Source organism: Thunnus thynnus, chromosome 9 (genome assembly GCF_963924715.1).
Source record: "Thunnus thynnus chromosome 9, fThuThy2.1, whole genome shotgun sequence".
NCBI lineage: Eukaryota > Metazoa > Chordata > Actinopteri > Scombriformes > Scombridae > Thunnus > Thunnus thynnus.
Genome location: NC_089525.1, coordinates 17,847,801 through 18,132,411, shown reverse-complemented (window position 1 = coordinate 18,132,411; position 284,611 = coordinate 17,847,801). Strand labels below are relative to the sequence as shown.

The 284,611-nt window shown below is 39.8% G+C and overlaps 21 protein-coding genes across 37 annotated transcripts in view; 7 read left to right on the top strand and 14 right to left on the bottom strand.

The window, feature by feature from the left end:
• LOC137189498 (neuronal acetylcholine receptor subunit alpha-7-like) overlaps positions 1-22,068 on the bottom strand; it is a 38,599-nt gene extending 16,531 nt beyond the window's left edge. The window contains exons 1-4 of the mRNA XM_067599400.1: positions 21,798-22,068; positions 5,478-5,617; positions 1,886-1,930; positions 669-778 (exon numbers count right to left, since the gene is read on the bottom strand). Coding sequence (XP_067455501.1) covers positions 669-778; positions 1,886-1,930; positions 5,478-5,617; positions 21,798-21,867 — 365 coding nt within the window. The 5' untranslated portion in view covers positions 21,868-22,068. The remainder of the gene's footprint in view (positions 1-668; positions 779-1,885; positions 1,931-5,477; positions 5,618-21,797) is intronic.
• Positions 22,069-27,895: 5,827 nt separating this feature from the next.
• Positions 27,896-29,844, top strand: LOC137189497 (uncharacterized protein C3orf85-like). Its single transcript, XM_067599399.1, has 5 exons — positions 27,896-27,999; positions 28,247-28,282; positions 28,729-28,853; positions 28,985-29,070; positions 29,445-29,844. The coding sequence occupies exons 2-5, from the start codon at positions 28,249-28,251 to the stop codon at positions 29,521-29,523; spliced, it is 324 nt and encodes a 107-aa protein (XP_067455500.1). The 5' UTR covers positions 27,896-27,999; positions 28,247-28,248; the 3' UTR covers positions 29,524-29,844.
• Positions 29,845-30,484: 640 nt separating this feature from the next.
• LOC137189499 (neuronal acetylcholine receptor subunit non-alpha-2-like) lies at positions 30,485-37,215 on the bottom strand. Its single transcript, XM_067599402.1, has 5 exons — positions 37,069-37,215; positions 34,508-34,552; positions 33,763-33,872; positions 32,575-33,490; positions 30,485-31,825 (listed from the first exon to the last, which is right to left on the bottom strand). Exons 1-5 carry the CDS (start codon positions 37,189-37,191, stop codon positions 31,661-31,663), a joined length of 1,359 nt encoding a protein of 452 aa, XP_067455503.1. The 5' UTR covers positions 37,192-37,215; the 3' UTR covers positions 30,485-31,660.
• A 13,974-nt stretch (positions 37,216-51,189) lies between these two features.
• LOC137189496 (neuronal acetylcholine receptor subunit alpha-3-like) lies at positions 51,190-66,902 on the bottom strand. The gene is made up of 7 exons (XM_067599398.1): positions 66,646-66,902; positions 56,072-56,211; positions 55,886-55,930; positions 55,681-55,790; positions 54,885-55,092; positions 53,607-54,617; positions 51,190-52,310 (listed from the first exon to the last, which is right to left on the bottom strand). Exons 1-7 carry the CDS (start codon positions 66,701-66,703, stop codon positions 52,185-52,187), a joined length of 1,698 nt encoding a protein of 565 aa, XP_067455499.1. The 5' UTR covers positions 66,704-66,902; the 3' UTR covers positions 51,190-52,184.
• A 10,290-nt stretch (positions 66,903-77,192) lies between these two features.
• LOC137189494 (neuronal acetylcholine receptor subunit beta-2-like) lies at positions 77,193-98,354 on the bottom strand. The gene is made up of 6 exons (XM_067599397.1): positions 97,793-98,354; positions 86,290-86,435; positions 86,040-86,084; positions 85,560-85,669; positions 80,400-81,390; positions 77,193-79,326 (listed from the first exon to the last, which is right to left on the bottom strand). Exons 1-6 carry the CDS (start codon positions 97,842-97,844, stop codon positions 79,171-79,173), a joined length of 1,500 nt encoding a protein of 499 aa, XP_067455498.1. The 5' UTR covers positions 97,845-98,354; the 3' UTR covers positions 77,193-79,170.
• Positions 98,355-115,639: 17,285 nt separating this feature from the next.
• Positions 115,640-129,777, bottom strand: LOC137189492 (E3 ubiquitin-protein ligase RNF38-like). Its single transcript, XM_067599394.1, has 12 exons — positions 128,292-129,777; positions 124,737-124,789; positions 124,371-124,552; positions 123,154-123,580; positions 121,764-121,904; positions 121,384-121,572; positions 120,058-120,219; positions 119,796-119,899; positions 118,556-118,637; positions 118,341-118,462; positions 117,481-117,580; positions 115,640-116,750 (listed from the first exon to the last, which is right to left on the bottom strand). The coding sequence occupies exons 1-12, from the start codon at positions 128,578-128,580 to the stop codon at positions 116,688-116,690; spliced, it is 1,914 nt and encodes a 637-aa protein (XP_067455495.1). The 5' UTR covers positions 128,581-129,777; the 3' UTR covers positions 115,640-116,687.
• A 785-nt stretch (positions 129,778-130,562) lies between these two features.
• Positions 130,563-137,289, bottom strand: LOC137189493 (zinc finger CCHC domain-containing protein 7-like). Of its 2 annotated transcripts, XM_067599396.1 has the most exons (9): positions 137,107-137,289; positions 136,389-136,784; positions 134,903-134,955; positions 134,617-134,727; positions 133,501-133,671; positions 133,217-133,252; positions 132,858-132,962; positions 132,322-132,439; positions 130,563-131,099 (listed from the first exon to the last, which is right to left on the bottom strand). In XM_067599396.1, the coding sequence occupies exons 2-9, from the start codon at positions 136,768-136,770 to the stop codon at positions 130,600-130,602; spliced, it is 1,476 nt and encodes a 491-aa protein (XP_067455497.1). In that variant the 5' UTR covers positions 136,771-136,784; positions 137,107-137,289; the 3' UTR covers positions 130,563-130,599. The 2 variants fall into 2 exon arrangements, with proteins under 2 accessions (XP_067455497.1, XP_067455496.1); XM_067599395.1 differs by having other exon boundaries at positions 136,389-137,288.
• Positions 137,290-138,082: 793 nt separating this feature from the next.
• Positions 138,083-143,708, top strand: LOC137189491 (paired box protein Pax-5-like). Its single transcript, XM_067599393.1, has 7 exons — positions 138,083-140,407; positions 140,527-140,692; positions 141,106-141,303; positions 141,379-141,419; positions 141,496-141,600; positions 143,302-143,445; positions 143,542-143,708. Exons 1-7 carry the CDS (start codon positions 140,365-140,367, stop codon positions 143,562-143,564), a joined length of 720 nt encoding a protein of 239 aa, XP_067455494.1. The 5' UTR covers positions 138,083-140,364; the 3' UTR covers positions 143,565-143,708.
• A 2,512-nt stretch (positions 143,709-146,220) lies between these two features.
• On the top strand, positions 146,221-149,349 carry LOC137188775 (uncharacterized). Of its 2 annotated transcripts, none has more exons than XR_010929513.1 (5): positions 146,221-146,498; positions 147,460-147,517; positions 148,373-148,445; positions 148,558-148,598; positions 148,723-149,349. XR_010929513.1 is itself a non-coding variant. In XM_067598376.1 (5 exons), the coding sequence occupies exons 2-5, from the start codon at positions 147,305-147,307 to the stop codon at positions 149,017-149,019; spliced, it is 624 nt and encodes a 207-aa protein (XP_067454477.1). In that variant the 5' UTR covers positions 146,221-146,498; positions 147,297-147,304; the 3' UTR covers positions 149,020-149,349. The 2 variants fall into 2 exon arrangements, 1 of the variants encoding a protein (XP_067454477.1); XM_067598376.1 differs by having other exon boundaries at positions 147,297-147,517.
• Positions 149,350-149,940: 591 nt separating this feature from the next.
• Positions 149,941-155,937, top strand: LOC137189488 (signal-transducing adaptor protein 1-like). 2 transcript variants are annotated; one of them, XM_067599385.1, is made up of 12 exons: positions 149,945-150,305; positions 150,479-150,550; positions 150,881-150,997; positions 151,232-151,288; positions 151,862-152,079; positions 152,349-152,480; positions 153,269-153,338; positions 153,944-154,046; positions 154,132-154,320; positions 154,525-154,632; positions 154,835-154,942; positions 155,177-155,937. In XM_067599385.1, exons 1-12 carry the CDS (start codon positions 150,204-150,206, stop codon positions 155,311-155,313), a joined length of 1,413 nt encoding a protein of 470 aa, XP_067455486.1. In that variant the 5' UTR covers positions 149,945-150,203; the 3' UTR covers positions 155,314-155,937. The 2 variants fall into 2 exon arrangements, with proteins under 2 accessions (XP_067455487.1, XP_067455486.1); XM_067599386.1 differs by lacking the exon at positions 154,835-154,942 and having other exon boundaries at positions 149,941-150,305.
• Positions 155,938-156,078: 141 nt separating this feature from the next.
• ankrd13d (ankyrin repeat domain 13 family, member D) lies at positions 156,079-168,289 on the bottom strand. The gene is made up of 16 exons (XM_067599384.1): positions 167,391-168,289; positions 167,162-167,297; positions 166,406-166,530; positions 166,208-166,253; positions 164,350-164,493; positions 163,964-164,153; positions 163,534-163,600; positions 162,535-162,616; positions 161,246-161,307; positions 161,016-161,146; positions 160,071-160,228; positions 159,578-159,691; positions 159,170-159,345; positions 158,833-158,912; positions 157,910-158,143; positions 156,079-156,623 (listed from the first exon to the last, which is right to left on the bottom strand). The coding sequence occupies exons 1-16, from the start codon at positions 167,472-167,474 to the stop codon at positions 156,560-156,562; spliced, it is 1,893 nt and encodes a 630-aa protein (XP_067455485.1). The 5' UTR covers positions 167,475-168,289; the 3' UTR covers positions 156,079-156,559.
• Positions 168,290-168,723: 434 nt separating this feature from the next.
• kdm2ab (lysine (K)-specific demethylase 2Ab) lies at positions 168,724-182,508 on the bottom strand. Of its 3 annotated transcripts, none has more exons than XM_067599382.1 (23): positions 182,188-182,508; positions 181,830-181,867; positions 179,879-180,017; positions 179,568-179,646; positions 178,743-178,789; positions 178,327-178,505; positions 177,948-178,054; positions 177,685-177,778; positions 177,282-177,435; positions 177,078-177,193; positions 176,380-176,506; positions 175,991-176,268; positions 175,741-175,818; positions 174,971-175,225; positions 174,370-174,498; positions 174,165-174,251; positions 173,765-173,989; positions 173,050-173,079; positions 171,717-172,750; positions 171,352-171,515; positions 170,880-171,026; positions 170,496-170,711; positions 168,724-170,404 (listed from the first exon to the last, which is right to left on the bottom strand). In XM_067599382.1, exons 2-23 carry the CDS (start codon positions 181,860-181,862, stop codon positions 170,223-170,225), a joined length of 3,900 nt encoding a protein of 1,299 aa, XP_067455483.1. In that variant the 5' UTR covers positions 181,863-181,867; positions 182,188-182,508; the 3' UTR covers positions 168,724-170,222. The 3 variants fall into 3 exon arrangements, with proteins under 3 accessions (XP_067455483.1, XP_067455482.1, XP_067455484.1); XM_067599381.1 differs by having other exon boundaries at positions 182,306-182,508; XM_067599383.1 differs by lacking the exon at positions 182,188-182,508 and adding an exon at positions 181,982-182,122.
• A 2,070-nt stretch (positions 182,509-184,578) lies between these two features.
• Positions 184,579-200,677, bottom strand: stx3b (syntaxin 3b). Of its 7 annotated transcripts, none has more exons than XM_067599392.1 (11): positions 200,266-200,677; positions 193,583-193,657; positions 193,383-193,482; positions 192,900-192,974; positions 192,677-192,747; positions 192,441-192,549; positions 192,263-192,336; positions 190,844-190,978; positions 189,940-190,050; positions 189,551-189,661; positions 184,579-184,931 (listed from the first exon to the last, which is right to left on the bottom strand). In XM_067599392.1, exons 1-11 carry the CDS (start codon positions 200,293-200,295, stop codon positions 184,854-184,856), a joined length of 969 nt encoding a protein of 322 aa, XP_067455493.1. In that variant the 5' UTR covers positions 200,296-200,677; the 3' UTR covers positions 184,579-184,853. The 7 variants fall into 7 exon arrangements, 6 of the variants coding, with proteins under 6 accessions (XP_067455493.1, XP_067455491.1, XP_067455490.1 ...); XM_067599390.1 differs by lacking the exon at positions 189,940-190,050 and having other exon boundaries at positions 184,579-184,738; positions 184,839-184,931; XM_067599387.1 differs by lacking the exons at positions 184,579-184,931; positions 189,551-189,661 and adding exons at positions 185,352-187,603; positions 188,040-188,159 and having other exon boundaries at positions 200,266-200,672.
• Positions 200,678-203,981: 3,304 nt separating this feature from the next.
• ran (RAN, member RAS oncogene family) lies at positions 203,982-207,922 on the bottom strand. The gene is made up of 7 exons (XM_067599380.1): positions 207,807-207,922; positions 206,800-206,857; positions 206,570-206,654; positions 205,198-205,323; positions 204,801-204,988; positions 204,533-204,703; positions 203,982-204,366 (listed from the first exon to the last, which is right to left on the bottom strand). The coding sequence occupies exons 2-7, from the start codon at positions 206,830-206,832 to the stop codon at positions 204,322-204,324; spliced, it is 648 nt and encodes a 215-aa protein (XP_067455481.1). The 5' UTR covers positions 206,833-206,857; positions 207,807-207,922; the 3' UTR covers positions 203,982-204,321.
• A 901-nt stretch (positions 207,923-208,823) lies between these two features.
• Positions 208,824-213,192, bottom strand: ndufs8b (NADH:ubiquinone oxidoreductase core subunit S8b). Its single transcript, XM_067599379.1, has 7 exons — positions 213,059-213,192; positions 212,106-212,154; positions 211,949-212,014; positions 211,746-211,835; positions 210,610-210,782; positions 209,510-209,638; positions 208,824-209,356 (listed from the first exon to the last, which is right to left on the bottom strand). Exons 2-7 carry the CDS (start codon positions 212,152-212,154, stop codon positions 209,225-209,227), a joined length of 639 nt encoding a protein of 212 aa, XP_067455480.1. The 5' UTR covers positions 213,059-213,192; the 3' UTR covers positions 208,824-209,224.
• A 106-nt stretch (positions 213,193-213,298) lies between these two features.
• On the top strand, positions 213,299-223,091 carry tbc1d10c (TBC1 domain family, member 10C). The gene is made up of 10 exons (XM_067599372.1): positions 213,299-213,651; positions 214,055-214,189; positions 216,124-216,223; positions 216,586-216,693; positions 217,281-217,387; positions 217,632-217,746; positions 217,950-218,015; positions 218,566-218,755; positions 219,248-219,405; positions 220,130-223,091. Exons 2-10 carry the CDS (start codon positions 214,059-214,061, stop codon positions 222,797-222,799), a joined length of 3,645 nt encoding a protein of 1,214 aa, XP_067455473.1. The 5' UTR covers positions 213,299-213,651; positions 214,055-214,058; the 3' UTR covers positions 222,800-223,091.
• rad9a (RAD9 checkpoint clamp component A) lies at positions 223,082-228,727 on the bottom strand. Its single transcript, XM_067599378.1, has 12 exons — positions 228,464-228,727; positions 228,265-228,335; positions 228,054-228,127; positions 227,909-227,957; positions 226,720-226,834; positions 226,464-226,563; positions 226,052-226,158; positions 225,447-225,553; positions 225,207-225,271; positions 225,023-225,121; positions 224,008-224,248; positions 223,082-223,605 (listed from the first exon to the last, which is right to left on the bottom strand). Exons 1-12 carry the CDS (start codon positions 228,495-228,497, stop codon positions 223,489-223,491), a joined length of 1,179 nt encoding a protein of 392 aa, XP_067455479.1. The 5' UTR covers positions 228,498-228,727; the 3' UTR covers positions 223,082-223,488.
• On the top strand, positions 228,210-237,211 carry zgc:113229 (uncharacterized protein LOC550612 homolog). Of its 3 annotated transcripts, XR_010929645.1 has the most exons (8): positions 228,210-228,342; positions 230,494-231,891; positions 231,993-232,132; positions 233,633-234,029; positions 234,202-234,286; positions 234,409-234,605; positions 235,363-236,344; positions 236,542-237,211. XR_010929645.1 is itself a non-coding variant. In XM_067599373.1 (7 exons), exons 2-7 carry the CDS (start codon positions 231,043-231,045, stop codon positions 235,609-235,611), a joined length of 1,917 nt encoding a protein of 638 aa, XP_067455474.1. In that variant the 5' UTR covers positions 228,210-228,342; positions 230,494-231,042; the 3' UTR covers positions 235,612-237,211. The 3 variants fall into 3 exon arrangements, 2 of the variants coding, with proteins under 2 accessions (XP_067455474.1, XP_067455476.1); XM_067599373.1 differs by having other exon boundaries at positions 235,363-237,211; XM_067599375.1 differs by lacking the exon at positions 228,210-228,342 and adding an exon at positions 228,842-228,928 and having other exon boundaries at positions 235,363-237,211.
• Positions 237,212-237,730: 519 nt separating this feature from the next.
• On the bottom strand, positions 237,731-246,029 carry p2rx3a (purinergic receptor P2X, ligand-gated ion channel, 3a). 2 transcript variants are annotated; one of them, XM_067599377.1, is made up of 13 exons: positions 245,243-246,029; positions 244,920-245,148; positions 243,189-243,324; positions 242,738-242,809; positions 241,986-242,055; positions 240,807-240,900; positions 240,615-240,692; positions 240,354-240,492; positions 239,919-240,055; positions 239,730-239,823; positions 238,685-238,750; positions 238,519-238,596; positions 237,731-238,407 (listed from the first exon to the last, which is right to left on the bottom strand). In XM_067599377.1, exons 2-13 carry the CDS (start codon positions 245,042-245,044, stop codon positions 238,279-238,281), a joined length of 1,218 nt encoding a protein of 405 aa, XP_067455478.1. In that variant the 5' UTR covers positions 245,045-245,148; positions 245,243-246,029; the 3' UTR covers positions 237,731-238,278. The 2 variants fall into 2 exon arrangements, with proteins under 2 accessions (XP_067455478.1, XP_067455477.1); XM_067599376.1 differs by having other exon boundaries at positions 244,920-246,029.
• A 6,124-nt stretch (positions 246,030-252,153) lies between these two features.
• ssrp1a (structure specific recognition protein 1a) lies at positions 252,154-265,955 on the bottom strand. Of its 3 annotated transcripts, none has more exons than XM_067599368.1 (18): positions 265,850-265,955; positions 264,952-265,031; positions 263,705-263,890; positions 260,742-260,847; positions 260,207-260,400; positions 259,996-260,096; positions 259,583-259,712; positions 259,338-259,441; positions 258,985-259,113; positions 258,673-258,894; positions 257,200-257,272; positions 255,320-255,452; positions 255,177-255,222; positions 254,936-255,068; positions 254,608-254,778; positions 254,253-254,350; positions 253,968-254,142; positions 252,154-252,702 (listed from the first exon to the last, which is right to left on the bottom strand). In XM_067599368.1, exons 2-18 carry the CDS (start codon positions 265,003-265,005, stop codon positions 252,640-252,642), a joined length of 2,118 nt encoding a protein of 705 aa, XP_067455469.1. In that variant the 5' UTR covers positions 265,006-265,031; positions 265,850-265,955; the 3' UTR covers positions 252,154-252,639. The 3 variants fall into 3 exon arrangements, with proteins under 3 accessions (XP_067455469.1, XP_067455471.1, XP_067455472.1); XM_067599370.1 differs by having other exon boundaries at positions 254,608-254,775; XM_067599371.1 differs by lacking the exon at positions 252,154-252,702 and adding an exon at positions 253,510-253,596.
• A 1,668-nt stretch (positions 265,956-267,623) lies between these two features.
• clcf1 (cardiotrophin-like cytokine factor 1) lies at positions 267,624-283,822 on the top strand. Its single transcript, XM_067599367.1, has 3 exons — positions 267,624-268,331; positions 277,763-277,917; positions 279,263-283,822. Exons 1-3 carry the CDS (start codon positions 268,313-268,315, stop codon positions 280,646-280,648), a joined length of 1,560 nt encoding a protein of 519 aa, XP_067455468.1. The 5' UTR covers positions 267,624-268,312; the 3' UTR covers positions 280,649-283,822.
• Positions 283,823-284,611: the final 789 nt, after the last annotated feature.

Sequence of the window (284,611 nt, the reverse complement as noted above, 5' to 3'; positions counted from 1 at the left end):
TTTGTTTTAATATGAAGAAAAATTACCTGCTTTTATTTATGACATTAGTATCTTTACTGATAACAGGCGAGGCTATTCCCAAAGAGACTGACAGACTTTATCAGCTACTACATTACATCAACAGGTTGAGCTGAGACAGCTGAGATTTAGTCACTGACAGAAAGAGTGCATGAAGTATTTATCATGGCAATTTTCTATCAGTGGGCAAATCCATCAGCTGCATAAATGCAGGGAAATCTCTGTTTAAGTTATTAAAATGCAGCCTCTCCTCCTGCTGCCTGTGTCACTGGCTTTTGTGTTTGGGTGTGATTATTTATCAGTCTGGTTTATAGTAACCCTGACACTGCTACGGTTTGTAGAGATTAAAGACAGAATTTAATAAAATAGTGGCTTGTAAGAAGGATTAGAATGATATTTCACTCCCCCGATACACTTCTTCAAAAATAAAAACAGTAAGAAAACACTCCGTCTCTGACAGGTGTGTTTATCTGCTATAGAGGAGTGACAGTGTCAGATTACACCTATTTTATTACACTTGATTACCCAAAAAAGAAAAAAACAAAACAAAAACAAAACATATATAGAACAATATTTAAAAAGGAAGGAAAAAAGTCACCACTTTTCCAACTTAAGTAAAGTGGTGATGAGTAGCAGCAGGCAGCTCTGACCTGTTGTAAAGGAGGATGTCAGGGGTCCAGATCTGGTCTGAAGGGAATCGGAGGTTCTGGACGCCGGGGTATTTTTCTGGATTCCAGCTCAGGTAGATGTCTGTCCAATACTGAGACAGAGAGAAATTTTCATAAGAGACTTTCAGATGATGTTCCTTTTTTTTTTATTTATTCATTTTTTTTTTTTTTACATGTATGCAATAACTCTTAAACTCTTCAACTCTGAAAAATCCCTTAATTTCTAACGGCTACTTGAACTAATCTAATTAAATTTTACAAGGAAAAGGCAGATGAAATGAGAAGGGTCATATCTTGGAAATGAAAATAGAGTAAGTGATCAAGGAAAGAAAGAAAAGTGAATTCTTCGAAAACATGTTTCTAACCATGACAGGTATACTACAAGGCTTAAAACGTAGCAGCCTCTGACCAGCTTTCTGCAGTTATAAAACAGCTACATTCAATGTGAAACAGCTACTGTGGATCTCATGCACACATACTCTACTTTCAGATCTGCTTTGACTAACAGATCCTCATGTATAGCTTTCTGTTGAACTCTGGATAGCAGCACTGTATATAACCAATAACCACCAGTACAACTAGCTAGAGATGGTTCTTCTCTCTGCTTCTTGTAATCTACTTGTTCAAGCTACCACGACTTCTCAGCATCAAGTTGAGATTTCAGTTGCACTTAACAGTAAGCACTGCGCAAATTGTGTCCTATTTGAAAAACCTATAACTGATGCACAGATTATTTTGGCTCGAGGCTATGAATCTATCTGTAGAAGTTTTGGCCCGTTGGCATTAACAATCAAGTTGACTTCCACTTAAATATGCTGCTTAAATATGCTGCACTGTTCCTCCCTCCCTCTTCATTATTCTCCTCCTCTCCTTCTGCTTGACAGTCTGCCTAAAGTGAAGCTTTCTTGAGTATGCTGATGCCAGCGTTGAACATGCTCACACAAATGCATTCTCTCTCTATTTCTCTCACACACATATGCACATGGATGGATGGATGGACGGATATTGCTTTTAGACTGTGAGCAAGTACAAATAATTAATCCAGGAAATAAACAGTGTCTCTGGATGTGTTTTGTTAAAATTGTATCTAATGTAGTTGTACTAGTAATGAGAGACACACTCACAGAAGATAATTGGATAATAAAATCAATGAATATAATTTAAAAACATTAAATTGGTGATAATGAGCTGCCACTCACCAGCTGCAGCCAGGCGTTGGTCATGAGCACTTGGTTCTTCTCATCCTGAGGACAGAAAAAGATGAGAAAGAGAGGAGGAAAAAAGAGAATAAGTTTTTCTTTTATAGAAGAGAGGACAACCAGGCCAATCCATATTTAATATAGTTTAATATAGTGGAAAGGGCTTTGTCATCAGCAAGTCAGTGCAGTTGTTTTGCATATCCAAAAAAGAACAAACCAGGCTATTTAAAACTGTGTAAAAACTGGTTTTATGTAACCAAATGTAGCTCTGTTGAACAGTTTCACAGTGGAGCCATCTTACAAATTACAGCCCTTTTAAGGCAACTTAAAATACAAAAGTCCTAGTGGGTTTACACTGTGGTAATGAACTTTAAAATGTCATGGTGTCTCTACCAAAAAAACATCAGATGAATAAAATAATATTCACAGACAAAAATACAATTACAAAAGTAACGCTCTGACTTTTTCTTTTCTAAACTCACAGATTAAGTTTTCATTAAGGTGTACGTTATCATTTAAACACAGTCTGGAAATTTTAGTGAATGTTGTCATCACTGTATCAATTTAGGAGCACTACTGCAAACAGCCTACTGATCATATACAGACCTTAATTATCCATAAATGAGGAGTAATCCAGAGCATTAAAAATATCAAAAGCAATCAAATTTCATATAAACAACATATAAACATAAACATGTTTTCAACATGTTTTTCAAAATGGACTCAAAGCTACTTTATATAAGATTTGGGAAATTACAGTATGTTGCTCATTTTCTTAAAGCTTAAAGCTTAAAGAAATTAGCATTTTTGCAAGCATCAGAATTTTATCTCTCAGTTCAGAATAAAAAAAGTGTGAAGATGAATACCTACATGGATTCTTAAGAGAAACAGAAAGGCTGCATGAGATCAAAAAGGTTTCCTATTTCAAAGCATTGGATCGGTTTATCCGCTGTACATCCATCTTTTGTTCCTCCTCTATAAGTCCTTTTTTCTGAGTTTGGAGTTGGAAATGTGACACATATGGAAACCACTTTAATAATGTCTTTTCTGAAAGCAGATGACCCAGATGATGGTGCAAAAGTCACAGCTGAAGGTAATGATTGGAATGCGTGTCTCCTCAAGGATTTCAAATCCCCCAGTGGTTTGCGTGTGTGTGTGTGTGTTTGCAATTTTTTGAAATGACAAAAATAGTACTGTGGGTCGTGTAAAATTTATTACTTGAAAATATTAACTTTACCTCACTATTCAAGGTCAGAATACTAGAACGCCTGAAGCATTCTGCTGATGGTGAACATACACACAATATACACACTGACACAGACTTCACTTTCTTTAATCCACTTGAAGTAAAATATTTATTGTCCATCACTCTACTATCAAAAGGCCAAGCTTGTAACTCTTATACAGGCAGGAGTGTTCATCCACATTTCCAGGAACACTTATTTGACAGTATACATGGGCAATGAAAAGCCTATCAATGCAGAAAAACTGATCCTGGGTGGATTCCACCCATAAAAAAGGAAACTAAAACCTTGTGTTCTCTACAATCACAGTGAACCATCTGCAAACACTTCTTTACTTTTATATTTCTGTTAGATAAATGTGTGCATGTGTGCTTCTTTTCTTTTCTATGTGTCTCTGTATGAAGGATTTTACCTATACTGACCTAAAAACATGTGAACACCAGCCAGTCAACACTGTTTTCTTTAAAGCTGATGAATAAATAAGATGAACGAACCATCGGTGCTCCCATGACATCTGTACATTAAAAGTCCAGCGTACATGTTAATTTTGAGCAGATGGGATGAAAGATGTTTCAAGTGAATTGAAAGGTGTGATTTTTACCTTGTCATGTTACAGAAACAGTTCATATAAACTATTATAAACATCTGAATGGCTGGTTTGACTGCAGCTGAAGTATCTCACTCAAAGCGTCCGTGAAAGTAAAAAACATATTTTACCAACCAGTTGAAGGATTTGCTGGCCTCTGACCTGAATTGATTTCTAGGTCATGGGTTGAAGGACAGAGGAAGGGATGGTAATTTTCATAAACTGGGAATGTGTCAAGGTGTCAAACTCAGGTAGACACATGCACTGTCAGGACAGTGAGGAGCAGAGGTTGACATCTCTGATCTACAGTTTAAACAACATGTGAAAATGTGGATGGGAAAAGTAAATAATCAGTGCTAAGTGAAAGAAGACTTGGAATCGCTGCAGAAAAGCAACCATTCTCAGCCAGATTTCCCTGGATTAATATAGATTTAAAAGTGTTAATAGAGAAATCAGACATACAAGATTTCAGTTTAGTTATGATTTTAGTCTGCAAGAGAGCATTAAAGAGATAAAGTTAAACAGTGTATGAAGATCTCAAAGTCCCCAGTGTGCTTGTGTGTGTGGCAAAAATTATCATGTGTCCCAGTCCAGAGGGTCTTTATGTAATAGAAGTCAGACAGCAGAAGTGCATTATTTCCACCAAAATGTTACTGTTTCATAAGCACAGACTGTCCACTGAATGTGTCACGTATTCCATGAATGCTCACAGCTTCAAACATACACTCATCCGAATAAAACACATTCACAGAAACTATTTGTTATATTAGTTTGTCACCTAACAAAACATACTGTATATCCAACCTTTTTACATATCACAATGTAATTTGATTTAAAAACATTTAAATATTTTTTTTAGTTTTTCATTTTCAAACATTTCAATCTCTTTTTCTGGGACTTCTTTACTAAAGAGTTGTCCGCCATACATCATCATTCAGTGACAATGGAATGTTTTTTCATCGATCCAATGCATTACTGTGATGCTGACCCTTACTTGCGATGATTGTGTTTATGGCTTTTTTCCTGTTGCCATCATATAGAGTCCATCAGCTAAATAACTAAAATGTAAATTATGCAATAGTCGGAAGCACACTTGAGGTTTCCATTAAACAACACATGCCCACCATAACACAAACCACATAACCTGCCACCTATGTACACTTTCCACCGCCCAATACTCTGTCACACACACACAAGTTGTCCTAGGTCACTTATGGAGACATTACATAGACTTACATTCATTTCCTGGAGATTTACCCTAACCATAACCACTGACCCAAACATAAGTATTTTAACAACTTGGGACACGGCTTTTGTTGTTTTGTTGTTCCAGTTGGACAGGCCGTCCCCAATCAACTGGTCTTTAGTCAGAAATCTGTCCCCAAAAGTAGCCTATGACAGACCTACACACACACACACACACACACACACACACACACACACACACACACACACACACACAGGTTTACTTAAGTCACTTTTGGGTTATTTACATAGACTTACATTCATTTCCTGGAGACTTACCCTTACCCTAACCACAACTACGACTTGCCTAGACCTAACTCTAACCCTAACCTTAACCATTTACCCAAAAATCAGCATTTTACCAGTTGGGGACACAGCTTTTGCCTCAATTGCACAACCTGTCCCCAATCAACTGCTCTTATGTCTGGTGTATGTCCCTGAAAGTCATACACAGATGCACACACACACACACACACACACACACGTTATTAATACCAACAAATACTGTTGTCCTCACCACATCTATGATCTGCAGCAGTGTGAGGCCTAGCTCCACCAGGATGGCGGCTGAGTCATTGACGACAGGTCTCTCCAGTCGGTTGTAATTAGCCAGAAGCTCTTTGTACAGCCTCCTCTGGTGTTCACCCTGCAGGGACCCTGGGAGAACAAAAGAAACAAGAGGAAAAGTGGTTTGTGTGGTGATTATTTGGAATAAAAAGCACCATATTCACTAAAAAATGTTCAAAAAAACCTCTGTGGAAGTGTGGATCTTTAGCAACATGATAACAAGTAGTTGTAAACTTGTCTCTGGATTGTTTTTGGCATCCCTGTAAATGTCTTCTTTGAACTTTCTCCAGTTAACCACTGACTGCTGGTTGATTTTGGTCAGTGGGAAGCCAGAGAGCTTTGGTGTGGAATTTATGACATATGATAACACCTAAGCCAGCTCCATTTGATGACGAATACTGTGTGAAGAGGTTGAATGCAAAGATAAAGCTAGTTAGTGGATCTTTGACTTCAGATTATTTTGTCACAGATAAGCACCAGCAGTTACCACATATTTCAGAGTTGAAAGGCCAGCCCTCCAGTCACTACAGTCAGTCTGGGAAGGTCACTTCTTGATTTACAGACACAATGTGCGTAGTCTTTCTCTTTCCATTTTTAAACAATAAATCTAGTGTTGAAATAATTATGTTCAGGAGCAGATTTTTTTTTAAATGCTATCAGTGTTTTGGCTTAGGCTATCTTTTTTTTGCAAACTGTACCTTGGCACATATTCTTGTGGACTGAGGCTGAAATCTAATCCAGAAAGTAGCTTTAATAGTCTACTTAACCTTGTAACCTTGCTTTGCTTGCACCAGCCTGCGGCCAGATTATAATTTGCCTAGTGGTCTTTCAAATATATATTGCACCTATTTGCTCTAATGGTCCCTGATTCATACAGTAAATTCTTTAAACTGACCTTTGGTGTGAACAATGCAAAAGAGGGAAGTCAGTTGCAGAGCTGACGATTTTGACACATGTGCTGAAATCTGCATACATCCATAGACTGAAGCATGCACACACACACACACACACAAACGCAGAGTGGCAGAAGTAAGCTTGTGTGGTCTATGGTGCAGGGTGATTAGGATGATGTGTTTGTTGGCCTGACTCTCATCACCATTATTGATCCTCTCCACCTCACCTTCCACAGACATCAAGTACTTTCCATTTGTCCCAAAATAAAGACACACACACACACACACACACACACACACACACACACATACAAACACAAACAAACACAAAAGACATTTTATTGACATTTAGAAATAAAATAAACACAGTGCACTAAAGAAAAGTTTCTCTCTTACAAGTTATTTAGTCTCATATTCAGCCTTAAAGACACTTTTTGGGGGGGCGGGGACACTGAGACCCAAGTGCATTATTTCTGGTGTAGTTTCCTTTTCCCCTTTTTCAACTTTTCCAAAAATATTCAAGAAAATGGTGTCAGTGTCTTCAAATAAGACTGCACCACAAACAACAGCAATTAAAGAAAAATATGTCCCAGGATTTTGTTTTCCAGCACTAATGACAAAGACCTTATTTATTTCTGAGAAGCAAAAGAGAGCATATTCTTTAAAAGCATAAATTCATGACATGATCTTGGGTTCATTGGAACTAAGATGGGAATCTGCAACATTCACATATTAGTTAGCTCAATAGTTTGTACTCGTAATATGGACAATGTTCACACTGCAGGCAGAGGCCCAAATCTAAATTTTCCCTTCATATGTGACACATTTGTTTCTTTATGAGCAGATCAAATTACACATGAATCTGTCTCATGATATCCAGCTTTGACTTCCTGGATCCATGTGATGACAAAAAAAAAAAACATAATACACACACACTCTCATAAAAAGCATATAGATTCGGAAGAGCATTCACATAACATTTTCCATGTACACAGATATATGATAAACAGACACAAAGAAATGTAGCTGATAACAGGCACACATAAAAAACATGATACAATAATACACTCTCTAACATATTGAATGAGCACAACCTGTCATTGATATGCAGACACAGTGCTCAGCAGGTCACCCCATGACCAGACAGTATAATCACTCCTCATACAGTACAAGTACACTTGGACACGGTGTGAGAAAGCGAAGGGCAAAAGTGAAATATGAAAACAGACAGAGAGAAAAATAAGATGCAGTGTGGGTGAGAAATAAGGAGAGAGGATTAAAGAGAAGTAGGGAAAGAGCTCTACAGCCCTGTAAAGCTGTGAAGGGGAGTGGAGTGTGCCTTTGGCCCAGCATGGTGCTGATTGGCCCATTAAGGCTGTAATGAGGAGAGTTATGGCAGGACTGAGCCTGAGGTCAGAGAGAGAGGAGCTACGAGAAGCTGCCCAGCGCAGCAGAATCCCTTTCACTGCTCCTAAGGAGTCACCCCAATCTTGATTAATACATGATCAGACTTTATTCATTCCTTTCCGTGCAGCCATCTATCCAGGTCCCACTTCCTCATGTGGAAGTTTGACTATGTTATGTCTATAAACATATTTGAATTGACACCCAGGCAAGTGATCTAATAGCTGTTTTGCTCATGGGCTCTGCACAGACAAAAACACAATCTCAATAAATCAATACACAGCACAGAAAAGTCATAAATCTGTGCATCTATGCACAACAAATATAGCATACACATGTGCATGCACACACACAAATTTGAATACAGCCTCAACTACAGCTGCTTTACCATGTATTCCATCCTATGTGTTTGTGATTTATCACTGTGATGTGTGAACTGAGGTCCAAAGAAACATAACTAAACTAATAAAGTCAGTGACGAAGAACTGAATTCTCTGTTGAAGCTTGTCTCATAAAATCATGTTCGGAAGGAATTAAATAATCAAATAAAATAAGCCACTGTGCCAACTTTAATTCACAAACAGTGTGCAGCGTACACCAGGGATGAAGGGATAGATCCATGCCTTTCTTTTTTTAATCATCTCACTAATGAAGCTGATATGAGAAGCTGGCAAGAAGACATCATTTTCCAAACGCAGCGAGAAGCCTCATCAAACAAACTCCAGCAGAGGGAGGGAATGAGAGCGGGGGAGTGGGACAATTTGTCGCTAGTTCAGCACCCTCTCTGTTTATCTCCCTGTTCTCCACCTTTGTCCTTTTGTTTAAAGAGCATGACAGAAAACCCTCTGGAGAAGTGTTCCTCAATGGGGAGGAAAGAAAGTCAATTGTAAAGAAAACTTTTAACAGCCTTATGTTAATCAAATATATCTTTTGATTTAGATGGATTTAGGCCAATAACAAACTATAGCACAGTGCTGTAATTCTTTTCAAGCTGTCTTGTTTAAGTACCTAAACATATGTGACACAAAACATTGATGAGAAGTTAAACAACTGTTATGGAGCAAATGCAACTAATGTAAGCACTATTACTAATTATTTCTTAATAATCTTCTTTATTACCCTCTTCCACCCTTTACTGGTACCACCTATGTGTTTATGTACATTAAGCAAATTGACTGGATAGAAATGTAGGATTGTGGTCCATCTTGCGCCTTTATCTTGTCCCACAGTTATTACTAAACCTAAAGCCATTTCATGACAGCTTTGCCTGTCAAACACAAGCAAAATAAATACCATGGCTTAACAGAAGATGAACAGAAGATGAAGAAAAATATACAATATGTATCATATTAAAAAGTACTTTTGAGAGTTATGTTTAAAAAAGCAATTTGTTTTTGCATTTGTCCTCTGACCCAGTTGCCTTTTTGACACTAAACTAAATCACTGTTTCTTTCGTCATTAGATGTCACTTTATTATAGCTGCACTGACCTTTAATGTCTTTTATACACACACACAAACACACATAACCTGCACTATTAACCTTACTTCCCTGCTAAAGAGAAGAAAGATGAGTGTCATCATTAGTATATCTGTGTTTAGAAGTGTGTGTGTGTGTGTGTGTTAAACTCAGACATGCTAACAATAAGCAACTAAAGCTGATCAATACTCCTTCACCATGTGGGTCATTACAGGAAATGTCAGGGGTCACCAGTGTGCCCTGTTCAGGTCTATGAGAAGGTCATTCATTAGTGGAATTATCTACATGATCAATTATCAGTAAAACATACAACAGAGAATATGTCCATTATTTATAAATATCTCAATATGTAAAGGTCAAACATTTTATATGTATTGTCATTGGAGGAAGAGGAAACATTCATCTTAGTTCAGGGCAGCAAACTCAGACGTCTAGCCTGGTGATGTCATCTGAGAATAAATTCCTGCCCCCTTTAATGAGGTCACAAATGTGCCCTTTGAACACAACCCATAGTCCAATCCTAAACAGCAGATAAGTGTAACTTATTTTTGTTACTGTGGATTATGAAGTTGCTACAAAAAATCAGAGTGCTTAGTCGTTCTGTCCCGGTTAACAGCTAACTGTACTTGTCAGTACAGTATGAGTGAAAGACACCTTTGAAAGAAATGGTCAGGATTTGTAGAAGCCTGTCTTACTTCAATCAGAGACAGTAACGTCAAGGAATTGATTATTTATAGCAAATGGCTACACAGTTACAGTTGTGTGTGTGTGTGTGTGTGTTCAAAGCCTGTGTAGACTGATGTGTGTATGTTATCCAGCACACTGAGGTTGCCCCTGAGCTCCAGCGTGTCTGCGTATAGAATTAGTTCAAGTTTAATAAGCAGAACCAAACTGCTTCTGGGCACCTCAAGACCCCAAGGGTATCAGCGCCCAGGGGGAGCTTTTATTTCAGCTCGGCAGCACCCCGCAAAATATTAATGCATTTCACATATTCACAAGGTCTCCTCTGAGACCAAGCCAATTTTCTTTGTGCATGCGTTTCCTCGACATCTATATTTATTAGAAGAATATTGGACATGAGAGCTTTCTAGGAGATTATTGAAGGTGAATCAAGAGGAAATGAAAATGTGAGACATGTAGAGATGTAAATTTGGTCTGTATATCTTTATGCACTATGCTTTATGCCCTGTGGTTGTGTGATAATCTGTCCAAGAATGTGTCACTTTGCCTTTCAATCAGTCTGAGAGCCGTTCCAGCCCCTAATGTTAAATTTTAAAGATGTTCAAACACTAAAATAACACCCACAACATAAATTATGTTGCAAAGTGGAAGGAGATATATCAGGCGCCCTTGGTTTCATTTTCCCCATAGAAAATTTTATGTGACTCACAGTTGGAGCACTTGGATTGGCATTAAAACTGAATTTAATCATCAGTGCAATAAAGGAACAGCCAGTTCTGGTTCTTAATGTCTAATGTAAATACCTGTGTGCATAAAAACTCCCATGGTACAATTCAGGAAAAAACATCCAATCACTGAGCTTGAAATTTGTGACAGGCACTGCTAATGGTGGACAGAAACTAAAGGTTATGCTATTGAGAAAACAGGCACTACAGTTTGCAGCTTAAATCAATTTACTTGTGGATTCTAGGTCAATTTTCGGTTAATTCAGCAACTTTGTCCTCAAATGTTCTGCTCAGCATGCTTTGTTCTCAAATCATTCTATGACAAAGCGTTTAATTCGCTAATGCTCTGATTCACATCTCTGACTGGCTTCTTCTTCATAGCAGCGGCAGCACAAGCTCATGTGTATTGTAGTATTTTGACCCGACTGCCATGCTGAAATGACATAATAACATGATTTCCCAGAAATTAAGATGAAATAATTAGTTCTGGTGGTCATGACGTAAAGCTATATGATCATTACATTATCTGGAAGACTATCATATTTCTTTGTTAAGCAAAAATGAGGAAAACTATTTAAAACGGGAAAAGGAGGAAGGACATTTCCAGACCAAGCAGCCTCTCCCACTTTGCTACCCTGAGTCAGGATGGGACTGTTGTAGCCATGAATCTACAAATAAAGCATAATTTGTTTTATTTATACTTGTTCATACTTCTTTATTTTTTAGTCTTAAACTCATGCTTGTAAACTTAGTTTGGAATTTTTTAACTCAGCCTGCTAGTATAATTTTCAAGTTTCTACATTTACTTTGTAACTTGAAACTTCCATTTTGCCATGATAGACATGAAGGTCTTTCAAACTTAACTTTGCAGAGTTTGCAAGTTTGTACATTTAGTTCTGTGTTTGCATGTTTAACTTTACATGCTCTGAGGCAACTATTTCAACTCAACCCAATGTGTATCCCCAACACATTTGATAGCTTAAGTATCCTTAACTTTCTGTTTGCTGCAGGCGAGAGTGAACCCGAAGAGACAGAGAGGCCTTGATGTATAAACTCGCAAAACAGAATTTACAAGCACTGACCCAAATGTTAATGCTTGTAAACATAAGGGCTTTTTTACATTTAATATTTGATACCGGACTTACAATTATGTATAATTCAATGCTTATAACATTTTGTAATTCTGTTAGAGTTTCTTATAGAGTTGAGGCTCTAATAAGTAAAGATAGAAGATCAGTGCTGGGAAGTTCAAGTGTTTGAGTTGTCTCAGTACACTCCAGTACAGACGTCTAAATGTACCAAGTATTTAGCGTACTGTCAAGTTTTCTAGTATTGGGTGTTGCTCAACTCTCGGACCACTATAATGCAGGACACTCTAACCAGAGGTGTATCAAGTGGTAGCAAATACATTTATGCTTCATTGTCCTCCCATAATATTAGGCTGCATGCTAAATACAGCTGATAATTTTTTTTTACATCAGTTCTTTTTTTACTTAACTTACAGTGATAATTGTGGTGATGCTACATGTGTATGATTCTTACAGTAAATAAAGAAAAATACAGACTTGTATTTGTACCATGACAAAATAAGAAATTATATGGAGAAAATAAAGACATTTCAATCAAAATGCAAAACAATTATTAACAGCCACTAAAGTAGTCTAACTATTTGATTGATTTGATAATAAATCATTGGGACAGTGTGCAGTTTTAAACATTAAAGCATCGGAGCCCCCCACAATCAAAACATACAACAGCACAACAACAAACAATACAAAGCAAAAAAAACAACAACAAAAACACACGGAACACACCATACAAAATACAAAGTTACACACAACAGCACATCACATACACCCACAATGTCAATTGGAAATTAATAATGTAAACTAGACTCTGTATCAACTAAACTGCAGCAGAGAGTATCTCAAAAAGTCTGCAAGCAGTGAAGTATCCACAGGTTAATAAGCACTGTGGCCCTGTTCACACCTGGCATTAAATGCATCTTAGGTGATCCAATCACAAGTGGACAGCTCTAAGTACAGGTGTGAATGCACCCAAGACACATTGAGGACGCACTGAGATCTGATCGCTCAGACCAAATTTGGAGGTGGTCTGGGCCACATATGGCCACATCCTATTAGCAGTGTATATGCAAATGTGTCCTGGGCCACACCGCCTACTCAACTGATGTCCTATGCATGAGAAGTTTTAAAAGAAGAAGAAGTATTAAAGTATAAAAGAAGAAGAAGAAGTCTCAACAACAGACAAAATGGATTCTCGTGGATGGAGTACACACAAAACATGCTGTCTGATTTCCATTTGGGCCAAAGAGTTTTGATTCTTCCTGCACGCAAAAGTCTTTAAAAACTTCCTCTTTTTTTAATTTCTGGCAGACTAGGCACAGGAGGTGCCAGTTAAAAACAACAACACATTTGGTCTTTGCAAACAGAAATGGGAAATGATGTAGGCGTTTATTTCCATATAGGATGGGGAAGTGAGATCCAATCACAAATGGTCACTGAAGACGCATGTGGAGACGCATGTTAGAGCCAGGTGTGAACAGGGCCTGAGTCATCTCTCTCCAGGCTAACAGGCTAACAAACTGTCTGACAAATTAACAAACAAATATAGAATCTGGCGAGCCTCGGGTGGTGTTCGGTATTCTTCAGTATACGGGCAGTAGATTAGCTACAGGATGTGTCGAGGGCAGCAAGTCTGTATGAGAGCTGGTATCAGTATCAGCAGCCGAGTTGAGTCTGGTACACAGGTTTTAAGTATTGAACTGTCTCAGCACAGCAGTCAACTTGAGTTGAGTTGAGTTTGCGGGTTTTCAGTACTGAGCGGTCTCAGCACAGCAGCAAGGCGAACGCATTCAGCTACAGCAATACTCGAGGGACAAAACGTGTCAGTCAGTTACCACTTGCACTGCTTAAAGCATGCTAAATGTTGTCACACAGTACTCAAGTAAGTTTTTAACACAATTTAAGGTTGTAATGCTTTCATTTTTATCGCTGGCACCTAGGCTGGTGACATATAAAGCAGTATATACAGAAAGTATTCAGGAGAAAGCGAGGGCTCTTGTATATGAGTATATGGCTACGTCCCAGAGGCAATACATACCAGTACAGACCCAATACATATTGAACCCACAAATGAGTCATCACTTTGAGTTTGTTCGTTCATTTTATACCAGCACTAATCTCAATTCCTCACACCGTCTGTATAAAAGCTCCAATTTTTGCAAACTCCCCATTCTGCTGCACCTTTTCTGTTCCTCTCTATTCTGTATGTGCCTCTCTTCCTCTATGAATGCTTTATCCCTTTACAAGCCTTTCCAAATCTTGTGATATCCCCTCTTTTGATCTCCCTCTATATATATACCTATCTCTTGTTACCTCTAGTCCTCCCTTTCAGTCTTTTAGTCTACCTCGAATTTGCTTGTTTTTTTCTTCTGTCGACATTTTTATTTTTATTTGTAATGAATGAGTGAATTCTAGAGTGGATTAGAATGCGTTCTAGATTAGTTTGTGAGGAAATAAACAAAAAGCCAGAAAAACATGATCAGTACGGTCTCCAATTGGTTGGGGTCATCTACAAATGAATGGAGGGAATTTAGTAAAATGTCACTTTGGGTAGAGGGCAGTTGTGGCCAAATATAGCAGTAGAAGGTGAATTATGTGCCACATTGTGATCTGTAAAGTCAAAAATATAGGTCTTTGTTTGGGGTTGCATCTGAAAGTAGAAGAACTGTGCACACAGGCACTTTATTATTCTCTCTCTCTCTATCTCTCTCTCTCTTTCTCTGTCACACACTCTCACAAACACATTAACATATACTGAGAAAGACAGCTAGGTGAATCTGTCCCATCTGAATATTTTTTACTGGGTCAATGTGTTCAGATGAGGCCTCCAAACACACTCATCAGACACAGGCTATCCAAACACAGACGGCCTGAGGGACCCATTCTCCCTCTCTCTTTCTCTCACACACACCATCTCATAAACACACACCCAAACACAGAAACAAACAGGAATGCTATTTTAGGCAGAGTACTAAATGACCACCTCTTACATCAGGGTGTTTTAGTGCCCCTGATGAGACTAAATCCATCCAGACTGAGCCGCTGTCCAACACACATGCAGACACATATGATGCAGAGGAATGATCATGGTTTTGTTTCTCAGTCTCTTTCTGCCAAGGTAAATTAAGTACGATGATTTGAGGAAATAATGTCAACAAATCTCTGAAATAACTGATTGAATAATCCTCTCAAATTCAACCAAAGCTAATATGAGGCTTCAGCAGTCTAAGTTAGACAAATCAAGTGCATATTTTCTTATCTTTTATTATGAGATTCCATCTTTGTGTTACTATCCCTCCATTGCACCTTAGAAAAGAAACATAATTATTGTTTAATGAAGAAGATGGCACTGACTGGATCTTTTTCTTGTTTTAACAACATATAGAATTTTATTACCAGCTCATGTTGAAAAACCCAAGTTTTTTTTTAATGAGATACTTTCATTTTGTAAAACAAAAAGATAGTTTTATGACAAGATAAAGTGATGTTGTTATTACATGAATAATTTCTTGTAAAAACAGAATCATCTGGTATCTACTACTAATAATATAATATAATAATAATAGAATAATATTTACATAACACAAAAAGTATCTTGTTATAACATGCAAAGTGTCATTAAAATGAGAAACTGAGCAAATAGTTTTTGTCATGGTGGCAGCAATGAACTGCTGTAGTTGGGGCTAAAAATGTTTGGTTGATTGACAGGTGTCTCATCCTATTACTATTATTTGGTGGCTCCTTACTCCAACTTTCTAAACATACCTTCAGAAATCTAAGGGCCGCATCAAAGATGCTACGTCCATGTTTTGGTACAACTGAATTGTCTTTGTCACTTGGTAGATAGACCCTGTAGACAGGTTTAACATGGGGCCTCTAGCTTGGGCCTCTGAGGTTCACATTAATGTAACATGAATCCTGATGAATGTGGTGAGAAAAAAAGATTAGCAAGGTTAGTGGCTTGAAGAAAAGACACACCATTTAATTAATTTAATTTCAGTTTGGCATGACATTAATTTACATGCTGACAGCAAGTTACTATTGAGACAAATCCACTCCTCAATTAGTGGTAGTGTATCTTATTTCATATGATAAACATGCCTGCTAAACCTCAAAAACTGGTGCCATACTTGTGAAAAGCCAAATCTATTATTTGGTCTGGAACATAAAAGGGCTCTGATCCCAGAATGCTCTGGGACAGTGGAACCAGTTATGAATCTGGACGGATAAGAGCGTTGCACAAAGAAACTGCTGACAGCCTGCCACTCCCTGAGGCCCCAAAGATTTGACACCATGACAAATGCTACACATCTACAGCCATTCTGATGCAAATATTGTGTGTTAGTTTACGTGCTAGTGTGTGGAGAAACAGAAATAAGTAGTACTACACATACACCATCTAATGGTGACATTGAAAGACTGATATGACTGAGGCCAAGCTCCTACAAGTACATTTTTGTACTAATAAACATGCTGGAATAGTTAAGGGAGTTATGCAGTTCATTTGCAAATACCCATGATACACTTTTGTTTCAAAAACAGTTAGAAAAAAAGCAAGACATCATGCATGAGACAGAGAGAGAGAGAGAAACAGAGTGGGTGCATGAGAAAACAATACTAACCTGAAACTGAAAGCTATGACTATCATTTAATTGGTCTTTCTGACTAAATTAGAAATATCAACAGAAACACTCAGGTACATCACATACTAAAGACAGACACTGCTGAAGTTTGCAATGAGTCTTACAAATATCAAGCATGCAGCACAAATTGGACTTCCACGGTAGCAGTGTGGACGACCTCACATGAATGTATGAAACCATCTAACCTGACGCACCAGATGGTTTGTTACACAGAACCATATGAGAAGTCGTCCTTGTTAACTTTTTGGAAAGGGCAGGCACTTTCAAAAAATACTTGGCAGGTGAATGGATGAACCATCTGTCTATCACCGTCTATAGAGACAGAGTGCAACTTGTCATGCTCTGGAAACCACACCCACCGGAGGGGAAAACAACTGGCGCAGTAATATGCAACGAAGGGCCGAAACGCTAATAAAATGCCTGTAGCTAATTAAAAACATTAGATTTCAGCATGTCAAAGGATTATTTTAACACCATATGTCTACCAGAGAGGAAAAGATAGTTAATAGCATAAGCTGAAACCTGTCACATTGTATATGCTAAGATGTAATACATGAATGCCACTTTTGAATGACACTTTTCACAGCTGATATGGTGAGTACCGTTTGTAAACATAGGCGGAGAAATTACACACATAGACATGCAATGATTTCCAATTCAGGCTCCTTTTATAGGTAGCATTTTAGCTGAATACGGGTTAGCTACTAGTGATTTAAATGTCTATTACAAAGACTGCACATCTTTCAATGAAACAACTGTTCTATTTTTACATTTACACTTTTGTCTTCTTCAGTTTTTTGGTTCAGAAGCTTATAAAAACTCTCTCTTTAGCCTGTTGGTAGTGCATCCCACCACATAGCAGCTTTCAGACATTTTTCTGTTGTTTGCTTGCAGACAGAAATGACAAGGAGGCACCTTCACTCAATACAAAGTCAGTGGAGAGTAATGAATTGTTTTCCCCTCCGGGGTGGGTGGAACATAACTGCACTCTGTCTCTATCACAGTCTTACCTTGCGAGGCAGCTGGATTCATGACGCTGATTGGTCTGAACAACCAGTGGTTGAGACACAAGAGCATAACTTGAAGCCTGACAAGATGGATTCTCACGTGATGTTGTGATCTTGAGAGTCCAGCTGCCTTGCAAGGTAATGTGCCATCAAGACCCTGCCAAATGTGTACTCTGACAATTTCACTTCTCAAACCTGTAAATGGATGCCAGCCATAACAGAGGCCATCTATCTCTCCTTTAGATTATGACCAGGACCTTGACAACTGTCATTTAACTGTCTGTAAGGAAAGCCCCCAAGGTGAAGAAATAATGAGACCCTGACACTATAATGTCTGGTGCGCTGCAACAAAGTGTGTGTCTATGTCTGTGTGCATTGTCTTGTATTCATGCTTGTGAGGAACACAGGTCCTTCAACAGACAGGAGACTAAAGAGGATCCTTGTTTTGGCTCCTCTGTTGTTGTGTTTGGATTTGTACTGTATTCATGTGTGTTAAACCCACACACTGTTCTGCCTCTAAAACTCACCAAGTGTGCATTGATCTACTTTGGCAATGGTGTAGCACCTCATTATTTCACTATCAATCATTTGGTAGGAGAATAAGTGAGTCAGGGGAGGTCAGCAGTGAAGCATCCCAGCTGTTCAGCAGCTTTAAACCTATACCCAGGTGGCTAGCCTATTACCTAACCTGTTTAAAAACAAAGACAGAGATACAGGTTGATAACAGGAGGCACAAAACAAAGGAGACAGAAGAAAAGTAAAAAGAAGACAGAAAGGAAAAGAAAGAGAATTTGAGTCAGATGAAGATGACAATGGAGGGCAGCTATGTGAGAACATCCAGAGAATCCAAGGGTCCTTAAAAATCTTGAATAATTCTATAAAAAATACATATACTATCTTTTATCATGTTACACAGGTTTGTAATTGCGCTTACTTTTGATGCAACAAAGTTTTACATCTTGTGAGATTTCCTTGAAGAAGGGTTGTGAAGGCAAAACAAGTGCTGTGACCTATTGTATGTTCATTAAATGATGAAAATGAGACTAGCTGTAGTGTCCGTTTTTTGTTGTTGTTTTTTTTTTCAGGATTAAGGACAGGATTCATATATCAGATACACTGTGCACTGTGTCTTTAAATATTTAATTATTCTGGAGCCTTTAATTATTTATTTATTTATTTTTCATTTGCTATGTTAATGCTGTGTTGCTATATCTTCCATCCAATTTCACTTGACAAGACAAAAGTTGTAAGGATTCAAATTAGGGCATCCTAAACCTGCAGAAACTAAAATAGACAAAAAGACAAGAGAAGGGCAGCATGTCAATTGCAAAGCAGTAATGTATAAAATCCATAATGATGAGGGTAACAGGGGGTGTCAAGGAGACAGGAGGGAGAGTGAAACAGAGACAGATGAGAGACAAGAAAGAAGACCACAGGGATGAATTAACACTGAAAAAGATCAATTTTACATGAGGGACTTCAAAAGCAACGCTACCCTTTACACTTCCTATACCTTACTAGAGATGTTCATCATTTCTTTGTGCAAGTCTGAGTCTCTGTGTATGGGTTTCCATGTGGATGTACATGTGCTCATTACCATTTCGTGTGTGTGTGTGTGTGTGTGTGTGTGTGTGTGTGAACACTGATGCTTAAAGCGACTGACGAGCCATTGCCTCAACCATTAACACATCATCTCCAGCAACATGTGACGGGCTACAGTGGCAAGCAGGGATCAGAGCGTATGGTGTTGTGTGTTAATGGAGTTTTGGACGGATGGATTCATATAGGAGAGATTTATAATCTATGGTCGACGGCTCAAAGCAAGCCCTAAAACCACTGGATGTTTAATCCTAATCCAGGGGCTAAGACCTCTGCAACACTGAGTGCGTAGCTACATCCATACTTCTCCACCATGTTGAAGACAACCTCCTGCAAAATTCTGTATATATTTCTACAACTAAAACTGCTCAAAGAAAGCTCCTATATGTTTGAAATGATGTTATTACATCTGGTAGACTCTGTTATGAAAAGAGGAACATTTTTAAAGAGTCTGCACGAAAAAAATAACAAAGGTTTCAAAACTTTTATATGTTAGTTTACGGCAACTATATAGTTCCATTGTTTTTTACTTTCGAGGTTACATGAAGGCAGCACAAACTTCATTTTAGTGTTGTCAGTGAATGAACAGCAGCACTTAAACCACCTTAACACATGATTGAAATTCTGAACGAGGCATAAAAAGTCTAATTTACATGAACTCCATGATTAAAGAGCATGGAGTCCACGAACGTGTTAAGTCTTGCTGACCATGGAAAAAATAAGAGACAGACGGCCTGAGAAAGAGTCTGCAAGAGATGAAGACATAGAGTGAAAGAGATAGTGGAAGACACGAGGGGAGAGATGAGGCACTGAATTGAAATGAAGCAGATGTTAGTACAGCATCTGCGCTAGGCAACTTCACTCGTACCAGTGTCTGATCCTGAGTGAGCGTCAGGGGGAAAAGAAATCATGTGAGGGGTATCATATTGTATTTTTGGTGGGTATGCCTGAACAAGAGGCTGTTCAAATCTACAATTGCAGATGTTAAGGATTTAGTAGTCTATCTCTCTCAATCATCTGTCTACACATTATGTCTTGCTGTGTGGAGCACAACTTGTCACAAAATCATGTTTCCATTTCAAGGAAGCTAAATTGTCCTGTCTCTCCTCGTTGGGCTTTTGTCTTGTGTTTCCCCTTAAGCTGCTTATCAATAGCAGAATGAATATTCACATAGGACTACAAGCGGCTAGCTGGTTCTTTAATCCCCATGCCCCAATCCTCATGAGCATGCCTACTCTCCTTCAAACAGTCAAACGTGACACAACATGACACTGAATAATGAGGAGATCCATAAACATTCATCTATTCTTCCACGTGTAGAAAAAACAAACTGTAGGGGGTACCTATCTATCTATCTATCTATCTATTTATCTATCTATCTATCTATTTATATATCTATTTATTGCTATTGTTTCATTTGTTGTCATTTTCACATATGTATCTATAAATTTCAGCCTCAAGATTAGAAAAATTGCAGCAAATTCTTTTAAATGGTTAATTTCCAAATACCAACACATTCTCACCTTGCTGGCAGATTTTTATCAGTTCTTTGGGGAAAAAAAATACATTTTTGTCAGTTTTCTCAGTGCTAACTCACATGGTTTGTTGAGATTTATATACAGTACTGTGTGTCTTTTGCAGTGGCCTCACAACTTTGACAGTAGACAAGACAGCAATGTTGTCCCACCATGTGACTGCACTGTCCATGAAAGACATAAGAGGCCTCCTGTCATGGTTTAGCATGTAATCCATCCTCTTTATCTCTCCCTTCAGTCTTTGTTTCAGTCATTAAAGCCATTTCTCCTCCCCCCTCTGTCCCCACAAGAGGACAAATGACTGGATCAGTATGGAGAGGTGAGGAAAGTGGAAGGTGGACGGTTTGCCTTCAGTGGACATACTTACATACTGTAGGCACACACACACACACAAACACACAGAATTTACACATATCTTAAGCAAAGCCGCTGTGTCATAAACTGTTAAGTAAACAACGCAGATGTTACAGATGATGATGCTGATGATGCTGATGATGATGATGATGGGATGGGGCTTAGGAGAGAATTAGAGTTATGCATGCACATCTCATTGCACACGAATGAGCAAACATTAAAGTGCACACTCTTATCATACACTCACACACACATAAATACACGCACACCTGCAGCGTTTAAAAATACCTCCTGAGAAATTCTCAAATGATAAAAAAGTGTTGTTGACCAAACTGTTGGAAAGTGCAGAAAACATTCAGGGTGCAGAGAGAAGCGGGAAAAACTAATTCACAGTGTCAGTTATTATTCAATAGAGTATTTGGGACAACTTAAAATGATTCAGACCTTAGGCTGTTATTATGTGGGCTTCATTCTCACAATTAAATATTAAAATGTGAGCATCCCACCGTGAAAACCATGAAAGTCTATTTTGTTAATTATGATATGAGAAAAACAAAGCTGCATGAATTTGCCACCAAAACAATTTAGGTTTAAATCTTTAAAATTAAATCCTTTCATTTGTAATAGTTTTTAATCCTAGAGAAATGCTTTCTAAAAACCACATCATGGGTTATTAGTGCGAATTAGTACGAATATGAATGTTACCACACAACAGATGAAGGCCAGTTCACTCCTGAATATCCAAATTACATCTAAACCCGTACGCGGACATTAGTTATCTTCCATTAAGAAAGTGCCTAAAAACAAAACAAAGGAGAAAACTTAAGTATACGCGGACCTCCAGAGCGACTTTGTCCAAAACATACCTCTGAAAAGGATGGCTGTCCACATGTAAAATCCAAACGAACATGGTCCCCAAAACTTGTGGCACCGCATCCTGGCACCGCTCAGACTCCGCCGGCGCCACCGGCAGCGGGCTCTCAGTGTCGACTAGACCGGGGTTCTGCTCCGGCTTGGCGGTGGTATGAACATGAGGCTGGAAGGAGACAGAGTGTGTGAGATACTAAAAAAGACTGACAGACCTGAATGAGTGTGGAGTTCAGATCGGCGCGTTCACGCTGCTTCAGAATCACATTCCCACACACACACACAAACAGACAGCGCTGCACGGGAGCGCGCGTCCGAGCTGGAGTTGGCCAGAACAAGATGAATATTTCACAGTTCATCCCCAAGCCATCATAATGACGACAATAAAGTTTATGTAGGCTAATATTCTATGGTCGATGTTGTCGATGTTTTCACGGTGTTTATGTTTAGTTCACTATGGTTCACTAAAATTTATAGATAGGTTACATAGGCTATTTAAACGTGTAACAACTTACTTTAGTGTCTAATTGAGCTCGACTCACTTCAAACTTCAGTTGTTTTGACTCTCCTGTTCTCACCTGTGTCCTCGCGATGTTCACCTGTATTTAAGTTGGGGGCACGCAGCAGGGCTACCGTGTGACGTAAACAGAGAGGGTGTGTCGTAATGCTGCGCCATCTGTCTGGAGCCAAACTGACTTTGTTTAGCTGTTGACAAAGTACATTTAACCTTTTACTGGCAATGAATTTATCATTGAAAATAAAGGTTTATTATTAGTATTATACAAATATTTTGGCATGTAGGTCTTGTGCCCCAGTCAATTATGTCACAACAAGGGTTAAGTCTTTAAAGTCCTCCTCCACTCAAAATTTTGTTGTTTGTTTTGTTGCTACACTTTGGTATTTGACCTCCTTTCTAGGTAAACTTTTGAAATGAACAACATTCGCATAGAATCTGGATTTTTAACAGTGTAGTTTAACTTTTCTTCTGGAAAAAAACAGACACAAATTATTAGTCAAAGCAGAGTAGATTTATGTGTCTTAAACATGTCTGGAGGATGATCCATGGAAAACAGCATGTTACAAAACTTACAAAACAGCTTGTAAGTTTCATGCCAAACAGAGCAGTGCAGCAGTTTTCTACCTTATGTGACTTGTTGTTGACTTACCTCTTAACAATACCTTGAGCATTTTAAAATCACTGTAAGCTTATTTCTTAAGGCTGCTCTAATCAATATTTTTTAAAACAACAAAGTTAGAGACTAGCTAGTGAACAAAATGGATCATCATGTGGAGAAAGAGACGACTCCAAATGCATGCTAATGTTTTTTTGTGTCTGCTGAAAGTGTAAATAATCAACTGCTGGCCAACACCTTTGCCATATCAACTTTATGAATTGATAATATGTCAATGTTGTGTTTACAACTTGTTGTAACTTAACCCTAACACATGTAAACACATTTCCTCAAGTGACCAAAAATCAATGAATATTGAATATTGAATCATTTGTTTGTCTCAGTGCTGAACAGGACTAGGCCTGAAACACAGACTCATACAGTTGGCACAGATCACCACACAACCCTCCTTCTCCCACAGCTGTAGACTATCTTTTATGGATGTGATGTGTGTCACACTGCAATTTCCCACTTCCCGGTGATACAAAGAGGTTCATCAACTGCATTTTTGTCATATTTGTCTCCTTTTTGTGCCAGACTGGCTCATAATCAAATGACCTATTTATCCCAGTCCATAAATAATTTCAGTCGGAAATGGGATCCGACAGGCGATGAGGGGGAACACTGCACATTTCTCCAAATGTTCTCACTGCATGGCTCCCTTTCTCTCTCTCTCTCCTCCTCTCAATGGAACAGGGGCGTATCATCTAAGAAGCAGTCTTGTGCCAGTAGTATTAGACCATTCCTGCTATTTTTCATACCCCACATGTCTCCGTCTCGTGGAGACCCATCAGAGGAAATTCATGCTGTTAGATGTGATTTTGTACAGAATCCAATATCTGTCTGTACTGTAGGTGGGCCAACAGCCACAGTGGGCACAGCAAAACCTCTGATCACCACCTTCATCCTTGTACTTGCTCTCACAGGGCAGACCTTCAGTCAGAGAAAAGGCAGTGGCATAAAACCAATCCTCATTTAGAGACCTCATTCTGGTTACTATATTGAGCAAACTGTGAACTAAAAGCTGAAAGTTTTGTGACGGTAATATCTACAAATCACTACTGAGCTGTCCGTTGTGCTGAAAGCAGCATTGATACAAGGATGTCAACAGGTATGAAAGAAATTATACTAGGAAGATGACAAACGTAATTTATTTTGTCCAACTTGACAAATTCACATGACATACCCAACACATGATATGCAAAAGTTTTAAACTGATGTGGAAATCAAACATCTGTACAAGGCAATCGTCTTCTAACTGTTGTCAGACTGGCATCAGACTTATAAACTTTGACCCATCTGATTTAGGAGCTTGTAGTTAGAAGTGTCAGATTTGTTTTGGCATGAAACAAAATGACATGTCTAATAAGAATACAGAGAAGACAAAAAATTTCAATCAATTTCAAAACTGACGAAAAGGCTTTGAACTACAAAAGCAACAAGTATTTGTCTGACAGCATGAAATATAAAGAGCTGCTGTCATTGAAGATGGGTCTCATTTGTAGGCACATAGTATCGCATTAGAGAGAATGACTTGAAACTTCTCTATCAATATTAATATTTTTGGTATGCATTCACAAACACATTTTGAGTGAGTATTTATGTAGTGAGTCTATAAATCTGGTGCATGGTAAATATATTTTTTCTCCCTATGTGTTACCTCCTCCTACATTCTCTACATTATTTTGCCCCTTGGGGGAAGTGGTTGCAAACACTAACACGCTAGAGAAAAAGTGCACAAACACACACTGTATACACACACACAACAAAGCCCCATCCCTTTCCTCATCCCTCCTCCTTCAATATCTCTGCTGAGATACTGAAATGAATCTAATTAACTTAAATCTAAGCCCTTCATTCTTTTTGAAACAAATGACAATTATCAGGTAAAATAACAGAGCAAGAAGATGTCTCAGCAGTAGCATAGATGCTTGGCACCCACAGGACCTGTGCAGGTGCCAGCCAAACTGTGTTGTCTAAATATCAAAAATCAGTGAAAGAATATGATAAGTCCTCCTGTCCTTGTGAATCTGAACACACTGAGCTGTTGAGATTTGCTGATTTTGAACCTCTCAATATTGAGGTGGAGCCTGTATCTCTCCAACTTTCTCTGATTAAGGACAGTGATGGAATCTGCATCATGGTTTGGCATTTTTAAACGCACTGATCCACTTACTGTACTTGAGGTGAACAATAGCAGAGAGGCAAGACTAATCGCAGAGAATGGTGCAAAGACCAGAGGGGGCTGTTACAGTAATTCTCTATCTTTTATAAATGAGGACTGTTCTGCTAATGGACTTAAATGTTGTGGAGTTATCATTCCATCCTTTCGTCCTCTTTCTCTCTGTGTGTCTCCTTGTCTATCTCGCCCCTTTTGTCCTCTTCTACTTAAATCAAAATGGCCACATTCCTCTTATGTTAATCAACGCTTTTAAAATGACAAAAGCGTGAATGATTTTTTTTAGTATACGTTGTTAAACATCCATCTCACGTTCCTTCCAAGTTTCTAAATTAAATATGTGAAATATTCGCCAGTCCCAGCAGGGTGCATATGTGAGCATATGTGTGTGTGTGTGTGTGATAGAATGGGGTCAGATGAGTTTTAGTTTTTGTCTGAGTCGCTACCTTTGATGTGTGGAAGACGCAAAGCTTTTGCTGTGGCAGAGAGCACACAGGTCCCAGAGCTACCCAAGGTGTGTGTGTGTGTGTGTGTGTTTACATGCGTGCATATGTGTGTGTATGTGTGTGTGTTTTTAATCTTGATGTGCATTTGTGTGTATGTGTGTAAGTGTGCATATTACGTGTCTGTGTCTGCAGTTGTGCATACATTTCCTTATTTGTGCACATGTCACACGATTGGGGAAAATGATTGAATGAGCAACAAGGAACTCAATAAGGAAGTTTGAATAAATATACAGTGGTTGATGATTAGTAAAATAAGATTAGCAACAATGAATATGAGACTTTTCTCATACTCTGTGCAATTCATAATCTTATGTGTGTGTGTGAATATCTGCCCACATGATGAAGTGCATCTTGGTCCTCCTAAAACAACTCCTCCTCTGTTGCCCTGCCACCAGCCAGCAATTTGTCTCTGTTACACTGTGCAGGTGGCTACTCAGTTTATTATTGGGATGTCAAAGAAAGGTCAGACCTCTCACACACACTTAGGAGTTCACTTTAGAAAAGGTCAGCGGTGCACACAATGGTGAGGGAGAGTCACAAAGTCTGAAAAACACCAACAAAACACAATAAAAAGAGATATAGAGTGCATTGTGTGGGTGTGCAAAAAACAAAGAGAACTTTACGTCTTCTACAAAGGCCTCACACAATGCATGCAAAAAAAAGATGGTCACACACCACACATATGTTATATACACATACTTAGAGATGCGTAGGTTCATAAATAGAAGTAGTTTGAATTATTAATGTAGTTTTGTTCTGTTGGACTTTAAGTCGTTGTCTCGGTGAATTACTGCAACTCTTATTTTCATTTCAGCTTTTAGGTGGTCATTTGTGTATAAGTGGGTGCGACGCGTCACTGTTCGAGCAAGAGTGTAAATATTACATCACACAAAGAAATTCACAGGAACACTCCTGCACATATATTAAAGGATGAGAGATTTCATGCAGCACCTTAAAGAGAGGAGACCCAAATTAATACCTGAGGGAACTGCTTTGAAATTTTGAAGGTCTTAGCGAGCCTTTCTTCACTCGAAAAACAGGCTTTGAATTCCCCTCCATTAGGTACTGTGTCGCTTCAGTGTGCCTGTTTAGTCAAGTTGGACATGTTACACAATTTAAATAATTTCTTTAATTGTTTTTTTGTTAAGTTTTTCATGAATTTCTGTCCACAATTTTCTGCACTGCACTTTGCTTACATATTGTTTTGTAAAGGTCTACATTTGAACAACTGTTTTTTAAATTCATCATCTGATATTTTAAATCCATCAACACATAAAAAATCTATCGTTTTCCATTTATTTTACATATACATATATCGTACACATTGCTTAAATGCCTGGTGCTCAAACAGTGAAGTGTCTACCAGCCATGAATGTGGTAAGCACTCCACCCAGTGGAGGAAATGTTGATGTACACAAAACTATATTACTGTAACGGCACACATTATACTTCCATGACCATAAAATCATGTCGGTCTTAATTATGTTTATTCAAATGCCACATATTTCTGTCTTAACGGTAAAATCTGAGTAAGTCAAGAATACAGTTTCAAAGTCAAAGTATAAAGTGGAAACTATAGAACTGAACAATTTAAATATATAATGTGAGAAAAGTTTCACAACATATAACAATATCTTTACATTTGGAATGATTTTCTGAAAATAAGCTGATATAATATTTTTTAAATGTAAAATATATATTTGTTTGCATATTTTGTGCACTAAACCTTATTTATTTCAGATAGTTCTTATTGAAATATTTTTTTTTTTTATTGAAAAACCATATTGCTCCCATAGACGTCAACAAAAATGTCAACTGGGAAAAAAAACAGAAAATTGCGTTTGCTAAAATCAAGAGTTTTGCAATGAATTTGTTTACAGACAGACTGGTAGTCTATACAGAGTCTTCTTTATGTTGAATCTCAGAGCCTGACTTGTTCCTGCGGGGGAAGCACCAGTATGTGAGTGTGTGTGTATGTGTGTGTGTGTGTGTGTGTGTGTTTGTGTGTGTGTGTGTGTGTGTGTGTGTGTGTGTGTGTGTGTGTGTGTGTTTGTGTGTGTGTGTGTGTGTGTGTGTGTGTGTGTGTGTGTGTGTGTGTGTGTGTGTGTGTTTGTGTGTGTGTGTGTGTGTGTGTGTGTGTGTGTCGTGTTGTTTTGGATGGTCAGTTAGAGCTCTGGCACCCATATAAGTGGTTACCTTGACAGGCTGCCTGATGCTTGACTTCATTCATTCCTCTGGTTGCTGGTAAAGCCTGTGAAAGAAACTCTTGTTCACTTTTACATTCATCTGTGAGATTCTGAACTCTGGAGAGACTTGCACATTGAGCTCACTGGTCACTCTGCAGGTAAATCTTATCTTTTTTCCTTAATATTTTTTCCCTTATTATTCAAATTACTTTCTTCCTTTGATTTATTTGTACATCTGAGTTTTACATCACAGAAGGAATGAAGGAACAAGAGATAGAATGAAGCAGTTGTTAATTTTAATCAAAATAACTGCATGAATATATTGTGTGTGTGTTTCTGTGTTTTATTATTTATGACTTTTTTATGAGTACTTTGACTTTATAACATTTGTTTTGCATTTTACAGACATGAAGTTTGTGATTCTGTTTGCTCTTCTGAGCGGTAAGTCAGACAATTTCATGAATTATATGTTTTAGTCTGTGTGTAGATTTAGGTCCATGATAATATTATGCTTTAAGCAGCAGTGTAAGTCACTTCAGTACTCAGACTGAGCAATGCGTTATGATTACCCCAAAAAATTTGCATTAATGCTGCCTTTACATTGTCTATTAACATTCAGCCATTTAAGATGTCCAAACATTTTCTAAAAACACATTTTCTTCTGTGAAAATGTGGCGTTTCTTTCTTAATTTCTTTAAGTGTGATTCTGTAACATGATTTCTACGTACATTTTAAATGATACATTGTTATTTTAAATGTCAAAGAATTACTTGATGTTTTTTTTAATCAAACCTTCATTACAAGGATAATTCATTAGTCTTCGACCGTGAAAATGCCCTTGTGTTCAGGGTATTTTGTTCCTTACCTGCTTTTAATATTGTGTTCAGGGGTTTTTGCCGCCCCATTCATGAAGGAAGAGCAGGCAAAGCGATTTATCAGGCTGAAGAGACAGTCAGGATATTGGGATCCAAACCACTCTCAGAACCAATGGGGTTACACCATTCAAGAACAGGTGACAGACACAGCACTGTGGTGTGAATTATGGTCAAGCACCAGTCTGAACATAATTCATAGCCAGTAAATGCAAAATCCAAGTCTTTGAATGAAAGAGGCTTTATATGACAGAGTGTCTTTCTTCCTCAGGCTAACGAGTACTGGACAGCAATTCGAACAGATGCCCAGTACTACATGGACATGGGTCACCTGATGTTTGACCGCTCTGTCGCTGAGTGAGTGAGATAATCAGAAGCACAGCATGTGCCACTTTTTATCTAATTGTCCTTACAGTATAGTTTTGTAGTGTAGTTTTGTTTTGTATGGGTAAACACAGTTTAAGTGCCATATTCTGCCTATTTTACCACATGTCCATCCTCTGAAGTTCATTATTGAATAGCTCTGGTTTTCATTTTGTCCTCCAAGGACTAAACAGTCACTTCTATTGCCATTTGGAGTTGCTAATGTGCCCAAATCACCCTGTGCTTTAAATGGTGTGTGTGAATGAGTGCTAAAACTCCCTATTAACATGCTATTCCAGTGACATCTTTAATCACATTTAGTTGATGTATATGTTCTTTTTTTTTTTTTGGTTCTGTCTATGTTGCAGTGAAAACAACAGGATGTACATGGAGATGCTGCGCAACGCTCGAGCTCACCTGGACAGCCACACGGGGCAACGCAAATAGAAAACAAGAAGAGGAAAACTGAGGAGATGAGACATCACACTGCAGACAAAAATAATGTAGTGTAGACGTGCTTATACTAATTTGACTTACAGAGTCAACAGGAAATACATTTCAATGTATTCTGAGCTTCAACCACATGCTTTTATAATGGAATGTATATGTTTTGTCATTAAATACAATATGTAGCAGTTTTAAGTACAAATGAGAGATGAAAATAATCAAACAAACAAGAATTCTCATATTAAGGCTCCGCTTCCATTGTTCATTTTATTCTATAACAACTCATAATATCAGTGAAAATGAATAAAAGTCATAAAAGTTTTTGAATTGTTTTTTGCTAGTTGGATGTTGCTTTTTATGAAAGTATGGATTCTTTTAGAACAATGATGCCTGCAATCAAATATTATCTTCAATGAAATGTGATAGATAAAATTAAACTGTGCTTTTTAAACAGGTAATTGCAAAGTTAAGTTCTTAACAGATCTTTCATGTGGTGCTTTTGGTAGTTCAAGCCTCGGCTTTGTTTTGACAGGAGAAAAGAGAGAAACTGTTCTGTTCTGTTCTGAGATGAGAAAAATTGAATAGAAATAGAAAAATAGAAACTGTGTTTGCTTTACAGACATCAGAATATTTCCTTTCAGAAAATTCTTTAGGGAGAAAACATCCTGTTTGTGTTTTGTATTGTGTGTTGTTTGTATGCGTGACCACTGGGTGGTGCTCTCAACTGCAGATATCCCCTTACTTCACCCATTTCACCCATCATTTACTACTTTCCTTTTTTGATAAATCTTATTTATATGTAGCTCAGTTTCTCCTGACGTGTGCATAGTTTGCTGATAAACTGTCCCTGACTTGTTTGTGAAGTGTTGCAATTTTCCAACTGAACATTTGCTGATATTATAAACATGGAATTTTCATATAAACAGACATAAACATGGCGTTAGTTATGAGAAATAAGGCATTGTGTATTCAAAACAACTTTATTAGTGTGATAAAGAACATCTAAACAGTACAAATGCAGTACATTTGAGAGTTGTGTAATTTAAAGAATAATTGTCTTAATTTATTCATCACACTTCATGTTACGTTGAGAGAATTGAACAGAAAATAGTACAGTTGAAGTTGTTGATTGACACAAAATTAATCAGCAATTATATCTTAAAGTTTTGGACAAAAAATCTGAAGATGTCACCTTACCCTTTTGGAAATCATGATGGCCATTTTTCATTTTTTCTGGAAGTTTATAGACCTAATGTGTTTGATAATTCTAGACACTCATCAATGGATTAATCAATAATGAAAATAATTGCTAGCTGCAGCCTTAATGCTAGATTCTTCAAAACATTTGCATATAAAAGTTGCATCTCCAGTGAAGGTAGTTAAATGTTGTTTGTACTTTGCAATATTAAATAATCTATTTTTCTTAAAATATATACATTATTACAAAGTACAGAAGTTACCATAAGCGGTATGTTGTGCTTCAGGTATGTGATAACTCGAGCGATCCTCTAAGTGCCAGAATAGTTATTTATGAAGAATCTGATGAATCTATGACATGAAGAAATTGTTGAATACCTCAAAATTTGTGACAGACATTAATGAAGAAGTCAGTGATCAAGTCAATAGTAGAACCTGTAGTGCAGTTTAGCAGTTTTATTTAATTTTGGTTGAAGCTGGTGTTTTTACTACACGTTTTTAAATGTTCATTTAATTTAATCTTAAATCCTTTACTAGCACTGTCGGCATGTGTAATCTAAACCAAGGTGTCTTATGGCTGAAGCTATGTGTAAAATTTGAGAATGAATGGGCTAAATGAATCAACATTGTTTAGCACCAATCTTCACCGGGATTGTCTTATTTTTCTACAGCAACACATTATGCATCATAATAATTTAAAATATGGTAAAATATCCATAAATATTCTACACATAGTGTCTCTAACTGAAACGTAATGACATACAGCACATTTTACACAGTGGATTTGGGAACGAAACCTAACCAACAGAAAATCTAACAGTCAAAGTTCTTCAATAAGCACCTGTGGTTGCTTTCTCTTGCTTCAGTCTTTCAAATGATTTTAAAGACTCATCTTGAAAGTGGATCATCAGTAGCCTGCAAATGAGATGTGTTATAGCTGTTAGTTTGAAGGTGGATCCTCACTTGCAGTTGGAGGTGGGATTTTGAGGAACTTCTGCAGAGCAGGAGTAAAGATGAGGATGGTGCCCAGTACTGCGACAGTAAGGAAAGCCCACAGGAAGATCCTGTCTAACACCTGGGCCACAAACTTCCAGTCTTGTACCACCTTGGAAAAAGAAAAAAAATGGAGAGATATGACAGCAATATTTAAATTGCAATCTGCAGACAGTTGCAGTTGTTGCTCAAGTCTTCACTAAGACTAAGAAAGTGGATCATATCACCCCAGTTCTCAGATCTTTACACTGGCTTCCTGTCTGTCAAAGAATTGATTTTAAAATACTGCTGTTGGTTTATAAAGCACTGAATGGTTTAGGGCAAAAATACATTTCTGCTCTGCTGCTACATCATGAACCATCCAGACCTCTCAGGTCATCTGGGACAGGTCTGCTTCCAGTCCCGAGTCAAAACTAAACATGGAAAAGGAGTGTTCAGTTTTTATGCTCCACATATCTGGAACAAAATCCCAGAAAACTGCAGGTCTGCTGCAACTCTCAGTTCTTTTAAATCAAGGCTGAAGACTTTTCTGTTTGCTGCTGCCTTTGATTAAATCAAATTTGAGACTTCTGATTAATATCTTATACTGCACTGTAACTTTTATTCTCCTGTTTCATCTGCCTTATTCTATTTTAGCTTTTTAATTGTATTTAAATGTCTTATTATATTGCCTTGTGTTGCTTCAATATTCTGTCTTGATGCCTTTTATCTTTTATGTAAAGCCCTTTGAATTGCCTTGTTGTTGAAATGTGCTATACAAATAAACTTGCCTTGCCTTGCCTTGCCTAAATTATATATTCCTTTATATTTCTGGTTTGATCATACATACACTTTATTTTAATACAATGCAGCTAAACACACCTCTCGAATGAAGTGCTCCTTGCGGATGTGTCTGCTGATGTAGCGCACTGAATAGATGGCCTTCTCCAACATGGTCGCCCAGGCCTCTTCCTCTTTCCCCTCAGGAGTCGTCTGTCCATGGGCTCCGCTGTTCGCTCTCTGGCCTCCTTTCCGACCTCCAGATCGCGCCTTCAACTCAGGACTTTCAGGAGCCAGTTCTGGGTAGTGGTAGCGGTCGGTATGACCTCGCATGCACAGCAACCGAGGAAGTTTCTGAAGGAAGAGGTTACGAACCCACGGTGACATGGGGTGGTAGGTGGCTGAGGAGCGGTGGTGCACGTTGATGACAAAGACAGTGACGATGATTGAGAGAGTGACAAATATCATGATGAACAGCAGATACTCTCCAATAAGCGGAATCACTTTTGAGGAGGAGGGGATGATCTCTTCTATGACCAAGAGGAACACAGTGAGTGACACTAAGACGGAGGTAGAGAGTGACAGCTTCTCCCCTTCATCTGAGGGAAGGTAAAACACCAGGACAGTCAGAAAGGACAAACCCAAACAAGGGATAATGAGGAAGAGTGTGTAGAACAAAGGCAACCTCTTCAGGATGAAGGAATACGTGATGAAGGGGTAAGAATACAAGCCATCCTTCCTGTTCCCTCTTGCACCAGTGGCACTGAGGATCTCCCATTCCCCATTATCGAAGAAGTCCTTCCGATCTACCTGGTTGTCCATCAGAACCAAGTCCACCATGTTGCCATCGTACGTCCAAGAGCCAAACTTCATGGAGCAGTTCTGGCGGTCAAAGGGGAAGAAGGTGACGTCCATAGTGCAAGCGGACTTATAACTGGCAGGTGGCGTCCAGGTGATGGCACCGTTGAACTTGACAATAGCTTTGGTCATCAGGGAGCCTTCAAATCGCCCATCCGCACTGACAAAATGAAACAAAAGTCAGTAAAAATTCTGTTTTTTTCTTTAGAATCATATTCACAGAATCTCTGCCTCTGTGTTCGGGGAGAGTGATATTGGTTATGTTAATTTATCCTTTGTAATTTTATTTTATTTTATTGTGATATATACATTTATTTTTCTTATATTGTTATATAGAATAACTCACAATCAACTGTTATATTAATGGACTGAATGAGTATGGCACTTTTGATCAAAGCTCAGTATCACATGACCCTGTTTAGTGTGTCTTACTTCTCGTAGAGGACAATGTCTGGGAGCCAGATATTTTCAGAAGGAACTCTGATGGAAGTGATTCCTCCATACTTGTCTGGATTCCATCGCAGCTTGTAATCAATCCACTCCTGCTCAGCATAAACAAAGGACACAAGGTGCTATATTATTAAGCCTATACACAACACTAAACAATACCAATGTTATTTTTAATGCATAAGCATCAACACTTGGATCACATCCACCAGAGATTCATGCGTCTCCCCAATCTGTCACCTGTATATAGGCTGTATACATTATTACATTGATTGTTTGATTTTTTTTTCTATAAAGAAAATTACTTTAGTCAGAGTATGCTGTGAAAAGTGGGTCAAAATTTGCTATACAAACAATAGTTTTTAAATTTATCAGATGATACAATAGGTGCTCTCAAAATGTAGTGCTGAATTTAGTATTTAGATTTTCTGTATTTTTGTAAAGAACACCAGTCAGTTCCCCTGTTCAACAGACTATTGCTGTATGTGTCTGTATCAGCCATTGAGCTGCAATAAAATTTTGAATTGCAAAATTCTTTTATATCGGCACATTGTTATTCTCTTTATATTGGCCAAGACCTGATGTTATCTAGTTTGATAATAATAATGAAACTAGATCATAAAAGCAAAAATTACCTTTTCTTGCTCTGTTAAACAAATATTAGCATGTGTCATCTTATTGATTTGCTGTTCAACCATGTAGACTCAGTTTATTTTTGTCTCTTGCTTACCTGACACAGCCAAACATTAGTTGTCATTAGCTGGTTCTTCTCATCCTAAAAATGGACAAAGACAACAGACAAAAGAAGGATATTTGAAAAGTAGAAAATGTCAGTGGCACATTTCATGATCAAAAAGGATTGAAATTGATTGAAACCTGCTGTCACTCTCAAATTCTCCAAACAAGTCTTTAAATACAAGACAAACACTAAATCTGAGTAATATTTGTAAATGTCAAAGTAAAAGTGAGAAAGACTGCTAATGTCAGCCGTCAAATTCGACAAGTTTGGTTTTTAAGGCTCTGATATCTCCCACTTCGGCTAAAAAAATCAGATATCAACATAGATGGCAACCACACATATATTAGTAGTACTAAACTGTATATCAGTGATGCTCAGATGAATTATATGTATGTTATATTATATGTATGATTGGATTATATGTATGTAACTTATTTACAGCACTAAGCATGGGTGATCTGAGTGTTCCATCATGACATTAGATTAGATTAGTGGACTAGATCAGAAGCTTGGTCGAAAATAAATAAATCATATTTTTTCATTTCCATGAAATCAGCCGGAATTTAATTTACCTGTCTATGCCACTTCCTTAGCAAACAAGAAAAAGGAAATATAACACCAGAGGTGGGTGCAGTGGACCAAGCTGAGAAAATATAGGTACAGTGAAAGGTAAATAGAGAGAGACAGAGAAAGAGAGTAGCGAACATGGGCTTGCTTCCACATCACTGGAGACAAGTTTAAGACGTTGGGGAGAGACTTAGAGAAAAATAAATCTTGCAAAGGTGATACAAAGATATACAAAGACATAGGTGAACAGAGAGACAGGGAGTGGTTTAGCTGCTCAGTGTATCCGGACCAGGCCTCAGCTGTCAGACTGAGTTGGATGTTTTGGTGATCACATAGAGCAGAGGTGAACCATAATCTAATACAGAGCCATGCAGCAGCCCAGGAACACTGGGGACAATGCAGTACAAAGTGTACCCTACTGTAGCTGTTAGCAGTTAGCTCTCTGTCCCTCTCTTTTTACTAAAATCCAGCAAATCATCAATCTAAACCTTTTTTGCCATGAAGGACTTTTGTTTAATTCATCATTGGTTGTCTTTGCCCGGCATATGTGTTAGTTGGATGGATGAAGAGTTCAATCTAAACTGGTTGAGATGAATATTTCAAGCCGAGAAGCGTGGCTCCTCCATTAGCATCTTCCATTTTCTCCTCTTGAACACCTAAACCATCTCAACCTATCAGAGCCAGCCTTTGAAATATTAAAGGAACACTCCAGAGAGAGACTGTGTGGTTGTAGATGTGAAGAGAGTGTTCCAGATCTATTTCAGGACCACGGAAAGCTCCACATAGTGACGCGGCCAGTGGTCTGTTTGGTTTCAGCACCATGGACAGTAACACTGCTCATACATTAGAATCAAATGGGAACCTACCACACCTAACCTTTGTTCTCAATTATAAAGAGAAACTGTTCATTTTTTTTTTTTACCATTTTATTGATGCATTTGAGTGGTTTTCCTTTTATCTTCTTTTGTGTATTTTTTTCAGTCCTCATCTCTTTTGTTATTGTCAACAAATCCCATGAAAAGACCAAAATCAACAATGCGTTAGTCCACCTCTCAGTACTTCATCACCCAGTCTGCGACTCTCAGCCCCAAGCCTGTTTTTTCTTACTGAAGATTTAAATATTTAAAAACATGTTACAAGTACATATTGTAATTTTTTTAAAGGCTAAGTGATTTCCAAAAGCAGCTGGGCACTTTAGCGAACTTAAGCCAAACAGAAGTAAATGGTGCATTTAATGGGGACTATTTTCAGCCACAGATTTGGTGAGATAGCAGTAATTACAGCAGCAGTGTATGTGGGAGTGACTCAGAATAAACTATGCAATATGTGATTTAATAGTTTGAAGGTCTGTGGGACAGAGGAATAAGCTATAATTAAGCTAAAATAATAATTAATTGTTGGTTTTGGTATTTTTGTGTGATTTGCAGACAACACATAAAATATAGAGTATCACCAGACTTACCATTTAACATCCGAGCCATGATTAGGTTTGTTGGGGTTAGAAGTTGGGTTTAACCCTTTAATCTCCAACTATATTTCCCCTTAGGTAGCTTCAAAATTAGAAAAATCATAACTTTCCATGGTGTATGTCATGTTCTACATCTGGTCACTGATGATATAAAATGCTTACATTCAACAAAATATTCAAACCACAATGACATTAAGTACTTAAATAAACATTTTTATGTGATTGGCCTCATTAATAAGTCTAGAAGTCTACCTTACCTACCTCTATCTCAATTTGTGAAGGTTTGTGAGGGTTTGGTGGAAGATTCAGCTGTGCAACATATATTTGTAGTGATGCATCCACTGGTGGGGCCATTAGTTTAAGACATTGTTAGGATTTGGTTTAGCTAAAGGTAAGGATTGAGTCTCAGTTGTGTATGTGCTATTAGAGTAAGGGGTTGGGAATGCATGAAGACACTAAATATCCTCACAGAAGAGTGTGGGTATGTTATTGTATGTAGATGTGCATTCATCCTCACCACATCAACCAGCTGGGAGATCTTGAGTCCGAAGCGTACTTTAACAGTGTCATTGGCGCGTTGAATTGGCCTGACCCAGCGCTGGTAGCCTTGGAAAAGGTTCTTCAGCAGGGCATCCTCCATCTCCGCCAAGGATACAAACTCACTTGGAGCTTCAACGAAGAGGAGTGAGGTGGATTAACAACTGCTCATTATTACATTGCTGTTATTACTGTCCTCCACCATCACTACCCTGCTTCTGCCATTTCAGTGACAGGGGTGAAAACAAACAATTACAGTGAATTAAATGCTTGCTGGTACTTGCTGTATTTGAGTACCTGCTCTAATTTTCTAGAAACATCATAAAATCAGTAACACTACTGCCAGTTGAGAAGCTCTGTATCAACTACCTTAGAAGAATTTTTTAGACGAAACAATTGATTGAAAATAATAAACAGATTATTCAGTAATGAAAACAATCATTAGTTTCATTCCTAGTTGGCAGAAGCATCATTTAGACATTCAAAGTAAGTTCACCTTGAACATCTCCCTCATTCGGTGACCTTTCAAAGTGCTGATGATGGTTACAACTTTGGACAACACCAGTTAACTGGATAGGTATTGATTGATAGTGCTTATTGGCCTTTACATATGCTAATTCTGTGTAGTAAAAACTGTGTAGTTTAGTGTAGTCTTGAGAGTTGTTTTTTTTTATTGGTATTTGTTCTTCAGTAATGTTCTTGTTGATCTTGTGATACTCTTGAGTCAAGTCAACAAACAGCACTTCTATTAGTATTCTTTTCACCCATGTCTGTGGCTGTGCTCATTAACTTCTGTTTGATGTTAAATGACGTGTTTGGCTGCTAATTAAAAGTTTAGCCCAACAGCACAAGCGCATTTGTAATTGGTTTAAACATTTACAGTCCTCTCACTGAGCACAAGTCTTGTTGGAAATGTATTAACTGGAAATAGGAAAGACAGCTGAGGAAAATGAATTTGCAGTTTTACAAAAGAAATTCATCTAATGGATTTATTGTCATACTTGTAGACAGTGTTATGCTGGGTGTAAATGAACAAATTGAGCAAATTAATCTCATTTGTAAATACTTATTCGTGTATAATTATGTCACTCAACAGAAGAAAAAGTATAAAACCAGTCATTTCATTCCAAATCCAGGTAATCTTCATCCCTAAATAGACATAAAGTATGACCTCTCCCCCGTCAAATCACAGCAGTCAGAACTTCAGTCCTCAAGCCGCGTATACAGGAAGGTATTGTGGATATATCAGACCACAAAAGAGGATGAAGAGTGAATGATACAGCTCTGTATAGAGTTACAAACGGAGGGGGAGGAGACAGAGATAGAATAACTGCGTCCAGAAGCTGGGCAGTCAGCACATCAGTCAGCCTCAGGCAATATGATGTCTCCGGGGGGACAAAGACAGTAACATTCACAAGCGACAGTTATAATGTCAGACACAGGGGACGTCAAGTGCATGTGTGTGGTGAGGGTGAGGGAGGAAGAGTGGTGGTAGAAGAGAGATGCTGGTTTCACCTCTGTCTGGCTGACATCATCTGGCTGGATTCATGGGTGAATAAATGTAAAGTATACACCATATGAAGATAAAACCAACGACTGTAGGAGTTTTCACCCCCATTGGATCACCTCTGTGTCTGGCTTCAAGGACTCAGTGAGGGCTGCTGAGTGCTGGACACTGATATCTGACACCTGTTTCCGTTTGTCTGATGACAGATCAAAGGACAGAGACAAAGCTGGGCCCTAACACATTATTGTGGAGCTGATATACTGCTTAAAAGCTCATAGGATTGATGCAGAAGTGCAGTGGGGCGTGGGGTGATAACTCTTGCTCAGTACTAGTAATCAGAGTAACAAAACAAATCCAGTATTGCCACGTCCTACAACTAAACATCCAGAAACAGTATGACTTTGTCAGCACTCCCTCTATCTGTCAGACAAAAGTTGAGGGGCATACTGAACAATTTCAATTTCTGTCCTTATATTGTGTGTAAAGGAAAGAGAAATGTTCTCTCCAAGTACAAACAGCCCACTCTCTTTGATTTTAAGGAGCAAAATGAAGAATAATAACATAAAAAGGACATATGGTGAAAGTAACAAAGTAAGAAAATGCTGCAAAGTAGCAATAACCTGCTCTAAGTATTGAGCGAGAGTAGGTTATGGGTGATAAGGTCATCAAAGGTTATGCGGAGTTGATTTAAATCTTTATAAGACTTTAAAAAAACGTTGCACCACATGCTTTGTCGATTATGATCTTGTCGCCTAAAAATACTCAATAACGTGTATTTTTGTCAAAGTTTGCTTACCGGCGATGTTGGCGAGGGACAGCGGGCAGGACACCGACAGGAGAGGAGGAGGAGAGAGGAAAAAAGGAGGAGGACCGCCAACTTCATGATGATGTCCTGGTCCGACTGAGCTCAGCTGGTGCAGCCTCCCGTTACTGACGGCTGTTCTGCTGGAGAGAACTACACACACACCGAGATGGAAAAGACATCGAGGTTTCCCATCAGTAGCAGGTACTCGAAACCATGCGGAAAAGAAGACCTCTGCCGTCGTTTTACAGAGGGCAGGGACCCGGTGTGAAGGCGCATGTGGCCGGTGTCCGTATGTTGTGACTCCGGTCGGGGCGTCAAGGGGGGCGGCGGTCAGCGGGACGGGGGGCGGCTCTCTGGAAGAGGAGGAGGAGGAGGAGGAGAGGAGGAGCACGGGTGGAGTTTAAAAGCCGCTCTAAACCATAAAACATCTTTTTATCTTTATCTCCGTAGTGCTGCTGTCCAGCATATAAACTGTTTTTTTTTTTTACAACATAAAGTGTATAAAAATACTGTTATCATTTCTGGACTTGGAAGGAAACGTAACCTCATTGTGATCTTGTGCTTTAAATTTCATACGCGTGTCTTACAATAGTCCTGTATCATCCTGCGAAAAATGCGAAAAAAGACTTTTGTAATGTTTCCTTTTAGAAATGTTGAATATTAGTGGGGTGGAGTTGTAATTGTTGTGGCGTGTGGCTTAAGACTCGAGGATCATGCGACATATAAAGTACTTAATTCCCCGTAGACGGTATTGCCCCCAGCAATAGAGTAATAGGACATAGTCTAATTGGCAGATGTTGTGACATCAAAATCAGTGATGGATGTTCATGTCACTGGCGTCGCGTGTCCACTGGAGAGCGCTAATAGGAGCAAACCAGGTCATCACATCAGTGAGCACTCAGAGGTGATATCATATGAGACCCTTTTTCTGGAAAGTCAACAGGAAACGAATAGCCAAATAGATAATGGTCTAAAGCTGCGATTTTATTCATGGTCACAGGTTTAGAGAAGAGGAAAGTAGTGAAAAACCTCTGTAAAATTCCCATCAGAGCATGTTTGTGCTCAAGTGTCATCATGTTTGTGGTGACATTATCACGATTTGTGTGTTTTAATTTCAATATTATAGACTTCGTACTACAGTGGGATTTAGTTTTGAATTCCTGAAACTGATTTTATTCATCTGCTGTTACTGATACTCACAGGTAGGTGATGTTCTCTACCTATTACATACAACAATAAAACCAGGAATGAAAGTTTATTTTCTATGCACATATTACTTACACATGAAATTATCCATTCTTTTCAGTTTTACAGTGTCAAAATGCTGCTGATGTAAATAAGAGAAAAGTCAGAATATTTAATTAAAGTGGTTTAATGGATATGAAATTCTGGAACAAAACATATGAAGCCACCTGCTTCAGTATAAAAAAAAATGACATTCAAAACCTCACATCAATCAAAGCATAAATACTGCCACCCCTTTCAAAGCTTGTACACACACAGATGGGGAAGGTGGAGGCTGGATCACAACTACAGAATTCAAACACTTAAATATAAAAAAGCATTCACCTTGCACATGCCCTCACAAGGATGAAACACTCACACATGCAGACACACACATACAAACAATCTGTGTAGATGTTTTCCATGTTGTGAAGTCTGTTGTGTCGTATCAGTGAATCAGTTGCTATGAGAGACAGTTTCTGATTCTGAACGGACTCCTGGAGACTCAGCCAGCACACACACTATCTTGTGTCACAGATGTTTCAAGTGTCAGCCAGAAATATATTGTCTCTCAAGGATACGTTTCTGTGTGTGATCATCTACAATAACGCACCTATAGACAGAACAAGTGTGAAAGTACTCACACTCAGACTCATGGGAACATCACCAGAGACCAGTGTGTGCGTGCGTGTGTGAGGTATTGGATTCAATGCAGCAGATTGAATGACCAAATGTTGTGTCACTGGTGCTGACAGAGAGAAGGAGGAAAGATTAATTATGATATTAGCTTACATAATTAATCAATTATGTAATGTTTTGATCACATTGTGAATTTTAGGAGGACACAAACAAACAGATGTTTATGAGTGACACTGCAGTTAGCCACCTGTGTAAAGGACAAATAAAGAGAGAGAGAATTTTAAAAAGAATGAGAGCAAGAAAAAGACATAGATTGTGGCGAGGACAAAATCATTAGAGGGAAACATAAACTCATTAACATCCCCCCACACAAACAAACACTGATAGCGATGGTAGGGGTGGTTTTTATAAATAACAGCTGAGAATAGCAACACATTTGATAAAGACGTGTGCTGAGAAATCTGTACTGTGCAACCAACTCACTTCCAGGAGAGTGTGGAAAATGTTAAGTTGAGGTGAGAAACACGCTGTTGATGAGTTTTATAAGTTAGTTGAGTATCTACAAGCTTGACTACTTCTTTACTATAATAAAACAAATATTAAAAGCATTGTTTTGCACAATTAAAGCGAACACAAACCCTCACACACAAGTAACAAATTCAAATCAAATATAAGACGTGTATAATATAAGATGTTGTCTTTGGTTGGAATGCAAACCCACCCTCTTTGAGCTGCACAGCACATGATCTATAAAATAATAACCCAAGGTTTGGTTAGGATTTGACTAGTAATGTATTTGCACTATATGCCATAAAAGTATCTGGACACAAACGTGTCAGAAAATGGAAAACGCATGGACACGTACGTCCATGTGTGCCACCACCCCAGTAAAATTGATGCAAAAAGTAAATTTGTTTGTTAGACTGAAAGCAGTGAATAAATAAATTAAAAAAACATAAGCATGTCTTTCACAATGAGACAATGTATGACTTACTCTAGAGGTCCACACAACCACCAGTTTGTTTCTGGAAAGTGGACACATTGGTGTCATCAGGGTCATTGGGTCATCAGAAATCTCAAAGACCAATATCTCAAAACTTCTGCAAGTACTAAATTCTGGCTAAATACAGCAAAAAAAAAAAATGTGATTTCAGTGAACTAGCCCTCTTAAAGAGACAGAATGAGGAATATGGGAATGAATGTAAGTGCCCTATGACAACCATGCAACATACAAATATAGAAGAACGCAGACTCCAACACACACTCACACGTATATATTCTGTAGTTAACCAGGCATGAAGCAAACATTTTCTCTTTTGTATTTTTATTCCTTCTCTCTCTCTCTCTCTCTCTCTCTCTCTCCTTTTCTCTCTTTCTCTGTCATACACTCCCTCTCCCCTATGCTCTTCCTCTTCTCTCGTCCATGGGTTGAAGTGACGGGGATAACGGGAGGCTGATTATCACAATGAAATTATCCTGATTTTCTGCTCCACTTGGAGCCGTGGGGCGGGCAGCTGCTGCCTCCGAGATCGTCCCGTCCGCCTCGCCTCTAATCATTTGGAAACATAAATTCTCGCGGGCTGGAAACCTGCCGGTCCCTTCCCAGACGACTGTGGGCAGCTGCACAGTGTGTGTGCATTTGTCTGTGTTAGTTAATGTGTGACTGAGAGAGAGAAGACTGAAAGTGAGAGAATACATTTTCTGAATCTCTGTGTGTTTACCAAAATGTTAGAGCTTGTTTGTGTGTATGAGTGTGCGCTGTGGTGTTGCTGTTGTTTTTGTTTCCTCTGCTGGCTGTTGTTGAGCTCATAATTAAAGTCTACATAATTGGACTTGGTGCAGATATATTGAATAAATAAGAGGAACAGCCCTGTCTCCTAAGGCCCACAGGTTTAATCTTAATCTGTTTGTTGTTTTAAGGATTTTAAATAACTGGTGATAAAAGCAGGATGGGGATACAGCAAAGGAAGTCAAATCTCACAAAAGCTTCAAAGGAAAACACAAAGTCTTTGGTCTCACACATGCTAATACTATTAGCCCTCTAATGCTACCACCAGCACTTTAAATGATAACCTGATAAACTTGAAAGCTTTTTTTATCAGTGGAACTCAAAGTAGCTTATAGAGGATGCATTTCTTTCAAAATCAGTCGAACTTTAAAGTGATCTGATGCAAAAAATCTCCACTCATCAATAATATGCGAGCTATTTGATATTTCAATCATCTAAAGTGCCAAAAAAAATCTGTGGCAAAAGTTTGATGGAAAGATTCTGACCAGATCTAAGAGGAAAAAAGTCGCTGGAAATTTTGTCAAAAGTTACAGCAGAGACAAGAAAGAAGAGGGAAAGTACTGGATGGAGGAATTTCAGGGTCCAATGTCAATTATAACAACATCAGTCACCATTGAGGGGAGAGAAAGTTAGTCACAGAATAAGCTTATTCACTCAGCAGACACACACACACAAAATATTTATCAACCACTAACATGATACTTCAATCTAGATGGCTCACAGTGATTTTCCTTTTGTTTTCATCTGACTGACGAGATGAGAAGAAAAGGCCTCTGATGGTTTGAAACTCAAGCCTGGCAGGCAGTATTACAATACTGTCTCCTTCGGATAACGTAGGAATGGCTGAAGAGCAACAATCATGTGCAACAACAAGGTAAAATAATATTGCAATGTCTGTGTCTGGGTCTAACTCATGTTGTGTGGATATAAATCTTTTCACACAATCACATTGTGAGGACTCACATTCCTTTTGGCAACAAAAGACATGAACTTTTAGGTTAAAGTCATGGGTAAGGGTTGGGATCAGGTATTCAGTAGATATGGTTTAAATTAGGGTCTCCAGGTGGTTAACGTAAGCCAGTGACCTACTAAGTCCTAAGTGATGGCAGCAGTTATTTATTAGACATAAAATGTGCAAATATGATGTATTCAAATTTAACAGTTTCTTAATTTTTGTATTGCATTTCTAAGATTTCAGTACAAAACACAGATTACATAATCTTTTAAATGATAAAATATATCTTTTTATTATGCAAGTGAAGCCTGCTCGGATGCTTGGATGAGAATTTAAAGTACAGTAAGATTATTACAGTAAGATACAAAGCACATCTCTGTACTTTGTTGGTATGACAATGTCCACACACTTTTAAACTAAACAGTATTTCAGGGAGCAATCAAAACCACTGACAGGTCACAGTGTTGATGTATGTAATTTAAATGAGCCCTCTGGCATTTATTGTATGTATGAACTGTGGACCCTTTGGGAGGCATAATCGATAAGATTTATATACCATCCATTTTTCCACAACTATACTCATATTTTTGTATTTCAACACATCTTGAAATATTGTATTGTGCACCCCCATTGTGTGTGTATGTCTGCGTGTGCATGTGTGTGGATATGTGTGTGTCTGTCAGAACACTTCAGTCCCGAGCCAGTTGGCAGAGATTGAATAAACTCTGGCACACCAAAGATGCTGTCAGATGTGACATCAGATGTGAGTCAGCTGTGCTTTGTGTGTCTCATCTGTATTTGTGCATATATGCATGAGTGTCTCTATGTACTGCATGTGTATGTATTTGTGCATGTGTGATGTGCACATATGCATAATTGTGTGTGTGCACGCATGTGTGTGTGTGTGTGTGTCCACCTGTGTGGTGTGCCAATATGTATGTATGTAAATCTGCATTTGCATAATTTTGTGTGTGTTTCTTATGCCTGTGCATGCTGTGTATTTGTGTGTCTGTCTGTGTGCAGCTATACAACTGTATGTATATGTGTATGTACAATATGTGTGTTCTTGTGCTGTGGTTGCTCCTCAGGGCTTTTCACCCTGGGATGTCAGCAGTGAGGAATGGGCTGGGTGTGTGTTTCTTTTCTCTTTGTCTGTCTGTGTGTCAGTGCCCATGAGGAGTTCATAGTGCTTGCTGTCCCGGGAGAAATTAGTCTCCATTTCTCATCTAGAGTCACAGAAATGTTGTGTAACCTTCATCTGCCTCTGGACAAGACAGACAGATAATGAGGCACCTTCTGTCATGCACCCACATATGCAATGTGTCACATTCACATGAAGCTGTAGCGATGGCATCAGAAAATTCTTGACTTGTTGGAGCTCTTGGCAAAAGACTTCACATTGTATTTACATCCTCATCCTGATTCCTAACATACAAATGGAAAGTTGAATGTGTAAACTGCTGACCACATTAGCAGATAATGTAACAAGAACAATTGTTGTGGCCCCCAAAAATCAGTCTAACTGCTGTTTATTGTAGGCAGGACAATAACATCTCCACCCATTTGTACCAAGTTTATACTCCTAATCCAAAAATGTTGGATTTAGAAATGTACAATAGCTTTTTCCTCCAACGGATCCTGTAAAGATTTGTTATCCCTCTGTTAAATTATGATGCACTATACACTTAATAATAATCATCAATAAAATCATATATCACCCTGTGCTAAATCTAAAAGGAAATATTGTAGATTTGGTACATGTGTTAACTCTAACAACTATGGAAGCTCTTCCAGTTCAGGCCTTGTTCTTCTCAAAGCCACTAGAAGTAGCATATATAGCTACATTTGTACAAAACTGAGTGTTTGCAACATACTGAGGGCATGAATTGGAAGACGAGAAGTAGATTATGTAACATGACAGATTTGAGAAGTTTCTTTGGACCTATTGCTGACGTTTTTTGCCAACTGTAACACATTTGGGATTCCTTTTAACTGACATGACTTCAGCAGACCCACAGTCAATTTCTCCATGAAGACGGAACCTACAAACCTTTTACAACCACCTTTCAAGTTTTTGATGTATTTTCGATGGAGCATCACCCAAAATTTCAGCTATTTTGGGTACAGCATGACATATCAGCCTACACAAACTGTGTTTTGAAACTCTGAGAGTTTGCCAAAGCATTTTTTATAGCTCTGTGAAAATAGAGTATCATTTCAGGAAGCCTGTTTGAGCAGATGTGAGAGACCGTAATAATATAAAGATATTATTTTATTGTCAGAGGGACAACATTCACTCACACACACAAAGAAGGACTCCAAAAACACTCAGGGTTGTTGTATTAATATAAGTCTCTCTGGTGATACAGGAAAAGGGTGTGAATTGGAGACTTTTTGACTGCCTCACTGCTTCCTTCATAATCCAAATAATGGATTATAAAGTTGATTGACTGAAGTTATGTCACGGTGCTCTCAGGTGATGTGGGATTTCAGGGTTTTGCTCTGTTCTGTGTTCCAGTTGCTGTCCAAGGTGCTGAAATGGCATCTGCAGGGCTGATCACTGCTGTTGCTGTCCAGGGTGCTGATCCTCTGCCTATAGAGCACCACATGGATCATATGTCCTAGGGGTTTGGGTAGTTTTCAATGCTGTCACACACAAAAAATAACAAAGTACTTAAACAATGAAGGGTTCTTTCTTCATTCCTCATTCTATTTTTCTGTCTTTGTGTCAAATGTTTTGGCCCACAGGTGTGTGTATATTTGTTTATTTATCGTTAATTGCCTCAGTACTCAGCAGGTAGTCTCTGTACTTACAAACATGAGGGCCCCACCTCTGCATGAATTAGCATGCTCTTTTGACAATGCAACAGTAGCCTAAAATGGTAAGTTAGTGTGGGTTGCATTTCTTCATACTGTTTTTTTTTTTAATTTATGTTGTCATAACCTCATATGTATTTTTTTTTAAAACAGCGCTGAATAAATACATTAGCAACACAAACAGAATAAATTCGTTATCTGAGGGTGATAATGAGCAGCAATGCATCCAGTATCATCATTTTAGGGAAGATTTAAGGGAAAAAATAATATGCCCTACCACCTTTCTTGTTCAGCACAGTTCAAGGCAAAAAATGGTTTCTCTAATGTGAAAAAGAAAATAACATGCTGCACAGACATGCAGACTTCCCCCTTAATCAAAGTACAGTATGCATTTCTCTCGATGATAACTTTAAATTTCTGTGATGTTTGCTCTCAAATCCAACACGGTGCCAGAAGCATTTTCTCTTGTTCCACCAAAATGCTCTTTTAAATTCTAAGACAATGTTTCTTCATCCATCTATAAATATTCATCAGAGAGTAAAATTAGAAGCCTGCTCTTTCTGAGCATGTGTGAGTGTGTGTTCGGTGAGTGTGCGCGCGCAATATTCTACTTCAAGAAGCAACTATTTATGTGTGGGAGAGGACCCTGTATATGTGTGTGTGTGTGTGTGTTCAGAAGGCTCCCATTGGAATGAATTATTTAGAAGAGAGTCTCCTTTACTTATCCATGGTCGACTGGCCACAGGCACATACCCTTCTGCTCATGATGACACAAGAGACTACCCTAATTCACCATCTACCCTTCTGCAGTATGCCCCCATCTCACCCTCCAACCCCACCCCAACTTTTCCCAGCATGCTCTAGTTCACTGCAGATGTCTCCACAACACATCCTCAATCCCCCAAACTACTGTAGGAAGACTGAAAGGGAAATACAGAGGAAGAGACACAGAAGGGGCAAAAAAAAACGCCATTTGATTTCACACACAAGGTGTTTTTAGAAAGTGCATGAAAGATGTAAAACAAGTGAAGTATGTAACACAATTATACATTTTTTTCCCAAAAGCTTAATCATAAGAAGCAAACTTGAAAAACGTGAAATTAAATCCTAAACACACACACACTCTCTGTGACAAGTCCATCATCTTGGAGTCCTGCTATCCAGGAGCTCGATGCTAACAGTCGGCGTCAACAGCGAAGAATCGTGTAAAATATTCATCCATGTGGCTGGCTTAATAATGTATTATCCCTCAGTTTAGCACCCAGAGCTTTGCTGTGCTCTGCTTTGCTCAAACTGCCACCAAATACTTGAAGTCCAATCATTCAAGAAAGATGCGCAGCGCTCAAATATGAAACTTACACCATTACAAATTCGGATGTAGCTTTCAAAAGCAACTCCCAGCCCATCCTGTGTGTCTTTCTGAAAATATTATGACAGCCAAAAATATCAGGACCTTTGTTTAGGAGGGACAGGTGGTGTGTTAAGTGTTAAGAATAACATTGTCAGACTATTTAATTCCTTGTTAAAATTTTGAAGAGAATCTCAGAAAGTTGGGCGAGAGCCAGTTAGGAAAATTGCATGCATCATACAAATACTGTCCAGACATAGCTGGAATAGCTGGTTCTCTGGTTGATCTCTTCATTCTGTGGCAGCCAGGCGCTAATGTGACCCTGTCAGCCAGTAGACTGAGACTGATGGGATACTATGTACATCTGTAGTACAGCTGCTGCTACTTCTGCTGCTGCTGCATCTCCATATTTATAACTAGATTCAATCCACTCCATAATCTGCAAGTAGGAAGATCCAAGCTGCACATATGGACTCACATAAACACACACTGAGACTGTCTTAGACTCTCGCTCTCACTTCCCCAGGTGACATGTGTAATCTTCCCCTCTTCCCCACACACATGAAACGTGCACACGCTCATTCAGTGCACGCAAGCGGGGATTAAGTGTGAGTGGTTGAGTTGCAGAGAGCCACAGGGTAGGCCAATTCAAAGACGGAGTCAGACTCCAATCTGACTTCAGGGGGGAAAGAGTTGCATGATGTGCCTACATCACCCTGAAATTTCAGTGTGTGTGTGTGTGTGTTTGTGTGTGTGTGTGTGTGTGTGTGTGTGTGTGTGTGTGTGTGTGTGTGTGTGTCTGTGTGTGTGTGTGTGTATGTCAGTGCTGACAGGCACATTCAGACTCACCCGTGACCTTTGATAGAGGAAAGGCAAGAGAGGGATAAGTCAGAAAAAGAGAGAAGCTTCAAAGAAAAATGCTTTGCTGTGCTTTTTGCTTTGGAGATGGGTTTGGGCCGCTTCACCCAATGTGCATCAATACGTGTGTCTGTGTGTCTTCACATTGACACTGTCCTGAATTGACACTGTCCACTAAAATAACAGTTGTTGAACAAATTGTAGTTTTGGATATTGTAACTGCATTTAACTATATGCAGTTACAATGTCCAAAACTACAATTGATAAAATAAACCATTAAATAAATCAAAAATAAGCCATAGCCATGAACCAAATGATGAGTAGAATAAGTAAATTGATCATTTTACTAATGTTAAATAGAATAAAAATAACCTGAACTTGACGCAAACACATGGGTACTTGTAAGTTCTGTTCACTACATGCTAGTTTGAAAGTACCTGCACTTGGAGTTTTTATATGATGATAGAAATTAGGACCCCTGCAGAGTCAGCAAGGACCTTTGGAGTTTCTCGCCAGCTTCACCCCTTCCTCTTATCACTCCTCCCTCTTGGTGTTTTCTGCCTCATTTGTCAAATCCTCCAAATCTGTGCCCTCCTCTCAATATGCACCTTTTTGGTCTCACTGTCCTGTTATTATGAAACCCAGCTGCAGAAGTTGATGCTCAAAGATGCATTATATGTGAATGACTGAGCAATATCCATTCACTTTCTCACACATATTTCTCAGGGGATTTTCCAGTCACAAGTTTATCACTGTTAGTTCCACTGGTTTCTTCATTAAATGGACATACATACTAATAATACAGGCTATGCTACAGGTCTTTGGGAAATTTTGACAAAATTTAAAAACACAAACATCAGAATCACCCATGTATCACTGACAGATCATTGGCTCTAGTGCAGCTTGATAAAAGTGAAAGACTTGTGCAATAGTGCAATACAAATCTGTAACTATGCAAAATTATATTCTACTTTTGCAATATTTGCAAATAGCTGCAGTAAAAGCTAAATAAATGGCCAATGATTTAATCAAAAATCCATTTGGAAATGTTTTCAAGGATCTCAAAACACACACACTGATTATGGCATATTCAGCCATTGACTCAAGAATGATGCATTGAACCAAACCCAGTCAGAGCTGCCAAACAACAGGAAAAATTAAATTCAAGTTACTGCATTTGCATTGCCCATCTTATTGCTTGTGTGTTGTGGTGCTGAACAGAAAGGTCCTGTGAAGTCTTCTTTTAATCAGCTGCAATACTCTTCACAGTTGCTTTCATTGTCATCTATTACTGAAATATTAAAAGGACCACAGTTGTTTCATCTCTCTCTTGTAATAAATATGGAAATGCTAATGCAATCTGACACTTGAGAGTTTAAAAAAGCGACACATATCCTCGGTATGTCAACCCTTAAGACTCGGTTGCTAAAACGTCAGTGCTCTTATTTAGTTATTGCAAGTTGCTGTCACTCAACATAGTAAATGCAAACGAAAAAAAGGAGCACTGCAGCAAGTGATCTACTGGAAACTGGATAATTATTATGTTTATATGTTCACAGCAGTTAATGATGTTGACCAACATGCCAATTATCCAAATCCTGTGTTGGACATTTTTTGCCTCAAAAGGAAAATAACAGTTTCATTTCGCCTATAAGCTACCAGCGATCCTTTCCAGTGACCTATTCTGGTAACTGTAACTACACTATGGTTTCATATATTTTCTCTCCATTTTCCCTCTCTCATTCCTTTCTTCCTTCTGCATCATCTCTCCCTCTCCTTATACCCTTTGCCATTATCTGTACATACACACTTTAATGCAATTACACATGAGGTCAGAGGGCCTTCGTTCTCAAGCAGGACTACAACATGTAGACAGGCAGACATTAACATACATGCAATCTTGTTTTAATAAGTATTTAATGTGAAACTGATCTGTCATACTTGATTCTGGCCTTTTTGATATGGCGTTTTTCTTTTTTTTCAACATCCATTCATTCATCCATCTCCTTTCTACATCTTATGCTGATAAGGTTCATGGGGGCAATCCCAGCATGCAGTCTCCATTTCACTTAACCTGCATGTTTTAGGACTGCTTGAGGGAAACAGAGCACTGGAGAAAACCCAAACAAACGCAGGGAGAACACGCAAACTCCACACAGTTTGAGTCTGAGACCTTCTTTATTATTAGAAATGACTTGAGACAGTTTGGCCATTTTAAGTCTTTTTACAGATTTAATCTACATTGTGCAATACAAAGAGTCTCTATACCTTGTACATTTGCACTGTTGTGAATTCATGCGCGATGCATACTTATACTTATTGTGACCACATGTGGAAAACACAGTACCATGTGTGTACAGAAATAGCCAGTGTCCTTCTCAGAGGCCATGCATTACTCACTTGTATTTTACAGAGATTTGTACAAAGACACAAGAAAGGTGATTGCAGGTATTGAAAAAAAAAAGTACTGTACCACATTTCTCCAAAGCGTATTGTCTTTATTGCACTGACTTACAATGACAAAGTGCTACTGTAAAACTCTCAATGTCTATATTCAGATTTTTCTTTCTTGTTGTTTTTTCATTCTGAGAGGGCCTTCTATAGTAATTACAATAAAAAAAATGTACAGACTGTACAATAACAACGACTTAGTTGACATTTTCAGTAAAGCACATAGAGTGAGAGTAGAATGGACACAGTGGGTGAGATGAAGATAAGAGTGATGGAGAGAAATAAGCTATAGGCAGTGGGAGGTCATAGCATGGCACAGGAGAGGAGAAAAACAAAGAAAGGAAAGGTGATGTCTGATGAGATGTCTGAAAAAATAGTGACGTAGAGGAGGAAAGTGGATAACAGCCTTGCATGTGCATTGATGGGGTAAGGCAAAGGATAATTGGGGTAATCTGGGTAGGTCATGTGAGGAAACAGACAGCTGAGGGCTAAGAAGTGATGGCTGACGATAAGAGTCCCGCAGAAGAACAAGATAGTGAAAGACGAGGGACAAAAAAGATAGAAAAGGAGAAATAAAGAGAGTCCAGTGTTTGATGTGAGAGAGCTGCAGGAAGGATAATTCCCACAGTAATTCAAGTGGGTTACAGAGACAGGATGAGATAGACAAAAAGAGAAAGAGAAAGAAGACAAAGACCAAAGTGTCTCATTTTAAGAAGCTGATGAGTGGCTGAAGGAAGAGTCCCAGAGTTCCCAGCACACAGACTGTCACAAAAACCCAAAGGAAGATCCTATCTATGACCATGGCGACGTACTTCCAGTCATCTTCCACCTAAGGAGAGGAAAGTAGATGGTTTAGAACTTTCTCTGAAATGTGTGTGAGAGAGAGAGAAAATACAAAATATCCAAGGCACACAAATTCATATGCAATAGCACTTTTCTCTCTCTCCTCCCTAAAAGATTCCAAGTGACCTTTCCTTAATGGTAATTGTGAAATTTTGAGCAATTACACAAATGCTCACATTCACTGTCACTGTGTCAACACCAGAGCTTTATGGCTATGAGGTGTGTTTCTGTGTAAAACAGGCAGAGAGAACCACCAATGTTTACTACCATGTTTCTATGTGGTTATTGGGTTCATTTGTACGGACAGTGTGTGTGTTTGGTATACTGTTTATAAGTATTCCATGATCAGTCAGCTGTGTACAAATGGATCATGGCTGCAGTGGCCATAATGCCATTGTGTGCCTATCGAAGAGGCAGTATGGCTATTCTGCATGCATCAAAGAAAGAGCAGCGCTTTGCTAAGAAGAGATGGAGATGAAGCAACAAACATATCAGGACCATCCAGAGTGTGAGGAAGGCGTACACAAAGCCTTCCATCTGCAACAAACAAGCAGCTTTACACTCCCTTTATAGCTCCGTGTAAATGGTTTCAGCACCATTTACCAAGCTAGGTATAAACTAGCAGAGATAACACACTGTGTGTGTGCGTGTGTGTGTGTGTGTGTGTGTGTGTGTGTGTGTGTGTGTGTGTGTGTGTGTGTGTGTGTGTGTGCGTGTGTGTGTGTGCACCTATGTGTGTCTTGTGAGTGCTGTGTACATAGTGGGGACACTATGTTCGTATCATCAAATATGGGGACTCACCTTCAATCTGGGGATAAAAATCTGGTCTCCACAAGGCTAACTATTTATGTTTGTTTACTTCTTTAAGTCCTGGTAGGCAGAATATGTTTTAGTAGCTTTGGCAAATTAGAAATTTCCAACCTAGATAATTAGAAAATTCCAACCTAAAATAGAAAACAATACCTTATACATATTCAAAATACAACATTCACAAAACACACTACTGTCACTTTGTGAAGTTGATTCACATGTTCTTAGTATGAAATGAAAATATGAACATAAATATTATTATTATTAGTGAAGTAATGAAGTTAGAGGGCAATAGCACCATCAACTGACAGGATAGAGAGCCAGACAGATAAATATAATTATATCAATTATTATTATTGATTAAGAAACATACAGGTTTTGGCTTTAACAAACCAATCAATCTCATATTCAGGATTAAATGTTATTTTTCTTAAAAAATAATCCTGCGTTTCTGGAAATATTATTATGATACCTCTTTGGCTTTGTTGCGAGTCCTCATGTTTTCGGCAATGTACTTCACGCTCTCGATGGCCTGCTTGATCTCTGGTGACACCACGGAGAAGGCAACCACAGCATTCACGGGCGATGGGGCACTCAATGGCCTCGGTACTTTGGGCAGCTCCGACTCCTGGGGCCCCTGGGTCTGGTGTGCCTGAGGAGGAGGGGGCACCATTGGGGGAGGGACAGGAGTCGGTACCTCCTTGCCTCTGTAGGGGCACCTTCTGTTCATATCCCGGTTCATGTCACGGTTCATTTCACCATACTCCACACAGTTCATGGAGCCGCCAGCTGAGGAGGCCCCTCCTCCACCTGCACCACCATCCAGCGGTGGACACGCTACACCCCCAGTGATACCTCCAACGCTTACGCTTCCCGTGCCACTTCCTCCTCCCAGGCTGTTCTTTCTCTTCTTGTTCCCTCCGCTGCTTCCTCCTCCTGCTCCTCCCGTGCCTCCTGTGATACTGGCAGAAGAGGAGCAGCCTTGGTCGATAGGCCGCCTCATCAGCATCACCCTGGGCAGCACCCCAAGGAACACCGCCCTCACCCACTCTGGCATTGTGTGAGTCATGGGGGTGCGGTAGTGGACATTCAGCACAAAGACAGTGATGACAATACTGAGCGTGACAAAAATCATGGTGAAGAGGAGGTACTCGCCGATCAGAGGGATGACGAGTGACGTTGAAGGGATGGTCTCGGTGATGACCAGCAGGAACACAGTGAGGGAGAGGAGCACAGAGATACACAGGGTGACCTTCTCCCCACAGTCAGACGGGAGGTAGAAGACCAGCACTGTGAGGAAGGAGATGAGGAGGCAGGGGATGATGAGGTTGATGGTGTAGAAGAGTGGCAGCCGGCGGATGTAGAAGGAGTAGGTGATGTCCGGGTAGATCTCCTCACAGCAGTTGTACTTGATGTCGTGCTTGTAACCCGGTGCATCAATGATCTCCCACTCTCCACTTTCCCAGAAGTCTTTAAGGTTCACCTGGTGAAATGTAAATATGAAGTGAATAGAAGTTATTTGTAGGAAAATTGTTTTCTTACCTACAGTTTCTGTGTATTAAAATTTAAAATCAAGTCAGTTTAAAGTGAATTGCCACTTTAGAGGACGTGATCACATGAAAAGGTATTTGTGGCTCAGTATTGAAATGTTCCTGCTAATATTTCTATGATTGCAAAGTTATTACAAAAGGAATATTGTGTTGCAAATGTGTCATGTAGAATAAAATTGCCGTCTGACTTTTCCTCTGACCTTTGAGCCAATGAGCACCAGGTCAATCTTGGCCTTGTCGTAGGTCCAGGAGCCAAATTTCATGGAGCAGTTCTGGTAGTCAAAGGGGAAGTAGGTGATGTCCATCGGGCAGGAGGATTTGAAAATAGCTGGAGGAACCCAGGTGATGGTGCCATCAAACTTCAGCAGAGCCTTGGTCTTGTCTTCCACTAAGAAATCACCTACAGCACTATGAGAGAGCATTTTCAAGGGGATGTAAATGCCATTTCACTTAAAGGCCATTACAACATTTAACTGTAAAGGTCAGAAGATGGTGAGCATAAATAACTGAAATACCATTAGCATTTCAGAAGAAGTATAAAGAAATGTGGACTGAGAAAAAAAGTTATTAAAGTTTCTACTGCCCAGCTATTTATCAGAACCAACTGATGGCTACAACAACCAAGTGGGTGCCAAGTGGGTGCCTAATGATGGGTGATGTCTATTTAAATTCAGCTGCGACAGCCTCAATGCCAAAAAATGGAACAGAAGTGACACACATGGCACACATCATCTAGCTTTTCACAGAAAAGTGACACACTGGGTGAACACATGACATAGTTGATTTCAGTGACAGCAGTTTGCACACATTTCTTTGTAAAGATTAGGTGTGTTATTTGACAACATTTTTCTGCTTTCAAAAGCTCAGCTAATTGGTGGAGTGGCATTATTTTCATGTCCTGTAATCCATGTAATCCATTAACACATAGGTTGGACTGAACTACATGATAAATTGTCAGAGCTTTTCACCTCTTAACATTTGTGTACTCAGACTTACTTGTTGTACAAAACAATGTCTGGCCTCCAAATCTTATTGGATGGAACTCGTATGAACTCAATGCCGTCGTACTCAACAGGGATCCATCTCAGTTTGTAGTCATTCCAGACCTGATAAACAGATGGAAACAATGAAGTCTTTACATAATTCACTGAAACATAATTTGAAGCCAACCCATGAAGGATGAGACATGAACATTACTTACATGTCTGAGCCACAGATTGGTTTCCATAATTTGATTCACCTCATCCTGTGACGACAGACAAGGCAAATTAGACGGCAAGAGATGAGGAACTTGAGGATGAATTACATGCCTCTAAAAATATAATAATACACATGATTTCTTCATTTAGAGAGAATGAGTTGTTGTATTCATTCTCTAAACCCTTACCACTTTGACTAGTTGAGATATGGACACCTCGAACTCCACTGTGACTGGATCAGATACATTCTCCACTGGTCGGATGAACTGGTTGTACCTGCGGAACAACCTCCGAAATAATCTGTCCTCTGCCTTAGATGAAAAACAGCCTAATGAAAGACAAGAGACAAAGAAATGGGAAGAGAATAAGAACAAAGCAAAGTCCCAATTTCGCTCTACAAAGTCAGTGCTTTTTTAACACTAGTGCTATTCCTGTGATAATAGAGTTGAATTAAACCTGCAGTGCAGAACTTTTACATAATGAACATCCGTTACATTCAAGCCCTTGCCAAACAAGTTCACACAATGCTGATTAAGCCTATCACCGCCAGATAAATCTCTCTGTATTTCACAGTACAGCTACAGAGATTTTATCTGGTGTCCGGTTTAACATTCCCACGCTGGCCAGATGAATGCATACTGCACATGCTCTATCGGCAGGGCATGCGCACTAGAGATTTCCGCTGGTATAGCCAGCTAACTTCTGGTTAGCCCTCTGCTAACTTGAATGGGGATAAAATAATATAATTATGCAGCTCTTCTAGACTTTCCAAATGTAATCAGAGCAAATGGATCAAATTCTGATTTAAATTTATCCACTGTTTTACAGCCGCAGCAGTAGCAACTGAGTAGGCTACGGCGGAGTCTATGACGTGCCGACAGTGTTTTTGTAATTATTCTCACTGCCAGAGGGGGAGACAAATGTCCAGCACTTCAGCTTTAAATTCTGTTTATGGTGTTTCCTGTAAAGCATTTAAAAAATACATTGGAAAATTTCACACACAACACCATCCTTTACTTTGAACACCACAAACTCAATTCCTTTCACTTCCATTGAGAGATGGTTTATATCCTAGGCACATAACGCCAAATCTATCTGCATCTCTAGATGCTACTAAGGGTAAGAGGTAAAATGGAAAATCTGTTTCAGTTTGACTTAGGTGAAATTACCCTTTTACTGTTTAATCAATGTCTCTTTGCTCTGGGTGGAGTGAGGGTTGTGACAGACTGAATTGAGTGATAAAAGGCATTGCACTTGCATGTTTACACAGTGAAGGCAAAGCTTTTAAGAAATCTGTAAACACAAGATGCTTTGACAAAAAAAGAATGCTACGCCTTTGGCCTCAGTGTGTCTGCAGAAGTGTGTGTGTGTTTGTGTGTGTTTGTGTGTGTGTATGTGCAGTGTATCTGTACTTTGTACGGCTGCTCTGAAGGTCATATTGTGGAAAGCTGCCACTAGTAACACTGGTGCCTCGGATGGCACATAGACCCACGCCACGCCTGTCCAAGCAGAAAATGTTGCCTCACTTGGGACAGTACACACTCAAACCACCAGCACAACCTCAGAAATGCTGGTGGCTTCAAGAAACTGCAAATCCTCTCTACTATTTATACACCTCTAAAAAACATAAAAACACACATAATCTCTCTTTATCTGCCTCCTTCAGTATCTTCATCACAGTTTCTTCATCCCATATTTCCTTCATTGTGTTCCTCTTTTTTCTCTTTTCCTTTCATCATATAAAGTGCCTCCATTTCCTGTCACCTCTGTCATCTGCTAACTAAACACAATGGACACAAAGTTTGGTCCAGTCCATGTCAAGCCTGGAAACATTCATAGTCAGCTCCTCTGTTTTGAATACGGACTGCTCAGTTTCGCTACAGCACAAATATGGAGGACAAAAAGCAATAATTAAAACACATTTTTTAAAAATTAGACATCAACCACTCCCATCATAGCTTTTGAGTTGAGAAAGGATGCATACAGCATTCAGCACTAGTCCCAAACCATAAAACTTGCACTTACCAAGCTGCATGAACCATTAGATGGATGGAAAAGAATGTGCTTCACCAAAAGGGCAAATGGGGCGCAACCCATATATACACAAATAGCTACGCTTGCTTTCGCTAAAAAGGTTTGTTTCCTTGACAACAACTAAATAAAACATGGTCCTTTAATGGGACACTTTCTATCAGGGCAAGTCAGTTAACTCTCTACAAACCAGTAGCATTTGCAACTGATTAACAACCTTACACTGACATTTTTTTCCCCCCTGTCAATTTATTCGTCATCTTCATTATCATATCTCAAAAATGTGTATGTCATGTCTTAATACTGAAACTTGTACAAGGAGGAATAATAACTGCAGTACTGTGCAGGTTATATTCATATTTTTGTACCCAAAATGTGTCTTGGAGAGAATATTTTCACAGTAACAGTTGAAAAACTGATGAAATATAATTAGAAATATAAACTGCAATGGTTGATGATTGATGGCAAGCTACTGAACTAGTTGAACTATGCTAGCATGGATGGAGTGTAGGCTCAGTTAATTAGGAGGTGGTTGTTGTTTTTGTGGACTCAAAAATGAGAAGAGACCAGAAGCAGGATTAACTATAATGAATTTATTTGCCCACAGGACCTTCTCCATTACCCAAGAGTGTTAACTGTATTTTTATTTCTGATATGTTCTCTACTTTCATATTAGTAATGTGCATGTTCTCCACTGCCATAAGACACTACAACAAACACATTCACATTGAAAGTGAACTTGAAATAGGGATGTTACTTTCATAAAACATCTTTTTTTAAGAATCTATATGCTGGAACAAATATTTCATATGCACCGTCCATAAAGTCATAAAGCAGTTCTTCCATTTATTGCCACTGGGAGTACACTTATATTGATGTCATGCCGACCTCCCAGATTACAGTCTGTCTGGTTTCTTATTTCCTGAGACCTGTTCATTTGCTCATGTTCAGGGAAAAGGCCAGGGAAATAACAAGGTAAGTGAAACTCATCCCTCATTAGTTCATTTGAAGGGGTATCTGACTGACCGAGGGCAACGTGAATCTGAAGCATGTAAAGGTTAGAGTCTAAAAATGATAAACACAATTAAAACACTTCTTCGGCCTTTTAGAGATTTTAACAACTGTTTTGATTTAACATTACAGGGGACTAACACAGCTCAGGGGTGGTAACCTCACCTTACTGAGCTAAAAAAAAAAATCCCTCACAACACTTACATAATCACAACATCTGCTGCACATAAAACAACGACCAAACACACTCACATATGTGACCCCAGACAATATTAACACCATAAAAATGAACAGAATGATGCAATGACTTAATTCATCCATATCTATTAAAACACATACATCTGAGTTCAAATCACTCTCTCCACTAAATTTTAACTTTCAAACACCTCACATGCACCTCATGCACGTATAAAATTCAAACTCAGATGGAGCACACACAATGAAAATCAGGTCACACAGCTTTTTCACTGTTATCTTTGTTCCTCAAAACATTTTTCAGCTGTATTGCCGTCACCAGACTCACTGCACTGATCAGGATCACCACCCAGATGAAGGCAATGTGGCCATAACATTTGGAGTAGTGGATATATGGGAGAAGGTTCAGGCAAGCTTATATCTCAGTGAAGTTCTTTGCTTAATTTTAACAAGTATTGTAAGAAGATGATTAACTCAAAAAAAGATTAAAACATCAGCTCTGGTTTTAATGCTACATGAGTAAGAAGTTGCATTATAGAGCAACTCCAAAACTCTCAAGAAGTTTTCTGAGGTCACTGGCAGAGGCGAGCTGAGTCTTAAAGCGTAATGAAAAGGCCTCTCTCCCGAGACACTTGTGTAATTTCAGCTCTTGGTACCTGCTTTAAAAACTGCCCGCTGCATTCCCACAACCTTCTTTAAGCCTCTAATTGGGTGAGGGGGAACCAGGGCAATTATAATCAGTCAATTAATTGGACCTTTTGTTCACTGTGACAAAAAAAATTAAGCCAATATTTTTCTCTCTCTCACTCTGTCAGCATAGCCACTCTCTTAATTCCCTTCCTTTATTCTGCCACTGGAGATCTTAAGTAGCCTTCACTTAAAGGAAGTTATTTGTAACCTTTGCCCTTTCATCTCAGTTGATACTTTTACTGCTCGCCACACTCCCTGGTATTTAACGAAGGGTTTTAGATGTAGGAATTTAATTTGTGTGGTACAAGAGTGTATTTATGAGTGTGCATGTGAGAGGAACAAGCAGTGAGTGATAAAACATTCATGGTTTAGGATGTTTTATGAAGAAGATATGCATTCTTTATAGCAACTGTATGACATAGTAACATGCTGTAGTGAATGTATACTACGTAATATGTGAAGTATAGACAGGTCATTCAAATAATGTTTTCCATATAGGGCTTAAAGGTCTAGCAAGTGCACATATAAAAAATGGGCAAAGTTGCTCCTGAAACCACAAACGACATCTAAAAATAACTGTGTGTATATGTAACAAACTCACTTGTCTAAAGCTTTAACACAAAGTTGTTAATCACTGTAGACAAGACCGCATTTGTGTCTGATGATGAACAATGAAATCAGCATGACAGGCGTGTTTCATTTTAACAGACGTGGACTCTTTCCATCCCCAGTTTTTGTGATGTGGCAACAAAGTGACAAGTCTTTGTTCTGACACGGATGAAGCCAAGTCAAGCAGTCACGCATTTCACCCTTAAAAAGCTACATTGATTTAGAATTAGCGAGCTAAACAGTGAGTCCATTCCCATCTCTCATGACTACAGGAGCCTAAAGCTGAGCAGAAAGACTTGTGGCTTGCGGGAAGCTCTTTGATCAGGCATGTGCTTAAAAGGATGAGCCCGAGAGCGAGTGGTGGACACTCTGAAGGAACTAATTACCCTCCAATAATATGCTGCTGGCAGTATGTGTGAGAGGAGAGATAGAGGGGAGAAAGTGACAGCAAGAACAAGCAGAGAAAAACTAGATAGCGTGTCTCTGCTCTCCAGGGTTTTTGATGGCCTGACTGTGACATGGTGAATGACGCACTAGAGGATCCACAGTGATTACTGCCTGTGCTGTGGCCATCCCATTATGCATATGCTGCATGTTTTAACCTATGTGTGTCTTCATGTATGAGGGATTGCCTATACGAAGACCATACATGTAACTGTGTGTGTGTGTGTGTGTGTGTGTGTGTGTGTGCCTGCATATGCATATGTTCCTATTTATGTCCAGTATGTCCTTTCACCTTTGATTTGACTCACTCTGAACAGCATATGAATTTTTTCACTGACGCATGAAATTCAGTAGCTTCTTGCGTCCCTGCTTTGCACTTGTGTATGCGTTTTGAGGTCAGAATAAGATATTATATGTGAATAAACATATTTATAAAGAGAAACATTTCTCTATATTTAAAGGTGATCTAATGGCGAAACGGCTCATGTAAGTAGCCCAAAATATATATATATAACCCCTATAATATGTTTATTTTCAAAATTCAGAACAAAACTTAATCAGTCAGAAATTTTTAACTTGACTGATATCAACCAGATAATGGCTGATAGACATGAGGGATTACGAAAATGATCTTCGAGTTTGTTTTATCTGTCATGGTGGAAGACTGGTCGCAGCATTCGGGACGCCTCACAACACCCCGACAAAAAGAGCAGCATGTCAGAATTTTTGTGCCTTCTCTTGCTTTGTGTGACAACTTCTACTACATGTTCTGTGATGTTAACCAACAGGAGCTCAAAACATTTTTCCTTTGCACATCTGTACACATGAAAGGAACATGCGAAGAAGGAATCATGTTACTGTTGCTGCAAGATGTAAGTCTGTCCCTTGCACCTCTTCCCTGATCATCTATAAGCTATGAATTATCTTGAATATATCTCTTGGACATGTCACAGTATTCATGACCCTATGACAAAAATAATGTGTAGTCTGATTCCAGCATGTCACCCCTCACATTCACGCTTATGTTGTTGCATGTATCATGTAACAGACAACATGGTGATAGTCTTCTGTAACTCAACATCAAAAGAAGTGAACATGTAAATGGCATTGAGAAAGAGTGAACTCAGACGTCAACATAACTTCCAATGAAGTTTCCCTAGAAAAGCACAGAGATAGAATAAGGACAACAGAACGATAGACACTCTTTATGACATTTGAATTCCAGTGAACATTCATAGCTGTGATAAATGAGATGATCAGATAGACAGCCAATCGCAATCTACCAGGCAACCTGGTGATGCCATGTTCAGGTTATATCAGAGTTATCATAATTACAAGCTTCCAACTTGTAAGAAGTCAACATCCAAGTCGTAATTATGACGTGGCATTTAGTAATATGGAAGTGCTTGAAAACCAAATAAATGTGGATTCTGCACATTAGCCAAAGACCAACATTCAGTGTAATGGATATGGTGTTATTTTGTCAATGCACAGTATTTGAATCTCCACACGACTGATTCTGTAATCATTCAACACTCTTGATGACGTGAATGCCAGCAAGTAGTAAACATGAGAATCTTTCCCATCTCCATCATCTGTCCCATATGATGTGAACGCGGCATGAGAACACTCCAGCTGAGTGCCTCTGAAGGAGGAGGTGTACCAAATGGGAGGAGTACTTGGAGCAGAACCAGGGCATGTTGAAGAGATTTTCTCTGGATCCATCAAAAGGAAGGAAACAGCTGTGCTGTTATTCCATGACTCAGACATGGATAAGTAATGGAAAATGTAATAGTAGAGGGCTTACTTAGGTAGAACTACACTGTTGGACCAGTATACTATATAAGCTATGGCATATTTTGAAGGATTTATTAATAAAATAGACGATTAATGTCACAGCACACCAGGCTGCAACCTGTAATAGCCTGCATTGTGTGTTATGGACTTGACAGAGTAGAACACAACAAAGCAATAGAGGATCAGAGGCAAAAGAAAATGGACAGGGGTCAGAAGGAGAAGTGGAGGAAAAAAGTAGGGGATGAAATGCTTGAATGTCCTTCTCTGCACCTGAAGCCTATGTTGTCTTGCTCAACCCACATCTCACACTCTCTCCCTTCATACTTAAGCGTGACTCAGTTCATTGCCAGCACTGAAGACCAAGATGTCCCAGAGGAATCCGGGAGCAGGGCTGTCTGGAAGAGGATGTCTGTGTGTATGTGAAAAGAGATAGAAAGTGTGTGTGTGGTGGTGTCGGGGGGAAGTATGATGGTTTAAGCCAATCCATAGGGGGTGGAATAAGGCCTCTGCCTGTGGTGGTTACACAGTATGTGTGCGAGAGAAGGGGAGGGGGGGGTTTGGTTGCAATAATCACACGACAATCGTGTTAAGAGGATCCTCAAGCCACCACACAGTCCTTAAGCCACACAAACAGTAACACACATACACACTGATTGCCTGTCAAGACTTTAATGCAACTATATTGCTTCTGGGAGGGAAATCAGAGAGCTGCTCTGTAGTTCCAAGCTCAGAAGAGCATTTAAGTTGGGCAGAGCAGCAAATATTCTTGATGATGCTGTGATGCAAGCAGACAACTGCATACAAGCAGACTTAGATAAAAGCAACAGAGGCTTAATATAAACCATTTCAAATACTGCTGAAAGAAAAGACACACACACCGCAACCTCCACTGATTTAAGACAATCAGTTGTGGTGACTTTTTCCTTCCTTTGAGTATTTTGTTTTTATCGTTGGCAGCCTGCATTCATTGCTGCAGAACTTATCGGAAAAGGCAGATCCTCTTTACGCTGTCAACACGCAGCTGCAGCCTATTAAAATGCACAGCAAAGTGAGATAAAGGGTCAGGCCTGAAACATAATGCGGCTCAGATCAGTATAATGCCAGCATGGCTGGACATTTCTGTTAGCTGTTTCTGCTAAAGATAATGCAGGAAAAAAAGCATTGTGCAGTTTCACTGATTTTAATAGCTAAATCCCAAACCTCAAGAAACCAGTCTAGTCCTGAAATATGCTGATGTCCACCACAATTTATCCCAAAGGCTGTGACTGTGTGGCTGTGTCATAACTCCAAATAACAACCCTACATGCTGTACAAACCTGTACTTCGTACCTCCAAGCTACTCAAACCAGATTCTATTTTGGACTAAAAGACCCCAATCCCATGGACTGCAGGATCAGCATTTCCTCTGTATGGGGACAAATCATCCAATTCTGGATGGCAGGAGACAATACCTTCTGTAGCTCACTAATCAGACCCCCACTGGGAGCATGTGTGTGTCGATGTGTGTTTTTCAGACACTTATCTGCATACACAGCCCTGTTTAGAATCATACAGCCAATAAGGGATTGAGGGAAGGAGGGAGAAGAGGTGGAGGACAGAATGGGGGTAAAGAGGAAGACGAGGGCAGAATCTTTTCATTTATCTGGGTTTTATCCCAAATAGCAGAGTGAATTGCCTCTGACTAGTATTGACACAGAGTGGATTTCCTTTCACATAAGTAAAATCTGTTCTTCTGCTAGAGTATTGACATTGTCACATTGACATTGTCTTGTTCCTTTTGAAATTCGCCCAATTCAAGGGCAAAGCAACAAAGCAGTCAGCTGTGGCAAATCTCTCCAGTAGAGAAAGAGACAAGCGAGGGTGTCCATCCCACGTGTCACACGGAGACACATCCCTTCCACTTGGCTCTGAGTCTGCGTCAGGTTACAGCATGTGTGAAGCCAGCGTCTTTTTCATGACGACTGGAGCGTGACGATACGAAAGCACTTAGTGCTGCTCCCAAGGGAGGGACTCTGGGTACCACATCCGGGACAAACTCACTGCTGCACTCTGGGCTTTAAAGTAAAAAATCACAACATTCTCATATAAGACAGCAGTGATCCAACCTATATCCGGATTAATTAAAAGCTCTTACATTCTCTGCTCAAAGCACGCAGCGGTAGGTTCTTTACCAGGAAAAGTTTCTCATCAATTTGGGAGCAAGCTAAAAAAGACACAAGTATTTAGTATGAGCAGCATTACCCACCAATCCTGAACAGACCGAGAAAAGAGGGGCACCTATAGAAACTCAAACATCAACAACAGAAAAACACGCTTCAGTACATCCCACACTGTTTGACTGACAGCCTAGGAAAGTGCAGAAGCAACAGCTAGAACTTAGAACAAAAGTGCTGCCAAAGACATATTACCACTTTAAAGAGTTATTTTATCCTCCACGTGGATTCCCATTACACTTGGTGCTCCCAATGGTACAGACAATCTCCCAAGGAACCTTCGTACTCTTTGCGGATGTGAATGAAATGAAATTCCAGATTAAATTAACCATTCAGTTACATGTGAACGCAGCTCAAAAGTTTAGTTTTAAAGCATTAAACTATTATTTGTTCTGCTTGAGCTCCCATGGGACATACTCAAGGACCTCACTTCAAAACTAGCTGTTTTAAAGCTTATAGGAGACTGGCAGCCTTACATGAACAAAAGAGGTTAGAAACTAGAAAATATGCATGGAGGTGATTTTTTGGAAGAGGAAGAGGAAAGAAAGAAAAGGATCACACACAGAGAGAAAAACAAAAAGACAACTTGCCAAGCTGCGATTTAGCTGATATTAAATTAAACCACCAAGGAAATCATACAGTTTTACTTATACTTTGGACTTAAAATTTGATGTGGCATCAGGATGAGTTTACATGCTAACTACTACTGGCAAGCATCTGCCCTGCTGAAGTGCTTATGAACACGACACAAATCCCAGCAGCTCCAGGTTCTTCCTTCCTGCACCTAACAATGACCTCTGACCTCTGTGTGTGAAGGGGACATCCCCTGCACATCTGGGAGATACGGGGATGAAATCAGCATTGACACTCATTGGGCTGCAGCTGGAGAGACATATAGTATGTCATGCATGTGTTAGCTCGTTTTGTGCATGGATGGGTGCTTCACAGTCGCTCCAGGGCCTGAGGTATCGGCTATAATGTGACTTGTCACGATCGCAGATCATCATCTCCAGAGAAAACTGATACCAGGGTGCATGTGAGAATATATTGTTTAAATGATTCCGCGCGTCCTGTAAGTGGACTCTCTGCTATATGACAGTGACTCTACAAGTTTTGAGAGCATTTAGGATATAATATTTTGCTGGAACGAGTGACTTTTCTCAGATAAGAACAAATACTCATGATGGAGAAGACAAAGTTGTCTCCGTCCGTCTGAAATAAATAGGAAAGGTTGTCGATGGAACAGCAGCACGCACAAGGACGCGCACACTATCCTTAATGACAATGTGGGAGGAGACTTTTCTCACTTTCAGCATCAGCTCCTGTTTTTCTGGGAGTTGTGCGCGCTTGAACTCTCGATGACAGAATATTCAAGAAGCAGCAAACGTCGAATAATTGCACAAACTGATATGTCACCTGCAGCTATTAAACGTGCTTGCATTTGTCACCATCACGTTCCGTTCAAGTTTCGTTTATAACCATGTCATCCAGCTTGGTTAATAAACTGAAGTGAAGTTTAGCCTGTTTTCTGCAGATTAAATCATCCGCACAGTTTTTACCAAGCTTTTCATTCTCTGGGTTGGGAATACACACGGATTATTTTCCCTGATTTTAGGAGGTAACACGACTAAAGATAACTTAAAACATATGTAACGAACAAACCGTTCACTTGACCTATAAATTCAAAGTGATGTCACACCTATAGTAACGAGTATAATGCCACTTTTTTGCTTTGTGAGTCCAGCACCGATCCACGGCGCGCTGTGTCTTACCTTGCGCTGCCAGGAGCACCAGCAGGAGGACGTTTGTTAGTTTCCCGGGGAAAATCATCGATGCATCGGCGCTTGGCGATGCTTTCTGTGGATAAAAGAGGATGACAATGAATGAGATCTTGTCGATAACCTACTAAAGACGTCTGTGGAGCCTCAAGAATAGATTAGTGCAACATTTTCCTTTGCGCTCCCGAGCGTGGAGAGGTTGGACTCGCGGTGCGCTCTCCCGACATGGATAACTTCAGCACGTCCCGCCTTCCCCCTCCCTCCCTTCGTCCCTGCGTTACACTCACCCACCCACTCACCCACGGGCCAAACCTCGCGACCTGACTCACCACTGTGATTCAGAGGTGATAAGTTTGGAATAGTGAAATGGTTTACAAATATGGCTCCAGGGTTTTGCAAAAATGTGCATCCATTTTCATATTCAATCCTGCAAGCTGCTTATTTCCTAAAATAATTGGGTCGATTGCAGGTTTTCAATGTTTTTAATTGTTTAAGAGAGTTATTAATATTCTAATCTATCTATCTATCTATCTATTTATCTATCTATCTTTAAAAAGAAATTTAAATCGATATAAAGTTATAGTTAAATATCTCTAATCCAATCACCACATTTAATATAGGCTACTGTAGCTCCAGAGGAAGATGCTAGTACACACACCTACACACACACACACACACACACACACACACACACACACACACACACACACACACACACACAAACAATAAGATCACATATTTTCACTGCTGAGTTGTAAATGACCTATTTAGTCACTTAATTGATTTTGTACGCATAACAATGTTCAGGCAGCTTAAAGCATTAGCTGCTGTAATCTGAGTCTTGAAGGCTGCAGAGTCTGCCCAATTCAAATAATGGGAAGTTATTAATGTATAGATCTATTGCATGGAATTGGAACTGAAATTATTCTCCACAAGCAAGTCCAGACTGAACTATATATCCTCTATAAAGGAAAAAAATGCAATTATAGTGGGTTTTAAATTCCTGATACTGAAGTAAACGTCAGAATTAATTTAATCTGACTGAAAGGTCTGTAATCTGTATTTTTGCTCTGAGTTTGTGGAGTGAAATACATCCTAAAAACCTTCAAAACATAGGACGTTTATCCTATTGTTGAAAACAACTAACATCTGAAGTTTCTTCTGTTTGTTTGTCCAAATTCCTTAACCTCATCTTTTGTAAAACTTAGTCACATGTGCACAGTAGTGATATTTTATAAGCCAACAAATAACTAGATGAACAAATAGCTTTTAGTTGATTTGTCCCTTAATATTTCATGAAACTGTGTGTGTGTGTGGAACATATGAACGTGGGGGAGTGTACAGTATGTGCATGTGTACTATATGTTTTAGTATCCAGCAGCAAAAGATGTATTTATATGTACTCTGACATGTATTCACTCCTCTTAACCCACTTACCTTGCACAGATCTGCTAGAAGAGGTCATATATGCACATGTACACACACACTCACACAAACACACATATCTGTGTGGACATGCATTGATGTACATGGAAAACAGTCCATTAGATTGTCTAGATCCCCACATGTCCTGCCATTTTATAAATATTCACATAAAGTCAACATTATATAGATTGTTTATTATGCTTGACAGAGTTTATTGTACGTTCTCCTGCCACATCAAACAAAAAATCTGTTTAACAGCAGTGTAATGGACCAGTGGGTCTGAGTGCGCTGCAACAGTGCTGCTTCTTGAAACAGTACAAAGTCCCATGCATGTTTGCAGCTGGCAGGTCAGAAGCCAAGAGGCTGAAGACAAGTGGAACTGCTCAGTCCTCAATTTTAAGCTCAATTAGTTTTGTCGTTGGGGAGTGAAGTCAACCAAGGTTGTTGAGGCTTGGAGGGTGGAAGTTGCAGTGGTTACAATGACTCACATTGGCCAGTAGGAGCCCTGAAAAGAATAAAAGACTGAGAAAAGAAGGAAGACAGCAAAATACAGAGTATATAAAGAAAGGTTTGATGGGAGAGAGAGGTGCAGGGAGGGCGTGAGAGAGAGATATACTCCGATCAGCTGACCATGAAATGTTAAAAAGCTCCAGAATAGACGTCAACCAGAAACGTATGAGAGAAAAGAGAAGAGAAGAGAAGAGAAGAGAAGAGAAGAGAAGAGAAGAGAAGAGAAGAGAAGAGAAGGGAAACTAGGACCAGTTTTTGCTGCTTGATGTGCCTCAGCGTGACAGAGCCAGTGAATCTATTTGCAGAATATTATTTTTTGATTCAGCAAGATGCAGAGAAAAGCTGAGAAAGAGTCTCCACCCACTGGCCCAGACTGGAGAGAAACAGGACATCCTCTTTCACTCTGTTATTTTTTTCTCCCTTTCTCTGATTTTTTGCCACCAATTTTACATTTTTTTTTCTTTCTTAAGTTGTTTGTGTCTCCTTTCACTTTGTTACTGCCACCTTAATAACAATATTTCCATTCCCAGTGACACAGGGAGAGATATACTGCACTCTAGATAGTGATGGACATTTAAAGAGGCATACTTGACATTTAAAAAACAAACATTTGGAGGTCTTTCCCATGGCATTAAACTTTAAAGCTAAAAGATCAATATGTGACTTTTTCCATTTATTGAATATTTTTGCTAGTAATTACTTGACCTTATATGTTTTAAGAGATGGAGTGACCGAGGTGTATATTTGCCTGAATTGATTTTAAAGCCAAAAAATTGGTTTTTTGGATATTATACAAAGGGAAATGTAAATGTTTGACTTTCTGACATCATGTCCAGAAGGAGATGTTGTGCACAAAATGTACAAAATTGTTTTCACCTCTTATTTCTTGTTGAATTTCGGACCCTTTTTACTCAATCCACATCTCAACTGTCTCAATCTCAATTTAAAGCATTTCGTATTTGCCTCTTATCTCTGTTTCTTTGTTGGTGATTTATTTCAATCTAATTAGTGAAGTAAGAAGGGATAATAGCTTTACCTGGATCAACAGTCCTTATCAGTGTTTATAATGGAGAGTGTAAACTGATATAGTGTATTGTGTAACATGATATAATGTGCCATTACACACAATGACTTTCATGTGTGATTTAGAAAACAACAATGACATCACTGGATAAAAATTTAACATGACCCCTCAAGTGTCTTTTGTTTGTAAGAATGAATATAATCTTTATTTATGTGTTTCTCCTCTGTATTTAAACCAAAGTGTATTAAATCAGACAACATACTTATATAAAAAATAAAACCGTAATTTAAACAGTAGTATAAGATACTCAAATATACTCATAATTCCTCATAAGATTGCAAGTTGTGTAGACTATACAGTATGTAAACACACTCAGAGAAAGAAGAAGAGAAAAGGGGCAGAGCCGCTTCAGCGATGCAGGAATTAGTCAGGTTCACAGGAGGAGACTATTGCCCCACAGCATCATAGTTCAACCGACTGGTGTTTCAGGACAGTCTCCAGCCAAGATGACGTCCCAAAACTGCTCCAATAGAGCACACAAAAAGTACAAAACAATGAGTTGTCCTTTTTATCACTTTGTTTCTTCTTCTCTTCCTTTGTCCTGTCTCTGCCTCTGTGCAATCACACAGCTGGACGCACTGTTAAATAACAGCAGGCATCTGGTTAGACAGCTCAGACAAAGCAGAAGGACCTCGAGGGCCTAACAGAGACAAAGGAGGAAAAGGAAAAGGGCAAGTGTAGTTACAACAGTGTGTGTCAGACAAGACTGTCCTGGCTCATCCGCGTCAACCTTGCACACTTTTTCTTCTCTCCTTAACTGAGTCTATTTGGGTTTTATCTCTTGCCATCCTCCTCTACATCTCTTATTTCATACATCATATTATCCTCTCATTTTTACTTCTTTCCCCTGACTAAAGGTTTGGGGACATCCCACTTCTGTTGAAATAAGTAAAGTTTTCATGTTTGACTTTCTATAATAGACCTTTTTTTACAGCAGGAAACATGACTTGTGAAACACAGCTGTAACTAATAACATCACTAATTGCTGCATTGCAGATCATTAATGTTATTAGTTCCATTTGTGCTTTTCCTGCATTCTTAGTTATTTTATTCTTCCTCTCAGCTGCTCACTGTCTTACTTAATTACTTATCACTCACACGGATGAGATATCTGCCTTTAAACAACCTGCAATCTGAAGTTGCAACAGTCTGATCTGTAACCTGTATTATTGGAGAGGTCAAATGTGGCCTCAGCTTCAATCTTTAAAGTGACATAACATGCTTTTTTTGTGATTTTCTGTCATTTATACCCTGTTATTATGTCAGATGTCTATGTTAAACATAATCAGTTCCAAAACATGAGGTATGTAAAAATGCTGCCTGATAGTCAAAAGCCCAGGATTCAGCCTGCTCTAAACGCTCTGTTTGCAAAGTTACCTCTACTTCCCCATTAAATTGACATCAGATTGTTTGCACATGGCTACAAATGGTTGTCCGCTGGTAGCCTTGGTGGTTGGTAAGGTTGTTCCACGGGTTGTTTGCATTGTTCACTCGCATATTTCAGATTTCGTTTCGAACATGTGTGGCTGTATTTGAAAACGAAAGAACATAAAGACTGAGAAAAATAAGTGACATCCTTCTGCTATTGTTTGTTTACGTACAGGTGGAAGAGTGTCAGCTTCAAGAAGCTGACCAATCAGAACAGAATAGGCTCATCAGGAGGGCAGCCTTAAAGAGACAGGAGCTAAAACAGCCTATTTCAGACAGAGGCTAAACTGAGGGGCTGCATAAAGGGCCAGTATAAGATAAATTGGTAATATTTTGAGCTGTAAATCATGCAAAGATATACCAGTATAGCCCCAGAATAAAAATATAGTCTGAAAACATACACGACGTCATACATACATACGTCCCCTTTAACATTCAAATTGTCCACTTTTTTACCCTTACAGTAGGTAGCTTAAAGAAATTATTTTATTCTATGCTGTTTGACTGTAATATGTTTTGAAACGGCTTGTCCCAGCTCTTCATTAAAGCTAGTAAAATATGCATACACAAGATTGCATGTTTGGACTGTGCTATTAAATGAAAATATTGTAGATTGTTGTGTATAGTTTTATATATATTTCTGCAAAATTCAGCCTGACCTATTTAGAAACCTTGGAAACATTGAGATCTCCGCTAAACTTCGAATAAAATTCTGTGGGTTTGAACGATGTTTGACTGCAGAGCATGAGTTTGTAATAACTGACTTACCAGCGATCAGTGAGGTTTAAGGGTTAATGCTGTCCACCATTCTTCTTGCTATTATTTTTCATATAAAAAGATATCCCCACCAAAACATTTCAAACATTATAGGAAATCCAGTTGCAGCTAAACAAATATTGAACATTTGACAGGCATTTTATTTTTTCTCATAGAGATGACTAAAATTTAATCTCAAAGTTCATAACTGACCTCTCACCATCTTTCTTTCTTTGCATCTGACCAACTTACCCTTTAACCCCATCTAAACAGTTTACCCTTCTTCCCATGATCCCCTTCTTCCTTCTGCGCTTTCTAATCCTACTACTCCATGGTCACCACCCGTTTTAAAGGCCCTCAGCGTCTCCCTTTCTCCCACAGCTTGTCCTGTTCTGCCAGTCACGCTACACTCTGTGACCCCACTCAACCCTCCAGCACTCCCATCCTCAATCCCTCCCTCCCCAACCCTTCCAGGCCTGCGCTCATTGCTCCATCTTCTCTCTCTCAGACCCATTAACACCACTTCCTACTTTCCATTCATCCAGTTCTCACTATATGCTGTCTGCTTGGTCATGTTTTGGCCTGTTGCAGCCACCAGCAACTAATTAAAGTCCCTTCACTGCTCGAATCACAGTTATCTGATTAAAGCCCTTTGCTGTTAATTAAACTGCCATCTCTCTGCACCATGTTTCTCTTTTTTTCCCCATAAACCCCTCCCCTCCTCCCTCTCTTGTTCTTTCACATACGCTCACAGTCAACACACATACAATACATCTTGACAATTTGTTTACAATCAAGCTTACAACTCCATTCTGTTTCCTGTTTTTGCCCTCGCTGTCCGTCTTGCTCTCTGGATGACCAGTGGTGTCATTTTCGATTAAATGGCTGCAGCCTAAGGGGTCAAACACAGGCACGCAAAGCTTACTCATTATCTGGTCCACTCACGTTTGTCCTAAGATGAAATCTGAACAATTGTCTGAGCCTCCTTTTGCCATCAAAGCAGATGTGCTCATCATGGCTCCAAGTGATTTTTAATCAGTTTGAAATGTGTTAGGAACATTTCATTAATAGTCTTGGCAATCCTAGTTGGTGGCCTCAGGGGCAAGTGTCAAACTGGAGTATTTAATCCCTTTCTTATAATATTGCAAAATATGGTAACATTTATGTCACAAACTGTTATACAAATAAGATGAATATGTGTTTATGTGACCTTTGTGTTCAACAAAGTTCTCCTCTGGCATTGAAATTTAAATCTGATTCATTTTAGAAAATAATGATTGAACATGTGGCTATGGGCACATTCACCAAGATGATATGACATTGTGCCAAAAACAATCTAAATGAGGATCTAGACCAGTGGTTTCCAATCTTTTTGACTTGTGACCTTTAAAATCAAAGCAATGTATTGGTGTGACCCCTTGTCACCAGATGCATAGATCTACCAGTTATGACCAGCTCAACTAAAGAGTATTTTTTTCCTTGTGTTATTTGAATGATTGTCCTGAAAGTGATCAAGTAAAAGAAAAGATTAAAGAAAAGATTAACACAACTTTGTGTAGCAGGAGAATAAAAGGTTTTTTTCTGTTAATAATCTCACATCCCCTCAGATGTATGTTGTGACCTTTGTGGGGGTCCCAACACCTAGGTTGGGAACCACTGATCTAGACTCTGACCTAGTCATACATATGTGATGTGTTGTTACTTAAACACACACAACAACTGATTATTACCAGGATATACTTGAAATGTGTGCATTTACTGCAGTGCCATACCAAATAAATTATAAATAAGGACCCATGCTTATTTTATATGGTAAGATGTAGTAGTAAAGTAATGACAGGACTGTTTTTCTTACTAGTACAGACTCTAAGCATAACATTGAGCTCTGCAGTGTCTCATACGACCACTAGTGAGCAGCAGCAGGCACCCTGAGCTGTCAGCAGGTAACAGACTTGAGGAGAAATATATTGCTCCAGCAGGGACATATCAGAGCAACCCCTGAGCCCAGTTTAAAACCCTGTAAAGCGTTTGGACCAGGTCTCTGCGTCTGTCCCCCTCAGCTCAGTGCTCACCAGCTCAGAGGGGAGGATCGATGGCCCCCTGACTCAACTGCACAGCAGCTACGCATTCTGTAATGCAGTAATGTAGTTCATAAATATCGATCACAGAGTTAAAATGGCAGGTATAAATCCTAAAGGAATGTCCTGTGGAGGATAATGGGGCATTGAGGGCAACAGCCGACTACAGGAAACACATCAAACTGCTGACACCCACCATGCTGCATGTGAGGTACAAGGGTCTGATTACAGCAGGTTGAGGAACAGAAGAGAATAGAAATGTTTCAGTGTAGGCAGAGTTGTAGTTTGTGTGTGTTTGTGCATATCTGAATGCCTGAAAACCTTCTGCTCTCTACAGTACTGCTTAACTTCTACACCTCTCTCCAAATAGCCAGTGTACTGCATGCATGTAATACAACTTTTCAAACATTTCTTACATTAATTATCTTCCAAAGTTTCTCATTCTGGTATCCAAGATCAAAAAACAAAACAAAACAAAAAATGCATGTAATCCTGAAAAAGTGTTATTCAAAAACCTTCATGTTCAGCACGCCTTGCTGTTTGCCTATATGCATGCATTTATGCATATTGAATGTCTGTATGTACTGTATGTGGGGTTGTTCTGCTGAGAAGAATAAATGCTTATTGATCTTTCAGTACAGCGTGAAGAGGTCTTTAATGTGGGCTCCTCTGTCAGGCCAGCAGACTGCAGAAGTCTTGTGTCTCTTGTTTATGACCGACCTTTAGTATCTCTGTCTCCCTCTATCATACCTCTCTTTCTCTTCCTTTCCCACCCAGCTTGTGACCCTCCCTCCCTCTCTTTCCATCCATCCAGTTTTATCCCTTCTTTCATGCCCCATGATCAGACCTGCTTGGAGACCATAACACCAACTCTGCCTGCATAGACCTAGTGGTGCAGCCATCTTCACTGATTAAAGGATGTCACACACACATACACGCCTTGATTGTATTTAAATGGCATCTGGGTTGGTCGCTGACTCTACAGTATGACATCAGAGAGACAGGTAGGCAATTTTAGTGCTGCTGAAATCCATCTTTCTTACACCTCAACAAAGTTGTTGTCTAAGAGAAGCTGGCAACAGCTGAGCAATTGTAAAAACCAAATCAATCAGATTTCTTTTTCTGCCAATAAAATTCAGTTTCACTCCTACTCTATACTTCTCTGAAACAACCTTTAAAAAGTTGGCCCCCTGGTTGGGTAATATCTCTTAGTTTTCACTATGTTTGCCAGCAGTGATGTCAGCTACCTTCTAAAATGTAACATTAAATGAACCAATATGCTGAAGGGGAAAAGGATGGAGTGTCTTTGTGTCTTTGTGTTTGCATTCCTTGAGGATGTAGATATTGGCCTCAATTTGAAGCCCTCACATTGATAAGCAATAGGCAAAGTGTGTGAACCGAAGCTTCTTGCTGGCTGCACCTGATGACTTCATGGGTGTTGGGAAAGATGCATGGGAGTCTACACCCTCTTAGTTGGAAGCATTAAAAGCAACATTAAACATTTGGAAGAATAAGGAAAAATACAAAAAAAGTATCATTTTGAAAGGAATAAAGGATAAATGTCCATTAATGCAAAAGATAAGTCTGAAAAATAACCCAACAGAGAACAATACAAATAAAAGTTGTGTGATGTTTAGAAAACAGAAAAATGTGGTTCACTCTGCCACCCTCCACACTACCAAAACACAAGCTATCTAACCCTCCAAACCCTCATGTGGTCATTCTCCTAATGGAAATTGATACAGATTTCAAGAATCTAATTTATGAGTCATACGAACATGTACAGAGGAGGACAGGGGTACAAATATGAGTAATAATTGCCAAACCCAACTCCAATTCAATGGCTGTCACTACATCTGTAGGATTATGTCACATTTTGACTCTTGAGTGTGTGCGTGTGTGTGACTGACATGATGTTGTGTTTGCTAGAAAATTAAGATGCAGTAGTATTGTTTCTGGAAGTATCAGCCATTACTGGAAAACAGCAGCTCATGTTCTTGTTGGTTCTGGAAAAACAAATCATCAGGGATCTTGTACCATCCATGCAGACGCCAACAGAAACTGAAATTACATCTAATTTGGAAATTTTCCATTTTAAAATCTTAGCTAATGCTGCTGATAATCCAATTATGAATAATACTAATACTGCTACAATAAATATGCCGCAAACTTTAACTTAAAAGAAGTTAGAGTGAGTGAAATTTGATCAGCAATGGCATGTGACCAACAAATAGCCAGCTTTATGTGATGCTTCTGGCTCCTTTTTAGGCCCATGTCACATTTTAGGAAGCAGCTGCCAACTGATAAAGAGTGAGGAAGCATCATAACACATACGATTTTCCAGATTTATGATCATGTGCATGTGTGTGTTCACATGCTGTGTCCCTTTAGCAGTCATACCGCCTCACTGCCGTCTTAAACTAACAGAAGGCGAAGTTACAAACCCCGGGGATACAAGACTATCTAATGAAGCCTAAGTCAGCTGACTAACATTTATCCCTGGCCCCGGATAGTTCTCACACATATAGAGAGAGTGCATACACATGCACTCCAGAAACTTCTGTCCAAAATGCCAAATGCCCGCAGACTATGCTTAGTTTTGAATCATCTCAACGTGGCTGAAAAATGTGTGAGGTGCGAGAAATGAGCCTGGAGGATGTTTGAGCTTTTACTTTGTCAGCTCCTGAACAGGGTGTTTGTCAAATCACCTCAAACACACATCAAATAAGAGAGGCAGAGGAGACAACGAAATGCCTCAAAGGGGGCTTAATACAGAAAATGTTTATAATGTTGAATGAAAGATTGCAGCATAAAATGACCAATTAATGTGCATGTGATTCATCAGATCTGCTTGTTGGGGCAGCTGTGGCTCAGAGGTAGTGCAGGTCATCCACTAATTGGAAGATCAGCGGATTGATCGCCAGTTCCCCCAGTCCGCATGTCGAGGTGTCCTTGGGCAAGATAGTGAACCCCAAATTGCTCTTGAAGGCTGTGCCATCAGTGTGTGAGTATATGTGTGTGTGTAAATGAGTATTAGAACTCCTGATGAGCAGGTTGGCACCTTGCATGGCAGCCTCTGCCATCAGTGTATGAATGTGTGTGTGTATGAATGGGTGAATGTTGGCATGTAGTGTTAAGTGCTTTGAATGGGCGGAAGACTCAAAAGGCGCTATATAAATGCAGCCCATTTACCATTTACCATGTTGCATTCATTTCCCTTTATTGATCCAGTTACAAAGGTCAGGTCCCATCACAGTCCCTTCCTGTAATTCGCAGCGTTTATTGTCTAGACAGACAAAACTCAACAAGTCACGCAACATGACTGGCCAGTGGGAAGAACAAAAAAGCATGTTTCATCCCATCCACCAAGAAAACAAAGTATTTGAGATGAAAGAAATCAATACAGCTGGATTAGTACAGTACACTTTTTCCTTGGCTAACATTGGTAGCGGTGACGGATGAGTGTGTTATGACAGTGAAAGGTTATAATTCCTCTTAGAAATAATTGCTGGACACAGATTAAAGTAATGTCTCTGAGAGTAGACTGCAGTAATCAAGCATACAATATGATGGAAGATAAAGCAAGTGAAGAGCCAGACTGTTCCTCCAGGTCAGTGCGTATAAAATACTGTACAATATTATTGCTGCTGGTTTCCTTGGTGATGGATGCTGATGAGCACTGCTTTGATGAAACCAGCGTACTGTACCTTTTTAAAAGAAGCACGGTGAGCAACAACAGCCATATGGTCATTGGTTTTAAGTTTTGTATTTTTTAAGCACTATATTGCTGCGTCCTTCCCTCATTCAAAACACAGCTGTATAATAACATCACAACAGCAGCTTGTCGTAGATTTGATCAGTCAATCCAGTCAGGCCAGAGTGTGTGAGGGTAAAAACAGGCTGGGTACCTTCCGCACCCCTCATCCATCGTTTGTACAATACAACAATTAGAACACAAGCTGTTTTGTGTCCCCTCTCGCTCTCATGTTCAAGGCAAATATTAGAATTGTACAGTATGTGTGAGGACACAGGGAGGTGATCATCTTCTATGTCTCTACACAGAAGGGAATCATCTTTTCATCAGGGGTGTGCTGTTAGTGTGAGGCCCTTATCTGCAGAATGTGCTTGTCTGCTTATGTGTGGTTTTGTTCATCTTTGGGCTATTTCTCTCTTTGAGGTAAAGAGCCTTGTTTTATGCATGCTAGCCTCCATAATGTCTTATCGGGGCCATCAAGATGCGATTATGACAGAGAGATATGGGAGTATTGTAGAAAAGCGTGAAATTGAGTCTTGCCTAAACAGAAAGAAAAAATCATGTCCTGAGTTGCTGATAGTTGGGTAAACCTTTTGTGAACAGTGACAAGGAGACAATACAATTTCAATTCAACCATTTCAGGTAAAGAAATCTCTTTAAAAATTGCTACATTTCTATTCTTGGTGAACTGCAGGGCTATATTGATAACCAAGACAGAGCATGATTACTAAATGGTGCTTTTCACTTCACGTTTTGAATTAAAATAAAATTCTGGTTTATTACAAATTGGGACTTGCTCTATTATTGTATTTTTGGCCATATATTTGCTAAGTTCTAGAGACTCATTAGCACTGCTACAACAACATCCAACCAGCCAACAGTACAACTAGATTATGTATTTAAACTAGATTATCTATTTAAACTAGATTATCTATTTATCTCTGAATAAAGTGAATGTTGGAAAACTATGGTAAGAACCTAGGTCAAAGTAATACTGTAGGAACAGCACCTTAACTGTGATGGATGTTTACAACAGATAGTTTGGCAATAATCTTATACAATATGTTTGGCTAACCTGAAGGTTTAGAGACAGCAAGGTTGCCACACTCCCAGATCTCTTGGTGAATACAGTGTTACAACTGACCAGAATCATGGCCAAAATTACAAAAATTAGACTAAATTTGAAATACACCAGAATTATCCTATAAGTTCACCAAAAGCGAATGGATCCTGGTTCTTCTGTGGGCGACAGATGAGCAGAGGATGGCAGGTTAAGTGGAGGATGAAAAGGGCAGGTAATGGAAGTAAGGAGGGGAGCAGGTATTGGAAGAGGGCTAAAGTGCATTATTATCATTTCCCAGTGAGAGTGCAGTGCGAGGCGGACGTGTGAGTTCATGTGTTAAAATGTTATCAGAGCTCTGTTTCTGGGGGGACTCAAAGTTGATTTCTGGGTCATGTTGAGATCAAAGTTCAGGAATCGGGTTTCAGTTATGGTCCATGTCATCAATAATGGGGGTGTTGTAACTCTGGAACAGAGGCTGCATGAAGAGACCGACTGTCCCGACCACACATACACACACAAAGATCCACAGGAAGAGACGGTCGATCACCATGGCTACGTACTTCCAGTCTTCAATGATCTGCAGGGAGAAAGAGAGAGAAGTTTGATGTTAAATATTACCATTGTTGTGTTTACCTTCCTGAACTAAAGTGAACTGAATTCAATTCAATCTGGTTTCAAAGTTGTTTTTTATATGAATTCTCATCTTTGGTACTTTTTATTTAGTGGCTGAAACAGCAGTGACATAATACTAAGGAGTATGAATTCAAGAAATTCAAGTCACTGAATTAAAGGTTTTGCTCTGAGGGCAGGCACAATGTATCAGAGCTGGGTTTGTTTTTTCCTCATGCTGTGACAAATTTTGCATCTAATCAAATGCAGAAATCAAAGTTAATTTGAGAACTTAGTACAAATGACAATCTTGTGTAATATTTAAAAATATGCATAAAGACAAAGTGACTGAATGTGATACAGACAAGAATGCTCTCACTCCAAAAACAATTTCATAATTCACCAAACACATATGATATAATTACATAATGAAACCCATCACATAACATAGGTGGCTAGAAAACAAACATTTGAAATACAAATAATTAACAATATGTACACAATCAGATATGCACAGATTCCACTGTGACAGTCTACTGAGATGCTAGCAGCTCTGTGAGGCTGTTCTTAGGCACAACAGTTCTTTGAGTTAAATGTAAAGTTAGCATGTTAACATGCTTGCAATGACCATGCTAACATTCTGACATTTAGAGGGTATACAGTTTATCAAGTTCAGTATCTTTGTTTAGCATGTTAGCATGCTTTGTACCAAATTTTAAGGCTATCCATCCAATATTTGTTGAGACATTTCACTCTGAACCATAAATTTGAACCTTTTGGTGGCGCTAAAGGAGAAATCCGTGGTTTAGGATACATTGTCTGGAGCCATGAATGTGTGAATTTATGCCAATCCATCAAGTAAATGTATAATTTTACATAATTGTGGTACGAGATGGGAATTCAAGGGATAGACAAAGTCATGAGAATTCTTCCTCTGGGAACCATGGACAACAGCAGCAAATTTCATGGCAATCAGTATGTTATGTTTTGACTCATACACACTTCAGTGCACACATTCAGTCACTTTTGTCAAACACCTACCCCTTCATCATCATCCTCAGTCTTCATCTTCTCAGCAATGTAGCGCACGCCATCCACTGCATCCTCCACATCAATGTTGCACTTGAGCGTCATCCTCTTCCTGAACTCTGTGTTCTCTGACATGTCGCTGATCTTCCAGCCATAGCGTTTGGCCGACTCCTCATTGACAAAGAAGGATGAGGAGGAATCAGCCATTCCTGCAGAACCTCCAGTCCCCCCATCCGCTCCACGCAGCTTCTGGTCAGAGTACGATCGCTGCTGGTGTTTTTTTCGAAATTTCTCACGGATGTTGGAGCTACCAGGTCTCCGCATGAAGAGGTAGGAAGGGAGTCGGTACAAGAAGATGCGCTTAACCCAAGGAGGCATGGTGTGTGTACTGGGGGACCGATGGTGCACATTAAGGACACAAACGCTGGTGACGATGGAGAAGGTGACCAGCACCATCGTAAACATCAGGTACTTCCCAATCAGAGGCACTGCTAAAGACGTAGGTGGCACAATCTTTGAGATAAGGAGTAAAAACACAGTAAGGGCCAGGAGGACAGAGATGCAGAGGGTCATCTTCTCGCCACAGTCTGACGGGAGGTAGAACACCAGAATAGCCAGAGAGGTGATCAGGATGCAAGGGATGATCAGGTTGATGGTGTAGAACAGAGGTTTTCTCTTGATAATAAAGTCATAGGTGATATCCAGGTATCTGATGTCGTCAGGGTCTTCATTCTTGCGTCCAGGCAGTGAAACAATATCCCACTCACCGCTGGGTTTGAAGTCATCACGACTGGCAAAATCACTGAGGAGGATGAGATCAATTTCAGTGTGGTCGTAGGTCCAGGAGCGGAACTTGAGGGTGCAGTTCTGCTGGTCAAAGGGAAAGTCACGGACTTCGATTTTGCAGGCTGACTTATAGATAGCTGGTGGAAGCCAGGCCACCTCACCATTGTTGGAGACCACAGCATTGGAGTAGAAGGAGACTTCATAGGTCCCATCAGCACTAAGAGCAGGGAAAGGTGGGAGAAAAGCAAAAGAAAGAAGAAAGATAAATGATAACTGTAAAGATTTTGACAAATCTTATTCAAAGATCTCTCACTCATTGAAATACACATCATTATCATCTTCCACATAATATTTACAAATGCAGTAACTCTACAGGGACTGGGTGAGGAGCTCAAACATCTGGAAGTCAAGTCAAGCCAGTTTTATTTATATGGCGCCAAATCACAACATAAGTTATTTCGGGGCACTTTTCACAGAGAGCAGGTCTAGACCGTACTCTTTCATTTACAGAGACCCAACAGGAGCTCTGACTAGAACTACCGCTCCTTTGCATTGAAAGAAGGTAGTTCAAGTTGTTTGGGCATCAGATTAGGATGACTCCTGAATCCTTCCCTGTGGAGGAACAGTATTACAGGCACATCCAACTGAGAAGAGACCCTGGGGCAGGCCCAGAACACACTGGAGGGATTATATATCCCATCTGGCCTGGGAACACCTCAGGGTTCTTTCAGGAGTAGCTGATGGACATGACTGGGAAGAAGAGTGTCTGACCTACTTTATTTAGCCTGCTACCATGGATGGAAGTTTTTTTGGTTGTTTTTTTTTAAAGAAAAAAAAAACATTGTTAAAACAAAAATATTTATAGTTCAGTCAAAGGAACTGTTGAGGAATATTGAGGAATTGACCATTTATAGTAAATGGTTATACAGTTAGATTTGGTGTAAAAGGCTCTTCTCTTTGAGGGAGCTCTCAGATAATCTAAGCAGTGATGAGGATTCTCCTGAGAGAATAAACATACATAAAAACTTCAACAAATTAACGATACAAAGTGGCTGGGGTGGCAGAGGGTGCTGCAGTAGCAAACAGCATTGGCACATGCGTATTAGCAGGGTAATACACTTGCTGTACACTTACATGAATATGATTGGGCATCACTTGTCAGCTGGTAGCCAAGCAGCTGGAGAATGAACCAGCGATCGTGAAGCATGAATGAAGCAGCTGTCGCCAATCAGCCAATGCAAGCACGATTTCAGTGTTCTGCTTGAACTATGAAACCATTACACTGCTCACTAAGGGCATTTCTAAAACTATACTTCGTTCTGGTTCGAATCAGTGGATGAGTTGGAAAATTTGGCACGTTTTCTCTGTGGTTCACTTTCTTCTCACACAAATCCAAGCAAATCAAAATGCATCACTACAAACCATATGAGAATGATCAATCCTCTCATAGGTCAGATCTGCCTGGGGCAGGAGAAAGAACATAATTAGCTCTAGTCCAGGTTGGACCCAATCGGACCGTCATTCACTCTCTGGTTTGCTGCTAGCAACTGATGATTTCAATTATCCAGTGCACTCTGCTATGGGAGCCATTTAGCTCAACCTTCACAGTATGCCTGGTACACCTTGACCAAGACTACATCCACAAAGGGTCTCGGTACAATTGTTTTGGTCCACATTCATCCAATTCAACTGAACTAACCAGTGCAGGTCTGAAAACGCCCCAACAGGCTCTGTACTGTATGTCACTTCTTAAAATATATGTAATAATTTGTCAAATCCATTACAATCTTGAGCTAGTTCATCATCTTAGTGCAACTGAGCATGGATTGAATCTGTTTTGCAGCACTGTCATCAAAAGAAAACATTTATTTGAGTCTAACTGATGGCATGTTGAGAATTTGCTTTCATGATATGTGTGTCTTCAGAGGTGACACATGCAACAGTTATATGTATTGAAAGTTACAGGATGTGTTTATCATCCCTAGGGAAAAGCTCTGTATTGTACTCCTAGCAACATGGCAACAACTGTCCACCCCCCCAAAATGCTGCTGAGACTGACTTTTTTTCTTTATCTCACGAAGGCTGCAGGTGATGCATTATACATAAGTGGCCTATCAATTATAAAGTAGGTCAGGAATCCAGCCATCACACTCAGTCTCTAATGCTTTGGGGCTGGCGTGAATATGCAGACTAATTAAAAATGCAGAGGCCCCACCTGCTTCTGACTGTGCCAGAGACCTTGACATGAAGTCATAAAGTAATGCTGATCATCTCGTATCAATTTGCTTTTTAAGCCAGTAAGGTCTTTAAGCGGTCTTTAGCTGACCAGCAATCTGTGTTCGTAAAAGTTTAATGCCTACAAACCCTGTATAAACGGTGGGATAACACTGCTGACCAAAACAAAAATGTTGCATGTCTGCACATCTGTGGCTGTTAAACCATCTCAGTCAGGTTTAAAGTTCATTCCTGACCATGGAAATAACAATCACACCACCAGTTTAATTTAGTGGCTGTTCTGCAGCTTTTGATCATATCACTTCGTCTTCATCAGCAGATGGAGTTTGATAAGTTACCTTGGAATTGTAGATCTTTCCCTTTTCTGGGCACTTTAAGGACTTCTCAGCCTTCCCAGATAATAGGGTCAAATTTGGACCCTGGATCTGATTGAAAATTGACCTCTGGTTGTCAGATGTTTGGGAAGATGAAGATTAGATGTTTGTCTGATTGTATCATATATATAAAAGTACATTTGGAAAATGTTAATACCATAAATTCTGAGAAGTTGAGTTTCTTGAAATATATTAGCCATTGGGGATTATTTGAGTGTTTTTGTAGACTGCTGATGAAGATCATGTGATATGATTGAACAAAAGCTACTATATGGATCTTGCTTTAATTTGTACCAGTTAATAGTCCAGCTGCTACAGGCTTTTTTAGGCTTTTTCCTTGCTTGCACAGAACTGTGATATCTCTAATCTTTACATTTTGAAAGTGGCTGTTCATATTAATTAGAGTAATTGATGGCTAACTTTCCCTCATTATAAACTGACAAATCAAAGCACCATGTATACAAATTTTGCATAATCACAGCTTAAAATTGTCTCAGTATTCTAGCGCTGATTTTTTTCTAAATGTCATGTTTTTGCATTAGATCTTGCGTTGTGTCTTTGCTTTGTTTACTGAGGGGTAAATAAAATAGCAACAGTTAACAACTATGACACAAGGTGATATACTCATTAGTCCCATGGAACCAAATTGCCTCCAGTTATTGTATACAATTCACCTTAAAGAAACTAGCAGATGGAAAGGAGACCCAGGTGTTGACCTATATGGGCGACAGATGAGGTGAGGCCCAAAAGCCTTCATGTCTGTCAGCTAACACTTCAGTGGCAGCAGGGCTAATTTCCCCTTGAATGAACGTATTACAGCATTGGGATTCTCATGTATTGATTTTCACTGGCAGGCATTTTATACAGCTGCAAGATGATTTTTGATGTTCACACAAAGTGAAGGTCTTCTCAGATCAGTGATTTAAGCACTTGTGCTCAATATGCAAAAACACACAATAATGTGCAGGGACGTTGTCCTGTTGTCCAATGTAACAGTGCTTTTAAGATTGAGCGTGCAGTTGGGGTATTATAGTGCATTGGCTTCTATTAAAAAAGATCAATAGTTAAGGCTGTAATGTGACTGTATTGTTTTAATGTACATATCCAGCTCTATAGTGTGAAATGCAGCTGAACTGTGTCAGAAACTGAAACATTTTTACTGTCTATGTAGCTTGTATGTGCTCAAATGTTCAAATGTAAGGTGTGAAGAGGAAGAAAACCCAACAGATATGGAAGAAATCTAATCACAGCTGCATAATAAATGTTCACTGGTAGCCTCATTTTGGTCAGATTTATTATAAACTGAAATGGAAAGCTAAAGATTATAGAGTTTCTGTGAATAAGTATTTTCAGTCCTAAAAGGTGACCAAATAAGAAGTCATTCAAAAAAAAGTCAAATCCTTCATAATGGATCTACAATCACCCTGTTTCTTTTGCCTTACCTGCAGACTTCATCATTAATTCAGTCTCTCCCCATCTCTTTTTCTCTGTAATCTCTCATCCCTTAAAAGACCACTCATCATCATGAGACTATCTGCAGACACCTCTAACAGTGTTAACATTGTTTTTTTATTGTATTCAATTTTCTAAAAAAGGTGACAAGTGGGATAAAAAGGAGAGATAAGAGGATAGGAAGCGTAAGAGGATATGAAAAACATTTTAGAAAAATGGGCTTTTGTAACTATTTGAATAAGTTGCTCTTTGTTGTCTGATCCTCTTTTAATCACTTAGTTTTACAGCTATACATGCACACACACACTCACATAAGCAGCCTTACTTGTTGTAGAGGACAATGTCTGGCAGCCAGATGTGTTGTGACGGGAGGCGGATTTTCTTGATTCCCTCGTACTCATCAGGGTCCCACATTAATCTGTAGTCATTCCATACCTGATGAGGATAAATGAAAATACAATACATGCATCAAAAATCACCAAAGCTGATATGAAGAATACACACAAAATTGCACGCACAGATACGAACCAGCTGTTCGCTGACATATTTGTTCTACATGCCATGAGCTGAACGCATCAGCGAACCAGCAACATTTTCACCAAAACCTCTGCATATTCAACCTGTCCCTCAAAAAGACGCAGATACATGATGGTGTATCTTTATATATTTTTGTGTGTGTGCACTAATGATTAATACGAGTCAGACACTTATTGAGCCACTAAGAGGTCGTGTTTTGACATGGCCTGACCTCACAAACATAAACACACATCGAAAGAAGAACAAAAGGTCAAGCAGGGACACAAACCTGAGTGAGCCAACAGTTGGTGGTCATGATCTGCTCCCTCTCATTCTGAAACACACACAGACAGAAGGTTTATACATACAGGATGTGGATGGCTAAAAAATGGCTCCAGTATTTAGGCAGCGGCTGAACTCACTCCTGTCAGTAGAAATAATCTCCACCATCTGTGTTCTTGAATTATCTTAAATTAGTAGAATATGCCTCTATGAGTCTGAACGTGGATTTGGATTTGTGTGTGTATGCGTTTCCTCACCACGTTGATCAGCTGGGCGAGGGACACCTGGATGTAAATGGTGACCTGCTGGCTGTTGTTGACAGCTGGTCTGATCAGCTTGTTGTAGCGCTCTGATGACAATAGGTGACTCACCAGCCGCTCCTCCACCTCTGCACACAAGGCAGCTGCACACATACAGAACAATACAGAGTAAGAAACCAGCTACGCACAATGGACCAGGACCAGTAACATGTACTTTATGTCCTTGGTGTGGTCAAGTGAGATAATGCAGACAAGATGAAATATGGTTCTTGCAAAAGCTTGAGACAGATTTCAGTTTTACACTCTTTTTTTTTGTAACCACACCAACAATGTACATTGGGCCAACACGTGACGGGGGTGGGGAGGGGGGAGATGTACCATGGAGAGCCTGCCTGTTGGAATGAAAACCTGTTGTTTCTCCGTGGCAAATGTTTGGCTAGCCTATGTCCAACACTTCTGTCCAATGAGATTCACGTTATTGACATTGTTATTGCATATCGACAGACAGTAATTAGGAGCTTGTTAATGAAGCACCAAAAATATGTAACACCTTAAAATAACTAATTTAGGCTTAATTTTGATTTAAGGATAGCAATGGGGGAAACAATCTTAGAATGCAATAACAAAAGCATTACTCAGTCATCCTAAATGCTGACACCACATGAATGCAGCATTTATCTTGACGTGACCATGGATGGATGTTTGAAACTTGAGGATGGGCCAAATTTTTCACTCGTCCATCACATTTCATGATATAGTACATCTAAAAGGAAATTAGCATCCTAACATAATAATGTTACATTATATTATGTTCCACTAACAGTAACACGCTAAATATATTATCTTGCTAACCTGAGGCATATTAAAGTACTAAACACTTAATCTTAAACATTAGCATTTCACAATTAACATGTTAACATACTATCATTAGCATATTAAATGTTCCCTTGTTTTTTCCCCTTCCTGAAGTGCTTCCTAAAGCAATAAATGTGTCCAATTCACACAATGTGACATTGCACAGGTGAGATGCTGTGTGTGCTATAAAAAGCCAATCTCCTACTCCCGTCTGTTCTATTAGCACATCACCTTAAGGCCTTAAAACTGGAAAATGTTTGTGAGACTGTGTGTCCATATTTTAAGCTAAATGAGCATCTACTGCTTCATTTTAAAATCTGAAAACAACAAAAAACCACTACTTTGTTAGCATCAAACAGCAACATATCCCACATCTCTCCCATCTCCACTGTCAAAGCCTCATGGAGATCTCATACAGTAAATCCAACTTATTCTATTTCATAAGGCCAAAATATCCTCTGGCTGTTATGTAATCTCATTCTGTTGGACGCCATACCAAAAATGTCAAACCACAGCCTGTAAAAAAATATTCCAGCTCTCTGATTTTGACTTCCTTAATTTCATCATCTCAGTGGAGTGAGTGTTGAGACGATGCACTCGTATCAGACTAACATGGGGTGTTGAGGGTACCTCACATTGCATAATGTGTGTGTCTCAAATGATTAGATATGGTGACTAAACACCTGGGGCCACATGAAAAGGGAGGTCTCCCACTGACTCAATTTGATCGTACAGATGTGCGTAGGTAGAAGTCCATGTCAGAGCAGCTGTTTATAAATCAGTTGTGACCTTGTGTTCAACTTTCCAGCTTTACAGTCTGATGGGATGGATCATATCTGAAGGAGATATCACAATTTTACAATTTTAGACACCGTACTGTATGTTTGAGTGCAGTTGAAAAAGTTAACATGTCAAAAATGTCAAAAATAATTGCACAATTAAATAGTGAACACCTTAAGGCTTGACAAGGACTAGAGAACCATTGGAAGGTTTGTGCAGCGCCAAAAGATGCATGTTGGCATTTAATCTGCACTTGCAAACAGAAGTTAAAGTTTGGTGTAGCTAGAGAATCTTATTAACTTCATTAACCTTATTTTGAGCATTACGTCGTACTTTGTTGCCTAGGCATGTGCACAGATAGACCTCAAAGGGGGCTCGAGCGCCTGCCCGTTTGGCCCCTAGAGAGAAAGTGCCCTTTTTCTGGGGTTTCTGGGGTATTTTTAATAAATCAATAAATAAATTCCTTTTACATCCAGCGTGACACAACAATATATTCAGTACCTCATCTTGTTTCTGAGTGTAACTGACAGAGAATTTATATAAGTATATGTTAGTATAGTTTACCACAAGGTAAAATGACTGTAGTTGACAGAACTCAGTAGCGTGGAACTAATGTTCAGGGGGTATTATACTATTAGTATATACTATATACTGCATACTCTTATATTATGTACTATATACTATTATTGTCATTGCACATCTGATGCAAAGCGGGTATGGATCCTGTCATGCAACACATTTCTCCAAGTTGTTTAAGTTAGGTATAAAGTTGTGAAAAATGTATGCATCTTTATCCACCACGAGCTACAAGATATCAACGATATGATACACATAAGAAATATGACGAAATTAAGGATGTTTCCCTCCTTCTGCAACAAGCAGCCAATGAGGTGCATTCAGTGTCAATCTGAGTTTTTAGTGTCAAATTGATCTGCATTAACTATAGTCAGCAGTGATGTTGTCATTGTGTTTGTGTTGCTAATGTCAGACATTAAAGTAACGTCTAATATATGATTATATGTACAGTAAGCATACATTTTCCTTTCTTTGTATTTTATGTCTTTATGTTTGCTCAACAGGTGAATATTTGTACAAGGACAGTACATGAATGTTGAATGTTAACTGTGCACTAAATGTCATTATATATTTAAGCAAATAGTTAAGCACTTTTTTTTAGTATTTTTTCAGTATTTTTGGAGGGAGAGACAGAAAGGATGAAAGAATGTTAACTGTTAAAATCTTTTATAAACCAGTTTCTAATACACCTCATCTAAAGCTTATGTGTTGCTTTTTAGAACTGTGGCTTAAGTGCATGATGTCTTCCAAGCCTCAGTATTATGATATGTTATGTGAAACATATTAAACAAATTTGTTGGCACATAGAAATAGTATCTTAGCCATACAATATCAGCATCCTCTTATTGTCTGTTATTAATGAAGTAGTTACGCCTTCTGTGGAGAGGTAGTAAGAGGCGAGAGAGGCAGCCATGCAGCCAGAGGAAGTGCATCTTCGTCAGCAGTAGAGCTTCTGCAAGTGAGGATGTCAGTCAGAGGGCTACAGTAGGTAAGAGTTGGGCTGGTTAACATGTGAGGAGAATTTACTGAAAATACACTTAATTTCTTTGAATGTATCATTAATTAACTGTCATGTAGCAGTGTTTGAACCAATCTCAGTCCTGGGTTTGTTTTAAATACATACATTTTAATATCTCTTTAACAGTGTTGCAAAAGTAGTCATTCCAGGCATATACATATGTAATTATTTGCAAAAAATCGCCTTTTAAGAATTTGGGCACCTGCCCCTCTAACATCCTCTTCATGTCCTTGTTGTGGCCTGTATGGTAATTCAGAGCTCTTGCAGAAATCAATAGAGGAAATGAAACAAAAACAGACTCAACCGGCTACTTTGCCAGCTTCCTGATCACTGCAGACCTACTCTGGATTATCAGTATAGTTGAATGAGATCATAATGGGAAAACAAACACATTAACAGAGGCAAACACACATGCCCAGAGCAGCAGTAAGTTGGTGAAGCGATGTTTAAATCTCGTGCTATAAGGTCTCACCAAATTGGTACTGCAATGTAGCATGCTGCACATGCTCAGATGTAATGAGTGTGTAATGAGAGTAATGAGAGTATGCGTGTGTGTGTGTATGCATGCTCACAAACAGATCAGATGTAATTGTGTACTTAGCAACAGTCCAACACATAAATACATACACAAATACGGTATACCTACCTACTTCAAAGCCAGGCTCACTAGTAGACACACACACTGTTTGTTCCTATACAATGAATATATTACATGTTGACAATGCACGCAATATCCAGTTCATATGACGATAATGAGTCACATTTGAGCAGACACACACATACACACACACACACACACAAAGAGTCACCGCAGGGCTGATTTCACTAATCAACACAGAACAATGTCTGACTGGGTCACAGAGCTTCAGTGATAGTGGGTTTAAAACACTCTGCTAGCCTTTCATACATTTTAAACTTGTGAAAAAAAAGTCCTTTCTTTTGGCCAATTAAAACTTTCATTTAAAACAGTCGGCAGGACAACTGACACTAAACATCAAAGGCTCTTCACAGCCATGTTTGCTCTCTATAGAGGGAGGGTTCTTAAGGATGACTGAATATTTGCTGTCTCTCTGAGAGGGTGAACATTCGGTAAATGGAAAAGCCTTTTGTTCCGTTCTATTCTGTTTTTGTAATGTTTTGTTTTATTTGTTTTTATGTCCCTGGGTTTCTGGAAGGCATTTTGTGACAGCCTTTTTTGTAATAAATAAACCTTTCTTGGCATGACTGTTGGCTGTGGCTTTCCAGCATGCAGGACAGTATGAACCGGAGGATGATGATAACAGTAAGGAAAAGACAGATAAGAGGTCAACACTGTGTATATCTCGACCAAAAGCACTAAGCCTCCATCTTCAAAAAGTATGTTATTTAAGTTATCTTACTGAACTTTAGTAATATAACTTAAGTTCTGCTTTTATCTTTAACACTGTGGCTCAAGAGGTAGAGCAGGTCCTCCAGTCCGCATGTCGAAGTGTCCTTGGGCCAGATACTGAACCCCAAATTGCTCCTGAAGGCTGTGCTATCGGTGTGTGAGTGTGCATGTGTATGTACATTAGAACTCTTGATGAGCAGGTTGGCACTTCGCATGGCAGCCTCTGCTATCAGTGTATGTGTGTGTGAATGGGTGAATGTTAGCATGTAGTGTAAAGCACTTTAAGTGGTCGGAAGACTAGAAAGGAGCTACATAAATGCAGCTCATTTACTTTACATCTGTCATGGCAGCAGCCAATTAATATTTTTTTCTTTTTTTTCCCTGTGTTGTCAGTCTTATAGTCATTAACATTTCCTGTCATTTCATACCCTCCAGTGTATTCCTGTCAGTTTTTATCACCTGAGCTCCACATCCCCTCTGCTCCCACATCTGCTCCCATCTTCAGCATTTGATCAATCCTATACACACACACTAGTAGCAGTGGGCAGCCGCAGTGCAGTGCCCGTGGACCAACTCCCTGGTCAGGGGCACTGACAAGAGTATTAACCCTTACATACATGTCTTTGATGATGGGAGGAAACCAGAGCACCCTGCGGAAACCCACACAAACATGGGAAGAACATGCAAAATCCACACAGAAAGGACCTGGGACAGCCAGGGTTCGAACCCGGGACCTTCTTGCTGTGAAGCAACAGTGTTAACCATGTTGCCCAATTAGTCATCAGCTCCGCAATGTACAGTGTGCATACCTGCCATTTTGGACCAGTACGCTCTCCTGTTATCTGCTCTGTGGCTGCCTTGTTTTCTTTTTTTTTTACACTTGCCCTTTTACCCTTTTGGACCTTTGCTTGCCTGTTTATGCCTCTTTGGACATGTTTGCCTGTTCTGACTGCCTGTCTGATACCAAATTTGACTTAAATCAAAGAGCCAGTTAACTTTGCTTTGAGTCTGCACCCTGCTTACCTGAGTTGTTCCAAATATCAGTAACAAACACCAAAATACACCATCATCACTCAGGGATTAGAGCCATAATTTTAAATGATGTTTCGCAATGTTTTGCTGTTCATCCAAAAGGCTCCTTCAGTTAAGAACTAAAATTTTAGTTTTAGCTTTCTCCATACATCCAACCACCTGAATGATTGAGAAGAATCTTCACAGATGATTCACTAGATATTCATCCACTCACCAAAGAGATCAGGATTGACCTTGATGTTTTGTCTAAACATCTGTCAGGAACATACTGTATCTTCAAAATGTTTTCATGAAGTTTTGTGTACAGTTTAAGCCTCAAACTGACAGACTTCATCTTGCAAGCTTGCTTTTAGCGATGAGATTTACAGCTGGAGACAAACATTCGTGATTCTGAAGTGAAGTGACGACTCAGCGAATGGAGCGTTCATCCAGTGTGGTGTAGGAAGAGTTCATGCTGACCTCTCAGTGATGGAGAAAACTGTTATTCATCAACTGTGCAGCCGGTGATGTCTGCTTCTAGTTATTTGTTTTGAACCGGCAAAAACCTAATTAGATTTTGGAGGTGCTCTGGTTCTGAGAAATCTGCCCATAGACAGTTCATCTTTAGTGAAAGGAAAGATGTTGCTGGTTGATATGTTTGGATGTAATAGTCTGCATCCTCGAACTGCCTTCAGGTCTTTAAGCTGGAGAGTTTGACACTGTCCAAACCCAGAATTTTGTGCAAAGTCAAACATACTCATACAGCTCTGCCAACACTTTTGATCTGACATCAGCAATGTACATGTGTCCTGACATCTGAAAACTGTGCAGTTAGCAGCTTTGGACAACTGTGAATATTGTCTCAGTATTTATTCTGGCACTTTATTTACACTGTTTTGTAGCAGCGATGCCATCTGTGGTATCAATATATACTCGTGATAAAAATGTTTTCTGATATATGTCAGGATCAACCTGAAAAGAAGAGGCACTGTACTTTCAAGAGGTATGTGCTACACTTGGTCACTCTGCATTAACCTCCAGCAGGCCTCCATCTGAGGAAGAGACGGGAGAAGTGTCCAACATCTGAGCAACCATGACATGACACTAAACCCTGAGGGTAAATGTCCTGAGAGACACAGAGCTCTGTCTGTCAGGATTAGACCAAGAGGAGAGACAGAGACACATGAGAGGTGAAGAGGACAATAGAGCGCACACGCACATCACAAAAACAAACAACAGCAACATCAAGGAGTGTGAGACAGAACAATTCCCAGATTACTATAATCATCTGATAAAATGAAGGCGGATCATGCCGTATTACGGTAGTGATTGGGAAGCCACAGTGATTCATGGGATCACAGCCTGGCAATAATAAGTCGTTTATATGCAATAAGGGTGCAAATTGCTGCATAATGGCATGCATTATTCTTCTACTAATTAAAAGCAACTGGTGTGGTTTTGAGATTTTGGCTTCCTGGGAGTTGAGACCACACTTTCTATAAATCCTGTTGGGTTTCCTCTTTGTGTTCCTTTCAGCTTTTTATTTGTCATTGTGCTTTGGTTAATTGGATTAAGGCTTTGTTAAAAAGCAAGAGCTGTTACACCAAGGAGCAGAGTCATAAACAGATGAGGGGCCATAACACGTAGAGGATTCTGAGGAACCTGTTGAAGAAGTTATTGAACTATAATCATTATCTGTGCTGCTAAAATGAAACAAAAGGAATCAGTGGGAAAATTTACTCTCATTACACTATAATTAAGGGAGCAATACACTGATTTCTCATATAAAGGTCAGTTTACTTGTCATGAGGAGCACTGCTCAGCCTGTGAAAACAGTTGTCTGATGTCTTCTGAGAAAATAATCTTGATGATGTTGTCATGGCTTCAATTGTTTGGTTTTTATTAAGAAAAACTAAATCACATCCAGTATAGCATTTCAAATTATAACATATCAAAAACACCTTCAACCCAAGATCTCAGCATGATAATGTTCCTCAGAAAAACACATTCTGCTACTAAACTGGCCACTGCTTAATTTTGGCTAACTTCACAAACAGTGATATTTTTATTATAATTGTTCTCAAATCATACTGAGCTGGACTGAAATGTTTGTTTCTCTAACCCCTGAGCAGTTTTAACACTCCTTTTGTTATTAAACATTTAATTACATTCAGAACATTCTTGAACTATAGAACAATTAGTGGCAATTAGCTGAAAGAGTAAAACTGAAGATGTCATTAGCTGTAGACAAAGATTCAACATGCACATATGTACTGTACACATGCACAGAAAGAAGAGTTTTGCGCAAAATCTATGAAATGAAATGATTGCTGTTTGGTGGCTGAATAAATCAAGTTAACATTTGAAACACACATTTTTAAAAGTTGCTGCTGACGCAGCTTCAGCCTTTGCTTTTCTCTGTTTGCTCTACAAGAAATAAGAGACGTCATATTGCCTTATAAATGTACAGGGGGAAGCATAAAAATAAAACCAGCACAAAAAAAAGACTGTGAAAGACAAATGACTTCATGTGACTAGTGGAGAGGCCCGAGGATGATGAAGAAGCACAGTATGGACTGTATAAAGTGATGTGAGGTACTGGGTTTGAGAGAAAACGCTAAAACAGTAGATGAGGCTAAAATGAGATGTGTATGAGGTTGATGTAAGTAGAGACGGAGCATTAGGGAGTCTACCAGCAGGTCTCATCACACATGTATGCACACACACACACATACACACTCGTGTCCGCCTCACTGCACTCTCCACACCTCAATAATTCATCGCCGCTAAAATAAAAATGCCATCATCTCACAAGCACAGAGACTCAAACACAATCGAAGATTATTCTCCTAGTCTTTCTCGGCCAGTTGAAATCAACACATAGTCTCCATCACAACATACAGAATGTGTAAAACAACAACAAAAAAAAAAACTCTCATTGTTTGGGTGATGCGGATGAATGGACAGGCTGTGCCATCAGTGCAGAGTACGGAGAGAAAATGCACCCAAAATCTGCATCCTGTAGGTTGTTTTTTAGGGTAGTGAGGTTCACAAAGTAAATTATTCAGTGTCTTACCATCTGGGGTGTCCTTTCTGAGGCCAAAACAATTTAGGCTTCAGCTGTCTTTGACTTTGCTCAGTATACTGCCCAAGTCAGTCATGTTTTAAAGACACCCACATGCCATTCATATACATTCACAGCCACATGGTCAAGCTCCGTCTAAATATTTGGCATTGTTCACAAAAACTTTCAGGCAGTAGATATGCATCTGAGAGTTTTTGTGCTGTTTGGTGTCTCACGGGGTTTGTGTTGGTTGTTTGGCTCTAACTTTTTATCTTCACAGATAATCCTTATGTCTGTTAGGATAAAATCAACCATTCTTTTATCTGTCACAACCCCTCCCTCGTGTCTTTCTGTCCCGCTTTGCTCCTTTCTTCTCACTAGTGACAGGAACATGTGCAGGATGAGAACAGAAGAAAAACAATGGCAAATGGCTTCCCTCTGTGCCACTCTTATGTTTAACCACTTAGAGTGCACCAGTTTCCTCTAAGTAAATGTACACCTGATGCATCCCACTCTTGCATTCTTCTCTTCATCTGCGTCTGTCTGTCTCTCACTCGAAGAGCAGCAACATCCAATCAAGTGCGCCAGCCCAGTGAATAATAGTTTACTATGATGGGCTGACTCACTGATGACATGCTTTCTTGACTGAACACACATGTGCAGTTCTGAGAAAGCTGGTTTTAAAATTGTGAGACCAAACAGCAGTAGCCTGAGAATAACACCAGGCTAACACTTAGAGCCGCAGATTTCCGCCCACCCACACAGAAAGTTTCACCCAGGGGCAACAGAGTCGCAGAGTCAGGGCTGTGTGAGGGTTTCGTGCAACATGCTAAATGCAGATAGCATGTGACACCCCCTCACCCCCACCCACCCCCCTCTTGCACTCCTAGGCATTGTGTAAGTGTTTAATGAGCAAAACATCTAATCTGGGATAGCTGTAGTACACATTAACGCATTTATACGGCATGCAGCTGATACTGAAAGAATACATGCAAGCAAAGTGGCTGCCTGGATTTTTACTGTAGCAGCCAGGGTGACGTTTGATAGGAGTGACAGAACTACAGTCATGCAATGCCTCTATTCTGGATCTGTTAGGCAAAAAGTGGCATAAAGGGGTCAAGGAAAGGGGTAGCAAGGAAGGAAGGAGGTAGTGGGGACAATAGGAAGAAGACTCACACTGGAGTACTTGATGTTGAAAGCAAATGTGCTCAAAGTTGCTCATAAAGTGTTTGTTTTGGGTTTTATTAATAAAAGTCTCTGGGAGTATACTGCATTGCACTGCAGGCAAACAAGTACAAGTAAAAACTGACCTTCATCTGCATAACACCACCTCTCACTCCCAATGTTTATGCCTGCTCTATTATAATAAAACATGTTTAATTAATAATTACCCGCTTTGTTTTATAGTTACAGATAAATTACTTTTTTTCTCTTTTTGAAAGCAACAAAGCTGCATAAAATACTCCAAAAATGAGGCTGACTTTCTTTTGAACTGACTGGGTCATTTTATCCTGGAAGTTTTTACTAGAACCATATTTCTATTATCTGCACACAACATGTCTTTATTTCTAATGGAAACATGTCCAGGTTAGGCTGCTGGGGATACAAGTATCAGTGCTTTGATCTATACTGAACTAGATGAAATTGTGTTCAATTGTAGTGTTAAATAGAGTTTGTTTTGAACTGACGGCCTGTAGGGCAATTTTGCAAAGGTTTTTGTTTTCCTCATACTGTAATCTTTTTAATTGTCTACTGGCTAATTGGAACAACCTGAGTTCATTAAACCTAAATAGGACTAATGATCACGTTTCCGTTGTATGTCCAGATTTGCTATGGCAGAGAAAAACTTTCTAAAATCTATTTATTTTCACTGAAGGAAGCAGTGACATTGGGTCCTGGGTTTGCCCTGTTGAGTGCCACAGCAGATCATGCACTGACACAGTGAGATCCCATTACAGCACCATGGACAGCTCCTGAGTGGGATGCCCCTCCAGTGCCTGATTCTGAGCCTGGTTCAGGACCACGGACAGCTCCTCATATATTAAACTGCTTCATTTAATGGAAACAAAAGAGAAAAAGGCTCCCACATCTTCTGATAGAAGTTATGGTTTTCTGAAAGGATTCAGTCCATTTAGCTCCGACTGTAATTAACATCAGAGGGCCTTGGCACATCCTGCAGGTCATTAGGCACGATGTGGGCCACAGAATACCATTATGAGATTTCATCAAGTAGATTTAAACGCCCATGTGTGTCCGCATTTAGAGCTCGGTGAGTCATGAGAAGACCACAGTCCTAAATGGTTTAAAATTATATAGTTAATGAATTTGTTGTTTAAATGACAGGCAAACTTCTCAAATCTCACACTCGTGTGCATTTAAACCAATGTCATTATGACTTCGTGGGTTTGTTGTGCAAAGACAGGCAAGTTAGTAATTGAGGCGTGCTGAAAAATCACGTGCCAAAGCAATCTGACGCACGGAAACGCCACTACTTTTCCCCACTGGCCTGTTTTCCGGTATCCCGTGTTAAGCTAAAACATTTCCCAAAATTCAATTAAAGATATTGACAGATGAGATTAAGCTTCTGCCTAAAGGAGTGGCACTGAGTTGCAAATGTCACATGTCATATTAAATTAGATTTCTGATATTTCATTTCAAGATAGACTCCACTGTACTATTAATTGGCATGGGTAGCCCATTTAGGTAGTGCTATTTCACAACAGACGCCTCAAAACAATGTGATCCTATCTTTGGCTGAAGCTCCATACGCAAAGTACAAGCCCCACTGTCCCGTCCCGTTCCGGGAGGATTTGAAAGGATTACTCACTTGCCACGGTGAGAACCAGAAGAGCCAACGCTGCTTTCACCGGGGCTGCCATCGCTTCCTCCCCTCCAGTGCGACAAACACACGAAAACTTGCAGATGAAGAGTCTTTCTTGCTTGCGTTTCTTTCTTTTCTGCTTTGTGTGTGAAGTAAGTAAGTAAAGAGTGAAATAAAAAGAAAAAAAGAGGTTGGTTATAGCGGTTTCATTGCAAGGGATTCCTCAGATAACGACCGGTAGCTGCGGCTTGGAGGCATGGAGAGGAGCTCTGACTGCTGTCTGAGCCGAGAGAGATGAGGAGGAAGGATGCTTTCTGCCAGAGCGCACCGACTCCACCGCTGGTCCTGGAGCTGTGATTGTGCGCAGCGGAAACCGGCTGCAGAGAACACAGTCGCCCTTACTTCTTCTTCTTCCTCTTCTTCTTGAGCGATGCAAACGACGTTTTCTTCGGGAATACGAGGTCAGGAGCTAGTGAGGATACGCCAGTCCTGTTATCGCCGAAGCGGCCATTCTTCAGATAAAAGATTTAAGCGCCCCGGTCCTCACACTGCCCTGCCCGCACAGTGCGCTCCCCAGTCGGGCGTCAGTTTCATTCTCTGCCGTCTTGATCGACAGAGTTTGACATCTGTGACAACAAACAGGATGCGATAACAGTTAGAAATCCCCCTCAGGGAAGGCACTTAATACCCATCAGCCACTGAAACCGACTTTATCTTCTCCAATCAAACGAATGCCTTCATTGAAAATGCACTTTAAGTTAATTAAAACACACTTTAAAGGCGCTCAGAAGGGAGCAGCTACAGGAAATTGAAGTTTTGTTTAAGCTGTGGCTAAAACTACAAACAAGAAAACTTTCTCTTTAGGTTCTGTAATCTGTTAAATTATGAGAAAATAAATGAAAAGACTGAAGCTGTGTGGAAGCAGGTCTTCAGTAAAGGCCTTATTTGCATTAAGCACATTGTGGTTGCAGTTGTGGCAAGGAGTCCTTCCCTCACAGAGGCTGGTCAGGGTGTGGGAGCGGTGAGGGGGTCATGACGTGTGAAAACCTTTAGGTCTTGGCAGCCATTTGAAATAAAAAGAATGCAGCAAATGTGATATTTTATTGATCGCTGTGGGGCAATTGTCCTCCTCTCCACAGGGAGGTCAGAGGTCAGGGTCAGCTACAGGACAACATAGACAGAGACACTGAGAAGTAAAGACAGTCTTGTAATCATCATGAGGTAGGAAAGCTGATGGCTGAAATCATTATCAGTTCATCTAAACAATTGTTTAAATTCATCACAAACACAAAGACAGCACTGCAAGAACAAACCCAAATTATTGTTCGTCAAATTTGCCTTTCCCAGTCAAAATAGATTCAGCCTCTTCTCTCACATGAGCTTCATGTCAGGTTACAGAGAGTCAAAGTGTGTAGAAACCACATGCTGAAGCCTTTGTTGTATAACACTAGATCAACAAGGGTGACCATGATGGGCAATACTTTTTCTTGCACACTGATGTGGTGAGGCAGCCACAGCTGGTGGGTCATGGGTCTGTCTGTGTGTGTGTGTGTGTGTGTGTGTTGGTGTGTGTGTGTGTGTAAAGGCTGCAGGCTCCCTTAGTCTGCACACTTCAGTGCGGTATAACTGCCCCAGAGGTCCCTTCAGTGATGTGAGGAGAGGAAAGGGCAAGAGGAAGACGTGGCCTTAAATGTGCTTCACAAAAGGATTTCCGGCTACTTATTTCGCAGAGTGGACAGAGGCGAGAAGAGGAGGAGGAAGCAAATGGGGGGGGGAGTATAAAGAGTCAAAAAAAATAGGTTGTCTATTACAGATTGTGAAGAAGAGAAGGGGGAGGTTGTTTTTCGAATATATTCATTGTGGAGAAAAAGGTGCGGAGACTGTTACAGGAGTAGGAACAGGAAACAGCTAGCCTGACTCTGTCTAAAGGTCTCTGCCCACTGGCACCTCTAAAGCTCACAGTTGGTTTCATCAGTCAGCAGTGACTTTCTGTAACCTTGTTGTCTCCACGAGGTTGTTGAGACTCCACAAAGTTACTGCTCCCAACCAAGAAATAGTCCAGCACATAATGTACTGTAAAACAACGGTGTGATGTGTTAATTCATGAGCAGTAGAGGTGCTGGTAGGGGGATTTTGTTACCTTAATTGGGACAATAACAGGTTTGCTGTTTCCCTGTTGCTTCATACGGTAAATATGAAGCTCTCCTCTGCTGGCAGCTGGGAGCTTCATATTTACCGTACAGACATGAATCTCATCCAACTAACTCTTGCCAAGAAAGCAAATAAGCGTATTTCCCAAAATGTCAACCATTTCCTTTAAGCATCAGTCATGGCTATAAATCCTAAGTAAGACAGTGTTCATCAAAATATTAGCTGCTCTATACTGCTGGAGCTTTTGGAGACGTACAGTTTTCCTGAGTTGGATCAATGAGCAAAACTTCTGCCAAACTGCTTCATAATATGTGACTCCTTTAACATGTGCAGCCAAGAGAAACTACGGCAAACCAGGTCTCACACTCACCTGAACTTTGGCTTTACTCAATCTCAAAACAACCGAGGCACTTTACGTTTCATACATTAATGCACACACTCTATAAAATTAACCCCTAGTCACAACTCCAAATGAATCCAAATTGTATTACACTCCCATTTCTCCCCATTACAGCCACAATTTAGCAACATGCGAGCATCTCGAATCCCAAAGTCCCCGCCTGTCTCTCTTAATGAACATTATCTCTGCATTCTAAAAGCCGTGTAGAGGAGCAGAGGGAGGCCAAATTTAATCTGAGCTACTTAGAGCTCGCTGTGGGGTCGGCCGGGGCTCTGAAGAGCCAGGCCGAAAAACACACATGCTCACACACACACACACACACATACACACATTAAGGATAAAATCTATGAAGATTTTGTTCCCCTGTTCTGTACATAACATAACTGATAACTGGAAGATTAACATTATCTCATGCATGCACTCACACAAATTAACCGACACACACTTGCACATATACTGTACATATTGTTTCATTATAGCATTTATAACATCTCAACATCTTTAACATTTATCCAAAAGTAAACCTTCCTATAATTCTATTAAAAAAAACTATACTGGTGGTTTTGGATGTTTTAACTCATTAAGTACAAATTGTGGCAATTTTACACCAGTGCTGACCATTTTGCAAAGCACAAAAAAGAGTTTAGACTGATTATCCGCTATTGTTTTCTATTCATTTGTGGTACTGGAAACACCTGCTGAGACTTAAAAGTTGTTTGGAATAAGTAATCTATTAAAGTGAAAATGTATTTTGCTTATCAAAGTCACACAATTGCAAGCAAAGATATTTTTCTTCCTGGTTCGCACTTTTAGAACTTGTGAGAAGGTTTTGAGAGTTAGCTTCCATATAACATTTCATTCATTGGTTATGTTGTTGAAAAAACAAACCCATAAGACGAACGAGAATAAATCATGTGGGAGCCATCATGAAAAACAAAAGGATGTGGATTATCTTGCTTTTTGCATTAAGCAACAATGCTGGTGACAAAATGTTTATTTTTTTAAACACCTTGCACATCTGCGATACACCCACACAGGTGTTTTCACTTACCTTGCCTGATTAGACCTCCACTCAGGACTGCGTAGGCATGTGCAGACTCAGCTTGTTTGGAATCTTTTGTGTGTGTGTGTGTGTGTGTGTGTGTGTGTGTGTGTGTGTGTGTGTGTGTGTGTGTGTGTGTGGCATTTTTGCTTTCATTGGACAGTCGATAGTGAAGTGGCAGACAGGAAACAAGGGAGAGAGGTGGCATGCAACAAAGGTCCCTGGCTGAATCAGAGACAGTGACATGCGCAGCTACCAAGGCGCTCCTTGTCAGTTTTGTTGCACCAATTAGGGCAGGACAACTTTAAAATATATCATTCCTATTAAGCCATGTGATATTATGCCTCTGTCATGTGGCAATTATTGTACTTCTTGCAAACTTGTAGATAGAATTTCCTGAAAGCTGTGATATATCCAACTTTATGCCCACGAATACAAAACATCCTGAAAAGGCAAACAAATACAGACACCTCAGGTTAGCCAACATTTGATTTTCAAGATAATTAAACCCAAATTTAATAGATGTAGTTCTACATGGTCAATACATGTAGTACATGACCAATTCAAATCATCAAATCATACAAACATTTTGAGTTGTCTGAGGATGTGAATGCTCACAAGTCATAAACATGGGAATCTCTCCCATCTCTGCCATACCTCCAATACAACATGAAGGCAACATCAGCACATACGGTAGCATTCGGAGATCTCTCTCATCCTGTGCTAATGAAAACACCTTAGTGGGTATGCAGCAAATAGTAGCTTCCTGGAGGGTGAAATATTCACATAAAAAGTTGTGAAACATTGGCAAAACAACACCTTTAACCTTTAATTGAAACTTTAAAAAATGAATCATAAAACGACAAAAATCCTCATTTTGGAGGATTTATCTCATTTTACAGAGGTAAAAAAACTCATACCTTTGGTTCAGTCTGGTTGTCAAAGTGCTGAAGTGTTTCACATTTACATCTCTCTTCCTACAGTAATGATAATCTGATATCTACTGGAGCCAAACCACTCAGTCATCATAATCCAATTAACCATAGGTATTGCACACACTGTGCGTGTGTGTGTGTGTGTGTGTGTGTAGTGTATCCTCCCTGTACCCACACACAAAAAACACATTCTACACCTTGTGTCTCCTCCTCCACACACTCCTTGGAGTGACAGCAAACTCACAACATCTGCATCTGTTTTCCAACAGCTGCATCATCATATTGTATATCATTCAAGTGGATTAAGTTTGTTTAGTTTACTCCTCTCCAAAGACCCTCCTCACCAGCTTCTTCTTCTCATCTAACAGTGTGTTTGTTTGCCTCCAGGCAGCATAGTCGGAAACAGTGTGCCCCGGTGTAGTGGCCGATTCCTCCACTGCATTAATGTTATCATAAATTCATGTCACTAGGGGGCATTTGTGTCTTGGACTGACAGTATGAGATGGGGCTCTGTAAATTCCAGGCTGGTAGGCTGTCACAGCTGGTCATTGTCCTGCTCCGGTGGGGCAGAATCAGTATGATGGGACCTCCCGGATGTGTAGTGATAAGTGCATCTCATCATCTATCTTTATCTGTTTCTCATCTTCCTATTGCTGGTATGTCTTCTTGCCATTGTCGCTCGCCCTCGGTCTCTATTTGTCTCCTTTATTTGCAGTCTTGGTGCGCTTCTAGTCCTTTTGTTCCGTTCATGTGCCTGCTCCCTTTTTCACCTCCTTCTTATCTCCACATCTGCCTCTCAGTGCTCCTCTGCTTACTTATTTCTTCTTGAGTCCTCTGCATACCCTGTCATTCTCCTCTTATCTGTCTTAAACTAAATAGGCATAGAAACCCCTGCTGAGCTCCCAGTGGGTGGGGGAAAAATGTTGGAAAATTTGTAAGAATCTTATCATGGCTGAACTCAATTAAATGTTCTGACGGAGCCCGCAGCCTTTTAGAGCATAGAGTCTCCAAACTGCTTGTGAGTGTCCCTGCTGCTCTGCCACATCCTGGCTCATTTGGTCTTCTGTAATGTTAAAAAAGGAAGGTGGATGTCCAAAACTTTGGAAAGTCTAGGAAGTGAGAAAATCCAATGTACAGTATACGCACAGTCCTTCCTACATGTACATACTACTAAGTGTTAGTACTGAAAAGCATTAGAAGCTGTGCAACCTTTGGTGATGTGAACAATTCCCATCAGAGCAAATATTTTCAACCACACAACTGCAAGTATGTAGGTCGATCAAATTTTAAAACGGTCTTATAGGGCTGAGGGTGTGAAGGGTGGTGTGTACATGCATGGCTGTGCTGTCTCTGTGGCAGCCCTCCTCCACATAAAGCCTCTCATGTCATCTTTACTGCAGGCCAAGAAGATTCAGCACTGCACATAATCCAGAGGCACCAACAATCTGACAGGCTTGGACCCCGCGCACATGTACTATAGAGGAAATATGACAGTGTTACACAATCCAGCATGTTCCTATGACAGAGACATGCTCCACTCTCAGAGATGAGCGAGGGGGGATGAAGAAGAGACTAAAGAGAAACCAGATAATGGAGGTTGAAAAAAAAAGCTGGTGTTCTATCATATATATGAACATCTTTGGGTTGTTTATTGATTTTAGGAAACATCTATGATTGGACAATGAACTGACGGTGAGCAAGCCGTACGCACTCTGCATTGGGTTTTCTTCAACTGTAAAAATGTTTTGGTCGGACAACTACGACCTGCAAGGGGAGGATCACGTGACCAATGGAGACAGTTTAAGGTGTGAGTAGGCTAGTTTTTGATAGCCTTGCTAGCTTGCCTAACATGAGGTAAGCAGCGAAGAAGAACAAAACACAACTGTCACTGGAAAACTTGTTAATCAACCAACCTTATTTCTTTTTTCTCTCGTCTGTTTAGTTTCAACCAATTGCAATCGGAACAACACTAAAAACATTTGCAAATGTTACAAACGGTAAAACGAAAAGAAAACAAACTAGACAGTTGTAGAAGCCAGCCTTCCTCCAAAATATGACATACTCATTATGAATATTTATGCAAACAAAACGTCAAATTTATGAGATTTTGAAAACCACATTCAAGGATCCTTAAGTTACTTTCCATTAGTTCTACAAACAGAATTTTCCCTCAAATTCCCTCAAAGATTTCGTCCAACTCTGATCAGAAAAACACAACAAATGTCATTTTTAATAGTACCCAGCCTGCATTTCAAAGTATATTCACGGATGAATCAACGTCGTAGATCAACGTTGAATCACTACTGAATTTTGTTTCTTCGATTTTGAAAACCGAATCTACGTTGATATTGAATCGTTTCAGCATCTTGCTTTTCAACGTTGAATAAACTACAGATTGTGTTTCCTTTTCATTCTACTGTACAAAATTGTGCATTCAATTATATTATAACCTAGTTGGCAATTGGATCAACACATGACAATACTGACTGAATCAGTGATTTACATATTCCATGTTTTCAACCCATTGTTCAAGTTTTGATTACATGTGTGCAACTGGCTGTGCATAACTTGCAATACCACTATACCAATACCTTATACACAAAAAATAAACACCTCTAAATAACTCAGTAATAAAGCTTGAATAGGTTCAAATGAAACTGCCTGGACAAAGAGATTATGGCACCTTCCTGAATCAATATGAGGGAAAGCAGCTGTTACAATTTATCTTCTATAGATGGAAAGACATTCTTTCACTGACATACTCAGATTTCTAAACTGTTCTACACACCAAAAAATGCCGGGTTCAATATAACCCAACTTGGGTTGTTTCTGCAACCCAATACTGCATCAAATATTGACTAACCCAGCACTAAAGTCCTACTAAAATCTGTCTGCTTTACATTTTGAATTAAAAAACCCTAGTTAGTGTGTCTATAAGATGTATCAGCTTGCAAAGTGTTCAGTCAGTAGTTAATCTAGATTAGCTCACTAGCAGAAGGGCTAGCTTGGCTACCCGCTTCAGTTACATGAATTGTCCTTGCCCTTGCTTGGTAAATGCTAGACTGGATGGGCTGGAGGGACAAACTCTTGCAAATGCGGTTAGGGTCAGGGTCAAGGTTAAGGTTAGAGTCAGGGTCAAGGTTAAGGTTAGGATTAGCATACAAATCTTGTGAGAGTTTCGCAAATCGTCCCTCTGGCCCATCCAATCTAGCAGCAACCCTTGCAAGTGGTAGTTGCCCGTCGAGAGCATTTTCCTGTCATTATGAGATATTCAGCCAACTGACCAACATTACCATCCATAGAACTACACCTCTAGAATGAAAACACACAATACAGGCTGAAAAATTTACTTAAAAAAATCTACCATCGCTGATTCAAGAGCCACAAAACAAGATGAAGGGAGTATAAGTATGAGTATAAGTAACATTTCTTATTTAAATTTAAAAACCTATTTCTGACAGTAATTAAGGGCTTTTTTTAAGGGATCTGTTTTCGTTTTACCACTTTTTCACACAAACAAACAACTATTAATGTCTTTAACTGATGACTGTAATTATGTAATTCTCCTAAGTCATCCAGTAGGTCAGTGCCCAATGTTTAATGTTCAGTCATCATCATCATCATCCAAAAATGATAACACAAAATAATAAATTGGAATGTTAGCGCATAGAGTCATGGTTGAACGGGAAGTTTGTGTTTCATTAAATCCATACAGCTCTCACTTAGCATGAAATTTGAATATCTAAACTCTGCTTGCACGTTGGTCTCATAGGTTGAGATGCAGGTGTTGCTTTAAATTCCATATATCCAGGTGCACTTATATGAACATGAACACTCATGAATAATAAAGTGCTCCATACTGTCGCTCTCCCCCTTCTTCTCCTCTCAACACTAGATTTATGGGTGGATCTGTTTATTACATGACTGGTTACTCACTCATGGCTAATTGAATTAAATAGAAGGTGAGTGGATTCAAATGGCTCAAAGCAGCATCTTCACCTTCTATTTGCAATGCTTGGATTGTAAAACAGAAACAGCTGGTCATCACTAGAGATGCCTCAGGTAAGGAAGAGATCCTCAGATGAGTCGAAAACATTGTTGATGGTAATGGCCTCCGATGCAAAAGAATGCAAACTGGATAAACAGTTAAATAGCACTTATGTGCAGAATTAATTGCTGGTATAAAATCTTTTGACCTTTTTTAATGTTCAAAATGTAGTTTCTGATATTTGCTTTTGCAGAGAAAAGTCACTCAAATGGTTGCAAATTAATCACCCTCAACAGTTTGAATTTGGTTTGAAACTGCACATTTTTTCATTCTTCAGTCTTTCCAAATTGATGGGGCAGAAGGTGAATGAAGCACAAGTCTAGAAGCACAGAAGTGGCCTAGTTAAAACCTCAGACCTCCTGTTCTCCATGCCATATGTAAACAGATCAGCAGAGATCCCATAGGTTGAACCTAGCTTGCACTACAGCGTAAAAAACAAGATGTGAAGTAATTATCTGGGGCAGAACATACACTGTGCCGTGGAACACATGAGCCCCATGGAATAGGTCAGAGTTGGAGCATGAAAAGGTTGCTGCCGCAGTCCAAGTCACTGCCGAAAAACAGCCTGGCAGACCTCTGGTGCTTCGCTTTGGGGTTTTTTTATGAGGAATGTTGATGATTTAGATCACATTTATACAATATCAGCTGGCTATTCTCTCCATTGTACTGTCATGGCAGTAGATGAAATACTGACAACATGATGTAACAACAGTATTTGGGGTCAGATACATTTGAGTTTTTACATGCATAGTAGAATATAGTTAATATACAATAATAAATTACTAAATGTGAATGCAGATTAACTACTTTCTCTATATTTAAATTACCAGTTTAATTACACAGAGTGAAAAGGCTGACAAACTTCGTGCTATTTAGACGATTAAAAAAGCCGAGATGGGGCTCTAATCCTCGAAGGAAACACCAGGTGACAGCAAATTAGTTTTCCATTTGCCAACAAATCAAACACAGGTCAGCGAACAGACAACAAGGAGACAACATACTCCTGAAAAAAGTCTTCATACACACACACCAATGCTTTGCAGGGGAAGAGAACTAGAAAATACAAAACTCTGTGCGTGTGTATTCCATTAAAGTTCTGACTGAGATGTTTACACCCTGTGCAGTGTAATGTCAGCGTGACTCAGTCCGTGTCTGACCTCCACACACCTGACTCAGGCTGCTACGTGGCCTGTAGCCTCGTCCTGAAATGACGTGTCTACAAACACACACAAACAGATGCACCGCTTACATGCATAGGTGAGGGCGCATTCATAAACAGACACGCAAAAGGAGACACAGAAAGCAAATGTACTGATGTACGTATTCAACGGTGATGTGAACGAACTATATAGTCAGTGACTCTCTGAATTGAACTGAACAAAACAACTCAAATCTGGAACGTGATTCATGATTTCCACCTTTATCCAAGAGTTAGATGAGAAGATCAATACCTCTCTCTCCAGAAAGCACCCAGCGAAGAAAATAGTCCAGCTCATTACTGCCTGTAAACCCAACAACATGTCATTTTACATATAGTTTTTTTCTACAGATTAAACAAACAAGATACAAAGTGTTAATCAGTGAGCTTATAGGCTGATTTTGTTACCTTTGAAAGACGCAGCCTAGATGTTTCCTCTATTCTATTATTCTATTCTTTTAAGCAAAGACACATTTTTCTGTCTCTTAACATGCATCATGATAACCGTGTTTCTCTTTATGTTTATATTTTTCATATCTTTTATTTCTCATCCACCCACTGCGTATGGGTATGGATATACATATAGTAAATAATATATTCTCTACTTTTGGTCTGTATGTGAGTTGTAGAGAGAGACAGCAGCTGATCCTCTGGGTGAAATGAGTGTGTTTATTTACATTTGAGATATATTCCACTCATGTTGCACATAGACACGCACTTTATACTGAGCACTGATCTGTTTAGAACCTATATGACATATTTATGTATTATCTTGAGTATTATTATAATCATTTACTGTTAGGCGTCCTGCTAGCCTAGGGGGGGGGAAACGCGTGGACGTAACTGTAGTGTCCCTGTTTTGAATGCGGCCAGAGACCTTTGTTACATGTCATTCCCTTTCACCCCCGTCTTCTGTAATTCTCTACTAGCTACTATCAATAAAGAAAAACATGCCCCGAACAATAATAATAATCTACTGTCATATTAATGCAGATATGATTATTTGAGCCTCCTAAGAACTTACTGAGCTCTTGTTGAAGATATAATAAGTTAGTGAAGTTATAATATATAGTACAAAGCCATGAGAGGCAGCAGGCTGACATTCTGCAAAGCTTTTACATAAGATAAAAAAGGATTGAATGTAAAATTTGAGTGACTACTTGAGCATTAGAAAATAGCAGTTTAATGAGGTTAACTGTGACAAGGATGCAGCGTGGGCTTCTACATTATTTATTCAATTATTTAAGACCATAAGTGCCACATAGCACATGTTCTTTTTGTCTTCAAATAATAACTGGAGCCATATATTAAGGGGGAAGGTCAAGATTATATTTGTTACATCTATGAATGAAAACAGAGTTGAAATGAATATTAGACTTACGTTCATCAGGTGGACAGAAACACAGCTCTAAATAAATAATAATGTTGATCTGTGTCTCCTTGATATGTAAATATAGGCAACTGATTGCTTTGTTCACTTTTATAAGGTAACAATATGTCATTGTTGTCTGTACAGCTTGTTGTGCCTGTTGTGGATATTTCTGAGCGATGGTCAACAGTTCAGTGGAGAGAAGCACACACAAGCCTTTGATGTCTTATTGCTGAGAATATTTATTGAAGTTGCTTGATCAAGGAGAACTGTAAACAGCAAACATCCAAGTTGGTGTAACTCGGATACTGTCTCTTCCCGTTCTGCCCTCTGACAGTCTGAGTGTTAGTATTTAACCCAAGCAGATTGGCCTACGATATGAAAAATCTGTCTAATCGCTTCACTAGTTTCTATTTGGCTACACATACCACCTATCTTTGTTGTCTAGAAGGGTCCTCTCTGGCCTTGGCCTACCATGGCAGTGCTGATATACTCTTTATCAGAGGTTTCTGCTTTCACCAAAACATCACAGACAACTAAGTGTTGTCTTGAGGAGAGATTAAGAATTACAGCGAACCAAAAAATCTATTATTGTAAGTTTAAGTTAGTTATAGAATTTGATGGTTAATTTCAGAAATTAGTTTTGAAAATTTCAGAAATTAGTTGGTGAAATTTGCCTTTCTCTTTTATCCAATTGATTTTTAAATTCTGTGAACATAAAGTGTGTGTAGATGTTTGTCGGAGGTTTCCATCAAAACAACCAGAACCTCACAGCTCTGTTCAATTCATGGATAGATGGTGTCATATGCTGTAAAGCTCCTAGAGGCAAATTTGTGATTTGTGATATTGGGCTGTATAAATAGAATTGATTTGACTCAATTTCATGGCACAAATTGTAGCCATCATCGCTTTCAGGAGGTAACATATGTGGCTAATATTTTCTCAGTGCAACTTTGACCTGTCTACCAAACCTCCTTGAGACAGAGCGTAATACTTTTCCATTTTCAGTGTCTCAAAACGTTGCCTTGGAGCCATCACTTACACAGTGCTATAAATTTTGTTTCTATGGCCTGATTTGCTATACTGGCATGAGGTGACATAAACCCCTGGACAAAAAATTACCCCCAGACAAATTATCAAGCCAGCTGGCATCAGATGTACTTTTCAGCCTCTTAAATAATATCAAATCACTGGAGAAAACTGATGTAACACCACATGATAAATAAAATGATAACCAAAGGGACAGATATATATATATATAGGCTATATATATAGCAAGAGAGAGAGAGACAGAGAGAGAGAGAGAGACAGAGAGAGAGAGAGAAAGTGAAAATATGGCTGATGTCACTCACATTAAAGATGATTTTGTATTAGAACATCAGTCACATTTATTGCATATTTTATTTGTCTGTGTTTGTTGATTTATGTGTTATGTGTGTGTGTGTGTGTATTCATAGATTCATAGAGGCATGAATGTGTGTGTTCTAATACTTCCATCAATGTGAGAATGAAGTTAATTTGATTTAGACTTTCTGAGTCATTTTTGCAGGTTTTCATAAGATGAAAGTTCATTGTCAGGGCTGAGGTTTGTTTTGAGGCTAGAATAAAGATAAGGTTTGGACCTGAGTTAGGATTTGGATTAAAAAACATGAAGGTGCAATTTTGTTAAAACCTTTTGAAGAAAAGTAAACTGGGATATGAGTCTGCAAGAATTAATGAAGCCTTTAGAAGAATAGTGTGAATGCATTTTCAAACATTAAAGAGTCCAAAAATGAATAAAGCCATTTTAAATAATTTTCATAATCAGATTTTAAGTTCATGTCATGTTCATTAACTTCATGTCTACAATCAACTTGTACTGTATAGTACTGGAGGAATTTTAGATATCTTTCAGGGTTTTGTCGAGCCATTTGATGGAAAATTGACACTTTTAAATCATCATAGTATGTACATTACTATTTAATAATCAGAAATATACGTATGACAAGATGGCAACATAACAACAATTGTCTTTCATAATCTTCATTATCTGTCTTCAGAACAAAATGTATCTCAGATTTCCCAGTTCAATACTTGATGAGTACATAAATACAGTCTTAAAATAATCTACATTGTAATTGTTTCATACTGTGAGTTTTACATTAATTTCAAATGATTATCATGTAATATGCTAGATTTTATTTCTGTGTAAGGGGAATGATTTGATAGTTTTTCTGTTTTGGACTGAAACTCTTTTTAAACTGAAAAAAGCTAACTGACAATGATGGCTTCATGAACTTTGCTCCTCTCTACATGGCTCATACCAGCTCCCTGGAGAGGGAATTATCCAGTAGACTGGGAAGAAGACCGGAGGGTCCTGCTGTCCGTGTACAGTGCATACAGTATATCACACAGTGTGTATATATCACAAACACGTGGGGTGCACTCTGCCTCCAAGCTCGCCTCTCCTCACCGACTAAATGTGTCAAATGGAAAGCCTTTGCCTGACGCTGCCACTCCCACTGAGCCCTCAATACTGCACTGTTTCCACTCCACCTATCCACACACACACACACTCTCACATACACATAAACACATCCTAGTTCCGTCTGTCTCTCTGTTTCCATCTTGTCTCTCCCTCACTCTGTCTCTCTCTCTCACACACACACCTCATGTCCCACAAGTGACAGTGATGTCCTTTGACAGCTCAGAACATGATGACATGGCCAGCAGCCACCCAGCATGCAGAGGGGGAAATCCCTATGAAATAAATATTACACACACACACCCACGCACACTTCACTCTGGGAGATAGGCAGGAAACAACCTGCCTTGCTGACGTTACCACATTTAACCCTCACACTGCTGAGTGCGTTCATGTGTAGAGAGTGAAAGAAAGAAGATACAGTGCGTGCAAGCGTGCACATGCGTGCGTGAGCATGTGTGTACCGTATATGAGTGTGAGTAGAAGTGAAGCGGGAAGAGCTTGATGCCCTCACTTTCTTTTTATATACAAGCAGGATGGAGAATCCATGTAGCCTGTCAGCTTGAGACAGTCTGCACAACACAGAAACACACACACTTAAACACACAGTCTTGCATTTAGACATTAAAAGTGTGGGCTGTCTGGAGGAGAGGAGCAGAGACAGCTGAGGTGTAAAAGCTTCTCCTCTGTTGGTTCAGAGGGAGGAGAGAATGAAGGAAGACAAAAATATGAGAAATTAAGTACTTTTTTCTTGTAGAAAAAATGATGTAGGTCCTAATCATTGCAGTATTAGTATATAATTTTGTACGACCATCACATAATTATTTATGGAGTTTTTTTCCCTGTTGAAGCAACTTGTTTTTGTCCCAAAGACTTATACATTCGATAGAGACACAGCACAGTTAAATATGGGCCTCAATACTTTCATCCAATAGGTGTTTGCTGCTTCTGCTGCTGGTGAGGTTTGATTTGTGACTGTATGCACACAGAGGAAATAGAGACACTGTACTGACATTAATTTATCCTGACCCTTGGCCTAACTGTAATCCTTTATCTGTCCTTTTTCTACCTCCTTGCAGTCTTGACAACTAACAATTCATTGTGAGAACAGACCAAAATTACTTCACAAATCATAATGTTCTTCTAAGACTGTCACAATTCAGTTCTCACAAGCATAGAGAGACTAAAGCAGAAATAAAAAGCCAAATAGAAGCAGTGCCTGAGGTTTGCCCTGAGTAGTCGTCAGCAATGACGTCATTGCTCTTATTTTCACATTGTAACTAGTCCAGAGCAGCAGCTCCTTCACTTTAAACTGTTAAAATGCTTTAAAAAGTCAGAGCCTTCAACACATGCAACCACACATTCTGTAAAAATACACAAAAACAGCCATATATCAGCAGAGCAGGGCTCTACATTTAGTAAGGTGACTCAAGGAAGTCATAATAGAATACAGAGGCAGTTTAGGCAACGTCCCAAATAGTCTCCTGAAAGTTTATATATAGAAACAACAAGCTGCATGTGCAAAAATACAGAAATTCAAGTGGGTCTTCTTGTTTTTCTTGCTCTTGTTCTTCTGCTGCTTCTTCCCCTCTGTTTGACCTGCAACTGACAGACTTGAAGAAAGTTCCTCTTCTTCACAGTCCAGGCGCAGCCTGAGGACAGACAGACACGAGTGATTGGAGTGCAGCTACACATTTAAAGCAGAATTTTTACCCGTGGGACCCCTCTTGGCAGCTACAGTGTTATACTGTAAGAAGAAAGTTATTTTGGTAAGTTTATGCAGATTTTACACTGCAGTCAGGGTGTAAATGTGAATATGATGCTGTTAAGATGTATAACTATACACAACCAAACTAATACCTGGTCATTGCTGCATTTTGAAGTATTGAGTGTGGGATCATCTGCCATCAAAGTTTAGGCGAATGATGGCCTCATAAAACCCCGGTCAGAAAATTAGAGATGGGCGAGTGAGAAAGAGAGAGCAAGACAAGACAAATATTGTTTGCTCCCTGAGGTGGGTAACGGGGCAGACAGTTTTAGGCAGAAATCCCCCATCGCTTCTACTTCACTGCGCTGCAGCGCAGCTGCAGTTAAAGGAGTGGGTGGTGATCACAGCAGAGGCAAGAAGAGAGGATGCATAAGTAAAAAGACAGCAGAGGAGAAGGAACAGAGTGGTGAGAAAGTAGAAAACAGAGTGGAAGGGGGAAAGTGCAGGAGGAAGACAGGAGAAAGAAGAAGATCAAAGTCATTGGAGGAAAGGATAGAAGTGGTAGAGGAAAGATAAACAAAATCAGAAAAGGGAGGTGATAGAAGGATGAGAAGTAAAACCAACTAAAAGGAAGAGAAGCAGAGAAATGGCAGATTAGAGGCGATAAGGAAGAATTGAAAGATAGAAGGAGACAGGAGGCAAACAGTTGCACAGATTGAAGCACAAGGAAGGGAAGACAGTGAGTCATTAGGCCAGGAGGCTTCTCATTTAATTAAACATGAACTTGAAAAATATACACTCTTCTCTCTCTGAAACTTTCTGACTTTTGCAAGTTTTAGATGGCATAAACCTGCATCACCCTATTCTGTATGTTTTGACTACTGTTGTGCAGTTTACATCCAAGGCTGGACTCCAAATAAGAAAACTGGCTACTAGACCGTGTATTTAAAAAAATCATAGTTATATCTACACTTTGATTGAATGCATATCTGACACAAAATCTTACTGGTGACAGCACAAAACCAGTATCTTCAGCCTTAGGTCACCATAAGTTCTTCCACAAGTTGAAAGACAGCAAAAACTGCACCAAAAACAGGGTGTGTTTATATCTATCAGGATGAATGGCACTATGAATAATAAAATTGTCCTTAACTTCTGTCGTATTCTTTGTAAATGTGCTCTATAAATTGTCTCCAGTTGAAAAACAGTGACATTTGTGTTCTCTGTGCCTCAAGCAAGTTACTTTCAAAACTGCAGCCATTTCTGCCGTAGAGCCTAGAGGTGACATCTGCCTTTTAGAATTCATCTGCAGATTTCCTGTTAAATATACTGTATTCATACGTACAATAACACGACTCCTGTAACTGTTCATCAACAGAAGGCACAAGACAACAGGTGTGTGCTGCTAGGGGAACAGCTGTGTGCGGTCAGGGAAACAAACAGTGACGGTGGAGAAACAGGCGCAAGCTGTGAGTGCCTGTGCGTAAACCAACTGTATGTTGACATTTATATATTAATATTGTTTTAATATTTAATGTTGATATTTAATATTGTTATCGAAGATAAAGGAGCAATTCACTGATAATGCACTCAGTTCATTAAGTTGTTTACAGTGGTCTTTAATTGATTGATTGGTTGCTCCAACTCCTTTGTTTGTTGTTCCGTTTGTTCTTAAACTTCCAGATTCATACACAATCATAATCTTACTGTACTTGTTGATTTATTTTAACTTATCTAGTTTACCTTAATCATTCATGTTGTGGGTTTGAGCTGTATAACGCACTGTAGTACATTATACATTTTTGAATGATTCAACTGTTGGACTGTTTCATATTTTAGGTCTAATATATTCTTATTATTTGTCACTTACAGAGCTGTAACTGTTATTATTGTTTGTGTGAAGCCTTTAAGTTGCTCGTTCATGCCCCCTTGATTCAGGCTGATTTATTTCCTACCTGTGGTTGTTTTATGGATATGTACAGGTGTAACTGCAGCGTTGAGTCTGGTGTGAACCTCAGAGACTGATGTTGGGAAAGCTTAATACCTACAGCCAAGAGTGATCGGAAAATGAAGAACTCCAGGTTAAACAATCTGTGTGTCCCTGTGGAAGACGGTTACTATTTAGAGTCACCACTGTCTCACTTCATCCAAGGTCAACAAGCCAGCTCAAAATGTATTTTTATGTATAAAGGCTGTAATGTGCACTTTCTGTTTAACAAATCCTATATAAATAATGTTAAATACATACTGTTTACCTGTAAAACAAAATATATATATCAGGAGAAATAAAACACTAGGACCACAATTTGGGCAGATGTGGAATGATGGTAAAGAGGAAGAGCAGTGACACCACCTAGTGGCTGCTTGAAGCCATCGCAACACCAGACCAAAATCTGAAAAAAAATCAAACCATCTGAATGAAGCACCAGTCTTCAGTCGACCACCAATACAAATCTAACACAGAAATCCGGCACTAGCTCTTTATCTGCTGCTAAGAAAAAGCAAAAAATATATATACAAAATGCAAAGTTTAAAAAGTTCATATCAAGCCTTTTATTTGGTATACAGATATTCATAGATTTATACAGTATATATAGATATATATATAGATATATATATATATATATATCTCACATGTGCCACTGCAAAGTCACAGACAAACTTATTTTTGCTAAGAAAAGAAAGGAAAAGAAAATATATATAATGTGCTTAATTTCAAAGTAGTGCTGTGAAGCGCTTGTAATGAATGATGACCAAAACCGGAATGATGAGGTAACTGCCAGGCAGGAAAACAATCACTTAAAATGGTCGAGTAATAATAATAATAATAATAATAATAATAATAATAATAATAATAATAATAATAATAATAATCTACTGAAACAAGCGGATCAAATAGGCAACCGAGAAGTATAGTGGCAGCATGGACCCTTAGTGTCAAACTAGAGAAAAGGCTTAAAGTCTATAACATACATACACACATAGTATGCATACAGACAGACAGTGCATAAACGTACAAACAGGAAGTAAAGTCAGTCACTCATGAGAGCAAAAAGTCTCAGATGTCATTACTCTTGTCTGATACACAACAGACACTCAGGCATGCTCCAGGACGTCTAAAAATCTCTCACTCACACTCTCACTCTCACACACACACACACACACTCACTCACACACATACTGAAAACACACACTATCATGTAAGGGCTGTTGTTGTTTGGTCAGCCCAATTTAGGGCTGACTAAACAACATTTGCACAGTTGTGGTGCATGCACGTGTAGACACACACACAGACACACAGAATTCAAAATGGTGGGTCAGGCAGGTCATTCACTGAAAGAGGTGAGAGCCTGCATGCATGTGAGAAAGGGAGGGAAAACGACTCAAGAAGCAAAAAGGAGAGAGGATAGACACAACTTAAAAACAGGAAGGATGAAGGAGCAGAAAGTGTTACACAAAAAGGTAAGGAAACAGTGTGTGAATGTGTGTGTGTGTACAAACACGTGCATGTGTATGTTTAGATCAGGAGCAGGCAGTGCTGAACGTGTTCGACAGACAATCGGGAGTGTCTGGCTCTGTCATGTGATCACTCTGAGTCTCTCTGGACCTCGGAGGCGTCGGCCCGACAAATGGGACACGTCCTGTTGGCCTGTGGACAGAGAGAGGAAACAAAAAGTTAGTCTAGAGGCAGTTCATATCGTTCAAACAGGTTGTGAATCACAAAGTGGACATTTGAACATTAACTAAACTCAATACTAGGTTCCCTTGTAAAAAAAAAAAAAAAAAAAAAAAAAAAAAAAAAAAAAAAGGTTTTGGCTACAGATTTTAAATTAGTGATTTGTAATCCTTATAACCCAATTCAGACTGAGGCTTTGGCCAACTCATGCTTGTAAATCACAAGACTGTGTTCTGATTAAGGAAAGAACTTGGATGTTCAAGTGTGTCTTTTTTAGCATTTTCAGAGGGAAATCACATGTCGAGGTATGTGTGCAGCTTTTTTAGATATTCCTGTCCTGGGTTTAGTGTGGTTTACACATTTTACTGACGTTTGTGTAGTCAGACATAAGTCTGATTCTCACAACATTTCTATAATTAAAAAGGTGCCTGTGTCACTCAGTTAATGCATACTTAGAGAGTGTTTGCAATGTTAACCAAAAGTTTTCTCTCTTTTAGAGACAATAAACAAGTTACTGATGAGTCCCCAGATGAAGCAAAACAGTTTGCAAGAAGTCATCAATGGGTTATTATGTGATACTTCTGTTTTGAGACACACATTCAATTCCCAACAATGTGTAATAAGCCTCAAATTAAGTCATGGGTTGCATATCTGTGTTACGAGCTCAGTGTGAGTCAGCGGGGTCTATGGGAGGGGTACTTACCCTCAGCCACTTGTCGACACACTTCCCGTGGAACTCATGGCTGCAGGGCAAAACTCGCAGCAGTTGGCGGGATTCAAAATCACTCATACACACCACACACCTGCAACACAACAGGTATTAGCATGTCAAGTATGGAAACACAAGAAACCTCTTGTTTAACACACTTTCCAGATGACACACAGGGCATTAAGGCAGATTTAGGTTGAACTGTTACTGATTAGACTACAGAATTCAGGAGAGATTATTTCAAAAAGACCATGTCTGTTTATTGAATGATATTTAGATGATCAAATAAACATTTAATCATAGAAGCCTTCACTATTAACAGTGTTTCCCCTAGGTGGACTGCTTTGGGGGTGGGGCAGTGTACTGAGCAAAACTTGGGAGAGACTCAGCAGCCACACATTTCTCTGTTCTCTGTTTCTCTGTTTAGTGTTGTCAGGTTAGGCTGACCCATTGGTGCAAACTTTGGAGATAACCCCCTTCACTTTTCCAGCAGTTGGGGAAACAACAGATGAGACTTTTCTTCATCTTGAGAAGCTGCCAGATTGACAATTTACTGCTAACCTTTTCCTCTGCTCCGCTCACATTCACGTTACTTTTCTGCTGCTTGCACTCGCTCAACCACTCACTCGCTACGCACACACATCACACACTTCTCTATTCCTTAAAAAGGAGCAACACTACTAAGAGTTTCCCGGGCAACGACACAGAGGTTGATTCACACAAATGATTTCCAAATGAATGGGGTATTTGGTGTTATTTTTGGCATTTAAAAAAAGACTTTTTTTGGCCTGGCAGGGGTTCTTGTTGGTACAATTATTGGGGAAACACTGCTATTAACATGTGATGGCACTTACAGTGTTTGTTCAGACTGATGGTTATTAGGATTGAACCGATAGGAGGGAAGCTGTTCAATGTCTCCCTTGGTCAGTCCTCGGAGTTTGGCCTCTCCCAGACGCTCAGCGAGGTTCAGGAGGGCCTGTTCATCAAAACATTAGCAACACCACAAAAATCAGAGTCTGCATCTAGCAAACATATAGACAAAAGAATAAAAACATTTAAAAGGACAAACCTCATAATTTTCCACTTCTCCATCATCAACATCCAGCTCTAGACTGATCGCAGGACCTGTGGGCTGGACTGGCAGCATTGAGCTACAGAGGGAGAGATTTAACACAGAACTTCTGATGCTTAGTGTCTCAGAAAAGCAAATTAAGCAACTAAGCTGTGTAGTTCTTAACTTTCTCTTAAAACTTTACAAATAGAAGCTCTGATAACATTCATGTTCATGTTCTATAGGTGATGATCAGGGCGGCACAATTAACCGAAATTTTATTGAAATCGCAATATGGCCTACTGCAAGTTTCAAATCGCAGGAGGGACAATATTTGTTAAAGGCGAAATGTGTGTCAAATGTGTGTCATGCTGCAGAGATGTCCCGGCCTACACACCATATTCTACACACTTAGAAAGCATCTTTGTTTGGTACAGTTTCCCACAAAAATCACACCATAATCATTTGAATATGTTATTCAATGAAAATGAGAATTATAATGTAAAAATTATCATTCCCTCTAATATCACAAATCATATTATAATTGCAATTAGATATTGTTTCAAAATCGTTCAGCTCGAGTGATGACTCAAAATGTTTTTCCCCCATCCGATTTAAAATATTTAAATCTTGCTTAAAAATATTTTTTGAATGATTTCTATGTTTAAGACTCAGGAAATGTTTCACCTTTTCCCTTTATCCAATGATTCTGCCTTTTTATAGTCCAAAAAGCAACAATGCAACAAATCCTTTGTTGAATCATTTAATTCTCTCTGTTTTCCAGATGTAATTAACGTCTAAATTAGTAAGACCTCTAAAAAGTTCCTTATCCTGCAGACAAGTTCCAACATGCTTGTCTCTGTAAAACTTTCATTATTGAAAGTTTGAACAAAATAAAATGACATGACTTTATCTTCAGTTTAAAAATGAAATAAAAGATGATAAGAAAAAATAATCCGCTCTGACGGCCTTCTTTTACCTAATAACTAATCAAATGAGTTCTCTGAAAATACCAGATATCAACCAGGTCAAATTTATCCTTAAGATTACTCATTCTCATAAGGACGACAGCTGGGGGATTTCCTTGTCTGTTCGATCTTAAGTAATATTAGTCACGCAACATAATCATCAACATCATGCAACTGGTTGCAAATTTCAAAAATAAATATCAGGTCAACCACCACCTTTACAAATTAAAAATACAACTTTTTCTTCTTAACTGTCTTCTCTTTGTATGTTAGTTTACTGATCTACTTACAGGAAGTAAGGCAGGAGGCTAGGGTGGTAAGGCGAAGGTGGCAGTGGCTGTTGCGAGCGGTACCGTCGCCCCGGGAGACGTCGAGGAATGAAGTTTGGATAAGACTAAAGACACACAACACATACATGTCAAATCATTCATGTGGACTTTTATTTTCGCCAACAGTTAAATGATTAAAAAAAAAAAACCTGAGTGCATCAATAAAAACTTCTGCAAAGGAAGGAATGAATAATTCATTCATTAATTTATTCTTATTGCTCACCACTCCGAAGAACTCCTGCGGCAGGGGATCATGGGAGAGGAAGTGAAGCTGTGTGGAGTGTGGGGTGAGGGCCGGGTGGGTGGCAGGGGGATAGTGGAGCCCCGCACCCAAAGACAGGTGCTCTCCGAGCAGCTCCACGTCATTCTCTATCCTCTGTAACGGCTGGAGGAGATGAGTGGAAAAGCAAAGGTTGATGGAGGAGACAAGTAACCATCCGTTACGTTACCATCCGAGTTGGTTTCATGTGATCACAGCAAAAGGAGGAATTGAAACACTAGAAAACAGACACATTTTTATGAGGAATACATGTGTGAGATGGAGTCCTGTCAAAAATGTGCTTTTTCACTTGGAGGTTTGAGCTTCACTTGACACTAGAAAACTGTTTTCACATTCACCTGCTGAAGAAAGAGTTTAAGGTGTTTACATGCACATGATTCGTGACATCACAACTAGTTTGGAGCCAATTGTGGTCCAGTATACAACTTACAATTGTGATGCGAAATCTTGAAACCTCCAGTGCACAAACACTGAGAATGGACTTTTCAGTGAAGTAGGAGAAATCTTGAGTCCAGTAGTTAAAGATCCCCTCCAGACATGTTTTAAGATGTATATAGAATATTCGTCTTTGAATAATAACTGTGTCTGATATGGCTTTACCACAAAAAAAAAAGTTCAATTATCTTGTAAAAGTCCTTAAAATTGCATCTCCTCCTTCTACCTCATTAAAAATTCCAGAATCTATAAATATGTAAATATATTTAATTTCTGTTGGACACAAGATGTCTCCTACTTCACTGTAAAGTCCATTCTCAGTGTTTGTGCACTGGAGGCTTCCAGTTTCCACATCACACTTGTTGAATATTAGACCTGAATTGGCTTCCAAACCATTTGTGATGTCACAAATCATGTAATCAGTAGGCCCCTTAATTTTAAAAATTAGCTCAGAGAAACTTTCCTCCTTCAGTACATGAATGTGAAAACAAACTCTGCACAGACGTCATTCTGCAAAGTGAAGCTCAAACATTCAACTGTAGGAACAAGAAGAAAAACATATTTTTGAGTGGAGAGGGACTTTAAACTTTTAAAACAAAATAAATTTGCATATTTGTAGATTCTGGATTTTTCAATGAGGGAGAAGGAAGAGATGACATTTAACATTTTAACATACATTTGACATTCAGTAGTTATTATTCATATAATAAATAACATTATACTGTAATTTAGGAGACTCAAACAATTGTGTGGTTTGATCATTATCTTAATGTATCACTAAAAAGATATGTCTTTAAGTATATATATTTTTTATTCATGTGCTTTCCTACTCACTGATCGGGCCTGCTGTGTCGGGTAGGGTCCAAACTGTCCAGCCTGGGGCAGGTGAGGTGGATGGTGGGAAAGGTGTGTGGGAGGATGGGGGAGGTGAGGAGGGGGAAGCAGGAAGGCCGGGTCACTGGACAGCAGAGATGGGAATGGGTAGGGCATGGGTAAGTGCTGCACAGAGCAAGTCTGAAGGACCTAATAGAGACCAGGAAGAGAGAGAGGAGAGTTCAGTATATGTTGCAAACAGTATTTAAGAACTGCATCAATACACAGAAATAACAAATATATGATGCTGACTGATAAAATGAAAATAAAGACCCTCAAAAAAATGTGCAATTGACTACTATCTGGAAAAATTACTTTTCCTTTCTTATACAAACACTTACAGGAGGAGGTACGCTGCAGACGGGATAGTGTTGTCCGCTGAAGACCACCGAGCATGCTGGGATCTGTTGCGGTGCAGAGCGAGGCGGCAGGCCGGGTGGAGCTCCAGGAGGAGACACAGGATACGATACTGGAGCTGAACCCTAAATATGGAAAGCAAAGGTCCTCAGCTTTATTCAGTTGGACTGTGATTTAAAACTGGAGTTATGACACAGAGGACCTATGAACATCCTCTAGGTAGCAAATAAAGCATAAACCTTGTCTATCAGCGATGACACAACAGATGTGTCTTTGGTGTTAACCACCTATTCAGATTTTTATTATACCTGACAGACCTCTTTCTATTTGTAATTTAATGATGCTTATGAGAGGACGTAGCCTGGTTCCAGACAACTGAATCTCTGGCCACAGCTCCGATTTCTCCAGCAATTCAAATAGTAAATGAATTCAAATGAAACTGATTGAGGTCAAACATCTAAACTCACTTATTCATCCGCAAACAGCCTCCAGATGACGATTACACCCGTAGCAATTCTGACCAACATGAGTTTATCTATTCATGTGAACCGCTCCTATCAAATCAAATTAGTGCCATAATGTGTTTCACTATTTCTAGAGTCAACTTAAATGTACGTATTACCACCAGAATTAGTGATAGCCAGAAACAATTTGTTAAATAATGAATATGAAGCTTTAAAATTAAATTTAAGTCCTGCTTGTATCTGACTTTATGAATTGATTGATGATACCAGCCAAAATTTCTCCAGGGGTGAAGTTTCCATTTTGCCAATAAACTCCACCACCCTGGCCTATTAGAAAACTTATTTTAACTGAATCATCCTCCACTGGAAAAAAACAACAAAAAAAACAGACAAGTCAGACATGCCCACATTAGTTAACTGAATCTTTCATCTACACAGTGATGAGTTTACCTTGATAAATTATAGGAAATGTAGCTGCTGATAAAACTGCTTCAAGATCAAAACAGATCTCAGTGAAACATTGAAAAAAAACACATTAGTCATACTCTCTGTAGTCGACATCTTCAACTGCAAACAAGTTAATATTCCCATGAGTAGCTGAGCTCACATTTTAAATTGCATTGCTTTTTTTTTTTTTTTTTATATATGTCCTATAAGTACATCCAACTGGTTCGATGGTCATATCCACACATATGAGCTGCACAGGAAGATGACTTTTCATCTTCACACTGTTTTCTAAGCACACAACAACAATTTTATATATATATATATATATATATATATATATATATATATATATATATATATATATATATATATATTCACCAAAACCTATCTCAAGTGTAAAACTGCTTGTGTAAGTCAGTGGTAAAACTTTTTTTTCACATAAACCATCATCTTTTATACTTACCTGCTCATGGAGGTCCAGCACCACATTGCTCTGCTGCTGGGATGGGTGGGGGTGGGGGTGAGGGTGCTGTGGATGTGCCGCAGGATGCAGCAGCCTAGGAGACAGGTTTGGTGACTGATGAAGGGGCCTTGGAGAGGGGTTTGGGGGATGGTAACCCGGGCGCTCTTCAGGCCCGGGCCCTGGCCCTCTGGGAGGCTGCTGGCTGTAGGGTGGGTAGCCCTGAGGAGGAGCCAGGTGACGATAGTTCTCATCCTGGTGGCCTGGCGACGGGCCGTGATGGGAGTGCAGGTGGTGGTGGTGGTGATGGTGGGCGTTTGGGTGGTGATGGTGGTTGTTGTTGCCGTTGTAATGGTGGTGGTTGTTGTGTGCGTGGTGGTGGTGGCGGGTCAGACGGTCTCTCCGGCCACGCTGGCGTCTCATTGGAGGGCTGAGGTGGAAGAAAGAGGGGAACAATAAAGAAGAGGCAAAACGAGCTATTTGATCATTTGCATCATCATAAATACTAGAGCTGTCACCTATTGCAAAAAGTTAGGTCTGACTATGAACACATTTAGATTTTTGACATTCAGAAATCTAAATTTCATTCAAAGAGCCCTAAAGAATAGAACAGGTTAATCAGTGGCATCACTAGACATTACTGTGTAAACACCACTATTTCACTGCAATATATTTAAGCAGTTTGTTTCTGTGTGAGCTCATCTGATTTAAAACCTTGAATCAAAATCTAAATGTATTCAATGTAGGGCTGCCACTAATAGTTATTTCCATTATCAATCTCAATTCAATTATTTTCTCCATTCACTGATTAAATAATTAAATCAATCTTCATTTCAAATGTCTTTTTTCCATTTTTTTGTCCAAAAATGATCAATTTACAATTATATAACCAGAGAAAAGCAGCAAATCTTCAAATTTGAGAGTCTGGAACCAGAGAATGTTTGGCATCTTTACTTGAAAAGCGATAAATACGTTATCAAAATAGTAGATACATTTTCTAATCTGCAACTATTTGTCAGTTAAATTTTCTGTTAATATAAAATACATTAATAAGATAATTGTAAATTAAATAATTTCACTAGTACCTATTTAGCACTTTGAGGTGACACAAATTATAATAAAAATTCAGATAGATAGAATATTTTTGACATTTTATAGGCTGAACAATTACCAGATTAATAATGAAGACAATGTGTTTTTTGTCACATACACACACTCACCTGCGACGGTTGCGAACAGGCGTGTGGCATCTCTCTGGCATGTAATGGGGGTGTGGTCTGCGACTGGGAGGGAGCTCCCAGGGGCGAATGGGAGAGGAAGGGGTAGAAGGAGGGGCGGAGTTTAGATCCAACATGGACTGCTGGGAAAGACGCTGCCTTTTCGGGCTTGGGCTGTCTTCCATCTGCACACAGAGGTGAAAGAGGAGGGATGGAAGCAGGAGGACGGTGGGTCAGGAAAAAACAAAGGAGGACAGACACAAAAAAAAAAAAAAAGAATGAATAAAAGAGAGAAAACAATGACACACAAATCCTATTCAAACCAGGAGCAAATCAAGGCAACAGGCCGGGGTCATGTTTCATACTTACTTTGTCCCGATCCTCGCTGCACACGTTATCTGGATGAAAATGTAGCACTCCTCCTGCAGGCCAGAGAGGAAAAAAAAAACATAATCAGATAAGATAGAGCTGAGAAAAACATCAACATCACAAGACACATGGCCATACGCTTGCTAAGCCAACAGAAATACAACAACACACAGGCAGCTGGGTGCCTTTGATTTTGTTTTCCATTCTACGAACACAGCAGATGCCAAAAAAAGTGATTATTGTGATGCAGCGCAGCTTTGGCTGATCTGCTTTAACAGTTCTACCACCTTAACGGCACTAAATCCAACAGTGATGATAAAAATGCACATCTGACATCTCGCTAACCAAACAGTACTACACCCCCCCTGTCTTCAGCTAGGGTGTCTTCCAAACAGGCTTTTCAAATCCCTGCTTTAAAAAAAAAAAAGAAAGAAAGAAAGAAAAAAGCAGCACAAGAAAGGAAGCCATCTTCATAGAAGTCACAATGGACTCATCTTCTCTGGCTCTCACAGACAAATCATTCCCTCTGATCTACCAAGAAAAGCATTCTGCTCTCAGCTTTCCAAAGTTAACACATTAGATTGTTTGAATCCAGTCAATAACTCTTCATCAGCACTAGAGAGTAGTGACGATTGGACCTAACCATTAACAGAAGGCCTGGGTTCGAGTCCCTGTGTTGAGAAGTGCCCCTGAGCAAAACAGTGAACCATTATCAGCTCTTTAGCAACTGCTCAGTAGCGTGTCTCACCCTATTCGTTGATCTCCATGTGATAAAAATCTCTCTCCAAAGACCAAATGACATCACAAGAAAGAGATCTGCATAACAGCTGGATTTCTTTCCTTACTTACATGATTGAGATTGGCATGTCCAAAAAAAAAAAAATGTTTAATGCTAAAAAAAAAAAGAGAGAAATCACATCTCTGAATAAAGCAGTAATGTCATAAACATAATCTCAGAAAACCACAATGCACTCCCAGCTGTTTATCTGACAGTCCACATGTGCAATCTGGATGCAGCATGTGCACACAGACATTTCTGCAGCTTAAGAAGGATGTCCTTGAACTCAGCTGACAAGAGTTTCCTCTAAGCAGGGCCCCAAAAACCTTTAATCACCAAAAAGATGGGAAAAAAAAAACTCTCCTCCCCTCATCTTTCTGTTTCTCCCTTTATGCCTCCCTCATCCAAACAGCCTCTTCTGCCTCCTCAGAAACAACAGATCTGAGAGCAACCCCCCCACCCCTTTTTTCGTCTTTGCGACGCCTCTCCAGAGCCATGTGAAGTCTGCCGATAGTGACAGCTCAAAGACGCCCTGCTAGTGGCTGTGGAGAACAGAGGGACAGGCGGTTGACTGACTAGCCGACAGTAGGGGCAACACGCTGGCTTGCATCTTTATTCATCTACCGTCTCTTTTCTTTAGACCTCATGGGGTCCTGGGTCTTAGCCGCCTATGTGTTTTGTGGAGAACTAGGTCTGTTAATGCTGATTCACCCCAGGGGCCATAGGAGAGGGGATGGTGAGGCGGACTGGACGGGTTCTGTTGGCGAGAAGACACGACCTTGTTTCCTCCGAGCATGGCTGCTGGGGAAGACTGACACCATTTTTTTTTTTTTCCTACAACTGACAATTGAGTCAAGCAGGGTAGTAAACTTTGAGTATCAGCTGTCACCTAGTAGCAATTTCTTCCTGGTCTTTCACTGAAATACAAAGACTTGAACTATTATTTAGGAGTAACATGCCAAAAATAGTGAAACAATCTATTTTATTTCACATAACAGTATTAAAGAAAATCTGGGGGAAAAAATGGTTGCTATGCCAGGAGGTTGTGGGTTGAAACAATCACTATTAAAGCTATACTGGGTGATAACGTGGTTGAAAGTGGAGGAGTGAAAGAGAAGGAAGAGAAAGAGGATAAAAAATTTAAAAAAAACAGGGGTAAAACAGAGGAACACAACTCCCCCAAACCCAATCCTGACACATTCTTTGTGATGCCAAAAGGCGTAATACAAAATAAGCAAGTGCAGACAAATACTCTCACACACAGCACATGTTACACACACACATAAAAAACACACATACAGAGCAGAGACCCCAGCCATCGAGGAAGAGGCAATATGCAGCTGCTGAGAGGAGATCACACAGCTGGGAGATACACTGTTTAAGTCATTCACACAAACCCCTCTGTTGTCTCTCAATTTGGGAAACATGTGTTTGTGTGTGTGTGTGTGTGTGCGTGTGTGTGTGTGCGCCCCCCCTCTGTGTGGGTTATTTTGGGTGTTTGGCAACAGTGTTGCTATTAAAACAGGGGCCCATTAACAGCCTGCTTTCATTCATTCACTGCACTTTTTTTGCCTTTGAGGCAATCCAATCTGGTATTACAGAAGGTTCCTCTAGTCACTTTCCATTGGTCAGCAATAGGAAGCTGCTGAACATTACACAGACTGGTGTCAATGTTTAAAGCACTGAAAAACTGCTTTTTAAAAAAAAGGAGGCTGAGATGCAGTCTCTCCAGAGGTTTCATACGTTTTTCCCCACATATTCCCTGAGGGTTTTTAGGGTTTTGGGGGGTTGGGGTGAGTTTGGGTTGGGTTGGGTCAGGAACCAATGCTATTGTGAACTTAACGAAGTCCAACAGCACGTCAACACAGGTCAATTGTTCATTTGTCTTGGTTCGTTTGTATTTGGATAATGTTTTAAAACTACCACACCTTACTTAACACCTTATCTAACACTACTCCACAATAAACCACTAGATGAGAGATCTGTTTTTTGTTTTTTTTAGGATGGTGGAGGCAGTACACAGCTTTGCAAAGGCTAAAGGGTAACTTTAAAAACTTGAATAGCATTAATGCTTAAATATAATAGGGCTGATGGTGAAATTAGATGGAAAACTGTGCTATTGTTGTAAAAAAGATAAAATTGTTATAATGGAAGAACTTAGCTTTCACAGCATCTACAAACATGTTCAGTGCTCTTTTCAAAGATAAAAATTGCTCTTTTAATCAGTTTACAAAATTTCCATTGACCAACCAGCAGACATATTTATTTCCTTTTCATTCTATGTATGTCTACATATTGCTGGGTATAATCATCTCAAACTTTAACTCTAATTTAAATACCTACAGGATTGCTTCCTTACTTTAGCATGAGCAGCATAATATGATCTGCGGGCCTTCAGCACCACATTTTCTGGACAATCCAAAAGAAAATCCTGCAGTGCTAAACTCCCACTGAGGGCCAGGATAATTTGCAAGGTGCATTGTGATACAAGTATAAAGCCAAGCAATGATATACAAATCCCAGTTGCCCTTATTTACCTGAGTAAATGCTATCCAAACCTCTAAAACAGAGCCTCCTCTACAACACCTGACATAGCACACAGCTGGCTGTTCAAGCAACAGCTGGCAGTGGAAGCACCAAGCCTTTTAGTTAAATATCTCAAAGCCTGCTAGTGGTCTTCCTCCCTCCCTCAGGGGGTGTATCTTGTGTGAGTGAGTGTGTGTGTGTAATGATGCATCTAGCTGGGCTGCAGGCCCTGTTTGCTGAAGCCTGCTTACCGGCCCCGGGGTGTCTGTGAGCTCCGTGCGAAGAGTGGCGCTGCGCCCCTGCGGACAGGTAGCTCCCCTGGGTGTGCTGCTGCTGCTGGCTCTCCGGGTAGCTGCGGCCACCGTGGTGCGGCGCCCAGCCGGCGTTGCTCTGCTGCGTGTAGTTCACCCCTCCTCCGCTGGCGTTCATCATGCTCCCGTTACCGACTGCGTTACCACTGCTGTTGCCTCCAACGCTGCTGTTCATGCCGAAATGATAGAAGCCAGACCGAGACCGCGACCGAGTCCTCGGGGGGTCCATGGCTGGAGAGGAGGAGGGCGGTGCTGGATGGACGTGATGAAGGCAGGCTGGAGAGATGGACGCTCAGAAACGGGCAGGAACCTCCCTTTTCAGTCCGCGTCTCTCTACCCAGCTAGTTACCTTTGATGACGGCCGGATGAGTGTTTTCTAATGCATCTAAAGCTGGTGTTTTAAAATGAGATGAGATACCTGGAAGCAGCTCAGGGAAGCTTATGTCGCACAAGCACCATCCACTCTTCGTCTCCCCCTTAATTATTTCACCACTTTTCAACGCCCACAAGTAAATCAAAAATATTCTACTTATATAAGCATGTAGTATAACAAAACTGTGATGAAATACTATTTTTTCTAAGCTCGTTATCTCTGGTTAACGTCGTTACCACAACAACAGTCTCCGGCTCTCTTTTGTCTTTTCACAGCGGAGCTCTGACTGGCTTTGACACAGTGAAATAAAGTATTTTTATAAGCATTAATATTAAGCAATTAGGTCCCAAACAAGTGAGCTCATTACCGACGAATATATTAATAGGAAATTGCAACTAACTGAGGTGAATATCGGCACCAGAGAGCTGGCCAAGTTAAATACTTAAATCCCTCAACACAAGCAAGATGGCTAGCTACCGAGCGTTAGCAAACTAAAAGAAACCAGCTGCCCTGATAGCTGGCTGTGAAACAAAGTTATTAGCATAAGTTCGTGAAAAAAATACAAATAAACTGCAACAGGTAGCCCACTCTACGTAGTTAAGTTACACCCCTTTGCGTTGGCTAACTATACCTGCTCGTTCATTAGCATAATTTCTGATTTTTCCAGCTAGCCCAAGGCTAACAGGAAGCAGGATCTGGCAGGGAAAACAAGTCCAACAGTGCCGACATTACCAGCTAGCAAACGTCGCTTTGTATCGATGTTAGACTACTAGTTAACTAGTGCTACTAGCGGATTAGCTCATACCGCATGAGCGAAAACGATAGCTACCTTATGCGTCAAGTAAGCTGGACAATATTTGTCCAATTTAAATCCCCTCTCGTATTCGCTGTCGAGTGTTTTCTCCGGTCAGCGGGGAGTGTAGTGGAGATCAATCAATGGGAGTTTCACATCTCTGCCGAGTCACTCCCAATCGATCACAGAGAAACATGTAGCTCGTAACAGGCGAGATCCGCTTTGTATTTGCGAGCAAATCACACAAACTTAAAAGCCAATTAACGCTAAAATCCGTACAACACACCGCAAAACAAGATTCCTTTGATCTGCGGCTGTCAAAGTCGATTTTTAAGTAGCAGCTTGTTATCAGGTTTGACTACTTCTGCCTGGCAATCCGCGGGCAACTGCTCAGCTCATTAATAATTCAGCAGCTTCATACCAGAAATACTATAAGCTTTGAAAGAGATCAGCTTCATACAGCTTTTCTACACACGCTTAAGCTGGAAGACTAAATGAACCTTTACCCCATATGTTTTATTACTACCCTTATATGTTTTAACGTATCAAGCATCACACAATAATCCTCTATCGTTAAGCACAAACGCTACATGATGTTATTTGTAAATTCATGTTTATTGTCGTTGTCTTTACAATATAAATATTAACCTTTACACTTGCCAATTAAAGGTGTGTGACCTGGTTTCAAGTATTTTAATGACAGAAAAGGCTACAGCACCGTAAAAATATCTTTATATTTAGGAAGATAACAAACCAGCCCCAAAACACACGATACATATGAGTCAAATAAAACAGGCACAGTGTGTAAAAACATATTCCAAAATATGCTGAAAACTGTACATGCTTAAAATTTGGCCCCGCCAGTTTCATAGTAGTAGATGCACACACAAACCAAGGTTAAAGTACTAAAATACATTCATACAGTTACACTAAAAATTAGCATCCTTCAACTGTATATCCTCCTATTCTACAGGTCTTTGTATTGACATTAAATAAATGAATTACTCAAAAGAAAACAAAACACAAAATCTTTTTTGTTTTTTAGTTTTTGTTATTAGTTACAACAAAAGAAAAAAATTACTTTATCTTCTTCGGTGGCGTACCCTCTGCTTTGGGGAAAGAAGGTTTTTACTACCGCTGTCGAGGTCAACATAGGGATATAAATCCCCACGTTTCATCCCTCCTCTCTTCTTCCACCTCTCTGCCTCTCTGCTCTTCCTGCTCCTTCTGCCACCTGCCTCATCCTTCCTCTTCTTCTTCTGTGGAGGGGGTGTGGACTGTCCATGACCGTGGAGGGGGGACCTTAGGGGATCTGCAGTGCAGGCTTCATCATCAGAGTGACCCCGGGACCTCACCAGTAGTCCTCCTTCACGTCTGGCCTGAGCCTCCCTCCTCAGCCTCTTCACCTCCTGTCTCTCTCTGCGCCTTTCAGGCCAAGTCTTTCTCCTGCCGCCATGGCTCCGTGCCTCCTGGTTCCTTTTGCTCCTCCCCTGTACCGGCTGATTCTCCTCGCCGCTCTCCCCTGTTGGTTCGGACAAATGCTGCTGCTCTGAGAGCAACAGGGATCCAGCACTCACAAGCTCTGAAAATAACATTGACAACAGGATTTGTTGTTATATTAAAAGGGAAACTCTTTAAAATGATGGGTGCTGGAGAATATTACTGCATGTGAAAAAAGATGTATAAAGCCTGAATGTGGTTCTAGAGGGAGCTGCGCAAAGTCTGATAAATTGTCTCAAGGGATATCTCTTGATCTCACTTGAGTCAGCATGAGTTGCAGCTAAAGACTACAAGTCTGCAAATGAAAACGATCTAGGCTGTGGAGTTAGAAAGATCAAGTGAGGTTACCAGACCTCGGTAGCCCACTCCTAATCTCTGCTTAAAAGCTAACGGCTCAGAGCTACATTAGCTTCTACTAGCATAACACACCAGAATCTCTGACCAAACTGTTGGTGGTTGAATTGCATTGAATTTTTTACATCCTCACACAGGCAGAAAAATGAAAGTCACATGTAGTCTACCTATTGAAATGTCTTTGTGAGTTTTGTTATGTGGGCAAGACAGAAAGGGGAATTGAGAATTAGGATCTCTGAGCATAAGAGTAGCATCAAAAATATGGATGAGAGGTCTCCTGTAGCCAGACACTTTAATTCTGCTGGCTATGGAGTTTGTAGGCTACTGTTCACGGGTATTAAGGCTGTTAGGCGACTGATGAGGGGAGAAGATGAAGAGAGGAAACTTCTCCAAAGAGAGGCCTAATGGATCCACTACTTACAGACTAGGTATCCTGGCAGCTTAAATGATTAATTGTTTTTGTCTTGTTTTTTTATGAATACAGATGGGTATTATATATGCATTTGTATTTTCTATGGAGGTTCTAGACATGATGAGTTTACATATGTATATACATGCATTTTCTTATTCTTAGTGTGTAAATTATTTGGTCACTTATCTGGTTGTTGCAATAACAGAATGAGATATTTCTTCTTATGACTTAATTTTTCTTACTACTATTTTTCTTTCTAGTATTTGCCTTTTGAAGATGTTTTTTGATGATTCGTATCAGCTGGTTGTTAATGACCAGCAGTTCCCTGGCTGCTGTTTAATAGGGGTCACACCCACATATGTCTCCGAAACGCTGAGGAAAGCCTAGGGCTGGAACACGTCCGTTTCCTTCTGCTGCTGTGCATTATTAAAAGTGTTACATACTTATTTGCAAGTGCTGACGACTTAATTTGCTATTTGTGTGTGTGTGTGTGTGTGTGTGTGTGTGTGTGTGTGTGCACGTGTTTGTGCAGTATTACCTTTAGCTCTCCTCAGCATCCTGGTGCGACGTTGGAGGATGTCTTCCATGGTGTCGTAGTGGCAAACATAAGGCAGGGAGGGAGACGAACCACTGACCATCCTCCTTTTAGTGCACTCCTGATACCGACACAGGCACAGAAGAACGGAGACGACCAAACAAAGAGAGGTAAGTGAGGGATGGATGCACGATATTAGAGAACGGTGCTGTTGCAGAGAAATAATCAGAGATAAAGTGATGGGGGAGAGAAGAGAGAATACTGTAGATGTATTGAAAAAGTGAGGGAGCAAGATTATCAAAGCGGGGCAGGTACAGAGAAGTCTGACCCAAAAGGAGATGCAGAGAGAGAGAGGGGGAGAGCATGTTGGACAGAGGTATATAGAGGAGTAAGACAGTGTTACAGAAAAAAGAAAGAGACACAGAAGAACTATTAAGTCTTAGAAAGTGAGTGTAGGCAGATGAAGATCAGTCAAGTGGAAAAAGAGAGATGGTAAAAGTAAGACTGACAGTAAAGGATTCCTTTCATTGGCCACTTACATAGCCATAATGTCCCCTCCTAGAGCAGTTGTAACAATGAACAGGGCGTTTCTTATGTTTGAGGGAGTGGACTTTCCATGGCCCGGGGGGAATCTCTAACCGGATCTGGAAACAAAGTCAAACAAGGGAACATTTTTAAATGTGGAAAAAGTTGATTTCTTGGAGGTTTTATCAATACACGCCCATGTTTTCAGGATCACAGTTTCACCAAGTTAATAAAAAACACCTGATTAACACCTGTTTGGATGATTTTAATTCCTTGATCCAGAGCAAAATCATTAAAAAACAAAATCAGTGACATTTTGCTTATTAAAGACAGCGAGATGAGAAAGTGTACTAAACTAAAAGCTTCAACTCACTGTCATGTGATACTGTCTCCATATATCAGGGCAGGCCTGCGGAAAACAGAGGAGAAAATTAGTCTTCTGAGCAAGAATACGGGGAAAAAAAAGCATTGTGTAACTGCACTGAAGATGAGGAACTGTTTGCCAAGTTCAAACAACACTTCATACATGCGGCCCACACACGCCTGAGGCTAAAGAATCTGTCAACACACAACTGACAACTGCTTCAACGTGACGACACACACTCCAACACAAACACTCACAGGGGCCAGGCCTAGGGGGCTAACGGACAAACTCACATCAGAGAGGTGTCCTGTCACCCCACAGCGCTGGCAGTGTTGGTTCCATGTTGGGGGATTTTCACAGGGCCTGAGGCCATGTGAGGGCAGTCCACAGCTGGGGCAGGGGCGGCACGGACAGTCCCTCTGGATGTGGCCCTGGATCCCACAAAGGATACAGGTGGGACATTTCTGCAGACACAGAGACGAAAAATTGATTTTCTTACAAGGGTGTTAAGATGGATGTTATTATCTTTTCATTAACAAAAAAAAAAATCTACAGGTGGCCTTAAGATTACAACAACACTGATATCTCTAGTGCAGCTTATGGCAGCCTGTAAAAGACAGAAACATTGTGTCTAATTATGTTTTTTCCACAAAATAAAGTTCAATTATCTTGTTAAAATTCTTAAAATTACATCTTCTCTTTCTCCCTCATTAAAAATTCCAGAATTTATGAATACGCAAATATTTTTCTTTTTGAAGGTTTAACTATTGGACACAAGATGTCTCTTAATTGTCTGAAAACGTCCACTCTCAGTGTTTGTACACTGTAGGTTTCAAGTTTCCACATCAAACAATTGAATTCCAACAATTTGTGATGTCACAAACCATGCTCATAGGGACACACCTTAAACTCAGATTTAACATGAGCACAGAGAAACTTTCCCCCTTCAGTAGATAATTGTGAAAAAAGCCTTCTAGTGTCAAACTCTGCACATGCATCATTCTGCACAGTGAAGCTCAAACATCCAACTAAAGGAACAAGAATCAAAACAGTGGAGAGGGACTTTTAAAGACTGAATAAGCTAGTAAATTAGAGCAGCGATCAATCAAACAGAAACATGTAGTGACATGTATTTCACAGCAATATCCTCAATATTTCAATCAACATAAAAGATAGTTTTAACATTTTGCCATAACTGGATAGTTTAAAGTTTAGAGTAGCTTGAAACATTGGGGGGGGGGGGGGGGGGTGTGATGTCAGTTGAACTCACACCAGGGTTGTCACATTTACACCGTGAGCATTTTAGACCATTGGGACACCAGGAAGTGGAATTAGTTTTTCCTACAAGACCATGAAATCTGGATCTGTAAGTATGTCAAGTTTATGTATGTGTGTGTGTGTTACTTTACCTTGTGGATGTAGCAGCTTTTGGCCTGGTGTCCCGTCCTGTTGCAGATGTGACACATCAGGGAACGGCCGCGCACGAAGTAGCGGCTGAGCAGAGACTGATCAGCAAAACACTAGATAATATAAGTGGATAAAGACATGAAAGGCAATATTTGAAATTCCACACTGCAATATTAGACTGCAGGAAAATGAAATTACAGGATGAAAAAAAGACAAAGAACACACATATTTTATAATAAATTTGCTTCCCTTTTGTATTCCTGAACATTGGTTGATATTAAAAGTTACCTTGTCTTTCTCCGATACAGCCCAGGTATCTTCAACTGATTTTTTATTCTGATCTATGATGGAGAGAATGACCAAAAAAAAGTTATGAAGTCATAAATTTGTTCCACCATGACAAATCTAACTGTATGGCTCTCAGGCAGAGATATTTCTTGAACCCTTACAAAAACAGGAGTTTTCACAAGCCTAATAAACGAAGTCTTTCTCAGGTATTCTGTCTTGTAAAAATCTGTAGCTCTCGGGGCTTTAAAAATTGATGAAACACACTTGACCTTCCTATAAAAACTATCACTGAGATGTAAGGAAATACTTCAACTCCCTCCGCTCCAGTGGAGTTGTTGGCTGGCAAGACAAGATGAAGTGGTTGTGTAGGGCAGCTTCTTGGTGTGAATGCGAGTATCTTCATTAATGTGAAGGTGAAACCCAGAGTACATGCTCAGCAAACCTTCCCTATATATTTAAAAATAAACTGCAACTCCACAGATTTACAGAAATCTCTCTGTACTGTTTTTGCATGAATGTATCCACAGAAATGATCTTCTATCAGGATCTATCTTTTTTTTGTCTATATCTCCTGACTAGAGTAACTCTGAGCTGAAAAGTCCACAGTCTATAAAGTATCACTATTCATGGAGTTATTTATGTCGTATAGGACCAATTTTTCAGGAGAGAACAAAAAATAGTTGTACAGAGTTTTCAATAAAAACTTTTTTCCAGCTCAGAGTCCCTTAATAGCAACAGTTTTGTCTTGTATCACCTTGAATCTTTAAGTGAAAATATACATGTAGATACTAATGATAATAGGACAGAAAACTAAGGGACAACTGAGAAGTGTTTTCACACAATTTCAGCTAAAATCACAATATATTGCACGAGATTCGAACAAAACTGTTGTAAATAAAAGTGCAGGCATTTCTGAGGCCTTTTCATTTAACAAATATTTTTTTCTTACTAGTTTTACCCTTTGTATTGCTCCATGCCACTGGCTATCAGCTGTAAACTGTAGCCATTCACTTTCTCATGGATGTTATGTGAACAATCGATGATTGACCAAATGTGTGTTTTAGAGAAATTAAAAAGAAAATAAGGAAATGACTTTGCAGAGTGGCAAGAGCACCTTGTTTGATCACATTTCTATTTAAGACCCCCTCCAGACGTGTTATGTTCACAGGGCTCAAAATTAGCACCAGCCACCAGTCAAGTGCTGGTAAAATATGCAAGTGGTTGGTAGATGCTGTAGCCTGTATACTGTAACACTAGTATACAGTGGCTGAGCCCAAACACGTTACTTTGGGACTAAATGGTTTCCTATTTGATTCTTGTTTTGTTATTTTTCTTACTACCTTACGTGGCAAATTGAGATGCTGCTTGTACTTCAGTGAGATACTTTTGGATCCCACAACATAGACCTCTATCAATACTATTTTCTTGCACTAGCAGAGAGACTTTTGAGTTAGTAGGACAGATTGAGGCACCCAAAAGCTCTCACCTTCATCTCCAGAGTCATCGCCAGAGATGCTGCTCCAGTAGCTCAGATTGAGCTGGATGCTTGAGTCTCCCTCCTGCTCTCCTCCTCCCAGGATCATCCAGTCCTCGATGTGCTGGTCACTGTCCTCCTCTTCCTGTAAGTCGGAGCTGGGGCTGCTGTCCTGCAGCAGCCGTCCAGTTGTGACGGAGAAGGCCAGGAGGAGCGGGGGAGAGCTTCCCCTGCTCCGCTCAGTGGCTTGTTTACAGCTGCTGTGCTGCTTCTGGTGACTAAACTTGATCTTTTCTTCACTTTCTGAACAGCTGGAGCCCTCAATAAAGAAGCGCTCATCCTCGCCACCGGCTTCTTCACCATCATCATCTTCGTTTTCTTTCGTGAAGTCCATAATACAACCTTTACCTGGCAAAAACTGCAGCTGAACAGCGCCACCCAACGAGCACTCACGGCACTGCTAGCAAACAGCGGCGGCTAATGTTGCTCATTTACCACAAGTTTTTTCTTAATAATTAGCATTGTGGCCGATTTAAAAGTGTCTGGCTGGATGCAGGATTTCTTTCGTACATATAATGCATGAGGTGGTTGGGAAACGTCTTCATATCTCGACACGTGGGTTAACATTAGGCTAACCGGTGCTATGCTAATGCTAACTAGCTCCGTAGTAGCCTTGTCAAATTAGCAAACACAACTAAGATAAAGTCTGTGGACATTTTCTGTTGCTTACCGTTTTAGCCCAGTATATCTCGGCTGTAATTTCACACAATACACCATATAAAATATTCCCTCCAGGGCTGTTATTTACTTCCACGCGTGTTTACATGTTTGAATAAAATGTTGGACAACCAAAACTGAACCACGACGCTCAAGTCAACTTCCGATTCGGGTTAAAGAGAAAGTTACAGGAAAACATAAATAATGATATTTAGCGGCTGTTTCTTTGTTTTTGCACCACTTACACTAATGAAAGAGTGTTAGACATCGTAGCAAAAGCCTTAACGCTGTTTAAATCCTATATTATACTTACTTAAATCTTAAGTAAATTAACAAGGAGAAAGAAAATGTTTAAAAGTCTAATATAGTGGTTTTTGATCTGGATCGGGATGGAGAAATATCATTGAAATCGCCCCTTTTTCAGTTTTCACGAATAGAATAAAAGTTTCACAAATCTGAAACTATGTTTTTAATGAGTCTTTGGAGTCTCCTTGTTAATCTAGTCCAGATTTGACAAGTCTAAGTATTGTGGTTTTTGATCTGGACATGGTCTGATGAGGTCTGGATGGAGGGGAAAGCAGTGAAATCGCCCTTTTTTCAGTTTTCACAAATAGAACAAAGGTTTCACAAATCTGAAACTATGTATTAATGAGTCTCTGGAGTCTCCTTGTTGATCTATTCCAGATTTGTTTTTTTATCTGGACCTGGTCTGATGTAGGACTGAACAATTAATCGAAATTTTATCAAAATCGCAATATGTCCTACTGCAATTTTCAAATCGCAGGAGGTTTGTTAAAGGAGAAATGTGTGTCAAAATACTTTTTCAAATTAAATACTGTGGTGCTGCAGAGACATCCTGCCCTACACATGATATTATACAGACTTTATTTGGTACAGATCACCACAAAAATCACATCATTTTTATGTTTTTCAATGAAAATGACAATAATGAAAATGTAAAAAAATATCATTCACTCTAATATCGCAAATCATATTGCGATTGCAATATCAGTCAAAATAATCACAATTAGATATTTTTTCAATTTTGTTTTCAACATTGTTTTTTCAGAACCGTTCAGCCCTAGTCTGATGTGGTCTGGATGGAGAGCAGTGAAATCACCCTTTTTTTCTGTTTTCATAAGGAAAATAAAGATTTCACAAATCTGAAAGGAGGTTTAAACAGCATTAAGGCTTTTGCTATGATGTCAAACACTTTTTCATAAGTGTAAGTGGTGGAAAAAACAGAGAATCAGACGCTGAATATCAGTATTTATGTTTATCTTAACTTTTCCCTTAAACAGAGTTTGCCTGCTAGTTCCATCCCCAAAAGCCCTTAAATTGAAAGTGGCCCGGTCATTTGGTCAATTATCAAAATAGTTGCAGATTAATTTCCTGATCATTAGTCAATTGGCAGAAGATTAATTGATTAATCGACTAAGCATTGCAGCTCTAAATGTCATAATTAAAAGGATTTCTTTGGCCATTTCAGGGCTTCCACTCATACAAACCAGTTTGTTTTAATCAGTTGTCATTTTAATAATGCTTGTCTACTTATTTCAAAATACTGACATTACTATCTATAAAATCTGAAACTGCACTTTGTGGGAACAACTGGAATTATATCTCACACTCCTTGTTTTAGAAAGTCTTGAATTTTGAATCTGACAGTATGAAGATTCATGAAGTGATTTTTTAAGTTTAAAAAATCACTGGATCAAGTCATGTCCTCTGTATTTGTTCTGGGAATTGTGGGTTAAGCAACATTAGAGGAGTTTACTTTCTACAATTAAATATGTAGATACAGTGGTGGAAAGTAACTAAGTACATTTATTCAAGTACTGTTCTTAAGTACAGTTTTGAGGTACTTGTACTTTACTTGAATATTTCTATTCAATGCTACTTTATACTTCCACTCCACTACATTTCAGAGGTTAATATTGTACTTACTACTCCACTACATTGATTTAACAGCTTTAGTTACTTTTCAGATGAAGATTTGACACAATGGATAATATAACAAGCTTTTAAAATACAACACATTGTTGAAGATTAAACCAGTAGTTTCCAACCTTTTTGGCTCGTGGCGTCTTACAAAAAGCAGTGTGTAGTTGGGGTCACATTTCAGATGTCTATGAGTTGTTAACAGCTCCACCAGATATTGATTTTTCCCTCTAAACTTCTCTCATGGTTTCATTTCAGTAAATGTTCAAATGATCCAATATTTCACGAAAAATTAAAGTTTATAGAAAAAGTCTAAAAACTGAAAACAGATTTGTGTATCAGAACTTTGTTTTTTCTTCTTTCTTCTCCCATTAATCATCTCATGACCCCTCAGATTTATCTGGTGACCCTTTGGAGGGGCCTGACCCCTAGGTTGGGAACCACTGGACTGAACTAGCTAACTGTATATAAAATAGTTCAAACTAGCTCCACCTACAGCAGCTACAACAGTAACATGCTGCTTACACACTGATGCTTCAGTATTAATAATCTAATGATGTCATATATAATAACATATCACTCAGCGGGACCAAACCACTACTTTTACTGCAATATTTTCACTTACTGTCTTTTTTGCTGCTAATACTTTTGTACTTAAACTTAGGAAGTATTTTTCATACAGGACTTTTACTTGTAATGGAGTATTTTCACATTGCTGTATTGGTACTTTTAGTTAAGTAAATGATCTGAATACTTCTTCCACCACTGCGTATACATGGTGGGTAAATTATATGAGTTGCTATTCCAGCATTTCTATTTCGACTTGACAGACTTTTTTGGCAAACACAAAATTAAACGATTCAGTAGCTTATTTCTCCACCAGAATGTTATTCCTGATAGTGGGGAGAAGACATTGAAACAATATTTAGACCTTCATGTTGGGAAAACTATAACCTAATTAAAAAATTAATTATGAATCCAAATAATGTATCATTTTAGAGACTTGTGGGTGGTCAGGGGGACTTTGACTCATGACTTCTGTATTTCTAAAATACTGGCTTCTTTACCACTAAAAGCAAGAAGGTAACTCAGCGCGTGTGTGCACAGTGCGCGTGCGTCCAATCAAAGGCTCCTGTCGCTGTCCGGCGCTCAGGTGCTGAAAGCAGCAGAGAGACAGCGCGTCCTGACACTCCTCACCAAAACAACAGCAGAGGCTCTTCACGGTGCTCTCATAAAACTTTTTGTTTTACTTTTCTGTTTGAATGCGTAAGAAATGTTGCGTCTTCGTACCAAACTAGACTGTAAGTAGCCTGAAAGACTTTTTTTTAACATGGAAATACACTTTGGACAGGTGCCGCTCACCGTTACGCACAGTAAGTAACAGTGATGTATCTCAGGTGTCACCGCCGTACGCGTAGTGGCGCTTATTAACTGTTAATTGGCTTGAAAGTTTGTGTGTAGTGATGTTTCTTTGATCCGCTCCGGTGCTCAGGGCACGGCGGGGTGAACCAGCTCGGCGGAGTCTTCATTAACGGGCGTCCGTTACCGCACGCGGTGAGACAGCGCATCGTGGAACTCGCGCAACGGGGCGTGCGTCCCTGTGAGATCTCTCGCCGCCTGCGCGTCAGTCACGGCTGTGTCAGCAAAATACTTGCCAGGTAAAGAGACTTCAGTCATTTAAATACTTTAATTCATATTGAAAGTGATGGAATTAGCCTATTTGTAATTAAGAAGATAATGTATAGGTTTGATGTTACTACACATTCAAACAACAAAAGCCTGTTGTAGCCTGCATATGTACACAAAAGAAAACCAGACTCACACATAGACCTATATACTGTGGAAATGTAGAGTATATGAATATAAAAAAATATCCACTTTCATGTCAAATATGGACAGAAAGTCTTTTCGGTTGAGAATATTTAGATTTATCTGATCACAGGAAATATGATGTGTTGCTCTTTGTTTTGTTTTTTTTTTACCATGAGCATCAGCATCCATATTCATCAAACCCCCTTCTCGCAGGTAAAACATCAACATCTCCTGATAGATATTAACATTGTTTACTCAGGTACAATGAGACGGGGAGCATCACACCTGGGGCAATTGGAGGCTCTAAGCCTAAAGTGGCTACACCCAGGGTGGTGCAAATGATACTGCACCTGAAGCACACAAACCCCACCATGTTCGCCTGGGAGATACGGGACAGACTCCTGCTGGAGCGAGTGTGTGGCGACAACAGCGTGCCCAGCATCAGCTCTATCAACAGGTAACATGTGTCATTATGTTGTGTGAGTGTGTTTTAACTTAAAAAGAAAGTTTAGTGACTCGTCTGTTTTCGCAGGATCATTAGAAGCAACGTCCGGTCAGAGTCTTGTGAAATTGGTAAGTCTTTCTCTCTGTTGATCTCTCAGTGTCTCACTCTCCAGTGTTTCATGACACCGCCTTCTGATCTTTGCAGTGTCATCGGCATCATCTGTTGCCATGGGAACAGCCTGTTCTTCTGAGTCCACCTATTCCATCAGTGGAATCCTGGGAATCAGAAAATGCTGCAAACATAAGGAAGGTAAAATAGTTTCAAAGCGTGCATGTGTGTGAGTGTGTGTGAGCCTATGAAAGAATCACTACATACAGCTTTCCATCTCAACAACAGACTGTAGAAAATACATGAATGTAGGATCAGTAATATCACCCATAGGTTTCTGAAGCCCAAAGTAAGTAGTGAGAAGACATTTTGGCACAGAGGTGTGGAGTCTGAGCAAGCAACATCCACCACGGTGGACTGTGACACCTGACATTCACACTGACATCCAAAATCATCTATATCTTCTTACAGTGCAAGATACAGTACAGATGTAAAATTAATAATCTGACCTCAACCTTTTGTGGATTTTGAGGTTTGGATGAAGCTGAATGATGATCAATTTAGTGTGTTATCTTGCGTTTAGTGGGTTTTATATATAGATTTCTTGTCTCTTCTTCTGTATAAAGTGTCTTTCAGTACCTTCAAAAGCACTCTAGAACCTAAATAAAATATATTAGTAGTAGTAGTGGCAGTAGTAGTTGTAGTATAAATAACAGTCCCAACAACAGTATACTGTTATACAGGAATCAAGAAATTGTTGTAGTAATATAAAAAGATGCAGACAAATACTGGCAGATGTCACTCACACTGCTATTACCAGTATTCAATGTGGAAACTTAACCAAGAAAAATCAGAATGTTTTTTATTTATTCATTTATTTATTTTTCAAGCTGTCTCTACATCATCCACAATTTGGTTTAATTGTTTCCTGTATAATGAAACAATTATGTCTTTCAATATCCCAATCAAAAAACACATTTGGTCTGCATACTGACCACTTTGAGTATTCACTTGTTCTGTGTGGGTGCATCAAATCAGTGAATTGAATTTGTAATGTTGTATCAAACTGGGACACAAGGTTCTTGGAACAAGCATCTAATGACTAATGGAAATGTACTTAAAGACACTTCACAGATTAGTTGTGCTGTTTGTTCCTTGATTTCAAAAAGTAATTCAGTTTCACACTCGGTTATAAAATCTTCCAATTTCTTGTTTTCTTTACTTCAGACAATCTAAGGGTGATGTCACTGATCCTCATGTTTTTCTGTGTCCTTGCTTTTTGCAGTTTTCTCGGAATTAATATCCGAAAGTAAAGCAGAAGACAAATCGCCCCACTTATATCAAGAAAATGATATTCATATTTAAAAAAAGTTGTTTTTCATTGCAACAAGAGAAATTGACACCTTCTATTCCTGTGTTTCAAAAACAAAATGTAAGATTCCACAGGTAAAACATTGTTTTGAAGATGGATGTTTTGCAGAGCAGACACAAAGATTACACTGGATCCTCTGTGGTACAGCAGACTGATGTGTAGAGCTGCTGGCTCTGTGTTAGTATTAGTCTGACCGAAACAGCCTCCACAGCAGGAAATCCACCTCACAGCCCCAGGCTTCTGTCCTCTCAGTCAGCAGGTTGTCTCCTCCTCCCTTCCTCCCCTTCACCTCGGCCTCTCATTACAGGCCTGCTTTCACCTCCAATCCTCAATCACTGAAACCATTAGAATAGGAGATCACAGAGATAAATACACACAGTTACACCTGGGACACGTGTGTGCACATGTATGTATTTTGTCATTCTACTAATTAGAACAAGTGAATATAGCAGTGGGAGGATAGAGGTAGAAAGGGGCACTTTATATCTGAAATAAAAGCAAACTTGTACAGAAGATGTTTTGTTTTCCAGACGGGGACGTCTCCTGCAACGTCTACCACCAGCAGCCATGTTCCTGTAATGACGCCTGGGGGCGGTCTGACCCCTGTCTGACTTCTATCTCCAGCCTGACCTTTTACCCCGGCCTGCCAGCTAATCAAAATCCAGACCTGTTAGGTCAGTCTGCATCAAAATATGATCACTTATCTCTAATAAGAGTTCAGCTTTGATGTGTTTCTCAAAGGGTTTTCTCTCATCTGTGCTCTTGTTTAGGGTCTTCATGTCATTACAGCTGAACGAGGCTGCAAAAGACCTCAGCTGGAAAAAATATCATCTTCTTGGTGCCAAAAAACGGATTGACTGAAATTACATTTATTACAACACAACTGACATCAAGATAGAAACCTACAATATATCACAATTACAAGAATGTTCAAATAAAATGGAAATTACATGTCACTTGTTTTTCATGTTTTATTTACATAAATTGATGTCAAAGAATATACACATGCTGTTGTCTCAGAGGCTTAATAGAGCTTCATCAGTCCGCCATATTATCCTCTGTCCCTGTCACCCCTGTGGCCATTTTCTCCTCAGTCAGTGGTTGAAGAGAAGCATCATTAGGGGCCCTGTGATGGAGAACAGTGACTGTTTTTCTCTCCTTAGTGTGCATCTCCCTGGCCTCCCCTCCAGGATGAGGGATTAAAGGAGAGGATGGGAGCTGCCAGAGGGACCAGCAGGGTCAAAGAACACCGCTGAGAAGGAAAATCTGTGGCCAGCAGTGGGCATCAGTCTACAGTTTGCATGTAGAGAACAGACACATGGTGGCAAATGTTTTTAAAGTTTACCTACAGGCATATGCACACGCCAACATGTATAAGCACACATGTTGTATTTCTAAAACGGGTTGGGAATATTGTGTCATAGAAATTGGACACTTTGCCAAAAGCTGACATCCGAGTGCAAACTATAGAAGAAGGTCAAGTCGATTTTATTTATAGAGCACCAAATCACAACAGAAGTTATCTCAGGGCACTTTTCACATAGAGCAGGTCTAGACCGTACTCTTTATGTTACAGAGACCCAACATTCCCCTATGAGCAAGCAGTTGTTGACAGTGGCAAGGAAAAACTCCCCTTTAAGCAGGAAGTAACCTCAAGCAGAACCGGGCTCTAGGTGGGCGGCCATCTGCTTTGACCGGTTGGGTTGAGAGAGAAAGAGGGAGGGAGGGGGAGAGGGGGCAGAGATAGAGAAGCACAACAACAACAATAATAACAATAACAACTATAATAATAATAGAAATATGACTACGACCACGGCAGCACAGTGTCCCCGCGACCACAACCCACGGAAGCTCTCAGTCCATAACCAGGTGGTCCACGATCATGATCCATAGGAACCTGTGAGATGAGAAAGCACAAAGACCAGCCAGATTTTTGCGTACAGATGTGAAAGGGGAGGAGGAGAGAGGAGCTCAGTGCATCATGGGAAGTCCCCCTGGCAGTCAAGGCCTTCATAGCTTAACTAGGGGCTGGTCCAAAGCAAGCCTGGGCCGGCCCTAACTATAAGCTTTATCAAAAAGGAAAGTTTTAAGCCTACTCTTAAACATATAGAGGGTGTCTGCCCCCCAGACCTAAACTGGAAGATGGTTCCACAGGAGAGGAGCCTGATAACTGAAGGCTCTGTCTCCCATTTCACTTTTGGAGACTGTAAGAACCACAAGTAAACCTGCACACTGGGAGTACAGTGTTCTAGTGGGGTAAAAGGGTACTATGAGCTCTTTAAGATATGATGGTGTCTGACCATTAAGAGCTTTGTAGGTGAGGAGAAGGACTTTAAATTGTATTCTGGATTTTACAGGAAGGCAGTGCGGAGAAGCTAAAATGGGAGAAATATGATCTCTTTTTCTAGTTTTTGTCAGAACACGTGCAGCTGCATTCTGGACCAGCTGGAGAGTCTTTAGAGACTTGTTAGGGCAGCTTGATAATAATGAACTGCAATAATCCAGCCTAGAGGTAACAAATGCATGGACTAGTTTTTCTGCATCTTTTTGAGACAGGATGTGACAGGAAGAAGGTGTGTGTTTATTTAACATGTGTACATATCTGTACACACACACACATTCAATATTGACTCAGTATAGAATCATGAATGAAAACAAGTCATGCAGACCAGGTTGGGACATTTACTTCAAATTCAAAAGTTACAAGCAAAGCGTGCTTCAAACAACTTTTTGCATAATGAGCCTTCACGCTGGATGCAACTATTTTGACATCTCACAAAAGTCAGATCAGTTTTACTTATAAAGTCCTAAATCACAAATTTTCTTCACAAATACATCTCTTTCTTTACAATCTGTATATTATAAAACACCTTCCATACTTTAAAAACATTCTGAGGAAGAGCAATAGAGAATAGATCCTTTTTCCAGGACGGATGAGCGGTGTTTTACATACAGAGTAGATAGAAGAAGCAGGAGTAGAATTACAGCATGGAGAAACAGAATCTCTATTAAATGGAATAAAAAAAAATATATATATCATTATTGGTGAATTATTGATTAAATAAAGTACAAAGATGATATTAAGCATCTGTTTCAAGTTTCTTCAGAAAATGGTTCTCATTGACACCTAATTGGAAGGAGTCATCATTCATATAATTAGCTGCACCTGTGCTTTTCATACTGTGAGAAGTAAAAATGTCTCCTGTGATTAAGGTCTTTAAATTCCCAGTTGTAACATGGTTGCAGGGTTCTTTTACTATAAATTGAGAATTGTACTATGTGAACACCACCATATCTAGTAGAAGTTTGCATCAGTAATACAAAGAAAGTTCTTTGCTTTGTAAACTTGTTCGGTAGCCATAAAGTTTGTTCAGAACTGTCACTTTCAAGATGCAACTCGTTAAGACATCTCGTTAAAACAAGCCAGATACACTTGTACAAACAACAGGGGTGTGCTCTGCCTACAGGCAAACCTTTGTTTTTAGGTGTTCATTTCGTACAGCCAATTCTTCAGTGCACTTACATTGTGAGACAAGCTGCGGTTGCTTGGAGAATAGTGACACGCAAGTGCACAGCCAGACAATCAGAGGGGAGCTCTTATTTTAGGTCTAGACAACAAAACCTGCCAGGACCTGACCATAAACCTCAGGCTGTGTTCTGTGAGCCGGGACGGGAGCCAGGCCTGTCAGTGTGTAAAAACTGATTAAACCAACTCTGAAACTAAAATGTAAACATGAAACAAATCACTGAGATGTGTTAGTCAACCTTTAATTATCATTCACTCTCACCTGCTCCCTCAGCAGAGCCTCCCTCACTTAAATTACTTATATTACTCGTGTGTGTGTGTGTATGTGTCTATGCATAGACAACCAAAATCATTTCCAGATTTTTTTAAAAATAAGCCTGTGCATTTCTTTTTTAAATGTGTTGTTAGTGAGATGTTTGTCCTAGAGGATGATAATGTGAAAGGCAGCAATGCACCCAGTGTGATATGCAGACAGACCAGTTCCACCCACTGAGTCATTCCTCCAAACAGGTGCCTTTTACAGAACAATGAAACAGAAATAGGACACATAGAAGTTTGTTTTTTGCTCACAACATTGAAAAAAAAACATCCTAAAACTGTTTTCATTGGGAATTGGCAGGTTGATATGTTGTAACATGCCTACTCATTGTTTTACCTGCATAAAGATATAATTTACTGGATATTTTTTAAAATACATTATGAGAAACATTACAAAAGAAAGAAGACATAAGTACAATGTTTACTTTATTGCACATGATAATGTTTAATACTTGTTCTGTGTTTCATTCCTGTCTGAAGTTGAAAATATAATGTGGCTTCAAAAGAAAAAAAAAAAAATTTTAACAGTGACATAGTGAATGCAGCACTGTTAAGTATTTTACATAAAAGCACCACATCAGAGGCACTGATCCGCTCTTCTAGCCTCCTGTTAGTTTCATTTTCCCGTTCCTGTTGGCCCAGAGAGGATAAACCTGCTCTGTCACCTCTCGACCGTCACAGTAGTAACAATGTGCAGCCGCTGCCCAGACTGCTGTCTTAACAACCTGAGGGACACTGGTGGTGGTGATGATGATGAGGATGATGATGATCTTTGCCCACTGTGTCAATCATCCAGCAGCTGTGATGACTTTAAACACCACCGCTGTCTGTTTCACATCATTAGCATCTGCAGGAAATATGAGCACACAGCAGAGGGCGTTTTCTGTCCAGGTGTTTCACAGGTAAGAGGAAGTAAAAAGCTTTATGCTGCTTCTGTTGTTATTACTGCCAGCAGTGACTTATGCAACTCTTTATAGACCAAATATAGTTTTATAGGAGTGGAGTTGAAACATGTACATGTACGTACAACAGGTAGGTTGTTTCTATTGATACTAATAACACCACCAGTATCTACTACCAATATCAGTTAAATGTAAACTACTCCAGCTTCTGAAACTTAAGTTATTTAAACTTACTTAAAATTAGGCTATAAATAAATCCATGGAAAGCTCATTTCAAGTTTTTAAGTGACTTTTTAAAAGTCTCAATGCATCATAAAATCAGATTTTGTCCATGTTTTGATTTAGTTTGATTTAAATTTCAATTGTAGCCTACTTTCCTTTTTCAAGACCAGACTTAAGTCAAACAACTTAAACTTAAAAAAACACTTCAAAGCAGTTGAACAGTAGGCTATTTTAGTTTTTTTTTGTTTGTTTGTTTGTTTGTTTGTTTTTTAAAAGAAACAGAATGGTTTTGATTCATTTTAATGAAAAAACTTAGATTTTTAGTTTTAGACTTAAGTATTTTGACTTAAGTCTGCTCTAGAAACTAAAAAACTTTTAAAAATAACACATCAGAGCAAGTGGACAGTTTTTTTAAAAGTGATCTCTAAATGGTTTTGATGAAGTTGAATAATTTTAATGAACCCAGACTTTTCATATCAATGTTGGCTTCCCAACCACAAATCAATAAATGGTGATGGATATATGTATTGATAAACTCATTATAGATTAGTAGGAATTATGTTTACAAAATGTCTGTACAATAAAAAAAAAATACATATCATTCAGATTTGTTCTGGTATAAAAACATTTCAGGTTCAACCACCAAGACAAAAATGGCTGCTGATGATCTGTGGACTACTCTTCCTCTTGCTCTTCACTTTCCTCAGTAAGTGCCAGAGTTGGCGTGTTGATAAAAAAAAATAAGTTCACAGCTGAATTTCCTTAATATGCACAAATGTATATGATTTATGATTGTTTTTGTCTTTTTCTTGCTAAAGTGGCAGCTGTTAGCAGGGAAGAACATGATGCTCAAGACTATGTAAGCACACAAAAACCCAAACACTCTGTCAACACATTCACAGCTTCCTAATAAACAAAAACAGAGTAATTCTCTCTCTCTCTCTCTCTCTCTCTCTCTCTCTCTCTCTCTCTCTCTCTCTCAGGATGCAGATGTTGTTCTTCCATCCAAAGCCTTGTGGTTGTTGGGCTCTCTGCTGTTCTGGACCATTTGGTTGCTCCTGCACCTCCTCCAGATGTTCCTCCGGTTGATCAAAGTTCTGCTGTGGTTCATCAACATCTTTGCGTCCCCGCTGTGTCACTGTTTGTCATTCATTCTGTCCTGTGTGCTGCTGCTTCTACATTACACGTGTGATGCTGTGTTTTTTGCAACCACCAGCCCCGTGTACATATATGGCATGCTTCTCAGTGTTGGCTTTTCACTGCTCATTTTCACCAGGTGAAAGCTGTAAATAAAATATTTATTTTATAGAGACAAATCATGTTATATAGAGATTAAATAGATCATTTCACATCAATCAATGGGCTCTAAAATGGAAACTGGAAAAAATAAAAACAAGTGAACTAATCAGGTGTTTAAAATACAGCATTTTCTGTACATACATACTGTTTCTCTAAATGTTTAAAGTGTTAAAATAATCATAATCACATGCAAATTGATTTTTTTTATGGCATGACATCACATCTGATGTATTACAGAAATGTATGCATTGAGTAATGTATAGATTTATTGTATAATTTATGATCAAATCAATAAATGATACATGCAGGAGTTTATTAGAAAAGTTTTCAATACAGCTGCAATAAGCATCTTACTCTACAGTACCAGTCAAAAGTTTGGACCTTCCCATTCACTTCAATGAGAAAGTGTATCCAAACTTTTGACTGGTTGACTGGTTTGACTGGTACTGTATGTAAAGGTTGTTGTTGAATACTTCACTTGTATATCTATTAATAAAAACAAATTACTACATTTATTTGATATTTTAACTAATTGAATATACATTTCTCCGACAACTGAACTCACAGCCATCAGCTGCACCAATGAGTGTCCAGTCTATGAACTGGGTGTGTATAAGGCTGTAAAATGAAACATAAAAAAACAACAACAACAAAACACTCGTGTGAGTGTTGCCTTTAAAACGTGAGCTGTTTTAGTGCATGTAGGTGATATTGTGCCCTTGTGTGTGTGTGTGTGTGCGCACGTGGACACATGCCTGCATGCTTCCTTGCCTCTTCTTGTATGTTGTAAAACTGTCCTCCTTGAGTTATACACAGGTTCAAAGTACAAGAGATCTACTAATTTATACTAACTACTTCCTTTTTTGTAAATCATTGCCGCATTTCCTCATTGTCAGTAACAGCACAGAGACTGAAGGGAAAGGGGGAGAGAAGCTTATCAGTGCAGGTTTATAGACCAATAATCATCTCAGGTATACTGAAGATGCAGCTTTAATCCATCATTGCTTTGAGAGCCCCACGAGAGAACAACAAGGAACAAAACTCTCAGGATCCAATTGCACTGAACTGTTTATTAATGACAACACTGCTGGGCTGAACAGACGTGAACTGAGGCATATCAAAACCTGGTCAGAAGACGTACACAGATCTGACTGAGCTCTGGAGGATGTCTGTGCACCCCAGAGTTGTCCACAAGAGGAGAGCCACCATCACGGCTCTGCCTCTCTACTTCTCTGGACCCCTGTTGAAGAAAAATAACAAAGAGAAGGTGAGAACAAGGATGGAAAAGTTCCAGACTGTAAAAGCTAGAAAAGAAAAAGTAACATCTCTAAATATGTGAAGAATAAAATAAAAAAAAATGTTTATGTAAATTCTTTTTAATTAATTGATGTGAATTTTGTGTTAAAAGCAGAAATTCAAAATGACATTTATGATTTTCAGGATTTCAAGAACTACTATGGAGAGATCCGCGGATCCACACTGTTTCTGTACAAAGATGACACACAAGATACAGTAAGCAAACACTCTTAACTTTACAAGTAATTACAAACATTAGAAATATTAAAATGTAAGTATGATTAATTAAACAGTGAAGGCAGCATGTGTTTCTCGATAAATCAACATACAATGCTGACAGTCTAATGAACCTGGGGAAATAGGAGTATAAGGAAGTAGGTATAAAAGATGCAGAGGGTGCAGTGAAGACCAAAAACATACATCAGTTTTACATATAATGAAATTACAATTAACCATTAACCTTACTTCAGATGAATCAATGCATATTATAGCAATCAAGCATGTACCAAGTGTTAATTTGCATATCTGTCTGTTTTACTTTGTCAGTACACAGAGAAACTGGACCTGGAGCAGCTGAAGTCCATGACGTTAGATTCTCCGTATCGGAAAAAGACGGCGACCATCTTCACCCTCAAGCTGCACACAGAGAAGGTGCAGCTGAAGGTGTGTAGTAGTGAAATCTGACACTTCTTTGCTCATTGAAACAAACATAAAAAGATGCATATCCAAAGTAATTATCAGTGTTACCTGAGCTCCAGTTTCAAGGATTTGATTAAGAGGAGAGCGCTATACATGGTGTATATAGAGAATATCATTTTTCTGCCTTTCTTTTTCACATTTCATTGTCATTCTTTGCAGCACGTAACCAAAATGTCTGTTGTTTGTGTTACTGTGCAGATGGACAACCCTGACACAGGAGAGGTGTGGAGGGGTTACATCCTGACCGTTGCCAAAGTAAGCAAACACACTTACAGACACAGTGATACTAACAGACCTACAGTACAGTCGCTGGTGCTAATAGTTGAGAATATTACAGAATTCCCATGAACAACAACAACAAACGCTTTTAATGTCTGAGACCTCTCAAACCTGCTCCAAGGACAGATGTTCAACTCACTGGTGTTGTGTTGTGACACACCTTGTAGTTTCAAAATTCTTTAGAAAATAATCATTTTCTGTATGCAATACTTCACCTACTTGACACACAAAGTCAAGCATAACTAACAACAGGAAACAAGTACTTCCTGGTTAACAATAAGCCGGTAATTATTCTCATGATGCTTCTAGGAACAAACTCTCATTGAGACTAACTGAAAATAAGACTACAAATAATTTAATTACAGTATGTATCAGATTATTTCGTGTTTATTTTCAGTGTTTGTGTGTGTAATTTCTTATATTATCATTTCAGGGATTATTATAAATTTTACAAGACTATACCACGATGTGTCTTGTTATAATCTGTGTAAAATGTTATTGGTAATAATAATGAGTAAACCGGTGTTGACGAGCTCCGTTTCCCTGTAGAAAGAGATTCCCAGTAAGCTGCAGCTGCTGCCTGGCCAGATGTTGCTGCTTGAGGATGTCCTGGCCGAGGAGAAGAAGAGAAATCCCCCAACACGTCCAGCCCTCCCACCCCGTCCATCTTTCCTTCGCCCAGCCTCCTCCCCCTCCTCCCCCTCCTCCCGCGCCCCCCCTCCTCCGCCCAAAGACAATCCTGACCACAGCGGCTCTGAGATGCCTCCGTAAGTCAGTTTACAGAAATGTTTCTTTTCAGATCCGTCCTCTTCATTAATGCTCTTTCTCACAGACTGCAAGTCATTCTTCCTCTTCCTGCAATTTCTATCTTTCTGACAACAAATACGGTAAAAACAGCAAAACAAAACATGACAAACACAAATAAGAAAGGCTTTGTGTGCGTGTTTTGCCCTTTGCCCTCTAAAAGAACATACCTGTCCTTTTATTGGCGCCACTGCCAATAAGGAAGTCTTCGCATTTTATCTGATTCCTGTAGGTGTTTCTTCAATGTGACTCGGAGGGAGGCGGAAGAGATGTTGGAGGCGAACCCAGAGTATGGAAGCATCATCCTCCGCCCATCCACCATGGTCAACAACTACGCCCTGACCCTCAGACACCTCACACCCAGGTCTGATGCTCCGGCTCAAAGTCTGAACTGTATCACTGACTAAAAAATAATACAGAAGTTTATAGTCGTATTTCGATTCTCACAAGACTAAGTGGCAGAGCGTTTTTAAAAGAACTAAAACAATTAAAAGGTAAAAGATATATAAAAGACACATAAAAGATAGTATACCATCCTAGTCCAAGATAAAGTAAAGAACAACAAATAGAACAAAGTGAGAGTAGTAAATATCAGGTTTTCTTTCCTCGCCTCAGCTTTTGCTACTGTTCATTCATCACATAAATATGGATATTTGGTTTTATAGTTTTTCTTTTAGATCAGAGCTGTGTTATGTTATGCCATCTGACACACATGACACATTGGAAATAATTCCTAATCAATCAAAATATTTTGCCCAACAAACCGAAGCCACATCCGGGTCTTTTTATTTGAATCACCTGATTAATCGGAGCTGGAATTCATTTCAGTTTTGCACAGGAGTTAATTTGAAGTTTGTTTTGTAAAATCTGATTGTAAAAGGGTGATAAGCCTAAATAAAAATGTAACAAGTGTTACTGTAGACTTATTAGTTTCTTATTGACAGTCCCTCATTGGCATTATCATTGTAACTTCCTGATAAAAAGTAATCATGACTACATTTGATAAAGGGCTGAATGATTTGACAACTATTTATTATTTTGCTTATTCTAGTTGTTAAAATGTCTTATGAAAATACAAAAAAAAATCAACATGTTGTTGCTTAAGCCCCTGTCAGCTGTAAGCAAATAATCCTCCTCTTCCTTGTGTTTCAGTGGTCCTGTCATGAAGAACTTCAGGTTGACGTCCACAAACACAGGCTTTGTCATTGGACTGGAAACAGCAGTATGTCCCACAGCTCTCACCTCCCCACAACTGTTAACTAATCAGAATTACACTCAACTACTTTTAAATTCAATGACATTCAATGAAGGAACATCTTAATTTCCCGTAACATATGTTCCATGTTGGCTACTAAAAATATACTTTGTTTGAAAATTAAAACTGGAAGGCAAACAATTCATGTCCTGCAAAGAAAAGCATGGATCAGGCTCCATTTTGCTTTCATAAACACATTAACTTCAACTCTGCATGGTAATAAAGGTGCATGTGTATCAGTTTAAACAATAAGTTAAAACTGAATGGCTTAACAATTCACCCATGCTGTATAAAAGTGTAACTGTGAAACTGTGGGGTAAATCTTCAAACAGTCCAGTCTATGTTTCCAGTAGCATTAGTGCCTCAAGATGGAAAAGTAAATAATTTTTCAGTGGATTATGACTTGTAGTTACAAAATAGGATTATACAGATTTCATTGACTTTACTTAGGGGGAATACAAGGACAATATTCAATGGCCACAGTAAAGGAAACTGCAATCAAATATAAATTTTCATACATGTAAAACCTATTCTTCCTCTTTGCTTTTCTTCATGTGTCTGTTTCTCTGTAGGTGACAGTCACCTCCTTGAATGATGTACTTCAATACTTCCTTGAGAAGACAGAATACCGTCTCCAACCTTACGCGGTGTCTGACATCTACGACATTCACATTGGTGAGAAAAGCATTGCTGTTAAAAACAGTCTCGGCTTTACTGACACCTACAGGTGCACAACTCCTAACATGTGTTTGTTCAACAGGGGCGTCACCTGCTCCAAAGCCTGTCAGCGTCAACTCACCGTCGGCCAAAACTCTACCCAAGGCACAAGTAGCACCCATGATGCGTGCGCAGACCAAAGAGGAGCTTCTGCCCCCTCCAACCACGCCAGAGGAGGGTGAATACGTGGTTCCTGAGGACCAAAGTCCGGATTACAAAAACCTGAAGCAAGGTATGAATGAGTTGGAGTATATGGATATTGCATGTCAGTGTTGTTACATGAGAAAATATTTTAACATTAGTACTTATGTGCTATTTGAGATTTGTTTGAGTGCCATACAAATAGAATTATTATTATTATTTATATCGAGGTGTATGTATGAGTGAGTAAAGTCAGTCTAAATCAGTGACATTCGTGTGTTTTTGTCTAAACCAGTTGAGTTGGCAAGTGAAGAGGAGCTTCTGCCCCCTCCAACCACGCCAGAGGAGGGTGAATATGCGGTTCCTGATGACAAAAGCCCGAATTACAACAACCTAAAGCAAGGTATGAATGAGTTGGAGTATATGGATATTGCATGTTAGTGTTGTTACATGAGGAAAATATTTTAACATTAGTACTTATGTGCTATTTGAGATTTGTTTGAGTGCCATACAAATAGAATTATTATTATTTATATCGAGGTGTATGTATGAGTGAGTAAAGTCAGTCTAAATCAGTGACATTTGTGTGTTTTTGTCTAAACCAGTTGAGTTGGCAAATGAAGAGGAGCTTCTGCCCCCTCCAACCACGCCAGAGGAGGGTGAATATGCAGTTCCTGATGACCAAAGCCCGAATTACAACAACCTAAAGCAAGGTATGAATGAGTTGGAGTATACGGAAGTACATTAGTGTCAAAAATCACACGCGCACATGATTGCATGTCAGTGTTGTTACATGAGAAAATATTTTAACATTAGTACTTATGTACTATTTGAGATTTGTTTGAGTGCCATACAAATAGAATTATTATTATTTATATCGAAGCGTATGTATGAGTGAGTTGAGTCAGTCTAAATCAGTGACATTTGTATGTTTTTGTCTAAACCAGTTACGTTGGAAAGTGAGCTTCGGGAAGTTTTACAAATACGGCGGGCAAGCCTCTATGCTATGTCCAGCAAGGACAAAAGCAACATGAACAAGAATGAAACCACTGGAATATCCCACTGTGCTGTGCGGTCAAATTAAAATGAAAGCAATTATTTTTTATTTTTTGAAACAGGGGTCTCAAACCTTAATTACCTGGAGTTACTGGTCAGGTTGCTAAATGAACAGCTAGCTAAATGCTATAAATGTGATCTAAAATTATAAAATATATTGTAAATACATTATTATTATTATTATCATATATTAATTATATGATTATAAAAATATTAAATAGTTTTATGTTCATATTTTGCATCCTTCCCAGAAACTTTAGTGATTAATCTAAAAAAAAAAATCTAAGTGGGCAAAAAAAACATTTACAGATTTAACGATGAATTTTAAACATGTGGGGGCATAAATCCATTATATCCGACCTCCAAGCTGTTAGTTTGACATCCCTGCTTTAGAGGTTTGGACATTTTGGACACATGAGATTATATCATTATTGTTGATGGTGAAGGCTGGTTTACATACCACTATACTAAACTGTAAGTCAGAGTTTAATCATGTGATAAGGCAGATAGCTGTAGATAAGACCTCTTTGTACTTTATGTCCCAGATTAGATTACAATATGGTTTCAACTACACAATTCATACTTTTTGTGTCTCAAAGCTTTAAAAGCTTATGAAGCTTTCTGTTTTTATTCATAATGGAACATTAGACCAACATTGAATGAGCAAAATGTTGTACAGATCACAATTATTGTCCATTTTTGATATGAAAGAATGATCAAACTGTAAAAATAAAAAAATTCTGACGCATTTGAATCTTTTGTTCATAAGCATTAAAGGAAAAACATACTGTAATCCAGGATTATCATTATTCTTTATTTTTCACACATAAGAGTAAGTCAACATAAATGTTTCAAATGTTATAATCATATTTCTGTAAGATATTCCATTAAGATTGTATTTTTTTTAATTTTTCATCAGTATCATATTATAGGTTTAAAGTTTAAGGATCATTCATCACTCAATAAAGACAGCAAGACTGTGAAAAATATTCAATAAAAAAAGAAAAACAAAGACTCTCCCTTTTGTCTCCTTCACTGTAGTGTTTTTCAGAGTACCTGTTTCCCCCTTTTCTTACCCCTCCCACCTGTTTCACTCACACTCACATTGCTTTTTCTGGTCCTTTATACTCTCTTTTAGCAGCCTTCATGTGAGAAAAAGATAAATAAAACATTTGTAATAACTTAACATCTCTGGATTTAAAAAATAAAAACAGAATAATTTAAGAGGATTTGTTGCCCATTGAAAACCCGCCTCCGTCGCTGTTGACGTGACATTACTTCTCAGTGAGTGACAGCTGCAGGATCCTCTCCAGCTCCTCCTCTTCCTCTTTCTGCTTCCTGTGACAACAGAAAGAGATACAGTTCATCAGAGGAGCAATGACGGTGATTTACCATTTTTTATTGTTTTCATCCACATACAGTTTGTTTTTAGCTGCAGAAAACACAGCAAAGAAGAAGAAACAGAAATTGTATACAGAATCATTTGATCCTCTGTTTTTTTTTAGCGTTTCCTCTTATCAGTTTAAATTTGAGTGGTTATACTGGAGCGTCTCAACATCTTTATAGTGCTGAGTGACCTGATGTTATTACTGGGTGCAGAGGCAGGGAAGGATAATCTGTTGCATCTGTTCGGCATGTTGTTTTGCTATGATGGCAGCGGATTGAAGCACGGCAGCACTGATCCTGGATGCCTCGCTGTAACGTGGGCTATCTTATGTAATCATTGCTCCAGTTATTGCAAACCTTGTGTTGAACCACCTTTACTGTTGGTGTTTACAGATTTTCCTTCATAATCATTCATTCACACAGCTGTCATTTTAGCTTGACAATTGATTGAAAGAAACTGCTACAGCTGAAAGCAGTTATATTACTGTATTAACGGCATTTCAAGGTCACAGTTTAGTGTTTTTTTAGTGCTACAGTAGCAGGGTAGTAGCATCAATATGATCTGGAGAAGGTAAAGGGGAATATATGTTAAGGAGAATTCCCTGTAAACACTTGAATCTTAATTCCTGGTATTCGACTCTAGTCACAGATTAAAGAAGCCTGGGGAAAAACTGTCCAAAACTGAAATTGTAAGCCGCAGAGACGGGGGAAACTTTAACCGCAAAATTAACTACCTTGTTTGAAAAAATTAACAAAGGTATAAATGTCAAGTTTAAGTGAATCTGACTACTTTATCCAAGCAGCCAATGAGCAGTCATCTTAGGGTGCCCACTACATGGCTGTTGCAAATTACAATATATAACGTTCTTGTGCCGTCTCTGTATTAATGCACGCAATTAACAACATGGAACAGACGAGGAGCTCCCTGGGTGAGACTCTGACATCCTGCTATTACAAAAAACAAACCCTACTGAGCCAGAGTGGAGTGAAATGCGAGAGCACACTGCGGCACTAACTGTGTGCTCACTTACTTGTAGTGAAAAAGAAAAAAAGAAGAGGACTAGATGACAAATTTGGAGAAGAGAATAGCTGTGGCTGAGAAGTTTTTCCAAATGTTGAACGATTCCTTTAGTTCCAGTTAAAGAAATAGTTCCACATTTCAGCAGATACTCTTATTTGCTTTCTTGCAAAGAATTTTGTGAGAAGATCAGTACCACTCTCATATATGTCTGCCTCACCTGTCCATCTCCTCCTGCTCCCGGCAAGACAGCTCCATGGCGATGCGCAGCTGCTCGTCGAAGCTGCTCGCCACACCGAAGTGTCCCGATAACCGTGGATCTGTGGCTGTGTTGAAGGAGAGCGGGGAATTGGCAGCGGGGTCCAACGGGGAGACAGAGGAGGGCTGGCTGGGGTCGGACATGTCGTCTCCCTCTCTGCTGGCCAGCGAGATGGACAGGGACTCCTGGATTGCCCTGTTAAAGATACAATTAAAGAGGAAAGAACTGAAACATTGTTAAACAAAAGAAAGGAAAGTTTCACTGCTGGGCTTCATTACAGGATGTCTGGGAGGAACTGTTCCCATGAGAAGGTCAAAAGAAAGAGCTAATCACTGAGTTCTATTCAGAGAAGTTTAATTAAATTACTGCACATGCCAGAGGTTTTCCTGAATAAAAAAGAAGCAGACATGAATTGAACCTCAATGGTTTTACAGTAACAACTATAAATGCTCATACTTAGAATAAACTCTACATCTGGTTGGGGTGGACTGCATAAAAGTTATATCTTGTGTGAGGATATATTATACTAAGCAAAGCAAAGTTACACTAATGCACTAACATCTTGACAAGTAAGTTTTTGACTAAATTATTCACCCTTTTCTTTACAAAACGATCTGTACACAATACACAAAATTAAAGAAAAATCTAAGAGAAATGACAAAAAATATATTTTTTAGCAGATGTGTCAGTCGTCATTTGGTCGGTCTATCAGTTTGTGCATCAGTCTCACATAAATGATGATCAGCATGGCTCTCTGGTTTCTATGCTTGACATTGACTTCAGCATTCAAGGCCAGAAAATGATTAATATACTGTCAAATGAGTAGTTTCCTTGAAGTTAGGACCTCCTGCCTGTTAGTGTAATATGACAGAAGGTTAGCTCACCTCTCCAGCTGAGAGTCTTCCTCATACAGCGGAGACTGGGGCACCGGGCGGCTGTTGGTCAGAGCCTCCCAGATGGTCACCTAAAAAAAATAACGAAAAATAAAACACACATATGAACGTGTGAGAGAGAAAGTGGAGTTTAACAACTGGCTTCAGATATAAAGAGAAACCTGAAGAGACTTTGTTGCCTCAACAAAACTGATCACTAACTTTTAAAAGATTTATTGGAGGCATATTTTGGATCAAACATAAAGGAAAAAAGAAAAGAAAGAACCACAAACGGCATTCTTCATATATAATACATCTTTGACTGGTAACTTTCAGGCTGTGCTCTGACCTGGTCACTCTCTGTACCAGCGTCCAGCAGGCTCTGCTGGATGGCAAACTGCAGCAGGTTGTCGTCCTCGTCCCTCATTGGCTCACTGCGACCAGGACCAAGGGTGGTGTAGTCTGGCGGGGGCTCAAACACAGAGGGGTCCACCTCACAGTTGAAGGGAGCAGAGGGAGACTGACCTGGATGAAGATAATTTACAACTTTACTGTACTGAATTATTTTTAGAATCTCATTTTGGAAACAACTTCAATTTTGAGCTTCTTTTTTATCCTCAAACAAAAATGCATTATTGTGTACAAATGTGAGTTTTAGATTCCTGCTCATTATGGGTCACTGTGACGAGGCATTGAAATGTATTTTAATCATTTAATGTTATTTTAATGACTTGTGTATGTGTGAATGGATTGGTACCAGTTTCTTCAGAGCCCTCCGGTTTGTGAACCGTCACCGAGCTCACCGGCTCGTCACAGCCACACAGGTTACTGAAGGTCACTCTGGCGTTCAACACATGAAACAGAGGAATCTCTGGAGGACAAACAGAGAGTTTGATTCAGTCAGAAGATGTAATGGGGTCAAGTAGCAACAAGTATATAGTATAAGTATATAGTAAAGAACCGGACGATAAAAGAATTTTTTTTCGTTTTGGGAGATTCAGATGGCTGATTATCCCTGTAGGAACAGTGGGCAGTAGGGATGAAAACATACAGGAAGAATCATGAATGCTAAGATGTGATGGCACCACAAAAAGCGTGAACCAGGAGCCAAGAATGTCCTCATTATTTTGGTCATAACATGTCAAAATAAAAAGCTGCAGCCTAACTACAGGCCCAGAGCTGGTGGGGAATCTGTTTTTGCTCCGCATGTGAGCTTCAACCTATGTTAAAAAGTGACTCCTCACACTCACCTATCTTGACCGGGAAGCCTGGCGGCAAGCGCAAAGTGATGAAGTCACGCAGCTTGGCAAAGTGGGCGTTGGAGATGGCCATGAGGTCGATGATGGGTGTCACCTGCTCAGCCAGGGACAGAGGGTGAGATTCACTCAACCACAGGGTCGCTTTAAACCTGGAGACGACACAGAGAGAGACAGACAGAGGGGAGGAGAAAGAAAAGACGTTACTAGTTCAACTACATTTCTCAGTAGTGTGGTGGTAATGTGGCTGTTTATTGAATCAAATAGCTTTTCAGTAGCAAAGCTCTTTTATTGATCAAGTAGTGCAGTAGTGTCACACACAGACACATAACCCACACTGTTGCACACTGCTCCTAATACCACTGTGAAGAGATATTCAGAGCCAAGTGTGCCTCACAATTCATCACTTTTTACTGTGCAACACCAGACCAGTTGTTGTTGGTAATCTGCCTACAGGCTGGTTTTAGGAACAACAATAATCAACTGACAAGAAGGAATTGATTTATAGGTTGGATTTAGCATAAACATGAATATTAATATACAAATGCTACAGTATGACATAACCCCCACAGATGGTTATAAACAAATATTAACAATTAATCTTCTTGATTGTGTTATGTATCTTTTATGTAGCCTAAATTAAACCTACCTGCCTCTAGCTAATTTGATTTAATTGCTTTGTATTTCTCCTCTCAGCTCCTGAATGTAACACTGTTAGCTTCAATGTAGCAAACTACTTTTGCCGTGTTGCTGTAGCTTAGCTTGCTACATTATAGCATTTAATGTAGTGGAGATTCATTTAATGTAGAGTATCTGGTAGCTTGGCTCGCTTCACTTTCCAAGTAGCTTCCCAACACTGACAAAGACGCATTAAAAAAGCTTTTAAGCGCTGCAGCTTTCTATGCGTGGTCGTGTTTTGTTGCCGTGGCTCAGTCATACCTTTGGACTTTGCTGGTAAGCTCGACGGGACGTCCGATGTCCCGGCCGTTCAGGTTGAACTCTGCGTTGAAGTATTCCTCCGCTGTGATGGCTGTGGGGTTGTGAGGACTGGCACACTGGGACACATTACTCTGACAGAAAGAGAGAGACTTATATGTGACGCTGTTCATCCAAGGAGGCTGCAGGTGGTGTATGTGGATGTGACGCAAAGGCACTGTGGAGATTCTTACCCCATTGTGAGCTGTATGCTGCTCAGCAATTCCTAGGAAGGACTGCAGAGGAGTCTTTGAGCCTGAGTGGGAATAATGTAGAGAGATCATTATCAACCTGCAATGAAAATTCATTATATTTTTGGCTGGACCAGCAACGAACAAGCCCAATGACTGCGGTTGTCCACGAGTGAGTGATGAAGCTACACCACTGGTCGGCCGGCAGAGTGTTGAAGTTGGCCGTTGCTCTTTCAAAATGAATCACCTCTGACGCTCTCAGCTCCAGTGTTAAATGCAGAAAAGTCAGCTAAACTCCTGTTTAAAACAGTCGCATACCAGCGTGTCATCGACTCTCCGGCTGGCAGCGCTGTCAGCAGCCAGCAGGAGAAACACTCTGTGCTGCGCTTGCATTTTATAGCTGAACTAATACCAGGAGGCAAGCTTTTTATTTCTCTGACGTTTTCACATCACAAACGTTGAACAACAGCTTTAAAACATGAGTTTTGCAAGTAAAACATGCGACTCATGTAGCTGTTATATCAGTTTAGTGTGGGGTGACTGCTCTGCAGGTGCGCTTGATTTGGCTGTAACTGCAGTAACCAGGTGGAGATAAGCCTCATGAATTTGCACCCAAAATGCTGTCAAAACATTCATTTACAATTTCCACCGCAGCCTCCATGATCATCAACCGGAAAAAAGCAGAATAAAGGTGCGTAAAGGCATGAGGGAGAATATATAGTTAAAGCACCTCAATAAACCATCACTCTGACAAAACCCTCAATACAGAGTGAAAAACGAGAGACATCCGTAGAGTGAAACACATGAAAGAGCGGGGGGAGATAACAGATAGGTAATTAGAATAATTATTAAAAAATTAAACATCCCAAGATGGATAGTGTTGTTCTTTATATCTTTTTTTTGACTCAAACATGGTGATATGCTACTTCAGTACACTTTGACAATAAATATTACTGGGACCACTACAGAAAATTGAAGATGAATATTTAATATCCAGGAATTCACATTATAGACACTACCACCGACTATCCCTGTAACAAACTGGCCACAATTTCACACACTGACCATACACGGTGCAGCTGTATACAAGGTTTTGACCTACTTTTGTTTGTCATCCGAAGCATTTCACAAAATTTTACATAACACAAATAACCTATGAGTCAAAAAGAACTAATATACTTTAAATGTTATTTTTGGGCCTAAAAAAGTGTTTATGAGTTGAAGTGCCACATGATATTACTTTACCACCACTACAAATGTGTGTGTATGTGTTTGGGTGGTTGTGTGTTCACCTTTGCTCCTCGACTTATCCTGGTCTGATAGATGCTCCGTCCTTGACCGAGTCACCAGCTCCACATTGGTAGCACTGTAAACCTGCACATATCAACACACACAAAGGAAAAACAAACTGTTTTTACACTTAGTTTTACTGAAGCTTCATTCAAAACAGTTTTAATAACCAAGAAAACATTAATTTACTGTAAAACAGCAGGAGGTAAAACTGGCCTTTAGTGTAAAGATCTAAATTCCTCCCTGGTTTATCTTAGAGAGAACGTACAGAATATTGTTACTGTTTTGTTTGTAACTTATCAATTTCTAAACCGCATCTTCTTTGTGATTAATTTTCAATCTCAGATAGAGAAACCAGAATAAATATAATATTTATGCTGAAAAACACTATAAATAATCTGTCCACCGACAGAGGAGCTTCGGCGACCAAAGACAGAAAATTATAGGACCAAATTCTCACAATGTTACTGCTGCTACAACCCACATCTACAAACCAACCAATCAGAATATGACATGAGGTGATGCAGAATACACTAACAGGAGCAACATTTCATTAAAAGGTTTAGTTTACGGGGGGGGTGGGGGGAAACACACAAACCAAAATGATGGAGGTAAAACGTAAATGAAGTTTATGGAAAGGAGAAAACCTTCTTTGCTTTGCTGCATTTTGAAAACACAAGAGTGGCACAGATACACACATTCATCACATAATCTGACATGTCCAAATTCATATCATCGAGTCCAACACAAATCATGATCAAGATTTTATTAGACACCACTGTGCCATGCAATAAACTTACACAAACACACTGTCTATATGTGCCTTAAAAGGAAAATTCAGACAATGCTGGACAATTTGCAGTCACTGAAGAATGTTACTGTCAATTTTCAGGGACTGTCAAATGGTCTGGGCCACATGGTTCGGCTTTGTTACTACAAATAAATTAAAGCCTATAATAAGAATTATTTCAAAAAATCTGGCTGGCTCAGCAGTCAGTTACCTTGGCTTCATATCCGCTGACCACCTCACTCTTCTCAGAGCGCCAGCCCCAGATTCCCGACTTGTTCCTAAAAATAAAAAAAAGGAAGCAAAGGGATAAAGTAAAGCTTATGGTAGTTTTTTTAATATTTCATTTTAATAATTTCCATGCTAAAATAACTACAAGCTTTCATTTTTTGACTCAGGTTTGAACCAGGTCGATGGCCTCAAGATATGTTAAAAAAACTCAACTGAAAACATGCCAAAAAAAAAATTTAAGGTTAAGTTAGCAGCTCCACAAAACATTTAGTGACATCTTATGGTTTCATCTAAGCGTATTTGAATCATAAGACTTCTGCACATGGCTTGCAGAAACACAAACAAAATCAAGTGTGCATGCTGGTGAAATGACTGTGTTTTGTGACTTTGTCTGCAGTGTGTGTTTGTTTTACCGCTCGAATGCAATGTTGCGTGTGTTGAGGTGTGTGGAGACGATGGGCGACGTGAGTCTCTGGGCCGTGTTCTCCTGCGACGGCTGCATGGCTGCCAGCAGGGAGGGCGCGTCACGAGGAGACAACACGAGCGGCTCTGTATACACCACCTGCTTCTCATGGTCCACCTCCATCACCACGGCCCCGTCATCTAAGAGGAGCACACAGGCGGATTAGGACGGCAGAGGACGCAACAACCTGAACTAAGGATTGACTAGAAGCATGATATCTCTGCATTCATCCAAGTCCAAGTCACGTCTTTATGAGAAAAGTGCAGGTCGAGGTGCACATATACAAAGTCTCTGTATGGGAACAACAAGTAATGCAGATTCTAGGAGCATACTAACCCCCGCCCTTGAAGATATAGCTGCGTCGTCCTTTCAGCCAGGTCATGTGTTCGAAGCCCAGGAGAGTGGTGTCCACACGTAGACACGAGCCACTTTTCCAGACCCGATAGACGTCACTGGGACACACTTTAGACACCAAGGGCACTGAGAGGGGAATTGAAGAGGAAATATTATAGAAACAGGAAAAAAGAGGCAAAGAGATGGAGGGAACCAAACAAGGAAACGCAGATTCACATAGGAAGATGAGATATTTTCCTGAAAAATTTCTAAATATCACTCACTACATTAGAGCTACAACTAATGATTATTCATATAAAAGTAAAAAGATAAATACCCATCATGCTTTACCGAAGTGAGGTTAAAATTGCTGTTTGTGTTCTCACTAAAAGCCAAAATACTAAAAGCAAGTATTGAACTTATAATGATATGAAACATAGGAAAAGATAAATGAACAGAAAGATTCATTTATTGTAAATAGTAGAATTGAGTAATTTCCTGCTGACAGATAAATGTTTTAAGATACAAATCATTTCAGCACATTATTTAAAAAAATGACTAAGATATGGCTGACCATTACAAATTCCTTGTTCTAAAGTCACTAATATACTGCAAAAACATGTTATTAATCTTAAGTACCAGCTGATAATTACTGTAAATAATATTAACAACATTACCCAGATTTTAGGTTGCAAAATTGAATTAAATGTTCATGTCAGCAGATTTTGTAGATTAGAGAAGGCAAATTAATCCACCAGCGACCAACTGAACTGAGTAATCCTGTCAAATACATGACAGACAATAACTCTAACGGGTCACATTCTGAAACCATCCTGTGTTAAACTTTCCCTCCCGTCACATCCCTCAAAGCCTGCTGAGCGACAGCTGCTGCGACGGGAGCTGTTCAACTGCCGTGGTGCTGAAACTGACCTTGGTTAAAAACTACGGTGGCCCTGAGAGCTCACCGCACTGTAACTTCAGTAAGCACAAGGCAAATTAAGAAAACATCATCAATTTGACAACACATGTGCAGCATTTAAAAAAAAAAAACGTGCTGCAAATACAGACAACACAACACATTACAGACACGAGGATACTTAAAAGTAGAGATGCACTGATATCGGATATCGGTCCGATACTGACTCAAATAGCTGGATCGGGTATCGGTGACATTGGGCTGATCTGGTATCAGATATCCTTATTTTAATACATGACAATTCAGTAAATGTGTATCTATGTATTAATTTGTTTCATTTTGTTTTACAAAGTTAGGAAAGCAACTTTTAAGTCAAGCCTGATGTTGCCTTACACATGATAGACTGATCCCAGTCTCTTCCACACAGTGAGGCATACAGCTTATTAATTCAACACTGGTATCAGTACTCTGTATCGGCCAATACCCGAAGCCCAGGTATCGGTATTGGGACTGATAAAGTCAGATTAGTGCATCCCTACTTAAAAGTGATGAACAAGTCTGGACAAGCTCGTTGTTGCCACGGTTTGTGACTCACGACGTTATTGAAGTCGGCTATCTGTCAGCGGTGTTGGAAAATGAGCTGAGATGTAAGTATTTTTAGTTTATTTTAACATTGTGATCACAAGTCCAGACGTGTTCGTCACTTTTAAGTGTCCTCTGGGAACACTTCCATTGTGTTGTCTAAAATGTGTTGCGTTGTCTGTATTTGCAGCTTGTTTCTGGAATATGTTGTGTTATCTGAAAATGCTACGCATGTGTTGTCAAATTGATGAAGATGTTTTCTTAATTTGCTTGTGTTTTGTCTATTTGCATGTGTTTTATTAAGTTGCAGTGTGTTGAGTTTTCAGGGCCACAAACACATATATATTTATGAAAAACACTCACCCCAACTGGTGAACTCCCACTTCATCTCAACATAGAAGTCCCGCGCCTGGAAGAGACCGAGGAAATCAGGTGACTGAAAAACAAACTGTCCAGAAATCTTTAACAAAGCTTTGAGCAGTTGCTGAGCATCTGACGTGTTTCTCTGTGCAACAGGTAGAGTGTCAGACGCAGAGTTGAACCACTGTGAGGCCTTGATACCTGTCTTAGTTTGCTGAGCAGTTCTGGGATGCCCGCCAGTCTCTCAGTGGCACGCTTGAAATCTCTGTACTGAAGCACCAGCTGAACAAGCTCAGGGTCCCCGGTGCTCACCGCCTCCTGCAAGACTGGAACATACAGAGGTGTCTTAGTAAGGTGTTGGGCCACCACGTGCCACCAGAACAGCTTCAGTGCACCTTGGCATTGATCCAACAAGTCTACTGGAGGGATGAACACCATTCTTCCAAAAGGTATTTCCTCATTTGGTGTTTTGATGATGGTGGTGGAGAGCGCTGTCTAACATCTCCCATAAATCAAAAAAATCTCCCATAGGTGTTGAGATCTGGTGACTGTGAAGGCCATAGTATATCATTCACATCATTTTCGTACTCATCAAACCATTCAGTGACCTCTCGTGCCCTATGGATGGGGGCATTGTCATCCTAGAAGAGACCACTCTCATCAGGATAGAAATGTTTCATCATAGGATAACGGTGATCACTCAGAACAACTTTGTATTGATTTGCAGTGAGTCTTCCCTCTAAGGGGACAAGTGGACCCAAACCATGCCAGCAAAATGCCCCCCACAGCATAACAGAGCCACCAGATCCCCTCACTGTAGGGGTCAAGCATTCAGATCTGTACTGTTTTTTTACTTTAATTTGTCACCCATCTGTACATTTACGTTTAACAGTAGGTGTTTGTTACTCCCTCAGCAGCCTCAGGACATGAAACTGGAAGCCACAGCAGAGCACTCACTGGTCCAGCCCTGTGCGTTGCAGTGTGTTGGGTCTGCAGAGTGTCTGAGCAGCACTCGGGTTGACTCTAGGTGGCCCAGACACACAGCCAGCTCCAGTGGGCTGCGCCCCCTCGGATCCAGGCGCTCCACATCCTGCTGCAGAACCAAACACACGAGCAGCGTCAGCGCAATGCAGTGCGACATAACAAACCACCAAGCACCAGCTGCAAAATAAACCTCCCTGCTCACCTCTCTCTTCTGCAGCTCTCGGTCCAGCTCCAGGTACTGATTGTTCCAGACCAGAACATGCAGAGGAAACGCTTCTTGAGCCATGGTTGTCGCTCGCTTGACAGTTAAAACAATAGTAAAAGCTACAGTATGTTTGCAATATGACAACAGATTGCAGTGACACCACAGCAGCAGCAGCAGCAGCAGCGACTTCAGTGCTGGTCTGCACAGCTGGTTGGGCAGCTAGCTCAGTTAACACAGCAGAAAAATGGACAACTTAAACGCCGGAGGGGAAAGTGTTTCACCCGCAAAACCTGTCAGTAAGCAAATATGTCAAAAGAGCCACCGTTAGGCAGTCAACAAACTGGTATGTTGTGTGTACCTATTTAAATTAGTGGGCTGAGTTAGTCTGGCTAACTCAGCCCACTAATTTGATGTAGTAACAGCTAGCTGAGCTAACGTTAGCTAACTGGCTAATAACAACATTGTTCCCTGTTCTTCTCGGCACCTGTTTTCCATTCTGCACAACGCAGGAAAATACTTTACACCGCTAACAATTTACATCCGTTCATTTTTTCCCCCCTACACACACGATGGAAATGTTGTCGACGAAAGAAAAAATATGAGTGAAATTGCCGGCTGGTAAAGTTGGCTTAGCTACCCCGCCGCCGCCGCTGCTGCTGCGACCATCCCCTGTTTATATCGCAGAGCTCAAAATAAAGAGAGATACGGCCTTTATTATTCCAGTTTCACATCCAGGTCACTCCAGTTTAAGTCCGATGTTGGTGAGAAACAGTCCTGCTTGTCTTAAAGAGTATTAAAACCACATCACATCTGTTGTCTGCTGGCATGCGTGTAAAAAAACCCCCAGCTTTGTTAAGATGAAGACATTTTTTTTTATAGCTGCAGCGCTATTTGTTTATTATTTATTTATTTATGTAGGCGTCGCTTCATTTCCAGGTTATAGAGAGATGCTGGGTGGAGCCAGGGAGGAGCTGATGCTTCGGTCCTGCACATGAACTGCAGTCATAACATAATAATAGGCCGTAATAACTACGGATACAGTCGATTGGTCGATCAATCAATTAGTCGACTGACAGAAGTTTAATTGGCAGCTATTTAGATGATCCGACTAATTATCTGTTTGCCACGTGCTTGTTCTTTTAATGAGGATTGGCTGCTTTTCTGTCACTGAATGTCTTGAAATTTTGGACTGTTGCTCAAACAAAAGATTTCTACAGATTAATCAATTAATTTAAATAATAATCAGCCAATTCGATAATAAAAATTGTTAATTGAAATGGTTGACATTATTATGCTTAATCAATCCCTCTGTAAGAATAGAAGTTGCCCATTGTTTATCATTTTTTTTTATTTTTCTTGAAAAATAACACAAATAACATAAAGTGAAAAACACTTCTGAAAATAATTACAATGCTACAGGATTCCCGTTTTGATAATCTAAAAGAGGAAAACACATTTACACAAAAGTATATATTTATATATTTATATTCATTTGAAGGGATATGGCCAGGAGAGCAGTCTGGGAGGAGACCTTTTGATACAGAACCACTATACTTGTAGGGAACAAAGAAATAAGCAACGCCTCCCCCCCAAAATAAAAATCTTACATCTCTACATTGAATTGGACAAGGTCATGAAATTCAGTGAAAAGTAGATGCTCACATTTTCATCCATGAAAAGAGAAAAAAAAGTGTATCAAAGAGGGGTGGGGGAGCAATTTTGCCTAGAATATTAATATTTTTGCTCTAAATGTTGTCTCTGTACAAAAAAACAAAGCAAAAAGGAGTTTGGAAATAATAGCACCTGAAGTCTAACGGTTGTTTGAAAATGCACCATTTATCTGACACCTAATCCTTGGCTTTACCCCCAACACTTAATGCAACCTGCCCTAGTTGGGGTGAGGTCTTGTTGCCAGTTGATTGACTTCACACATTGTCTTTTTTTTTTGTCCATGTATACTCTTATCACGCATACCACTGGAAAGTTGCACCCAAAATGCCTTTTTCAAGCTTAACATACAGCTGGTCAACAGGCAATTACAGAATCTCACTTTACACGTCACCTTTAGTCGTCATTAAAAAAAAAAAAAAAATCTCAACGCATAGTTTTTGTGCATAAAGCATAAGTCTTCAAAATGAGATACCGGCCGGTGAGTCCACTGTTGCTCTCAAATGTGACAGAAGACAATCCAACATTTAAAAAGGAGCTGAATGTAGCTAAATGTAGCTGAAATTAAAAGAAGTTCAAATGAGTCACTTGATAAATATTAGTTTATGGGGAAAACAGCAAAACAGAAGACAGTTATTCCCCCCAAATATGAAACTCAAAAGTCTTTATCAGTTGCATTCGCAAGGCAGGAGTTTGTGTTGGGAGTCAAGATTGGCATTTGACCAAGGACGATTTAAGCCAGCTTTGTCATAAAGCAGTTACCCAATGACTGTGTAGTCTAGTACAGCTAATTAACTGTCCGTGTTCTCCCATTTCTGGCGATAAAAAAAAAAAAAAAAAAAAAAATCTGCTGTCACACAACATTTAAAAAAAAAAAAAAAAGAAAAAAAGAAAAGCTCCTGAGTCTCTTTTTAGGTACACGGAAAAAAGAAATGTAGGTAACATTGAAAAGAAACCTTGTTCCAGCCGTGACAACCCCCTTTAACCAACACCACTTAAGTGAGTTAAGCACCCCCAGTTAAAGACCCCACCCCTGCTTTTACGTGAAACAGGTGCATGTGAACTTCCCTGCCTTTCTGTGTCCTTTTGTGTCACACAGATTCACATTAGGATCCACTCCCCCCTGCCTCCGCCACCTCTGCTATCAGAGGGGGCAGGTGCTTAAGATATCCTCTGGATCAGTTTTTCATCTGATAGGCAGTAGAGAGTGTTGACTGACAGCTCAGAGATGAAGGCCTCACAGGCCTTGCGGGAGACTCCTTTACAGCCTCGCAGGTCGAGCAGTGATATGCAAGACAGGCGGCGGAGATATTTGAGACACGTGTCTGTCAGTTTACTGCAACCTGGGAAAGAAACAGATACAAAGACAGATCAATACTCGTGAAATCAAATAAACACATTGTGTGTGTGTGCATATTTCCATCCATCTCTCACCTCCTAGGTTGAGATCTGCAAGTGTGTTTCGGGTGGACGAGCCCACAGCAGTCAGCAGGTTGATGGAGTGGTCTGTAAGGCTGTTGCAGTGGGAAAGGTCCAGTTTTGTTAAGTGGGGCATGTGGCGGATCACCAGGCGCAGAGTGGAGTCACTGATGTCCAGGCCAGCTAGTCGCAGACACTGCATGGTCCGTAGCTGGCTGCGATTGTCACAGCCTGGAACAAAGGGGTCATTTGGAAAAAGGCAAGGAAGAGGAAAATGCAGGGAGTTTGTTAAGGAATTTGAGAAGAAAGGCAGAATAGATACACAATAATTACTGGATAAATTAACTACTGCTACTATCATGCACCCACTTGATCAAACTGAAGCTACTCTTTTCTCACCTGGTGGGGTGACTAGGTCCCTGATCTGAGAATCTTTGACCCCATCTGCATACCGCAGGTCCAGAGAACGGAGGAGAGGGCAACCAGAAGAGCAGAGAGCTGAAATAGATGACCAGGAACAACCTGCCAGCATCAGATCCTTCAGCCCTGAAACAAAGACAAAGATTGAAATATACATACATTGTTGGAAACTTGAATTCACTGGAAAACTCAAATATAAATAAAAGATATTATGGAAGAAACAAATTAATACATAAATATGGAAAGATATAAATACATATATGTTTACATACATGGATTTTTATATTTTACTGAATTTATTGTTATGATTATTACATCAAGTCTTGGCTGTTTTGGTATTCCACAGATATTGTTTGACAGAGAGAGAAAGTGGTGTTTTGTGTGTGTGTGTGTGTGCGTGTGTGTGTGTGTGTGTGTGTGTGTATGTGTGTGTGTGTGTGTGTGTGTTTACCAGGCAGGCGGCCAACGAGCCAATTGAGCTGTTTTTTGGAGATGTTGGTCCAGGAGAGATCGAGTGTGACTGGCTGTCTCTTTATGATGCCTGTTAGGGCCTGAGGACTGATGGTGCGCTTGATGCTCAGGTCAATCCGCGCCCACAGCCGCTTGTCTAAGCACCTACAGACCAACAAATACTCATGAAGGAAACGTCTACCTATCTATTGTCTATTTACAGAGACATATGCTAACACAGACCTTATTGTTATAGTGTTTGAAAAAAATAAATACAAAGCACAGGGTTGCTTGTCACTTTGCACAACTTTACATGCTTTAACATTATCTCAGTAATGAGTTTGCAATAAAAAACAGAGGTCTTACCATTTGTACCAGTTCTTGCAGACGGCCATGCAAACGCAGAGATCTGCTCGACTTAAGTAGCGGAAGACAGAAACCCACACCTCCCTCTCACAGCCCGGCCCATTCCCACCGTTCTCCCTGTCTGCCTCGCTCCCGCCTTCCTGCAGGGCGGACAGCGGGATGCGGAGATGAGGAAGCTCAGCGGATGAAGAAGAGGAGGCCCCATTGCTCAGTTTAGCTGGTCGGTTCATCCTTGTTCTTTTAGAGGCCTCTAGCCTCTCTGGGTGCGAGGGGCGAGTGTCTGTGTGTTTACTACGAGTGAGTGGTGGTGTGTGCCTACTGGAGTGTTGATCGGGACAGCGATTTCTGATGGGCGGTCTGACGAGGGGTCTGGTCTGGTTGTGTATTGTGGAAGTGGCAGTTTGAGGGGCAATAGCCTCTAATTTGGGGACAATGGCTGACGGGTCCCGCTTGGCCCTGGTTGGCCTTTGGAGTGTCACTTTAAGATATGAGCCATCTTTGTCCCCCATTTGACTGTCCTGCTCCATCTCCTCCTCATCCTCCTCCTCCGCACCATTTTGGTTGGCCACCTCACTCTCTTCCTCTTCTCTTTCTTTGGCTCTCCGTCCTTGCCTCGATTGCGGCTGGTTCTCTTTATCGCCTCCCCTCCCGTTGTTCTGCCCCGTCTCCTCTTCCTCGTCATCGTCGCTGCTGCTGCTGTTGGTGCTGCTGCTGCTGCTGTCCTCGCTCTCCTCCTCCAGTTCTCCATGGCTTCTACCGCTTGTGATTCCTCTTCCTGCTCCTCCCCCTCGCAGCCTCACCCCTCTTCCCCTCCCTCTGCGGGGCTCACCCGTCGACTCAAGTACCAGACCGATGGAAGACTGCTGCTGCTGCTGGAAGGACCCAGACCCTCCTGGAGAGCTGTGGTAAGGGGAGCCACTCGCCCAGGTGGGGCTCCGGCCTCTGCCCTGAGATAGTCTGCTGGTTGGGGAACGTAGCCGGGACAGTAGTCTGGAGCCCAGCAGCCTGGGAGACCGATCTAGAGACGACTGTTTCTGTTGGGAGGGAAAAGGACAAATAAGATGACAAATGAGAGCAGGATAATGCACGATTCAAATATCAAATCCAGTCTTACAACAGGGTATAAATGGTATTATAAATAGTCCATTTATCATTTAAACAGTATTATTAATCATCTATCACTTATATTTACAAAAATAATCATAATGGCTATAATGCATCTTTGATGTACCAACTTGCTTGTACAGAACCACCTCTTAGAACAATACTACATACATACCCAATGTAGTATTAGGCAATACAGAATCATTGCAGAAATAAGTGCTTTGCTTACCGCTAAGATCTTGCTGCGCTCCAATTTTATCTGCAAAGAGCAAAAGGGGTTGGGGAATGAGGTATACATCAAATAAGGAAAATAATCATAGTCAGTCAATATAGTCGTGGCTTTTCCTGACACATCATATATGTGGAATCTGCCAAACAGGTTTCAGGTTGTCTGCAAGTTACACAAAGATAAAGCAGAGATTCTTCAAGGTCTTTTTAATCACCAAAACAAAACTGAGAAATGAAAAAAGAAGAAGAAAAATCTCTGATGATGACAAAAGTCTGTATTACTGGACTGATTTCTCACTTCTAGGCCAGGTTGAATTTTCAGTGCATTAAAATCTCGACAATGTTTAAGCATCTAAAACTTTTTAAGACATGTAGATATGTGGAATTTGATGCCAAAATTTCAATTTGTCATAACTTGCTTTTGATCATCAGGAAAAGTCAGAAAAGCATCTAAATCCGAATTAAAAAAAAAAAAAAAATCAAAATCCAATTAAGTTTGCGAAGCTGGCAGCAGTTATTGTTTCTGGCCAATCATGTTGAATGTTTAGACAACCAATGAAGGGATGTCTTTTGCTGCTGTTCTTGTTTGGTAGATTAGAGCTGTGTTATTAATGCTTAATGCTGACTGATTGGAAACATGTTGCCAAAGTTAAAAGTCTTCCAACAGAAAAAAATGCAGGAAAATGTTTCATGACATCTCCTTTCCTCTCCCTTACCCTCTTCTTCAGTCTGAGCTCCAGTGCATTTGCTCGTTTGCGGTTCTGTTGATGCTGCAGTAGCAGTCTCTGAGAGGGCGGAGGTGCTGTGGGTCGCGCTGGGGGTCTGCCACGTCTCGCTCGTCTCACCCTTTCGCCTACACCGATGCCTTCCCGATATGCAAGTTTGGACGGTGGCAAGGAGGTTGAGCCCTCTGACTCACCACTTTCCTCGTCACTGGAAGACTGGTGTGGCAGGGACAGGAAGAGATGGAATGTGTCATTGCAATTTCAACATCAATCACATGGTGAAATAGTAACAGTAAAGGAAAGTTTTCTGAGTGGAAAAAGTGTCTTATAGATTGAATAAACCGAGAACAGAGAGACAGATCAAGTTAAAGAGAGAATGTATGTTTGGTACCTCTGATGCTGAGTCTTTGCCTTGGTAACATTTGGGACATTCCCAGCAGCTCGGCAAATCCTTATTAACCTTCCCCTCACCAGGTTCCTGATAAAGAGAACAGATAAGAGTTTGAAACAGCAACCAGCAAACCTGAATTGTAAACAGCAAAACCAAACACACAGTAACTGTGTTATGGATTCAGTGTATACTGTGGTATACTCACCTTAATGCACTGACGATGGGCAATCTGGGAACAGACAGAGCACTCCATGAGTGTGTGAGTGCTTGGGTTTGACTCCTCCGATTCTCCCTCTCCACATATGGCACATCGCGCTGTGTTCGGCAAGGCAGGCTAGAGAAAGAGAAGGTAATATTTTCTAGTTAGCAGTGTCTGGTAATGAAACAGAAACTAAACTTACTTTTTGAAGTGACAAGAGGAATAATAATTCAACTAGGGGTAAACTGGAATTATTTGATCCGATACAAATACAAATTATTGTGAGGTTTCTGAAAACTGATATATGCAGTATAATCAGTATAAATGTTGCTTTTTTATGTCAGAGTTTAAAAATTAAAACAAAAGACAACAATCCCATTTGGTTATATTAATAAGTATCTAAGAATCATTTTGGAGGAAGTTCTAGAGATGTAAAAGAAAAGCAACATAACATCATAAGTATGACATCAGTCATAAAACACAGATTTGAGTAACTACTTCCTCCTAGAACGTACAGTGCACACACAGACAGATGGACAGCCTCAGCTGCTGCCCAGCTGGTCAAAGTGCCACAGACACAGAAGCAATGATGGGTATCACAACTCACTGCTAGACACTGTCTCATGATGCAGCTCTTCTTCATGCGTCCAGGCCCACCAAACTTCCTCATGTCGTGGCAGTACTGGCAGGTGCCGCACTCCTTTCTGCAGCAGGCGGCACAGCGCTTGCACCTCACCCGTCTGCGCCTCAGGGCAGAGATGGAGGATCGTTTGGTGGATCTCTGACCCAGAGGCTTGTGGAGGGTGGGGCGGGGACGGTAAAGCATGGGAGCAGGAGGTGTGGGAGGCTGGTACCATGACGGCTGTATGAGAGACAGTAGCAGGAAAGGGCAAAGAAAAAAAACAAGGAGTTAAGAGTTGTGTCCAACCTTGTTTTGCTGAAAAATAATAAATTGTGAAAAAGAAACAATATTTGTAAAGTAATCAGATAGTAGCTGAGGTAAAAATATACACATTTTACTAATTTGTTAAAATCACAAATGCTGACAGTGTATGCTAAAAGCCAAACAGCAAGTTACCAAAGAGGGGTAAAACTCATTTTAGTACACTCCTAAACCCATTTTCCATCAAATACTATACTGAGATTACATAATTAAGACTGAGAGTAACTCTTTTGTAGTTGTGGTGCATCAAGGCATTTCACAGCACTGTTATTTTATGTGTTTCTTGGTGGAGGAGGCAGTGCATGTCTGCAAAACATGCTGATGCTGCATTTACAGAAGAAGCAGAAGGGCTGGATCTGAATCATAATGAAACTGTGGCGTCATTTCGGAGAACTGTGTAGCTGAAAGTGTGTAAACATTTGTTCTTTACTCACCCTTTTGGGCCACTTGACAATTGGCTCTCCAGTGTAGGACAGCTTGGGGTTATCGTTGGCATGCTCCTTTAGAACAGCCTGAATGTAAGTTGAGGAGAAGAAAAAAGGAGAAGTAAGACAAATAAAAGATGAACCATATCAGGGTTTTCACCAAGGGATAGCAGCCTAAAAGAACTAATGACAAGCGGTGTAAAATCTGTTCATCGTGAAGTGAACCTACCACTGTGCAAGAAACTTAGCTGACACTCACCCTCATGTCCTCTAGCAGGGCTGCAGCATTCCTGATCCCTGCAGGGACACACTTTTTGTGTGCCGGCAGCTCCTCCAGCTTCCCCAAGAGGTTCCACAGTCCCTCCAGCTCAAAGGGGGTCAGTGCGTGCTGAGGTTTGATAACTTCCGCTGCCTCTTCTACTTTGATTTCTTCTTCCTCCTTCAACTTGATCTCCTGGATTTCAGCGTCACTGTCGACTCCATTGGAGGCGCCATTCCTGGGTTGATCATTGGTTTCAAGGTCAGCTTGAGTCAGCCCTGACGAGAGAGAGGACATGATTAGTAGAGGCTCATCAGTCGACGAATCGATTTATGTGTGAATGTAAGAAAAGAGTGCAGCAATGTTTGCTCATGTTCATCAGTCCTCACCTATGCCTAGGGAGTATTTTTGGAACTCAGGGGTGAGGTGAGAGATGTTAGTCAGACAGTAGAGGTATCTCTCCAGAACATACCAGCACATCTCGTAGTAGAACGGGTAGCGAAACTTTGCTGGCACCTAGAGGACGAGGACAGAAACAAGTCAGGGAAAATATTTCTCGGTTATTTTAAGTTTTTTTTTTTTATACACAAAGGCATGTTTTCTGCTTCTTTAACAAAATGCTCTTAATAACATGAAGCATTTGTCCCAACTCTCCTAGGCTGTGTACTTCTGCTTGAGAGGAGGTGGGAAAAATATGTTGCAGCTGCAGTGACTCGAGTCAGGATGTGTGTTGAGGGTTAGTTGTTGTGCTACTGGATATGTCTGAGAGAAGTTCCCAGTTGTTACACTGAGGAAAGTTGGCATCATGCAACTTTCCTCAACCCACTCACTGAGGCATCTAGACAGATTTAAGATCAGATTTCACTGACATCCACTAAAAATCTATTTTAACAGGTGACAGGATTTTACATTAACTTTATTATATGAATACACAGATTTAAGCATGCAACGTAAAGAGTGTTAAAAAGTCACATTATGATTCTGTCATTACAGTTTTTCTATTATTAGTATTTCCCCACTATGTCAAGAGGGCAGTTGTATACTGTATCAGAAGAGACATGTATAGTAAACGTGAGGTGTTACTCACCCGTGTGCGATCCTCAATACTGTAGATGTTGAGCTGCATGGGAATGTTAAAGCTGTGGAGGAAATTTCCTCCAAATACTAACGTATCCTCTGGGGTGTACACAGCATGGATCCAGCCTACAATGTACAAGAAACAGGATGGTTGAGTGTGTGCGTTTTTTTTATATAGGGAATTGTACAGCCAGTGTTTGTGTGAGTGACAGACCTGACGGGATCATGAAGGTGTTGCCCTGCTTGAGCTCTATCCTTTGACAGTCATGACACTTGTCTCCCAAGAAGATATCTCCCTGTTTTCCTGATAAAACCCAGTTCTCATACATCTCCAGGTTCTGGGGTGTGGGTGGAATCAACCAGAACACCTGCAGTAGTCACAGGTAAAAGGTCATGTATACAATCTCAATAGAGACATAAAGCAATGTCCATGGCACCTAATATGCACGTACAGGATGTTGAAAAGCAAGACTGAGTGTTACCCCAGGACCACATTTTATTTTCATTAAGTCAGCATGACTGAACTTAACAGAAACTAATGAATTTCAAGGATTGTCACAACAAAAAACCAACCTCTACAACTGATAAATCTTTAGGGATGTAAGACCGAGACTGACCTTTCCTCCTCGCAGTATGTGGTACCAGACTGAAGTGCCACCAAAGTCAATATGGAAATCTGTGAAGCAGCCCTGCACACTCATTAGACAATACCTGCGAGAAGTGAAGGAAAGAGAGAAAACACAAGGTAGAAATAAGAAAACAAAGGCATTAAGAGACTTATGAATCAAGAGTATCACTAATGTAGGGGACACCATCAATATTGCTGTTAAATTAAAGCACATCAAATGTAATACATTTCTGATGTCTTTAAGATACTCACTTCTGTACTTTGGGATAATGCATGTCTATGATGGCATTAGTGGAGTCCCTCTGTCTCTCCTTGAGATGGCGGGGCCACATGTTGTCCACCCAGTCAATAAGATCCACCTGGATAAAGAGAAGAAATAATTGGTACAACTCATACATTCAAGTGGTCTGAAGCAAACATCAGCCTGTGATTAATTACTGACAATACTCTCTGTATGTAGAGAAATTACATTATCTTGGGATCACATAATGTCACTGACACATAATCATATAATGACCACATAATAATGTGAACTTTGTTTAAATATATCTAGTTTATATGTATCTGTAAACTATGTGCACATTTGGATACGTTGTAAAACCCCACTTTGGGAGATTGTTAGTCTTCTTACCGAAGCTGGTCGTTGTACTAGATTCTCCAGTCTGGTGTGGCTGAACTCCAGACTGATGACATTGTAGAGTTTCTCTCTTTCTGATGGTGGCGTCTCATAGTAGCGCCGCCACTGAGCCATTGACATCTCGATTCCCTTCTGAGTGTTCACGTCCATCACGTCTACAATGCGTCGACTACCTGTAACAGAATTAACAGGAGTTCAATAACTGAGGCCACTGAGGGATTGGTTGCATAGCCAAATGAGCAGGCAAAGACATCATATTGCAAGTATAAGGGATTCAACTGGAATTAAAAATGTACGCAATACCCATTATTTTGGATTAAAATACCCAGCAACAGACACTTTGTATGTTACATTAAGTGGACAAAAAGCAAAACAATTTACTCCGTAAACGCCTTGACAAGAAAACTTACCAACAAACAACTTGACATCACTCACACTGAAATCAGGGTCTGGCATTCTGCAAAAGAGATAATTTTCAATTTATTTTCTGAACATGAGAACCATGAGCTCAAAGTTATAAAAAAAAGAAAATACTGTGCTTTTTCTACGTTCCGTTTATAAGTATTTATTAAATTAACTTTCACCTCAACATTAGCATCAAATAAAATCAGTCAATAATGCCATTAAAATGAATCAATTAATGTAAAAAATTAAGTTTAATTTCCAAAGTGCCCATTTTTATGTTTGAGGTAGATTATGTCCGTCTTTGCTGTGTGAACAACATCAATTTGTATTGTTCTGACTAACTGAATGAAAAGCTCATTGGGAACATTTGGGAATCGTTTTGTTCGGTCTATGGCATCATTTTTGTTGGCAGGTGAGATTTGTCCATCTTCCACCTGAATCCTTGCTGAATGCGCTGCGATGAAATAAGTTACCATGACACCAAATGCCACAATTGGTCCAAATCAATCTGGTCTGGTCTGTTAATTTGGCCAATTCATATGGAAAAGTTGCTGTAATTAGTTGAAAGTGCTTCATTAGCTCACTTTAACCTGCAGGAGTTTATGAAGGCTCATGTGGCGTGTTTTCTGGCGCGGGGGAAATAAAGTCATGTTGAGTGAAAATGAGTCAAAGGAATCTCCCAACGTCTTTACTGCAGTCTGTCTTGTATCTTCAAAATGTCTTTTTTTACACAAACAGGTGTTGGAAAAGGGGGGGTCATCTTATAATCAGGGTCATCTTATATTCGGGGCAATATGGTAATTTATGACTGAACCAGGTAAGCTACTTACTGTATGCCGAGGCCATCAGCTTTCTCAAAGATAATGGGATCCCTGAGCCCTTCCTTCTGGATGTATTCAAATGTGAAATCTAGAAACAAGATACATACAGACACCATGACACAGTTATCAAAAACCACAAAACTTGCACTGGGTAGATAACACAAAATTACAAATACAATATTCTAATTAAATTAGTACATATCATCAAGCAACACAGCACACAACAGAGGGTTAGTCTTAACAATCTTCACATGACATCAGATATGTATCGGAAAGTATATTTAAAAAAACATCTGTCAAATTACAAGTTGACGTCTCACCTTCGCCTTCCATGTGTTTGATCAAGTCAGAGCCAAACCTGCAGCACTGCAACTTTTCGTCTAGGTCGAATGTCCGTTTCCCTTCGATTTCATCATCTGATATCCCATCGTCCTGGTAGCGGCGCCGCGTACCTGTACGCTGTTGACAAAAGAAGATTTCTGTCAGCCTCTGAATCAGACATCAACTATATGATTTGTAGTGAGCCACAGGAAGAGGACAACACAAGTCAGTATTAACTTGTGGTAAGCAACATGGTTTGTTTACCATTGTGCATTTCAGCCGAGTCAGGTCAATTTTATTTGTGTAGGCCAACATCACAAATCACACATTTGCATCAGGGGGCCTTACAATCTGTACTGCAATACAACCATCCTCTATTCTTAGACCCTTAGGAACCTCTCACCCCCCCTTCCAAAACCTCAGAGTAACAGAGATCCCTCTTCCAGGATGGACAGACATGCAATAGATATGTGTACAAAATAGACCAGATGCCTCTGCCACAGCTCATCCCAGCCCCACATCTTACTGCATTGAAGATATTTTAACATGAGGACAAAGCTGGGTTATAGCAACCTATCAGCCAAGATGCTGTCAAGATTACATATTTATAAAGTTACATCATAAAAAGTGATTCAAGTGGTTGCGCTTGGAAGAACACCACATATGAAAGCTGTCAATTCTTTAAAAAAAAAAAAAAAAAGTGTGCTCCAACTCACAGCCTGGTGGACAACTGGTACCACATTAATACTTTTTCACCAAATTATTCTTAATAAGAAAACCTCTGCGACTCACACAACCAAGAGTAAGTACATTTGAAATGAGCATAGATGCAAATATCCACAATCTATTTGTAACATTGATTGACATATTTTCAAAATATTCTTACTTCAGTCTAATTGCTAAGACATGAGTTGTTAAGACACCCACGGGAGCTGTTTCTTACGTGTCTTTAGTAAAATGGAACCAAAACTGCCAACCATGACTAAACTAACGCATTCACCCGAGACAAGGATAAAAATCACAACAAATTAATCCAAGCTGATCAGTCAGCCAACTACCAAATCAGTTCATGTGGGAACCAAACAATACAGCATTACAATAGCAGGGGTTAATCTTCCACACAGTGCCCCTCCTTTTACCCCCCCTCCTGTCATTCACCCTATGCAGCACTGCTTGGCTAGACAGATGGATCAAGCACAACACCCCAGCTCTGAGATCTCCCCACCCCCATCCCTTTACCACGAATGTGGCATTATCTAAACTCTGATGCTCTTTACTTCAATAACTGAGGGCTGCAGAGAGAGGTATAATTTTGTTTGAAAATCATTTAAAATCATGACAGAAAGCCACACGGCTGTTTTAATGTATAGCTATAAAAAAAACAACAACAAAGGGAATAAATTAATAACAATTAAGCTACACTATATAGTGTGCTTCTATAAGGTTTTTATGTGTTCAACAAATAGGCCTAGACATGCTTTCAAAAATCTATCAAGGATAACAGCAAAAAGCTTTGTCTCATAAACATTTATCTATGTATCCTCTATTTTTAATAACATTCTCTTAACCACTAGTATCAATAAAACACAACTGTGTACACACTAGGAAGTTTCACCCCACTGATGTTAATTACTTTACAAGCAGGGGAAAGCATTGTTAGGAGGTGAGGCAAGGTCACAGCACAAATACTGTCCGGTTAGACACTGAACTTGACCTTCTCTTGAACCCGACGTCTTTAGACAGGTTCATTACTGTTATTAGGATGCCACACTTAGCAGAAAAGGACCACTGACTTGACACAAACTGTCCATCAGTTCAATCCAATACAACACTATCTATACTTAGTGTTTTTTAAAAGGCTAACCTTACACACACACACACAACTTGGATGAAAAGCAGAAAACAGTTGCAACTGGAAACATAAAACTAGTGTTCCGGGAAGCTACTCACCAAGCGTTTGCTGTACCGTGTAGGATCCTCCATAATGTCTAAAAAGAGAGGCAAAGTTTCATGAGCAGGGTTAAATTACGCTGGTTAGATATCACATAGGTGTCACGACGTTATACTGTGTTTTATCGCACAGAAAACACACACACACACACCTCTCTCTCTTAGTGGACAATCTAGCTAGTTAGTTAGCCCTGCTAGCGTGTTGTTGCACCAGCGAGCTAAGGTTAGCAACACGTACAAATATGACAAACGTTCACGTTGAACTTGCGTGAATATATAAAGACAAGTGCCGGTCACATCGAGTATATTCAAGGAGCAATATTCCGGAGAAATGTTTCTACTAACTGACGGTATTTACCTGGCGTTATCGGCTAACGTAAACTAGCTCAGTTGACAATCCCTTTCATAAGTCGTCGGCTAAAACAGACGCTAGCTCGCTAGCTGACATTAGCAGTTGTAAGCTTCTTTATCGTCACCTCTTCTTGAAACTCAGTCGCGGTCGTCAAGGTAACGTTTCCCAACTACAGTGTGTGAGGCCTCTCCGTCAAGTTTCCTCCCATGTTACGTGACAGCGGCTGTGAATATTGTTATGTTTATTATTATTATTATTAGGCGATAAAGTTAGAGCTATTCGATGCTCCGAGCCGCCATTTTCAGCTGGTCAAAACACACACACACATATATACACACAAACCTGAAAAAAGAAAAAAAAGGCTCATGACCCGCCCCCCTATTTAGTCCCTGTTCAGCGACGTTTGCACACAGATGCTCTGATTGGACACAACATGTGCTATTTAAACTAGATTATAATATGTTAATTTACAAATGTGCTTGGTTTGTTTTACCCGGTGGAAAGGTCGACGGGTTTTTACAGGGGCGGACTTTACCATTAGGTTTGGGAGGTAACTGTCTGGGGTCCCCAATTAAAAACGCCCCAAACAACTATAAATTTATTATGATATTTAGATATGAAAAATATTGAATGTTACTATGATACTATTCTAACTCATTGTACCCGAAATTACTTACAAAAGGCCCCCAAAGCTCTTAAAAACATGCAACTGTGTACTTCTACTTCTGAGGAAAACATTGTACCACTACATTAACCTGACAGATAAATGTTGCTGGTTATGATACAAATACAAATTTTACTCACAAAATTAGCAATTAAATATGATGCACTATTATTCATTAAACCATCCAGCATTATCTAAAATAGTTAGAATTGAAAGCTCCACCTTGATCACGTTAAGTAAATTCAAGTACATTGTGCTGATAAAACCTTTCTTTCACACTTTAACTTTTAAGTACTTTTACTGTACAGTATTAATAGTTTTACTATTAATAGTTAACAGTTTTACTTCAGAAAAAAGGTTTTGAGTACTTCTTCTACCACTGCCAATTACCAACATTCCCATTTAGAGAAAGGATAAAAAGCAAACAACACATTATTATTATCATTATTATTATTATTGCTGCCTACTGTGATGTAATATATATCACACTATGGCTCTATGTTTTGTCTTATTATGTACACCTCTGCTTAATTTTGAATTTTAATTATAACTGTAATGATGATGGTAATGCCAATTGTTAGCTGCTTTTTTACTTAATTATTTCACCTTCTTCCTCTTTGTAAATGTATTTAAGTATTAATCTTGTTACTTTTTATATCTATTACAAATATTATTTTTTCACTGCTATAACTATTACTAAAATAGTTATTATTATTTGTTCATGGGATGTTCATGTCCATATTATATTAGTGTAATTATTATGTATGAATACACCTTATACATGAACATATCTTTCAAATATTTTGTTATTTTTGTTATTATTTTCTGTCACTTTAGATCGATTGATCTGGAATAACATAAAACTGCATTATTGGTAAATCATTTTTAGTAAATTTCCCTCCAATGAATCAATAAAGTTTTGTCCTTTCGTTTCACTGCCCAGCTGGAAATCCTGCTTATCTTCCAAACACGAAGCATGAAAAGGAGCGCACCCTTATGTAGACCCCGCCCTCGTCGTGCTGATGGGCCGGGCCTGCCTCTGGATAGGAAGAAGATGGGGGATGAAATGAGGTCAGGGGAGCTCTCCATACACGGATGTTAATGTTGTACATCGCCATGCATTAGCTGTGGCTTTCACACATGGGTAAAGAAAAGGGACGAATAACATTTTATGCTCAGAGAGTCACAAGTTGCGGTAATTGTAGGGTTGTAGGCATCCAGTGAGAAGCTGAACCACGTCCAAGAAACGAAGCACACACCAACACTTGGTACAACGCACAGAAATCATTTATTACATAACAAGCTTTACTGGGTTGACACACAGCCAGTGAGCTTCTGTTGCAGAAAAGACCATCATTACAAGCATTTCAGCAGCACAGACGCATACAGACAGATCACACACAACAAAATCACACAGTTTAATACATTTGTGACAACAAACAAGTCAGAAAATACTACTTAAATGGAGATTTTTATTACCAGAGCACAGCTGTTTGTAAGTGCATAAATGGACTTTTAAAGCCTAGACAGCACAAAAAAAAAAACATCTTCAACATCTTACTAAATGTTTAATAATTTCCTGATTCTTACAATATCACTAAATATGATTGTCCCCTCAATGCACCACCAGGAGGCGGTATAGTGGTCCAAAAATGATTAAAAGTCCATGAGGAGCCACCTGGTTGTGAGCTGGCAGACTGAGAAGAATCTAGACATTTATTACACGTTTAATTTAATTCAAATAATAAATAGAAGGGGAAGTGCACAGGACCAGATAAGGATCACTTTTTTTTTTTTTTTTACTTTACGAGTTTTAAAATAGATTCAAATAAGTCAGGGTGGAAATAGGTGGAGCACCTCAAGAATATCTTTTTCTTGGAGAAATCCTCTTTACTGGAAACACCACACAAAGACAAAATATATATATATTATTTTAACATTTAAGGTGCAAGAACAAAATACATAATGTTGAACGCCGATCAAGGTGTTTTACCTTCTGTAAAAGCTTTTATGAGAAGAAGCTGTAGAGATAGGAGAACCCAACGATCCCAATGATGGCACAGCACAATGTAATCATCATCTTTTTCTGTGGATTTAATCAAGAGTAAAACAGAATGAGAGCAGTCTGAACACAATGCAGCCAAACACAAGATAATTGTTTACATTTATGGACACCGGTTTGAGGAAATGGTTGAGCAAAAGGAGAACCAAGGCTCGGAGAGGTTTGTGTGTGTGTGTGTGTGTGTGTGTGTGTGTGTGTGTGTGTGTGTGTGTGTGTGTGTCAAGAGGAAGAAAAGGTGAAAACATATAACTTACCTCCTCTTTGACAGTCTTGTAAACACAGTGGTTAAAATGCTGTATCAACAGTCTTCGTTAGTGCAAAGATCATCTGCTGACAACAGCTTTCATCCCATTAAAAAAAAAAAAAAAAACTAACAAAGGTCAGCAGGTCAAACATGCTAAAAAAAAAAAAAAAAACATTGCAAGAAAACACTACAACCAGAAATTAAAAAACATAAAATCTTTAATTTCCATTAAAATCATTTGCACGTCAATTTAAAAACAGTCTACAACAGTTTTAGTTTCCTCCTCTGTCTCTCTCTCATTACAGCCTGTGCTGATGGCTAAAGTGGTGTGAAGGAAAAGAAATTGAAAAGTGGCATCAGACTTGAACAGTTGTGGACAGAAGCCAAAAGAGCAGACTGCTAAGTCAAGAGGCCTCTCACTTTCAAGTGCTCCCTCCACAATCAGAATTAAAAGGCACCGTTCAGGCTCCAGTCGAACAAAAACAAAGACTTCTTTCATTGATGGTGGCTCCATAAAGCACGGTGCATTTTTCAGTTAGGCCTTTGCTCTAGACACTACTCATATATATGATCAAAATCTAGATTATGAGGGTTCATGTAGGCTCTTCTCTTTATGATGACTAGTGGAAACAGTATCTCAGCTACTGTTCAAGGGTTATCGTCACCTGGTTTAATGACCTTATTAAAACCAGAGTGACTACCGGTACAGTGTGTTTCAGTGATTACACTGTCAGCTTGAGACATTCCCACTACCAAAAAACACCTACAGTAATGAAATGATGGTGACCACTCAGAATTAAGCTTATTGGGTGCATCTAACTAAAACTAATGCAGCTGCCCTGCAATAAATCCAACCGCCATGAAGGTTATAATGTTCGTTTTGTTCTAGAAAGGTGTTGATTCAACTTTGTAGTCATTTTGGAGGCTGTAGAAGTGTATTGTGCTACACTAAAAGGTGTTTGTAATTACTTGTCTAGCCTTATTGATATAAATGGGTTAAATGAAGTATTAGAAACACCTTTCACCATAAATTGAATGAAATTTGAACAAAAACTACACATTATACCGTTCATTAAGGTAGGATTATTAGCAGGGGCTGCATTAGTTTTAGCTACGTGTATCTAATAAACTGTAAACTGTGTTTATAGTAGAGAAAATATGGAACCTGAAATATGTACATAAGGAATTGCAGCCAGGTTAGAGCTACTGTAGGTCGGAGTGTGTACTGCATCCCATATGTGCGACTTTATTAGCAACATCTGATCAAAAAAATATAATAAATACAAAGTCTGTTCTGGCACCTGTGGAGAACACGTTCAGTCACTAGTGTTACTACCTGTGTCTCTTTATATCCTTTGGTATTGAAACATTGTTATTTTACAGTATATTAACAGTACATAACATAAGCATTATCATGGCTAACATTGTAAGAAGATTTTTTTGGATCCGTCTTCCTGTTGTTGCAGTGTATCGACAAAGTCTTCAAGAAAAGTATGCATGTTTATCTCCCTATCCTGTCTTTTTTTGTGGCTTGTTTGATTATTTTAGCTCCACCTGTTCATGAAATGTGTTTCCATAAGCAGCATCTTTCACATTTAAAAATCACTCTCTACACAAAAGAATCATAGCTGAACACGCAGCTCCTCTTTTCAGCTAAAGAACCGAGCCATAATCATGCTTAGATATTGACAACACACAAAATAACAGCTCTATTATTTACATGATCATCTGAGCTTAATCCAAGGAAGAAGACATAATCTAAATGTCAAAGTGCTGGAGCTCCCCAAAAACCGACAAAATCCCAGTACAGTGAACATAGCTAGCTTTTCACAAAATGTGTCAAGGCTCATAAAGGCAAGAAGTAAAGATAAGGGAGGTGATGTGCTTATAGTGAGGGTTGGGTGTTAAAACAAATTTCAGATGACAAACACAAGTTGTTTCTTTGGCACTGAATGTTTAACAATTAAATGTTGAGTGACATTTATGATATTTTTTCAATTCCCTTTTCCCTTCCTCAAGAGATACAATAGGTATTGTACCTCACATCAGCCTCAGTCTCATTTCCTCATTTGCAGCAGAGCATCCTCAAACTGTCCAAAGCCGCCTGATGGAGTCAAACAGCTCCAGGCAGACCAGGAAGGATGGTTTGGATTGGTATACACGGGTCAGAAATGATTTTATAAAGAGTCCCCTGGAGCCTCTTTTTTCACACCGTTTATCTACTAGCTTAACGATGAGATGTACATCTGTGGGTGAGATGTTATTACATCCATACGGAGTGATCAATATCAGTCTTTTCTTTGGTTTGCAGGTAGATGGAGGGAGGGACGGAGTACAGATGAATAAACATAATGCTCGTAAGACTGAGGTCCTGCTATAGTGTCTGGGTGAGGATGATGGTGAGGATGATGAGAACAGCCACAGCACAGACTGCACCAATAATGATCATCTTCTACAGAGAGGGAGATAGAGAGAGACAAAGGGAGAGCAGTGTTAATGACAGGGGAGGTGAGCATTGAAATGAGCCCACAGACCAAACACCACCTCCAACTGTGAAACTAGCGCACCACTAGCACTGCTTTGTTTGCTCAGCAGTTAACCAGAGGCAAGTGCTGCAGGAGAGGAGAAAAAACACACACCCAGGAACTTCAAATACACACAAACACACCTCATATAAGCCCTCTGCGGGGAGAGAATACACACTCACACACACACACACACACACACACACACACACACACACACACACACACACACACACACACTCACACACACACACACACACACACAGTCTTAATAGAAGAGTGTGCAAACCCTTTTCCAAAAGCAAGCCTCATACTCACACCCATTGTGGCAGCACAGAGGTTATTTGCTCCGGAGTTACTCACCCTTAGCTCTCCTCTTACTCAAATAGCTCATCAGCTTTGCTTCAATCCAACTGACAAACCGATTATGAGAGCTAGCAGTGCCAGCAAGATCACCACAACCACCACTATTATCACCACTTTCTGTTGGGAACAACCAAACAGCGCCATCAGGACCATTCTCAGTGGGGAAACAACAATAAGTGTATCTTCTATGTCTGTTTTAATTTATGTTTATGTGCAATGATTATGGTATGTTCTACTGTGTGTTATAAACTATGTGTACTAGTTTTATATGAAGGGAACAGACATATCAAATAACAAGAATTCTCTTTGTAGCTTCGTAACCACATAAACTTAATCTTGCATCAATGTTGCTTCAGTCAGATAAACTAGTTTCCTCTTGGCACAACAGTGTTTACGATGGTGTTTACTTTATGTAAAAATGTCAATACAGGCTTTATTTTCACACACATGCTGTACTAGCCTGAAATAAATAAGCAATATCTTCAAACACAGCTAAAACCAAAGAATAATGCAGCAGACATATGCGAACTGTAAACAAAGACAAAGTTGAGGTTAAAACTGAACAGCACAGACAGAGAGAGAGAGAGAGAGAGGAAAGAGTAGAGTGTTGCAGCTGTGAGTGTGTGTGTGTTTGTGTAAGCAGGTGGAATGGGGTGGTCTATGTTCTGGTTCTTGGTGTTGGGGGGGGGGTCACAGTGGTTTTTCTAAGCACAGGGATCCACAGGTCACAGGGTGGAGGTTCAGGAACAGAGGAGGCAGAAGGCTCGAGGGTCACCACAGGTAAGGATCAAGTGAAGATCAGGGTCTTGATGCTGGAGGAGGTCTTCATGTTGTCAGGCAGGTTTCCCAAAAGCATCTTTGTGTTTAAGAGGAATTCCAGTTGTTGACACTTTTCATGTGCTAACTTGGTGTTCAGACCAGAAACTGCAAAAATACTATCAAATCCATTTAAATTTGAATGCCACTGATTCAGGGCATGGATATATTAGGAGAGCCGATACAGCGCTGCTACTCAGCCTTGCTGCCATTTTTTCCTAGTGGTATTTCCTGAGGTATTGCAGCAAAAAGAAAAAAAAAAAAGAAAAACTGCAGCCCAAAAAGCATTTTCCTCATAAACCATTATAAAAGAGACGTCTGTAAAACTGTTGACAGGACACCTCAAACTGAAAATAATGTCAATTATTACTCTTTGTGTTATGAATTTTTAATCCATGAAGGTTTTATATTTGTAAAACCTTCCTAGAGCCTTGAAAAGCAATTTAAAAATTCACGTTATCCTAAAGTAAAGTCTATGGGCTGAGCAGGAACTCACAGGGAAACACTACTGCGCACATTCAGTGGGATGTACAACGCAGAAGCTGTTTTCATTCAACTGAATAGGCGCCATCTTTCAGTCCAGTATCCACTTCATGTAATATATCCATAATTCAGGTTCATCGCAGCTCTACTGTAAACTATTTTCATGCTTTGGGGAAACCGAACTGCTATTCTTGACTGTAGTCACTCACACGTCGAGCCTCTTGCTGAAACTTGGCAGCTTTCTTAGTGTCTGCTACGGCCCGCTCCACAAAGCCCACCGATTGGTCCATGTTGCTCTCAATCCTGTCAATCATTCCGCCCTAATGTGGTGCGCAGTGTCAGAGGTGACGGAAAGCAACAAAAGTAAACATATAAAACAAGAGGGAGAGACAGAAAGACGAAGCACACAGAATGTAACAGCTGTGCATGATTGTCAGTGTGTGTATAGGGCAAGGGAGTGTGATCTGTAGGCACACTGTGTGGTTTCAATGTGTCAAACTGTGAAAAAAGTCTTATTGTATCTAGAAAATAAGCAGGAAAAAAAAAACAGGAAGAGGTCACATGCAAACTGATGTGGCAAGTGGCTAAAGTACATTACCTTGCGTGCTTTGGTCTGGTACCTTACAGCTTTTTTGGTCTGTTCCTTAGCAGCTATTATGTGGTCCACTGATTTGGATACATTCTGCTCTATGTTGTCTATTATGTCACCCTGAAAAACAAACAACAAATCAGTAAGATACAGTGCAACACAGAACAAGCAATACAAAGTCATATTTGACAGATTTCATTCGAAAACAAAATATATTCTGATACAGAAATCCTATCTGAAGGTCTTAATCTTCAATGACTCCAAAAGAAGCTTTTCTTTCATGTGCCCTTAACTTTAATGACAGTAGCATTTATATTAATGCTGAACATTAAATCATTTTAGAACAAATCTCTTCAAAAAAAATACTGAAAATAGCAAGAAAAGAGTTTCCTGGGAAATCACACAACACAAACAGCAGGAATGTGCCCTTACCTCAAACGAGGCTTTCCCTCAGAAAGCATGATGCAAGCAGCAAGAAATATGCGGTTATACTTGAGTGTGTGCACATACATACAGTGACTGACTGATCAACATGTGTTTGACTCTAGTGTGAAGTCTGCTGTGATGTCTACCCTGATGCTTTATTTACACATTGTACTCAATGCATTGATGTTGATCCAAAGATGGGTGATGAGATGGAGGTGGCAGAGGCAGAGGAGAGGAAGAGGAGATATGAAAAAAGCATGGAGCTGGAAAAAGAGGAAACACAAGACAGATGCAGATTGACAGTCAGAACACCACACAAGCAGCAAGTGAAGTAAACAGGAGAAAAGAGTTGAATACAGTCAGGGAAAGAGTTAAGGGGTAATGGAAAGTCAATTGATTAAGTGAATGAAAAGTTTTTAAAGTAGTTGAGGTTCCGTTAACTGATTGATGGATGAAATGATGAGCAGATGGATGTAGAGGAGCGTACCTGGCTCTCCACCAGCATGGCGATGTCTACAAACATATCGTGCAGCTCCTTGATGCTACTTTCCAGACGAACGATGTCTTTGTGTCGAGCTTCGATCTCACTCAGGGCTTGTTTGGAAATACCAGAGTCCACAATCTGCAGAAAGGAGAGGTTCACTGTTCAGTACAGACAGACATGTACACACAAACGTCTTACCACATCTGAGTCTTGGTGTCTAAATGACAATTTGTCATCTGTCACTTGGTCCTATCTAACATCTTGTCTTTTGATGCTTGTAGCTGAGATAAGTCATGGCCTGATTTAGTTTGCATCTTAGCAGAAAAGGCAGCTAGCTAACAAACAAATACAAACAGCAGAAACTGAAATTAAGTGCATCTCATTGCTATACAGAGAAACATAAAATCCCCCCATTGGAAAGTCACACTACTGCTTTAATAAGGAAATGACAGTTCCTTTTATAAAACCTGGCAACCAGTGTTGGCTCACTGACCAAGACTTGTTTTTATATAAGAGGGCGACTGTGCCAAGTAGCTTGCATGGTAGCTCGCTGCCATCAGTGAGTGAATGTGTGTGAGTGTGTGAATGAGAGGCAAATTGTAAAGTGCTTTGAATAAAAGTGATATATCTATGCAGTCTATTTATATATAATAACAATAGATCAGAGTTTAAAAAGTGTTGTTGGTTTAATATATTCAGAGTGTACCTTTAAATCAGTATTTAGATCCAGCATTATAATCGATAAAGCAAGACATACAACCTCATTGCAATATTTATCTAATCTGATAGGATGCATATATATTTTTATACTGTCATTGTTAAAAGTAGCTCTCTGCCAAACCTGTTTACAACCCAAGGACAATATTATATATTAGTACAAATTTCCTTAACTGTTAAAGCTTATGTCAAGGTTTGGTCATGTCAGGACAAGACTGAAAGGCATTGGAGAAAATAAGTCGTTATCAAATCTAAGAATGTCAACTTGAGTCGTGTGTCCTTGTGAAAGAAATTCTTCAGGAGCTATTCTGGTAACAACCACCCTTCTCAGAAAAGTGTTAACAGAGAAGTTTTCTCACCAGCTTAAATGCAATGTGCAAATGTGGTTGTCTGATCAACTGAGACACGCTGGTGCTCATTTACCTCATTTATCGTTCATGCAACTTTAAAACTTTTTAAGAATCTGCTCTGACTGTTGGATACTATGTCAGATTAAAGTTGGAAGACCCAAAAAGGCACAAGAAAGAAAACTGACTTTGAGCCCTACATACAAAAATCACCATTACAGCTAATCTTTAACCACATGATGTTTTGAGTTTTACTTGGTCTTGGTTTTCTCACTTTGAACACATGGTGATCAGTGTCAAGTCAAAGGGCGATGTTAGGGTGCTGCAGACACACACACACAAACACACACAGACTTACCCCCGCAGTGAACACAGCAGCGTTGCCGCTCTCCAACATCTCCTCCAGTTCGTCATCTGTCGTTGCTTTTCCAGCTGGAGAGGAAAGAAAAGGGTTCATGTGTAAGTTCATGAAAAAAAAAAAAAAAAACGCAAGATGATGACATGAGTTTGTGGACTTGTATGTGAGCATCACTCACTAATCTCTAGCTGTCTCTGAATCCGTCCTTTACTCCTCTCCCTGAAGTCCACCTGGGCTTCATTATACTTTGTCATTACCTCCACAAACTTCCTGGACAGCACTGCATGCTGGGAGACAACAGGAACATTTTCAATGAGCAGAGGAGCAATGTGCTCACTCGTTTATTTAACGAATAATGAATAATCGCACATTTATTTTTGGTATGTCCAAGAGCTTCAAATGGACATCATTTACCTGTGATTTACGTATCCGCATGTCAGCTGACACCCTCTCCTGCTCTTCTGACTCCAGATTCCTCTCGATGGCTGAGGAGCAAAATAAATCATGATTCAACTTAAACATCACTGTGTCATTCTATAGTTACATTTCATGTTATACATCCCCATTATTCTGAACGGCACGGTGTGTGTGTGTGTGTGTGTGTGTGTGTGTGTGTGGTAGGGGGAGGTACACTCACTCTTGAGTTTGTTTCTCGCATTGTTGGCCATCTTCTTTATGTCATTGGTGATTGCCTCCAAGTCATCTTGTGTTTCTGGAAAGGAAGAGACATGTGGCAATAAACAGTGAGAAGTTAAGTTGTTCACAAATTCACAAGTTAAGTAACATTTTGATGCAAAGGATTGATGTACCAACAACTATCACTTCTTTTTTGTGAAATTTTCAAACCAGTGAACCTGCATTCATTGGCATATTTATAATCTTGCTTTAAGGAAACTTGACGTAACATATTGATTCATTGTCTTGTGAAAACTGTCAGATTTACTTCAATTAATAGAACAAAAAATGCAAGTGAATATAGCTGATGAAAGAGAGACATTATTGAGGAGGAAAACATTCTTAATATTGAAATAGTTGAATACATTTATAGAAGAGAGAACAAACATTATACAGGAAGATAAAAAGACGACAAGAAAAGTTGAATGGTGGAAAGATATCTCACTCTGATCTGACGTGGGAGCAGACAGGATGACCGAGTAAAGCTTTTTGACTTCAGCCACATTCTCATCAATTTTATCGATACTGTTCCTGATGTCCTCAATCTGAAACATACGCACACAAATGTAAGCAAATGACAAAACTTAAGAACGATTTACGCCACCGTAAATACAAGCAAAACAGTAAAATGAGTACACCTCTCACCTGACAGAAGAACTCATCCATGAAGGCTGCGTTGTCCACAGCGATCTCCACGTCGTCATCATCTTGATCACACGTCTAACAGAATAAAAGTAAAGACTGTGTCAGACTCGTACTCGTGGTTCTCACGTTTCTCTTAAGCACAAAGTAAACACCTCTGTGTTCCTGTATAGCAGCTATTTATAATTTATCTTCTACTTCATTTTTCTCTTCTTAATTCCTGTTTATACATGTAATTTCATACAGCCATACGTTTCTATTATATCTTGTAATGTCTTTTAACTCTTTACGTAAAGCATGTTGAACTATCTTGTTGGTGCTATACAAATAAACTTAACTTGCCTTTAGAGAATAGATAACAATTCAACAGTTGTAGCGTACACCATTTACTGCTTTGTACCCAGAAAAATAAGCTGAATAAATACACTCAATGTTGTTAAAGAGACGTCCTGTTGAACAAACTAACCTGAGGCTAAAACATGACAGACAGTTTTGTGCTTGATGGTTTTTGTGTCTTTCGATGCTTCACTAAGTTGGCTAACAAAACCTCAGTTTCACTATTGATACCAAAAGAATACTTTTTTTATAACTTGAGGAATACAAACATGTTTCCCTACAAAAGCTATTTGGGGATTTTGTATAATTCAACAAAATTATCAAAAGCATCAGTGTTTAATTATGTCTCAACAGAAAGCATCTGTACAAGAACTTTGCTTATAGATATTATAAAATTATAGAACATATTATAGAAAAATGATCATTTAAACCACAAAATATCTGATAAAAGTATAAGTAAACAAAACTAAGGATCTGATCAGACAACCCATAAACATTTCCGTTTGTAAATCACAAGAGTATTGAGATTTCGTACGCACCTTGGTCTAAATCTCAAAAACAAAACCACCCTTGAAATGATCAACTTTGTTATGACTGTCTCACAAATCTGAGTTTTTCATCAGCTAACATTTTTGAATATCAGTGTGGAAATGCTGCTAAACCGCATTTAAATCATGAACAACCACTGATTGCCATGTTAATGACATTGCCTCCTGGTTAGCAGCTGAACATGATACACCAGCCACAAATATTTCTCTGACCCTGATCAGCCTACACCCCATAAATTTTATCAGAAACTCCTTCTCCGCTGAGGTCATAAATATGTCACGAGGGACAGTCAGTAAACACGAGGTAGAACAGTGGATTGGCCACACTGCTGGTGAATATTTACAGGCTGAAGGACAAGGGACAGGCTCCAGGAACTCAACCTGCTTTCAATTGATTATAAGAAACCACAGCTAAAGTACAGTGTAAACAGACATCATGACGTTGTGCTGTGACGGTGTTAGGTGGAGACAGTGTTTGAATTACATCGTGGCTTATAACAAAAACCACAGAAACTACAGCATATTGCTGAAAGGCCCATATAGCTGACACAGAGCTTTTAATTAAAGTTCAAAGGCAGTTAAAAGTTGTGTTTATTTCCTGGTCAGATCAGTGTTTTGGTGGTGATACATACAGGAGGAACACCTGTGTACTCTAATACAATCTAATACAACAGCTCTGCCATAAATTCTACATTTATGAAGCTGATATATTTTCAGTTTTTGTTGACATTGTCAGAAAGGTGATAATTCTACTTTATGTTTATTACTGAGGTTGTAGTGGGTGGTGCTGGTGGTGTACTGGAGTGCATTATATTGAAAAGTGTTCCTAATATGTTGTCCAGCCCCTACGGGGAGGGGGGGGGGGGGGACTTGTTAGAGGCATGGACAGCTTCAGGAGGGGAGGGAGTGAGAGAGACTTTATGAAGCTATCCACTTCTAATACCACATGTTACAAGGAGAAATAAATGTTGAACTCACTACATAGTGAGAAATTTGGGTCTGTTTTTAATTTTATTTATCACGTTGTGGAAAATTAGCTATGGGACGACATGTTTTCCAAATCCATTCTACTCGGAAAATCTTGTTTTTGCGGCTGACGTGTGATCAAACACTGACCAAACTGAGAATCGCTGATCTGAGGCCAAATCATCAATAATCGACACAGTAATTACCCATAGACATGCAAAATAATACAGGATGAATCACATTAAAAACACCTGCACGTGTCCAGATTAGGCATATTACACACTCTGTTGACAAAAGATAAAGTCAGCTGCACTGACCATGAAGCAGAGTTGCACACATGTATTTAAAATTACAGATGACAGGACATTGCAGTAAAAGAAATGCTAATGTTTATTTATTTGAGACCACTGCAAACTCAAAATTTTGTTGCCTTCAGGTGAGCTCCGGTCTCTTTAAGGGGAGTTAAGGCTTCCCTGTAATTTGAACACTGGTGAGAAGGGACATTAAACTCCCTTTGTTCCCTCCCTTTCAATTACTTGCAATTACTGCATTTTACAGACAAATGTGTTTACAGTAGGCGTCTGTGTCTCTGTTTTGCAATGAGTGACTGAGAGTCTGAAGTCTGCACACTTGACTTTTCCTGGAGAAAGTCAGGTGTCAAGGCAACAAACCTGTTGACTTCCCTGCACTCCGATATCAGCAGACTTCTCCAGGGTCTCTGTGAGTCACAGTACTCCTTTAACTCGGCCTTTATTTCTAAATGAGTATTTAAATATTACATTTCATTCAAGCTGCACTTCAATAGCTATTTAATAACTTTCAAATAGAGTTACTGTACACTGTTTCTTGGTTTCTAATTGGTATACACAAGGCACAACAATCTTTTGGACAAGGAACTTACTAGTTCTTTGTGTTCAACTGTTGAGTTGGTGGACAGTCTTTAACCTTCTACCCCTCATCTAAAATTTGAATTGCAAATGAGGCCTTGACTATTTGGTTCAGGCTGCTGTACTAACAACAGTTCCCCTGGACGCACACGCACACACACACTCTGCCACACTGCTTGCGTTTGGATTTCTCAGTAAATTATTCATTGAATACAGCACCCTCGCGCACACATTATGCTCACTCACACAGCATTTCTGCAGTTGTGAGATAAGAGCGAGCGTTCACTTCCTTCCAGTGTCTCTCATTCAGCAGAATAAGGGGAAAGGTACATGAGTAACAAATGGTTTAACAGTCAAAGGCCACACACAAGAATTTGATGCAAGAAAACAGTTTGATACTGACAGAAATAGTCAGAGGGAGTGACTTTATCTAAAACTTTTACAAGCTTGCTTGTTAAACTCACTTGCTCATCTTATGACTAAACTTGGAGACGCCTCTCTGTGACAGAAGACATGAGCAGAGACTTGAGCCAAACACACATTCGCTACATTTTGGATCAAAATGTTACTCAAAACACATGAACCTCTTTTTGTCTCTGGTCACTACATAGATATTGGGAGTTGCACAGTTTAACTATTTGTGATTGGTTGTAGTTTTTAGAAAGCAGTGAGTTATCAAATGTTTGTACTTTTAGAAATAGATTTGCTTTATCTATTTTCTGCAATATTGTCTAATGACTGTGGGAAAATACCGCCCATCCTCCCATCACCATTTCTGAATAACAAATATATAAATTGTGAACAAACTAAATTTAGCAACTGTGCAAAAACGTGTCTGACACAAAGATACAGTGACGCAGCAAATTAGATTTTGGACCAAAATCTACAAAAAGCTATAATCTTGTGCTTAGATACACGAATATTGTGTAATCATCAAAACAGTGAGTAACATTTGGACAACTGGACATCAAGATTAAAAAACGGCACGCACGGAATGATGGGAATGTTAGCTTGAATTCAGGCTTTTTTTCTTTTATTCAAAACACTTAATTATGCTTGTTCTGCATACAAAGCACCGCATGTCATGTTGCATAATCCCCCCTCAACAAGGCAATGACTAGACAGAGGTTGTACAGTGAAGCAGACGGTGATCCTCGGCCTCAACTGACTGGCTTTCTTCACACACAGTTTCATTCACATACACACACGCAATAAGCCTAAAGTGACCTCCACGTCTTTATTATCATTTACAAAACCACGTACACACAATCTGGCAAGCTCTACTCCGATCATGGGCCTTGATTCATGTCCAGCTCTCTTATCTTTCCCGTGACTTCGTCATCTTAAAGAAACTGGGAGGTGATAAACAGTCAGACTTTGTCTCTGAGGACCATAAAACAGCACCGGACATAACACGTTCAACTGAACACCAGCAGTCCTTGGAGGTTGAGACAAGAGGACAGCTGAGAAAGATGAGGGCAGAAAAAGACTAAACTGGGCTAAAACAGAGTCAAAATAATACTTAAAGTAGACTTTCCTTAAGCTGAAACAGTTAATCGATTGACAGAAAGTTAACTGGCAACTACTGTGGTGATTAATTAATCATTGGGATCATTTCCTGCTAAACATTCAATAGTTCCAGCTTGTCAATTGCGAAGATTTGCTACCTTTTAACTGTATTATGTGATAGTAAACTGAATATCTCTGACAAAACAAGCAAGTTCTGAGAGGCCTTTTTCTGACAAACGATTAATCAAGAATAACAATAATTGTTATTTACAGCCCTAGAATATTTAACAAATGAGCTACTAGCTATCACAGTGTCAGGATAGGGACATGTGATCAGATTTACGGCAGCATAGTGACAAAATCCAAATTACTCCAATGGCAGTTGTGTTAATAGAATAGCTAAAATCTGACAATTTAAAATCCTCATGTGACGTAGAAGAAGCCTCGTTAGAGCCGTTACAATTCTGTCCATTCATTGTGTTAATGTTGAGCCATGTGGTGAAGTAAAGTACTACAGGTGGCCCAACTGGCCTGCAGTATATTGTGGGGAAACACTGAACACAGAGGTGAAAAAGATATGGCTTTGACTGAAAGAAACTTTGACAATACTACGAGGGAAATGGAAGAGAAAGCAGAAAATAGAGAACTCCTGTTACATCAATGGCCTCATTCAGTCTGGCTCATAGTAATAGAAAATGGCAAGCATAATTATCCACTTCTGCTGTTGATATTTATGTCTAAAATGCTCCGAGCAAGCCAGTGTATTCAAATAGCACATATGACCACAGCACCAGGTGAAGCTACTGTTCTGGGTTTCCTGTTGCACCTCTTTCCCAAAATTCTCCAAGACTAAAAATATGTCTGGTGATCACATGAGCCCACATCCACATGAACATATGCCTGCTAACACACACACACACACACACACACACACACACACACACACACAGATGTACCAATATATAGGCTAGATTACCGCCAGCAAGTAAAACATTAGAGAGGAAACATGAGGAGGAAAATAAAGATGATGGGTTGAGTGTGGGTATGGAAGGAAGATAAAGAAAGAGGGAAGGAAAGACTGGAAAAAGCCGTTAGGATGGAGACACCCATTACAACAGACAGGTCTGACGGAATAATACTGATAACTTCCCGACAAACGAGAGGCCTACTTCACCTGGTATTTGTACTTCCTTTCCCTGAAAAGAAGCCAGCTGTGCGAGATACAGATGCCTGAGGGGGATACCGCAGTTCAGCTACTTTAAACACAGCAAATATTTGGCCAGTAGTTTGGGGTAGCTATGGCAACACATCCCGACTTGGGCTACGAGAAGATCAAGGCCTCACCCGCATGGACAGCAAATGTATTTACAGTCATTACATCAATGTTGAAAAGGGGAAAATATGAATCAAACTGAGGTTTATGTTGCTAATGATTACTCTGCTGCTGCTGTCCACCATATGTACAAGATAATCTGACTGTTTTGGCTAAATAGAAAAGTACAATATGGAGGATTTGGGTTTTTGGACCCAGGTTCAATCTACCCCAAATGTCTCTATATCCATATTTGTTTCTAGCAGTACTGACAAGTAGTGCTGCAACAGATTTTCATTATTGATTAGTCTGTTTTTGTTTGTTTTTTTTAATTTTCGTGATTGTTGATTAATCACTTAGTCTGTAAAATTTTCTGAAAATACTTGATTTGACTTGTTTTTGACTGGAAAACAATCCAAAAGCCAAACATATCAAACTCACAGTGACAGAGAAAGGCAGAAATCCTCACATTTGAGAGGCTAAAACCACAGAATATTTGACATTTTTGCTTGATAAATTATGTCAGCGATTGATCCATTACCGAAACTGTTCCAGCTTGATTTTCAGATGATCGACTGTTTCATAATTAATGGACACTGTTCATCAGCGACCATGAAAACAGAATGATTCATCTGTTGTCTGTACACTGGTCACTATTTGTATATACACAGGCCTACATCATATTATAGGAAGCAATAATAGATAGTCAGGGGAACAACTTAAATATACACCTTTTAAATGACTATTAAAATGACATCTTGGAATACAACTCAATTAATGACATTTATTACAACTCTGACACTTAATTGTCACACCATGTAAGATGGCTGCATATATAGAAATTGAAAACTATGTCTGAATGACACTTTTACTCAACATCTCAATTTCAAATCAACCGCCAGTGTTACTACATCTATATTGAGTTATGTCATCATATAGGACAAGTGTTTCAAATGATTAGTATATTATGCGTCAAGTATTTCGATTAAAGGCTTCAGAAAATGTTTTTTGCTTGTCTTTACCTCTCATTTCTACCAACAGAAAGGTTTTTCAGAGGACCATCAAAGTGTACAGTGAGATATTACAGAAAAAAAATACACTTTTTCATATTTCCTGGACACTACTTACCGCTTTAAGTTGCTCCAATCGGTCCTTCATCTTTCAGGCGGTTAATTTAAGACTTCTAAACCAAACAAATAACCACAATATTGCGCGAAATTGCTTTCAAAGCTAGTCCCAATCTCTGAATTCCTCAGCCAGCTGGCAAGCTAGCTGTCCGACAGAAACCCACCGCCAGTTAGAAAGAAAATTAAACTCCCCAAAAGTCTTGGCAGAGGTGTGTCAGAGAAAACGACTTTTTTCTGAAAAGAGGAGTCTTGCCGTCGTTTTTCCATACAATATGGCTGCTGGGTTTAAAGCCAGTGTTTTTTCTTTGCTAAATCTCCTCGCTCCGGGGATTAAAACAACAGTTGTGTGGAGCCGTTTAATCTGCCTCTCCGCTGGCCAGTAATCATTCTAAAACGCACTTTTCTGACTCACGCATGCGCACACGAACCCCAGTCCACAAGGATGAGGCCACGCCCTAAACCACCTGCACAGATGAAGCGTTCAGGTGTTGTAGGAATCCCAGGGACTTTCAGATGACAACTAACCAGTAGTGGAGAATAAATAAGTACATTTACTCAAGTGCTGCACTTATTTCCACTCCATTTCAGAGGTAGATATTGTACTTTCTACCCAACTCCATTTATTTGACAGCTTTAGTTACTTTTCAGATGAAGTTTTGACACAATGGATAATATAACAAGCTTTTAAAATACATTGTTAAAGATGAAACCAGTGGTTTCCAGTCGGGTCACATTTCAGATGTCTATGAGTTGTTAACAGCTCCACCAAAAAGTGATTTTTCCCTCTAAACTTCTCACATGGTTTCATTTCAATAAATATTCAAATGATCCAATATTTCACCAAAAATCAAATATTAGAGAAAAAGTCGAAAAACTGAAAACAGATATGTGTATCAGAACTTTGTTTTTTCCTCTTCTATCTCCCATTAATCATCTCACGACCCCTCATATTTACATGGTGACTCTTTGGAGGGGCCTGACCCCTAGATTGGGAACCACTGGACTAAACTAGCTAACTGTATATAAAGTAGTTCAAACTAGCTCCACCTCCAGCAGCTACAACAGTAACATGCTGCTTACACACTGATGCTTCAGTATTAATAATCTAATGATGTCATATTTAATAATATATCACTCAGAGGGACCAAACCACTACTTTTACTGCAATATTTTCACTACATTTAGCTGCTAATACTTATGTACTTTTTCCTAAGTAAAGGATCCACCACTGTAACTAACCATGTGGCTTTCATTGTTAAATGATGACTTTGGTATATTGTTTTCCCTTGATGTCTTTTTAACTGTCTTTATTTACAATAGACAAGAATCTTAAAAAAAAACACTACAAACATTGTGCAAGTCATGGCTGACCATGACTAAGCACATTGAAGTCAGTTCATTACAGATCAAATTAAACCAAATTAATCTAAAATATTCTGGATTTTGAAAATGTTTTACTGGAGCTTTTGATTGAATCACATGATCTTCCTCAGCAGATGGATTGTCATGGAATTGTAACATCCATATTGACAAGATAATCTCACATGGTCTCCTCAGTAACTCTTCTGGAGCTTTCGATTGTATCACACAATCCTCTTTAGCAGAAAGATTGAGGCAGTTTGATGATGAAGGCAGGGTTTTTGGAGCCAGTCCGTTTAGATTTGTGGATGTGAAATTTACCCAGAATGATCAGCAACTGAAATATCTGCACATTAGTGCCCATTGTTTCCCCCTGATGTCTTCCTTATGTTGAGCCCGCAAGTGATAAAATGTGTGATGTAAAAGAAGCTGGCCCCTCTGTTTTTTTGCAGAACGACAAAACAAGAGCAAATGATCACATAAAGCTCATTATCAAAGGGATAAATACAGTTTGAGCGTATGAAAGTGTGGACCTGAGGGAGAGTGTGCTTAAAATGGTATGACACTACAGACCAGTTAGCAATGTCAGTAAGACGTTAGAAATTCAAAATGAAACTGTGCCCTGATGTTTGAGTTAATTTTTTGCCCATTGTACTTTTTTTGACTGTTGTTTCCTTATTCGGCTCATTTAGTTTGTCTGTGGGCGAATGAATATACAGTATTTACTACACTTTAATGTATAGTCTAAAATATTCCACCTCTAGCTCCCAGTTCAAATGTACTATTATCTAAAAGCCAGAGTGTGCATTTTGGTTATTACGTTTACGCTTTAGTAGTGTAACCTGAATGCAGCACACACTGTAATGTAGGGAAAAGGAATATAACAGGATAGGTTGTACTTTTTAAACCAGTGTATTGAAAGCAGGCGCAAATTAGTAAATTTTAGTCTGTAATTTAAATAAATAACAATAACAACACCTGGATCTTATAGAATTAAACTCAGCCAATCAGAGGAGAGTAACCACCTGTTTTCATAAAGGTGGGAAAGCTGACTGATGATGCTAACAAGTCAGATAACAAGATTGTTTTAAGCAAACTAAATACATCATAAATGTATATTGCATGTAGACCTAAAACAGATAGGTAACCTGTGATGACTTCCTGATGATGATGAGGTGTCAGGTGACGTAAATCTGTGTTGTTTCTGATAAACATAACCTGCATCGTGGTTGTGGGGTGATAAAAATAGTCACAATGGCCACAAGACTATGACATGTGACTGCATCCTAACCCAGATCAGTGTAGTAACCACCTGGTGTAAAAAAAAAAACATGGATAAAACCGAGTTGAAGTCACACGCACTCACAATGAATGCGCAGAGTAAAAACTATTACGTAATGCTGTAGAGGTTGTTCAGTCCACTGTGCTTTGAACAGGGCTGACACCTGGTGGCCAGCAGGTTGTAAATGCCTCTACTGTGATTGGACAAACATTACCTTAATATTTTAGATCCAGTTTACATCTGTTGAGCTATTAAAGTTGTTGACCCTGGAAAAACCTCTTACATAAGTATTTGATTCCGTATAAAAGGACCTTATGTTTAGGATGCAACAGCACCACTGTAAGCTTTTCTAAGAGTTACATCATTGAGCCCCATTACATGCAGGATTAACTGTTAGATATCTATCAGCGTAATATCTAATAATTGTACTGGGCCCATTGTCGCCAATGTTGTAGATCAAAGATGACTACTTTATAGCAACAGGCTTTAGTCCTATGATAAACATTTTCACACATCACAGCAGGAAGGCATAAGTATATATAAGTGTATTTTCAGGGCCCTGGTTTTGTGCATGATGGCTCACTGTCACAGCTTACTGGGACAATTGAGTAGAATAGAGCCATAATTAATTTTTTTAGTAACACCTCTGCTTTTCCCTTTTATGGAAAGTCAAAATGTCTACTGTGGAAAAAAAGCCCATAATAGATGTAGAATACCTTGATTAATTTGCTGCATTAGCTAAAACCAAACATTAATATCCCATCTATTAAATTATATAATTCATTACAAAATTTATATTGCATTATATATCAATACTGGAATATATAGTTACATATGGGATCTAATGAGTTTTTTTTTTTTTTTTTTTTTTTTTTTTAATAAAAATGGTATCACCCACCTCTGACAATGCATTTAAAAATGACTTCAAATTCAACAACAAGATGCCCTTCCAGAAGGTGTCTCTATTACTCTGGATAATCAACAGAGCTCAGTGTTTTTTTTACTGGAACTACTTTAAACCGACAGCGTCCCTGTGACTCTGCCACTTTGGTAAATTAAAAACAAACCTGGACATGTAATATTGAGAATGTTTTTATTCAAAGTTTACTCCCTTAGTGCTTCCAGTACACCGTACAACAGCATTATGCGAGCTGGGTAAGTGCAGTGGAGGGTGCTCGAAGATGAAGAGTAGCACGTCGCCATGCCAACAACAACACTAGGGTGGGTGTGTCTTATACAGTGAAATTAGAACAACTTTTCCACCAAGTTTTTTTCCTTAGTTTTAAAACAAACAAAAAAATTCAAAAATAAAAAATCTGAAAAGGGATTTTACAGTAAGGGGGCAAAACTCCAAAAACTTTCTGTCCACAGCGGGGTGGGAGGGGGGTGGGGCAGAGGGAAAATTCAGCTGACAGGTTAGAGGTCATCTTCTTCATCTGGGAGTGCTGTTTGTGATGCAACCTGGAGAATGAGAAACAGCCATTAAAATTAAGTCAATAACATTGTGTCCTGCTAAATATATAAAGTTTATTCTTCTATACCTGAATAAGGCAAAGAAGCTGCTTGGTATTACTAGATATAGTCACCTATACGGACATTGTGCCTGTATCACCATCATCATACTCACTTGAAGCTCCTCCTCATACTTCGCAGCAAGGGTTGGGTCCATCTGGACCTCTGGGGGAGCAAGGGCAGGCATGGCCACAAACTCCAGGTTTGGGTCACCGATCAACTTCCTTGCTAGCCACAGGAAAGGCTTCTCAAAGTTGTAGTTACTCTTGGCAGAAATGTCGTAGTACTGGAGACAAAGCGGTTTATAGCAGTTAGAAATAATAGTTCAAACCAATGCGTTCCATAATTTATATGTGACTGATGTGTGAGAGCACAGTTATTACCTGCAGGTTCTTCTTGCGGTGAAACACAATGCTTTTGGCTTTGACTTTCCTATCTTTGATGTCCACCTTGTTGCCGCAAAGGACGATGGGAATGTTCTCACAGACACGGACCAGGTCACGATGCCAGTTGGGCACGTTCTTGTAGGTGACTCGAGAGGTGACGTCAAACATGATGATAGCACACTGAGCTGTGGAGGTAGTAGTGAAGTTTTAATACACTATAAACATGGAAGTGGTTTTAAATTAAGTATATAGTGATTGGTCTGACCGTTCAACATTAAATGGCCAGAAAAAAAAAAAGCTAAATGCTGATTAATTTCGGATAATGCATGACAAATATGTCATGACTGCTGCATGAACCAAGTATAAATAACATGCTAGGGATTGTGAGCAGCACCTTGAATGTAGTAGCCGTCTCTCAGGCCTCCAAACTTCTCCTGACCAGCTGTGTCCCACACATTGTACTTGATGGCTCCTCTGTTGGTGTGGAACATCAGCGGGTGCACCTCGACTCCCAGAGTGGCTAGCATTATAAGAAAACACAAGATGCATGAGTGTAAGAAGGGTGGAAAATATGGCTAACCCATTAATTTAGGCCGGAAGAAAGTAAGACAAATGGGGAGGACTCATAGTATGAGTATATGAAATAATGAAGTGCAGCAAGAATATCTTACACGATGAGAACATATTAATGCACAAACAGAAGATCAAACTAGGATGTTTCTGTGCCGAGTCTCATTCTGCTCTAGTCTATATTTCTAACACTGGATACAGATGTGTGCCAGTCAAATGCATGATTATTGTTGAATGAGAATTTCAAACCTGTGATGCCTGTTCTTGGGTACATGTAGAGTAAATAATTAGTTCACTGTCAAGCAATTAGCTTGTGGTAATTTGATAAACTGATTTATATAAACTGAAACTGGTAAGTGTTTGTCCCTAATTTTGAGGTCCTATCTATGCAAAAATCTACTTTTTAACCTTTAATATTTCAAATATTGTGAATACATGGTGCATATTTTTTATTAAATGAGTTTAATCAATTAATAACCCAAACTAAGTTTGGGCGGGCAGGGGGCTCAGCAGGGGCCCGCAGCCCACTACTGGGTTAATCCGGCCCTGCTTATTGATGCATAATGCCTCACTCCAAGTGACTGAGCATCACAGTTGAGAGTTGTTATCTTTAAAGTCCCCCTCCACTCAAAAATATGTTTTTCTTCTTGTTCCTGCAGTTGGATGTTTGAGCTTCACTGTGCAGAATGATGTTTGTGCAGAGTTTCACACTAGAAGGCTGTTTTCACATTCATGTGCTGAAAGTGACAAGTTTCCCTGTACTCACTGAAAATCCAATTTTAAGGGGTCGGCCTATGAGCATGATTTGTGGCATCACAAATAGTTTGAGAGCAAATCCTGGTCCAATATTCAACTTACAAAAGTGATGTGGAAACTTGAAGCCTCTGGTGCACAAACACTGAGAATGGACTTTACAGTGATGTAGGAGACATCGTGTGTCCAGCAGTTAAACTTCTGAAGTGAAATATACATTTGCATATTTATAGCTTCTGGAGTTTTTAATGAGGGAGAAGGAGTAGATGTCATTTCAAGGATTTTATCAAGATAACTGGACTTTTTTTGGTGGAAAAAACCTGACAATTATTCTTCAAAATAGAGTATTTACATCTTGAAACATTTCTGGAGGGGATCTTTAAGTCATTCTCTGTAATGTCCTGATGGGTCATTCACACTTCACAACATGGGGAAATACTCACCAACATATTTCTTCTCAAACTCTCCTGTTATGTGCCGCTTCACAAACGTTGTTTTGCCTGTGCCTCCATCTCCTACTAACACCAGCTGTCAAGCAGGAGAGCAGTTAGTTCAGACTGGTTGGTACTGGTTCCGCACACGGGCGGTTAAGCCCAGCGAACAATTAGTACAAGTCTCTACACCTTCATGCCTGATATAATAAAATCCATACGTGTTATTAAACCACACTTACCTTAAACACCGCCACCGGAACACACTGTGCCATTGAGTCCGCCGTGGTTGCGATTTTTCTGAGTGAAACAAAACAAGGCGGGACGGTTAGCAGCAGGTTATCCGCCGTACTGTCTGCCAAGTTGGACAGTCATCAGTAACGCTAAGCTAATGGTGTTAGCAATCGCCGCATTTAACGTTACACTTTGAGAAGGGAGGGGGGGATCTTCACAAAGTCGCTAACTTAAAACCGCACAGTTAACGTTATTCTGGCGCTTTGGGCGGTTTACGTTATATAGTTAACGGTTATAACGTCACTCCGCAGCCCGTTACCTAGCGATGACAAATTCTAGCATTTTCTATCCATGCTAACGTTCCGACACGTTAGCAAGAATAGTTACAGTAACATCTGAATGTGCTCAAAAGCACAATACAGGTAAAACAACTAAAAATGTAACGCTGGACTCGGAATTTTGACTGAAAAGACGATCAAGCTTGCTGCTACTGCCGTATATTAACACCGTGAGATGCTCGCTAGCTTACGAGCTACTAACGTTGAGTGCGCCATACGAGAGGTCCATACGCGAGACCGCACTTTTTCTTGTTCGACTGGAACAATTGGACTAATGTGTTCCATGTTGCAGTTGATGCCCAGTTATAACAAAAACGACATTTCACACACCACGCTGGCTGACACGCATTCAAGGTTGATGCTGGCAACAAGTTTAAATACACCAACTTTAAGGAAAAAGAGCGGTTTTCAAGAACAAAGCAGTGCAATGAGGTAGAGCAGTGCATGCTAACCTGTTAGCCCGCACGGCATGGAGGCCATTCTTTTCTTTGCTAACTGCTAATGTAGCCGGGAGTTAGCACAAGATAATCAATGGCCTAATTCCTCACGTGGTCACACTTACAAAGCCAAATGAACACAAACGCACACCTTCAAGTTCCCCGTTGTTTTAACATACTTCACCTGATGAAACACAAACTTAAAATGTTAGGTTGGCCCATAATGAGAGGAGGACTCACCGGTGCTGCCGCGATGAGAGAAAAAGAGTAAATGGCTGCGTTCGCGGGAGATTCAGCGTGGACTATGAGTCAGTTTCCGCCCTTATCACGTGACCACCGCAGCGGTAAAAACGCATTTGATTCCAGAAGTGGAGGAGTGTACCTCTGAGACCATGATTCAGCAAGCCCGCAGCCACTTATTCCTATAGATTATGATACGACACGTAACTCCAGTACAGCCAGTTTTACAGCTAATAAAGTATTGTATTAAACCAAAGACTGCATGTTTTTACACGTCCTGTGACAAATTAAAAAGGGTGCATCTGTGTGTGTTATTTAGGACCTGCCATGTTTACTTCCTTAAAAAAATATATCATTGGGAATGAATTAACGATATTTTCATTAGTATATTGATTAATCTGCTGATTGTTTTCTCAGTTAATTGTTTGATGTAGATAATATCTTTAAAAATATATGGTAAAAATGCTCATCACAAGTCCACAAAGTCCACTGTCAAATAGCTTTTGTCCGACCAACAGTCCAAGCCTCAATTGTATTTACTTTACTATCATATGTCAAAGAAAAGCAGGAATCAGCAAATTGTTCTTACTTAAAAAATATTCAACAATTAATCAGTGTAGATCAATTAATCTATTAAGTGCTGCTTGTTCCAGCTCTATTTAATATTTAATAGTGGTTAAAGCGTGGCTGACATTACAAGACCGGATTTAATTGTTGCTGCAACTAACAATTCGTTTTATAATTAATCAGTCCGTAATTGTTTATCCAAATGTGACCATTGCTATTTCTCAAAATCTAAGGTGATGCCTTCGAATAGCTTGTTTCAACAGCCTAGCAGCCCAAAACCCAAAAATATTCAATTTACAGTAATATAAAACAGATAAAATCCTCATGTATGTAAAGTTGGAATCAGATGATATTTGGCATTTTTGCTAGATGAATGACTTGACTGATGGCTTGTCAATGAATCGACTGATAGTTTCAGAACTTGTTGCAATGCAACAAGAGAATGAACAGTTCAATTTTAAAAACATGTTTTATTTCAGTATCTTTAATAGCTTCAGCAAAATTACATACATATAATGTTTCATAAATGTCCTGGCTATTAAATCAGATACAACATGCTTCTAAAGTGCAGCAGAAAATAATTAATCACAGATTGTGCATAGGCTATGGGTTAGAGATTATAAAGTCAACATCATAAAGTACAATATCAACACGAGAGATATATAATTGTGCGTGTTTGTTTGTTGTTTTTCTAATTTCTGACAACAGAATATAAGGTTGCAAGGCTCCACTGCTTATATGGATATTTGTAAAGCTACACATAATCTCTTTAATGCATAGGAGGATGATTAGATGTATCATTTTCACGTCTGACACATCTTAGCTGGCAGAGCACAGATACAACGGTCAGTTTATCTGTACAGGTAGTCTGCTTGTATGTTGGCTGCTATCTCAGCCTCCCATCGGTCTCCATTGTTGAGCAGCTTCTCCTTGTTGTACAGCAGCTCCTCATGTGTCTCTGTGGAGAACTCAAAGTTTGGACCCTGAGGGAGGGATTGAGGAAAAAATTGACATTAAAATTAACGTCAGAATCTAATGTCTAACTGCATACATACAACGTGAAGTTTCTCACTCTACTTTAAGATTTTGATGGTAAATTGAGTGTATGATGCCCTATATGATATACCTATATTTACCTCAACAATGGCATCAACAGGACACGCTTCCTGGCAGAAGCCGCAGTAGATACACTTGGTCATATCAATGTCGTAGCGTGTAGTTCTCCTGCTGCCATCAGCTCGAGTCTCAGCCTCAATGGTAATGGCCTGTCCTCGACAGAGGAGAAAAGGGAAGAGACAAAACCAAAGTCAGATAAGACAGACAGATATTTCAGCACTGAATAGCTCAAAGCCTTAGCAGCAGGTACTGTGAGATTCAAATCATAGCATTAACCCCTTTAACAGAATACAGAATGTACTATGGGTATGATGTGAACAGTGAGTAGCGTTATTAGTATTAGCAACATGAATTTAGCAACACACTACAGCAGATAAATATCTTTACTTTAGTGCACAAAAGGCCTTACTTAATTTTTTTGTGTGAAAGTAGTTGCTGTGTGTGCCACCAGATAAAACAATGTCATCACAAATCTGGGACATTGCTCAATATCACATCCTTTTCTACGTTAGAAGAAGTATGTGGTGTGTTTATATGAGACATAGAGAAAGAAAGAGACACTGGAATGGCAGAAAACTACAAGAGTTCGTCTTGTTTTTTGTTTTTTACCAAAATAATACCTGAATGTTTTCAAAGGGGCTGAATGTTTTAAATGATTTTCCATGCATCCCATATTTGTTGTGTACTTTAAACAAGCATCTCTTGCAGCAAGGGCAACTCAGAATATGTATGCAGTCATTGTAACTACTACCTGTAACTACATTTTTAAAAAATTATGGGTTTTTTTCAATTAATCAAACAATTAGTCTGTAAAATGTCTGAAACTATAAACAATGTAAATTGAAAGTTCCCAAAAGTGACATCTTTAAAGAAATACCTACTTACCTGACCAACGTTATAAACCTCAAACATATCAACAGCCAAAAAATAAACAAAAAATAATAATTTTCTGTCTATCAACTGATCTATTAATCGGCTTATTGTTTCAGCACTCAAAATGATTTATACCTGTTCTTTAATATTCCAAATTGACACAGATAGATTCCTGGATTTATTCTGAATACTTTCTATACATAATATTGATCTTTATTGCAGGAACTGAGCATGAGTTTGTGTTCACCTGAGCGGGGCAGATGGCCTCACAAAGCTTGCAAGCAATGCAGCGCTCTTCTCCATTAGGGTAGCGGCGGAGAGCATGCTCTCCACGGAAGCGAGGTGACAGAGGGCCCTTCTCAAACGGGTAGTTGATGGTGGCAGGTTCACGGAACAGGTAACTCATGGTCATTGCCAAACCTGGAGGAGGAAGAGTGATGACTGACTTAAAGACATTGTTCTATATTTTTCTTATTGTCAACAAAACAATGAAACAATCAGTCTCTCAATGCTTTCCAACTTCCCTATCCTGTCTGAGGCACTCAGCCACAAACCCATCTGTTTCTAAGAAGCTTGAGCAATGTCCTAAGATAGCTGAGCACTGGAGTTTGTAGCAAACAAACTGTATATTTGCCTGGACTTATAAATAGTGTAAATAGTGCATTTTATTATAATTTTTAAGTACAAAGAGACAGGAAACACTAGAGAGAGGGGTATGACAACAGGTCCATAGCCAGAACTGAATTACAGGCCGGGGCGCCAACGTTTTGAAAATTGTGGATTGATTTGTTAATGATAGTTTGGGTATTTGCTGTATTAGCTTGTTGGTAATGTGTTGTTACTTATTCACTTGGACTCCCACATCATTACTCTCGTTATATCACACACTTCAATGGAAATACTAGTCTTAGATTGGATCTAGATTAGTCTTAAAGTCTTGGATTTCATTGTATCATCTGTGACATTTTAGAGTCATATGTGATTTAATATCCTCACTGTCATAATGTCACATAAACTAAACTATATAATATCCTTTTCAGCTGGGAATCAATATACTTTTGGTTCACTAGAAAGTAATAAGTCAATTCTAGAGTCAATTCTGCTGGTGTATGCAGAATTGACTCTAGTTTGGATAATAATAATAAAGGAACATATCACTCAGTGTGGCCCATCTATGTGTTTTTAATAATACATCAGGATTTGGCCACACAGACAATATCTGTTAGTAAACTCATAAAATCATAAATCTAATAAACTCATTGATGGCTTTTGTATTTTCAGGAGATTTGTTGTCTGTAAGAAAAATACAGAATACCACCAGGCTTATCCATTAATCCTGAGCATGACAAAGGCTATCTGCATGGAAACCACAGTATGTGTGACCTCTAAACAGTTCGGTCCATAGGAGAGTTGTGGCGGCCCGGTCGGTGATGGACCTCAGGTCTGTAGGCAGCTCCTGAGCATTTACATACTCTGTGGAGAGAGACAATAGAGGGAGATGGGAGTTTATCAAAACAGCGGTCACATGTGGTCACTCCGCTGAGAATGCCATGTGTGAATAGCTCTTGGTTTGTAGCAGCACTCACTGTAGCCCTCTCTCTGCACACTGAGACTGAAAGGCCGCACAAGGCCAGGACCGTGTCCGAAGGTGCCTGGAGATACACACAAACGTGATGTGATGCCTCATGTTGTACAAATGGACATATTACTGTTTTAATGACACCTGCTTCAGTAGTAGCCTACCTGGCTTTGAGTAGCAGTGGAGGAGACGCAGACTCAGTGCAGCAGACATCTGAGCAGAGAGGCAGTTAGAAAAGTTGACAGGTGATACTGATTAGAGGAACTAAAATGTGACCAGTAGATACAGGAAACGTTATTGTTGCAACACTGAAAAAGCTCTCCACTGAAAACAAAAGGAGGAGGGAGTGAGGGAGCGAGGGAGGCTGCCAGCTGACTGAGCACATGCATCCTATAATCTTGCGCCCCAAATCCCGGGTATTACGTCAGCGGTCTGCCACATTGACGGCATGCCGGCAGGATGGGAAGAACGGGAACACGTCCAGTTTATACGATTTGGGAGCATTCAGATTACTGCAAGATGGCTACACACAATGCTAGGCTAGCAGCTGCGCCATATTAATGGAAAACTAGGCTAAATTAGCTTTTTTTTTAATTGCGTGAGATATTGGTAGGCGTTTATTAACAAGTTAAACCACATATAAACACACTGTAGCAAATATAGTTCGTTTTTATTGGCTGTAGTAGTGTCATAATATGCTGCCAACTGTGGCGATTTTGTATACACCTTTGCAGGTGTTTCATCTAGATTGGATATTTAGCAGCTCTTATTTACGATCAGGACGATATGACGTGAATGCGTCATTACGAATAAAACAACCGTTAGCAAGATTTGGCTTCTCGGCTATTGCGTTACATTAAAGCGCAGTTTCCCTAAAAACACGTTATTTTCAAAAAAAATTACTTTACTTTATTCAGATGATAACTGTTCATTATACTAAATCATATATCCGGACTTGATAATATACTATAAATACGCCTCTCATCATTCACATTGGCAATTTAGAGTAATTTAGCAGACAAGCTAAATTAACTTAACATGCTCCCTGTTCTTAGAGCTCAAATGAATCCTCAACAGTAATCAGGTCACCTCTATGATTATATTTAACTAGACTTACCTCAAGTTTTTGGTGAGCAGTGACAGGTAACTCACACTTACTTAACACTGGTCCCTGAACTGCGCAGTTATACACATGCTGCGTTCACTGCTCCTCGTTATTCTCCACTCTCGGTTATGAAATCGCAAAACAACTGTAGGCTACATTTACTGATGTTCTTCACTTGATTTAAATCACTTTCTCGCCCGTGTGAGTGCAGCCTTGTATTTTCTAAATTAGGCTAAATCAGCAAAAAGATTGCTCAGACAACAGGAAGCACTTTGAAGGTCATACTTTTAACTTTATTACTAACTCTGATGTCATGTTTGATAAATCATGTTTCACTTCCATGAGAGCTAAAAAAGAGACTATATTCCTTAAATAGTCAATTTTGCTGATTCAACATCTCACATTGTTTGCCAGAGGGAAGTTGATTTAAGGCACATCATGCATCTGTAATACAGAGACATGGAGGCAGGGAGAGACATAGAGACATTGTAAGTGTGTGAGAGAGCAAATGAGCAAGAGAGAGAGAGGAAGTTTGTCATTGCTAGAATCTATCACACCTCACCTCTTCAGCAATCGACTGATCAAACAGGACGGACATGTACAAGGTAAATTCAGTTTGAATGCCTATTCTCTCTTTTCTCTGTCCTCTCAATGTGGTTATGTTTATCGTTGGATTAAGGCAGGAAGTTGACTTAAACTACTTCATTCTAACGTTAAAAACTGAGCCAGCAGATCTTAGAGCCCTGGCTCGAACGACATGGGTGTCAAAATATGTAGTCTACTTTTAAAACATCATGAAGTGTAGCAGAACATTCTCATTTATCAGCAAGACAAATACATAAAGCAAAAACCTCAACATACTCCAGCCAGAGCAGCATTTTGAGATGAGATAACAGTATTGTGCTTCTTTGGTATAGTATATCTTAATCACGATGATAGAGCAGGACACACAGTCACGCTGAATGATGAGAGCCGGATAACATTTCTACTCCTCCTCCTCTCTTTCAGTAAGATGTTGGGTCCATCAAATCCAGTCCAGAAGAACTTCAGTGAAGAGGACAGCTCTGGATCTGATGCAGGGTCAGAAGTCGGTCTGGAGACAGACCGGTTCGGTTTCCTTCTGACAAATGGATCCACAGCTGGGTGAGCAGTTTCACATTTACTGTGCTGTTCTTGAGCTTAGTTAAATCAGACATTTTTCTGTTTTCAGAGGAGGATTTTTTATGTAGAAAGAGAAATGTATACTGAGGAGGTTGTTGAGATTACTCAGCTGTGTCTCATGGCAGACAAGACCCCAGAAAGCCCAGGACCCTTAAAATATATATATAGGTCCTGTACTGAAAAATGGAGAAATTCAAAATTGAATGCACAAAAAAGTCAACAACCAAAAATATTTGATTTCATTATTCATCAAAACAAAGACATTTTTACTACTTGGATGCTTCTTATCACAATGTACATTTAGCACTGATAAAAATCATTTTTAGACTTTTGTTATATGTTTGAATATGTATATTACTACTACTCCGATCTGAGTAGTAGTAATATACATAAAAGTTCATTTTAGTCATTACAGTGTAAATAATATGGTCCTCTATGTGGTATTGTCACTATTAATTGTGCTTTTAGAGCTTTCAGAAGACTTAAAATTCAGATATTTTCCAAATATATATATACATACATATATACATATACACACACACACACACATATACATATATATACATATATATGTATATGTATGTATATATATGTGTGTGTGTGTGTGTGTATATATATATACATACATAAAATTTGGAAAATATCTGAATTTTAAGTCTTCTGAAAGCTTCAGAAGACTTAAAATTCAGATATTATAGATAAATATATATATATATATATACACATATATACACACATACATATACATATATATATATACATACATATATATAATAGATATATATATAATAGATATATTGTCTGTCGTCTAATTTCTTCTCTGTACTGAAAAACTATCCCAGTAGCAGACTGCAGGTGGATTGAAAGTTTTTTAAGGGGATGTGGAGATATTAATGTAGAGATTTTCACAGAGCAAATTATTTTCTTCCAAATTTAGGCCAGGCAGCTCTAAAGACGTTGTAGATTTTAAGCCAACATTTTTTATGAGACAGAACAGCATCTGCATCCAAGAAAGCAAGCCAACTGGGCAAAGAACTACTCCAGTTAGTAAATGCAGTCAAAAGACAATTAGAAAACAGTCTTAATAGGAATGCTGCAGCTTCCAAACCTTTTATTTCGTGTAAATGTGCAAAATGGGCCAAAAAGAACAAAATGTATCTGAAAGAGTGAAAGAAAACCTTGTTTACACAGAAATACTGATTGAGTGGTAATATTTGTAGGGTAATCTACAAAACTGTATATTGCAGAGGCTTGACATCTGTGATTACTTTAAGTTATGTTTAAAAGAATTTATTTAAAAGCAGGACAGCCCTTAAACACAAGGCCAAGAAAGAGCAAACACAAGTCCACCATCACCAGACCTCGACCCAGGTGAACATTTGTGGATGCATTTGAAAAAGGAAGAGACAAACATGCTGACATTTAAAAATCTGTGAGATTCATGTCAGATTGAGTGCAAGCTGCAATCAGTTTTTTTTTTAAAAACTTTCATAAAATAATAATAAACTCTTTCAAACCTTTTCAACATCATTTGACCACAAATTTACCTTAGTTTTTCACTAACAATAAACCGGTAGACTGGACTGCAGATGAAATATTATAACTTCAGGATAAGAACAGCTGAACAAACTGTCGTCTTTACACTCTCCCCATTGATAACATCCTGACCTGTTGCTATGGAGACTTTACACCGCCACTGTGTGGTTTTCCTGTTTCCTGTCGTTTTTCGGAAGGCTGTTTTTCTATAATGACAACACACAAACGTGCATGCAGCAACTCTGCACACTGACTTAAAGCTCAGCACAGTTAAATTACATGGTCAACAGAAAACACACGTAAAAGGTTCTCTTTATTATAAGCACAATATTTTGGGTTTAAAATACTTACCTGTTGCTTTGTATGTTGTTTGGGGTCAGGAGTGTGGGTCCACCCCCTGAGCTGGTTAGACAGAGGGAGGCCAAGTGGATCAACATCATTGGCCAATGGGAGCGCATCTTGTCAAAGAAGACCAGTAAGGTGTGTCTCATTAAATCAGTTGTTCAACGTAGTGGAAATCAACTCCTACACAAAGGAGATAGTTCTGACTTTTTGACACAGTAGGAAAATCACAGGTGTGAGTAATTGTGAGAATTAATGATGGCTGCTTCAGTTTCGGGGTCCTGGTTTTGTGCATGCTGGCTCACTGTCACACCGACATGACTTACTGGGACACTTGAATAGAACAGAGCCACCGTTAATGTTATTAGTAACACCTGTGCTTTTCCTATTACAACAAGTCAAAATGTCTGCTGTGGAAAAGACAACAATGAAAATATAGATGGTCGTAGTCGTTTTCTTATGACTGCTCTGAGCTGATCCTGCATCTCTGTTGGCAACAGGTCAAAGTTCAGTGTCAGAAGGGCATCCCAGCCTCACTCAGAGCTAAGTGCTGGCCTCTGTTGTGTGGAGCTACTGACAGGATGAAACAGAATGAAAACCTCTACCAGGTAACTCTTGCTGTAGCAAATGCTTTTATATGTTCGATCAGTGTGTCAATGTATGTTCAATGTATCGTTTCAGCATCAGAACCCCAATGTATGAATGTAATGGTCATGCTGTAAAGGATGTATCCAGAACTGAAACCATTAGTTGATTTATTGATTGCCATAAAATTAATTTTTAAGTTATTTATCAACCAAAAATGGCAAATATTCTCTGGTTCCAGATTCTCACATGTGAGGATTTACTGCTATTCTTTTTTTTAAATCATTGCAAACTAAATATCTTTGGGTTTTGGACTGTCTGTACATCACTTGTGATGGGCAAGTAGCACTATTTTCGGACGACTTTTTATAGACTAAATGATAATTGATCAATCAAAAAAAAAAGAATTGACAACAGCTCAATCAACAATAAAAATAGTCATTAGTTGTATTAAAAGAGAAATTAGGCCCATCATGGTTCATTATATGAACTATTATAAATTACTTGTACAGTGAACATAATGAAAAGAAGCATTTTTTCATGACTAACCCTTTCAATAGTTGAGTGTTTGTAGCTGTTTCACTTAAAGTAACTTTTGTCTCCGTGCCAGTTTCTGGATTCACAACCTGCTCTGCAGAACTGGGTGGATGTGATCGAACGAGACCTAGACCGACAGTTCCCTTTTCATGAGATGTTCCTCTCCAAGGACGGACATGGGTAGGGCATCGTTTCTGCTCCTGTGTCTTTCCGTTGAGAACACAGAAAACAGATCTACAATCTCTTTAGTCGTCAGTATACCTCGGCTGCTACTACCCCCTCTTTACAGTTCTGCTTCCTTTGTATCATCTTGTTGCACAATAAAAAAAGTTGTTACTTTGTTATTCCGCAGGTGTTTTTTTATCTAAACAAAGTTTAAACTTGTGGTTTGCGTGACTGATAACTGTGGTGTATGTTTGCACAGGCAGCGTGGTTTGTTCCGGGTGTTGAAAGCCTACACTCAGTACCAACCGGAGGAGGGTTACTGCCAGGCACAGGGACCAGTGGCTGCAGTGCTGCTGATGAACATGCCTGCTGAGGTAGTAATCAATAACACAATTTACCCTTCTGTTGAATAAAGAAGCTGTAAACCCCCAAAAAGACTCAAAGCATCTTACTAATCTGGTGTTCGCTATTAATCTATAAACTGATCTGACAATATATAATGTATAAATGTATTGTGGCACCTGAAGTTCACCTGATGTCTTCTTATGTGGTCCCTCACCTCATGTGACCTTGTTAGGAGGCCTTCTGGTGTCTGGTGCAGATCAGTGAGCAGTACCTGCCCGGATATTACAGCCCTCTACTGGTGAGGACCCTCAGGTTCCCGTACATGTAAACATACACCTCATACAGTACCTGACACAGCTTCCTCTGACCTATTTACCCTGTCATACACAGATAACTTACACTTAGGCTAGTAAACTGAATTTAAAGGCTGTTTTTAGTTCATGTATTATTACATTAAGGCAGTGATGAATCTATTAAACTATGTAATACTAAGTAATACTTTAGTTTACATAATTGTCTAAGAAAGAACTGTGTAATTTGGTAGTTAAAGGGAAAATAGAGACAGTGCTCAATTACTGCACCTCAAAAGGTCAACTGAACATACAGAAATGTTAAATTTGTCTACAGACAACTATGCAGTTCAACACATATAATGAATACAGTTTCTAATAATAAGTTTATAATGAATGAATATTTGCTTGTGTTTAAATTAAGCTGTTGTCCCAAGAGCAAACCGATAATTCCTATAATTAGAACCAAATTACATTGTTAATTCAATGAAATGTTCAATGAAATACAGACCTATTGGATCTCTGTTGTTCTAAACTGTCTGAGCGTGTGTCGTGTAGGAGGGAGTCCTGTTTGATGCAGCCATGCTGAACTGGGTTTTGAAAAGAACGTGTCCAGCTGTACACAAACACCTGCAGCACCACGGAGTAGAGCCCCTCATGTTCGCCACTGACTGGCTGATGTGTCTGTTCACTCGTCACCTGCCCTTCAACACACTGCTCCGAGTCTGGGATCTCTTTTTCTGCTATGGTATGTCAAAAACAAATAAACTGCATCAGATTACTTCCTGGAAGGGAGGAAGCAAAACACGTTATATCTTTTATATAATTATCTGTATATCATACTGGTTTTATGTTGTTCCTGTATGTTTTGCTATAAAATTTAAGATAATGAATTTCAAGTAATGAAAAGGCCCAAAAGAAATTTAATCTCATTAGGATTTAATTTATGATGTTGTCTGTGGCCAAAAGTAAGAATATTTCTGTATTGCTTTATGTGTTCTATTGTGATTTATATTAACATTAGCTGATAAAACTTGAAGAACGTCACAGCAGTTCATTTACAGTGCTTTGTAGAATAATTATTTGTTCAGAAATTATCTACAATATGTAATGTGATTGACATGGTGCCTGTTGTGCCAACTGTGATTTCTAGCTACCATTTAGAAGCGTCTCCAACAGCTCTTACCCCTCTCTCTCTCTCTCTCTCTGTCCCCCTCCTCCTCTTCTCTTTGCGTTGCAGGGGTGCGGGTGCTGCTCCAGGTGGCGGTGGTGCTTGTCCGTCGGGTGCTGGGCCGGGCTGACCAGAGGAAGCAGTGCCAGGGCCAGATGGAGACTCTGGAGAGGCTGAGGGCCGTTAGGGAGCAGGTCCAAGAGGAAGACGACGCCTTCATAGCAGAGGTGAGAATGAAGCACAAGGCCGCCACTGTGAGAATCGGGTTTACTATGTGTGAGTTCATGCAACACAAACACAGTGTTCCTGACTAATGTTAGTGGAAATGGAGGAACTATCAGGAAACTGACTGCAAAAAACAAAAACTTTTCAAAAAGGTAGGAAAAAAATGTTTCACACTAGACAGCATGCTGCTAAAAACTACAGCTGCCATTTTTATCAAATAATCTTACTTACGTGTCAGTAATAAACAACTATGCTGTTGCCATGACATCCATATAACAAACAGCCAGTCATTATGTAGCTCTACACAACTGGTGTATGATTGCCTATGAATGATAAAGCATACAACAGAAAAAGAAGTTATACTATCCATTTTCTACATCTTGCGATGTATAAATAATTTGTCAGTCTTCCATCTCATGGATCACTTTCAAGATTTCAAGCTGATTATCTGCTTTTGTTATGCATAAACTCATGTTTTTCCTTTTTTGAGCTTACAGCAGTGCAAATAAGTCTTAAAGTATTGCATAAAAGTAAATAACTTCAGTTTGTATTATTTCCATACTGAGCTATTGATTTATTACATTTTTATGTGTTTAATGTGTAATACTACATAAATTATGAGGTAATACTCTTCAACTGTAAGACTGTTAATCATCTAAAATTCTGAAAATTACAGTAAAACAATAATGAGAACAGTGTTTTTAATTTTTTTTCTTCTCGTCTCAGGTGTGCTCGGTGACGCTGTCAGCCAGAGATCTGGAGAGGCAGACAGAGAAGACGTTACAACAGTGGAGAAAAGACAGACCCTCGTCCACCTTTGACCCCCGAGGTCGCTGCCAGGGATACCGGATGGCGTGGGAGAGGGCTCGACACAGCGAGGAGGAACGCGACAGGAAGGAGAGAGAGAAAGGCAACCTGTCTGCCCCTCTGGCTCGCTCGGCCTCCACCCTCTCGCTGTCTCCTTCGCTCCTTCACAAGAAGTGGAGGAAAGGGGGGAAGGGTAACGAATGGGCGGGGGGTGGTAAAGTTGTGAGGCATCTTTCAATGGGAGCAAAGGAGGACTGGGGAAGCTGGACTGACTTAAATTTTAAGAAGGTGCAGGGCGTTCAGGAGGAGGAGGACGTTGTTTCAGAGGAACATGAAAAACAGAGCGAGCCGGAACTGACGGGACAAACTGAACAGAAAGAACTGTTCGAGGTCCCCAAAAAGATGGAGGAAAGCCAAAACATACCAACACAACATGTAGAAGAGACAGAAAAAGAGCCTGTTAAACCACAGGATGAACAAATGGAAAAGGAGGAAAGCCAACAAAGGACGTTGCTATCTGAACAGACAGTAACCTCAGCAGAAGAAGACACAACCGTGGAGACAGAAACAACCCAAAGTCCAGCAGAAGCTCAGGTTGTTGAAAATGTTCCTCAGCCAGCTGAACAAACCTCTGAACATGTGGAGGAGCTGGACTCTAACATCCAATCACAAGTCCCGCATCAGGAAACTGAGGGCAAAGACACAAAGGAAGAGACGGAAGAACAGGTGACAGAAAGTGAACATACAGCTGCTGTGGAGGAAAATCAGACCGAGGTACAGAAAGATGCAGATGCAGATAGAGACAAAGAGGTGGAGGTGCAGGTGGAACTGAGGACAGAGGTTGATGTGAAACCCGAGGAGAGGACAGAAACTGAAAATGTGCAACAGACACAGGTGGACGCAGTCGCAGAAGTAAAAGTAGAGGCTGAGCTACAAACAAAACCAGAGACAACGGTGTTCTCAGAGGAAGACGGTGATGTCGAAGTTCATACTGTCACAAACCCAGATCAAACATTAGAGACAGAAACGCAACAGCAAGACACAGAGACAGACAAAAGCTCACAGGGTGGTGCATTTGAAGTTAAATACCACAGAAGTGAGTCATTAACAGAAATAGATATGAAAGAAGAGCCCCACACCCAAACGGAGACAGAAATTGATGTGGTGGCACAGCCTCAAGAGAAGGAAGACACACAGGACCAATTTGAGGCTGATATAGAGACAAATTCAGAACAACACGATACGCTTCCTCCCAGTGAGACGAATACAGAGAAAGAAACAATTACACCGCCTCCACCTGAATGCATCCATGATGAAGAAGACACCGACGTGGCAGCAGATACAGAGACTGAAGCAGAGATACCAGTTGCAGATGAGACAGTGACACTGACGAGTGAAGCAGTTGCTCAAAGTTCAGAGAAAGAAAGCGATACAACAGGATCTGAACCTGCGCAGGATAAAGAAGAAATTATTTTGACTGTACCATCAGAGGCACAGGTTGACAATGACACAAGTATTTGTGATCAAACACAAGTAGAAGAAATGCCAACAGAGACAAACGTGGAGACTTCAGACTCCACAGCACCTGCAGAGGAGGAGGAGACTTCAACACAGCCAGGCCTGAACCTCACCGCTGAGCCTGATGGGAAGGAGAGTTTAGTCCAAATAAGTGCTGTTGGGCAGCCTGCACCTGAACAACCAAAGAGCCAAGTCACGATGGGTCCTGTAGAGGAAGAGAAAAGTACAGATCTTCAAGAAGAAACAGCAGGAGAGGACTGTGTTTTCATTTCTTCTCCACCAACAGACGATCCACATACCGACAGCAACCCACAGGTCCAAAACAAAGATGACTCTCACCTTGCAAAAGACCAGACTGAGCCAAGTGACAGCGGTACGACACAAGTCTCTGGGCGTACCAGCAGCCACTCTTCTGGTGATTTCCGCATCCGCAAGTCGTCCAGCTCCCGTGGGTCCAGGTTAGCACGCAGGCTTTCTGAAGATCTCTTCACCTCCCCGCAGAAAACTAATCAATCTATCCCCAGTCAGCCAGACCAAGTCAAAAACACGGACTCTCCCAACCCAACCTCATCTGCCCCTGATGTGTCTTCAGAAGTGACTTCGCTGCCGTCCACAGAAGTGACTGAGGCAACTGCAGCGCAACAGGAAGCGGGGCAGCCAGATCCCCCGAAACGTTTTGGTCTCTTCCGCAGACTGAGAGGAGAGCAGCCCAAAAAAACCAAAGAAAAGGGGACACCCAAAATGCAAGTCCCCAAAATCTTGATTCAGGACTTCAGTGACCAAACGGAGACGGGGAAACCGGTCGAGGAAGAGGAGGAGAAGCTGACCTCCAGGGAGAGGAGGAGGAGGCGGAGGGAGCAAGAAAGGAGGGAGAAAGAGGAGGAGAGGTTGAGGAAGAAGAGAGAGAAAGAGCTGGAGAAGGAGAGGGAGAAAGAGAGGAAGAAACCGCAGACGAGGGGGAAAAGTTTCCAGGTGCAAAAAGAGAAAGGCGGCACTGATGCACCTCAGCCTGCAAACACTGGCTCAGAGACACTTAGACATTCTGCTTCTTATGCTGAATCTTACTTTTGACACACATATCTTTGTTATAGGTCAGGAAGGAAGAGGTTTGGAGCACACGGTCATAGTTTAAGCTTTTGATTAGGTGCTATTCTTCCTGATGTATGTATATTCCTTACTGTATGTCAAAATGTGTCAAAAAGTCACTGCACCTTATTAAAAGCTTTTATTATAACCGTGCGCTCAAGACCTCGTCCCTCCAGAACCCATCTGTCATATCTGAGCAGAGATTCTCTCAGCCTAAATCTTTGTTATACTTGAACCTTTTGACATGTAAATAAAAAAACTAAATGATGTTTACATATTTTGAAAAATATGTTTGTTTTATTTCAAGGAACTTTTTTTTTTCGTTGCATCTTGATCACAAACTGAAGACTCAGAACAAAAACAAACAGAAAGCGCTTCAAGTCCAGTTTCACATAATCCCAACATTCACATTATAGTCCAATAAAAAGTTGGAGTACAGTAGCAGTGGCAATCCTGTTCTGTACTGTAGACCGTGTTACTCAGGTTAAAAAAAAAAAAAAAAAAAAATCCACAGTACAAGCCGATAAGTGAGGTTTGAAAATGAGGGTTTAAGGTGTTGGTTTCTGTTTTCAAATACTCCAGGTAGTACGGTGTCAAAGTTTTCACAAGTGCACACACGCATGCGCCCACTTTCAGGTGAGTCCGTCTCTCTCCTGTCATCCATCAGTCCTCTGTCACTCTACTGGCGAGTCATCCTCACTGTCACTGGCGAGCACTTCCTGGGTCGTTAGCGGCTGAGTGGTCATCTGAGAAGACGGGGGAAGCACCGATCCGAAGAACAAGGAACAGAACTGCGAAAAGGACAAAAAAATATTATAAGAATATTGGGCCTTGCTTTTGTGTGTATCAGGATGTGGTTCAGATAATAACTTTTGTAATTCATTGTTATGATGGTTTGAGTAAAGGTTGGGAGTTTCATGCTTGTTTTATGTAGTTGCAATCTTTCGTAATTGTGGTATTTTGCCATTTGTTATTCTGCCAAATAAATACCACAATGACACATGCAGTTAGACGGTTGTTCATCTTGTAACCCATTTTCAGGTTCATGTTTTTCTTCCAGCTTTTTATATGTTTTGCCTGAACCTTTTAATTGAGTCCTTTCTAAGTATAAAAAATAAAAATATATAATTTGATCTTTGTTTTTAGGTAACCCCCCCCGTACTGTGTGACTTCCTGCGAAAGCTTAATCAGACCTTCTTGTACGGCGGTTTGTCAGTATCAGATGTTTCATCTTCCTCCTCCTCTTCACTGTGTAGCCTCGTCCTATGGTTGGCTGCAGCAGGCTGTTTTAAACATGTGGAATCAGCTAACGGGGGTGTGGGTGGACCAGAAGCAGAGGGGCCTGGCGCAATGCTGGTATCCATGGCGATGAGGTAGGAGTCTATGTCGTCATTCATGAAGTCATCAGGAGGGGGCGGCGGCAGTGTGCTTACACTGAGGAGTGGAAATTAGAAATATGACATGAATGAGGAAGAGGAATGTCTCTTCCTGGCAGTATGATACTGAAAATGCCAAATAAAGAGAAGTTACTCTGTTAATCTGAGTGGCTTTTTTACTCCTGATATCAAGCAGGGAATCTTCACCATTTATCCTTTTATTATATGAAGAAGCAATTGGTTTTAATTCTCTAAGTATCATCCCTTTTTTATAGAGTGGCCCAGCTGACATGGTGAATAGACACAGATGATCGATGGTTTGAAAGAGGTGTAGTTCTGACTGCAGACTGTGGGAGTGCAGACTTGAACATTCAGCGTCATGCATTCTTGATATGTGGGGTATTTTGGCAATGTTGAAAATCCAGCCCCACCGATATCCAATGTGTCACACATACTGCACTCTAGGATTTCTTTCTATTATACATTTTCGAGGGCCACAAAGCCACTGTCAATGTTGGTAATCATTTTCATTTTTATTCATCACTGCAACAGTTTAACAAATAGTTAGAATCTCCAGAGTAGACAACTGCTTCCCTACTGAAAAGATGCTCAACATGGCAGCTTCTGAACAGCTGTCTTCAATGTTGTTCTTGTCCACCAGGGGGCGCAGTATCTCTACAAGATAAACACTGAGAATTTCCTGCCTGATGCTGAGCTGAAGAGGCCATTTGGATAGTTTTATTTGGTTCTACTGCTGGCATTTTCTAAGACTCATTGACAACTTGTACGCAGAATGTTTTTCCACACCATTCAGTCTTATTTGTTTTGTTACCTTTTAGTGCTGTTTTTACGGAGGTTGGCATCTTCAGAAAGCGTTGCCAGCACAAAGTTCCCCTCCAGGACACTGTCTGTTACTGAAAGCACCACAGGGCTGACATACACACAAAATGTATATGTCAATACACGGCGGTGAAACAAGTGATCAATTATCATCAGCTGTAAGTGAATTTGCTCACCTGCCTGGCTCATCAAAGTATATAGAAATAGGGAGACCTGTAGACTCTGCAAACACTAACAAACCCTGCAGGAGAGATGATAATTAATCACTTCGCAAGCCTGATGAGTAAATCAATGCAAGAAAAAAAAAAAGATCAACCACAGCACATGTTTAACTGCCCTCATAGGACTTCTCTGGTCAATTCTCCAACCTACAACCTCTTCACTAATCCTCCTCCCCCCTTTGTCCTCTGTCTCACCCGTAGCTCCTTCAGACAGAAGGTGATGCTGTTGTGAGCTTTGACGGCAAAATGGTCAAACTCGTCAGAGGCCAGACACAGTTCTGTCATCATGCCCTTAGACTGCTCTGAGAGAGAGAGACAAGAAAAGAAAATGAATGAAAATCAAAAGTCATCTGAGGACAAAAAAGTTTCAAACGTGGAACAAAAATACTGTTTTTTTTTTCTTCACTGATCACTTACAAAGACACATTTTCTATTAACTTGGAGAATAAGGATACATTGACTAACGACAGCCAAGACTGCACAGTACAAATCTGTTGTTCTGCCGTAAACCACAAGGGAACTGCAGGGATCATGTTCATCTTTTCTTTTTTATGTAATATTTATTAATGTCAATAACAGCAATTGACTCACAGTTGAGGAATTAGTAAATATAGTTAAAACCACTCAGGCACTGTCTATTTTTTTCTTATATTTTATAATAATTTTGGTTTACTGGTCCTTGCTGATGTTTTTGATTCTAAATTTCTTAAGATTTGAAAGAAATAATAATAATTTAAAGAATTTCAATAACTATGTTGGCTTATTTGTAAATACAGACATGGTGAGCTGAGCAGAGTCACCTGCTTCTTCCTCCACATGGTTCCTGACCCACATCCGTTCGTCGTTCACTGACATGGTCACTTCTTCCAGAGATGGCGGGAAATGCACGACTGTGTCCACCAGCAGCCTGAGAGGGAAGGGAAGACAAAAAGTGAGTGAGTTAGCAGCTAGAAAATGTCCATTTTGTAAAAGATTTCACCTTATTTGCTAAATTTTATTGATTTATTCATGTAATTAACCAGCTGTAGTCTGAAAAAATATATCTGTTTCCACCTTAAGAATCAATTTTCTTCCAGTGCCGATTACAAGGAAATTGGAAAACCAAATGCAAATATTACAGAGATGATGTCAGAGGGTCCACGACAGAAGGAAAAGGCAGATGTCAGTACTTTCTTATTTTTATAGAAAAGAAAATAGAAAGATTTAACAGACCTGGGCTGGGCTCTGAATATGTTGGCACAGCTGTCTTTATCAAACACTGCCTGTAAGCTTTCACTGTCCTGGAAAGACAGGTTATGTGTCTTCAGGAGGCCTAAAGAGTAAACATGACACACAAACATGTAGATTATAATGCAATTAATGCCTGACGTGCTAAAATGAATTAAAAAACCTGTCAAGTGTAAAGTGAGATGTAACCCTTTTGAAATCATTCCTGTCAACAGATGCTGAGGAAGTGACGCAGTGATACCATGTTTGCAGTGCAGGGTGAAGGTCAGACGGTCCTTCTGCTCGTCCAGCACGATGTGACACTTTTCCACCGTCTTCTCCAGAGTCGCCAGTGACCTGAACACTGCCTGTACACTCTGACTCACACACAGAGGAACATATGAAGAGAATGAAAGAATATATACACAAGGAAATGACTATTAATATGTTAATATAGACTGCAATTATCTGATAACCCAATAAAGATCATTTTAAGTCACATTTGAGGACATTTTAGACACTCTTAACCGTGAAACTATACATTTCCACTTGCATTACGTTTTTTTTTTATATGGCAGCAAAACTCCTTTTTGACACAAGCTCTACCCTGTGAAATTACTGCCATGTATGACTGTTAAAACAAGGAAGCATTGAGGTTTTGCAAATTTCACACCATGTGAACCACAAGGTTGTACCATGACAGGAAAAGATAGCATCTGAAATTGAGTTTAGAAAGTTTGATGTTCATTTAGTAATCGGCCTCGGCTTTGAAATTATGTAAAAGGTAAATGAAGAGAAGAATTTTAAAAGAAACTGTATTACATACTGCAGATCAGTGAATCCCAACCAGTGGTACTTGTAGCCGAGGTGGTACCTCTACAGTTGCAAGAGGGTTCATGGAAAGATTGTGAAGTAACTATGGCTATTTGAAAAAAGCTGATATTTGATGTTGCTGATCTTTAGTATATTCATTGTCACAATGAGCAGCTACATTACATCACTTGCACCGGGCGTGCCTCCCATCACCCATTATTCTTTTGTAATTAATATGACGTGCTGCAATTGAGTCAGAGAAGTTGAAACAGAGAGCAAGAAGTAATGGAAGAATGGTTAAAACATCCAGCTTCTGCCTCTCCATGAGGTAGCAGGAATGCAAACTTGATCAAACCAACTGAGAAAATATAAGAAAAGAGACTCCATATTCCCAATTCCTGGATCTTTCTGTATTGAATTAAAAAAATATCGATTTGTGTGTAAATAATGGTGTTAAGAGTTTGAAAGAACACCTTTGGAAAGATCAGGTGTTGTTGATAAAGCTTGCACTCATCTGACAGGGATTTGGAATACATCAGACAAAAAAAAGTAACACTGTCCATGTAAATGTTGTGAATGAGAGATAAACTGGATACACCATAAGAATGATTATTGCTCATCTCTTTCTCTTAACACACCCTTATTGCTATCTTGCAGCGGAAGGAGTGCCCACTGGGGATGGTATACCTGCACAGAAAATGGGAGGGGGAAGTTAGATCCTAGAAATGACAGACAAAAAAAGTGATGTTCACTGGCTCATACTCTCTCTATCACACACTGCACCTGCTGAAGAAGAGTGGTGCGAACAGGAAGCAAGCATATGCCGACCGAGAGGAGTTCACAGACCGCAGGGCCAGCTGCGAGAGAGAGAGAGAGAGAGAGAGAAAATTACCCAAATCAGTCATATAGTGCGCACAAACAGGAAGCAACAAGACAGCACGTATGGCAGGAAGAAGTGCGGGAGGGTGTATAAAACCTTATCAGAGACGCTCACCCCATCATCCTGAGGCTCCACATAGAGTTCATCACCGATCCTGGACAGGGAGTGGATGGCTTTGGCCAGCACTGGACGGTAGACAGACACACACACACACACGCACACACACAACATAATTACTATCAACAGCTAATTCATATCTTATACTGATGTTATAGATAAAGACAGTGCTGAAAAGACAAGAGATGTTTGCTACCTTTCACGTTTCCACCCGTCACGACGCAGTCCATCACTGCAAAACTAACCAACAGTTGCTACTTTTCCGTTAAGTTAGCAAACAACGGCTAAAAGTTAGCAGAAACTAGTGAACCGCGGGAGTTTTAACAGTTGGTACACCGAGCAGAAATCCTCCTCGTGCCGAAAACATGCTCCCTCTATAAATATATCTATTTATTTTAAAGATTTATTTTCGATAGCGACTCCACTAAGCGGTATCTTGCGCTGATCTTGGCGTTGTTGTTTACGCATGTGTTTACGCCGCCATAACCCGCTTCCGCACTGTGGACCAATCAGACCGTCAGGAACTCTAGAGGGGCGTGTTTTTACTACACGCATGTGCAGTGCGCTTCTGAGTTAAAACCTCGCAAAGAATTGGCTGCAGTATTGTTGAGTGTTTAATTTATTTTACAGCTAGCTGCATGTTAATCGAGGACAAACTGTGGTGAGATATTAACAATAGGCTTCATTCCAAAGATATTAATGTGAAACATTTTACACTTGAATTTATTCCGCATGGGATTGTGGAGGACTAAGATATTTAATTATCAGAATCAGAGTTATCTTTAGTGGCCAAGTATGTTTATGCATACAAGGAATTTGACTCCAGTCTAGTGACTCTCAATGTACTTACACACACCAATCTTCAGCGATAAGGACAAAGAACAACTATATACAGGAAACGGTTTCTGTGAACTGTAAACAGGATACAAATAGTACAAAGAAGTGAAGAGTGATGACATAAATATTAAACGGTAAAAAAAAGACATGTTACTTTATATTATAGTTAAAGACCCCCTCTACTCAAAATGTGTTTTTCTTCTTTCTCCTTCAGTTGGATGTTTGAGTTTCACTGTGCAGAATGATGTATGTGCAGAGTTTTTATCTACTGAAAGTGACAAGTTTCTGTGTGTTAAAGGGTTGTACCCTACGAGCATGATTTGTAACATCACAACTATTTTGGAATCTGATCTTCATCCAATATTCGACTCACACAAGAGTGATGTTGAAACTTGAAGCCTCCAGTGCACAAACACTGAGAATGGACTTTACAGTGAAGTAGGACACATCTTGTGTCCAACAGGACAACTTTTAAAATGAAAAATATTTACATTTTCATAGATTCTGGATTTTTAATAAAGGAGAAAGAGGAGATTAAGAATTAAGATGAATTAAGAAGTAATTTTAAGAATTTCTAACTAGGTAATTGAACTTTTTTTTAACCATATCAGGCACAAATTATTAGAGTATATACATCTTGAAACATTTTTAATAATACAAATTACAATAATGGACATTTACTTAGTACTTAATACTTAAGTTTATACCACTTACTCCACGAGCTAAATGGGGGGGGGGGGGGGTTCAACTGTTTGAATAACACATTTAAATCCTTTAGTTAGATTGTGCTCGGGACTTTGAATGATGAAAAGCCTCATTTTGTATGCTGAACATTGTACAAGACAGTGGTAGGTTATATAATACCTCTAGTTGGTGGTATACCATCAACAAATATCAATAAAAATATGAATGAAAAAATTATATTTTCAGGAAAAAGTAGTATTCAACAGATTACTTTCCAGTATTGTATCATGTTGGGTGATTTTGTGTTGTGTTACCACACTGAAGCTAAAATAAAATCTCTCATATTTTATTCCTCCCACAACAGTAAAAACTTTTGACAGTTTTATCTAACCAAAAAAGACAGTAGTGCTCTTTTATCTAATATAAAATGTGTTACTCCAAAGGTCATTGCAGGCATCTTCTTATTTCTTCATTCTTGAAACACATAAATAGCAGCTGCTCTCAAAAATACCCTGTAATTACTACTCAAGGGTTACAGTGGGAAGAAAGAGGGTGTGTGTGCACATATGTGAGCGAGGGAGCCAGGCAGACAAATAGCAAGGAAGGCAGGGCAAATAGAAAGATGGGCAGGGAGACACAGAGCGAGAGTCACTGTCAGTACACAATTATCTTACCTCACTGGTCTTTCTCGTTGGTCTGCTTCAGTGTGTAAGATATGAGGAACGCTGCTGCTGCTGCACTCCGTCTCTCCTCCTGTCACTGCTGATAGAAATGCCTGTTGGAGAAGAGGTGTGACTAAAACAGCTTTTGTGAACAGAAACTATGGACGTCTGGTGAAAGACAGAGACACAGTAAGAGAGAGAGATTTCTGCTGCAACAACTGAGGATCATGAAAGAGTGGAAGCAGTATGGTGGCAAGGCATCTGTGAGGAGAAGCAACTTAAACTGAAAAAAAAGTGGAATTACTATCGTAGCTGAGGAAGGCGAACTTTAAAATGGATCTGCCTTGATATTCGAGGTGAGAAACTGTTATGGAGATCATGGAAAAAGACTGGAACATGACAAAAGAGGAAAACAACCATCACAGGAGTCTATTTAGCAACACAAGTTGGACAAAGGGGTGACGTGATTCACACACAGCTCGTTTCTGCTGTCACATCACGTAGGACTGTGTAGAATGTTTTATCCTTTACATTGACCGTGAAGTGCTTTTCTGTGACTTCTGCATTTGATACGCAGCAGTTCTGTTCCTCGATGTCTCAGTCACACAATCCGAAAGACAATCAGGCCTTGCTGCAGTCCATGCTGCAGAGACTGAAGCTCCAGCCAGGAAGAGAGAGCCAGGCATGCCTGCACACACCTGTACCTGTCACATCTGCTCCCACACTGGGGAAAAATGGAGAGAGAGGAGCCGCCAACTTCCAGAAAGTAAATAACAGTCCTATAAATGTGTTCGGTGCAAATGGTATCCCCACAAAAAGCTTTGGGATCTCTGCTGCGGACAGTAATTTTGGCTTCAAAGACAGGGAAAGACAACAGCCAGGTCACAGCTGTGAACTGGACAGTGGTCTTGTTTCCTTCCCCTCCCACAAAGACAACACTGACAAGGGTGAGAACAGGGTGTTCGGACAGGCCACATTGCCTGGGATCACCCACACAGGAACAGGGCAGTTGTTTCCTGCCAAATCACTTAAGGATGCTGATATCACTTCCTTTGAGAGGACCGATGGTGAGATACAAGGGGAAACGGGGAGTTTTGGCAGCATAGCTGGTAATAAAGATGCTGTCACAACCACAGGACAGAATCAGGAGCAGGGGTTTACACCCAGAGTCTATTTGTGGTCCTTGAAGGGTGCAGATCTTAACACAGGAGGTCAAGAGAATAAAGTGTTGCATGTGGGAAATGGAGGAATTGGAGCTTCGGCACAAAGTAAAGACACGCAGATTGTCCAGACGACAACAGCCAACAGCTCGTCCAGAAGAAAACAGCGATCATCTGACAATAAAACAAGGAGATGGACTCAGAAGATCAAGGAGAGATGGAGAGAGAGGCCGGGGAGTTTTGGCAAAAGAGGAAAAGAGGAGGGAGTGCAAGGAATTGAAGTGAGTTGTATGTTTCGATTTGATTTGTCAGAATTAGAAAATAAAACATCTTGATGTTAAGTTGCAACTTGAGAAGATTTAATATTTTTTGTGCTTCACAGAGTTCACCTCAGACATCAGAAAATCTGATCAATACATCAAATAAGGACGGAGAAAGTATCTTCCCTTCACTGGACAGCAGTGCGACCAGTGAAACTCCTCCTGCACACTCAGAGGAACAGACCAGTGATGGGCATATCAGGTAATCAACCAACAACTATCTTAAAAATGTATTTAAAAAAAAACAAAAAAAAAACTAGAAGTGTAGTCAGCATGACACAAGCTAAAACTTCTCACACTCAGGTTTCGTTCATTCGTCTCTGAGCCCTAAAGCGACACAAGTGAGATATGTATGTGAGGTGTTTCTGAGACGTTTCCAACCATAGTGGTATCAGATAAGCGATATTTATTCCATCTGATGCGTCTCTTTCTGATCTGATATGCTAAACACACCCGTCACTAACATCATCTGCCAGCAGCCATCTTCAGTCACACTTCTGTATTCAGATAAGTCTCGTGAGATTCTCAAAACATGAGTTTTCATGAAAACATCACCAAAGAGACCAGTGTTGGAAGATGTACTCAGACCCTTTACCTAACTAAAAGTAGTGGTAATACAAAATCTTACTTGAGTTGAAGTACAGACATACTATCAGCAAATAACTTGAAGCATCAAAATCATTTATTATGCTCTCTGAGGAGCCCTTGTCAATGTTTTATTACTGATTTACTGATGCACATAAAGTTCAGGAAGTAGTTTAATGCTGGTTGTCGTGGAAGTCATTTCAGCTATGTCATATACAACAGGGAAGTTTAATCTACTGTATAACACTGCATCTCATTAAATGCTTATTATAGTCTGCAAAATAACTACTAACAATCACTGTCAAATAATGGAGTAAATGTGTCTCACTAAAATCAGTGAAATAGAAGTATGAAAATGGACACAAAACACAATTATGGTGAAAAAAAGGACTTGAATAAATATGTTCAACATTTGAAAGAAACACATGCTCTTCCCCTCGAAGTTAAAGGATCAGACTTTATATATATATATTTTTTAATCATCAGTTAATCCCATTAAAAGACCAAAACCAACAATGCCTTAGTCCATCTCTCAATACTTTCTGACTTTCCTATCTTGTCTGTGTCCCTCAACTCCCAGCAGCCCATTTGTTCCGAATGAAGATGTAAATCTTTAAAAATGAGTCACAAATATATAGTTTCATTTCTAAAATGGGCTCATTAATCTCCCAAAACAGCTGGGCAACTGTTGTTTTTGGCAACAGGAGTAAATAGTGTTGGGGTTTTTGTTGGGGACTATTTTCTACTGTGGATTAATACACATTTCCTTCAGTAAAATGTTGCAGTGCCTATATTTGTGGTAAACATGTCACCCAGTGCTTAATTTGCATTTTTAATAATTTTGACAACAATGGAGCTCTATGGCATTGAGGAATAAGATACATCAGACACAGGATCATTATTGGTTTTGGTCTTTTCATGGTTTTCTTTTCATGTTGGCAGTAACAGAATATCAACAGGCTTGATCTTTGAGTTCCTCATATCAAGAGTGTGGAAGGTGTCGCATGTGGTTTAGATTGTAAAGGCAAATTTGTGATGTATTATTCTTCCTAATCTTGAGGCTGAGGTGATTGCATGTACTGCATTGAGTTTACAGACATTTTTTCTCTTGTTTCAGATCTAGCAGTGACTTCGATTTTGGCCTCGGCTCATTTAGCTTACTGGAGGAGATCGTCACAGGTCAAGAGTGGGCTAAGTTCCTAAACCCTGCCGTCTCAGCCCCCTCAGCCAATCAGAGACCATCCGAAGAGCCACCAAGCCAACTCAAAATCACACCAAATCCTTATGATAGTGGTCAATCGTCTCTGATTTTGAGCCAACAAGGAGATGGGAACAACCAGTGGAGCTTCAGGGGAAGCAAGTCATCACCAGTTTCAGATTTCAGCATGACACAAATATCTCCTCATGCTTTCCTGCCAGTGCAGAATGTTCGCAATGGGGCTGATCAATCAGAACCAATGGAACATGGTCTTACTCAATCAAATATGCAACCAAGACCTCCTTCCTTTGTAGAGGTTAGATATCACTTCATTTATTTTTTTCCTCTTCTCCAAATTTACAATAATATCAACATGAAAACCTAAAAGCACTTATAAGCACTTTCCTAGATTCTACTTTGTGATATGATGTTTTAACTTCACTTGTGATCATTGTGTTGATCACCCTGTAATCTGTTTCTGTTTGCAGCCTGCAGATACTCTGGACAACCCAGCGCTGAGGAGCAGAGTCCACCTCAACAGGAAGAGACAGCATCGATCAGCTGAGGGGACAGGTGACGTAAAAGCATCAGAACAACTAAATTCTTGCCATTTGTGGAGATTTCAGGCATCACAGGCGGCCAAATATGTACTTTAGAAATAGAAAACTCAATTCTCTCTCTTCTCTCTCTCACAGAGGCGTCCATATCTTCACTGAGCGTACCAAGCAGCCATGTGATGGACGAGACAGGAGTGTCATATCATGATAACGTCATGTCTCCTCCATCTCACTCTCCATCTTCTTTCACTCCTTGCGGTCCTGCACCTCAAGGTGTCCTCAAACAATCCATATCCCGGGATTCAGTGTCCTCAATGGAAACGCTGACAAAAAGGGTAAAGATACTGTTTCTCACAGTGCCTCCTTGTGGTTTGAAATTGAAAAATGTCATCTACAGTATGTTGTAGCTAGATGAGCTTAAAGTGGGTGTAAATGGTGCACAATAAAAGTTTTGTCCCAAAATGAAATTACTTAAACAAAGTGGCTTTTGTCTTTTACAGTGGCTGCTAACAGGAAACTTATTATGGAAAAACAGTTAAAGTTCTGTCCATTTTTACACGTTTGTCCACACAATAACATGTGTTCATAGGTTAAATTGTCTGTTTTTGAAATATTGGTAACACTTCATTTTATGGCTGTAATTCCTGAATAGTTTCCTAATAATTTCCAAGAAATTTTCTGAAAAGAACTTCACAATTTGGTTCTTATTGTAAGAAAAATAGGAATGTCTTTGAAAGAATCACTTCATTTAAACCCATGTAAATATTCAGTTATGATTCATTTATTGTTAGAAACATTGTTTTTCTGATATACTACATTGAATTTACTGTTTGCCTGTAGATAAATCTGATTATGCAGGAGACTAAAACTGAAAAGATTAAATGTAATTAATTGAAAATGTACCAATTGAACACTGTCTCAGTTTTCCTTGTAATTTGTAACTTTTAAAATTAAATGTTACTGAAATATTGAGTGACTAATCTTACATAAACCAAATATAAGATTTTAGAATGATGAAACTCAACTTAACAGTTTTATAACTACTTTTTCTGTCCCTCTTTTTTTTACTCCATTCATCCTTCTCTGGATCAGAGGCGAGTTGAGGAGAACCGGCGGGTTCATTTTTCAGAGCAGGTGGTTGCCATAGCGCCGGCCGAACTGGATATGGATGCTACAGACTCAGAGGATGATTTGGGGGCGGAGGAGGACTCTGTCATAGAGCAGGAGTTTGAGGTGGAGCAGGCAGCAATAGAGGAGGAGGTGCCACCTGCACGCCGGCCTGTTCTCCCTGCCTGGATACTGGCTCTGAAGAGGATGAACACAGGGAGGAAGCACAGATAGTGACTGTAAAAACTGCCAAGACGTTTGCCAAACATCCTTTAAGACTCTTCAAATAACGTACATGTGAATGAGGTGAAACATTGAAAATATGCAATATTGACTGTTTTTTACATTTTTTACTTCACTTGTTTTGGCAGATATATAATTAAAAAATATTTTTAGATGTTAAGATGAGTGTGTTGCTGTGCACACAGAAAGTGTGTGTGCTGACAGGATTTCTATTGCGGGACTTTCTGCTCCTCATCACTCTCCAGGCCACCACCACCTCTTGATCGAGTGTTGAGAGTATTTCAAGCTTTTACACTGCTTGCGTACTTCAGCAGCAGTTGTTTAAGTTGCTGTCAGACTTTCCAAGCTACTCCAGAGGCTGAATGTACACAAAGACTATGATGTTTAAGCAAAAACTGTCAGTTTTAATGTATGTGGACTTTTTCTACCCTGAAAAGTTCTTTTTTGTCCGTGTCCTCCACTCTGTCTGTATGTCTAGATTGGATAATATGCTGCTGGTGTCACATCAGCTGAATCAGTGTTTAGTCTAGCATTTGGAATGAGTATCTTTTACAGCAGTGCATTGTCACCCTCCTCCTCCCCCCCACTTCAATTTCACACTGGAAAACACCAAACCAGCACCACTCTCTCCATATCCTGTGTCTCTTCTTAATGGTTCCCTGTCTGACCATTCTGGGAATAAACGTCAGAGGAGGAAAGAGATGTCAGGTGCTGACTGCCGGTGGTTTTTGATTGTGTGCTGCGCAGCCTCTGAGCTGCTTTAAACATGTTAAGAAGCCATTTGCTTGCTGGAGATGGAGAGGAGCCTGCAAGTACTGAGTTTCTTAATTGAAAGTACTTTTTTACTCTGAGAATCATTATTGTTATCATCATCATCATCATCATCATCGGGGCTCTTGTCAGTCGTCACTTATGGGGAAGCGCACTCTAACATGTGATATTATCAGCCTCTCTGGGCCTGTAGCTGCAGTGATGCTTCTGTGCTTGTGTAGCAGCACAGGAGGCAGTGGATCTACAAGGTTCAGACAAACATTAAAAGAAAAGTTCGACATGTTTGGGAAATGTGCTTATTCTCCTTCTTGCGGAGAGTTAGATGAGAAGATTGATAACCACTCTCATGTTGAGTGGTGGTAATCTTCTCATTTAACTCTGAATGCAAATTAAAGTTCCACCCAAAATGTTGAACTATTCCTTTACAGTTATCATCCTACCATCTTGTTATCCTGAACAAGAAAATATTGTCTACATTGTTCCCTCTAGATGAAAAACTAGATAACATATGAAAAAAATCCTGCTACCTCATTATCCAAGTAAACTATATATACATAAAGTGACATAATCTGCTATATTATAGTCATATACTGCATATATATTCATTTCTTTACAGTTTCAAATCTCTGTGCATCCACACACACACATACACACACATATCCATTTTTGTTTGGCTTTTGAATGCCGTATAGTAGACTGAAGAGAGGCAGAGGTGGCATTCAGACAGTTGGGAGTACTTTATGGCACTGTGCGATATCATATTCAGCCATTTCCATTACATGCATTATATTGATTTGTGTAATTAAATTTATACATCAAACTTTGTGGCTAACTGCTGTCAATTCCTCTGTGGCCTCTCTTATCATCTCTCGTAAATCACTGTCAGAGCCATTAGGATGCTCTTTAGCTGATCTATTTGCGTCCTGGTCAGACTTTAAACGATGGATGGCAGATATGTGTGGCAGAGAGAGCAAAAAAGACAGAGAGTTACATACATATCTGGGCTGAAACTGTGTGCGTGTGACTGAAGCAGAGAAATAAACAGCACAACAATGATAATGTCATTTTGGACCGTCAGCACAAAACGGAGAAACTACATTAGTCCATTAGTCTGCACAGTCTCCTGTGCGTCATCAACCAGAAGTGGACTAATAATGGCCCATTTGTAAACCTCAAGCCACACACATTTATCCCGCTGCGGCCACCCCCACAACACACACACACACACACACACAAACACACATTGTACTATTTATTCCCATCATTTAGAGACTCTTCTGTCTTTCCATTTGTGTAAAAAGGTGAGGAAAGGCTGGAGGTATGTATGTGTAAACACAATGCACAAAGAGAAATGATCCAAAATGCAAATTATTTATTCTGTTTTTAGTATTGGACATGTTTTTCTAATTCTTGCTCGTTCAAGCAAAGCTAACAGGCAATGAGAAGGGATTCAGCTTTAATATCTTGGCTGACAATCGGGAGGTTATAGGGTTTACTGTTTATTGTATTAACGATGCTGTAAAACATCTTGTAAAATGAAACTGCTTACAATAAAATAACTGAGTTTAATGACGGTAGTTTTAACTAAGCTTTAATATAAATGGTAAAGAGTTGACTACTTTGTTTGATTATTGCTGACCAGGAGGCTCTAGTGTGCCAGTTATTGTTAGATTGCTGTCTTCTGACTTCGACTTGAAGTTGTGAAATTGTGAAGCTGGCAGCAACGTTGTCCATCTTTACAAGATTCCATAAACTTGACAAACTAAAACTGACTCCCGACACCCAGAAAAAGGCATAATGAATCTCTTGTCAGGCAATAAGGGAGGGAGAAAGAGAGAGAGGAGAAGAGAACTGTCCATTTCTTCAGGTTGGCTGTCTTTGTTTTTGTTAGACAGGTTGGTCAGAGGTAGTGAGGGAAATGGCTCCAGAGTCATAGGAGCTCTTGATACCTGGTTTGAGTGACAGCGAGCTACCGGGGCTCTGAGCGAGAGATGCTTCTATCTGAGCGTCTGACACCTGAGAGACACAGATAGTTAGACAAAAATGAGAATTTCTCACAGCACAACTGTTGTATTTCTACTTATTACTAGTCAAACTGCATAGAGTATAAAAGTATAAAAGCATTACCTCTTCGAATTTCTTGGCTTTGTACTGCTCGGCCCCTTTCAGGAAGTTCAGTAAGATGACGTCACAGAGAACCGTACCCTGCCAACACAGAAAACAAAGTGTTGACGACTGACAGCGACAAGACAAATACATTTTTATCATCCTCTGCCTGATTTAAAGTCTTTACCAGTCCAACGGAGGTGAAGGCAGCTACCAGGTTGATGAGCGTTGGGATTGTGTCAAACTTTCCTGCCTGAAAGAAGAAGAGACGGTTTGGGTGGGAGTCAAACGATAACAAAGATACTTTATATTCTACCTAAACTATGCTCTGGACAAATGGCGAGGATGGAGATTTTTAAGATATTAGCACAAAAGTAATTCTCTTGCCAAATTATTTGCTGACACCAGCTCCTTTCTGTTCCAGTTTGAAACCACAGTGGAAACCGCTTATAGTGATCATGTCTGACTGGGTCAAATTGATCACTATAAGTGGATGATTATTATAACCGAATTTTTAAATTTTTTCTTTATTTCTCATGCAGATTACCATCTAAGTGACATTTGTATATTTATTACATGAATATAAAGTCATGAAACGGGCAGCTTTGCTATTTACTGAATTTTATTGACCGTTTCAAAATACAGAACATCTGTTTCAAACGTTTCGCTGCTGCATCTCGTTGGCTCGTTTTTGGCAGTTTGTCATGAGCTTTGAGGAGACTGTTTTTCATTGAGAGAACATTACTTTCTTTTTCCCGCTATGATTTCAATGTGCAAGCAGCACCAGCCTCAGGTCACCAGATAGAAGCAGACAGGTTACCACAAGGCAATAACGGTGCTACAACCGCTAAGTACATATCAAACCTGTATCATAGAAGTAAAGTTAAAAAAAATATAATTACCGTAGTGTTTAAATTCTTTCCATTTTTTCCATATATTTTTTTTCACGTATGAAAAGACCCAAAATGAACACTGTGAGTGGACTACTTGATTAATATAAGCAAATTATTTAAACAGCATTTGTATAGGAACGATTCTGTCCCGAGCTTTTTGATCCATATATTTACAGTATTATGAACACTTTCAGAGAAAAGTGTTTATAATTCTTTCACACATTTCAAGTGCAGAACCGTTTTAAAATGTGATTTTATGTACACAAACACACACACACACACACACAAACACACACACACACACACATAAATTCCCATTTGCATTTACACACAACTCACATTGCCAGTGACCATAACATCAAAGCGGATTGCAAATGCTTTATGGAGTGTCCGAAATTCAGTCCCATTCTCCATCTTGAAATATTTGGCAAACCTGCACACAAAGAAGAAGACAGAAAAAGTGAAAAAAGAGGAAGAAAAGGACAAAAGCAAATGAGAGAAATCAGCACAAAGAATGGACCTCACTACCTGAAGTTGTAGCCTTTGGAGACGGCATTTTTGGCAAATGGTGCGTCCAGTCGCGTGAAGGAGTACCTGGGTACACAATATTCGATGCTCAAGTCCAGGTTACACTTCCACTGAATGTTTATTCCTATTTCTCCACCCTGAAAGAGAGGGAGAAGGAAAAAAAGACATATATTGAAGCTCTATACCTGCAAGTGTGTGGAAAATAAGAAGATAACCTCTAGTGTTCAGAACTTATCCAGCTTTTTATTTGCAGTGTTCATAAGGTCAAAAAAAGGGAAGACAGGTGAGAAGGGTTTATATTCTATTGTGTATAATGTAGACCTGAAACTCTAAATTTGATATTAACGTCACTTTTTGTGTAGTCCACTGTGAAGTTAACAATTGAGGATGAAGAGTGAAAGAATTGTTGAGGAGAAAGAGGAGAAAGGAGGAGACCATTTTCAGGCTCTCCATATTCTGCCCGGTGTAGTTCAGCACATCGCCCACACGAAAGATGGGGCAGAAGGGCTTCGTCTCTGGATGGTAGATACAATTCTTGATTTCTGATGTCGTCATTGTGGATGGAAAGTTTCCTCTGAGAGAAACCAAGATTTTATGCGGTTATGATGACAAGCTTCTACTGTGTCCTTATTACATATTTTCCACACGTGTTACAAGTTACTATGGTGGTTAAGTTTGTGCCTGTGTGCGACGTACCTGGTGACATTAAAGAGAGGGAAGCGAATACTGTTCTTGATGAAGATTGTGAAGTTTTCCACATTCAGCATCGCTTTGCTGAGGAGGGTGTTGACAGAGAAAAGAGTTGAGGCTTTCAATGAGGGAAATGTTGTCTGGTGCACAAGCATATCTCTGTATGTGTGTGTGTGTGTATGTGTGTGTAAATCTCACTTCTCTGCTTTATTCTCTGCTGGACACCATCCTTCAATCTGACACTGACCCTCAGATTCATTGGAGGGTTTAAGGCAAACACCCGTAATTACACCTGGTGTGTAAGGGAGAGAGAGAGGAGAAGTTATGCTGAATCAGACACAAATACAGGGCAGATGCAGCGGAAGCCGTAACGGTGAACAGGCTTTTGTGTGTCTGATATACTTGCAGAGGTGAAAAGTTGTTAAACATTACGCCACTTGCAGAGTGTGTGAATGTGGAAAGATCCACCTTACTTCCTGGGTTTTAACTGCTACATGTGGTGGGGCTTTTGTTTACTGCTTTGATGTCAATTTTTCACAATTCCACCCCTTTAACCACCGCTGACTGACCAAGTAAACTTGGTATCGCTGCTACAGCATGAATGGGGAGAACTATGATACCAGCAGAAACAGAAAAGTAATACATAAGGGTCATCAGATGATGTACCAGACAATCAGATGTTTGCAGAAGTTAAAATGTTGCAAGAAATTGAGGTTCCTGATCACAAAATAATGTTACAGTGACCAAAAGGCAAATAAACGGGCTTCATTGCTTGGGAGCCATCTGGTGGTAGCATCAGGAACAACACTGTGGCAGACAGACCCCTCCCCCACCTCATACCATCAGAATAATTGGAAAGATGTTAAAGCGACATAATCATTTTTACACTTTAAAGTAGTGTTTGTCTGATTAGTCTGATAAATGATAAAATCATGGGAAGTTCAGAGGATATTCCAGAAAGGTTTGTAAAAAAATATTTATATTTAATTCATTAAAATATACTTTGTTAGTTTACATTATGCAGCTTCACATTTCTGAATCTTGGAAAATGGGCCTTGAATCTGACTTCAAGGATAAATGGAAACAACTCAAACTAATAAAAATGAAGTTTGTTACTTATATTCCATTAATCTAATCTGATCAAGAAACTGAGAATTTTCAGGGAGACGCTTGGCTGAAGAAATGTAGTAACGTAAAACATTCACCGAGCATGAATAAAGGAGACGACGAGGCCACCGATGCTTAAGCTGATATTTGCTGTTCAAGACTTGACATATATTAAACTTATTGAGCTCTCAGCCTCTGCAGTTTTTTGTGTTTGGAGGACTTCAGATTGGATTAGATCTGCAATAACGATACAAGAAGAAGAAAACTCACCATTTGAAAGGATGCTGCCATGATGTTTGCTGCAGTTTTCACTTGTGTTACATCTAAACATTTTGTCAGACTAAAACACACACACACACACACACACACACACACACACACAGTTGTGTTTCCATCAGTTCAGAGGACATTACATTGAATTACATTAATTTCCTAGAGACTTATTCTAACCTTAACCATGACCACTGCCTGCTTAACTCTTACCCTTATCTTACTTTAAGCCTCGACCAAGTCTTTATCCTAAAATGTAATGGTTTACGTTATGGAGACTTGTTTTTTGTTCCCAAAAGGGAGTCGAGTCCCCACAATGTGAGTAATATCTGAAACATGCATACACACTTACTGTAGCTTTTTCTTTTACAATACAATCACATCTGATGAAATACAATAAAATAAAACAAAGAAAACATATAAGACATTAACTGGAGAAATAATACAATAAATGGTAAAAAAAGAAAAAGAATTGGTTTAAAAGACATTACTGAGTCTGCAAGCCTTACATCCTCAGACAGGGAGATCCAGAGCTGAAGGACTGAAAAACCAGGTCTTTAATCAGTAATAGGAACAGTCCTGCCTGAGGATCTGAGACTGCGCTCGGGGCTCATAGGGGACCAGCAATCCAGGAATGTAGCTTGGATCCAACCACCATAAGTAGCTTTAAATGTAATCAGTCAAACGTCCACTCTGTAACCCACTGGTAACCAATAAAGAGGGGTGAAAACATGATTTGAACATGTCCTCACCTCTGCACATTTTCCTTGGAACTGATTCTCGGTGAGGATGAGTCCGGTAATGATGCAGAACACAGCTGCACCCTTAAAACACATTAACAGAACATTTATGGTATAACGTATGTTTTTGTAATACTATACAAGGGTCAATATGGCTCCAGAGAGTATTCTTCATAAAAAAAGACTGAACAACAGCTGCTAAATCAGTGGCATTAAGAGCTCAAACTGACTATAGATACTGACTCTGATGCTTCACAAACCTTTCATTCAAACATGAGGAGATTTTCCGTGTAGTCTGATAAGATACCTCAGAAAAAGCTCAACATCTCACATTAATCTAATCAAAATGTAACATATGTGTTTGTGGGTGTTGCAAGAGGAAGGTCATTTGAAAGCAGCAGTTGCAGTAAAGGTCAAAGGTCATGTCTTTGTGTTGACTGTGTGTTATCAGGGTCACACACACCTGTTGGGGGAAGACGTAGTCGGCCACGTCCATCACTCGGTTGTGATAGTAACCAAAGCCTTTGACTTTAGTCATCACAGAGGACTCGATGCTGGTGTCGGTCACCTGGTAGGCTTTCTCGTGGATGAAGACCCAGCTGCAGGACAGAGGACACGACGCAACTGACTTAACAGCGGTTCAAGATAAATTAATGAATGAGTGAAGAATATAAAGAGTCCAGTCACGAGACATAATTAACTGGAAGTCTGAAACTGCTCACATATTTGAAATTAATCTACTTTCTCATATTCAGGCTTAAAATTTGTAAAGAAAGAAAACCTGTTTGCTGCAAATGTACATTTGTGATAAATATTAAAAACTGTATGTTTCCTGAAATATTTATGTATCTGTTTTGATTCAACCTCTTCTTTAAAATTACTTAATTTTCTTTTAGTTCACTATTATTCAGACTTTGTACTCACCAGTAGGCAGCAGGATAGAAAACAGTATTTCTGTGTGAAATAATCTCTTTCATCGCCTCACAAGTGTTATATTTTTCTCTCTTTTTTGGGGGGGGGGGAGGAGGGGTTGACACAGGTGATAATATTATGAATAGGGTAGCCTGAGTTTGTTACATTCAGTGCACAAAGTTACTGTTACTGTTACACACACTTACTGTTGCTCTAAAAGGTTTTTCCAAAATATTCAGAAACTCCTTGAACCATAAACCAAAAAAAAAGAAAAAGATTTTTAACCTGTTTCCTAAGTTTCAACTTCATTTCCTATCCATTTATTTTCCCCACAAGAAAATAATTAACACGTTACTTTGTTTTAAAATATAAAGAAATAGAATATGACATTGACAAATATAAGTGATAGTTAAATTATTTAAGTTTGATTGATGTTGTACAAATTGAAAAAGGAGATATTATGTAATTTCCGGCTACCATCTTTGTTTCAATTAGAAAACACTCACAACAGCGGTAAGTACTATTTAACGACCTTCTTGGTTTTTCAAAGATTAATGGGTATCTAATTTTGTGAAAATCTGAAGCTCAGCTTGGTGACTCAGATGTAACAGTTATACATGAGAGGCACTATCAGCTGATCACCACACGACTATAAATATAACGATAGTGAAGCACAAGTTAAAGAAAATCTGATCCTGTTTCACATTAAAAATTAATGTCATGTGATTGCAACGTCTCCAGTTCGATTCTGGAGACCTTTGTTTCATTGCACCTCCTCGCTCTCTCTCCCCATGTTTTCTTTCTATGTCTACTAAAAATAATGATCACTTATTATAGTTTGTGTGCAGGGCTTTAATCTAAAATTAAAGGCTCAGTTCAACCAAATTACAAAATAACCCATAAAGCTGAATCATGCTGAACATGACAGATTATCCAGAGTCACTCGGACATCGTGTCTAAAAATACAAACTGCCATTGAGTTTTTCTCAGTTTTAGCAACACTAATGATATTCCCATCCACCACACATCTCATCCTTTGTATTGGGGTGATGAGAGAAATCTTAAAACTTGACCAACTAAAACCAAAACTACATCTACATAGCCAGAAACCATGAGAGGCAAGTGAAAAAAAACGTATCCCTCAAGAAGTGAAACATCAGATCTTTTAACCTCTTTCCAAACCACCTAATTTCACAAAGAATCAAACTGTGACAGACTGATAATAAGACATCACAATTACCAAAAAAATGCGCAAAAAAAGAAGTCACACACACATACTGACCTGACAAAATATGCGATGATGAGCAGCTGCACAATCCGGTTGATAATGCCCACAGACCAGCTCTTGACCACCACAGACTTGGTGGTCTCGTAGGTGAAGAAGTCACTGACGCAGCTCCACACCATGGCTGTCTGTCGGTGCAAATCAGGGCGGGCTTGGATTGGGATCGAGTCTTCCTGAGTCCTGAGAGAGAAAAGTGCAACTCCTTCCTGATCTCAACAGGTGCCTGCTGAGAGGTGTGGAGGTAATATATCTGAAGATCTCCTTTGAAAGGATGAAGCAGCTCACTTTTAATTTTGAAAATGTGGTTGTTGTTTTCTTACTGGTCCTCTCTGTCAACCTGTGGCGTGGCCCGTGTTCATCTGCTTCATGGCATATTTGATGGTTGAACCTCACTGTCTCTCTCCTCTCCTTCGCTGTTTTTGTTTCACTGGTTAATGACACAAACTGGACCTCCCCTTCCTTTATTCTAGTGAGCAAGAGGAAAACTGTCTCTTCTGTCCCTCCCTCATTCTCTTTTTTTCCCTCACCACAAATCCCCATCTCCCATGCCTCTTTTCTCCCTCCATCTCTGGTATATTCCAGTGATGCACATTTGAAAACACACTAAACACACACACACACACACAGAGACAGTGACAACAATCCCATACATCAATTTGCTCCAGACACATTTCTGACTTCCTTCTGGTGGGTTTTTGACATTTCTCGGATGCTTTTATCTAAAGTAATTTACACTATTTGCCATAGTCTCAATAATGCTCAGTGTTAAGGAATGACTCAGAGGGAATCTAACCCACAAACCTGCATGTTTCACTCACTGCATCTTAAGTTACACATATCTAAAACTTTATCTTAAGTTTGTGAATTATCTGTTTATTGAGTTGGTTTATTCGTATGATTTACTCACCAGGGATGCTCGTTAGCAAACATTACTGTAACTGGGTCAAACGTCGTTAAAATCCTGGTCAGATGTTACACATGTCCTAAAGGTGACATAAAAACCAAATAAAAATGGTTATGTACACAAGATACAAGTCTATTAGTTTACAGCTGGGTCATCTGGGTCCTTTGTGAGCTTTGTATGAAGTTCAAGCAGATTCATGGTTCATACTGTTGTCCTCTTAGCTTTTTTATATCACTTGATTGAAATGCTTGACTTGTCATTAATGATCATCATCAGAATTCATCTATTAAAGAGAGGCTGTTCTTTTAATCATTACTGTGCGTAATCTTGCTGTTAAATTCTCTGAAAAAGCTCTACGTGACTCTGCAGTTCACATTTAAGTGCTTCATTAGGATTAACCCTGAGAGCGGAATGAAGACCAGCCATGGAAAGAAGGACGGCAAGATGGTCTTAAAACCAGGTGGATTTTGAGTGCCGCTTCATAAAGATTAGTTAGATGTCCCTTCATGTTTGAAATGCTTCTCTGCCCTCCAGTTGTTTCAGTTCTCCTTCTCTCTCTCACTCTCTACTATTTTTACTCTGCATCTCAGCAGTGAGCCTGGACACCTGTATCCAACCCACAAACTGAAGCCATTTTAAGGCATCACAAACCATGTTATTCTGTATAATGTTTAATTTAGATTGAGACTATAATTAGGAGACTATAATTTGTCAGACATTGCTTCCTTTTAATAAATGTTCTGTTCCATAAAAATGTCACTTGTGTTATCCTCTTTGTGTCAGGTGTTTTAGTGTTTATGCATTTTTAAATGTAAAACAGAGATGATCATTTCTAGATCTTAATTCTGGATCGCAAATATTAAAGACACATTGTTATTTACAGTATATGTCTGCAATTCACAGTAGTTGGTTTTTTTTAAATAAATTTTGATATGATGAAAACTTTTTAAGTAGTTTACAGTAATCTACAGTTAGAAATTGTTAATGTAAGTACAGTAAAGTACTGGCAGCTGTGGTCACCAGTATTTTACTATATTTTTACAGGGTTACTACCATAGTTTCATTAAATAGTTAATTATTGTGTAATTTAAAACAGTACTCAACAGTAGAATAGGAGGTTTACAGTGTAATACTGTAACTAGACTTTCCAATAATAAACTGTATTTCTACAGTGTTGCTACTGTAATCTACTTTAACAATTTCTAGTTCAGGGTGAGATCTAGAAATGATCATCTCTGTTTTATATTTAAAAATACATAAATACTAAAACACCTGACACAAAAGAGGATAACATAAGTGACATTTTTATGGAACGGAATATTTATTACAAGGAAGCAATGTCTGACAAATTATAGTCTCAATCTAAATTAAACATTATACAGAATAACATGGTTTGTGATGCCTTAAAATGGCTTCAGTTTGTGGGTTGGATACAGGTGTCCAGGCTCACTGCTGAGACACAAGAGTAAAAACAGTAGAGAGAGAGAAACAACTGGAGAGCAGAGAAACATTTCAAACACGAAGGGACACCTAACTAACCTTTATGAAGAGCCACTCAAAATCCACCAGGTTTTTAGACCATCTTGCTGTCTATCTTTCCATGGCTTGTCTTCATTTTGCTCTCAGGTTTAATCCCAATGAAGCACCTAAAACAAATAAACCCAAGAACTTTTACATGTCTACGTTCTAAAACAGCAGCAGATAACTGACTTATATACTTAACTGCATATTGCACCAAGTACAAAAAACACTTTACCTTTCATGAAGTCTGGATTCACTGATTGAAAATTAGCCTTAATTAGCCAACTATCAAAGGAAGAAAAGTATCAGACAGTTAAAGTTAATATTAGGCAGCATTAACTGACTTAAGAGTAGATGTAGCCTTTGAAGTCAAATGAAAACGTTAAAACTAGACCTGCAAGAAGGTGTACCAGCTTGAGAGGGTTAAACAGAGTTAGCATAACTTAAACCTAGCTCACAAATCCACAAATGTAATTTTAATCTCTCAGTGTGATGTTACTGACCTTTTAGTTGGATTCAAGAAAGAAAGATAAACAATGATTGAATATGGATTGTTGCATGTGTCTCACCCCATCACTACTGCAAAAATGAAAATACTGCAGGGAATCGTAAAATTTTAGCCTGCTGTTAACGGTCATTCTTGTAAAACTCACATTTTACTGTAGAGTACTGTAATAAAATTTACAGTTGTTAACTGTTGAATAGTGACCTTGTAAAAACACAGTAAAATACTGGCAGCCACAACTGCCAGTATTTCACTGTAATTTTACAGGAAAATGTGTTACAGTGATGAAGTGCTTTGATCTGTGAGGTATTTAATTAGCTGGAGTTGCCAAAAACAAACATTCCTGTCAGGTTTTTTATCCATCGATAGTTTCTTAACTGATCTTTGTGGAAATGTATGATATCATGATATACAGTATATTGATATTATGATATAAAACATATACAGTGATAGGATTTTATCCATGTTGTCCATTGTTATCAGAAGACCTCACATTTAAAGAATTCAGAACATGGTTTTGCAAATTTTAGGTCCACAATTTGTCCAAAATGACCCCATGTAAAGAACTTTGAAAGAGTATGAATCGTGCTACATAAATAAACTTATCTTGCTTTGCCTTTATTGGGTCATTACATTTTTGGATTTTCATAACCCAGGATGAGAAAAAGTGTTTTCATATTTAGTCAAGCTCAGGAAAAGAGTTAACAAATAGATGTTTTGTTGAAAAAGTATTAATTCATTTGAATTACTTACAACACCAGCAATCAGGGGTTTTTCCAGCTTTAAAAGTGCAGACTGCCCAGACTGTGATGAGTAAACACATTCTTGACAAAGTTCAACTGTGATGATTTTACAGTTTCTTACGACTAACTGTGAAAAACGTCTACAACTCTCTTGGATAAAACCAAATATTCAATTGGTCTGCATTAAACATCACTGTGTTGCATTTCTGTACATCAACAGTATAGAAAAAAGAAATCTGACGCTATACTTACAGGCTCTGTAAGAGGCTTCAGACTAAATGCACTATAATAAATTACAAACTGTGGCATTATTGTGCAATAATTGCGACATACGATAGGACCACTTCTCAATACACTCACCAGCACCAGCAGCATTATTGCCTCTCACATTGAAGAGATAATGTAATGATGCAAGGACAGAGTGTGTGTGTGTGTGTGCATAAATGTATGTTCTTGGGACTATGTCATTTCTTAAGTGGGTCCATTATGTTTGTGGTCAATTAATGGTAACTGTATACAGGACAAGATACACATAAACACACACACGTACAAACAAGCACACAAGCTGTAACGTTTATCATAAAGACGTACTGTAAGGATTCCTGTAATGGCACATGATACTGTGAAACATATACATCTGTAAATATGAGACACTATTTGTCAGACTGTGGATGTAGACAAACACGAGCAGAGAGCCGATGATTGTCAGATGGATTCTCTGATGTGATTTTTGTGAAAGAGGAAACCATGGTTTTCAAGCCGCAAGAGGAGATTTATGTTAACACCAGTGGTGGAATGTAACTTAGTATATTTACTCAAATATTGTACAATTTTGAGGTGTTTCTACTTTCTAGTGTATTTCCATTTTATGCTACTTTATACTTCTACTTCACTACATTTCAGAGGCAAATATTGTTGCTTTTTACTCCACTACATTTATACCAGTTATAGTTACTTTCAGACCCAAATATGATACGTAAAACAGATGATTTAACATATTAATATTTCATATTGGTAATTAATTTAGATCACTTTACAGAGATCTCTTCACACTTTGAGATTTTTCTGTCGATCATGAAAACTTTTTACAGGCTCTGTAAATCTGTACATATGTAATAAATTTAACACTGAGTGAGGCTATTTTGCATAATTAGTACTTTTACTTTTGATACTTTAAGTGAATTTTGAATGCAGGAATTATACTTGTATTGGAGTATTTTTATACTGCAGTATTACTACTAGCTACTACTAGCAATGAAACAGTAGTTAGAGTGTTTTTAGCTTCTGTACTGTGACATTTAACTGGATGATTTTTTGTAAATGCCCGAGTTCAAGATTACAATTTAAAATTTCATTTAGAGGACACTTTTATCCAAAGCAACGTACATCTGATAGCTGATACAACACAAGCAGGGATCTAGTCAGGAGAGAACAACATGTGTAAGTGCCATAAAGCTAAGTTTGAGTCCGATAGGATGTAGATGCCAACAGGCAATGCATAGAGTGCATAAATGCAGATTTTTTTTATTGTTGTTTTATATTTTCTCTTCCTTCAGTCCATCAAGTGCAGAGGTGTTTGTGAAGTGTGTGTGTGAAGTTGTAAAGAGCTGGGTCTTTAGTCTTTTCTTAAAGATTGAGAGAGACTCTGCGGATCAAACAGAGTTTCCACAACCGGGGGAACTACAGAGGAGATCAGATATCAAACATTTGAAACCACTTTACAGGAAGGGATTTTGCTATAAAAATACTCAAATTATTATTATTTTTGACATATTTGGCATAGAATGAGATAAATGAACCATAAACATAAGGACACAGGATTAATACTGGGAAAATGTATTTTCCATTTCACCGTGTCCCATCACTGGTAAATACGTTCATACTTAATCCCTCTGACCGCTGACACGCTAGCATACAAACCAAACATCCCAAGATCACATGAACACAACCTCACACACCACATGAAGCAGGAAAACATACAGTCTCCCTCTGTCATTGTGACTTTAAGCGGCACAAATACGGAGAAATTAGTTCAAGTGACTCCAAAGAAAAAGTTATGCCACAATTATCACAACATAACTGACAACACACACACACACACACGAGGTCATTCACAGGTGATCCAGTGAGAGTGCAGGAAGAGGACCTTATCATCTGTTGGGAGTGGAAAGGAACCACACATCCAGGGGTGCTCGGCTTTTAAAAACCACCATCGTTGACCCTAATATAGCAGCCCTTTTACAGACCACCGTGTACTTGGCTTCGACCTCCTGTTTGAAACCACTGTCTCTCCAAGCATCACCAGTGTAGTCATCTATCTGTCACTGATAACACACACTTCAAAACCACCCTGCCTGGTTAAATGGGCCTGATGTACAACACCAGGGATCATTTGGGAATAACCTAAAACCAACAGTAAGAGGTTTTGCTCTTCTTCTGTCAGGCAATGTAGATGGGATCTCCCTGAGCCGCAGTGTCAATGCATTCCTACAGTGGATTGGTGCATCCTTTAATGTGGTGAAACATTACAATAAGTTAGTTATCACCAATATTGAGAACAACAGTGATCACTCTGCCAGGATTTTAGTCTTGCATGTAGCTTTTATGTACATGAGAAGCGTTTTTACTTGGTATGGTTATAAAAATGGCTAAAAACGGGCCGGTGTTGAGGTTCAAAGTTCATTCTTGTTGTTGAAAAAAAGATACTGACAAAACAATTTCACCAACAGTCCATTTAGTAGCTGTACTAGAGCTTTTGATCATAAATCATTACATGGTGGAGTCTGCCAGTTTCATGGAAATGTTGGTGTTTAACCTCATATTTTTTCTCTGAACACTTGCAGGACTTCTTGTCCACGTTGGATTAAAAGTTGAGAGCTCATTCTTTAGGGCCTGTGGTTTAATTATTTGATTTCCAGACTTTCTTATCAATTGGCTAAAATTGGTTCTTAGGTCTTTATGTAAATGTGTGAAAACAAATACATACAGTAATGGAAACTTGCCTTAGAGCAGACTCACTTCAAACAAAGCTGATCAGGTCTATGACGAAGTTTCACTCATCCACACCATAAAAAGAGGAATCATGGCCAAATAAAAACAAAAAACACCACAGAATCTAACAGACTGATTATATTACAAAACAGAATATACTCTGAGATGCTCATTGTTCTGGGAAGCTGTTCCCACTCCTCCACTGAAATTCACATACAGCTTAAATTAAATAATACAGAGGACATGACCTTATTGTCCTCTGCCACTGCTCTGGAGAAAACGTGATGACTGCAGAGGTCTCACTAATAACATAAACGAGGGGAGCGCCCTGGTGGTTAAAGGGTTAAAGCATCAACCATGAACTACGATGTCTCTAGTTCACATCCAGCCGGTGACTCTTCATTTTAATGTCCACCATTAATAAAGGCATAAAATTGATTATGGATTTAAAGCTGCTGGTATTGATTATCATGCAGCAGCACTATTATGATACGATTATGACGCTATTATGATATTATGACATATTATGATGCATTTGGTTGTGTACAAGAGATCAGAGAAGTGAGAATTTATTAAAAATGATTTATTTATTTTAGCCTGAAAACATGACATGAAAAAAAAAAAAAAAAACACAAAAACATTTCTGGCAGTTTTTAGATGAACAAAATAGCTTCCTATTTGCTCCTCTCTGCATTAATAACTAATAACCCCTATGCTCCTGATTGCTATACATCTACAACCACCATCCACATGGGTGAGATGAAGAAAAAAAAAAAAAAAAAAAAAAACCCTTCAAGATTTCTGGGAAATGTAGTACACCAGCATACCACCACTTCGCTGAGCTTTCAGTAGGGAAACCTGCTCAAATATCAAAGATCACATGAGCATTCAGAGTCAGTCACAGGATGTGAAAATGTACTCAAGCAAGCAAAACACGAAGAAAAAAATACAACTCCGCTGATTTGTCTGTCAGTCTGTTTGTGAGATATCAACATGAATAGTATAAATGTTTGGTCCATGGGTTTTGTGTATGATGAGTATGAGTGTGTGTGTTTAGTCAGACTCTTCCTCTGAGCTGGCGGGTGTGGATACAGCCTCTTCCTCCTCGTCTGATTCCTGGTAAATAAAAACAAACAAATCAACTCAGAGTATGTTTTGGTAATGTGAGAAAGACAAGAGCATCAATGAGATTACTTGTATTTCCTCTTTAATCTGAGCAACAGTAAAAAAAAATATGAAGATGGGAGTGATACTAAGATGCTGTTGAAGGTTTACATGACATGTCTGTGAAATCTGAGGCTTTACACACGTTTTCAGCGTAGTTATGGGATAACACTGTTGACTGGAATCTAACATGTCAATCTGGGCACTGATTAGGACCCTAGGCCACGGTCTAATGAAGTCCTGTTCCTATTGGTCTGGCGCTGTGCCCCGCTGGTTTACCAGTTAGTGCATGTGCCACATAACGTTAGACTGAATCTTTACCGCAGCGGCCCGTGTTCGATTCCAACCCAGACCCTTTGCTGACATGCAGCAAAGGGTCTGGGTTGCTTCCATAGACCTGGTTGCTCGTTTCTCTTGCGAGATCTGGCTCAAGTTCATATGTGAAAACATCTAGAGACAGGAATTGGTGGTCAGCGTGGATGATGCTGGGTTCATTTCCATGAAGTCTCAGAGTACTTTCAAGACCACAGAGATCATGTTCCTAACCAATATCAAAAGTGAAGATTGTCTTGGTCTTTCGGTCATCTCTGCGGTCTTATTAGAGAATAGCGCTGCATTCTGCAACACGATATATCAGAGATACATAGCACTCTCTCAAACAGAGATTGCCCCTCTCCTCCCCTCACACACACTCAATCACTGACTCTCCGTCTTACCTGTGACTCCTCATCTCTTTCTCTGTGCGTTTTTGTCCTGTCCTCCTTTCCCTGCAACTGTCCCTCAAACCTGCAGGCTGTAGCTTCACTACAGCTTACATTATTTAAAAAGTCCTCTGTCCTCTTCCTACTGTAAGTTTATTTACATGTTCAGTAGTACTCAAATATCAAACACATTTGAAATTTTATTTGTGCCTTTTCTTTTACCGATTCCACAAGAAACTCTGAGCTTTTAGTGAAGTCTCATCATTGCTGTCTTTACATAGAGTTTAATACTGTATCAACATGAGGGTGGTTTTTCTGTGTGGCTTTTAGAAGTGAGTGAAAACCTGCCACTCAAGTCTGATTTGTACATGGGTGAGTGTATCATTACAACAATTGGTAAACATATCCAGGAAACTGACTGACTGCAGGGTGTTGTGGTGAAGTGAAAGAAACAGACATGAGTGTTTATGATAATGGATCCTGTCTGATAACAACATTACTCTTTACTGGCTTTACCTTCTTCCTCTTGGACTTGCTCTTGTGGTCTGAGTCTGACGAACTCTCCTCGCTGGTCTCGATGAACTCTTTGCTTTTGAAGCTTTCGTTGCCTCCTCCTCGCTCCCGGTCCTTGTCTCCTCCGGCAGACTTCCTCTTCTTCTCCTCCTTTTTACCTCCAGACTTCCTGCTGTCCCTGATTGAGTGAAGGGTGAGGAGAAAAAAAAAAGATATATATTAAAGATTGACTTTGTCAGAAGACAGAGAAAGAAAAAGAAAACTCAGGAGTGAATGTTTGAGCCTTACTTCTTGGAAACGGAGGATGATCCTCCACCGCTCTCGTTGTACTCTTTCTTCGCTTTGTCATACTGCCTCTTCGCCTCTCCTGCCTTTCCTTCCCACTCCTGAAGGAAACAGAAACAGAAAAGTGAGGAATGACTAAAACAGCAATTACAGCAGAGAAAAAGTTATTGTAAAAGCTGGTCAAGTAAAGTGTGAGTTAAATCCTTCTAAATCTATAAAAATATTTCCTTTAACTTGCATTCTTTGGTTTCATATCTTTCTATGGTCCCAACCCATCTGTACTACTGCATTCAACTATATAAACCTGTCAGCTTAATGTCTAAAATGTAAATTCCTCCTCCTTGTTCTTTTCCCTCACCTCCTTCTCATCTTTGCCCAGTTGTCTCCACATTTCTCCAGCCTTCTTGGAGATCTCTGTGATGGAGATACCAGGGTTCTCCGACTTGATTCGCTCGCGACTGGAGTTGAGCCACAGCATGTAGGCACTCATTGGCCTCTTGGGGCCTCCGGTATCTTTCTGCTTCTTCTTCTCCAATTGGAAAAAGGAAATGAAATCGGCAGGTGAACATGAGCAGTTATACAAGTTCACACCAGGACATTCCTCTGGAAACAAGACTCAGTAATCTCATCGTCTCTTGTACCTTCATAATTCTCTCGTTTTTGGTACCCGTCCAAACTGCTCTCACCTCTTTGCGTGGTTTCTTTTCCTTCTTCTCCTTCACCACTTTGGCTTTCTTTGCCTTCTTCTTCTTTGCGCTCTCATCTTCGCTTTCGTCTCCTTCGTCGCTGCTGTTACTCGCTGAAGCCTTGCTGTCGTACCTGATCGATGGAGGCGCAGAAACAGAACAGGAAATGAAGTTATAGTGAAGGAAGAGCTGATTCAAAACAAAGAGCGATTCTAAGAGAGAGAGAGAGAGAGTCACTTACTCTTCTGCAATGTCGTCATCTTCTTCACCAGGGTTGAAAGACTCATCTAAAGAGTGAAACAGGAAAGAAAGGCCCCAATCAGACATGCTGATCTAAATTCAATATGTAATGCCGATCTCGTACATACTGAAACTATCACTGACCGCTTCCGCTATCCGAATCGTCGCTGTCATTGCCCTCCTCTCTGATCTTGCCCTCGGCCTTCATCCTCTCCAGGTAGGCATCATGCTGGTCGTCGTCTGAGTCGCTGTACTCGTCAATCTTACCCTTCATGCCCTGGAAGGACACTGTATGGTCAAAACCCCAAAACAACACTATCCACAATGCAGCATTTTCATCGAGAACTCTTCTTCAGAAAATCTCATCAGGAGCCCTTGATAAAACATCAGGGATACAACTAATTTCACTGTTGATTGATCATTTAGTTTATAAAATGTCAGAAAAATGCCCATCACCATTTCCCAGAGCCACGGGTACATCTTACAATTGCTTGTTTTTCTCCAAAGACTTTTAATTTACAATAAGAAATCAGCCAATCCACACATCTGAGGAGCCGGAAACAGCAAATGTGGATTTTATTGCTTAATAAAGGACTTAAATGATGAGTCAATAAATTAGTTATATATTGTAGAATAATAATTTTCTGTTGCATTATGGACGAATTGTTTTAACTCTAAACAAAATAAAGAAAACTATGTTTGATGGTTAAGTCAGTTTGTGTCAATTCTTGTTTTTATGTCAGGATACAATTTTGTGAATTTTAAGTTTTACTGGATGATCCTGCAAACTTTGGGCCTCGTGCAAGAACATTTTCGTATTCTTATCCTAAATCTATCTGACTTTTTTCTGTGAGGTTTGTCTGCTGAGTGCTGCGAGATTCAACAAACCAGCTTAACTTAAACTAATTTCTCATTTAAACTGGATGAATGACACGTGTTCGTGAGTGGATGTGTGATATTTGATCATTAGCATTATGTACACCTCCAAACTGCCATATAAAGTGCTTCATTTGTGTTTAATTCACAAAAATGCAAGAGCAGAATTTGACATTGCAGTGTTGTCGGTTGTATCGTCATGAATCAAAAGACAAAACCATGCAGATTTTTAGTGTGACGTGCCACTCATTAAAAAAGAAATCACACACACATAAAATGACAAAAAAACAAAAACCCACACACAGAAAAAAAATCTGGCTACACTGTAAGGTCATCTCGGATACCAACTCCAAACTATTTTCTTTTCCCACTTTCTTTCCGATCTGCGCTCATCAATATCTGTGACTGCCGGGGGACAGAGACAACAAGCCAGCGAGGCTCCAATCAAAACACAGACAGGAAATGGAGAGCGGGCCCATTCATTTTCCTTGACCTACTCTGCTGACCTCGTCCCCATGGCAACAGATGGCCTTGTTACCACTGAAATTGAGGTGGTGCTTCAGCTGTGTTTTTAGACTGATCAGTCTGTCAAACAGACAGTATTATGGGTAATGCAATCAGCACTGCCTATGTTGCTGCGGTCATGGTGACAGCTGTGTTGAGTGTTAAAGCACACCAAAAGCCCCCGGGCCACACATTAGTCAGCACAATGCAAATAAATACACACATACACACACACGCGCGCGCGCACACACTCACTCACTGAGTTATCAAACACTCCTTCACCCCCCCTGTCCCATTATTAGTCACAAATCAGTCCAGATTCATCATGGCCAACACAAATCTTATTGGTAACGTCCAAACAAAATCAAGATCATAGGAGTCAACTCTTCGTAACACACACACACACACACACACACACACACACAGAGCGGCACGCCATGCAAGCAGAAATCACTCCACACCAATAAAATCAAGTTCCTAGTCCACATGTGACGCCCGTGACCACACCTACCTTCTTCTACAGGGGTACAAGGACAGACACATAGGAGAAGGGCAACAACCATCAATATCTGGGATGGAGTATGTCTGACAAACTGGTGTGATATCTTACAAACTGGGAGAATGTTTGATGGCAAATGTGTTACCTCTTTGAACCCTCTGTTCTTGATGTTGAGCTTCTTGGCGTTAACAAAGTCAAACAGTTTGCCGTACTCTTCTCTAAAAAGGGGAGAAAGACACGAGTTAGTTTGGCTGGTTTGGATTCACTCGATACTTTCAGTTGAAAATATGATTTAAAATCTGTATTACAACAAATTATCACATTTAATCTTAACAAAGATGAGTTCAGTATTTTTAAATACATCAGCACATGAAATTTCCATTCTCAGGTTTGCTCACTTTTTATAAATCTGTCTTGATTAATTACAGTACGACTACTTTTATATTCTAGACTTTGGGCTGATTGATTGGTTGAACTTCTGGTTGGATGTCTGACTGATGTAGTAATTCTCAGTTTAAATTTAATTGATTTAAATTATTTGTTAAAAACTGCAAGGGGAGTAAATTTAGTTAGGCAAGATTCCCGGTGTCGGCAATTCAATGAATTCTGTTTATTGTTCAGTCCTACTGGCAAACCAACCAGATCTTCATGCTCTGACAATATAACAGAGTACAACAAACTAAAGTCAGTGGAAATAACCAAATATCTGCTTTCAACAGCAACTATTGTCAATGAATTCCCACCAATATGCAGCGCAGCAGCAAAAACACTTCTCTACACATGTACTGGCATTAAACACAATTATTCCTTGTCAAACACCTAAATTGTCGTTTAAATCAGTAAAGGTTTCCCATCACTCTGCACAGTAACTCTTTTAGGTGATGTCAGGTGTGTTGTACAAAGTCTTTGCCTGTTCTCAAACTTTGGTTCTGCTGAGTGCCGTACACACTTTGTCTGTGAACCAATCAAACCAAAGCAGCTCGATATAAAGCAACAGCAACTGAACCTGTGTTTCCACTGCCTGCGTGTTTAACAAGTCTTATCCTTGTTTTGAGAAACTGGAATATGCTAGATGTATCACTACAACAAAGAAAAATACATAAATAAAAGAAACAGGATACTGTGGCATGTAAACAACTTCTCCAGGTTTCTGATTACCGCCTGCCATACGTGCCAGTGCGTTCTTAGCTTGTGTCACGTAGCAGGTAGTGGGTGAAGTATTAATTGAAAGTGAAAGTCTGACGATAATGTGGATGATACATTTTAGCACTTCCCTCATTCATTACTGGTGATAAGATGGAGAAGCAAAGTGCTGACTGCAGCAAAGTCCAGGCAGCCAAAAACCAAAGTGCTCATCCTCATTAATTGATGTAACTATTGCAGAAATTACGCTAAGTAGCTGAAGGTCGAGGACACAGACAATCAGAAACCTGAATACTGACTCATGTAAACAGGAATGAGAAGAATGATCCTTGTTACATATCCATAATAAAAATCCTGTTGAAACCCAAAACCAGGATTCTTATGTTCATGTCAAAGTGCTCATTGTTCTTGTAGATGTGATGATCTGATTACAGATATTCTTGAATGACAGAACTCGTGTGCGCTGCGTCCTCACCTCTCAATGCTGCTGAAGGTGTACTGGTTCCCCTGCTTGGTCTCGATCTCAAAGTCGAAGGAACGCGTTGTGGTGGTGCCTCTGGCAAAGTTGACGCAAGAGATCTCCTCAAAGCGCAGGTGCACAGGGGGCTTGTGGACGTAGATGAAGCCCCTCTCCAGGGGGTAGAGGAGGCCTGACGACGCTTTGTAGGAGCAGGTGATGCACTGAGCCCCCGAGTGGCTGAGGAGTAAGAGATGGAGGGTGGAAGTGTGACTGGATGTACTTAATGTGAGAAAATGTGTTTTCTGGATGCGTTAATGAGGTGCCTACCCCTGGAAGTTTCCTGGCACGGTGATCTTTCGGTTGACCAGGGCCTTCATCACCCTGCTGACCATCTCATAGAGAGACCCTGACATGTTCTTACTGAGTTTGCCCTCAAAACGGCGCTCGACATCCTCCCTGTTGGACACACAGAAGAAAGGACAGGTTTTCTACCTAAAAATGAAGATCTTAGGCATCTTTCCACTACATGTACTGTAATTCAAAGAACAGAAGAAGTTGGTGCCAGTGCAAACACATAATAACACCTCTTCAGATCTTTGCTTCCCCCTAGTGGATACACACTCTACAACATTAGACAGGACTAATGTTTGTACTGAGTTATCAAATATCAATAAACTCACTCGCTCATGTTGAGTGTGAGGCTGATGTCCTCTTCTTTGGAAAAGAGCAGAATAAGGAAGTGATAACGAGTCTGTCCCTGCTTGATGGGAGGATCCAGACTGATCTATGAAGACAACGTGAAAAAGAGAAAATACAAGTGTGAGGAAAAAGTGAGACCGATGAGCCGATATAGGTACAGACTTCAATTTTATCTCTGTGTCAAATTAAATAGCTGACTGGAAGGCAGACAGAAAAATCCACTTACCACGAAGAACATCTGCCTCTGGTCCTTGTGTGGCAGCAGGAATAGACGGAGGACGGTAGTGTAAGGAATCTTGTAGTCAAAGGTCTTACCATGAAGGTGAAGGAAGGTCGGGTAGATACGGATATCATATCTGAGAGAGGAAGACATAAAGAAAGTCATCAATCCAAATGCTTAGCTGAGGTGTATGATGTCGTGTAGCTCGAGGAGTTGAGCGCTAACACCGTCATGTTCTGGGGTCTGACTACCAGTTTGACCTTTCATGACAAAAATGAATTCATTTGAGAAACTGCAGGGCGTTTTGAATAAAAACCTCTACCAGATTCAAAAGTTGTGTCATGTTAATGTCAGAGTGGATAACAAGAATGAGGAAATCTGTGAGTGACTGTTTCGTGTCCAAGTGTCGATCCTCTAACCTTCCTCTGGGTGTAAGACACTGCAGCTCTTTGAAGATACACACTGCGTCTCCTGTTGCCTGGATCACATCAGCCTTAGACAGCACGTTCTGGGCAAACGCCTGAGGGCAGACACACACGTTTAGTGCTATCACCAGCATAGGTTTACAAAACCAAACATATTACTTTATGAAGGAGGCAATAGTAAAAGAAACAGCCCATCTTTCCTCACCTCCACGGGGTCTTGCCGTTCATCAGCCTGGCTGGGTGGGACATAGAACCGGACCTCCATGAGTGAGACCTCAGTGTCGTCATTCTGGTGAAACTCCAGAGTGACTTCATTCTTCCCCGTGGCGCACTGGGACACGTTAGACAGCGGGATCTCGAACGCTGTATTGTCATTAATGTCGAACGATAACAGAGGTCCTGTAGTGGAGGAGGGGAGAGGAGTGAGAACCAGTTATCTAATGTCAGTGACAAACTTTTTAAATGCATTTTTTTCATGTTTTATGTATTTTTCTATAGAAAGTGGGTTATTAAAAAGGACCAAATTCAGTTCAGCCAGGTGTCAAGACTTTCCATCTGTTCTATACGGATCATTTGGCTTGACAGAAGTACATCAGTCCAAACTAATCTTCACACCATGGCAGCTTAATTTCACCCTACTCTTTATTTTCAGTGCATAGTATACATTACTACAGTGACCCTGTGCCAAAATGAATCTTGCGGTGAGGACATTTTGGTCATATGTGTGTGTGTATTTTTACCTGAGAACTTGGCTGTTCCCCAGTTCCAGCCCTTCACACACATGTCTTTCTCTGTCAGCTCCAACTTGTAGTTCGCCTTGAAAAACTCAGAGATCTTCTCAAAGTCCTGATGGTGCAAAAGATGAAACAAGAAGGGGGGGGGGGGGGGAGAACATGAGAGAAGTCAGAGAAAGAGTTTGACAGAGCAGGGAGGGAGAATAGAAAAAAAAAAGAGGAAGGCTCAAAGTTAGCAAGGCAGTAAACATACTGGCACTGCATGGGTCAAAGCTTAGCAAAACACCGCCCTCACCCCTTAAAAAATGAAGAGAGGATGGGGGAGCTAATTAATCACAACGCAATTATAACCACGCCTGCCACTTGGGCCTCCTGGGAACATTGGAGGTGAATGTAATCCATCCGCCCTCTCTGTCCTCCCCTCCACACCGCCACTGACAATCAGCCTGTTTATTTATCTTGCAGGCCCGCTTACAAGTGGAAAGGACACACACACACACACACACACACACACACACAGACATACGTACGCACAGCGACAAACACATGGTCAATCACACACACACAGGCACTGTCCGAGTAGTACGCACACATGTGGAAGTGATTGTGGTGTGTGAGCACGGCAGAGAGTGAGACTGTGGGAAACAAGCGTTTACGCACCTGGATATCTGCCTGTCCATAAGGTTATTACAGCCAATTAGAGCCCAGAGAGTCAGTGCGTGTGCGTGTGTGTGTGAGCGCCTTACTTCATCACTGTGTTTGTTAGCCTAGATTAAGGAATTGTTTATATAAGAGAGCATGTGTGAGCAGATGTGTAAATGCATAAAAACATGTGTATGAGCAACCTGTTGGTGTTGATGTATGTTCATTCCCAGTGTCCCCATCACGCCTGCTGTTCAGCCTTTCTCTACTTCCTCATTACCAGCTTGTTTAATCATAATAAACATAGACCCCCCACTTCAAACAACACACACACACAGTTTGCCCAATGTAACCACCTACTGGTTTGTCTTTTATTACTACATTTTTCAACCCTGCTCTCCCAACAATCTTCAATCTCTCAGTTGTTAAAACATGCACTTGTCTCTTTAGCTTCTATATTTCACCAAATCAGGCAGGTATGAAACTGTTCTGTGCTTGTGCCCGTGTGATACCTGAGTTTCAGTAGCTAAATAAAGTTATTTTTCAATATCTAAGTTTGAGGAACATGAACATGTTTGTCCTGTATGTAGCTGTACAAGAACTTTGCCTACAAAATACAGTCTAAAATCAATGTTTTAAATTGGAAAGTTTCATTAAGTACATAAGACTATGAATCTGACCAAGCGTTCAATTATAACTTTTGGTACCTGACAGTTTTCAATACACATTTTGTTTGTTTTTGAGGTTTGATACCCAGAAATCAGCACTCAACCTAGAGTGTTACTTTTGGTTTTGTTTAATTTCAGATTTTGATACTTGACAGACAGTTGGTACCAAAACAGCGCTGTATACCCAACCCCAATACCAACATGTAACCACAACGGGTTGCTGCTTACACTTGTCACCACAATCTCAATGTAAACGCTGATGTCTTGGGCCAGTTAGTAGTATGTTAGTAGAATTTGGTGGCATCTAGCGGAAAGGACTTGGCAGAAATGCAATATAATATTCATAAGTATGTTTTAATTAATATACAATCAGCTGAAAATAAGAATCGTGTTTTTGTTACCTTAAAATGAGCCCTTTATATCTACATAGGGAGCGGGTCCTCTTCCACAGAGCCCGCCATGTTCCATCGCCATGTTTCTACAGAAGCCCAGAACGGACAAACCAAACACTGACTCTAGAGAGGGTCTTTTGTGGCCATCGTAGGTTCTCCTACATGCTTGGAAGGCGAGGGGGGACATGGAGAGGTACTCTGTTGGTTGCAATCTGCAACCTCACCGCTAGATGCCACTAAATCCTACACACTGGTTCTTTAAGTGACATGAACAGAAGTGCTGTACATGCCTCTACAGCCCCTGCTCCTCCAGTAGATAATTACAGCTAAGCTTGGTCGGCTACAGAACCGCCTCCCTGGCAGACAGTCATCGTCTTGCTCAAGGACACTTCAGAAGAACAGATGCATCAAAGCACCAACACAGCTCGCCAGCAGCTAAACCTCCAGCCAATTCCCGATTACCGATACTAGCTGTGGGATAATAAACAATGACATCACACCCTGAGCACTGGCGCGAGGATCCATCCCCCCCCAAAAATACACTGATTAACCCCAGGAGACCCCGCTCACAGTCACAGACTCCAGGTTATACCCGCTGCTCCATCCGAGCCGTTTACTTGAACGCTGACACTCCCCGTAGACTTAGACCAGCAGGGGAAAGAAAAAGAAGTAGGGTGATAAAAAACAAACACAGCCACAATTTTTTTTCTTGTCTGTCTTCTGAGCCAAATTGTTTCAGTGGATTGATATAAACACTGACTCACATGAGCCGATGATTACACTGTTTATGGAACACACATGCTAGCGCTGGTTTCCCTCATTAATCCCATTAGGAGCTTTTGGGAGAATAGCTGGCTCATTCATGTACTTTTGATAGCAAAACACACTCAAATGGTGGCCTTTTTTTCACAAGATGGTAGCGTTTTCCTGTGGAAATGTCAGACATGGGATGGAAGTTGTTTATCAGCGGTTCCCTTGCTTGTGTTACATCCTCTTGTCATAAACACAGCGCTGACCAAACCAGCCTTGCCTTGTTCTCCTCTGGGTAAGGTAACAATTATTTCCCAGAAACAGAAAATACAACCAGAGAGAAAAAATTCGAGTCTGTTGAGGTATCACGGCAGGAAAAATATGGACAGCATCAGCTGGAAGCCCTGATCAGCCTTCTAAACATAAAAACTGTGGAACCACTGCTTTATTTGCACATAAAAGCAAACAAATAAAATGAAGCATGCAGGTATGTCGTGTATGTACAGAAAACACTCACAGTGTCCCTGAAGCCATCATATTTGTAGACGTGTCCTCCGCTGGTGGACAGTTTGATGCCGTGACCTAAACACACTCGTCTCCACTGGGCCAGGTTGAGCTCACCCGCTGGGATGCTGTCCACCTTCCCTGTCTTGCTGCTCTTATAAACCACATTCTGCTTGCTGAAACGCAGCCGGCCGTCATTCTGCAGAGACAACGGGAAGACAAAGGATACAAACTCACACATGATTCATCTTAAAATACTATAGTTCAAAGCTGCAAGTAAGACTTTGTTTATAGTTAAGCTGAAACAATTAGTGGATCGACAAGAGAAAATTCTCTCAACAATTTTGATAATTGATGAATAATTGTTGTCGTCATTTTTTGGCCTTCTTTAAATACCTATATATCTTGGGTTTTGGACTGCTGGTCTGGAAAAAAGGCAATTTGATGACGTCCCCTTGGGCTCTGGGAAATTGTGAAGGTCATTTTTGACAGTCAATGTTTCCTGATATTTTTAAATTATTGTTGTTGGACATTTTATGCCTTTATTTAACAGCGACAGCAGAGATGAGAGATTAACACCTCGGCCACCACAGAGCGCCCCATTTTCTGATATTTTATATACCAGAAAATAGACAAAGACATAATAAGCTACGACTGCAAGTGACGATTATTTTCATTATCAATTAATCTGTCGATTATTTTCTTAATTAACCGATAAATTAATTGGTTAAAAAAAAAGTTGCCCAAAGCCTGAAGTGACATCCTGAAATGCCTTGCTTTGTCAACAATCCAAAGATATTCAGTTCACAAACGATGAAGACTGAAGAAACCAGAAGATATGAATTTGTTCTATAATCATTTGAACGGCTGGAACCAGAGAATTTTGCAGTTCTATAATAAACATGTTAATCGGTCATGAAAATAATTTTGGGATAACTTATAAACCACAATGATAATACCAGTTCTCTCATACCAGTCTTTTTGTACAATTCACGGTACAAACCCAAGTGCAAAGCAGGTTACTCCTCTGATACTGACTATTATAATGTAACTGCATGATGTTTTTATTCTTCATTCTTTTCCAGTTTAACAAGTATATTAAAAAAAGATCTCATTCACATAACAGGGCTAAAAACTTTGCAGCTGGAGTAAGATTATATTACCACCATGGCTTTTTAAAGAGGATATCACCCATCAAATGTATTTTCATATCCTACTGGATCAGTTAAGGGAGCAGAGGTGTTTGGTGAGGATACTGACCCAGGAGCCTTTCACCTCCTGGTAAATCTCGTTGAACTCCAGAGTGTCTCCCATCTCTGCTGCAGGGGATGACTGATGCTCTGCAGACAGACACAAGAGAAATCATTAGCTTACATGGAGCCAAACCACAGATTTTCCAGCTGTATTTTCAGCTTGGTACAGGAAACTTTCATTTAATCCTAAAACAACCATTTTCGCTCCTTTGATTGAGCTTCTGACCACATTCCCGATAAATAAGTTTGATGTTGCTGAAAACATGAATGGTCAGAAACGAGGAGAGGGCATTAAATTGCAGGATTATAACTTTTTATTGTACTTTTCGCTGTGATAACCACATATTTCTTTACAAACGCTGTCTACTGCACTCTCGGTTTAAAAGCACCGAGTGATTCTGTGTAAGCTAACTTAGCTAACAGTTAACGTTGCTGACTTAGCCACATGACGGTTAGTATTTCAGTTAACAGTAGAGCGATTTTCTACTAAAATATAAGCCGTTACTTCTCTCTGAGACGCAGCCGTTAGTAACGGTTAGATAAACATTATTTCAGAGCACAAACCATCGCTAATGTTAACTTATTGCTGCGCAAGAAACAATAGCTAAGCTAACTTGGACTGCACGGGGTGCACTTATTTTACGGAACGGCGTTGCACACGTTTGATCTAAAGGATGAGAAGACATCTGGCGCTGGAACACCGCCCCATTTGAGACACAGTGTGCATCAAATCGAGCGCTCCATTACAGCTAGGCCGGCGTAAAGAAACCAAATGATGCTCAAGAGTTCATTTTAGCTCCAAGTAAAGCACGTAGGCAATATAAACTTCCCTCGCTACTTACAAAAGTTGCAAAACGAGTGTCTAAATAAACGATTAAGTATTATTTGATAACTTTGTGTCTTACTGTCAATGTGATCAGCAGGTTCGCCCGTTTCCCGCGTGTAGCATCGGGAGCTAGCGCTACGTCACAGGAAAGACTCAGGGGATGTTTGTATTCACTTCCGGTACGGCGAAGAAGGTTTTTTATTCATTAAAGCTTTTTTGAAATGCACAAACACTGTGGAATATTTTACAAGTATCTGTTTTTTTAGTATTTGGACAATCGAGATGTTCATGTTAACTATTGTTAAAAAAAGAAAGTCGTCATCAGTCTGCAGTGACCACTGATGACCACTGGGTGTCAGACTACACAGCTAATGAAATACACCAGCATCAGTCCAGTTATCATCTATTTCTGTTCTATTCTACTCTAATGTCAAAATGGAAATATAAAACAGGACCTAACTCACAATGCAACAGTGCTTCTCAAATAGTTAATATAGTAATAAAAGTGATGGATGTTTAAAGTACAGCAGATAAGTCACAGTAAATCTGTAAACATTTATTTAGATTATGAAACTTCATGTGAAGGAGTAACCTTGATTAATTCTGATCGTGGGAAGGTGCCGGATCAAATAAAACACTGGATTAACCTGATATAGGGGCCCTGGGACATACATAAACTTTTGGGCCCCTAATAATTCTCTATTCCTCCCTCTCTGTGCAGTGGGTGCAGGTTGTTTTTATAAATTGGGCCCTAAATTTGTTGTGTAGTAATTTGATTAATTACACAAATTCAAGACAATTCAACATGTGAGTACAAAACTGAAATAATGGTCTCAAAACTAGAACATTTTAAAAGGGGCTTCAACATAAATCAGGACCCATTTTAAAGCCTTTATCATGTCATTATTGTGCTTTAGAGGTGGATTTTCCCAAACAAATTTACAAATAAATGCGCATAAACCCGTTGACACTCAGTGAGCCTGAAACTTTTGAGGCCCCTGCAGCATTGAGGGGCCCCTTCCGCAGTTGGTTATCTAACCTTGACGATACTGTCAGTTCACATAATCAGCACACCTACACATTTTGAGCGCGATACAAACCGGGGAGCGTTCAAACACACAAGACTAACGGATTTGAGATATCTGAGTGATTACTGGAGATTTTTTTTTTACCAAGAGGCCCCAACAAACGGCAGAGGAGCAGGAGGGAGATTTTTCCATTTAATTTAAGTCGGATCCAAGACAAATAGGATACAGTATCAGCAGTGATGCCGCTGTTAGTATGCTGAGTGACAGCTGGAGGTGAGAGAAGATCACCATAATCCCAATGTCAATAAAAACTAAAAACCCGAGGAATGATGGGAGAAGAGAGAAACACTTGTCTTCCCTCTCCAAGAAATATTCCCTTATAGGGACTCGGTTATTCTGGATCATTGGTAACCTGTGTCATAACTTTATCGCTGTTTATGAGAGGCCTGTGTTTTTTTATTTCCTAAATTTATAGGCCCTCGTGTTCTCGTAATATTCTTGTCGACAACTATTCACATAACTCAAAGCCTTTAAAATCGTTTGCAGGATTTTCTGAGACATTGTAGGGCTATATTTTTCTGGCGATATTTTGCTTTCTACAAATTATTTTTAGGATTACTTTGGATCTTCTTTTGCGCAAAGAAGGTGGAGAAAAGCACAATTAATTGCTCTTAATTGTTAATTTAATTATTTTATTCAAAGAAATGTCCATTAATAATAAAGCATGGATGAAGACATTTTAAAAAATCTATACATATAAAAAAAAGAAAAGCAAGCAAACACTTGTTTTTCCGAGCGTTTAAAGGATGAAAAGAAATATAAAATAGTAATTCCTTGTTTTCTTGAGGGTCACGGGGTTGCGGGATCTCTCTGGTCCTCATTGAACTGATCCAACCGGATTTATTAACGGGAAGCAGATTATAGATCAAACGGCTGCAGTCGGATTGTGTTCAGGAGGATGACGAGGGGAGAGAGACAGAAATGAGTTGTGACAAGTCCCGTGGTTCAGCGGCTCTGTGATGCGTCAACTCGGTGAATCACCAGCGCCGAGGAGGAGGACAACGAAACAAGGAGAGTCAGGGATGGGAAAGGAGGGCAGGAAGGGAGAAAAGGGGAGAAAAAGAGGAGGAGGAGGTACAAAAAGGCTCCGCCGTCATTCAGTCTGTCACACAGACAGACCACACGCACCAAGTCAGCGGCGCGTCAATATTTAGGCTCCATCCTGTGACTTTCTCTTCTCACATGTAATATCTTTAATATCATCCGTTTACAGGACTGAATCACCTGCATTTTTTTTGCTTCTCCACTTTCATCATCTGCAGAGCTGTTTGAGGGAGGAGAGGACATTTAATTGAGCCCGACGCATGATGAAAAGTTTGCGTAATTTTTAAAGAGCGAAATTGGAGTTGTACAAGAGGAGAAGAGACATCATTGTCGGTTTATTTCAGCTCTTAAATTTGCCACTGGATTAACTTCTGAGAGCGCACTCATCGGAATAAAAGGATTTGGAGAAAATGAAAAGGCTTTGCGGAGGTAAGTCCATGACCGAAATACTTTTTTTTAATGGAAGTTTTGGGAAAAACCTAAATTATTATTCAATCACCACATAAAGAACAATTACTCCAAGTAAAGATTATAGTTGTCATTATCCAGTTCTTCTGTTTGGCTATGTGGCGTTTTTCCCTTGCAAATATAATGCATATTTTAAGATTAATGCTGCAGAATATTTTTGTGTGTGTGTGTTTTATTTGTTCATATTTTTCCCTTCATTACTTAGTTTAATTGTGCAGAAATTTTGCAGCTAAAAAGAATCTCAATACAAACAAGTTCTTATATTACATTCAATTTGTTTTTCTAACCCTGGAAAGAAAATAATTTATATGTTGTGTGTGTTTTTAAAAAATATATGTGTATTTATTCATGTTTTGTTCAAAATCCAAAATTAGTTGAAATTTGGTTGTTAAACATTCATTTACATTTGAAAATGAATGATGCAGAAATTGTTTGGTTTGGTGATTCATCAGTAAACCTCAGACTAAAATGTCACAAAAATGAAAAGAGCACGCCAATACAGAGACAAACTGTTATGCAGCTTCTATTTTTATGTACCATTTTTAGATTTTCCAAGATATGTGTGTGTGAGAGTTGAGCGGAGAGGAAATAGCAGAGAGCAAAAAGAACGAAAGATTATGTGTGTGTGAGAGAGACTGAAGAGGAGCTTCTTATTCACACTAAAAAAATGACAGAGGTTGAGGGGTCAGAGGCAGCCAAAGCCCCTGTCTAGTTAGCTGTCACCGATATGAGAAAGTACATGATTCACGTTAGTCAGGGTGTGAGAGGACACACACACACACACACACACATACACACACACACACACACATACACACACACACACATCTTTTCCCCTTGGGATGACTGGTGCGGCTGCTGCTCCGTGTCCGAAAGGAAGGAAAAGGTGGTGAAAGCAAAGATTGAAGGGTGGTTGTGTGAAATGATGCGCTGAACAAAAAGATCACCAAGTTCCTCTTTTTCTTTCCCTCTCTCTCTCTCTCTCTCTTCCTCCTTTCTCATCATCCTCCTTCTCTGCTCCCCTCATCCTGTCATGAGAACTGCAGCCGGCCATCAGCGAAATTTGGTGTAACTTTAGGAGGACAATAAATAAAGAGCTGAGTGCACAAACTGCTGCTCCCCCTGATACTTTGAGCAAATAAATACAAAGAAAGTTCAGCTGTTGACTTGTTGTCTTTCATCACATACACACACACACATTCACCTCCCCAGGTACATGTAGAGGAAAACACATTTTTCTTCCATTTCAAATACCCTATCCTCTGTGTGTGTGTCTGATCCTCATACACACACACACACACACACACACACACACACACACACACACACACACTCACACAGAGAGAGAGAGAGACAAGGCCTGTTATTGCTGGGAGGGTTGAATTAGTGTCGGTGTGTTTCAGATAAAAGCGTTAGTGTGTGTTGGACACAGAGAGCTGAAAACACACCGGCCAATAGGAGGACACAAAGGAAGAGAGAAAAGAAAGAGAGAGTGAGCGAGGAGGATGTGGAAAAGAGAGAAAAAAAAAAGTGAACCTTTCACATCTTTTGATTCGCTCAGCGCCATCCTCAATTCTTCACAGTATATATATTTATAGGGATGTGAAGAGGATGTGTGGAGGGGGGAGGGTGTGTGTATGTAGGGGGAGAGAGAGAGAGTAAAGAGAGGTAGAGGCAGATAAAAGTAAATAGAGAGAGAGAGAGAGAGATGGGGGGGGAGAGGGAGGGAGGGGGGTGAACTGGCAGAAGAGGGGTTAATGCAGTGCAGATTCCCGATTGACAGAAGTTAGCAGCACCCAGAGGGGAAGAGAGAGGAGAGAGAAGGGGGGAATGATATAAAATGAGTCGGTCACGCTTTGAACAGTTACACATGCTGTTTACATTTTTCCCAAATTAACATGGCCCCTCGCTTCAGAAAAACTCTCCCTCACCGGCTCCCCCCTCTCTCTCTCTCTCTCTCTCTCTCCCTCCACCAACTCCTTTTCCTCTCCCTCTTTCCTTTCAAATCCTCTCTTCCTCCTGCTCCTCCTCCTCCTCCTCCTCCTCCTCCTCCTCCTCCTCCTCCCTCTGTCTCTATCCTTCAAAATATCTTTCCTCCCTTTTCAGCAGTAGTGGAAGTCAGGTCCTTCACCTAATGTAAAATGTAAGAATATCTGTTACAAGTAAAAGAAATCAACATTTTACTCAAGCAGAACTTAAGTATTACAATCAAAATGTATTTTTAGGTGTGAGAAATGCTTCTACAGTTGAACAGTATTAATGTCTCAGACAGTCTATCATTCTCTATTATTATAACCTTAAATCATTATTACTGATGGATGAATACATAAGCAGCATTTTAATGTTGTAGCTGGTCAGGGTGGAGATAGATTTAAGCTTTTATATACTGTGGAGTAGTTTAATTGACTAACAATGCAGTGCATGTATTATATGCTCATTTTAGATTGTAAAATCTGAATCTGCAGCAAGTCTATATCTGTAAAATAAATGCAGTGGAGAAAAGAGTGCAATATTTGCCTCTGAAATGAAACAAAGTTGAAGTATAAAGTGGTATATGCTGATCATTTTCTTAATTAATTGATAAGTTGTTTGGTCTAGAATGTCAGAACATAGTGAAAAAAATTACAACATCCACAAAAAAGTCACAAAAACCCAAGATGACATCTTCAAATTGCTTGTTCCTAAACCCGGATATATTACGTTCACTATCACATGAGACAAAGAAAAGCATCAAATCTTTAAATTTCAGAAAATGTTTTGTGTTTTTTGCTTGAAAAGGGTCTTAAATGATTAATTCATTTCATCAGAATAGTTACCGACTGTTAATCGACTAATATTTTCAGCTCCGTACTGAAAAGCACTTCCTCAGAGCCGTCAGAGCTGTACTCATTTTACTTTCCACCTCTGCTTTCTCTCTTCAAGCAGAGACAGAGCAGCAAAACTGAAATCCAGCAGAGCGCTCTTGTCTGATTTTCTGCTTTCGGTATTTTTTTTTTTTTTTAAAGAGAATCCCCTGGGGTAGAGATGGGGAGTAACTGGGGTGAGGCTAAGAGTGGGGTTACGAGGTAAATTAAAAACTGTAGGTCTGACAAAGAGGAAGTAGGGAATGAGAGATGTAGATGGAGGGAACGAGTGGAGCCAATTAGTGAAAGGAAGAGAGGGTAAAGGCAATTAGGGAGAGAAAGGAAGGAGACTTTAAAATGCAAGTTTGACGTTTCAGGGAGATTTAGAGAGAGAGGGAGGAAGATGAAGCGACAAAGAAACTGAAACCAAACATGGCGATAAACCCTGGAGCGACTGGAATCCACATATTTAAAAAAAAAAAAAAAAAAGGCATAGATATAGTACATTGGCTTATAAGGTGAAGAGGGAGAGAAACAGTGGGGAATTAAACAACGGACCTGGAGATAACGACCAGAGAGAGATGGTTGCACAGACAGTTTCTGGGCATAAACATAAATTTTATTGGATTTTTCTAAAAAAAAATGTTTTCTTTTGACTTTGTTTTTGGTTCATTGATGTTATTTGGCAACCTCAGTGTGTGTCCAGTGCCAAGAGGATCAATCGGAAATTCAGCATGAACAAACTCCAGAGGAAAGAATCTCAAGGGAGAAGAGATGGGAAAAGTGTATGTGTGTGCATGCTTTTGTGTGTGTGTGCATGTGTGTGAGTGCACAATGGTTTGTTTATATGGACTTATTCAGTGTAATGTCTGTGCATACATGGATCTACACTCCAGTGCACATTCTGGATGCATATGTGTGCACGTGTGTGTGCTCTTTTGTGTGTGTTGAGTTAGTGGAGGAATGCACATTTGATTGAGTACAGACTGCTCATAAATCTGGCCTCTAACTGTACACAGACACACAACACCGACCCTGACCCCAGACTGTCAAGCCCCCCTCCACCCCCACTACCCAATCACCCCAAACTCACCTCACTCACCCGGCTGTCAAGCCCAACGCATGGCTCTGTCCACTTCCACTGTGACTCTATCACACTCAACGTCCGTCTGTTGATGCACGTGTTCGCCCGTGGCACCCTGCACAGGTGTGTTTATGTTTAGGATAAGTGTTATGAAAGAAGGCCAAATTGCCACCAGGTACAGTGCAAGAGAGTAATTAAAAAACTATGGAACTAGGAGACAAACAGGTCTGATGGGTGTTTTTCTATCAACAAAGACACAACGAGCCTCCAGCTCTGTCTCTGCCACGGTAGACACATGAAAAAATGAAAAGATGAATGAAATATTGAAAGTAATGAATATTGTTTTTATAAAATAATAGATAACAAGGGAAAGTCATTATATTTACATTATATTTACTGGTTACAGCATCTAAATTTTTAGAGATATTGAATGATGGACCCACTTTTTTTTAAAACTCACTCTCAAACCTTTTCTGAAGCTTTACATGTCACAGCATTCTTTATTTATTTTATTTTTTACAGACACAATTGTCCCTGATCAAAGCCACTTCAAATTTGCCAGTTTTTTGACAAAAGACTAATTTTTAACTGTTGTAAAAAACAGCGAATGAAACTTGATCAGGTGTCATCAAAAGACATTAGCAAAGCACTTCAGTCACAGTGGTGACACCTGATTGAGTTTCAGTTGCTGATGAAGGCTGTGGGATATGGCCACTAGCTCTGGAAAAAGATAGTAAGTGAACCTTGAGTTTATGCTGCATTCATGCAACGTTGACCAAATGGGAAGAAGGACAATAAAACTTCCTGTTATTCTGATTTGAGAGTGTTCACTTATTGTTAGTCCAAGATAACTGTTAGCCTTGTAGTTACATTAGTTAAATGGTCTGTTATTTGTAGCTGTTTGTTATCAAACCACATTAAAACAAACAGCTCCCTCTGAATGAGTTGAACCACTTATATTAGTGTTAATATTTATTTAGATTTTACTAAGATGTAACTGTCAGTGAAGGCAGTTTTGCAGCCATTTAGCCAATAATCTGTTTATATGTCTGCAGGCTAGTTTTTTTTCACCAAGTAGAAAACTGACAGAAATTCGTAATATCTCTAACTCAAAATGATAACTCAGAGGCTGATGTCAACATCTGTTCGCATCGGCCTCTGAGTAGCTCGTAATTATAGTCTGAACTACAATAAACATGAACGCAGCGTTAGAATATTTTATTACAGGATCTTTGTCTTTCTACAGTGAACGCGTAGCATTTTGGAAATAAACCGACTTTATAAACTGAGGCTGTGGCAACTGAAATCTGATCATAATCACATGCTTTTATAAAGTTTGAATAGGAGTTGAGATGAAGTCGAATTCAAATCGAGATCTCCCATCCAGAGGACAGTTAACTTGAGGTGACTATACAGCATGAAACAAGCCTGGATTATCAGCCTTATGTTGTCTAATATTATCTCTGGTGCAGCAGAGTAATTATAGACACCACAGATGTGTGAAGAGTGAGATGATACGTCTCCACTCCTCATCGAGCCTGCAACTCAATGACTGGTGCTCAAACTTCTTTACAAAGTCAGGCTGCAGGGCTTGATTAATGTTATATCTAATCAAATCTTATAGTCCACTCTTATCAAAACTGTACCATAACAATACACTTTAGCAATACTAATCAATGTCGCACTGCAAACAACTATTTTGTGTAATTTGGTCCCGAAACATAACTTTTTCCAGTTACTGATGTTTCCTCTCTGTTTAAGACCTCCTTTCAAGTGGTTAGAGCAGTGGAGGGCAACCTCTTTTGGCACTGGAGCTAGTTTTTCCTGGACCAGACTGGAGAGATTTACTTGCACATGGTTTTCCCACAATACCAAATTATGTTTACGTGCGTGTTTAAAACCTCACATGGTGGTGCATGTTGGGAAAGATGAAATACTAGTCCTCTTGGATGGAAGTAGTACAACACCCACAAACAGTGGGTCACTGGTTTACCAAAACATTGTCTGTCTGAGAGTGTAAAATGTCAAGTGTGCTACAAGACTCTGTTTGGCCCTGAATGCAACATTACGCCCCAAAATTCAATTCTGGATCCCCTGTGCAGGGTTTAATTTTGACCTATTTGGATCCCTGAAGCTCTGACGCCCGAACCTCATGTCGAGCTCTGCTGTGCACATGGCAGCCAGACAGCAGAGTGCCACATCTGACTTTACATTAGCGAACAAACCGTAGATAAAAAATACGATCTGTTGTGAATAATGGAGCTCCCCTGCGTGTGCATATGTGTAACCTTAATGTGTGTATGTGTGCCAAAATGTGTATGAGAGTCACACACACACGCCAGTGCACAGAGGCAGGTCACGGTCAGACGTTGTAGGGAACCCCTGTGTTGCTGTAATGCAATCCTCCCACGGAGAATGTTCTGGTTTCAACCCTGCCCTGCGGAGTGTGCTCCCACTGCCAGGTACACAGACGCAGCCCCAAGCCTGCAGGGCTCACCTTGAAGTCAGGCAATATGCCGACTATATTGTAGTTACACAGTATAATATTATATAACAATAACATGGCTCTGGGTTTGAGTTATCTCAGTTTACGCCGCTCGTACAAAAGAGTGGTTGTTTTTAGCCACAGCGGAGGATGCTTTTAGACATGTCAGTCAAAACAACAAGAGACTTTCACGTCTGGCAATCATCTCCGACCATGTGGCTACAGACAAAAGGAAACAGTTTGGGTTCATTTTTGCCAAGGAGAATTTTCTTTCTCTATCCCAGGCTCCTTTTTTTCCCCTGTACCTGTTTATTACTTCTGAATGCACACTGTGTGTCCTTTTCCTCCAGGGCTGTTTACTCTGAGAGTCAGCAGGGTCGTGCTGATTTCGGGGTGTTTTGATGCCGACGGAGGATGTTCGGTTGGACAAGCCAGTGGCTTGATGAGCTCCAAATGTTCAGGCTTTGCTGAAAGATGCTTATTGCTTCTGACAGGTGATGAGGCTTTGTGGTTGAAGAGCTTGGAGGAGGCTGACGGGGGTTGTCCTAGTTGACTGATTTCAGGGTGTGTGCGGGAGTGGCCCAGGCCCAACCACAGACTTGTAGAGAATAGTCTGGGAAGACGCTTTGATGTAGCTGAAAACTCAGGTTCAACAGGTGGTGCTATGAAGGGGGCTGTTTTTTCTTGTTTGTTCACTTTTTGTCTCACTCTGATGATGACAAGCGTTTCTAATCCTATTTTAATTGGAAACTGCCAGTTTCCCAATCTGTCATTCAATCTGTTATTAAAACTCAAGTGATTTGATGAATACAACTTTTTTTTTTTCCAGTGAGGTTGAGCGTGTTATGCTAGTATTTTACTTTGAAAATCATCACAGTTACTTGTTGCTGCCATGTCATCATTTCCATTTGTAACATAATCAAAGGGATTAACCTCATGTGTCATGATTGATTACTTTGACATGCTTGAGTAGAAACACACAAGAGAGAAAACTGCACTAATCATTTTTCATCCGGCACATTTATTTTCTTCTGTGACACATTTTATAAAGCGCTTCCAGCTTTTTGTTTTACTGTAAGTAAAACAGACTGTGCATTTTTGTGTATTGAGTAGTAAGCGTAATAACATGTTTTCAAGTAAGTTTCTACCCAACCCTGTTTGGGAGTGCATGCCGATATGTCAAATATAAGTGGTTGAGTCAGAGGGAAAAAGGTGTTGACTGTTTTAGGTCAGAACTTGTTTTCTTAGAACCACCAACAATGTGTTGAGGGTAAATGTTTTGCTAGGTGTTCAAGCTATTCATTTAAAGTCCCTTATTCAAGCTGGGGGCCCGTCATGACGGGCAGATGAAAGAGAGGAAAAAAAAGGGGTAGCAGAGTGGGAGCAGTAGAGCTAATCGGGGTTAATTGGCTGCTGTTATTTTGACCCGAGGCAGAAAAGAGATAAGAGAGTTGAGAGGAGAAGAAGGAGAAAAAAAAACAACGAGAGGAACGTTAAACTTAACACAGGAAGAGACAGAGAAAGGTGCAACGAGAAAGGAAAGGAAAGTTTGAGTGCAGTGGGACTAGTCGGAGGGAAGAAAGGGATTAAACCGGTGAAGCAACGGGAGGCCTGAGGTGTGTCTACGTCAGAGAAAGACAGAGTGAGCGAAAGAGAGAAACCTGACAGGGTCACACACATTGTGCAATACATATTTCACACCTGTTGAACAGCAGCACGGCAGTTTTGCCCATAATTTTCATGCATGAATCATAGCCTACCATCCGGGTGTCTGGAGGGGAGGGCGGATGAGAGAGAGCACAGAGAGGATGGAAAAGGATGACGGAGAGCAGAGACGACAAAAGAAATGTGTGCTGTGCTTGAGCTGAGGGGGCCGAGGAAGTGTTGAGAGAGAATAAAGGGAGAGAGAGTGTGGAAGTGAAAGCGTCCAGGGTGAACACGCACAGGATGGAGAGAAGTGGACAAATATGAAGTTCCTTAATGTTGAAAACCACCTTTCAGCTCCAATTTTCTCTGTTTGAAACCAGAGACAGAGGCTCTAAGAGGTTTCCAGTGTTACAACCCCACCCCCCTCACAAACACACACACACACCTACCAGCACACACACACACACACACACACACACACACACACACACACACACACACACACAATATCATTGTATACACTCACAGAAATGTGACTCTAATCCACATATATAATTACGGGTACAAACATTCTCACAGACACTCACACAGTAACATAAAACACCTACACAAACACTCTGAAAACTAAACAAGACCTCCACAGCAAACATACAACTGATGCAAACACATTAATGTTTGTGATTGTAAAGAAAGCCACATGTCCATGTTTTTTGGGATACTCGTCAGGAATGAACATATGTGTGTGTATGTGTCTGTGCGTTGAAGCGGCTGTTTGCCTGACAGACTGGTGCATTGAACATAGGAGCCATTTGTCTGACTGTCTAAAGCTATTAAGTGAGGTTTTATTTGAAGCCAGAGTAAACCTCCGACAGCCAGAAACCGCTAAAATTAGATTGGAAATGGAAAAAGGTTTATTGGCAGTGTCAGATGACTCTGACCTAGCAATATGTAAACATACGAGGCCATCGTCATAGAGACAAAGAAATAAACCAGAATATTGTAAAAAAAAAAAAAAAAAAAAAAAAAGAAAAGAAATCCTATAAACAGTGTGATGGTGCAGCGACTGGAGCAAAGCTTGGAAACTGTTGCTGGAGGTGATTTTTGTCTGTTGAGCTCTTAAATCATCAAATTCATTAAAAACTCAGCCTCCAACATAAATAATCACAAAATGTCTGAGAAAATGATGGCTGAGATAAATTTCACCTCGTTGTTATGATTATAAATACCTCTGCAGTGTGCTAATTGTCACTCGGACTCCCAAGATGTGTGTCATTGAAGAAACATCTCACAGTGTCTGAGTTTTAATCACCGTCTTCATGTGTCCTCTCCACAGTCCATCAAAACCACCTCGTCTTGCTATTGGCTGCTGCCATGGCAACGGCCCTGGATCCTTCCCACAACCTGGCCAGTGAGAGGAGTTCGATAGAAAGCACGTACGAGCTGACCAAATACCTGGAGTATCAGCTGAAGGAAATCAAAGATGTATATGTGAGCCACTTTTTTGTGATATCATCCTGCCTGTGTTTAATACGATCATTTATTAATTTTTATTGAAGCCAACATGGAACACAGAAATCCACGTCCTCTTCTATGTAAATGGTTTTATTGCACCTTCAGTTTTGCATACATTTATATGTGTCCTGTACATATAGACAGAAAAACATGAACACCTCATGAAAAGTAGCTCAGCTCTGAATGAACTCAATTAGAATATGAATATTAAATATGAGAATTTGTGCCAAGAGTTAGAAGCTAAAATTGATGCCACTCTCATGTAGCTGCATGAAGTGTGGAACTACAGCTGGGAGGCAATTAGCTTAGCACAAAGACCAGAAATGATGGGAACAGTTAGCTTGGCTATATTTAATCCGTACACAAACTGAAATGTAAAAATGACCATTTGTGGTTTTAGCAGGAGTTACATGCTTTAGCTATTTCTTGAGCTATTTCTTTATCAGTCCTCACCACATCAACAAAACTCTGGAAGTCACTGCTCCTGGCCAAGAAATGATTACATCATGTGACTTTCTGTAAAACCTCAAATTGTTTTTGCATTTCTGTTTGTTTGTGTATGGATTTAGCAAACTAGGTAGAGCCCGGGTAGCTGTTTCCCACTGCTTCCAGTCTTTATGCTGAGCTAAGCTAATTGCCTTACAGCTCTAACTTCTCAGTCAACACACAGACATGAGAATGATTTCTATCCTCTCAGCTCATTCTTGGAAAGAAAGCCAATATGCTTATTTACCAATATGTCAAAATATGTCTTTGAAAAAAACAGAGGTGTGAGATGAGACAGTGCAGATATCATTTTAGCTCCCAACATCCTATATATTTACATATCATACCATATCATCATTAAACACGCTATCATAGCTAAAAATAAGTCTGATGTGGCAAGACTGACAGGTTTTATTCAAACCAAAGGTTTGGAAGACAAAATTAAGCCAATCTTTAACGTTATATTTTCAAGTATGCCATGCAGTTCAAATGCTGAGTTCTGCTTCAAATTTGACCTACCATAATTGTTGTAATTGTGCACACACAGTTTTCCTGTGTAACTACTTTTATGACGTTCAGTTTTACCTCTCAATAAAGTGGTTTAGATAATCTAGCTAAAGCGTTGCCTTGTTTACAACCCGTCTGAACATCTGTTCACTTGTATTTTTTTCTTGTCAGACTCCGTTGTAGTGATGTTATCATGTTTCCGATTCTCAGCAAATACTTTGGGGAGTATAGTGTTATGACAACTAATAGGAATGATGCCCTATTGCCAATAAGAATTATCCTTTAAACCTTTTCATCCTGTCCTCTTATTTCTGTTTATCTCCTCCAGCTGACTTACTTAGGCCCCCCATTCAACGAGAAGGACTTCTCCCCCCCGCGGCCCAACAGTACGGCCCTGACCCTACCCAGTGCCGCCACCCGTCTGGAGCTGTGGCATGGCCTGGAGAACCAAGCCCGGCTCGCCCAGAACCAAAAGGCCTACTCTGTCCTGTTAGCGGCTGTGAGGGAGCTTGCCCGCTCCACCCTCTGCCCCTCCCTCAAGACCTCCCTGCTGCATTTCTGCACAGGTCTCGATGGGCTGCTGGGCTCCATATCTGCACTGATGACCACCCTAGGTTACGCGCTTCCTCCTTCATCTTCAGACATAGGAAGTGATGTGAACACTGGCGGGCTGCAGTACCTTCAGAGGGGGACGGGGGGAGACCGACCAGCTCCACTGATGAGCCAGAGCCTGTACAGGTCCAGAGCCGGGACAAGGACAGAGTCCGGTCAGCGTAACAACCAAAGACATAGCGGTACGAGGATGGTCAGAGGAGAGAGGGAGGATGGCCTCACCGTGGACGTAATGGAAAAAAAGAGAGGGAAAGAGGGGAGGAGAGCAGAGGCGACCGCAGCTGGAGGAAGGAGTGGCAGATCGAGGGAGAAGGGAAGAGGAGAGAGAGGGAGGAGAGGGAGAAGGGAAGAGCCCGAGAGTTGGAAATGGGCCCTCAGCGAAGAAGGGAGAGCAGGGGAGGAGGAAGAGGAGGAGCTTGAGTGGGAGGGAGGGACAGAGACATCAGGGAGGAGGAGGCGGTTGTTGAGTATCAACGAGGATGGAGAGGAGGGAGAGAGGCAGCCTGAACCCACGGTCAGTGTGTCGTACCCGGGCACAGAGAGCACCAGCTCCCTCCTACAACCAATCATCCAAACCAACAACAACAACAACAACAATCAATACAGCTACAATCTCAACTTACATCACCCAGACACACTTAGAAAGGAAGATGGTGTTTATGTAGAGAGAGGGAGGGGGTTTTTACTGGAGGAGGAGAGGCAAATAGACATGGAGGGTACCTCCTCATCCTCCTCTACCTCCTTCTCTACTGTGCATCATCAGCGCCGGCCACCTCGCTCCCTCTTCTCCCCCACCCTCCAACCTCCTCTATCCACCCTCTCCCTCCTCTACCAGTTTGGAGCAGGTGAGGAGCACACCCTTCTTCCCCAGCCTGTCCCTCTGTCTTTACAAAGGGGCACCTCCCTCCTCTCGCCTCCCTTGACTCCGCTCCTTTCCTCCACCTCCTCTTCTGCCGCCTCCTCTTCGCTCCTTTCGGTGCGGCCGACGATGAACGACTTCGCCAGGAAGGTGGAGGGGTTTTGGATATTGCGAGAGCTGCAGAGCTGGCTGTGGCGATCAGCGAAGGACTTTAACCGCCTCAAGAAGAGACTCCGAGGTTGAGACAAATGAGACGAGCTGGGACACACAAAAAAAAAGACAAAACACACAAATGTGCAGTCTATTAATAATCTATTATTTGCACAAAATCGGAGTGGGAACGAAAACAAAAGCTTTAACAGACATTCGTACTTAACACATTCATTCATGCTGTACTGGAATAAGTGAATGAATGATTATTTGGCAGGTCACCAGAAGCGCTAATGGAATATAACACACACAAAGCCAACACATTACTAGCACTGTCACCCGTCTAATGCACATAGCAGCTCATTGAGCGAGACACACTGAGACTGGGCTGAGTTACCGGACTTCACGGCTCATAGATCAACAGAAATACCACTGTAGGTGGTTAGACACACACACATGCACACACACACACACGGGTAGACTGAGTGACAGGCAGAGAAACAGACAGTGTAGCCATTGATTGAAAACTGATTCAGCGACCCCAGATGTGTGAATCAGCAAACATTAATTTTCTCTGAAGGAAGAAGGGAAACTTTCTGAAAGGGCAAAAGACAAAAGGAGAGTGAGGAAATGGCCAGAGGGATGAAGAGGGCACATAGGAGGAGAGGAAGAGGAAGAAAAGGAGAGGAAGACGGGAATAGGCGTGAGTCAGCGGATGAGCACTGGAAAGAACAGGCAAAGGGGTATTGCTGAGTAATCAGAAGTCCGCTGTTCAGTTACAGTAACCCTACAACAGTGCTTACTGTCCAGTTAGAGAGGTGGTCAATAACACACATACACACACGCTTACACTTATTGTGGTATTTGGTCCCTTAACATAGCCTACCATTCACTTCTATGCTGCTTTTGATTCAGTGCTCGCTCATTTGTACCGCTTTTTTACGATTTCCCGCCATAGAAAGAAATATTTAACACAATCTTAAAGTATTTTAGAATAGAATCATTTTCATAAAACCTAACTTTTCTGTGTTTATAGGAAAAGTTCCACATGTGAGGAAATACGCTCATTTCTTGCAGATAGAAGATTGATACCATTATCATATCTGTCCTTTAAAGCTATTGCTGGTTAGCTTAGTGTAGCATTAAGACACGGAACAGGCAAACAGCAGCTCTGACTCTGTCAAAATCTGCCTGTGCCAGAACCTCTAAAGCTCACTAATTAATATATTATATCTCATTTGTTTGATTTGTACAAAAACTGAAGTGTAAAAATGAGTTGTGGTCCAGAAGGCGGTTGCACCAGCTGTTCGTTAGCCTAATGATGAGAATTTACTTAGTGTAGATTTACACATCACTAAATTAAAACTGGTTGCACCACACAAATTAGTTGTTATGTAGAGATGAGTTGTTAATAAACATTTACACCTACTAAGGTGGAACTGATGCGTAAGCTAGCTGAATGAACTGACAAAGCTAACATTAGCTTGCTAATATATGACCTGTTCAGACTGACATGTCGACATATCTGACCTGATACTTTACAGAAAAAACACGCAAAACCTCAAATTACTTAATACTTGCCAATATTTTAGACTAAATACCAAATCACTTATCTCAGATATCCCCTCCTCCCCCACTGTAAACTACATGAATACCACTAATCCTAAAACACACATATTTTTCCAGGTATGCACATATAAATAAATAAAAGTCATACCTACATTCACACAAGATTGGCACTTGCGTTTATTTTATCTTTTGGCCCCTTGAAAAAGTCACTTCCTCTTTACATAGTCAAGTGTTTACTAGTTGGTGCAACCTGAATTTGGTAAATCACTAGTTTGAAACTAGTTAGTAGGTCAGTCACTAAGAACAGGAGGGACTTTACGTACAGACGTAGTGATGGATTTTCAAACAGCTGGTGTGACCCAGTCATGTTGTCACCCTGGCAACCAGCAGTGACTCCAGGAAGCCACTCTTAGGCCCTGTTCACACCTGGCATTAACATGCGTCTCCACCTACGTCTCAAGTGACCACTTCTGATCAGATTTCACTTCTCGGCTCTATATGCAAATAAACATGTGCAGCATTTCCATTTGCAATGCAGTACAGACTCACACTGAGGCTCAAATGAAACAAGTGCACATAAATTAGGTAAATTAGGGGGGCTCAGTGGGCGATGCGACCTTATTTCGCACTTTAATATGACGCTATTGGTACGTGAATGAGTACGTAATTCTGCTTACTCACAGAACGTCGGGTTGAGTAGGTGGTTCTTCAATGTGGCCCAGGACACATTTGCATACACACTGCTAAAAGAATGTGGCCATTTGCAGCTCAGACCACCTCCAAATGCGGTCTGAGCGATTGGATCTCAATGCGTCCTCAGTGAGTCTTGGGTACATTCATACTTGCACTTAGAGCTGTCCACTTGTGATCAGATCACCTAAGACACATTTTAATTCCAGGTGTGACCAAGGCCTTAGAAATAGAAATAGCCCAGCTCATGACTATAACTTGTTGATATTACACTTGTTGCAGATGGATTGATAAACTGTCCAACAAGAAACAGCTCCAGTAACTCCCTCCAACACTGCAAATAATCATTTTTACATTTCTGTTTGTGTATGTTTTAATCAAACAAGATACAATGTGTTAGTTAGTGAGCTTTAAATGTGCTGGTAGGCAGATTTTGTTTGTGTGTAGAGTGTAGCCTCTGAATGTAAACACAGTTACCGTGAAGAATATGATTAAAGCATGATATGGCCTACCCATAACATAACATAACATACGCCATCGGTATCTAGGGCGGGACTCTTAACCCATTGCTTTGACCATAAATCCAGCTTCAGTCTTTTCTGCTGAGCTAAGCTCCAGCTTCACATTTAACAGACACATATAAAAGTGGTTTCAATCTTCTTATTCAACTCTCAGCAAGAAAGAGAATGTGTGTATTTACCAAAGGGTTGAACTATTCCTCTAAGTCACGCTTACAAACAAAAATGAGACAAACTGTGGTAAACTTTTCATGCCTCTTAAAAAATGAAATCAGAGACTTTTTCTCCACTGGCAACTTACAGACAGCTTAATTTCTTTTTCAGATTAAATCTATTGTTATGTCTTTGCAATGTGCCTTGGATGACGTGGCTCGAGGTTATGAATCGTATCTCTATAATATTTATTGAACGAGATCTTTATTTATTTTTCTCCAGCGTGAAAATACTGTATCATAACTCAAGAGAGAATAAATACTAGCTTTTGTACAGAGCGTGGTGTTATTGGTCATTTGGGAACCCATGGGGAGAAGAGACAAAAAAAAAAAAAGTATGCATATGGGATTTTTGTTTGCAATGGTTTTAGTTTTATAGGGATGGTTTCGGGTGATTGGCACAAGGGGAGAGGAGTTTGGGGTCGGGGTGTTTTCTGGAAACAAAGGCCGGCTCACATTCATGACAAAAAATAGAGCGAGGGAGGCGGGGTATGTGAGAGTTTTTATTTGTCTGTCCTGGTGAAAATTTACGATCTCTCTTTTTTCCTTTCATGTTTCTTTTCCCACCTCCCACTGCATCATTCCTCCTCCCTCTTTGCTTTCTTTTCTCATCACACTATCTCACGAAGCTCCTATTCCCCCAAAACATCCCTCTGACCTGTGACAGTAAGGGATTTACATGTGCACAAACAGGCACAGGTACAAACACACCCCTCATAATCCCACCAACCGCCTGGCTCTCTTGTTGTGTCTGTGTTTCAACGCCTCCGATCTCTCTGTCTCTGTCACCGCCTCTGTCTCTTATCGTTTTTGCACATCCTTTGTCTTCTGCACCCACTCTTTTATCGTTTCCTCACCTGTTATCTTTTTTCTTTTCTCTCGTGTCTGGCTTTATTGCTCTCGACTACGCTATTTTCCCACGTGATCTGCAGCTCTTTGGTTCCCTCTCCTCGCCTCAGGCCAGATATTAAAGGATCAATGAGAATCTCCCCTCCATCACCTCCGAGGTACACACCTGCACACAACCGCACACCCACCGTGACACACACACATGCACACATGCACAC

Excerpts from the sequence above, each read along its gene's own strand:
- zgc:113229 (XM_067599373.1), top strand. The coding sequence starts at position 231,043 with ATGTCTCAGTCACACAATCCGAAAGACAATCAGGCCTTGCTGCAGTCC. Across the intron at positions 234,287-234,408 it reads TCGATCAGCTGAGGGGACAG|AGGCGTCCATATCTTCACTG; the intron begins GTGACGTAAAAG and ends TCTCTCTCACAG. Across the intron at positions 234,606-235,362 it reads TGGAAACGCTGACAAAAAGG|AGGCGAGTTGAGGAGAACCG; the intron begins GTAAAGATACTG and ends TCTCTGGATCAG.
- ssrp1a (XM_067599368.1), bottom strand. The coding sequence starts at position 265,005 with ATGGGAGACACTCTGGAGTTCAACGAGATTTACCAGGAGGTGAAAGGC. Across the intron at positions 259,442-259,582 it reads AGAGGCAGATGTTCTTCGTG|ATCAGTCTGGATCCTCCCAT; the intron begins GTAAGTGGATTT and ends TTGTCTTCATAG. Across the intron at positions 255,453-257,199 it reads AGAACAGAGGGTTCAAAGAG|GGCATGAAGGGTAAGATTGA; the intron begins GTAACACATTTG and ends GTGTCCTTCCAG.
- LOC137189492 (XM_067599394.1), bottom strand. The coding sequence starts at position 128,580 with ATGGACCCCCCGAGGACTCGGTCGCGGTCTCGGTCTGGCTTCTATCAT. Across the intron at positions 121,905-123,153 it reads TGCTGGACCTCCATGAGCAG|GGTTCAGCTCCAGTATCGTA; the intron begins GTAAGTATAAAA and ends TTCCATATTTAG. Across the intron at positions 119,900-120,057 it reads CGCAGGAGTTCTTCGGAGTG|TCTTATCCAAACTTCATTCC; the intron begins GTGAGCAATAAG and ends GTGTGTCTTTAG.
- kdm2ab (XM_067599382.1), bottom strand. The coding sequence starts at position 181,862 with ATGGAGGATCCTACACGGTACAGCAAACGCTTG. Across the intron at positions 175,226-175,740 it reads TTGTCAAGTGGCCCAAAAGG|CCGTCATGGTACCAGCCTCC; the intron begins GTGAGTAAAGAA and ends TCTCTCATACAG. Across the intron at positions 174,252-174,369 it reads CCCATCGTCAGTGCATTAAG|GAACCTGGTGAGGGGAAGGT; the intron begins GTGAGTATACCA and ends TCTCTTTATCAG.
- LOC137189497 (XM_067599399.1), top strand. The coding sequence starts at position 28,249 with ATGAAGTTTGTGATTCTGTTTGCTCTTCTGAGCG. Across the intron at positions 28,854-28,984 it reads GTTACACCATTCAAGAACAG|GCTAACGAGTACTGGACAGC; the intron begins GTGACAGACACA and ends TTTCTTCCTCAG. Across the intron at positions 29,071-29,444 it reads TTTGACCGCTCTGTCGCTGA|TGAAAACAACAGGATGTACA; the intron begins GTGAGTGAGATA and ends TCTATGTTGCAG.
- LOC137189491 (XM_067599393.1), top strand. The coding sequence starts at position 140,365 with ATGGAAATACACTTTGGACAGGTGCCGCTCACCGTTACGCACA. Across the intron at positions 141,304-141,378 it reads AGCATCAGCTCTATCAACAG|GATCATTAGAAGCAACGTCC; the intron begins GTAACATGTGTC and ends CTGTTTTCGCAG. Across the intron at positions 141,420-141,495 it reads GTCAGAGTCTTGTGAAATTG|TGTCATCGGCATCATCTGTT; the intron begins GTAAGTCTTTCT and ends TGATCTTTGCAG.
- ankrd13d (XM_067599384.1), bottom strand. The coding sequence starts at position 167,474 with ATGGCTCAAGAAGCGTTTCCTCTGCATGTTCTGGTCTGGAACAATCAG. Across the intron at positions 161,308-162,534 it reads GGATAAGTCGAGGAGCAAAG|GCTCAAAGACTCCTCTGCAG; the intron begins GTGAACACACAA and ends ATTCCCACTCAG. Across the intron at positions 158,144-158,832 it reads GAAGACTCTCAGCTGGAGAG|GGCAATCCAGGAGTCCCTGT; the intron begins GTGAGCTAACCT and ends TATCTTTAACAG.
- LOC137189493 (XM_067599396.1), bottom strand. The coding sequence starts at position 136,770 with ATGGACTTCACGAAAGAAAACGAAGATGATGATGGTGAAGAAGCCGGT. Across the intron at positions 132,963-133,216 it reads GGAGACAGTATCACATGACA|ATCCGGTTAGAGATTCCCCC; the intron begins GTGAGTTGAAGC and ends CTTTGTTTCCAG. Across the intron at positions 132,440-132,857 it reads GGAGGGGACATTATGGCTAT|GAGTGCACTAAAAGGAGGAT; the intron begins GTAAGTGGCCAA and ends TGTCGGTATCAG.
- ndufs8b (XM_067599379.1), bottom strand. The coding sequence starts at position 212,154 with ATGTCTGCTGCACTGAGTCTGCGTCTCCTCCACTGCTACTCAAAGCCA. Across the intron at positions 212,015-212,105 it reads CCACTGCTACTCAAAGCCAG|GCACCTTCGGACACGGTCCT; the intron begins GTAGGCTACTAC and ends GTGTATCTCCAG. Across the intron at positions 210,783-211,745 it reads ATGGACCGAACTGTTTAGAG|GTTTGGCAATGACCATGAGT; the intron begins GTCACACATACT and ends TTCCTCCTCCAG.
- LOC137189499 (XM_067599402.1), bottom strand. The coding sequence starts at position 37,191 with ATGGAGGATGCCCTGCTGAAGAACCTTTTCCAAGGCTACCAGCGCTGG. Across the intron at positions 33,873-34,507 it reads CTAATGTTTGGCTGTGTCAG|GAGTGGATTGATTACAAGCT; the intron begins GTAAGCAAGAGA and ends TATGCTGAGCAG. Across the intron at positions 33,491-33,762 it reads GACATTGTCCTCTACGAGAA|TGCGGATGGGCGATTTGAAG; the intron begins GTAAGACACACT and ends TCATTTTGTCAG.
- rad9a (XM_067599378.1), bottom strand. The coding sequence starts at position 228,497 with ATGGACTGCGTCGTGACGGGTGGAAACGTGAAAG. Across the intron at positions 227,958-228,053 it reads GCACCACTCTTCTTCAGCAG|GTATACCATCCCCAGTGGGC; the intron begins GTGCAGTGTGTG and ends TTTTCTGTGCAG. Across the intron at positions 225,122-225,206 it reads TACTTTGATGAGCCAGGCAG|CCCTGTGGTGCTTTCAGTAA; the intron begins GTGAGCAAATTC and ends TGTGTATGTCAG.
- ran (XM_067599380.1), bottom strand. The coding sequence starts at position 206,832 with ATGGCACAGTGTGTTCCGGTGGCGGTGTTTAAG. Across the intron at positions 206,655-206,799 it reads TTCCGGTGGCGGTGTTTAAG|CTGGTGTTAGTAGGAGATGG; the intron begins GTAAGTGTGGTT and ends CCTGCTTGACAG. Across the intron at positions 204,989-205,197 it reads AGACGGCTACTACATTCAAG|CTCAGTGTGCTATCATCATG; the intron begins GTGCTGCTCACA and ends CTACCTCCACAG.
- stx3b (XM_067599392.1), bottom strand. The coding sequence starts at position 200,295 with ATGAAGGACCGATTGGAGCAACTTAAAGCG. Across the intron at positions 192,337-192,440 it reads TCAGAGACAGCTAGAGATTA|CTGGAAAAGCAACGACAGAT; the intron begins GTGAGTGATGCT and ends TTTCCTCTCCAG. Across the intron at positions 184,932-189,550 it reads TTCAGCAAGAGGCTCGACGT|AAAAAGATGATGATTACATT; the intron begins GTGAGTGACTAC and ends TTAAATCCACAG.
- p2rx3a (XM_067599376.1), bottom strand. The coding sequence starts at position 245,044 with ATGGTGTGGAGCTGCGTCAGTGACTTCTTCACCTACGAGACCACCAAG. Across the intron at positions 240,901-241,985 it reads TGGCAGCATCCTTTCAAATG|GTGTAATTACGGGTGTTTGC; the intron begins GTGAGTTTTCTT and ends CTTACACACCAG. Across the intron at positions 240,693-240,806 it reads GCAGAGAATAAAGCAGAGAA|CAAAGCGATGCTGAATGTGG; the intron begins GTGAGATTTACA and ends CACCCTCCTCAG.
- LOC137189488 (XM_067599385.1), top strand. The coding sequence starts at position 150,204 with ATGTCTGTGCACCCCAGAGTTGTCCACAAGAGGAGAGCCACCATCACG. Across the intron at positions 154,321-154,524 it reads TTACAAAAACCTGAAGCAAG|TTGAGTTGGCAAGTGAAGAG; the intron begins GTATGAATGAGT and ends TGTCTAAACCAG. Across the intron at positions 154,633-154,834 it reads TTACAACAACCTAAAGCAAG|TTGAGTTGGCAAATGAAGAG; the intron begins GTATGAATGAGT and ends TGTCTAAACCAG.
- clcf1 (XM_067599367.1), top strand. Across the intron at positions 277,918-279,262 it reads AGGAAATCAAAGATGTATAT|CTGACTTACTTAGGCCCCCC; the intron begins GTGAGCCACTTT and ends TATCTCCTCCAG.
- LOC137189496 (XM_067599398.1), bottom strand. The coding sequence starts at position 66,703 with ATGATTTTCCCCGGGAAACTAACAAACGTCCTCCTGCTGGTGCTCCTG. Across the intron at positions 56,212-66,645 it reads GGTGCTCCTGGCAGCGCAAG|GCTGTTTTTCATCTAAGGCA; the intron begins GTAAGACACAGC and ends GTCTTTCATTAG. Across the intron at positions 55,931-56,071 it reads TATCTCAACTAGTCAAAGTG|GATGAGGTGAATCAAATTAT; the intron begins GTAAGGGTTTAG and ends CTGTCGTCACAG.
- tbc1d10c (XM_067599372.1), top strand. The coding sequence starts at position 214,059 with ATGTTGGGTCCATCAAATCCAGTCCAGAAGAACTTCAGTGAAGAGGAC. Across the intron at positions 214,190-216,123 it reads ACAAATGGATCCACAGCTGG|GAGTGTGGGTCCACCCCCTG; the intron begins GTGAGCAGTTTC and ends GTTTGGGGTCAG. Across the intron at positions 218,756-219,247 it reads GGATCTCTTTTTCTGCTATG|GGGTGCGGGTGCTGCTCCAG; the intron begins GTATGTCAAAAA and ends TTTGCGTTGCAG.
- LOC137189494 (XM_067599397.1), bottom strand. The coding sequence starts at position 97,844 with ATGGCAGCCCCGGTGAAAGCAGCGTTGGCTCTTCTGGTTCTCACCGTG. Across the intron at positions 81,391-85,559 it reads GACATTGTCCTCTACAACAA|TGCTGATGGGACCTATGAAG; the intron begins GTAAGGCTGCTT and ends CCCTGCTCTTAG. Across the intron at positions 79,327-80,399 it reads CTGAGGATGATGATGAAGGG|ATCATTGAAGACTGGAAGTA; the intron begins GTAGGTGTTTGA and ends TTCTCCCTGCAG.
- LOC137188775 (XM_067598376.1), top strand. The coding sequence starts at position 147,305 with ATGTGCAGCCGCTGCCCAGACTGCTGTCTTAACAACCTGAGGGACACT. Across the intron at positions 147,518-148,372 it reads TCTGTCCAGGTGTTTCACAG|GTTCAACCACCAAGACAAAA; the intron begins GTAAGAGGAAGT and ends AAAACATTTCAG. Across the intron at positions 148,599-148,722 it reads AACATGATGCTCAAGACTAT|GATGCAGATGTTGTTCTTCC; the intron begins GTAAGCACACAA and ends TCTCTCTCTCAG.